This window comes from Saccopteryx leptura, chromosome 4, assembly GCF_036850995.1.
Source record: "Saccopteryx leptura isolate mSacLep1 chromosome 4, mSacLep1_pri_phased_curated, whole genome shotgun sequence".
Lineage (NCBI taxonomy): Eukaryota > Metazoa > Chordata > Mammalia > Chiroptera > Emballonuridae > Saccopteryx > Saccopteryx leptura.
This window is the reverse complement of record NC_089506.1, coordinates 12,512,787-12,792,557: the sequence shown is the minus strand read 5'-3', so window position 1 is coordinate 12,792,557 and position 279,771 is coordinate 12,512,787. Positions and strand designations below refer to the sequence as shown.

At 46.6% G+C, this 279,771-nt stretch overlaps 1 protein-coding gene across 10 annotated transcripts; it reads right to left on the bottom strand.

Moving 5' to 3' along the window:
- Nucleotides 1–37,755: 37,755 nt before the first annotated feature.
- STOX2 (storkhead box 2) lies at nt 37,756–260,320 on the bottom strand. 10 transcript variants are annotated; one of them, XM_066380145.1, is made up of 5 exons: nt 258,850–260,318; nt 258,286–258,723; nt 60,566–60,718; nt 50,411–52,679; nt 37,756–44,450 (listed from the first exon to the last, which is right to left on the bottom strand). In XM_066380145.1, exons 2-5 carry the CDS (start codon nt 258,635–258,637, stop codon nt 44,255–44,257), a joined length of 2,970 nt encoding a protein of 989 aa, XP_066236242.1. In that variant the 5' UTR covers nt 258,638–258,723; nt 258,850–260,318; the 3' UTR covers nt 37,756–44,254. The 10 variants fall into 10 exon arrangements, with proteins under 10 accessions (XP_066236242.1, XP_066236241.1, XP_066236247.1 ...); XM_066380147.1 differs by adding an exon at nt 50,199–50,247 and having other exon boundaries at nt 44,326–44,450; nt 258,286–260,320; XM_066380144.1 differs by having other exon boundaries at nt 258,286–260,318.
- Nucleotides 260,321–279,771: the final 19,451 nt, after the last annotated feature.

The window sequence follows — 279,771 nt, the reverse complement described above, 5'->3', positions numbered from 1 at the left end:
CAGATATGATATAAACATAAATAAATACTACAGTTTCAAGAAAATCGAAGGGGTTCATTCGGCCTGTCTGGGAGGTGAACGCTGTTAGGAGTCCCGGGAGCAGGAACATTCCCGAATGAGACTCCACCAAAAATGAGAACAGACCACCCCCTCCCACTCTCCCTCCAAGGGTGTTCCTTTCTTTTCTGAGCTCCAGCGCCAGGCATTAGGGACCCCGATGTAGCTGGATTTCTCCCTGGGGCCCCTTTTTGGGAATTTTCCAGCTCAGCCACAGGCCCAGAGCTTTCCGATTTTTCTGCCATAATTTCTTTGTTTTCGCTTTTTTTGCTTTCCCCAGTGAGTCTGGCCAACCCAACGGAACAATGGTGTCGCTGGATCAATATGTGTTAGCAATGGCCTTCTGGGTTTCACCCAGGGCTCCTGAAAGACATCTGACCCTTGTAGGGGTGAGGCTGGTGTCCGCGGTCTTCTTCCTCATTATTAGAAGGCCCTGCAAGAGCAGGGGAAAGAACGCACTCAAAAGTCAGTGAAGTCATTTCAGACTATAATGAATCCAGATTATTTATAAACTGATCAAAAGGAAGATATTTAGGGAAGATGACTGGGTGGCTGGGTGACCAACTGTCCAGGTTTGCTGGGGACTGAGGTGGGCTTCCCGTGCTAAGCCCAGACAAAGCTGGACGTGCTTGTCCCCCCACTGGGTGGCCCAGAGACAGTAACTGAAACCCAACACAGTGCTCACTGCATCCTTTCCTGAGAGGCTGAAACTTTCCTCAGGCAGGGACTACACAGTTCCCAAATAGAAGAAGGTTTTGATTTAAGTCTGTGAGCCTCTTTCTTCGCCTTCGGTGACAAGTACAACACAGGCGTGAAGCTGAGGCTCGAAGGTTCCATCTGCCTCCAAACGTCCCTGGGACTAGAAGTTATTGTCTCATCTGCTCAGCTACCATAAGAGATGATCAGACTGGGTGGCTGAAACAAGACATTTGTTTTCTCACAGTTTTGGAGGTTGAAAGTCTGAGACCCTAGTTCCAACTACCTCTGTTTCTGGTGAGACCTCTCTTCCTGGCTTGTAGACAGTCACCTTCCCCCTGTCCTCACATGGCCTTTTCTTGCTGTATAGGGACCAGGAGAGAGCCATAAAGGAAGCTCTCTTGTGGCTCTTATTAAAAGGACATGAATCCTATTGGGTCAGGGCCCCACCGTAATGATCTTGTTTGACTTTAATTACTTCCTTAGAGATCACATCTCCAAATGCAGCCAGACTCAGGTTTAGAGCTTCAATATAGGAATCTGGGGGAGAGATAAACATTCAGTCCGTAACAGGATGTCACTCAGTTTTAAATTCCCGTCTGTAAAGATCTATTGAGAAAACGGATAAGACAGCCCTTGGCAGACCAGAATGCCCTGTATAAGTGATTGTGCTATGATGACTACGGTGGTGATGATTGGCCATCTGGACGGTATTATCTGTCTTCTACTGAAACCGCCCATTTTTCTTGTCCATATTTCTAAGTGTATTTACTATTCAATGGCTTTTGTCTGCTGCTTGTCACCTGTCATTGGTACCTTCAGAGGAAACCTAGAGTTGCCTCGCCAGGCCCAACCTACCCGTTGCCATAGACACCACCTTCACACACACACACACACACACACACACACACGTACACACATACATGCATGCACACACACGCTGCTCTTCTTTCCTCCTCTGGTGCTATCGCCAGAGGCACGGGTCAATGGAGTCCAAAGTCTTGGCCACGCTTCCCTTTGGCTACCTGGCAACACTTCCAGATGCTCTGATTTGCGCATTTGAAGCTCTCAGCCCAGAAAGTTATTTTCCATATAATTGATTATATAAAATCTCCAATTACCCAGCTAACTTTACCCAATTCCCTCTCCGTCGTATTTGATAAAGAGGTGTGCCTATGTCCTTCTCTTTTCAGATGTTTTTTTTTTTTTTTATCAATGGTAAGTACTATGTTCAAGTGTAGTCACTGGAGACTCTGGAAGAACTAACAAGTACGATGAAGCAGGGCTGGGCACCATTGTTTCAACACCTGAATCTATCTTCTTGTCCTTTATCTTACAGTGACAAAATTTAACATCCAGGCAAAAATTTCCTCCTAAATCTGGGTGTCAAGAGCCCAGAGTTAATCCCTCATTTACCTGAATTTTCATGGAGGTCGCGGTGAGACTATTTGCATAGTCTCGCAGGTATGCCTTCTGGGCTTCCGTTCCCTGCGCTGTCTTACCTAGACCCCCCCCCCCCCTTTGTTTAGGGTTGCGGGCAGCACGGCAGAGGAGCCCTCCCCGTTTGTCACGGGAGGCTTCATCATGCAGAGGCAGTGCCCCTGCGGAACCCGGGCCGTGCAGGGAACGCTTGTGGGATGACTAGGTGACGCGGCCACCTGCTCCCGCGTTCACGCCTGTGCGCAGACCGGCTGTGACTTCCTGGCGGATTCATCTGGGAAGTTTCACGCAGGGGTTCCAGCTGAGAAGAACCGGCGACGATTGGCGGAAGGCGTCTGGTGCTCGGGCGGAGACTCCGCTTCCCCTGCCCGCGGGGGCCGTGCCTGGCGCCGTCCCCAGAGCTGCGGCCCTTTCCGAGGACACACAGCCCCGGACTGTGTCTGCCTGCGTTGGGGCTGCCGCACTTCTGAGCCGACAGCAAGGCCATTCGGAGCTTCAAGGCCGCCCGAGTCTACACAAAGCCTCCGCTTGATTACATAAGCGCTGCAATTGAGTCCTGGGAACAAGATTTTTTTTTTTTTTTTAAATGTAAAAAAGCCAGGAAGGAGGACAAAGGAGTAACTTTACGGTGGCGAAACCTGACAAACACTGCTTAAGCGAGGTGGCCAAGGTCAAGAGCAACGGTCATAAATTATGTTGAAATGTACCCTTGATACAATGTGATGAAAATGGCCCTTCACAACTGTGACCTTCCTTTCAGAAACCCGTAACTCCGGACTGATTCTGAGAAAAACATCAGACAAATTCCAATGGGGCATCCTACAAAAACCTCACCCACACCGCTCAGAATGTCAAGGTCACCAAAAACAATGGTGGCCTGGAGAACGGTCACAACCAAGGGGAGCCTGGAGGAGACAGGACCGCTAAGTGTAATGCGGGGTCCTGGAACAGAAAAAGGGGCAGAGGGGAAAACCAAGGAAATCCGAATAAAGCATGGACATCAGTTAATAACAATGTGTCAATATGGGTTCACTAATTGTAACAAAGGTAGTATCCTAACGTAAGGTGTTAATAATAAAGAAAAATGTGTGAAGGGAATGGGAGTAGTACATTTATTCCTACATACTCTCTGTACTATCTGCTTAATTTTCTCATAAATCTAAAACTATTCTACAAATCAAGTCTATTAATAACATTAATAAAACACATACAAGGCAATGGTACTTGTTTGCCAAGGGGCAGGGGTGTGTCAAGAATAAATAAAATGCTTATTTTTAAGTTTCTGAACCCCACTGGACCTTGAGGGCATTATTATTAAGGGAAATAAGTCAGATAAGACAAATACTATATGATCTCACGTATAAGTGGAATCTTAAAAAAGAACTGCACACAAACACAGATACAGAGAACAGTTTGGTGGTTGCTAGAGGGACGGGTTGGGGGTGGGCAGAGGGGTGAAGGTGGCCAAAAGGCACAAACTTCCAGTTATAAGATGATGAGTAAGTCCTGTTTTTTGTTAATTGTTTTAAGAAGAAGAAATAAAATACTACCACACCCTTGAACACGGAGTCAGCTAAGGAGAGAACGCTTAATAATCTCACTAAGTTTTAAGTTTTCTACTTCACCGAGTTCTTAATGTACAAAAAGTACTTAAAAGTAATGAATGAAGCAATCAGACACAAAACTCACATGTTGTATGATTCCAGTCATATGAAACACCCAAAGCTGGTAAATCCACAGGCACAGGAAGATTACTGGTGGGTAGCCAGGGACTGGAGGGAAGAGACGGTGAGTCCTGCCAGTGGGTGTGGGGTTTCCTTCTGGGACGAGGGGAAGATTTTGGAGAGGCAGAGGGGACGATGCCACAACGTGACTGGACTGGATGCCACTGACTCGTTCGCTTGAAAATGGTTCATTTTATGTTAACCCGGTTTTGTGTCCATCAAAAATAATAATAATAAAATAACTGAAAAATAAATAGTTTTGAAATAAAATAATTTAAATAATGACAATAAAATAGTGATTAAAAAATAAGTAATACTTATAAACATCATACCTCCTGTTTGGCGGCCATTTTTTCTTTGTCAGAACTCTGAATGTTCATTTAGTATTATTGCAAAAAAAAAAAAAAAAAAAAGTCAGAAAGCAATTGTCAAAAGGAGATCCGAGCACAGGCCACCATGTATGTGGGTGGATGGGTGTGGGCACAGTGCGGGGGCAATAGGAGTGAATCCCAGGCCCGGCTCCGTCATTCCGTCATTCCGTCATTCCGTGATGTGGGGCCTTCAGCAATAAGTTGAACTCCATGGTGCTCACTACCTTTGTCTGTAAATTGAGAGGAGGGGCCAGGGCATACATTAAAAGAGCCTGCCAGAGAGAAATATACTACTCAGGTTTTCAAGCAAAATGTGAGAGATTGGCGTGTGTGTTAGCAGGGGTGAGAGGTGACAACAGGCCCCGGGCCAACAGCCAGATAATTGATGGCACTGTTGATTGCCTTGACAAGACTGACCGGTTGTCTTGGCCTCGTGTAAGCCCGGCAGGGGAGCCACGCCACAAGGTGTGAGGTTTCACTTACAACCGGGCTCTGTTCCATCGATTCCTTGAGGCACTTAGGCCATGACAACCGGGCTCGGGATGTGGCAGTTTTCAAAATAACAAGCTGGGAGCAGCGTTAACCTTGGGCTTGGCTGGGGTGGGGGGCTCGCCTTCCCTTCCCCGCAGCATGGGGCAGAGCTGAGGCGTGTGCCCTGATCTGGCCCCTCCTCTGCTCCCAGCACATCTGAAGGGGACCAGTGTGTGACAGGCCCGGGGCGAGGTGCGGGGTGCCCCAGACACGAGTGCTTCGCTCTCCGCCCCTTGACTCCCCTTTCTGGAAAGCTGATGCTCAGTGAGGGCCGCTCGACCTTCCCCGAACTGGAGCTGAACGCCGGAGGGCCTGGCATGGGCGTGTTGGCAGGAAGGGGCGCTGAGCGGGCTGAAAGGTGCCTTCCCACCCAGGTGACTGCCTGCTCCCCACCCAGGACCGCTCCCGGGGGAGGAGCAAAGTGCCGATACTCATTCCCCACGATCCTTCCTCACCTCTCCTTAGTGTGCAAAGCCAGGCGAAGCTTCCCCACGCGTGGCCCACTGTTACCTAACTCAGAGCTCCCTCTTCTGTCTCTCCATCTAAGTACCAGGTTTGGAATTAGGAAGAGAAAGCCGGCATTTTCAGGTTCAGGTCAAGACGGTGAAACTCACACTCTTTAGTGCCTTCAACAGCAACTCAACGTAACAGAGAGCACGCACGTCTTGACGACACCAAGCAAGAGGTATTTACACTTCACCTTCTGAAACGTGCCATCAGGAGCTCCCAAAACAGGCCTCCATGAAAAACCGCTAGATCCTGTCTGAGACTTAAAACGGCAATAAGTGATAAAAAGAGATAACAGAAATAAGATAATACTAACCCTTCAAAATCAACATATAAAAAAAGAAATAGCGGAAACAGCATACTTTTCTTCTAATGCAAGAGTATTATAGGGCGGCATCTTTTAGACGTGGCTATTCAGACACTTGTTCATTCATCATTCAACAAACACATGTCAAAGGTTGAAGGTGGGCACACTGGGGGGGGGTAGTGGGTCTCCTCACTGCTCAGGCTGATGGGGCTCTACCATATCGTCACTGTACTGAAACATGTGGCCTCTGAAGACACCATGCTATAGGTAGAGAAAACCAGAAAGCCACATAGAGGCTGTGAGGGCCAAGCCTAGAAGAGACAAACCTTATTTCCACCCACATCTCTTGAGTCAGAACTCAGCCACCTGGGCCCAGTCTCACAGCAAGGGAGGTTGGGAAACACAGGGGGCACACGGATTTTCAGAGAACACAAAATGTTTCCGCCAGACCTGGACGGTGATGGGAACGGTACATTGATCAGGTAAATAAAAGGCAAGAGGGCCAAGGGTTTGGATTTCCAGGTGCCAAGTGTTAGCAAACCACCCTCGAGGCGTCAGGAAGGCATGAGGGGAAGGCCCGGGTGAAAAGCACTGCTTTAGGAGATATACACTAACCCAGAATGAAGGCCGGCTCAGAGGGAGAAGGCCCGAGAGCTGGGAGACCAGGGGAGAAGTTGCCTGAATGGTTTTGGCCTCCGGTAAGAGGAGTTGCATTAAGGGGCCGAGGAGGGTGAAGGGCGGAGATGGACGCGGCGTTTTCTGTAGAAGATTAACGACATGCAGTGTCAGGATTGGCAATGCAGAGTTTGAACTCAAGAGCAGATGTCTGAAGCCCTGAGAGCTGGCCCGGGGAGAGCAGAGACGGGCCCACCCAGAGTTCCGCTCCCGGGGGAGAGGGGCTGGTGGAGGGCGGAGGTCAGCTCCCTCCACGCAGGTGGGAGTCGGGAAGACAGGATTTAGATGTGCCCGCTATGTCTTTTTGGAAAATTTTTAACTGAGATCTCAGGATGAAAAATAAAGGGACTGAGAATGAAAATTAAAAGCTTTTTATTTCTGTATCAGTTTGGGGCTTTCTGCATTTCCCAACTGATCTAAAATGAAGATATGTTACTGTTCTAACGAGATCATACTGTTCTTAGTCTAAAAAAGAAGAAAAGAGAAATGTCAAATTAAAGGCAAGTTTCCTTCTCCACCAACTTGAAAGCCAAGAGTTCTTCCCTAAAAATCATACATATTTTAGTCCTGTGGCTCCATCCTGACACACGTTTCCTGGGAAGCTGCCACCTGTGGGAACTGGGGGTGGCGGTTTTATATGGGTGACGCAGTACATGCACACGCACGTGCACACATGCACACAGACGTAAACACACACAGCATCATTATGAGCAACTCCGTGATTTTCTGCCAGTCTTTTTTTAAAACGAGATTTATCGAGGTAACCCTGGTTAATAACATTATGTAAATTTTAAGTGTACAACATTGTAATTCGATACCTGTGTACCTACTGAGTGCTCACCACCAAAGGGCTAGCCTGCTTCCATTACCATCTGTCAGTCTTTATCAAATCATTCTTTGATCCATACATGGATGAATCGAAAAATATCACAGTTGCTGAATGGTATGAAAAATCTTTCCCTTTCTAGTCTTTCCGGACTCTCCCCCTCAGGCCATGCACCTCCAGCTGTTATTTAATAAAGCTACTCTTTAAATGCCCAGTTTTGCAAAACGCGAGCCATTGGGCACAAGACAAGTGTAACTCTCTCAACACAGACGAAGCAGCCAACCCCCCGACTGCTGTTCCCCTGGCACAGCCAGAAGACTCGTCTTCATATGTGAAGGATGACACCCTATTGAAAACACAGGGTTCTGCCTTCCAGTTTGACATTCTCAATCCACGGGTGACTTTGTAGTCGCTTATAGCAACACCCGGGATAAACGACGCAGGCGACAGGAGAAGACCACCGAGTAGCCCAACGCAGGGAGTAGGAACACTGGTTTCGGAGTCAGTCCAATCAGGACGCAGAACTTGGCTCTGTCACTTTGGGCAAGTCAGGGAGCCTCCGCTTCCTTACCTGTGAAGTGACAATGACCTCCAACCAAATGCATGGCTGCGTGTGAAGGCCTGTGCCTCACACACAGAGAACCTTCGGTGTGGAGCCCTCCGCAGAAAGCGACCTTACAGACGAGACAGGCCAGCCCAGACGTGTCAGTGAGAGGACAGGGCTCAGCACGGGCGCTGAGCCCTGAAGCTCCTGACGCTTGCTCTGAGGAGCACAGCATCCCCGGGCTCCTGGTCTCAGACGTCTGGGGCCTGGTGCACAGGGAATGCAGACCAGCCAGCAGCCTGTCTGCAGCGGCATGGCCAAGCTTCCCTGCGCCCTGGCAGAGAGGCCAGACCGCAGCCCACGACGCAGATGCCATCACTGGTCCCCTCCGTGAATTTGCCCGTCGCTCCCTACACTACGGCTCTGTCATTTCGGAGACGCAGCCATCCCAAAGTCATGGCTGAATAGCCAAAGTCTTCCTCCTGCCTCTACTTACCCAAGGCTTCCACAGCCTAAGGCTCTGCTCACTGCCTTGGCTCTACTCCTCTGAGCTCCACAGACGGGGCCCCAAAGGCATCTTACTTGTGTCTACAGCACACTCACTATCAGAGAATGCCAATAATATGTCTCTTTTGGTGGTGGTGGTAGTGGTGCAGGTGCATGACTAGAATATTTCTGAAGCTACTGACCGCCAATGAAAGACAGAAACATTCAGATCTGCACCACAGAAATGCAAAGGGTCACAAGAGAGCACTATGAACAGTTACATGGCAAAAACCTGAACCACCTAGAAAAAATAAATAAATTCTTAGAAAGCTTTCAGGACTGAATCATAAAGAAACAGAAAAAAAACTGAATAGACCAACTAATAGTAAGGAGATTAAAGCAATCATCAAAAACCTCCCAACAAACAAATGTCCAGGACCAAATTGCTTTCCTGGTGAATTTCATCAGACTTTTAAAAAATAATCAATATCAATCCTTCTTAAAACCTTCAAAAATATCAAAAAGGAGGGAACATTTACAGACACGTTTCACGAGACTTACCCTGATTTCAAAATCAGACAAGGATACTGTGAGAAAAGAAAATTATAGGCGAATATCTCTGATAAACATAAATGCAAAAATCCTCAATATCTACAAATTAAATTCAACAACACATAAAAAGGATCGCACACCATTTATTTCAAGGATGCCAGGATGTTTCGACATCCACAAATCAATCAATGTGATACAACACATCAGCAAAATGAAGAATAAAAATCAATACCATCATCTCATGAGATATAGAAAATGTACTTGACAAAACTCAACATTTTTTTTTTTTACAATAAAACTCTCAACAAAGCGGGTATAGAGAGAAGTTAGCATAATAAAAAGTGAACACACAGTCCAGAACTCAGAAGAAGGTGAGGCTAAGAAAGCAGGGATGGAACAGGCTGGTGGGGCACTATCCCTGCAGAGACAGGGAGGAGATGGGCAGAGATCTGGTCACAAGAGGCACACGGGCTGCTGTCTGCAGGCATGCCCAGCGGGTGCCCCTCCTTTGCCTGGCTGTAACCTCTCCTAAAACAGTTCTCTTCCTTTGGCTCTGAATTCTTCGCTCACCAAGCAATTTAATTGCCTACTTAAACTCTCGGGTGCAATTCCAGCTGGGAGAGAGATGGGGTCACGACAACTCTGACACCTAGAAAGGGATAAATATTGGGGAAGCCCCGGAAAATGTGACCTGCGGTACGACTTCAGACTCGGTACCCAGAAGTCTCCATCTGCCCGCTGTTGCTTCACCGCGTCCTCCATCCAGAACGGCGACTGATTTTTTTCAAACCAGCTTTGGGCCTTTGGGAAGCAATTTGTAGGACGATAAACAACAAACAACATCTGACTCCACACTCCCAACCGTCCTCCTTTGCGCACCTGACTCCCCCATAACACGGTCTCTCTTCATCCCATTTAAACGCGTGGTTTCCATCCACTTCTCAGGAACTGTGTGAAACAGACATCTCAGCAGACAGGACTGCTGTATATTCACGTTGGCGCCCCGGCTTCTTGATAGAATTGCCTCATTTCCTCCCACAGCGTGACTTGCTAACCACAGCACCCTTCGCGGGGGCACATTAGACCCACGGAGAGTCCATAGATGTGGAGCGCAACATTCAGAAAGTCACTGCTCTCGCGCTGCGACGAGAGAGCAGGATTAATTACCCTGCTCCTGGCGCGCAGAACTGACTACAATGACCTGCACAATGAGGACGTCAAACTGTCTTTTTTTTTTAACCTGGCACCTGAACTGGAAATGCTCGGAATCTATGACACTTACAATGAAATACTTAAGATTACCAAACATAAGTTCAGACAGTACTTTAGAAATGATTGTCAAGACTCAGCTGAGGAGCAGTCATAATTTGGGAGAGAGAAAAAAAGTCTAAAATAGCGATAAAGAAGAAAAAAAAAAAGCCCCACCCAGGGACACTATACATGGTTTCCCCATTTAGAAACTAAACTGAAAGTCACAGACATTCACTTTATTTAGACTGAAAGTCACCGAGATGAAAAGCCGTGTGATTAAGAAGAATCTGGGGCAGTGAGCGGTTTCCAGAGAAGAGACGCCGTTTCTATGAAAGACAAGGAGGAAAATCTAAACACTGGACCCCCCTTCTCTTCTCTTGTTTTCCTAAAGAGAAAGAGTTCACCTCTGACTCACGTTTTGTGTTCAAGTCGACTTTTTTTTTGCACGACACTCATGTTGACATTTTCCCTCTACACAGAATAAAACAGACCTCAAGTAGGTAAAGACAACAGTGCCAGACTGCGTGGAAACCAAGATGGAGCCTAAGATTTACTCAGTTTCCCATAGCCTCAAGCATATCCCAAAGCATCCTTTAAAAAAAATAAGGAAAAAAAATAAAAAAGAAAAGCTCAGAGACGCACGTTTGTATCTTACAAACTATAGGAAGGCATTTTCTCCTCAATACTTTATCCGGCCACATAAAAAATACCCAGCCACGTAAAAAAAAATCTGTGACCCGTTTCAAAGAGACCTTCCTACTCTATGTCAAATATCAGTATTCAGACTCTAAGTAGGCAAAGTATTTTGGGGCAAGGCGTCCTAGGGGGTGAGAAGGAAGATTAACATGGGAACGTTACGTGCAGCCTGATGACAAATGAAAACCTAGGTGAGATCAGATAAATATTCTTAGGGGAGAAAAACCAGCAACAAGGAAAACAAACCCTGTGCATTATTAAATCACAAGGCTGAGTTTTCGGTTCTCTAGCGCATGTTTGGAGGACGGCAAGTTCAGGCCCATTTATGAAGGTGGACGTGGTGCTGAAGGAAAAGCCGGGAAGTGGGGGGTGGATTAGGACGTGAAACCACTTGGCATCTGTCAACTCATGACAGCTCCATAAAGACTCAGGGCAGCGAACAAACAGGGCTGAGAGAGGGAGGCACGACAGGTGTGAGAGGCCAGCCTTGTCTCCCCGCATTTTACACACACAATCCCGACAAGGAAGGAAAGAACTGGACCCACCTGTCCACCAGGGAGGAGCCCGGACTGCGGACGCGAGGACGCAGAGAGGGTGGGGTCCTGGCTGCCAGGCTGCCCACTTCCTCACGTAAAAAACAAACCAAAAAAAATATTAAAATGGAGTTGCTGCTTGTTTTGGATTTTTCTCTGGCCACTTGAAAGATGCAATCTCCGGGTTTCAAGCCTCAGATCACACGCTGAGTCGCTGAGTCGGCCTGGGGAGGAACCGTCAAGCAGGCAGCTAGTTTCTTGGGTGGCCGCAGCTGTCTCTGTCTGCACTGTTTCCGTGGCGTGTCTTTCCTGTCCACTCCCAAATGCGGAGGGGTCTGTGTGCGAGCCCCAGAATGCTGGAGAACAACCTGCTTGTGGCCGTGTCACATGTGCCTGCGGCCGTGTCACGTGCGCCTTCACCGTGCTGCTCTGGTCACGTGGTATCCATACGCGCACCTTCCGCAGGCACAGGGCCCCTCTCTCTGTGTAAAGGTTGGAGGGCCCATCTGGACAGAGAGTAATTTGGGGGGGGGGGTCAGCCTTCAGGAGGGAGGCCATCTCACAGATCTGACCCCGGAGTTTGTAGGGAGCACCTCAGATAGGGCGGAGAGGGACTCGGGTTATCTGGGCTTCAACTTGATGGATGAGTTTGCGCTCTGAAGACAATTCAAGAACTGGGACTCAAAAACCCAGGCCGGGGGGACCCGGCTAGCGCCAGGTCTCCAGAACTTGGAGGTGGCAAGGGTGTCTCTGCTTGGGCAAGAATTTGCAAATGCTCGGGGGCCAGCAGAGCTCCATGAGGTCAGGGAAGCCCAGCGGGAATTGGAACCCCGCGGAGGGAGCCCAGCTGTCCCTGTCTGCATAGTTTCTCCCTCTGGGCCTAAGCATTGATTCTGGATTTTGGATTCTGATTCTTGGTTCTGGATTTTGTTTTATCTGGATCTTACATTCCAGGCTCTCTCCTTCTACCCCCTAACGAAACTTGCTCTTACTAAGGAAATAAAAAAAGTCAGACCTGTTTAATCATCAAATATATTCAAGGCTTACTGTACACCAAGTTCCAGGAAGAGCTGTGGAGGCTACAACACGGGGCTGCACCAGGACCCGCAGGAGGCCGAGCCTCCCACGCGTGAGTGCTACTACTGGTCCCTCCCACCCCCTCCCAACTCCCAGCTCATTTCATTCTAAGCCTTATCTCTGGATGTGAATGGAAACGTTTTACCCTCCGTGACAGCAATATCCGATGTCACTCATAGTTTGGGGCCGGTTTTCTGGACCCTCAGATCTTTGTGAGGCCAATTTTGGGCACGAATCCCCGCGGGCCGTGTTCTCTTTCATCATTCTACAACACTGATCAAATCGTGGTCGTGAGCACCTCACCAAGGGACTCGATCTGTTTACCTGCGTGCTATTAACAGGCAGAAACTTGCCGCACCCCAACAGCCAGGCTTTCACAGTACTCAGTTAAATCTCCTAACAACTGTTTTAACACTACCTTGCCCACCAATGAATGTAAATCGGCATAAAGTACCTGGGGTAATAAACTGTATCAAATTACAATGATTTTCCCAGCCTTTGGTAAGATAAATATGCTAATAAAGCCTTATTCTGCAATGGAGCGAAGTTAAAAAGTAATTGTTCCCAGCGCTCCCCCTGAAAGGCAACACCTAGACAGGAAGAGAGCAAAAAGGCAGAGCATGAAAGTAAAGAGAACACAAAGGCCTCATCGCTATAGATACACATCAAAGACCAGGATGTCCCATCCTTCTGGGAGGAAAGTCTAAACTTCCAGGTAAAGGTGTCTCCACCGTTAGCAAGTCAGCCGCTCTGCCCTAGGCTCAGTGCCCAGGAAATGTACATTCCAGTGCTTACAAAATGCTAAAAATTTTAAAGAAAAAATTAACTGTCTTAAAAATACAAAAATAATACTACATAATTGCAATTCATTTAGGTTCAATTATACATCTACTGTATTAGTTGCTAACAGCTGGGGAGTCCTTAGCAATAAAAACGCATGTTCTCACAGTTCTGAGGCTGGAAGCCCAAGATCAAGGTGTCAGCAGGGTTGGTTTCTTCTGAGACCTCCTTCCTTGGCTTGCTGGTGGCCACCTTCTCCCTAAGTCTTCCCTGCGTGTGTGCCTGTGTCTTAATCTCTTCTTTGAAGGACAGCAGTCCTACTGAATTAAGACCTACCTACTTCATTTTGCCTTAATTACCTCTTTAAAGGTTCTATCTCCAAATAGTCACATTTTAAAAGTATTAGAAGTTATAACTTCAACATGAGAATTTTGGGAAGATACAAGTGAGCTCATAATATTTATAAAATACATTATATCCCGATGATTATTAAATCTAGAATTCACAAATACTCACTTGAAACAGTTTGTAGGTTTAAGAGCTCTTGTTTTATAAGAATTCCTGGCTGTTCCTAATGATCGTTTCAAAAATGACACCCAATCATCAGTTAGATAAACTAGTTATGGACAGTTGTTCACAGAAGCCATTTCTATTTCTAGCCCATGCTTCTCTAACCTCATAAGATCTCACTGCCTGACTGACACTTGGATGTCTAAATGGCATCTTGGCCTGGGCAGGAACAAGCCCCTTGGACTTGCCTCACCTCGAGTTTCCACATCGTCCTGGTGGCAGCAAGCTCATCAGTGCTCCAATTCTGGCTCCAGAGTTTCCTCTTAGCCCAAATCTGATATATGAAGACATCCTGTTGGCTCCAACTTCAAAAGACATTCGTATCTGCACATTTCTCACCCTCCTCCGCCAGGGCACAAGTCACCCTTATCTCACCTGATTATGGCTTTGGTCTGCTCACAGGCTCTCTGCCCCTACTCACGTTCCTCCAAGTCTCCTTTCAATAAATACGGCAGCCGGAACGGTTCTTGTAAATATAAAAGTTAGACCATGACAAGCCCTGTAATTTTCCATTTCACTCTGAGTGAAAGCCAAAGCCCCTAACTGACCTACAAAACCTATGACGTCTGCTCCTCTCAGAGCTCGCCGCCCGCCCGCGCTCCTTGCCCAGCGACATGCGCCTCCTTGCTGTTTTTGCTACATGTCAAGTGTAGCATCTCAGTCATTTGCTCTGCAGGGAACAGCCTTCCTCTAGATAGAGCAAGTCGAACTTCCTAACCTTTACGTCTTGGCTCAGAGCTAACCTTTCATAACATGCTTATCCAACCGCCACGTTGGAGGCTGTCCCCGCCCCTCCGCGGGCATTCCTGATCTCCCCTCCCCAGCTCTGCGGCTGGTCCTTCCTTCCCGGGCACTTCCTGCCTCCCGGAACACCATCCCGGTGATCAGTGTTGGTGCTGCCCCGCCTGCCCACTCCCCATGCAAAGTCAGCCTGAGGGACTTCACAGATGTGTCCGCCTCACCTGGACTGAAGCCCGCCACAGAGTGGGCACTCAAGAGATGTTGTTAAATGAATGGGTAGATGAGTATATCAGAGTACAGAATTCTTTTCAAGACTTTCAACAATACATCAAAAAGTAGCATTTAGGCCCCAGGTGGTTGACTCAGTGGTAAAATGTCAACCCAGTGTGTGGATATCCCAGGTGTGATTCCTGGTCAGGGCACACAGGAGAAGTGATCATCTGCTGCTCCTCTCCCCCTTCCCCTTCTCTCTCTGTCTCCCTCTTTTCCTCCTGCAGCCATGGCTCGATTGATTCAAGTGCATCGGCCCTGGGCACTGAGGATGGCTCCGTGGAGCCTCCGCCTCAGGAGCTAATAAAGATAGCTCAGTTGCAAGCCTGGCCCCAGATGGGCAGAGCGTCAGCCCCAGATGGGCGTTGCCAGGTGGATCCCAGCTGGGGTGCATGTGGGAGTCTGTCTCTCTATCTCCCCTCTTCTCACTTGAAAAAGAAGGAAAAATGTGGCATTTGATGTAGGAGACGAAGGAACTTAAAAACATTTGTGTGGGAATGTTACTTACTTCTAAAAGTAAGAAGGCCTAGTCTCCTTGGACGTTCTGTTCTGGTGGTTTCCTCTGTCTTGTTCTTTCTCTAAAACTCTTACAAATCCCAACAAACTGGTGTGTCATCTTCTGATTTCTAATGTAAACATTAATCCTCCTTCCTATTCTCCGCCTAAATAACTCTAGGGTTCGTTTCTCTTCCTGGTCTTCCTTAGGACCAGGTATTTTCTGGATAGTTTTTAAAAGAAAATAGCTTTCCACAAAAATGTCCTTCTGGAGCGGGACAGCCTGGGTTTGTGGCCGGCTTTGCTCTCTTGCCCTGTGCAACGTCATAGTAGCTATCCCACATGGTTGGGAGAGGGAACCGATTCATGCAGATTCCCTGAAACAGGGCCTGGCATATAGGAACTATCTATGGGTTAGGTATTTTTCTTCTCAATGTTATCGTATCATGAAAAAAACTCTTTAGATGTATGGTATATTATTTTAATTTGGTTTTAAACTGTATTGATCAACATAACCAAAACTGAAACAAAATAAAAATAAAACATTCTGTCCATTTGCATTACACAAAAGGTCCAGACAGGTTTTCACCAAATGTGGACTAATCAGACTTAAATATAGACTCAGTGGCATGGTCAAAACAGACTTTTGGGGAAATGCCAAAGGCAACTTTCAAATGATAGTCAGTCTTTGTGCAGACCAGCAGAAACTCACACACAGCAAAGGACTCACAGGACTGAACACGGAGAAAGACATGCTACTGACGTTTAAGGCGCCCTGACAGGGAAAATCAGAGATGTTTTGAACATGAGCTGTAAGCTGTAAGTCACCAGGGCTGACACTCTTGTCTGCAGGTACCCAGTTGCTTCCGGCCTACTTTTCACATGAGTAACGCTCTGCAGGCTGACCCAGGTGAGAGGGACGCTTAATAATGCTTAGTGCTTCTGCAAGGCCTCTCTAGGGAGGTCACAAAGCAGGTAAAAATAAATCAGCCCCTTAAGAGAAAAAAACACTTGTTACTCACCCAACATTATGTCTGAGGAGAACTGCAGGAAATCGGTGAACCACAGGCTTTTGAGATATGAGGTCATTTCACGAGGAGGGGAGAGATTTATAACAGAATTTTAAAGTTCTAAGTGACTTTAGAAACGATCATTTGGCAGTAGAGAAAGATTAATATATTGAGGAAAAAAATATCTGCTCTCTCTTGAGGCATCCTGTAATGTAAGGATCATAAAAGATTTAAAAATATATTAACCTATGCCTGACCAGGCGGTGGCGCAGTGAATAGAGCGTCAGACTGGGATGCGGAAGACCCAGGTTCAAGACCCCGAGGTCGCCAGCTTGAGCGTGGGCTCATCTGGTTTGAGCAAAAAAAAAAAAAAAAAAATTCACCAGCTTGGACCCAAGGTCGCTGGCTCCAGCAAGGGGTTACTCGGTCTGCTGAAGGCCCGCAGTCAAGGCACATATGAGAAAGCAATCAATGAACAACTAAGGTGTTGCAATGCGCAACGAAAAAACTAATGATTGATGCTTCTCATCTCTCCGTTCCTGTCTGTCTGTCCTTGTCTATCCCTCACTCTGACTCTCTCTCTGTCTCTGTAAAAAAATAAAATAAAATAAATAAAAATAATTAATTAAAAATATATTAACCTACAATGTCAAAGAGATGTGAGAGGGTCTATCTGCAGATGAGTGAGTTCAACAAAATTTCAGAATGCAGAAAGCTGGTGGAGAAGTGATGAATGGACTAGGCAAGTGAGGGGACAGAGAGGCAGAGTCCTCACCTAGGGCCACCGGGCCAAGGGCGGGAGAGCGGCCTAGCCCTGCAGGACTCCTTCGGCAGAGGGACTGAAAATTGAGGCTGAAAACAAGTGAATTCTTAAAAGATAAGTATATCAAGCAATCCATGTCCCTAGCCCAGTGATTGGCAACCTTTTCATCTCATGGCATGCATAAACTAATTACTGAAGTTCACTGGCACATCAAAAAAAAAAACCTGTATTTTTTGCCAATCTGCCAAAAAAAATTTTTATATATCATTTTGATTCACACTGGACAGCTCTTGTTGTGTTGACTGTTGTCATCTTTTTTTTATTTGACAATCTCAGGGAAAAGAGGTCAGTGCCCCTCTTTTAAGAGTAAGGACATCTTTTAATACAGCTGATCAACAAGAGATGGTATGAGAAAAGTAATAAGAAACAAAGAGAAATAATCCATGAGGTCTTACATCTAAGAAATAATGGTTTGGGGAAGAGAGAATAGAGAAAATGGAGGTGTTAAAATTAAACAGATAATACAGAAAAATTTCTGGGTTAAAGTACAAGTGTCCAACTTCAATAAATGAACAAATGAATGAATGGAAAAAGATTTGCATCATGACTCTGCTTTGTAGTGAACAATAATTACATATTCAGAACAATAAAAATGCTTGCATGTGCTAAAAAGGGCATTATTGGAGCAACTGACAAAAGTGAAATACGGATGGGCAGGCTAGATGAAAAGTATTGTTTTCAAAGTTAAATTTACTGAAGTTGAAAATAAACACTCCCTAGTGTTGGAAAATTCACATTAAAGTATTTGGGAATAAAGAATAAATAACTTATCCTCCAATGGTTCAAAAAAAATTATTTATGTGTGTTTGTGACACGAGAGCAAGAACAAAGATAGATAGGATCAAATATCAGTGATCAATTGATCCAGGTATAATGTTTATGGGTGTTCTCTGTACTGATCATATTCTCATGACTATTTTGAAAGTTTTTAAAAGATAAATATCTGTAAAAGCCTCCCAACAAGCAACAAAACAATTCTAAGCATATTTAGCGATAAAGGAAAGGTTCCTTCAAAACAGAACAAAAATCAAACTGAGCTAAGACTTTTGGGGGGGTTATATTATGTACCAGAAGAAATAAAATTATAATTATAGACACTCTGGGTAACATAATTGTGGCATAATATTTTCATCCTCAGTCAAGCAGTTCTTATTTTTCTATGAAGGCATCAGAAAAACTAACATACATTCAAGGACTTAGAAAATCTACTATCTAAGTACCCGTCTTAAACATTTATCCCAAGATGCAATAAAATTAGCTGAAAAATAATCAAAATTCCAGTCCGAGCATCGGTAAGTTGTTGGATAAAAGAACTGGCCACTTGTTACTAAAACCAATCAATGGTGTTATGTCTCAAAAATATCATTATAACTAAGTAAGTGAGAAAGAAATTTAGATATTTCATAGATCCGGAAGATGCAAGGTAAGAAACAACCAGCTGGATTTTTACTAACAGAGTCTGGAAAGCTGGTGGCGAAGAAAATGGAAGAACAAGAAATAGAAACTAATTTCCTCATCTTATATTGGGGGAAATAAGAGGCTAGTGCTTAAGCTCAACTTTAATAATTTGTGAAAAGTAAATTGAAAAATATAGAAAACCTTAACAGTGAGCGAAATGAAAGGAAACACATCTGGTGATACGGACAGCCGCTGGCCGTGAGTGAGACTTGGAGCCAGGAAAAGCTCTCCACTGACCAGGGTCCAGCACAGTAGGTGTTGCTGCTAGATGCTCATGACTCCAGAAACTCGACGGTGCGAAAGGCCCTGCGCACGTCCAGAGGCTGTTTGGAGCCTCTAATCAGCTTCCACGGAGCATCAGAAGCGCAGGATTTTAAGATTTCTGAGTGAAGCTAGGCCTCCAACAAACCCCTCTTCTCCTTTTGAGGGTAACAGCTCCTGGCTTGCCACTAGATTCTTGAGGAGACATGTGACCACGGGCCATCAGATGACCAGACACTTGATACCTGCCATTCATGAACTAGGTGTTATTTGATCCACTTGGCCACAAAACTGGAAATTCCAAGAAGTGCTAAACTGTTATGGAAAGATGGCATACACAAGCCAACGCCTGGCAATTTCTGAAGGTGGCATCAGGGCCCGCAAGCACCGTAGCTCACGCCGAGCACGCTTCCTGCGGCCACACTGGCAGCCTCGCCCATGCCTGTGGCCTCACGGCCAATTCCCAATAACCCACTGACTATAGAGGAGCAACTCCAGCCAGGCTTCAGTGGCTCTGTGCCACATGCCAGCACCAGCCCAAAGTGGACTGTCATTATAGACCCACTCAGGGGTAACCCAGAACACTGGGGAAAGGAAATCCTCCCCGTGGGCAGCACTTAGGCTGAAAGAGGAGACGGCCCGGGGTAAGGGCCGGCGCTGATCCATGGAATGGCTAGGAGTTGGCCATATGGTCAGAGACAATGTCCTGGTTAAAAATAACCTCACAACTGTATATGTATATTAGTCTGATTCTATTTTAAAAAAATATATTTTTATATATACATATATAGTTATATATAGATATACAGTATAGTCTAATGTATATTAATCTGATCCTTTTAAAATATATATAAGTTTAAACACATATATAGCTATATATAGCTATATACATATATAGATATATAGTCCAATTTTACAATTATATACTGTGAATGCCATAATGGTAACATTATAAGTGGTTTTATTTTATTTCTTATATTTTCCCAGATTTATTTTCCCCACTGGGTATTAGTTTTATAAACAGGAAAAAAGTATAAACACTGTTTTAGAAGGGAACTTCCTTATCGCTTGGCACCATGGAATGCATTCAGCATGCTTAGGGGAGTTTATCTTGCTTTGAAGTCTGTCTTCTGTAAGCAAGCCCGTGGTGAGTCTGTGGACACGTTCCACTGTGACCTTTTGGTTTGGCATAGTACCTACCAAAGCCAGTGGAATCACGTTTATAACTGATTCCGTCATAGACGTAGAATGCAGGATGAGAGGCTTCCTTCCTGTGCAGCTAAAAGTCTGCGAGGCAGCACGGCTTCCCTGAGAGATCGAGGCTGTGGGGTGAGTTTGGTGGGCCTTCGATTCCTGACTCTGCTGTTTACCAGCCACATGACTTTGGACAACACAGCTGACCTCCAAGTCCAGGTTCCCTCTTCTTCCAAAGTAAAGGATGTCAATCACCTCATCTTATCTTTATGGTGTGATCAAAATAACTCCAAGTGGTGAGTGAGGTAAGACAGCCATCAACGGGTACGGAGCACACGGCGGGACCTCCACCTCCATCAACACACGCCCGCAGGAAGGCAGAGCTGACGGCGGGAACGGAACAAGGAGCAGCCCAACCTTTCCAAGCCCCGCAACACTGCTGACTTCTACCAGCAGAAAGGGAGGCAAAATCCTAATTTACCTTCTGCTCAACAGACCAGGACTGAGTCATGGGCGTGGGTTGGCTACATGAAAGAGGGAAGGGAGAATCTTTTTTTTTTCTTTCTTTCTTTTTAAAATTTTTTTAATTTTCTTTTCTAATTCTGAAGCTAGAAACCGGGAGAGACAGTCAGACAGACTCCCGCATGTGCCCGCCCGGGATCCACCCGGCATGCCCACCAGGGGGCGATGCTCTGCCCCTCCGGGGCGTCGCTCTGCCGCGACCAGAGCCACTCTAGCGCCTGGGGCAGAGGCCAAGGAGCCATCCCCAGCGCCCAGGCCATCCTTGCTCCAATGGAGCCTTGGCTGCGGGAGGGGAAGAGAGAGACAGAGAGGAAGGAGAGGGGGAGGGGTGGAGAAGCAGATGGGCGCTTCTCCTGTGTGCCCTGGCTGGGAATCGAACCCGGGACTTCCACACACTAGGCCGACGCTCCACCACTGAGCCAACCGGCCAGGGCCGGAAGGGAGAATCTTGGCAAGCTCCTGCCTGCTCCCTTGGAGCCCTGATTCCTCAGCAGGTGACACCGACTTCTGGGTGTGAATGAGTTTCCAGTCACCATTCATACTCCCGCGGCGAGTTGGGAAAGCCTGGAACGGAAAGCAGTGTTTACAGGTTTGTGAGGTTAGGGAGCAAGTCCACTGCAGTGAAAGCAGCACAGAAAAGCTGCAGTGAAAGCAGCACAGAGAAGCACTCTGGCGCAGCCCTGGCCCTCCTCTCTGTTCTCCGTGTGAGGTTAGGACGCAAGTCCGCTGCAGTGAAAGCAGCACAGAGAAGCACTCTGGCATAGCCCTGGCCCTCCTCTCTGTTCTCCGTGTGAGGTTAGGGAGCAAGTCCGCTGCAGTGAAAGCAGCACAGAGAAGCACTCTGGCGCGGCCCTGGCCCTCCTCTCTGTTCTCCGTGTGAGGTTAGGACGCAAGTCCGCTGCAGTGAAAGCAGCACAGAGAAGCACTCTGGCGCAGCCCTGGCCCTCCTCTCTGTTCTCCGTGTGAGGTTAGGACGCAAGTCCGCTGCAGTGAAAGCAGCACAGAGAAGCACTCTGGCGCAGCCCTGGCCCTCCTCTCTGTTCTCCGTGTGAGGTTAGGACGCAAGTCCGCTGCAGTGAAAGCAGCACAGAGAAGCACTCTGGTGCGGCCCTGGCCCTCCTCTCTGTTCTCCGTGTGAGGTTAGGGAGCAAGTCCGCTGCAGTGAAAGCAGCACAGAGAAGCACTCTGGCATAGCCCTGGCCCTCCTCTCTGTTCTCCGTGTGAGGTTAGGACGCAAGTCCGCTGCAGTGAAAGCAGCACAGAGAAGCACTCTGGCGCGGCCCTGGCCCTCCTCTCTGTTCTCCGTGTGAGGTTAGGACGCAAGTCCGCTGCAGTGAAAGCAGCACAGAAAAGCACTCTGGCGCAGCCCTGGCCCTCCTCTCTGTTCTCCGTGTTCGTTTGGGAAATGCCTTAACTTGGGAAAAATAAACTCCAGCACCTCCCAAGTGGACGGAGGTCGAGAGCAAGGAAAGCAACAGCCTTGCCGTCAGAAGAGCGTTTTCTGAACTCCGCAGCCACAAGAAAGCCCTGCTGCTCCTCTCCGTCCCCGTCTGTGCCCTTCCCCAACATGACGAGCAAGCGTGTGGGCCTGGGAGCCACGAGGACACAGGCTGCTGGCTCTGCAGCCCACAGCCGGAGCCCCTACGGGCTACTGTGCACACATCGCTTCCCAACTCTGGGGGTTCCGAGACGTCTGCTGATGGCCTGGAAACAGCCGTGCTGGGAGAGCGTTTTTAGCAACAGCCACTGCACGCGCGCTGTCGAGTTAGACAGGTTTGCATTTGCAGCCTGGGTTCCCAATCTTATCAGCTTCGCACCATGAGTAAGGGCCATGTGCTCTCGTGAACCTGAGGCCCCTCGTGAGGGAAACCGGGGTGATGAATTCATCTTGAAGGCCACAATCTCTAACTTACGCAGAGTGCTTAACATCATACTGGGGAAATAAAGAAGGTTCAATGATTATTAAGTTCACATTCCCCTGAGGCAGCTGAAGACTTTCTGGGATTTTTTAAGGTGCTCTGTTAGCTTTCCCTAAGATTTTAAAGCAACAGGGGAGAAAGCATGAAGGAAACCATCAACCACAGCACTTATCTCCCAAGCAGAAGTGTCGGAGGCTCAGCTGTGAAGGCCGGAAACGGCCACTGGGCCACTGTTTTGAGGTGCTGCCCCTGCCTCCTTCCGATGTGACGTCCAAGTTTGCCACATCTGAAATATCTCTAATGATCCAAAAGCCTTTTCGCCCTCAGCACCAGTTGTGGTGACTGAAACGTGGGCAGGTTATTCCATAACATGAGGTTATTAGTCAATCTTCAGACCTTCTGAGTCTTTCAGGAAAGAAAGAAAAATATATGTGTGTGAGAGAAAGACAGAGAATGGTGGTAGAGGGATGGGAAGAGAGAATGAGAAGAAGGAGGAGAAGGAAAAGGAATGGGGGAGGAAGAGGAAATAGAGTAGGAGGAAGAGATGAGGTAGAGAAGAAGGGGGGAGGAAGAAGAATAAAGGGAGGAGAGGAAGAAAAGGAGGGAGGAAAACTAGAGAAGAGGGAGGGAAGGAAGGGGGGAAAAAAGAAAGTGCACAGCTCTTTATTGTTGGTTTTCCTGTGTAATCTATTATGTCTGGGGATGACAGTCTTGCAGAAACATCTGGGACTCATCATTGGCCTTCTGCTACACCAGGGAAGAGATGATTTCTGGATATTAATCTAACATGGGGGCACTCTATCAGCCCACCAAAGGGAACAGCAGGCTTTTCTAATTTACCGTGCCAGATGAGAAAATGTAGAGATTTGAGGGAAAGTTTTCATTGCAATGGCAAGGTGGGAGTCCTCAGGACTCCCCCTTCCAGATAAGCACCGGCCCCATCTGTTCTAGGGAAGACTCAGACTGGAAGCAAGCCCACATTCCTTGTTTGGTGCATACACTCGAACAGATAAAAATTCAAGGACTTCTGGCCTGACCTGTGGTGGCGCAGTGGATAACATGTTGACCTGGAATGCTGAGGTTCCCGGTTCGAAACCCCGGGCTTGCCTGGTCAAGGCACATATGGGAGTTGATGCTTCCTTCTCTCTCTTTCTCTCTCTTCCTTCTCTCTAAAATAAATAAATAAAATCTTTAAAACAAAAAAATTCAAGGAATTCTGAGACATTGGTCAGCTAGCATAGGAACAAAGTCTCTTGACAACCTCAATTCTGTAGACATTGATGATTACTAATAGTTTCAAAAGAGTTGCCTAGTGATTAGTGACTCTTGAACCTCCAGTGGAAACAAGGGGTTCAGGTAGAAAATCAGTCTGAAACTGACAATGCGTTTGCTACTATCATGGGTGATCAGTTAGAATTCACTTCAATCTCAACAGGTCTTGAGAAAAAATTCTGAAAGTATTCCTATGATGCCTTGATTTCCTTTTATATGGAAGGAAGTTTCAAGTTCAGAGTGCCTTTAGGAGTGTGGCCAATATAATGTATAAGCAGAAAGATTAATAGCCAGAAAAAAACATCAGCATAATTACCAGGAAGAATTTGTTCCCTGTGTATATAGAAAAGATGGTTTGAAGCCCGAAGGCAGCGAAAGAAGCAGTCTCCTCTTTTTGACGACCTGAAAAAAATATTTGAAATATTTTATAGGGTTCTTTAAAAGCAATCATTTGTTTATTGCCAAGAAATTTATTTGACTGTTATTTTAAATTAGGACAAAAAAGGTCTCCAGCTTTTATGTGTTAAAAACTGTAACTGTTTATTGGGGGCACGGGACCAAAAACTCTGGTTTTATTGATGCTTATGACATATGCTCAGCTATTAACCTTTCACGGCGAAACAAGAACATTCCTTCTAAGTTCTAGAATTCAATGGGAATCTAAACATTTCCCCCAATATTCTTTTATGACAGGCAATTCTGGTTCAGCGAAAGTGTACTGCATTACGAGGCATTCAAAACACTGGGGAGAAATCGTTTTTGAAACTATTTATCATCCAATGGGGTTTTGATCTTCTGCTGACTGTTACAACTTGAGAATAGAAAGGCCTCACTCTGGGGCAGGGGGTGGGGGGAGCTACCTATGAATAGTTTGTGATTTGTAGCAGCTGCTCTTCGCCATAGATCATTCTCTTCTGATCACCACATTTGCACAGAAGGCGACTGCTAATAAGCGGGTGCAGGCAGAACAAGCCAGCACAGAGCCGTTACCTTGAACGAAAGATGTCAAATGCAAAGCTCCTCCAGGTTGAAGGATCCTTGAGTTTCTTCATTACGGGAGAATAATAAGCCTGAAAACCTGTTGCATCTTGGGAATCTCATGTCACCAGCAGAGAGGAACACTGTCAAGTAGTTCCCCTGCGGCTTTCTCTGTGGGCTCAAACGGAAAACATCTTCTACAAGAGGTTGCATCCTCATGCAAATTAGAAAGGCTTTTATCCAACTCAGAGAAACAAGGATGTACATATCTGGGTTGTTTCGTCAATGTTTCCCTGCCGAGCTAGCGACCAAATCGTCCTTGCGTTGTGCTTAGGGATCGAGAACGAGAAAGTGAAAATAATTTTGACTCTGAATACACTGTTTCTGGCCAGCCAGATGAAAAAAAAAAAAAAAAAAAAAAAAAAGACATAAAAATGAAATAGTTACTTTCTCTCAAAATATTTATGATTAGAAATGACTAATTCGGTCTCTCATGCTATACTACTTCTGGAGGTGCTGAAGTCAAGGGCTCCTTTATCGTAAATCTGGGTTACTAGTTAGGAAACGCGTGATTTCTGCCGAAGCATTTCACAGATCATCCAAAGGTTGAATCCAACCCCTGAATGCAAACAGTAGAGGAATGCACAGACTTGGCAGAAATACCAAAATGAAAGGGACGTTTTAATGTGTTAGAAAATAAATTTTACAATAACTGCTGGCGGGAGTGTAAGCGGACGAAAAACTAATTGTGAAGGGTAATTTGACAATATATTTTAAAAGCCGGGGACATGCAAATAGCTTTTGACCTAATTCCAATTCCAAGAAACATTCCGAGTTCTTTAAGGACATTTGTTGCAGCCTAAAACTTCAACATCAGGAAGACATTGAAAGAAATGTCCAACAGCGAGGAACAGAAGGAAAATGATTTAGGAAAGACTTACTCTGCAGCCACTCAGAGTAATGTGGCAGAAGAATATTTAAAGACACGACAACTGTTTGCAGTAACTATGGGGAAAAGGCAGGTGGCAAAAGAGTTTGGATTGTATGGTCCCAATTTTGTCTAAAAACACACAAGACACTGAAAGGAAACACAGTACGTCAAAATAACACCTGTCTTGTTTGAACGTGTACATCCACACACGTGTGTGGGACTCTCTCTGGCCGTGACAGGCAATGGTGCAAGGCTCAGTAGTTCAAAGGCGAGGCTAGACATCGTTCAGGAGAGATTTGTATTAGAAGCATATTCTAATTCTGCTCAAGTTATTTTCCAAATACACAAATAGGTTCTTTCTCAAATACTTTGTTTTTTCTTTTTTAAATTTTTTATTGACTTTATTGGGGTAACATTGGTTCACAAGACCACACAGGTTTCAAGTGTACCGCTCAACAAAACATCCTCTGCCCACCGCATCGTGTGCCCATTGCTTCAGACAAAGTCTCCTTCTGTCCCCATTTCCCGCCCCCCCTGCCCACCTCCCCCTATCCCCACCCCCTTATCCCCTGGGTTATCACCACACTATTGTTTGTCTGTTCTATGTATCCACGCCTGTTTCTATTTTGTTCCTCAGTTTATTTTATTAGTTAGGTTCTACATATAAGTGAGATCATATGGTATTTGTCTTTCTCTGACTGGCTTATTTCACTTAGCATAATAATCTCCAGGTCCATCTATGCTGTCAGAAAAGGTAAGATTTCCATTTTTCTAAATAGCTGAGTAATATTCCGTTGTGTAAATGTACCACAGCCTTTTTATTTATTTATTTATTTTTTTACCTATTGGCACTTGGGATGTTTTTAGATCTTGGCTATTGCAAATAGGCTGCAATGAACATAGGGGTGCATGTATTCTTTCAAATTAGTCTTTCTGTTTTCTTCAGATATATTCCCAGAAGTGGAATCGCTGGGTCAAAAGGCAGTTCCATTTTTATTTTTTTAAAGACACTCCATACTGTTTTCCACAGTAGCTGCACCAATCTACACTCCCACCAACAGTGTACGAGGGTTCCTTTTCTCTTCATCCTCACCAGCAATGTACAAATACTTTTCAAATACCAGTGGTTTTGTTTAAAAAATATTGGTAATGGCCTTGGCCGGTTGGCTCAGTGGTAGAGCGTCAGCCTGGCGTGCGGGAGTCCCGGGTTCGATTCCCAGCCAGGGCACACAGGAGAGGTGCCTATCTGCTTCTCCACCCCTCCCCCTCTCCTTCCTCTCTGTCTCTCTCTTCCCCTCCCGTAGCCAAGGTTCCATTGGAGCAAAGATGGCCCGGGCGCTGGGGATGGCTCTGTGGCCTCTGCCTCAGGCGCTAGAATGGCTCTGTTTGCAACAGAGCGATGGCCCAGATGGGCAGAGCATTACCCCCTGGTGGGCATGCTGGGTGGATCCCGGTCGGGCGCATGCGGGAGTCTGTCTGACTGCCTCCCCGTTTCCAACTTCAGAAAAGTACAGAAAAAAAGAAAAAAATATATTGGTAATGATGCCTCCCCAGGAATACTGATAAACCCCACCCCCAACTATAGCAGTACCACAGCCACAAGATTTTACTTAGAAGCTTCTTGAAAGAACAGACCTCTATTTCCTAGGCTCTCCATTCAGCCAGGCAAACTTGAAAACAAAACAGAATAAAAGGAGTGTGAGGTGACCACGAAGGATCTGTGAGTTCGCCGGGGGCCACCTATCCCAATGCCTACAGTCCCTTGCAGCTCTCATGCACGCATGCATGTCTTCATGCATTTGCTCAGTCATTCAGTAAACATCTACATCCGCGTCGGAGCAGAAAACAGAGAGACAACGAAGGCGCAGCCCCCTCCCCTCAACAAGCTCGGTACGGACTAACGGGACAGGGACATGCCGAAACAGACGCTTAGGAAATGACGCGGGGTCATGTTCACTGGCGTCCTCCTACTGTAAGTTCTTCTATAATAGGATCACCTTCGGAAAAGAACACTTTTCTAGATGCTGGCTTCCCTCCTGCACACGAGAGACAGGCTGTAGGAAAGAACTGCAGGGCAGAGAAGAGAAGAGTGTCTCAGAGACTAGTGCGCCTCTTCGCCTGTCTGCCAAGGGGCGGGCAGCGCTGGGCATGGCTTTCTCTTCCATAGAAGCACATTTAAAAGGCGAGTGTGACACTGAGTGCAGAGCAGTGGCGCCAGGGGTCCGTGTTGGCGGAGAGGATCAGCTGGGGGCCAGCACGCTGTTCAGATGTACCGGAAACCTTAACATCTCCACGAAGTCAAGAGAAAACGCAAGGATGAGGCTTTCGGTTCACCTAGGGTTCCGTAATTGTACGAAGGCATTTTTAAAGGATGTCCTGTCCTTGGAAAATGTCCATAGTTGTCTAGAATGTCTCAGCTTGATAGTGACATAACTTCGTATTTGGCTTTTTAGAACCCTGTCTGAGGAGGCAGAAAAAAAAAAAAGTGAAAAATCTTCCCTGATTTCTGGAAGCCATTTGAAGAAATCACCACCAAACTTCAAGTTACTTCTTTTGGGAGGAAAGAGGGAGGTGGTGAAGGAAACAGACTCGATCTTAGGGACTTTTTTCCCCCAAACAGCCAAGGCTGGGCACCACGCTAGACTCACTGAGTCAGGACCCCGAGTGAATAGGGTCTCGTGGGGGGCAAGCACGGAGCTCCACTAACTAACCCGTGCCACATCTTCCCCCATGCACTGCTGAGAACTATTGCTCCAGACATTCTAGGTGATGCACAGTCTGCAGCAGATACGTTGTCCATTGGAAAGAAAAGACTTCACTCAAAGACCCGGAGTAAAGCATGGCGTCAAACGGAAAACCCAGACTGACGGAGTGCAGCTCATTAACTTACTCAGCAGATGTTTACGGGGACCCAGCACGGTGGCTAGGCTCTGCAGGCACACTGGAGACCAAGGGAGTTTCTGTCCTGGACATCACAGAGCTTATTGTCAAGTAGAGAAGGGAGCGAAGTCAAGAGGTGGGTGGCGGCTTTGACGCCCCACCTCCTTCCGCCCCGCCCCCCGCCCCCGATGGGCGACTGAGCCGCTGGGGGCGCCGCTGTCCGTCAAACCTCAACCAGAGGACTTCAGGGACTGTCTGGGCTGAAAAGACCACCTTGTCCAGGATGCCCTTCCTCCCCGGGGGCCGCCTGCATCCAGTGACGAAGGGATGTGGGGGTAGAAAGGCTTGCCTCCCTCACCCTATCCAGGGGCCATTCTGCAGGTCACACTAGGTTCAAGCCTCTTCTGGGGGCCCACCGAGGGCTGCTGATCCTGCATCGCAAGCGGGAAAGAAGAAAAGGGCAGCTCCGACTGTCAGAAGCTGGCCCGGCATGCCCAGCGGGGCTGCATTACTCCCCTAATGAACATCTACAGTTCCTCAGAACCTCCCCAAATAAGGTTACTTTATAATCTTGTTTAAACACAAAAACAAGGTCACTGTGCCTCTTAAAAAAAAATGAAAATAACAGATTTTACCCCCATTCCTTCTTGGCTAGAATGAATGACTGCTACTTCTTGACCATCACATTTTTATCTTCGTCCATTCTTCTTTTCCTAGGAATAAGATTTTTTTTTTTTTTTTTGTATTTTTCTGAAGTTGGAAATGGGGAGGCAGTCAGACGGACTCCCGCATGCGACTGACTGGGATCCACCCGGCATGCCCACTAGGGGGCAATGTTCTGCCCATCTGGGGCGTTGCTCTGTTGCAACCAGAGCCATTCTAGCACCTGAGGCGGAGGCCATGGAGCTATCCTCAGCGCCCAGGCCAACTTTGCTCCAATGGAGCCTTGGCTGCAGAAGGGGAAGAGAGAGACAGAGAGGAAGGAGAGGGGGAGGGGTGGAGAAGCAGATGGGTGCTTCTCCTGTGTGCCCTGGCTGGGAATCGAACCCGGGACTCCTGTACGCCAGGCCGACGCTCTACCACTGAGCCAACCGGCCAGGGCTCCTAGGAATAAGATTTATGGAGACACCCCATCACAGAAGTGCTCTGCCCATTTATCCTAGATTAGATCAGCAGTATCCAATCTACAGTGAACCTCAGATCTTCTCCCAAATCTCCCCACCAGAGCCCAAACCCTAGAGGAGGGTCTTCTTCACGCTCCTGTTGCAAGGCCCATGGTGCTTCCTCCCTCTCTGTAGTCAATTCAACCTGTGTAAACCCGGGTGTGACCTTGGCGGTCCTTAACTGAATTGTACTGACACAGCCCAACCTCTCCTTGGCCAGGTCTGTTTCTTCCGCGGCTCCTTCCCCACAGAGACCGACCCCAAGAGCGTTTCCTCCTGTGCAAACTCCATCTCAGAGTCTGCCTCCCGGGAAACCTGGGCCGCGACCGGAAATAATCCCCGATTCTGAGCAGTAAGTGTCAGGACCAAGGGAACCGACAGAGGAACCCCTTCTCCAGGGCAAGGCTGGTGGCCGAGGCCAGGCAGGTCCACATGGGATTCGGGCAGGCGGTAGAGGAACCACGGAGCCGGAAAGCGTGGGGCTATACCCGTTTACTGGAGACTCGCAGAGACAGGCAGCAAATAAACAACAAAAGGAAAAGAGCTAATAAACAAAGGAAAATCTGCTATTCGCGGTCAGGGAAAGGGAGCAGCGAAAACTGCACCTCACAGTGGTGGCAGAGCGATCTGGGAGAAGCACCACCCGCAGAAGCACCACCCGCGGAAGCACCACCCACGGAAGCACCCCCCGCGGAAGCACCCACGGCCTTATACAGGCTGAGCACACTCTGCCACGTGCTCACACTCATCAGGCAACGGGCTTGCAGCCGGTAAACCCCGAGCAAGCCTAACACAGCTGCCCCTCATCCAGGTTTGGGCAAGCCTGGCCAACTTCCTGCAGTGCCGGCCAGTGGACGGTGGCTGGGTGCTATGAGGGGCGGGAAGCAGGACAGACTGGTCCAGGCCTACACACCAGGCTTTCAGATGATGTGGACGCCACAGAGAGCCTGAGGACCCGTCTGGCTGGCACACCAGCAGGCCAGTGACGGGAGGTTAGGGCAGAGAGAGGTGAAGGTGGGGACCAGGACAGTAAAGACCTGATAAGCCCTTGTAAGGAGCTGGGTCATGTTTACATCATTCTGCCCATTGAAAGGATGTAAGAAGGAAGTAACATCCGTGGAACTGTCTTTTGAGTTCAGGATCAAAGTTGGTATTAAACCATTTCAAACCAAAAGTAAGGTAGAGTAAAAAGGTCATGGCGTCCCCACCGTTAATGACTACGGATGGTACGGTGACTCAGCACAAAATTACAGGTGTTTCAGAGGTCTTAAAAATACATTTGGCTTTTTCTCTTCCAGGTGCAAGTGTACGACTCTGTGAGTGATGCTCTGAAAGCCACCAATAAACGGCAGGTGGGTCTGACTGCTAGAAGCAGTCACCGTGGTAACATTAAGCAGGGAGAACAATTTATCAGCACCAGCCGGGAGCCTGCCACTCTGCCAGGCTCTGGGAAACCTTCCCAACCTCAAGGACCTCAGAATCCAGCTGGGGGCCCACAACATGCACCTCAGAGAAGGCAGAACCGCAAAGAACACCAAAGCGTTAAAATGACCCAAGGGGGAAGGGCTACAACAGGACTTCCTGTCGGAAGCCAGACAGAAGGCAGTCATTGAAAGCGAGGCTCCACCCGCGACACAGTCATGAAGCAACGGCCCGTGACGGTCTTCCAGTGGGCCACCTTCCAACGATCATTTTTAATGTTCTGGAGCAAAACCATTTTAGGAAACGGGTATGGGATATTAGCTTCCCTTCTCCCCTATACACTCACGGCATTTAGGAGGATAAACATTAGGTGTACAGGATGAATTATCTGTACTCTCTGTCTTCCAAATGTATCTTTGCTGCCCCTGCTTTTAAACCTTTGTTATCAACGCCTGGAATACTCTTCAGGCCCTGTGTCCTTACCTTCTGTAAGGGTCCGGCTAAAATCCCCCTTGTCTGTAAGAATACCTCTGCCACAGTGGTTATCACCCTAATAGCGCACTGCCCCCTGATCCCCACAATAGCCCAGTGCTGGTTTGGTCCCTTACCTAACGTGGTCGTTGACACGGACCTCGTGTAATTTTCACAGGTGTCACTGTGAAGTAGCAGGACCCATCCCCATTTTGGTCACAGACCAGCGTGCTGAGCCTCGGAGGTTAGACAAGGGAAGCCAGCTGCCAAATCCCACGGTCGGTGAGCAGGTGGGATGGTTCTGAAACTTGGAGCTGCACCAGGCAGGTGCTGCCTTCAGCGTTCTGCATCCATTATTCCAGGGGTAGGGTGACATTCCCTTCTGAACCCCGTAGAGGACAATGATCACACCTTTTACTTTGTGTCCCTGGAACCTACAAGGATGCCTCGCAGTCAGAGGGAAAGCACTGAACATTTGCCGCTTAAAATACCCGTTGTATCAAATGCGTGTTCAAATAGTATTACAATACGCGCGGGACTATTTGTGTATAATCTTTCTATTGACTTTAGCTCCTTACTCAAACAGTATGTTATTAATTCATGAATTTAGAAAAGCAGTACTCAAGGCACCGTCAAATTTAAACTTCATTTATTTATCTACCTTTGCAGAAACCTAACCAATAATAATAATACAAGGTCAGAGATTTTAAAAATGCATCCCCTTGAATGAACTACCACTTTGGGGTGACATATATATATATATATATTTAAGTCTACGATTTAGATACACGTTACTACAAGTTATGATAAGGGTTAATTAACCACAACATGAATTGACAAGTGCCAGCTCTCAGGGCACATTTGGAAGTGTCTGAAGGTTCTCGATTAGCTTCTGAGGGGAAAGGGCTTCGTCGTTGTGAAGAATGGTTAAGAGTGGAAGGAAAAAGACTAGGAACAAATGTGCCAGCTCATCCTGGCTACAGGATGCACGGCTCTCCCTACGCGACGGCTTGGACTGGGTGCCTAAAGGAAGAAACGAGGCCCACCTGTCATCCTGTCTCCTCCCTGCTGAGTCCCACCTGCTAGGATGAGATTCTGGACGGTCCCTCGCTGAGACCAGGAGAACGTCTGTGCTCTGGAGAGCAGGAAGCGCGTCAATCCATCTGCAACTCGGAAACGTGAATTAGGCTTTTTGTAACTCGAGAGAAACCTGCACGCTTCGGGGTCCAGAGCCCACCCCCCCACAGAGGTGAAGTGGCCAGGACGTGCTGCAGAGAAAGGGGGGGCTCAGCTAAACCGAGAGAGAGGGGGGCTAACAGAGCCCGGGTTTAACTCACACTTGGTGACCAGCCTTCTGTTCACTGTACTCATCAACATGTTTCCATAAGCGGTGTTCTGAGTTGGAATTAATATATGGTTATGGTAAATAAATAAATAAATAAATAAATAAAGGCACATAGAGCTAAAATGAAGAGGTGTCTTTTCATAGAGGCAAGACTTTCACAAAATGTGAATTGGGAAGCCTCTGTCTGACTTACCTGTCACGCCATGTCTCCCCTTGGGAACGTGACTTTGGGGTCCTTCAGTTCGCCCCGAGCTATGATCACACCCCCGGGCCGGACCCCCGTCACGGTTTCTGAAGCCTGGTGCCACAGAGTGGAACTCCGTCTAGCTCTGCCGCTGAACACAGCAGTCCCAATGCCACAGGTAAGCCAGAGCGTTGGGGGGAGTTAGGGGGTTATGTCAACCTAGAGCAAGGCTTTAAAATTTTTTATTTTATTATTTTTAGCTAACCTGAGTAGTCAGGAGTCATAGCAAGTAGTTTGTTAGAACTCCCTGGTTAAACTTCTAAAATAGTCACATTACAGCTACAAAAATGAGTTAGCTGTAGCTGGGGACACTTGTGGGAAGATATAAAAAAAGATTATCAAGAAACCAAAAACTTGTTTTAAAAGTGTGTGGCGGGGTTGGGGTGGGGGAGAGAAATGAGCACATTAAAATGAAAAATTAGCTGTGGCCAAAAAGCCAGAATCTCACAGATGCGAAAAAAAGAGAGGGAGCAGGAGGTTGGGCAAGGGGGGAGAAATGACAAGAAACAGAAAGAAAAACATGTGGCTAAGATGGGGGGGGGGGTCCAAAATCCATAGAAAGTGCATTTTTTGTTATACTTTTATGGAAAGTTTGCATAAATAATAGTCAGCTGTCTTTAGATTTCAGATATGGCTAAAAGGAAACACATTGTGAGCATGGTCATAAATACTCCCACCACTCTGGGGAGAGACCCCCCGCTAGGAGCCAGCAGGGCCATGCAGCTCACTGCCCACAAATGAACTCGACACTCGGACAGGGGCTGCCCTCACCGGCCTGCAGCTTCTTGCAGCTTCTCCCGACTCCAGTCTGAGGGCCTCTGACCACCTCTTCCCCCCCCCCCCCCGCCCCGTGCTGCGCGTGCACCCTGAGGAGCGCTGACCAGAAGCCCGGTTCCCAGCCCAAGAGCAAAAGGAAGACAGGACGGCCGAAGGCTGCCCAAGTCAGCTTTGAATCCTTGAACGACTGTTGGACATTTCCAAAGCCACGCCCTGGCCCCTGGTGCCCTTGGGTCATAGGGAAGACACATTTCCAACAGCAGAGTGAGCGTCCTTCTAGAAGGCTGCATCGGCTGAAGCGGGCGTGGGCAAAGCCCTCCACCTTGCCGGGTCCTGCTCCAGGCACTCACAGCAGGTCCACTGCGATCCCTGGAAGCGTCCGGAGCTCACAAGAGCTGTTGAGAAACAGTGACAAGAGGAAGTGCCACCTCCACCCCCTCCACCCCCCGAAATCTAGTGAGTTGTATAAAAGTGGCATAAATTGTTTAGCCGAGGTCATGGTCTTGGGCAGGAGTCTGAACTCCTGACTTGCAGACAGAAATCGAGAAGCCACAGGGTTGGAAATGATAAATGGGAGGGAGGGAAGGAGAACCTTTTTCGAGGGGCAGGAAGGTGGGAAGGGGTGTTGGACAAAGCCCTTGGGGAAGGAAGGCATTTGGTCTGGACCTTAGAACACGGTGGCCACTTAGATCCGGCGAGATTGGAGGTGGGGGCCGGGAAAGGGGGCTTACCCAACACATGGTATAGTACCGTGAGGTCAAAATACCACCTTCCCAGTACTGACAGTGTGACGTAAGAAAAGATGCACATGAAATAACATTAACAGTGACCCTTTCCCCTCTGTACCTTACAATTCGTTAGAACAATCCCATTAGGACCGAATAAAACTGTTAGTAAGTTTATGGCCTTCACGGTTCCGTGACACTGAGTGAGCCACCGATTTAGGAGAAGTTAAGAAAACTTTCCATTTCTTCTCTTCCACGTTTATCCACATTTGTCTCATCGGTCTTATAAAAGGCAGTGGATAAAGTACCATGGGTACATGTGTACTGCAAGTGAACGATCACGGAGGTACGTGGCCGGCCTTGGGAGTTCGGTTTCTCACCGCTGGAGTAAGAGCTCACAGCTAAGCAGGCGGAGGAGGCTACCATGATCTATGTAGTAATGGATCAGCGTTGGGTACATCAGTACGAACTCACAGGGAGCTTACTAGAGGCACAGATGTTACATACGGAAATATTTATAGATGTGTGTGCGCATATATATAGACAGGTTGGTGTATTCATCTCTCTCTCCTTGCTCTATCAGCTGAAGGGCCTGAAGACATAACTGCTTTCCAGTGGCCGCGGGCTTACCTAGCACCTAGTTCTTAGTTTCTAATACTATCCCCCAGTAAAAGAAGCCAGGGCGTCTTGGACAAGTGGTTGGTTCTAAGACAAGGGCAGAAAAATATACAAGTGAGCCCAGAGCATCTTCAAGTACCAGAACGTTCAGAAGCACTCAGAAACCAACGAACACTTACCGTCATCAGTGTGGTTGGCTAGGAGCCACGCTGTATTTCTTTCATGACACCTCTTTTTGTCTCATTACCACACAGGCTGTACCAACACAGAAATCCTTGGTCTAATGCAATATCTATCTGTCTGTCTGTCTATCTATCTACCTATCTATCTATCATCTACCCACCAATCTGTGAACGTTGTGATTTCTCAGGCCTTTGACGAATCAGCTGGTAGTGATTTCTATATAAATGCTGGAGAAGGTTGCAGACTCAATCCCTCGTCAGAGCACATACAAGAATCAACCAATGACGGCATGAATGAGTGGAACCACGGTTCAATGTTTCTCTCTCTCCCTAAAAATCAATATTTTTTAAAAAGCTTTTTGATCAAAGGTGAGAGGAAATAGGAGTGAAGCAAGATAGTGGCCTGTGGATACCAAGAGGGCAAGGGAATATAAATATAAAATTTAAAACACTAGTAATCAACGGTAGTTATAAACATAATTATGATGCATGTAAATTATATACATTCCTGTATTATTGTTAACATATTAATAACTATATATCAATATATATGTGTGTACATACATATAGATATGTGTGTGTGTGTGTGTGTGTGTGTGTGTGTATATATATATATATATATAAATAAAATTAAGACCAGGAATGAGTCCAAATATTAAAAGACAGTATAGCATAACAACAAACAAAAATTACTGGTCTTATATAGAGAAAAGAGTACAGTAAAATAAACCCTAGGTAAAATAATAAAAAAAGAAAGAAAGAAAAAGAATACATGGAACTTGACAACAAAGAGAAGGGGAATCTGAAGGAAGATGACCTGGGAGGAACATTGAGATGAGATTGGGGGCTGCCTGAGTAACCCATCTAAGGGGTCACCCAGGCAAGCCCATGCAGGCTGACGGTGTGGGACATTCACTCCATTGGAGCCACAGACACTAGCCCCAAGTCCTCGGTGGAAATGAGGGGAGGAGACTGTCCTCTCCATTGAACACCAGCTCAGTTTCCCCTGTGCACTCCGAACTGACAGTGCTAGCCTCTGCCTCATCTCACCTGACGCGCTCCATTGTCCTGTGATGCTCAGCATCGCACTTCTGACACAATTCTTCTCCGATTCTCCGAAACCCCCCCCCCCCAGCCTATCTCGAGAGCAGGTGTCTTGTTTTTTTTCTCGAAATTCCAGTATGGTGCATGCAATGTGCTCTGTGAATATTCATTGCACACTATTTGCTTTACCAAAATAAACTGGAGTCACTGAGCCCAAAGAACGGGACTATCACTGACTCCCAAGTATTCCCACAGTACGGGTGAGCTTTCCCAGGTAAATGAATTATGAAAGCCAGGTGAATAACTTCTTTTTATTACCCAGTGACTCTCGATTTCACAGCTGGAACGGATTGGGGGCAAGTATTGAGTACTCTGCTAGGACCGTCTTTATGGAAGAAGAAAAAAAATATCCCACCACTCTAAACACTAAACTCTAAAAACTAAGTTAAAACCATACCATTTCCTTTGGAAAGAAAAGATTTTTATGAACTGTGACCATTCTCTCAAAGGAGTCAGAGTCCTGCCTTCCATCTTTGTATTAAGTCACCACATTTCCTCCCTGTGTCTAGTTGACTGCATCGTCCGGAAAGGCACATACAATTACTCTTCCTGGTAGCACCGCAGCTAAGGGTCCTAGCATAAAACTCACAATATCCCCTCAGTATTCTTGCTCTTCCGAACTTCACTCTTGAAAAATGAAGTGTCTGTGTTGAGACAGTTTGAAATATATGGAGACATACTCTTTCAACTAAAATAAGGCTTCTCCTTCAGAGTAAGTCGCCTTGGGTCCTCCACACATAGCCACGTGACACTGCCATTGTTCTAAACAGTTTTTGGAAGTCTGCTTGGGGTATGGTCTTTACAAGAAAGTCAGGCTCAACTTTATAGCTCCATATTGTTTTTGATTAAGAATGCTGTTTCCTAGCTTAATCGTTTGAACAGATCACTTTTGGTTTAAGAGAATGGAGTCCATTCTCCCAGGACAAAGATTTGCCAATCACTGCGGAGAATCAAAAGACTATATAATAGATTCTGAAGGCAATTAAACATGGAGGCATCGCACGCTTGTGCAAGTACCTCATTGAAAGATGTATCTCCGAATGTTTATTGGAAAGGAGATCACGTTTATTTGAAGATAGAAGTTGTGATGTGAGTGCAAACAAAACAAAACAACCACATTCCTTTATAATTTCACAGAGAAAACTAAATTATATACATCTCTAAGTCTCATGCTTCTAAATTTGAATAGCTACCTAAAAATGTGATTGTTTTCAACGTTCCCGGAAAAAAGACTTTGATCAGAAATGTTCATTTTTGGTAAATTTAATTCAAAAGCCCTAATAAAGATTGTGCAATAAAAATTTGTTAGGAAATCCTATTAATTGAGGAAAGCAATAAATTGACCTCAACTAATGTAGTTTCTCTCAGGTACCAAAAAAATATCCACTTACACATATAACCAAATGTTATTTAATATCTTAAAAAGTAACACAATCCAAAATGGATATTTCACACAACACTACATAAACAACATGAACACAATATTACCATATGGAGGGACTTTCAAATATAGACTTACAAAAATCCCTGTGCTTTTTTTTTCTTTTAAGTTATTATACTAAGCATGACAAGTAATCATCATTTACAATATGGCACACTGACACGATAAAAACCATGTTACAAATGTGCTGTTATAAATCAGTAACATTAGGGAAGACATTTCATGAACTGTAATTATTTCATATGAAATACTATACAATATAAACAGAACATCCATCTTGGATGACCTTTACAGCAACCAGAGACCAAGTAATTTAAAATTTTTTTTTTTCAGTGCAAACACATTTTATTCAAGGCAGTCTTGGCTGCAAAACTCCTTTCTAATATACAGTAAATCCCACTTGCACTTCTTAATTCATTTACCCTAATGCAATAGTCACATTCAGTCACTCAGAGAAAGATACCTGCAGAATTATGATCCCTTTAAACTTAAGGTTGAAATTTAATTCTCTGCTAGAAAGTCGTATCTATGTCAACTACTCTAAGGACCTTAATTTGTAGCTGTCGATACTTACAGGAAGGCGGCCCGAGGTGAGCTCTGGGGCTAACCCATCGTGTGTGCACAACGCCACACACTAGTTCGCCCTTCCGAGGTGGAAACCGCGGCGGTGTATCGGTATCGAGGGGGGAACATGGAGAGGAGGGGGACCTTGGAGGCCAGGGAGGCGAGGAGCTGCTGAGTGTGTAGTTCACAATCAATTTCCTGGAACTGCAGAGCATGGATACTGTAGATCTCAGATCTGAGATTTGGGACCTTTTGGTGGAAGCAAAGGAAGGGTGCCAAGGTCAACCTTTGGACAAGGAGGTAGGCAGCGGTACACGCACCGGCCAAGCTTCTAGCCTTATGTGGGCTTCCAGTCACATCGCTGCCTTCCTTGGGAAACAGCCCCTTCCCTCGTAGGCAGGGTGTGTGTGTGTGTGTTTGCTTTTGAAGCCAACAGGAGTGATTTAAAGCCCGATAACTGATAATATACAATCATAAGAAGGCGGGTTAGTCCCCCTTGAGCCTTGTAGAATTCTGAACCTTGCAAATCAGCAACTGTAAGTCATAGAAAACTGTGAAAACACAGGATTATGGGTGAGAGGAGCCATCACCGGGGGAGCTCTGGGGTGCTGCTTTAAAAGATGCTGAGGTTGACTCAGTCGGGGAGATGCCCATGTCTGCTCCCAACGCGCCAGGAAACTTAATAATGGACTTTTACGCATATATCACTTATGAAATATCTCCTAAATAAAAATCTACAGGAAAATATTGACTGTACCCTTAATACTGTGAACCCTTCTGGGAGTGATGGAGCGACAGCTGATTCTTTTATCTTATTTGGCAAAGATCAGACTGATGGTAATTTCTTTCCTGCCCATATTTGGCTAACCCAAAGCAAAGGAACTTTTTCAATGGTTTTTGCATTCACTGTTCCCGTGTTCCAGGTTCCACAAGCCCCAAACGTGTGCAGAAGTGTCACTCGGGAACAGAATACTGGATGCCTTGACAACGGGCAGCACAGTGTGGGGTGGGAGGCTGGGACAGGGAAGGAAGGGATCCCTTCTGCTGGGGTCCACTGTCACCTGCCAGCACGCTGCCAGGGGGCTCTGTGACTGGCCCTTAGTGACACAGAAGGTCCCCGCCAAGGATCTTCTGTCTCCCAATTTGAGAAAACACTCAGAACTAGATCAGACCCCCCTTGGACATCTGGATTCTTCAGAGGAGGGCTCAACAATTGTATTGAATTCCTGTTGTGCTAAAGCAGCACCGTGAAGAGTACTTGACACGGTTTTTAATTAAAATTTCTGTTTCAGCACCTTCTACTGCCAGGAGCAGTCATGTTCCTGAAAAATGGTATTTTAGCACAAGAATTACAGAAGCCCAATATGAAACTGTAAACAAGGGTGTATGTCTCCATCTACTGCCGACCACAATGGCATCTGAATGGATCTGTGGACTTCCCACTGCACGAATAGATACCAGGAAGGGGTACTGAGGTGTGAAATCCCAAACACCCTGAATGTTCTGAATGAAAATGGACAAAGGTGTAGAGTTGTCTTTGTTTTCTTTGATTTTATTAGCACACATCAGAAAAAAAATAGCATTGTACTGAGTGATTTCTCATGATGGTCTATCAAACGAATAGAAAAGAGATCATAGATAGCTGCCTCTGTGTTCTGAGTAATCTTGTCACTCCTTCTGTTTATTCACTTCAAGTATGGGTATGACAAATAGGACCTGCTCGGGTAATTGTTTGTGAATCTGAATGCTTTGGAAGCACTTTGAGATACCAAAATGAACTTGCAAAGTCATAGGTTGTGGTTGGTTTTAAATCAAGCTCCCAATACTGCCCATGTTGTCAACAGTGAGACTTTTCAAAATCTGATCACTATTATACTGTGACTAACACGCCGATAATTTAAATTAAAAACTGTATTTTCAAGTACACTTTGTGGTGATAAGTGGTTTATCCTGGGTAGAATTTTACGAAGCTGTGGCAACCTAAAAAAAAGGAACGATGCTTCCGTTCTCTTTGAAGAAGTCTTGTATTTTTTTTTGCCCTCTCTAAGGTGACTGTAATATAATTGAAATTTGCATTTTAGAAAGGCTGGTTGGGTTATGGAAAAGGGAGACTTGGGAACAGCTGGTGTTCAGAGCCTTCTTACTCAGGATTAACTTTCAGTTTGTGCTTCCTGAACGTGGGTTTCCCAGAGTCAGGGAAGCAGCCGGCGGCTACCTTTCTCCAGCTTGTCGCCTTTCAGCTCTCCGCCTTATTCTCTCTACTGAACGGCACCCCCTTTTCCATACGCTCACGGAGGTCCCCTGAGATGTGCAAATAGATAAAATGGAATGCAGACTACTGAACAGAAGCCGTGGAGTACACAGCACAGCTCTTGCCACCGCAGCGGCGTGTGGGCTTGGTGTGGTTAGCGTGCACGTGGAGGCGGGGAGATCAGAGTGCTCCGAAGTGGGCAGTCCACGTTTCTCGGGTGTCTCCTGTTACTGAAAACCTCGAGTTCGGATTTTTATAGGAGTCAACAGCTTGCTACGTTACGTTTACCAATTGGCCCTTCGCCGGGGGTGGGGTGGTGGTCGGGGGTGGACTTTTAGCAGGAACTGGCAGGGGGTGAGGGGAAGGCAAGAAATTTAAACTTTTCTATCACTCATAACAAAATCAAGTGTGCTTTTGTGGGGAAGAGAGGAGAGACGGGTTTACATTAGAAAGTGAGATAATGCCGTGAAAGAAAACCATGGCGATGAAGACGTCATGAGTCCACAGAGGCAATCCACCGACACACACAGGACGCCATGGCCCAATGACACACGAGTCCCAAACTTTGCTTTTTCCAAAAACAATACACTTGAACGCACTGCTGCCTGCCGCTTCATCACATTTATGGAGGTAGTTATATGTAAAAATAAAAATTACCATAAAGTAATATGCTGTATCATAATAATACATAAGTGTGCAAAATGCCGACAGATGGGTTGACCCTTTAAAGCTGAACGCTACACAGAGATTCAACCAGATTCGATTTTTGTAAACCTTTCCATTGATAAATGCTAAGTGAAGACTAGATAAGCAACCGTGTAACACAAAGCTGTCATTTCACGGGAGGACAAGGATGTTGGCGAAGCTTGGGGCGGTCCTAGTGTTTGGTCACTGAGAACCTCACCCCACCTAAGACCATCTTGGGTCACATTTACAACGTGCTTCCTGCTACCTTCGTCCCCCATTCATGCATCCCGAATTGACCAGTCGGGGCTATTTCTATTTCTACATGGAACGTCTGTTTCCACAGTAGCATCTTTAAGTCCGTCATTCCTATGCTAATGGCTGCTGGTCTAAGGGAGCTCCTTTTTTTTTTTTTTTTTTAAGTCATGTACCCCATAGCATCAGGCCAGGAGTGTACACATTTTATTTGAATAATGTCTTCTGTAAACCTATTTCTTGTGGAATATGGACAAACTCATATTTTAAAGCTTCTAAAGGTAATGCTTTCTCCTTTCCTGTTCACACAGCGTTTGATTATTATAATGGCTACTTTCAGAGGACCAACCAGAGGCGGATGTATAGTTTCAATGGTTATATTATTTATAAGCGGAGAGTATGATAAACCCTTGGGAGCAGGTTTTTGAGAAAGAAAAAGAAAAACAAATTCGGATGGAAGAATTTAGTAACCGTATGTTCTACAACTCTTCAAGGAAACAGACTCTGTACAGAGTCTCTTGGTTACACTATCGCTCCTTCTGGACATATTTAAGCAGTGCGACACACAGTGCATTTCTGAGAAATCGAGGCATGCCCTGGAGGAAATAAGGCATGACACGGAAAGCCAACTGCCGTAAGCATTTTAGTGGTGTGCGAGTTTACCAAGGGGCATGTGCTTACGTTTCCACTCTGAGCACCGGAAAGGACTCCATACTGAACTCGATGTGTCCAGTTCCCGATGCTATTTCCAACTGTTTGAAAAAGCATAGGGGAGCGCCCAAATGCCCCAGGAATCAGCCCGACCACAACGTGACCGCGTTCTTTAAACAGATCGCCAGTGTTTAGACCGAACACTGGAGCAGAAGTGGTCACAGATTTTATGCCACTGACTAAAATCTGAGGAGAAAGTTATTCAGATTTATTTTTGAATATATATTTCATGGTATATGGCTCCAAACCTCACATGCCACTGAACTAAATAAACTTTATTATTATTATTATTATTTTGGTCAGGCCATTTACTTGTGTCATATGTAACCCTTTCGCAAATAACTTTCCCTTATCGACAGATGTGTTCCATTGTTCTCATAAAATAAAACACGGAGACTTTGGAACATCTCTTTCCTAGAAGGCTGAAGCTGATTGGTTTGGGATCCCTTTGCTGCTGACGGGCTTCTCTGTGTTCAACATGGCCCTGTAAACCAAAGCCAAATGGCAACAAACCGTTTTGAAATAAGTTGGGCTAATAACCATACATCCACCTAAAAACGCCTCCTGAAGTTGGTTACAAGGTATCTGTAAACATTACTCTGGCATAGTTCATGTATGCATAATTGTCATTCTGGTAAATTTTAGCGGAGTACAAGTTAGAATTATACCACACTTGCAGAGTGAGCACATTCTGTTGTTAATTACATGGGCACATGGATACTTCTGATCAAAAATTACTTTTAAAGTTTTCTCTATAGATTATCTTCCCAGGAATAAAAGGCCTGAAGTTCAACTCTTCCCTAAATCTGCTCTTTCCTATAACCACTAAAAATTATCTCCCACAGCCTAATTTAGGCATTCTATTTAAAACTACATAAAATAGATTTATGTCCTTCCATTAGAAAGAATAACATCCCCGGGCCATACTCTTCATTTGTATCACAAAGAACATTTTGCTTTTAAACAAACTAATTATCGTCTCTATTCTAGGAAGCTGGGATCCTCATAAGTCTCCCAAAGAGCCACGGATCTTCCTTCCTTCCGTCCTTGACTGACACCTTTTGAAAGTCTACACTCCCTTCTTCTGTCACCAAGGGCTGTGTCCCAGCCTGGCTGGAAACCACCTTCCTTTTTCACCCACTTCAGATTCAAAGGCCTATATTCCTGTTGTGTGTGTGTGTGTGTGTGTGTGTGTGTGTGTGTGTGTGTGTGTGTGTAATCATGGAAGGTTAAAACGCAGACAAGCATCTGTTACACTGAAAAACGAAATCCTGAAAACAAAAACTCTGCCAGCATGTCAACCGCGACCCCATCCCGACGCACTTCCACGGGCTCCTGAAAAGAGCCGCCCCACGAAAAACTCACAGTGAGAAATGTCGGGGCGCACACACAAAGGCTGGGGTGGGTCCCTTCTCGGCTGTTTGGCATTGATTTCCCTCACGGTGGGCCCCTTGCATTTGACATTTTTGTGGTGGCTTAGTTGTTTTGGTTTTTTTTTTTTTTTTTTTTTTTTGGAAGTGTCAAGAATCAGTTCTGAGGCACCATCCGCCCACAGACTGGGAGCAACACGCACCTGTGGCATTTAAAAAAATGGAATTGGCAACTGCATGACGTGGAAAATGCATATTACACTTACAGTGTCTAGACTTCCCTATGTGTGCTCAGTTACAATTAGTGAAGCAAAAGTGTACATATCACCCCTACCGCTATTCTCTTGTTGCTACAGAGCCATCCATGTGAAAAGCAATCCTCTGAAAGAAAGACTTTTTGTGTTTTGCTCTAGCCTACTTAGCAGCACAGTTTAAGTAAACACAAAAACTGTGGTTGAGATGCTTGTCTTTCCGAAGATGTAAACATCAGTCCCAGAGTCGTAAACTTGGCCGCGTCGGATGAGGCGGGAGATCTGAGGCGGAGCGCCGATCACACACTCGTCACAGAAGCTTGCAAGCAGTTGGAAGGTTTCTGTAACTTCTCCGCTTCGCTGGTTGGGGGGTCCGTACTGGCTCGGAAGTTGAAGGCCGGGCCAGCTCCGCCGTGGGCCGGGCTCAAGGTAGGGTTCTGACGACGGTTACTTTCCACAATGCTTGACGTGTTGGAAGCCAGGCTCTCCCGAGTGCTAGAAGAGTAAAGAGGTTTTGTTTTGTTTCGAATATAAATGATTATATAGTTAGTCCCAGAGGAAGGCCACAGGCTGCAGTGACTGGGTTTCCTCTGTGGGTTCACACTGTCATCTACAGACCATCGCCGGCCGGCTGTGTACACCGCCCGTCCGGCACGTACAACCGGCGGCACCCTGCACTGCGGGTGCGCTCTTGGCGGCCTCCCCCGCCTCTCGCATTCAGGGGAATTACGTCAAAATTTGATGGGATCTCTAGCTATTGCACCAGTGTTTAAAAATATTCATAAATAGGCATATGTAATGATTTCATTTCAGGCTGGAAATTCATTGATGTAAACGCAACTTAATAAACTCAGTAACTGCAGCCTCCTGGTTCTGCTCTCATTCTTGATTAGCAGGTTTTGACTTGGGCGGACTTCAAGCAGCCCATTGGCTTATTCGCCACACTGATGGAAACAAAATTCTTTTTAAACCCCTTCATACCCTCTGTTTCAAAATTTTAACACTCTTGTGAAAATACATACTATTTTCAGATGAGGACTCTTAGATGTTACCGACTCACTCGTGAAGTTTACACTGATTTATTCACACCTTGCCCCACCTCACACTCTGGGAAGAATATTTTATATTTTAAAGGATTCTTATAGGTAGAGGTGATGAATAAAGACTTCAGTTATTTTGATTTCTCTTAATTTTTCTCAAGGTACGGGAATCTATTTTATTGCTCCTGGAATCTATTTTTATTGATCCAAGAGATTTAGAACACTTAAGATTTCACATGTGCAGGGCAACTGCAGAATTAAGATTAGCTGGCCTGATTGATGGGACCTCAATGGATTTCATGTTCAGTGTCTTCAAAAATGGTAATAAGAAATTTACCAGCTTACAAAGAGGCTAAAAAACCCATAACAATGCTCGAAACATCTATCCTATTGGATAGGTTCAAATTTGTAAAGTACTATATTTGATGAGCGCTGGTTCCCATAACTGATTTAAGCCTGCTTAAGCTAGTCTACAGGCCAGAGTCCTATCGTGGACATCATCTTATTTCCAAGCAATACTGATGGCAATTTTGTCTGAGCCCTAGACCTTGGCCGCCGTTACTGACTGGTTATTTCATCCTAACCCCTTGTGGCCTTGAGTCTGCTTGCTCCTCATCAAAGAGTCAAGAGTTAATTGTTCAAAAGAAAACGTGTCCACCAAGTACCAAAAAGACAACTGGACATTTCTTGACTGCAGTGGGTTACCTCCAGAAGGTTAATGCACCTATAGAAATAAGGCAAGTTCTTCCATTAGGTCTATGGTAAAGCTGGACTTACCTACTTACCTGCCTGACCCCTTCCCTAAGAAAACTCATTGGAGGCTTGCAACTGAGGCGTTGGTCAGGTGAAAGAAGGCAGGAAGGCAATCAACAGGTAGGCCTCAGAGATTTCGTGACATGTTCCTTCAGTTTCATTCTTAATCATGATAATATTTCCCCCCACCCTGGTGTTTAACTTCCTCGTTTACATGAGTTACCTACTCAGAGAGTGACCACGGAGAAGAAACATGTGTGAGTGAAGACTGTGTGCATGGCAAAGCTAGACAAACGTCAGTTACTATTATTTCTGTTCTAAAACTGGTGCGTAACTGACAAAGTAGCTATTGGAGGTTGGTTTGTGACTCTAGACATTCCTGATCACATCTCTGCTATGGGAAGGTGCATTTAAAGGTTCAAAGAAACTGCTTTTTTTTAAAGCCAGCTTTTAAAGCAGGGGCTTAACCGGGACCTGCTGTCGCCCAGGCACTGCCAACGCCCACCACCGCGGCAGAGCGTCGCAGCTGGTGGCTGCCCCTGCTCTGAGATGCGTCTCTGCCATGGCCAGCATGTTTCTCATCATAAATACACAGAGCTCCAGTTTCTCCAAAGGACTACACTGCTCACAAAAATGAGGGGGATCAGGGAACGTGCAGATACGCCAGTACTTTCAGCCTTTTGTCTGATGCATTTTCCCCAATGAAATAAATGTTGGTTTTGCATCTCATTTGCATAATTGAACAATTTTGTCTGACTTGTCGTTTGCTTTTCTGATGTTCTTGCTTAATAAAAAAAAAAAAAATCAGGCCCTGGCCAGTTGGCTCAGCGGTAGAGCATCAGTCCGGCATGTGGAAGTCCCAGGTTTGATTCCCAGTCAGGGCAGACAGGAGAAGTGCCCATCTGCTTCTCCACCCCTCCCTTTCTCCTTTCTTTCTATCTCTCTCTTCTCCTCCTGCAGCCAAGGCTCCATTGGAGCAAAGTTGGTCTGGGTGCTGAGGGCAGCTCTGTGGCCTCCGCCTCAGGTGGTAGAATGGCTCCAGCGGCTACAAAGCAACGCCCCTGATGGGCAGAGCATCGCCCCCTGGTGGGCATGCCGGATGGATCCCGGTAGTTCGCATGCGGGAGTCTGACTGCCTCCCCACTTCTAACTTCGGAAAAATACAAAAATACAAAAAAAAAAAAAAATCAAATGCTGCTTTTTTTTTTATCACTTCATATTCATCTTGAAATATCCCTTAATTTTTTTGTGAGCAGTATATTCCACTATCGCTGCAATAGTGAGGACGAGGGTGTGACATTCATACCCAGGGCTCTGGACGCGGTGAGGAAGAAGCTAACGGAGATGGAGCCTTAGCAGTAACGATCTCCCTCAAAGTTAAACAGTCGTACTTTTTAAATAAGAGAGCAAAAGGAGTGCCACCGGAAAAGTAAGATTTCGGGATGTTCTGGGCGAGGACCTGAGCCCAGCAGCTCCGTGGTGGGTCCTCCTGCCGCAGGAGCCGCACGCGGCCCCGGGAGGCGCTCCACGCGGCCCCGGGCTTCCGCGGCTCACGTCCCAGAGGACGTTAGGCGGGCGCATCCCCGGCAGGCTCTGGTCCCTCTGATTTTCATATGATGTTTATCCACCAGGTTTTGGCCTCAGATTTGGAATAGCAGGCTTTTCTTGTCAAAAAATTCAATTCTCTGTATTAGATCTATTGCATAGCTTAACTCTCTACCTTTATTTCCTTCTCAGCCCCCTTTCAGTTCCCAACCAAAGGGACCGAAGAACTTTGGAAACTGTGGCTGAACGTGACTCTTGGGCTAGCACTGAAAACTGAGAGTGTGGTGAACACTATTTCTGGTCTTTACTTATTTGTTGGGTTTTTTTAATTATTTTTTTTTTAGTTGAATCTTAGTTACTCAGTGAATTACTTACTGAAAGATTCAAATAAATCGGCCCACTTAAGATTTCTGTGGCTCACAACCGTGGGGAGGTGTCAGTATGATGATGTTATCTGGCTGAAATACTCCTCATGCTAGCGAGTAGAATTCCCTATAACTCAGATAGAAATCTCCCTTGCAGGCTACCCTCGTGCATTGATTAGAAAGGCAGCCTAGTGAATTTACTGAGGTGGACAGAAAACACTGTTTAAAAATAGGCGTGGAAAATCAGCTTGTCATCCAGCTTCTAACTAATGGATACTAAATATGAAAGGGATACAACAAGGAATTGTTATGTGGATTCTCTAACTGAATGAAATTTATGAATGAGCTACATCTTCTTCTAGAGGAAATTCTACCTAACAGTGGACAGACACGTAGCCAATTTGTGAATGCTGTCTCCTCACGACAACCTTTACCTTCTTCCATGACAAAGCACTTAAAGAAATGCAAATAAGCTTATTTTCAAGAAATACATCCCTTCATAAATTCTGTATTCTGCACCCAAAATTAGAGATAAAACGTATTCTGTGGAGAGACTGGTTCAACTATTCCATGACTATGTCTGTTCCTTTGACCCCAAACACAGAAAAAACTTGCCATGTTATGCGGTGGTAGGTTCCCGAGTTAGAACCATCAAGCTACGCTCCAGGTCTCCGTAGCAACTATCTCTGCAGCACTAAAGCTTCCCCTCAGCGGAGGCCCAGGGGACGAGAGGCAATGCAAAGCGTTGGAAACTGCTGTAAGAAAAGCATTAAGTGGGCAGAGTCCGTATACCGTAATAAGAAACAGTAGGACATAAGGTCCAGGCAAATAAACCACACCTTTCTCTGTTTAAGTGCTGGTTGTGAACTTCTACCATCGATTACAGACCTTCTGTTCTGCTTATATGGTATCCACTGTTAGGAATTCAAGAGGAGAAAAAAGAAGAGTAGAAGAAACAGAAAGAAAAGGATATACAAGATGACTGGTAACTAAGATGTGATCTGGAAAACGCTTAGCGAGAGTTATTTCTTAAGAAAAGTCACTTAATAGGCCAGTAGTTTTCAGACTGAGTGCCATGCTCCTCGAGGTCTGTTAGGGATCCTCCAGGGACGGGCAGCAGAGATCTGCGACCCCAGGTCTCTCACCCACTTTAACCAGAGGGTCAGCTCTGTGGTCAGTTTAGATATTGGACATCCATACATGTTAACTTGAAAAAAAGGTGACATGGTCATCATCATCATCATCATAATAAAGAACTAGCCCTTTAAGAAATAACAGAGACCTGATATGTGACAGATTAACGATTCCCAATTCTAATTTTGCAGTGCTCTGTCCTCAAATTATCTATAGATACAGTGAAATGATCACAGCAGAACTAATTATAATTCTTAATAATTAAAACAAGTATAGAAAGCACATCATCCCATCTGGATACTTGTTAAAATGATCAATATTGTGAAATCTTGGGAATCACAGCTAAGGAGAAATGTGAGTCTCTCCATCGTATGTATTTCTGCATCTCAGAGTCACCAATCTGGAGTAGAATATAGGAGAAGAATGAGGTCCCGAGCTGCTCTTTGAGGAGAAGGAAGGAAGAGTCAAGGAGGAAAAAACAAAAACAGATTCTCTTTTGCTTCCTCGACCCCTGAACCACTTCAGTGTGCAGAACGCGGCCATCGGGCTCACACACTCTCAACTCTTGTCAACCCTTCGCTGAATGACCAAAAAGAGGGAACTACGATTAGAGGACTCTCTGATTAGGTTGTATGAGTTTGGCAGGATGAGAAAGAACAGTGTGGGCACAGGCTTTGACCTAACAGAACAGAGTCCTCCAATCTTTCTGTGGGAGGAATAAGGCCCACTTCTCTGTAGACACGTGAGTATATGAGCACAGGGGCGGGCCACACAGAAAGTAGGGTTAAATGGCAACAAGCTTCTAGATCCACTGGTAAGGTGTTGAGATCTGCTTTTATAGTTGATCCCTGAAGAACATGGGTTTAGGAATGTTGACCCACCTCCCCTGCACAGTTAAAAATCTGCACATAATCTTTGACTCCCCCCAAAACTTAACTATTAATAGCCTACTGTTGAACGGAAACATTCATTATTGATAACATAAACAGTCAAGTAACACTTATTTGCATGTTATATGTAGTATACTGTATTCTTACCATTATCTCAGCTAGAGGACATAAAATGTTATTAAGAAAATCGTAAGGAAAATACATTCACAGTATTTGTCGAAAAAAAATCTGCCCTAACTTGACCTGCACAGTTCAAACCCATGTTGTTCAAGAGTCAACTGTATGTCCTCATTACAGAGGCCACTGTCCTGAGTCAATCAAGTTTTTCTCTACCCCACCCCATCCCCAACTAACGACTCCTTCTGCTCAACTTCTGAAGGACTTAAAACAAAACAATCCTTTTCTTTATCAGCACGGTGGCATATATAAACATAGAAGAAAAAAAAAATCCTGGGAAATGTTGGTCTTAGTTAGATTGGACTGATGCAAGTTTGAGGAAAGGAGCCAACAACCCACCAGTCCAGATTGGTGATCTCTACAGCTGCAGAAACATTTGTTTCAAGTCCTGAAAAAGAAGTCAGAAACAGGTTGTTAACAATAATAACTCCCACAACGCTTAACCCTCATTCACAGAACTGAGACCGTGAAACCGGAAGCGTTTCAAGTTATTTGCATAAAAGCCCCAGGCCCCGGCAGGTGTGTGTGTGTGCAGTGCCGCCTCTCCCTACCGTGGGGAGTTGAATCCACTGTCCACAGTGATGCTGCTGCTGTCCATGCTGTCCAGGCGTGCCGAGTGGGTGGTCCTCTGGTGGCTGCTGCTGTCGGTTTCTTTGGGGGCCAGGAGGGTGAGGTTCTTCTCAAATTTCCTCTGCAAGTCTCTTTCCTTCTCCCTCTCGAGGAGCCACTGCATGGTGCCGACGTCATCTCTGTTTTTCTCCTCCTCGGTGTTTTTGTTCGCCCCTTCCTCCGAGTCGTCATCATCAGAGACGTTGTAATAGTCAAACGAGGCTTCCTGGTTCCCTCCGGACTCCTGCTGACGCTGGAGGGCCGGCAGGACTTGTGCCGCCGAGGTCCCTAGGGACGGCTCCAGCTTCTCACAGCGGCTGGGCAGTATGTCCACAGGTGTCTTCGGGTGAGATTTGAGGAGGGACAGGCTGGATTTGTGATAGCTGTTTACAGACAAGGTGCTGTGAAGAGGTTTGAACAGTGTGTCTTTGCTGAAGATCTCTTTCCTCTTGTCCAGGCTGCTGGGTTCAGCGCTGTGATGCTGGATGAGGCGTCCATTGGCAACCCCGTCGGCCGCGGAGCCCGAAGCAGCCGGGCCCCCGCCTGGCCCCTTTGGCGACTCCTCCTTGTGCCCTACAGGCTCCCTGGAGGAAAGCGGGGTCTGCCTGTCAGACAGAGGCAGCTTCTTCACCCCTTCTGCCAGGGTCAGAGTGTCATGGTCCTCTTTGTTCTTTCCCAGAGGCGACGGCGCCGTGAGCACCGTCTCGCCGGAGGTATTGCACTGGAAATAGTCATCGGCAGCTGCTTTTGCTGGACAAGAGTTGAGTTCGCCGTAGGACGGCACACTCTCGGGCGGTTTGCCCGGCTCCAAGAGGCCACAAGCACTGGAAGGTTCCTTGCCGCCACCGACTATTTCTGGAATGCACACCTCTTTATAGCTTGTGGACAAAATGTGAGCCCTTGGATGACCCGTGGCCTGTGCGGGCCTTAGCGTGCTGTCGTCGATGTAGGACTGGATGGGAGTCGGGTCGTCCTGGCTGCAGCCTTCGGCCAGGTCATCAGGCGTCCCCAGAGAGGACGCGCCCAGCGGGCCTTTGGAGTTGTCCATGGACCTGGACCTCTCCTTGGCTTTGTTGGACCTCTCGTTCCTGGACCGTCGGTCCTGGGTATGGCTGTGGCTTCGGTGCACTTTTGAGTGGGAGCTCCCGCGGGAAGGTTCAGGAAAAGGCATCTCAGTTCTCCTTTTGGCCAGCTCCCCGGACACATCCCACTCCGGCGTCATGGGGAAATGGGGCTCGAGCACGCTGGCGTTGCTGTGCATAATGAAGTTCTCCCCTTTGTGCTCGATGATGAAGCAGCCCTCCCTGGGGGCCCTCGTCAGAGGGTCGCAAAAGTCATACTCCCTGTCACCCGGGACTTCCAGATGCGAACCGTCGGACGGGTCTCCCTTGGAGACGCGCGTCTTGCTGTGGGACCGAGACTTCCCGTGGGACTTCCGATGCGTCCTGCTCTTTTTACTCCTCCCGCTGTGGTGGGCAGAGGACCCCGCTTTGCTCCGATGCGCCTTCTCCTCCTCGAGCTTCTTCATGAGCGCCGTGTGCCGCATGACGTTCTCCACGGTCAGGTCCGGGTTGATCCGCCGGATGATCTCCATCTCCACCTCCCGCGGGATGGTCGTGGGCGTGTCCTCGTCCCGCAGCGGCCACTCCTCGGGGGGGAACTGGGCGGAGAAATTGGCGAGCTGCTTGGTCTTGTCCTTTTTGAAACTGAGCCGGAAGAGCTTGAGCCCAAACTTCTTGGACTGCTTCTCGCCGTCCTTGGTCGGTTTCGAGAGAGTTTCTGTCTTGTAAGAAAAGTTGACGGTACTTTTGCTCTTTTCGGTGGGCGGCACCTGGCAGAGGGACGGGGGGCAGTAGGGGTCTTTGCAGTCCTTGGCGGGCTTCCTCTGCAGGGTGGAGGCGTGCAAGCTGTGCGCGTCTTCCCTGCAGCAGTGGCAAGAGTCGCAGTGGTTCCGGGGCAAGGTCCTCTCCCTGACGCAGCCCGAGGCGGAGGGCGTTATGGTGCCGGGCTGCGGGGAGGTGCACTGAGACCGGTCAGGTATCCGCTCATCCAAATGGTACCATTTGCTGTTAGTTCTTATGAGGGAAGGCGTTATGAAGTACGTCTGGGGGGTCACGATGAAATAGCCGTCCGGGGTCGGGTAGATCTTCCTCTCCCGCACCAGCGTGTTCAGCGTGTGCCGCAGGATCTCTTGGCTGGGGGTGGGGACACCTGGAACCGAGAGAACACGCCCGTGAGGACGAAGAAAGAACACGCCCCGCCCTCGTTTCTCAGCGTCCGCTGCGGACTGGACGTTTGTGTCCCCCCTTCCCACCAACCGAGACCCATGGAGTCTTGCCCCCAGTCCTTACTACGATGCCATGAGGAGGTGGGACCTTAAGGTGTAGACGGGGTCATGAGGGTGGAGGCCTCGCGATGTGACATTCTAAGAAGAAGGGACAGAGCCCTCTCTGTGTAATGTGAGGACACAGCTGTCTACCAACCAGGAAGAGGTTCCTCGCGAGACCTCCCATGGGCGGGCGCCTTGATCTTGGACGGACCTCCCAGCCTCCAGAACTGTGACAAATTTAAGTGTCTGTCATTGAAGATACCCCACCTACGGTATCTCGTTACAGCAGCCTGAACTAAGACAAAATCTTGTTCATTTGGCCAAGCTTCGAAAAGTATTGTCACATATCAAGTAAACAGCCTTTGAAGGTGTTCATTAAGTTTTAGTGGGAATTCTAGTTTTCTCCGATGACTCTTGGGAGTATATTACCATCGACAGAATGGGAGAATATGAGAGCTGGGAAGAGAGAGAGGGAAGTTAGATGAAGTTAGGTTGTTACTGTTGCTACAAACCTTTACTGAACTGAATCATTAAAGACAGAATATTTTTAAATGAGGGAAGAAATAAAAAATGTTTTACATGATACGATATAAATGAACAAAGAAGACTTTTTCAATAAAATCATCTAGGGAAATAGGGTTAAGTAGCCATCTTGGTATTGAAAAACAAATCTAAAATACATAGAGGCTACCACATCTACTTGGAACTGTTCTAAACATTTTTTAAAGATTTAGTTTACTTAACGAACTGAATTTTATAAATTAGATAAAAGGGCAACGGGACTTGACCATTGTTTATGATGTAGCACTCTCCAATTCTGAAATCATCACCTTCAATTATGAATGTGATTATAGCCCTGGTGGATTTCAGGTCAGATCCTTCCTCTTCTTGGCATAAGTTGCAGGAAGAAGGTGATTTTCCCAACTCATAACCAGAAAGCCCTAAGAAATACACTCATGCCAGGTTAGAAATTTCCCAGGGAAATCAGATACTCTTTTGTACAGGAACCAAAACTGTTTTCAAAGGGTTTCGTGGGCATGTTCATGCCCCGTCTACCTTAAGACACAGAATTAGGAGTACGCATATTTAAGAAAGTATAAATTCTCCGGGCTGTAGTGTATTTACTTTATTTCCTGAGTGTTCTCCATTCCTCGTGGCCAGGCACATGAAGGGTGACGATATTATAAGATGGACCTGAATGATATGAAGTCACGCATCACTGCACTATAGGAATACAGGCTGAGAAATGTATTGTTAGGCGTTTTCGTCATCATGAGAACATTGCCGCCTGCACTTACACAAACTTAGATGGCACAGCCTACTACACACCCCAGCTGTATGGTCTAGCTTATTGCTCCCAGGATACAAACCTGTACAACATGTTACTGTACTGAATACTGTAACTGTCACACTGCTAAGTATTTGTCTCTCTAAACATAGAGAAGGGCCTGACCAGGCGGCAGGCGCAGTGGATAGAGCGTCGGACTGGGATGCAGAGGAGCAGGTTTGAGACCCCGAGGTCGTCAGCTTGAGTGCAGGCTCATCTGATTTGAGCAAAAAGATCACCAGCTTGGACCCAAGGTCATTGGCTAGAGCAAGGGGTCACTCGGTCTGCTGAAGGCCCGCGGTCAAGGCACATATGAGAAGGCAATCAATGAACAATTAAGGTGTCACAACGGCAATGAAAAACTGATGATTGATGCTTCTCATCTCTCTCTGTTCCTGCCTGTCTGTCCCTATCTATCCCTCTCTCTGACTCTCTCTCTGTCCCTGTAAAAAACAACAACAACAAAAAACTCCAAAAAACCCCCCAAAACATAGAGAAGGTACAGTAAAAATATGGTATAAAAAATAAAAAAATAAAACTAGATAGAAGGTGACGGAGGACAATCTGACTTTGGGTGATGGGTATGCAACATAATTGAATGACAAGATAACCTGGACATGTTTTCTTTAAATATATGTACCCTGATTTATTGATGTCACCCCATTAAAATTAATAAAAATTTATTTATAAAAATAAAAAAATAAAAAATAAATAAAAAATGGGGAGGGGTTTGGAGGATTAGGTAAAAGAGAGAGGAGGTTGGGGGAATGGATGGAAAAAAATGAAGGGATTAAGAAGTGCAAATTAGTAGCTGCAGAGTAGTCACGGGGATGTCAAGTTCAGCATAGGAATACAGCCGATAATATAGTGATAACCATGTAGGGTGTCAGATGGGTACTACATTTATTGGGCTGATCACTTAGTTAGTTATATAATGTCCAATCACTGGGTTACATACCTGAAACTAGTATATATTGTATGTCAACTGTAATTGAAAAATAAAAAAAATTATTAAAATAAATAAAAAACGATCCATCTGTCTACACTTACCTTGAATGGAGCTTACAGGACTCGACGTTGCTCTGGGTGAGTCAGTGGTGAGTGAGTGTGAGGGCCTAGGACAGTGGTCAGCAAACTCATAGTCAACAGAGCCAAATATCAACAGTACAACAATTGAAATTTCTTTTGAGGGCCAAATTTTTTAAACTTAAACTATATAGGTAGGGACATTCCTTATCGAGGTAGTGCCCACACGTGGTCTTCTGAGGAAGAGCCACACTCAAGGGGCCAAAGAGCTGCATGTGGCTCCCGAGCCACAGTTTGCCGACCAGGGGCCTAGGGCATTGCTGCACCCCACTGTGGATGTTATAACACCGCCAGCCTCCCCCCACCCCACTTCCTTCCAAGCGGGTCAGAATCAGAGCCTGGAAGCCATTAGCGCTGCTCCGTGGACAGGGCTGGGGCCAGGACTGACTGGGCGGACCAGGGAGAAGCTGGCTGGGGCGTGGCTCACACCGAGTGGCGCTCAGGGGGGAGAGGAAGGGGCTGCGGGTCAGCAGCAAGGGGAAAGCACAATGGAGAGATAAAGGGCCAGAGGGGATGGCCGTGTGGCGTGGCTGCTGCATGTTGAAGCAGGGGTCAGAGCAAGGAACTCTGTGCTACTCATAAAAAAAGGGGTACAGGGGGCGTTTAACACGAAGATGGTGTAGAACTGAGTACTCAGTATTTTGACTTTGGAAATTTGCTTTTGGTCCCATCGGCCCTATCTGACAGAAAAGGCTCTCTGGCACGGAACTGACGGAGGAAAGAAAACTTACCTATGCTTTATATCACCACTACCTGAAAATACTTCTAAAGTCCAGGGACAGGCTGGCCCCACAGGAAAGCTACCCCCCCCCCACACACACACACAGGAAAACTTCCATAGAGTGGCAGTGGAATGTCACTAGGGAAGGTCGCTCCCGTGAACCTGCGTCCTTTACGCAGGACCTCAGGTCCTCAACACAGAATGTACAGCAATGTTCTCTGAAGACCGTCAGGCTAGGTCTGGGAGGGTGTCGGGACCTCTGTGTGTGCAGCGCTTGGGGGCACGGGCTGTCCTGTGCCGGAACAGGTCCGCGGATGACTGACTGGGGTGTAATAACCCGTGCGCTCAGAACTGAGGGGCTGGAGTGACAGGGAGTCTGCTGCCAAGCCCCACAGGCACTGATCCCGTCGGAGAAAAAGAATTCCTCCTGAAACACACACCCTACTCTTCCCACCATCCATTTCTTACAGGAAATTCAGCTTCATTATAATCTTACGGGAACACCATCCTATACACGGTCTGTCGTTGACCAAAATGTCATACGAGGTGCTTGACAGTAATTTGGGAACAGGTCAGGTTGACTTAAGCTGCCAAAATTCAACCATGTCTGACCCACAAAAATGACAATTCCGGTGGAGACCGAAGGCTTGGGCTCCAGGGCCAAACTGTGGATGGAAACCCATCACTGTTAATCAATGTTATGGGTTGAATCACACCCCCACCCTCTGCCATTCATATGCTGATGTCCTAACCCTCAGAATGGGACCTTATTTGGAGATAAGTTCTTTACAGAGATAATCAAGTTAAAATGAGGTCATTAGGCGGGCCCTAATCCAATATGACCGGCCCACCATGTGAAGGGAAATGTGAACATAGAGAAAGGCATAGAGCAGGGGTCCCCAAACTACGGGCCCGCGGGCCACATGCAGCCCCCTGAGGCCATTTATCCGGGCCCCGCTGCACTTCCGGAAGGGGCACCTCTTTCATTGGTGGTCAACGAAAGGAGCACATTGACCATCTCATTAGCCAAAAGCAGGCCCATAGTTCCCATTGAAATACTGGTCAGTTTCTTGATTTAAATTTACTTGTTTTTTATTTTAAATATTGTATTTGTTCCCGTTTTGTTTTTTTTACTTTAAAATAAGATATGTGCAGTGTGCATAGGGATTTGTTCATAGTTTTTTTTATAGTCCGGCCCTCCAACGGTCTGAGAGACAGTGAACTGGCCCCCTGTGTAAAAAGTTTGGGGACCCCTGGCATAGAGAGAAGACCATGAGGAGAGGCTCTGGGAGAAGAGAGCCAGCTCCTGGCCCAGCAGACAGTCCTGGAACGGGTGCATCCCTCACAGCCTCCAGGCACAACCAAGCAACTCCACTAACACCTCAATTTTGGACTTCTAGCCTCCAGAACTGTACGACAAGACAATACGTCTCTGTAGTTTAAACCACCTGCACTATGTTACGGCTGCCTTAGAAAACCACTATAGCTGGTTATCACCCCAGGCAACTTATTTAACTTCTCTGAGCCTCTACTTACTATCATCAAAATGTGGATCATAATAGCACCTACCGGCATAGGGTTGTTTGTGAGTTGAACGTATGTACATCAGTACCTGACACAGTGAGTTCTCCATACATATTCGCTATCCGTAGTCTCAGCTTTGGGTCAGGGCCCAGGGAGATCTAAATCACCTTCAAAGTACATTGGATACAACCTAGAACAGCTCAGTGAGCTGAGAAGTTCAGGCTGGCCCGATCCTTCCAAAACTAGGAAGGTGAGCCTGGGACGCACTCTAACAGCCTGAAGTTCTCAAGGGAACACAGAGGCCGTAACTATGAGGTAACGCACACCCCGTTGTGTTGCCATCTTCAGAAGGCATCCTTAGGGACCAAGGTGGAAAAGGTAGAAATGCCCATGAAGAATGCATCATTTAATATAACTGCTTAATTTCTGACTGCAGGCTTTTCTTTTCGTCTGGGCTCAACTCTTGAGAAACACACACACACACACACACACACACACACACGTTTCTATGCAAATGATTGCAAGGCAGGCAGGAATGAAGTTTTGTGTGTGTGTGTGTGGGGGGGGGTTTTCTCAAATTTTATGAGAGTTTCTGAATTGAAATAGTAATATAACCCAAACCAGATCTGTGCAATTCTTGAGATCCGGCATAAAACAAAACACACAGCATAAAACAAAAACAGCATTCAAAAAAGCTGCTGTTGAACCCTCCTGACAACCAGGGCCTTTCTGGTGAACAACTTCCGGGGCCACAATTCCCACAGAGCTCCGTGCCTGAGAGGAGACACTGCTTCCCCTGCGGCCTCAGGACTGGCGCCCCCTGCAGTTGTGCAGCACAGCAATCCTGGTGACACGCCCACATCTAAAACTGACTGCATCTTACAGGAGAGCATATATTCAGTCGGTGTTAAAAGAGAAAAAGGATTTTCAAATTTATGATTGAGTGTACTATGCTGCTATATTAATCTATAAAAAATAGCTATTACTGTAAAACAAAAATTTAACTGTATTCTAGAATTTGCTGATTGTAGGCCTTCCAAGTGATGGTCTTAGAACCCTTACAAAATTAGAGAATCGTGACGACAATGTAATCATTCCTTACCATTAAGAACAAGCTCTCTATTCCCAAATGAAAGAATAGGAAAGAATTTCCATAGAGAATTTCTATTTAAAGTTTTTATGTCTTGAATTTACAAGTATATGAATCAAAAACTGTTTTATTTGAATAAAGAAAAAACTAGGAATATTCCCTTTTAAAACTATTTTTCCTACTTCTACTCATGCATTTTCAAAAGCTTCGACTAAAAGTCAGTGATATGGATGATGATCATTTTATTTGCAAGTCCTAGTTTAGTGACTGCTATTTTCAATTGTCTATCTAAGGTTCCACTAGAAATCTGTAGGGGTCACCTGAAAGAGACAGGGTTGTGATGTATATTTTTTAACATTTGCATGTCCTATCAATTCCAGATTCCACTCTGAAAGTTCACTGGAATTTGGACTTTTAGAGCTTCGAGGACAAAGATAAGTTTTCCGTCCAAGCTGACCCCTCTCTTACCTGACTACCAAAAGGAAAAGGGTTTGCCTGGAAGTTAATAAAGAAAGACAAATAATCCGACAGTGAAGAACATTCAGAGATCATGATATGCTATGAAACGTAAGTTAGTTTATAGGTTGCAAGAGTGGGTTCCTGTCAGAGTTTTTAGACAGTACTTGTAATTTCACACATATTAACTGGAAAACTGAAAGAAGGAAAAATCACTAGAGTGGGGGGGGGGGCGGGACTCGATATGGTAAATTACTACTTACTCAGAAACAGTCTGTCTGCCTTCTCCCCAGGACCGGGTGCGTTTCCCCACCCCCTGACTTTGAGTTTGGCCAATGAAATGTTAGTGGGCGTGGCATGACCAAAAGGTGGAAGAGCCCTGGCACAACCGGGCAGACTCTGGATGCACAGAATAAGACTCTGCTTGCCCCCTTTTCCAGAGAGGATGGGGCACAGGTGGAGCAGGGCCAGCTGGCTAGGACCTGCCTGAATCAGCTGAGTGCTGGAGAAGCCACAGACGCAGGAGCTAAGTAAATGTTTACCGTTGCCTGGCTCTCAGGTTCTGCGATTGTTTGTAGCAAAAGGCAACTGATTTAGCCAACTAATGTCTCTTCTCGGTTGAATGAAAAGGTGGGGGGGGGGGCGTTTGTGTGTCGTGTAAGCTCTATGTCAACCTAGGTATAGGTTGCCTCCAAACCAAGCTGGCAAACTGGCGGCCCAATCATGCGTTTTTATCTGACTTGTGTGTCACTGGCATCCACGTATTAAAATGTACACGGCACACAACTGCCAATACGGAGGGTAATCTAGAGGTGCCCCCGAAAATTGAATTTCCAGATTCTCCTGAAAAATGAGAGAAGATGTGGCAAGTCTGGCAAGGTCCTCTTCTTTGGGGGGAAAGAGAATAGCACCTGCAGCTGAGCCGTGCGTGGGCAGCGTCTCTCGAGACGGGGCATGCGGGCTTCAAGCTCATCACCACCCCCACTGCTCCCAGCACCAGAGGCATCGAATGCCGTTCACGCAGCAGCTGGGCTACTGTCTTCTTTTTATAACAGCTAAGAGAAAACACTTTATTTTTTCTTTTACGATGAGCTCTTAACTAACTTACCAATTATCATATTCTTAAAACTCATCGGGCCGTGACCTAAGCGTGCAAGGTATGCTTATTTTTCCATCACGCTCTCTGTAGTCGAATCCCTTAGGGTTAAAGTTTCAGTTGCTTCTGACTCGCTCTGCGTGAATCACGATGCTGGTGTATTTAACGAAAGTGGTGTTGCAGAGGTAGAACGGAATCTCGGCGCTTTCCGCCCGAATTCCTCACGGATCCCTATTGAATTTCCTTTTTCTCAGTGCCCATTAAAAAATACATTACAGCTGAAGAAGGCAAATTATTTTTGAAGTTACATGGGTGCCTTTATGTTTAATTACAAAACTAAAGAAAAGTTTCTGGTCAGTTTTGGCAAAGATTTTTTTTTTTTAAACAGGAGAGGAACTGTCCATTCGCAGTTCCGGCACAGCCAGGGCGCACATCCGTCTGGAAAGTGCAACATGCTTCTCCTGTTACCTGGGAAACACGTGGTCAGGTGCTCCATCAGGGCTTCTTGGGTGACAGGTTTTCGTGCCGAGTTCATTGCGGAGATGGCCAAGCAGAGGATTTCCCCGAGTGGAATGAACTGAGACTGACTGATGGGAGACATACTGATTGGTGATACATCACCTGCAGAAAGACAATTTTCAAGTGAGCGGCTCATCAGGAGACCCAGCCATCTGTCACACGCACAGCCTCGCACATACACTCCCCTCCCGTGACTCTGACCTAGCCCCTGTATTACGGGTCCGGTTGTGTTGTTCACACAACCACGGCCCACCCACTTGGGTGGAAAGAGTTCCACAGAACAGGGGAAGCACCTCGACAAACAAAAACCCACCTTGCAAACCTGAGCACTCTTTTCAATAGACACATTATAAAAGGCTTGCAACAAGGAGACTGGGAGAAATAGCCTCCGTTTTTTACTAACTTGGGGCTGATTTACGTATTAACTGCCATCTACATCTCCGCAGGTGCACTGTGGCAACTTGAGAATTCATTCATTCAAATGGTATGTGCCCTTTATGGTCAGGTATCTGCTGGGGACTTGGGGACACGCATAAGGCTCCTTCCCCAAAGCATCTCTGCCCTCAAGGAGTTTCTATTCAAGCAGAGGAGAAAGACAAGCAGAGACCAAAGTTCACGGTGCCCCAGAGAAGGCTGAACACCAGCTCTGGAGCAGAGAGGGAGGTGGGGCTGGGGCTGAGACGCAGGGAGTGAGAGGAGGTTTCTGGAGCATAAGGACCTGCAGCCCGAATCCAGTGCCGGAGGCGGAGTGTGGCCGGTGGCTGAGAAGGGGCGTGATGAAGGGGGTGGTGGGACCAGCCAGCAGGTGTCCCTGGGGAGTGGTAGAGAAGGCCCGCAAGGATGCAGGCACAGCGGCAGGTAAGACCTGAGTGCTCACGAGGGATGGGGAGCCATGGAGGGAATTTAAGAAGTGACAAAGTCAGGTGGGAAATCAGAATGACGGCTGTAGGCCGCCTAAAGAATGGGCCAATAGGCGGAGGAGCAGGAAAGGGTAGGTTACACCCGCGAGGGGCGGGGCCTCCCACCTGTTTGCATCTACCAAGAGCAGTGGAGGCCAGAGACCCCGCAGCTGGGGGCTAACTGCGGCTCTGAAGGAGGGGCCCACCCCCCACCCCCCACCCCCAGCACTGCAAACATGTCTTCGCTCCTGCCATCGTGACATGATTTTCAAGTTCGTTCTATGGATTCCTAGAATTTCCAGGAGATTGGGAGTGGGGGTGCCCCCAACAGAGGGAGAGAATGGGAACGTCTGTGCCAACACCTGGGTGCCCCCCGTTTCATACTTGGGGGCTCTGTAAGGTTTCACTGGAAGAAAGGCCCTATAGAAAGAGGGTGAAAACTATCAGCAAAGCGGACGATCTGTGAGCTTCGGAGTGTATTCCCACGGGTACTTACATAACCTCTCCTCTTGCGTTTCTTAGGCATGATCTCTCTCTCTCTCTTATAATAAGCCACCATGACTAGCCAGAACCGAGACTCAGGTCACCCCGTGGCATCAAGGCGCACCTTTCCCGGAAGGTGTCTGGGCACACTGGGGTGGGCCAGCCTCCTCCCTGCCAGGTGCTTAAAGCTGTGCCCAGCGCAACCCCGTTTGCTGGGAGCCCGGAGTCCCTTTGGGAAAGAACATGAACCCTGCTCTGACTGACTGAATAGAAATGTTTGATGGATGACACCAAGGCAACAGGGCTGGGAATGAGAACCAGCAGATGGGGGGGGGGGGGTTTTAACAGGAGCACCAGAGGAAGCAGCAGGACCCCAGGGTCAAAGGCCTGGACGCACCACCCCAGCTCAGTTCAGTGCCACCCCCCCCTGCATCCCTTGGGGCTCCAATCACCTCTGCTGAGCTGCCATTCTCTGCAAGATGGGTACGAGGAGAGTAGAACATTTCCCCCCAAACCAGACAGAGCATGGAGACTCATACTCCAGTCCAGAACAGGAGAAGGTCAGCAGGGATAAAAATACACAGGGACGAGGAAATGGCCTCACTGGGAACCCACAAGCTTGTGGGGTCTGTGGACTGAAGTACCATAAAGAGAAGACCTCAGAGAGATCCTTGTGTTTGTCAGGGTCGCGGTGGGTGAAAGCCAGACCACAGAACTCGGGGCTGTGATGGTGAATGCTTTACTCACCGGCCGGTGAGGCTCGATTCCTAACGGTGACTTAAAAATGACAGACTTATGTGCGCTGGGACTGCCTCAGTGGGCAAGTGTGCCACTCCCTGGGAGAATAGATTTAAATCTTTTTAAAAAGAAAACCCACAAAACTGTTGTACCCGTAAGTTCCAACAAGATCTTATTCTAAAGACAAATGTGTAACAGATGAAGTGGCGGGGATGGCGAAGGAGTAGAGGTGGGGAGTCTGAGGCCACAGCAGTTCAACTGTCCCCTCCCCCCCCAGGGCTGCTCTACAGAGCTCTTCCGCAATTTCTTCTCCGTCCCCCCACCTTCTACAGGCGAGGACAGCCGCTGAGGTCTGGCTTCCTGAGCAGCTGCTAGGCTGGCCAAGCGGATGTCCAAGTCACCTGGAGTGACTCTGTAAATCAGATGAAAAGAAAGGCAGGTCAGCCGGCCCGGGGGAGGGGGGGGGTCCGAGCATGCCTCAGTACCTTTGAACTGTGCACCACTGGGGAAGGGAACACCTTCCTAATTAAGGACTTCTCAGAAGATCTTATGATTCTTTTTAAATGCAGGTCTGTTATCTGATTTTGTATCAGTTACAAGGGAACTTGATCTCCCTATTAAGAAAAAAAGAAATAACTTAGCAAAATGAACTGGTTTAGGTCACGCTCGCCCTTGTGCTTTTAGCCGAAATTACTTGTTTAGTTTAAATGCCTTCTTCTGAGCCGATTTCTTTTCATTCATGGCGGCCAAATGGAAGAGGCTGCAAGCTCTAAGTGTCTGAGTTGCGTCTGCTTTGAAAACGCTCACTTCCACTGTAATAAAGAACATGTGCGATGACTTTTAACTCGGGACCTGGGACTAAGTGGAATTTGGAGGCTCTCAGTGACGATCTCCACATCATCTTGATTTTAGACTCTGCACTTTTTAGAGGAATTAATGTCCACCCCCTCCCCACCCCCTGGCCCCCCCGACAATTCTGTTTACTCTACGTCCAGATACTCTACTCTGCTCTCCCTCCAGCCCTGACGCTCCCTTCCTCACAGAGCCTTCTTAGAAAAGCGTAAAACACGCCACTTCCCTGCATGACTGCCAACTGCCCCTAGGAGACTGGAGCGCCTCACCGAGCCTCCCAGGGCCCCCAGCGTGTGAGCCGGTCAGCCCACTGCTGGGACAGACTCCCCCACCACTCACCAGCTGGTGTCGGGGACTCCCTTGGTGGTGTGGAAAAACCACGTACACGGAAACTGGTACCAGACTCTTACCAAGCTCCCGCCTTCATCTCTGAGCACGTGCGTGTGTCTGTGTGTCCTGGTACTGTCTGTCTCCACCACGGGACTGTGAGCTCCTGGACAGACAGAAACACGGACGCCACGTTTCTGCCTCATTCCCACCATGTAGAACTGTGCAGAGCTTTCACCAGATGCCCAATAAATGCTTGTTGAGTGAATGAGTATCCACTTATAACACTACAATCCGAGGAGTTTCTCAGAGTATTTAAAGGATTGTGATTTTATTCATGTATTTTGCTCAATAATTGCAAAACAAACAAAATTTAACGAGAACGAATATTACTAGTTTATAGGCAATTTCCAAGACTCCTCTTATTATTAATAATAATTCTTCCCAAACAGAGGAGTTACCATAAAAAAAATAATTCTATGCTAAGTGATGGTTAGAACGTGCATTTAAGATCTATACTAAGGAAATCATAGGTATCTCTCAAACGACATAACACATTATTCAAATTTACCACAATATTCTGTGGATCTGATAACAGACCAGCTCAATGAGTCAACTGTCGCTGTTAAAATACACGGCTAGAAAATTCTTCCAACTGGACCACATTTATGGTCAAAGGAAACAAGGGAACATAAATACTGCAAAAACATTGTTGGTCATCATAATCTACAGAAACTACCACATATGAATGGCTGCTTGTCTATAATTTACAGGCTAACTTTTCCTATTGTCAAAATTAGTTCTGAACACATTCACGATGACAACTCATTGCCAAGCTCACAGCTGCTCTGGAGGCTAACAATTTCTTTCTAACCTGCAGTAATTCCGTCTTATTGTTCTAACAAGAAGGGGCACACAGCATTTATTTCAGCTTTACTTTCTTACAAACATCCGTTTACGCACAGTCCTCAGGGGACATCTGTCACATCCAGGAGTATTCAGATAAAACCAAGCACTGTGCCTTGGATGGAGTGAGCCCTCAATCCATTTTCTGGTAAGTGAACTTAAAACGTGAGGAGACATGAAAATATTACCATGGTAAGCAAACCTTTCTGATTTTAAGAACATTCCACATGGAATTTTTTTTTTTTTTTTTTCATTTTTCTGAAGCTGGAAACGGGGAGAGACAGTCAGACAGACTCCCGCATGCACCCGACCGGGATCCACCCGGCACGCCCACCATGGGGCGACGCTCTGCCCACCAGGGGGCGATGCTCTGCCCATCCTGGGCGTCGCCATATTGCGACCAGAGCCACTCTAGCGCCTGGGGCAGAGGCCACAGAGCCATCCCCAGCGCCCGGGCCATCTTTGCTCCAATGGAGCCTTGGCTGCGGGAGGGGAAGAGAGAGACAGAGAGGAAAGTGCGGCGGAGGGGTGGAGAAGCAAATGGGTGCTTCTCCTGTGTGCCCTGGCCAGGAATCGAACCCGGGTCCTCCGCACGCTAGGCCGACGCTCTACCGCTGAGCCAACCGGCCAGGGCTCATTCCACATGGAATTTAAAATACCTAGGTGAACGTTTTAGACATTGCCTTCATTTAAGATACGAGGTCAGCTGGGCAGCATGGGGACAAGAAGGACTATGCCAGGTGGTGACGACGGTGGTGGTGGTGGTGGTGGGGGGAGACCACAGTGGAGGTGGAGGGGGCACATGCAGAGCACGGAGCAGCAGGCCGAGCACAGCAGGGGCGCGGGGCACCGTGTGGCAGAGAAGCAGAAAGCCAGATGCCGGCTGACCAGAAGGCTTCAATCTTATTCTTGACGCTAATAAGGAACCACCGCATGTATTTATATGGAGGGAATACATGACACACTATAGTTGTGTTAGCAAATCACTCTTGTGCAACTGCAGAGAACAAACCAGTGACTGATACACTCACCCGGGCAACTGACAGGGAGGGTCCGGACCACTGGCACAGTTATGCAGATGTGCTGACTTCCTCTGTCTTTCCCTGTCCGCAGCTAGTTAATCGCCTCAGAAATATCTTTATCCCGCTCAGACATTTGGACTATTTAAACCCCTCTATCTATTCTCCCATCCAACATTTTCCTGGTTACTTTAGCTGGATTTACTTCAAAAATTCTCTTTCACATAATTCATCCTTTCAAGAAATACACCCTCGTGCCAATGCCATTAGGTGCTCGAATTTCAAAACTGTCTCGATCTTGGTTCTATTTAGGAGGGGGGAGGAACCCCACAAACCATACTGTAATAAAGTTCTGTCCTTCTGGAATGTCATTTTCTTCTTCAATCATTCAGTTGGGTTTCTCTGTGCCCAACTTTGCATGTGAGGGAGGACAACCCGACTCCTAAGACGTGATGTTCACGACAGCTTCCCCTCATCTCCTCCTGGAAGGCACCCACAGCTTTCCAGAAGAACCCCACTAGAAAAGCAAACGTAAATCTATTTTCTTCCATTTAAAGTTCCCATCTTCATACTAATGTCTAAGAGAAAGAAAGCCATAATTTCTCTACCCGATCCACATCATAACAACTTGAAAGTACTCTGAAGTCCATTCTTCTATTTTAGGCTCCTTTAAATAATATGGTGTTTTTGCCCAAGCATCATCATTCCTGTTTTCCTGTTTATTTTTAAATACAGGGGGCCCTCAGGTTACAAAAGTCTTGACATACGACGTTTTGAGTTTACGACACTCACCCCCATACAAACTTAAAAACATTGAGATGTGAGCGTTTCCACTTACGCCGTTAGTGCTGTACTTTTTTTTCTTTTTTGTATTTTTCTGTAGCTGGAAACGGGGAGGCAATCAGACAGACTCCCGCATGCGCCCGACCGGGATCCACCCGGCACGCCCACCAGGGGCGATGCTCTGCCCATCCGGGGCATCGCTCTGTCGCCACCAGAGCCACTCTAGCGCCTGGGGCAGAGGCCAAGGAGCCATACCCAGCGCCCGGGCCATCTTTGCTCCAATGGAGCCTCAGCTGCGGGAGGGGAAGAGAGAGACAGAGAGGAAGGAGAGGGGGAGGGGTGGAGAAGCAGATGGGCACTTCTCCTGTGTGCCCTGGCCAGGAATCGAACCCGGGACTTCCGCACGCTAGGCCGACGCTCTACCACTGAGCCAACTGGCCAGGGCCTGTACTTTTTTTTTACATTCAATTTTTTGGTCATTTTTTTCTGTTACTACAGTACAGTGTACGGGACAGTATATGTATGTCCTTTTCCTTTTTCTGTGCCTCAGCTGTGTTTTTCTGTTCTAGAATATGATTTTACAACTGTGTTAGCATAGGTAAGTGATTTAGGCTAGACCAGTGGTAGTCAACCTGGTCCTTACCGCCCACTAGTGGGCGTTCCAGCTTTCATGGTGGGCGGTAGCAGAGCAACCAAAGTATAAATAAAAAGAGAGATTTAACTATAGTAAGTTGTTTTATAAAGATTTTGTCTTCCAAACTTCGTGAAAATCCGACATAAAGTACTTGGTAAGTAATTACTATTATATGCTTTAACATGCTGTAACTCTGCTTTATAAATTTTATAAAGTGAAGTTACTTCCCTACTTTATAAATCACCATTACTGTGGAACCGGTGGGCAGTTAGAAAATTTTACTACTGACAGAGATACAAAAGTGGGTGGTAGGTATAAAAAGGTTGACTATCCCTGGGTTAGGGTGTGTTTCGACTTACACTAAAATTCGGGTTACATCACTGTCCTAAGAACGGAACTATGTCGTAACCCAAAGACCCCCTGTATTCTTTTTCATTGTAAATGTCAATTTATTCTGTCCCCTGGATTGAACGGTTACTTTTGACCCTAATGAAGTTCCTGAACCAAAGCAACCTCCCTGTACTTACAAATTCATTTCTGAAGCTGGACACTATTTGTAGTTGTGAAATTCCCCACAGAAAAACTCAGGAGATAGTCTGATAAGCGCCCAGTTTCTTACAACAAAATACAATGACCACTCTGCATCTGGCGCCTCATCTGTAAGATGACAGTTTGGATGAAATGACGTCAAAGATTCCTTCAGGCTCTCAGGTGCTCAGATTCTAGATCAAGACAGCAGAGTTCTGGCGTAAAAACACAACAGAGAACTCTTCCTTAGCTGTGCTTCCCCCTTGCTGGAGAAACCGTTTTAATGCCCATCCAATCTGAGAAAACAGGCTTTCTCGTTCTAAAGAGAAGAGCCAAATGTATTGGCTATGAATTTTTCCCCCTTTAATAAAGGCTTCATACTTGACTCGTTCTAATTCAAAGTCTTGCTCGGCTTTGCTCCTTGGGACCAAAGTGAGCCTGTTTTCGTTCTCTGAACTGCCAAAATTAACACGAAAGTTAAAATTATAGATGCCAATAAAATTACCACATGTAGTAGATACCGCGCCTCATAAAAACGGTCCAACGTGCCTGTAAAATGCGTAGGGGCACAGCGACAATACCACTCTATTCCTTCCAACAAACCCGTCATAGAACTACGAACGGGCCAGGTTTTACCTTAAATACCCTGGGGCCTGGGGAAATCATAGCTCTCTGAGGTTAAGAAAACAATTTCCTTGATGCAAAGCATTAGACAAATCATGTGTTTTACAGTTTAGTTCAATTTATTAACCCCTACTTTACATATGAATGTTGTTTGGTTCTTTTAAGGGACGGCAGACTGTGGTGTTTTCTCTTTAAGGTTGTTCTGAAGAAACCACAGGCTCCCTTCCCGTGCACCCTGGCGGACCCACCAGGACACCCTTTCGCAAGGGCAGGGCATGCAGCTCCCAGGTGCCCACATGCTGCCACAGAGTCTTAAGCAGCTCTCCCGCGAAACCAAATTACTGTACTTGACTTTCGAATGTTTGCATTTGAAATTTAAGAGAGAACTGCCATTGAAAAGAGGCACTTTCACCAATTTATGGTATGTTTGGTTTAAATGCCACTGATTTCATAAATTTTAAGGCTGAGCCCTCGTAATAGTCAATGGAGGGAGAGTTGACATACAAAGGAATTTTAGGACATTTAGAAATTCTCGAAGAGCTTCTCTAAAGTCTGAGAATGTTTTATTTCGACACTTGATGGGTCTCTTCAAGAAGGTCCAGTCCCTAAGCTATTATTTGAGTAAACTGTTTTAATTCAAAGGAGAATGTAAATAAAGAAGCTCTCGTTAGTAATACTCCAGTTCATGGTGTCCGTTAGCTCCGATTTATTAAGAACTTTCTAACAAGAGTAGGATTAAACAAGCAAGGGGGTATATGCTGTGTGCATGCATGTGAGTGCACATACACACGCATGCATGCATGCACACACAAATGGGTTATGTCTACCACATCACCTGAATCTTTCTGCTTATCAGTATGTCTAATGGAGAGGTGCCTAATGCAGCCAGGTGAAATGACAAGTCGACCAGCTCACTGGTTTATAACAGAAACACATCGTCTTCCCCAGTCTGCATGTTTTCATCACTTATATTAGCTATTGCTCTTGTTACTGTGATCTGATCACTGATAAACAGCTGTCATAAGATAAGCACAGACCAGCCAAAAAAAAAAGTGGAGGATCAGGTAGAGAAAGGCAGCCAGTGGACATGGTGGGTGAGACCCCCTTAGCCAAGGAGTCGACTCCCCAGTCACCAGGATGGTAACCGACACCCTCTCTACCATCAGCAACTAGCACTCCTGGACCATTCTGCTACTGTGGTAGATTCGTAGCTTAAGAGTTAGAGTGTAAATAGAGGCTATCAGCCCAATTACACCTTCAAACCTTTGCTAAGGTGCCTCATGATAATCCAAGTGTGGTGTGTGCTAGGCCCTAAGGAATAGAACCTAGCAGAGTGCTAGTCACACAGCAGGCGCTCAAGTACGTTGAATAAACAGGTACTGCACATGCAGATAAGGCAAGGCATACCTAACTGCCACGGCGCTTTCCAGCAGCAGCCGCCACCGTGCTGTGTCGTCCCTCCTCCGGGACTAAGTTGGTGCCGTTGACCACAAAATACAAAATCATGAAGACATTCCAGTCCTCTTGGACAACAACGAATAGGATCTCTCTGATAGCATGCCATTCTGTAAGGCACTGGCTAACGAGTTCCTAGGCAATAAGGTGTCTACCTTTACTTTATTAAAAGCCCACCACGAAGAATGGAGTCCAAACTCCCATTTTGTCAATACTTCTCTCCCATCTCCACTGTAATATCAGACCCCAGCCTAACACTAGAGGCATCTTAGATGCTCAGGTGTCCATGGATGGCGTTTCTCGACTATAGTTTCACAAATCCAGAGTCATCTCGTCCCCACTTTGTTTGCCATGGCAGTTTCTCAAAACTGTGTCCTTTGCTTCATCTGTTCAGGTATCATAATTTTACTGTGACTGATTTCGGCAAAATGCAAGTGTAACAGACCAGGAAGGCCGAACTAAAGACAGTTTGAACATGTATATGTTGATGCTACTGACTCCCCAGCAACTAAACACTCGGCCACCCCTTCCCGCTGCCATTAGGCTGCTACAGAAGAGCTGCACAGCGTACGGAGGGACGGAGCACAGGGGGCGGGGCAGACACACAGAGAAAGCTCCCGGCTCGCTGCACCAACCAGCAGGTTCTCTCTCCAAAGCGCGGCGTTACGAGCGTACGGGAGAGGCCGTGAACTTGGTTGTCAAAACCTTAGGTTCAGATGCCACTTCTGATCCTCATTAGTAGTGAACCGTGGAAAATTATCTGACTTTTTGAGTCGCAATATCATCTTTTATAAAGTGTACACAGGGATGTTTGCCACAGAGAGTCACTGAGAGGACTAAATGATATCATGGGTGTGAGCACTTACACTGTCTCTGAGACTTAATAAATATTTAAGAAATGGTAATTCCTGTTAAAATTGCCTTCCCCAAGCCTATCTGAATTTATTCAATATACTCTTCTATGGTGTGTGAATTTTTACCAATAAGAAAATCATCTGGTTCTAAAAAGAAACCTTTAAAAAAAAAAAAAAACAGCAGAAACATATGTGGGAAGGCTAAGAGGGCAGAGGCCAATGGTGTTTCTTACACTAGAATTAATTAGTGTAGTCACATTGCTCACCTCTTGATTCTTATCTGTGAGCATGTGCACTGAATGAATAAAATATTTTAACTGGGAGGCAGAGAAGTTAATAGTAACATATATGTATGCATATATAGTAACATATATATATATAAAAACATACAGCATTTCGGATGTGTTACTGGGCCAGGAGATAATGGTCTTAAAGCAAATGAGAAATATGCATTGTGTAAGAACTTTGGAGAGAGAAGCGCACTGTGGAAATAGGAGAAAATATTAACAGTGTTACAAAAATGTAAAAAATATCAAAGAAAGCTGGCCTTTTTCAAACTTTTGATTGGCCCAATCTTTTACCTAAAAAAGAAAAAGGAGGCTCTGGCTGGTAGCTTAGTGAATAGAGCGTCGGCCAAGTGTATGAATGTCCTTGGTTTGATTCCCAGTCAGGGCACACAGGAGAAGTGACAATCTGCTTCTCCTCTCCTTCTTCTCCTCTTTTTCTCCCTCTTTCCCTCCTGTAGCCTGTGGCTCAATTGGTTTGAGCGTGGCCCTGGGCGCTGAGAATAGCTCCATTGGAGCACATCAGTCTCAGGTGCTAAAAATAGCTCAGTAGTTGAGCATTAGTCCCAGGTGGGGTTGCTGGGTAGATCCTGGTTGGGGTGCATGCAGGAGTGTGCCTCATTATCTCCCTCCTCTCCCAGGTGTAAGGGGGTGTTGGGTTGATCCCAGTTGGGGCACAGGGAAAGGGAAAGGGAAAGGAAAGGGAAGGGAAGGGAAAAGAAAACAGAAACTAGCACTTAAGTACTCTTAGTCCTAAAGATCAATACATTAGGAATTAAATAATTTCTGATGAGCCTGGTATGGCAATAGCCATTTGGTTCTCTCTTCTAAGGAAAATATCCAGTAGAACTAAAAAAAAAAAATTCTTTCATACAAACGTTCAGAATTTCGCATATTCCCTACTTAAGGACGTCTTGTCCAACAACAGCATTCTTCCAGTTAAGTAAACCATAGTCAATGTCCAGAGTTAAAGGCTCACCTTTACATTTTTCTTAACAGCAGCAATCTACAAGCTGTGTGGAGTACTGTCTGTAACCCTATCTCAGGTAAGAACAAGCATCACTTCTACGGTTACGTAACTCTTAGGTCTTAGCATTACACCATGAAGATTCTTAAAATGAACAAAACAAATCATTCTCACACTTTATGACAAATTAACACTTTTTAAACTGCCTTTCTTCTTAATCTGCTATTTACCGAGTGCTTTCCATGTTGTATGGCCAGTAGTCACAGCTGTTGTGGCCATGCAGATGCAGGTTCTCATTGAATTTGGGCAGACAGTAAAGAAACAGGAGAGCCAAAAAAAAAAAAATGGTGGGCCATTCCTTTATTAACGTCTCACATCGGCTGACGAGCAAACACACAGGGCTCCCAAAGCCACTGACACATTCTCCGGTTCCACAACCAGGAGAATCTTCTCCGGTTCCTCCTGGAATCAAAAGCCCCACCAGTCTCAGTGGCACTCACAACGCCCCTCAGGTCTGGTTCCCCATCTGCACACCTTTTCTTTCTCTGCCAACATGGCTTCTTCCTCAGCACTCTGCATTCTCTCTGCTCTCACTCTGCAAATATGGCTTCTCTCTCTTCTCTCCTTCTCCTCTGCTTTTCAAAACTTTCTGCAAGCGAAAACCTCTCCTCCAGCAATGGCCCTTCCCAAGCAGGAAGGTAATTTGCAATTTCACAGATCCACATATAGCTTGGGCTTCCCAGCCCCCAATGCAAACTATAAGTGAGCAAACATAAAAATCGCATTTTACAAACTTGTTTGACCAACGCATGTGTAGGAAACTCTAGGCGATGTGAATTGTAGAAAAAGGCATAAATACTGATCCCTGCCTTCAATGAGCTTACAACTCAGGTGCGGAAACAGGATATAAATGTGTGAGAATATAAGCAATTATAACACATTTGAATTACTCCTTAAAATACCCTTAGATGAGATATAACAAGAAAAATATATGAATAACAAATTGTCGTAGAAATTTATTAATATATATCTACTTATACACACACACAAAGGAAGAAAAATTAATGCTCTAAGAGGACTAAAGAAGGACCTCTAGTTGGGAGTAATCAGGGAAAAGCTGTCTGTGGGAAGGAGACTCCAAACTCGGTCTTTAAGGATAAGCGGAATTGATGGGTATGGGGCCATTATGTCATTATAGTCTCAAAATATTACGCTTGCACTTTTCCTGACCGTGCATCCTTTAAAACTGACTCTGATTGAAGGTGTAAAACGCTGTGCCCACGGAGGAGCCATCGTGACAATGAGGAGGGACACAGGCTTCCCCTTCCTTCCGTGACAGGGTGAGTTATGGGATGCCTAGGAGAGCGAAGAGCAGAGAGAGGTTCAGGAACCCAGCCAGCATACAGTGCGCACTGTTTTTAAATGTTCTCATTATGATCACAAATTACACAAGGGATTTAATACTCTCAGAAATGCCTTTCATAAAAAGTGCTCAAGCTATAAATTTGATGAGGTGGTAAAACCATGCTTTTAGATGTGCCAAGTTCCACTTCGGAAACGGAGCCCGAAATCTGCTTCTGAGGACCAAACTTTAGCATCTCACTATGCAAAAAAAAGTTAAAATTAAAATTAAAAAAAGATTTTATGTGGAAAGCCCATGGATGTTGTAAGAAAACAGCTCTGCCGTAATCTGAATCCTCAGACAGAGGAGGGTGAAATATGCCTACTCAGTAACGTCAGAAACAGTCGTGGGCAGATAACTCAGGCATTCTTGGATGTTACAGTGTGTTGCATGCAGGTGAACAGGCCAAATAACACACCACATTTCAGAGGCTAGATTAACGGAGAAGGAAAGTTTTCAGATAATATTTACTGAATGCCTCCATCAGAGGAGTGAAGAGATGTTACAGCTGATGGAAGACGGAAGCTGTATTTCCTGTTCGAACATCCTACAGCTGTTGGACTTTCTTCCAGTTCTGAGGTGACACCCGGGGACAAATCACCCTGGCAAGGTCGCATCTGGAGGGCAGCCCACAAGGGAGGGGCATTGGCACAGCTCAAGACTGAGGCTGTGGGAGATTTTAACAGCGAGACTGCTTCTCAGAGGGGCTGCAGACATGTTACCATATTTCTCTGCACACAACAATCTGGAAAGAAAAGCAGTGGCAACCTACCTGACCCTTTCTGGACTGGCTCCATCCCCCAGGTAGCTTTGACGCTAAAGCCCGGTGCATGCTAGGGGGTTGCATCCAGGCGCAAGACGGAGCCAGTAACAGAAACGGACGTCCTAGGATCTGGAATAAGAAGAAAGAGTCAGCTTTTGGGTAACAGCATCTGAAATGAGCATTTCAGATTGGCTACTGAGGGCACATGGAGCAACAGGAATCTGGGACTTGACCTCCGTATGGTCTACTTTTAAAACATGAGCCCCAGAACCCTCGGCTCTCCTTACAATTCAGGGCTGGAGATAAGGGTAACCAGTTCAGTTCAAAAGCACCTTGAAGAGGCTTTCTGCATGGACTTGGCGTGTTAGCGATTTTAGGGGGGAAAAATCCTCTTTACCATCCTTTTATCCTATCTATCTGCGTGGCACAGCGGGAACGTCGCCCCATGCCCGTCCCATATCACAGCCACCACCCCACTGCAGTGCCTCGGGAATCTGCAGTGTCACTTCTCTTCTGCCTTGTTCTCTGCAAAGTGAAGTCATAGGGATGGATCAGCCAACCTGACTCCTCACTACCCTGCCCAGAATCCTTTGTGAACTGGAATGAGTCATCGCTCCAAGAAAAGCTCCAGCCTCTGGTGTGCGCCGGCTCCTTTGTCTGTGCGCTGCGGCGAGGCTGGGCTGGGCTGGGAGAGCGCCCCAGGCCCCGGGGGCTGCCAGGGGCACGTCCCCCTCTCCGAGGGGCCCGGGGCCCCTCGCACGCACTAACACCAGCTCTCACTGTTTTTAATCATTAAAACACAGGGAGAAAAGGGGCGCGCACATACCTCCGGATGCTTCAAGAAAAAACACATACATTAGAACTGATCTAGCGTCATATACTCACCAGTTCATTATAAACCTGACACATTCTCTCTCTCTCTCTCTCTTTTAAGGCTGGCTTTTCATTGTAATGAAGGACGAATCTCCCTCCTGTGTGTGCCAGGCCATTCTACTACTGTGCACTGGATCAAAGTTTAGCTGCAGCGAGCTATTTGTCACAAATTCCAGGTGCATGCAAGTCCCTGCAAGCCTGGCTCTCCTCGCAGCCGACAGGGCCGGCAGGCGGCAGGCTCGCAGCACAGCCCGCCCGCCCGCCCGCCGCCCGGGCGGCTTCCGCCGCCGCCGCCGCCGCCGAGCAGAGGAGCGGAGGAGCCCAGTGAGCGAGGCGGCGCGGGAATGAGGTCACTATGTCAGGAACTCGTTCTCAGCGTGAGGTTCTCCTGAGCTCACAACACAACTGAAACCCACAGTGGTATGATTCATAGGCTTTTTTTATATCGCTACTTCATCTGCCTTAAAAAATGTCTCCGTCTAAGATCAGTAAATGAAAAATAATCCATTACATATCGGTATAAAAACGTCCCTTTGAGGCACTGTTTGTAACACACCGCACTCATTATCTGCTCCACGATGGACTCCTGCATATACACGTGCACATCTTGTGTTTACACACACACACACACACACACACACACACACACACACACACACACACACGGGCTTATTTCAGCAGAACCATCCAGAAAATGACTTGAGTCTCTATTTAGAGCTGAAGAAACAACACCAATATTTCAAGAGGAAAAGGGGGGAGGAGTGAGTTGGGGGATAGGACAGAACGGCAGGGAGGGCGATCAGCCACCACAGGAGTAATCCGGGGAGAAATGACTCCTGCTGTGTCGGTAACAGCACCGCCCCAACTCCCCCAGATGAAATAATTCCAGAGCAGGTGCCTCACACTGTGTGCACTCAGAAACCAGGGGGACGGCAGTAAATGAACCTATCCTCAGAAACTGAACAGATTTGGGGGGCAGGTGATATTGGTACAGCCAGTTCTCCTAAGACCTCACGAATACAGCAGCTAAGCTACCATGAATGCAAAGTGCAGGGTACAATCACAGCTGGGAAGAGCGAAAATGTCACAGCCCTCTCAGGAAGCCTATCCCAAACCTCCCCCAAGCTCAAATCCCTCCAGAACCATGTCCTCTCCGAACAGCCGGGACTTAGCCTGTCTTCAGGCACCTTCTCCCATAGAGCGCTGGCCTCGAGCAAAGAGCATATACCCTCTGGTGTAACCCCTGCACAGAGTCCTGTCCTGCCCTCAGAAAGCTGGAAAAATGTACAACCTTCTTCTGCCTGACAACTCATCTAATATCTACAGATAATAGGCCAGCCCCTCGTTCCAAATCACCTCTTCTGCATTTGCGCAGAGTTTGGGACACTTAGTGAGGAAGCATTCTCTGTGTTCATCCACAGATCAGCTGACACAGTTGGTCTCTGCATTGTTAAATGCAGCTTCTCCAGCTCCTGTAACCACACTCTCAAATCCTCTGCCCTGGGGCGGGGGCGGGAAGGGGCGGTTCCGTCCTTGGCTCCCACCCTGGAGTATGCGTTTTCCCCCTCCCACTTTGTATGAAGAGTGGGAGACCTTCCTGCTGAGTCCTACCCATGGCCCTATCTCCTCCTGCCTCTGGGCTCCACATTCACATGGTTCAAGGAGGCAGTAGGTTATGGGCTCTTGTGCCCACTGTTAACCCCCAAAGAACTTCTTTAGATGCACTGCTATTAAATCAGGTCTCTATTATACATTTAAAAATAAAAACCCACCAATAATGTCTTGTGTGTTTTATCAGAAATGGTTTCTTTTATTATTATTATTATTTTTTTTTTTTATTTTAGTGAGAGGAGGGGAGGCAGAGACAGACTCCCACATGCGCCCCACTGGGATCCACCCAGCAAGCCCACTAGGGGGCAATGCTCTACCCATCTGGGAGTCTTGCTCTGTTGCAACTGGAGACATTTTTTGCAACCAGAGCCATTTTTTAGCACCTGGGGCCAACTCGCTCCAATCGAGCCATGGCTACAGGAGCGGAATAGAGAGAGAGAGAGAGAGAGAGAGAGAGAGAGAGAGAGAGAGGTGGGGGGGGTGAAGAAGCAGATGGGCACTTCTGTGTGCCCTGACTGGGAATCGAACCTCAGATTTCCATGCACCAGGCAGAATCCTCTAACACTGGATGAACCAGCCAGGGCCAGAGATGGTTTGTTTTTGGTTGTCCTTTGTCACATGTGGTTTTCCCTCATTGGCTATGCCTCCTTGGTTCTCCTCCATTCTGTGGATGAAGCCTGTGGCCCCATACCAGGACCTCCGACCCTGGCAGTTCAGCTTTACCTAACGCTCTGAGTTTGGTTGTGTCATTAGTTATAAATCCACCTCCCACAGCCCCTTCCGGCAGACAGTCTGATGGCCCTCTAGTCCGAAAGGGTGCCTAACAAACACTTGCACCGTCAGAATGCAATGATGTACCTATGTAACAAATGGATAAGAAATGAACATTTAGATAGAGATATGATTAGCTCTGGGGATGATCAGGTCATTGGACCACTTCTTGACAGCTCAAAACCCAAGTTTCCTTTATGACACAGAAAAGGTTCAATAAGTAGATAAAGGAAAAAAAAATACTCAAAGAGAAGGGATGGAAAAATACAAAGAAAAATGTATTCAGACTGTTTAATATCTGAACACGTATGCTTCTATTATAGGCCTACTTTGCCCATATACAGAAACTCATCTAAATTTCACAAGGACCCAATAAGGTAAGTACCATTGTCCTCTTTACTTTAGAAAGAGCCTCACTGCCTTCCTCAGGCTCCCACTGCTGGGAAGGGCTGAGGCAGGATTGGAATCTGGGGCCCCAGAGTTGGTGCTTTTAACCACCACACATACATCCTCTTGACTAGTATAATAAAATAACCACCAGACACAATTTAAAAAACAAAAACAAGCCCTGGCCGGTTGGCTCGGTGGTAGAGTGTTGGCCTGGCGTGCGGAAGTCCCGGGTTCGATTCCCAGCCAGGGCACACAGGAGAGGCGCCCATCTGCTTCTCCACCCCTCACCCTCTCCTTCCTCTCTATCTCTTTCTTCCCCTCCCGCAGCCGAAGCTCCATTGGAGCAAAGATGGCCCGGGCGCTGGGGATGGCTCCTTGGCCTCTGCCCCAGGCGCTAGAGTGGTTCTGGTCCCAACAGAGCGACGCCCCGGATGGGCAGAGCATCGCCCCCTGGTGGGCATGCTGGGTGGACCCCGGTCGGGCGCATGCGGGAGTCTGTTTGACTGCCTCCCCGTTTCCAACTTCAGAAAAATACAAAAAAAAGAAAAAAAAACCAAAAAACAAAAAAACGAAAAACCTGGGGCATAACTCTTTAATTTAAATTGAAGCCCATTCCCTTTGTTCACACATGAGGGCAGTGAGGTTAAGGTCACAGGCCGGGTCCCTTTAGTGGCAGTATTTACCCAGTTCGACCACCAATGGCCTGCCCTCCAGCCTCCAGCCATCGACAACTACTAAACGACCACACAAACACGGGTCACTGACGGTCAACACCATCACCGTAAGATCAAGTCGTGGCTCTCTCAACAGCGAGAATGGACACCGACTGGCCCCACCCCAGAAACACAGGCGAGGGAAACGCTCTGAGGTTTTAGACCAGTCTTTGATGGAGAGGTAAGCTCAAGAATCAACCACGGACTTAATGAGCAGCCCTCCTCTTCTCCCCCGTGCCGCCTGCACCTGCTAATCACAGCTGCAGCGTTCCAGTGAAGACTTACAAACATCATACGGGACGTCGCAGAGGCGATTTGCTCAGCTGATGAGGTGCAGGCAGAGGCTGTGCTTGGCATTCGACCGGTTCCTTGGCGAAAGATTAAATAGTAGCACCATGCGGTGACACAGTTCACCAGGACCTTGACAAAAATGCTTTGATAGCTAATGGTGTAACACAGCCTTAGGAGCTACACTACTGGATAAAGCAGAGCGCAATAAATACCCTTAAGTCAATTAAAACAAACACCCTTAAATCACTGGGTGCCTAAATGCGAATGTGTAAGATAGCTTAGATAATGGAGAGTATGTCCACTGGTCCATACAAACTTTCCCATGAGCCAGAGACATGGCCTCTACTCTCATAAAGCTCATCACGCAACTGAGGCGATAAGATATTCTCACACAAAACGCACAGCGGATCCGAGGCAGTGTTAGTCAAAAGGGAGGAGGAACAGGTAACAGGCAACCCTTAGAATTCAGGAGGAAGGACCTGGGCTGAAACAGAGCGGGAAGGACAACCTTGACCTTGACCTAGACTCGGGAGGGAGAGACAAGAGAAAGGGCATACCATCAGTCCGAACACGAACGAGCTCCATGACCAGCGTGTGCTTTGTGTTTACAGATGTGTTCCCGAAAAAATGCCGAGCCAATGGGCGGCACTGAGTAAATGTGTGTCTAATGAATGGGTGAATGAATGGATGACCTGGACAGAGAAAGAAAGGACCAATGGATGGGGGTATTGATGGGGGGACATGAAGAAACATGAGGTGGGCCTGCCTGGGGCTGGGGGTTCACACTGGGGAGGTGAGGGAGAGAAGGCAAGAAGCATGGCCCAAGCATCGCCCCCTGGTGGGCGTGCTGGGTAGATCCCAGTCGGGCACATGCGGGAGTCTGTCTCTCCCCGTTTCTAGCTTCAGAAAAATAAATAAATAAATAAATAAATAAATAAATAAATAAATAAATAAATAAAAGAAGTGTGGCCCAACAGCAGATAAAAAACAGTCTTTAATGGGTAAGAAAATGACCCACCTTATATTTGCAATGAATTTCACTTGGCACTTGTTACAGCCATCAGTTAAGTCTCCTCCGTAAGAAGCATGACCCCTGCACGTACCCTGCACTCACACGTATTTATAAGGTTATAGCGGCTCGTGTTGACCATCTGGTCAGATGTTGCCCTCCTCCCCCCCAGGAACTTCTCTGCCCTTCTGTCACCAGGCAGAAGTCTGAAAATATGGCAACAGGAGAGAAAGGAAACCCTAGTCTGTAGCAACATTATACTAAAGCTATCCTAATTCAATGTAGTTCAAGTCAACACACATGCACTAAACACAACGTGGAAGACACTGCTTGCTGCTGAGGTCAGACTAACGAGGGGGAAGTGACAGCATCTGTGCTCAGTCCTGCATCCACTTCCGAGTCGCCCTGTGGTCATTCGGCGGGAGGAGGGAAAGAGGACCCTGAGGTCAGAAATAAGACGGTTATTTTTCCTATAAGACAGGGATGGCCAGGAAACAGGGCGGGAGCTGGCCAGGGCTTCAGGAAGGAGGTGGCCCTTGAGGGGAGCCCCAAAGATGAGAATGTAAGAGGGGAGGGAGAGAAAAGCAGGGGTTGTTTTTCCAGGCAGTGAAGCAGTATGCACAGAGACAACCTGGGTTAGAAGGACAGACGTTCTACAGAATGACTGGTGCTCACCTCATGTGGCCAGCATGATAGGATACAGGAGGGAGAAGGGTAGAGATTAAGAGCCAACAAGTCAGGTTGACGTAAGATTTGAAAGAACATGAAATTGTAGGAGAAACACATTCCAGGTTTTTCCAGGGGAGCGCTGCTACTGAGGCGAAAGTGTGGGTTACTCTGGCCATAGGGTATCAGGGGCGTCCAAAGGAAGAAGACTATTATTGGGACAAGGAAAGGGGCGATTGTGAGATTCGAACCAGGATGCAGAGAGTGCTTTAATAAGCAACCGAGCGGGACACAGAGACAGGAAATAATGGTTCTGGTTTCACAAAGGGAATGTCCAAAATTTCCAGCATGAAATATTAGGATACTATCAGAAATTCACTTCCAGAAGTATCATGTTACACCTAACACCACTTGCCCCTAATCTATCCAAGAGACTCTCTGCTTTGGGGAGAGTCTGACATTCGGAGTAGTGCCCAGGGCAGAATAACAGTTCAGGTTGAGAAATAAAGGGAGGGGGAGAAAACCCCTGAACCGAACCCCTGGGCATCAATAACGGATCAGACTCTCCTGGTTGCATGAAAGCTGATAAAAAAAAAAGACACAAATTAAAAATTCAACAGAAGTGGGCCCTGGCCGGTTGGCTCAGTGGTAGAGCATTGGCCCGGCATGTAGAAGTCCCGGGTTCGATTCCAGGCCAGAGCACACAGGAGAAGCGCCCATCTGCTTCTCTACCTTTCCCCCTCTCCTTTCTCTCTATCTCTCTCTTCCCCTCACGCAGCCAAGGCTCCACTGGAGCAAAGTTGGCCCATGTGCTGAGGACGGCTCCTTGGCCTCCGCCTCAGGTGCTAGAATGGCTCTGCTTGCAACAAAGCAACACCTCAGATGGGCAGAGCATCACCCCCTAGCAGGCTTGCCAGGTGGATCCCAATCAGGCGCATGCAGGAGTCTGTTTCTCTGCCTCCCTGCTTCTCACTTCAGAAAAATACACACACACACACACACACACACACACACACACACACACATCAACAGAAGTGGTTTTAAAAAGAAACAAACAGAAAAATACAAAGTTTCCAAGGTCTTTTTAGCCCAGGATTTACTCAGTTTAGTGCATTTCTGTTACGGTGGGGAAAAAATAATTTCAATTAAAGTTGAATTAGACGCAACAGATAGAGACGAGGAAACTAAATACGTAAAGATTTAAGTATTTACCAAATGCCCTTGGTATCCCTGCAAGTATTACAGAGCATCAATATGAACGCCAGGTGAAGAACAGGGCTGCTCTGTTATTCACTGAAATGCTCAAAAGTCTTTGGATCAGACCATTTCTCCTAGGATCAGAACACAGAATATGACCTTGTCGAGCTTCGGGAGACACTGAAAGTCATCTAGTACAGTAGTAGTTGACCGAAGGTAACCCTAAGGTTCAAACGAGGAAGATGTCTTGCTCAAGGTTGCAAAGAACTCATCACAAAACCAGAACTGGCACCCAGGCCTCCTAATTCTCAGTGCAGACATCCTTCCGTTGCTCCACAATCCTTGGTGAAAAGTTTACTAGAAGAAAATTAAACTCTAAGGCTTCTCTGGATGCCCTTTGGTAGAGATATTATAAATTAAGTAGGCAGATGTCCAATTTTCCCTACTGCACCCACTAAGGTAGAAATTGTTTTTCTGCCCTTAGTTCTTCTAATCAATGTCCAAAGAAGACAATGAAGAAAAAGATGAAGGTAAAGTGGGAAAAAACTTGAGAGGCTGTGAGTTTTTGGTAAAAAGAGACAGATTTTTTTTTAAATCTGAAGTTCTGATATTAAATGGTAAGGAAACTGGGAAAGTACGGAAAGTGAGACGTCACTCTTCTTCTTTGGAAATTCACTACAGCAGCATTCGGACCTGTAGACTGCTCATTTCCAACCTCCTGGGTAAAAGCACAGCTGAGTATACGTTGGACATTCCTACTTAGTAATTCCCACTGCGGAGGAGAGTAACGGTGTGTCCAAGGAAGCCCACAACATGCAGGACCAAGAGCACCTTGTTTTAGAGTGTCCCTGACACTCATGAAGCTATAGATTATGTACTCGGTAATTCATTGCTTTTTGTCTTAATAGCAAAATTTGGAAAAGACTGTCTTCACTGAACACTATTCAACATTACTTTCCAAACGTTACAATTGGCCCAGCCCTGCAGCCAGCCTGTCCACGCTGACCGTGCGGTTGTTTAAACCTGTGGAGCGAGCCCCGTCCCTGGAGGCAAATGTGCCCCCAATTTGAGAGGCAGCGACTACATCTGAAAATACACCTGAGAGTGGGATTTCCCAATTAGTTTTCAAAGTTATCATTTTAGAGACATAACATTATTGAGCCCTAAGAGCTCTTTTAGCTGGAATTAGTTAGAAGGTCAAAGAGCAGAGAAACTGAATTATTTTATCACCGGCTAATTTAATTATGGCCAAGTTATCCTCTCACTGGGCTGCATTCCTCCTCGGTAAGATGAAATCAGGGGGAAAAATATGAAGGTGGCCAAGGCTGTCATACTTTAAAAAGGAGACATATCTATAGAACTAACCTCTGACCTCAAGGTGCTTCCAATTAACTAAAGAATGAAAAGTCAACACATACGAAAAGAAGGTATCACAATAGTTCCACACACACACACACAGAAAAACTATGAGTAAGAGAAAAAAAAGTTACTGCAAACTAAGTCCAGACGGAGTGTAAAGTAAAGAAAGACTAGCCAAACATTTCCAGCACAACTCTGCCCTTGGCGTGCCTGGGCTGCTCGGTTCCTCTTACAGGCTCCAAGGGCCCAGCTAGGAGGGACAAGCCTCTGTGCCAACACATGCTTCAAGGATGTTGAGGGACCTTCCCTGTGCCACCTCCCTGGCATTTCAGTAGGCCCTGGACTGACTCCGCATGTGACTATTACCACTGACTAGAAAGTGAACAGGATTCAGACTGTATTTCCAGTACCTTACACAGTGGTTGAAAACAGTGGAGTCAGCACCTATAACATAGGTCAGATAATTGTCAACTGCAAATGTCCACGTTATTTGGGCTCTAATTTCCTCTACACATTCGTTATCATAAACCTCTGCTCATCCACTAACTTCTTTAGCTAATGTTACATCAATCCTCAGAGTCATCTGAATATATCATCTCATGGAAATGAGATGATCATACACTTGTATTAATCAAGTGTTTATAAAACAAGACGAAAAAATCATGACATCCTGATGTCAAAAAATACAAACCAGTCAAATTCTTTCATCTTTCTATAAATAAATGGATAAAAAATGAACTTTTTCTTTTGTCTAGGATTACTGTGATTACACAACCACCTATATATATTTGCTCTGTCCAACGCAGTAGCTTATAGCCAGTTATGGTTATTTTACTTGAAATTAATTTACATGAAATCAAATTAAAAATTTAGTTCCTCTATTTCAAGAGCTCAATAGCCGCATGGGTATTCACCATATTGGGCACAGCGTATATAGCTATTCACCAATAGTTAACAGAGTATTCACCAATAACTACATGGGCTACTATTCACCATATTGGGCGTCGCATACACTACAGAACATTTCTATCACCTCAGAAAGTTCTAGTGGACAGTATATCAGGTAACCTTTTGGGACTGGCTTCTTTCACAGAGCACACTATAGAAATTCATCATGTTGCACAAATTTGGAATATTGCTGGGTCATATGGTAAAGGTAGATACACCTTTTTATAAGGAACCACCAACCCATTTTCCAGATGGGCTATACAATTCTGCAATCCAACCAGCAATGTAGTTCTGGGAGCTTTTTGTTTGCTTCTTGGGATTCTCCGCATAGTCAATCATGCTATGTTTGTATACGTTGTCTACAAATAGGACAGTTATTACAAGTTGTAAGTCTTTTTATTCTTTTTTAAGGAATTCCAGTATGATGTTGAACAGGAATGGTAAGAGTGGACATCCTTGCTTTGTTCCTAAAGGGGAGAGTATTTGCTCTTTATTAAGTGTGATCTTAGCTGCAGGATTTTGTAGATGTTCTTTATTCTACATTAAGGAAGTTGCCTTCTATTCCTAGATTAAGACACATTTAATTATAAATGTATGTTGAATTTTATCAACTGTTTTTTCTGAATCAACTGCTATTATCCTGTGATTTCTTTTCTTAGTCTATAAATACGGTGGGTTACATTAATTGATTTTCAAATGCTAAGTTAGCTTTGCATTCTAGGGCTAATTCCTATTTGGTCATGGTTTATTGTTCTTTTATATAGTGTTGGGTTTGTTCATATTTTAGGGAAGAGTTGGCATCTATGTTTATGAGGATATTTGGTCTGTAGTTTTCTTTTATTGTACTATCAGTCTGGTTTGGTCATAAGGATAATGCTGGTCTCATAAAATAAGTTGAAAAGTGTTGCCTTCTCTTCTGTTTTCTAGAAAAGATTATGCCAAACTGATTATATTTCTTCCATAAATCTTTGGTAGATTTCTTCAGTGAAACTATCTGGGCCTGGAGTCTTGTGGTAAAATTTTAACTCTAAATTAAATGTATTTAAAGGGTACAGGACTATTCAGGGAGTCTATTTCTTCTTGAGTAAATTTGGATAGAATGTTTTTTCTAGGACTTGGTCCATTTCATCTACAGTGTGTCTGTAAAGTCATGGTGCACTTTTGACCAGTCACAGGAAAGCAACAAAAGGCGATAGAAATGTGAAATCTGCATCCAATAAAAGGAAAACCTTCCCAGTTTCTGTAGGATGATGTGGCAGCATGTGTGCATGCACAGATGATGACGTAACACCGTGTATACAGCGGAGCAGCCCACGGCCATGCCAGTTGAGATGTGGACGGTACAGAGGAAAGTTCAGTGTGTTCTGTGGCTCGCTAAATTCAAATTCGTGACCAAAGTGCAACATGAATATCGGTGCGTTTATAACGAAGTGCCACCACACAGGAATAACATTACTCGGTGGGATAAGCAGTTGAAGGAAACTGGCAGTTTGGTGGAGAAACCCCATTCTGGTAGGCCATCAGTCAGTGAAAGTCTGTAGAGGCTATACGGGATAGCTACCTAAGGAGCCCTAAAAAATCTGTGCGTGAGCCCACATCGAACTGCACTGAATAGGTATGAAACTGGGAGAGTTTTCCTTTTATTTGGTGCAGATTTCATATTTCTATCAACTTTTGTTGCTTTCCTGTGACCTGTCAAAAGTGCACCATGACTTTACAGACACACTGTAGACTTACGTGCATAGAGCCGTTTGTGGCATTCACTTATTACATTTTAGTGTCTGTGGAGTCTGTAGTGATATGCCTTCTTTTACACCTAATATTTATAATTTTTATCTTATTTCTTTGTCAATTTGGTTAGAGGTTTAGTAATTTCCTTGCTCTTTTTAAAAAACCAGCTCTTGATTTCATTGGTTTTCTTCATTAATTTTGTTTTCAAATTCACTGATATCTACTCTTTATTATTTCTTTTCTTCTGCTGGTTTCGGGTTTATTTTGCTTCCCTTTTTCTAGTTCCTTTAAGTGAAAGTTTAGATTGTGCATTACTGATCTTTTTTTCTTTTCTAAATAAGCATTTAATCTATACATTGCCCTCTAAGCCCGGCTTTGTCTGCTTCGTATGAATTGTAGTATGTTGTATTTTCACTTTTCTTCACCTCAAAATACTTTCTACTTTCTCTGAGACTTCCTCTTTGATCTAAGGATTACTTAGAAAAGCACAGTGTTTAATTTCCCAGGATTTGGGGATTTATCAGTTATCTTCCCGTTGCTGATTTCTAGTTAAAGTTCATTGTAAAATAGCATACTTCGGATTATTTCAGTTCTTTTCACTGCTCTTCGGTTTATTTTCTGTCTCGGGATCTCATCTACCTTTGTCAATGTTTTCTGAGGATTTGGAAGGAATGCATATTCTGCTATTTCACGGAGGAATATTTTATAAAGGTCGATTAGATTTAGTTGGTTGAGAGTGCAGTTCAGTTCTTCCATCTCTTCATGGTTTTCCACCTTCTGTTCTATCACTGCTAAGAGAGACTTGCTTAAGTCCACAACCATAATCACCATTTCTCCTTTTGGTGAACCCATTTTTGCCTCCTCTACTCTGAAGCTTTAATTTTAGGTACATACACTTTTTATCAAAATAATTTCTTTCAAAAAGAGTATATTAAAACACTTAAGATGAAGTCTAGCCTCTTAACAGATTTTTAAGTGTACAATAAATACAGCATTGTTACCTACAGGCACAACGTCATATATCAGACCTCTAGAACTAGAATATATTCGCCTTGTATGACTGGAAGCGTATGCATATGGAATAGCAACTGACTGCCCCTCTCCCCAGCCCCTGGCAACCACCATTCCATTCTCTGCTTTTAGGAGTCTGACCTTTTAGATCTCTCACATAGGTGTAATCCTGCGATACTCTTCCTTGCGTGACTGCCTTATTTCAGTCAGCATACTGTCCTCCAGGGTCATCCATACTGTTACAAAGATTTCTTTTTTAAGGCTCACATATTCCACCATATGTATTTACCATATTTTCTTTATCCATTCACCTTCAGAGAGGCTACTGTGAACAGCGCTGCAAAGAACATGGGGGTGCTGCTATCTCTTCAAAATCCTGCTTCCAATTCGTTTGCATAAATACCCAGAGGTGGGATTTCTGGATCATATAGGAGCTCTATCTGTCATTTTTTGTGGAACCTTCATAATGTTTTATGAAGTGGCTACACCATTTTGCATTCCTACCAACAGTGCACAACAGTTTCAATTTCTTCACGCCCTTGCCAACACTCATCATTTTTTAGGGGGCGGGGGGTAAGAGCTATCCTAACAGGTATGAGGTGATATCCCATGTGGGTTTGATTTGTATTTCCTTGATGATCAGTGATGTTGAGCATCTTTTCATATTCCTGATGGCTATCTGTCTTCCTTCTTTGGAGAAATATCTATTCACATCAGCCCTTTTTAATAATCAGGTTATCAGCTTTGAGGGTTTTGTTTTATTGTACTTTGAGATTGAATGATAGGAATTCCTTACATATGTTGGATATTAACCCTTTATTAGATATATGGTTTACATATATTTTCTCCCATCTCAAAGGTTGCCTTTTTACTCTACTTGATGTAATCCCATTTGTCTAATTTTGCTATTGTTACCCATGCTTTTGATCATACCCAATGACAATCATTGAAACCACTGCCAAGACCAACATCATGAAGCTTTTCCTCTATTTTTTCTTCTAAGAGTTTCATAGCTTTGGGTTTTATGTTTACATCTTTAATTCCATTCTGGGTTGAGTTTTGTGCACCGTGGAAGAGGTACAGACACTTTTTAATGTCTTTGGTGAACTTATCCTTTTATTTTTATTAGTGCACCTCTTTATCCCTGGTAATTTTTCTTGCTCTGAAGTCTTACTTTTCCTGACACTGATATAGCTCCTCAAGCTTTCTTTTAATTAGTGTTGGGATGGTGTATGTTTTTGCCTTTGACTTTAACCAACTCGTGTCACTACACTTAAAATATGTTACTTATAGACAACACACCCTTTTGTCATTTTTTAAAAATCTAGTATGTGGAGATGACTTATAGTCAATGTACAATAGTTATAAAATGGTGGGCTTTAGATCTACTGTTTTATTATTAGGTTTATGTTTCTACCATCATTGTGTTACTGTTTTTCTTTCCTACTTTCACTTGGATTAATAGGATAGTTTTATTATTCTATTCCACTAATTGATCTATTGAGTTTTTACCATATTTCTTTGTATAGTACTTTTAGTTATTGTTTTAAGCATTTTAGTAGACATATTTAAATTTTTCAAAGTCTACTTAGAATTACTATCTTACAACCTCAAGTGACAAACCTTATACTACTGTATATTGGCCCCTGTCCCCTCTTTTCTTTATGTTATAGTTATCATATGTGTTACATCTGTATACACTGAAACCCCATTATGTTCTACTTGTTTTTCGTCCTGGTACACAGAGAAGAATGGTTAACTGTACTTATCCAGACAGTTACCATTCCTGCTTTTCTTTCATTCTGGGAGCTCCAAGTTCTCCTCTGGGTATCATTTTCTGTCCACCTGCATTTCTTTTAGAGCAGATCTTCTGGCAGTAAAAACTTTTTTGTTTTATTTTATATGAAAATGTCATTATTTCACTTACGTATCTGAACGATATATTCACTAGGTACTTTGAAAATATTGTTCCACTTCATGCTGGTTTTTGTGGATTGTAATTAAAAATCTGCTGTCATTCGCTTGCTCTCCTGTAGGATATATATCCTTTTTCTCCTGCTGCTCTCAAGGTTTTTCTCCTTTTAATTTTCAGCAGTTTATGACGTGTCTGAGTACGGCTTTCTTTGTTATACCCTGTGTAGGATTAGTAGTGCTTCTCGTGTCTAAAACTTGATGTCTTTTACCAAATTTAGGAAGTTTTAGGCATTCTTTCTTAAACTTTCTCAAATCACACCAGAGCTCTGATGACACAAATGTTAAGACATTTTTAGTATTGTCCCATACATGTCAAGGCTGTTTACTTTTTTTTTGTTTTTCAATCTTTTATTCTCTAGTGTTGAGATTGCATAATTTCTATTAATCTATCTTTAAGTTAACTGACTCTTTCATTCTCTCCATTCTGTTACTGAGCACATCCCTACATTTCTAATTTCAGTTCTAAAACCCCCACTTGGTTCTACACTATACCCTCTATTCCTTTACACTCTACTTTCCCATTCTGTTCACTAGTGTTTAAGTAAACTTCTTGGATCATAATTATAATAGCTGATTTTAAAGTCTTTGTCTAATAATCCCAACATGTGACACCTCAGCATTAGCAACTGCTGATTGTCCTTTCCTACACAGATGGAATTATTCTGCTTATTTATACGCTGAATAATTTTGCATAATGTTAATTACTATGTTTTAAAAAATCTGACCTTTTACATCCTAAGGAAAATGTTGGTTGTTTTTTTTTTTCTATGAAAGAGGCGATCAGTTAGATTAAGTTCAGGCTGCAATTTCCAAATCACCTTCTGTCAAGTGTTATTTGAATGTCACTGTGCTCAAAGCCTTTACGATGCTCTAGAGACCCGTTCCATGTGTGTGCCATTCAGTGGTCAATCTGAGGCCTTGGTGGTCATCTAGTTCGTACTTCAGACCTCAAAGTGACCGAAATGCTGCGTAGGGTCAGAGGCACACACGCACAGCTCAGAAGTGTGGTATCTTGCTTGAGCTCCTTCCCCTTAGTGACCTCAACACTTTACAGTTCCCTGGGGCCCCTTTCAGGGTCCTTCAGCCAGAAGGCTGGGGCTTTAGTTTCCTAAGCCCAGCAACGCACTCCCAGCAACTGGATCTCAGTCTGGTGTCAAGTGGTGAGCTGACAAGAGAAAGAAAAGAAAAAACAACAGGAATTCACCCGATACTCTTGGGACCACAGTTCCTGTCCTCACAGAGGAGGATTCCCCTACCTTTACACTTTTAGATGACCGCCCAGACCACACGGGTCCCCGGGCCTCTGCAGGACAGAATATGGGCTGAACAGCAGAGAATGAAAAAAAGAAGAAACGGAACAGTGACTTCCCAATGCACTCTGACCATCAGAGTCCTCTTTTCTCCTCAGGCCAGAAAGTGAAGAATTCTATTAAAACATCTTTCTGTCCACACCAGTGTGCCCTACTGGCTCCCGGGTCCATGCCAGATGATGCCACATACGGGAAGGAACAGGAACCTCACACCCAGAGTGGTGGCACTTCGGCTTCTGGCCTCCGTCCCCAATCTGCCTGCGGCTGTCTCCTTCCTTCTCAGGGCCCTTGGGTAGCTGCTCCATGCCCCCCCCTCCGGTCCCAGCTACGTTCGGGGGAGGGGCAGGGGAGTGTGCTTAGTCCATCTTGCTCAGAAGTGGAATCTTCTCTTTATTGTAATTCTTTTTTTGTTGCTTAAATAACCAGAATAATAATAAATAATCAATACATACTTTTGATAATAAGAAGTAAATATGTTAACTTTCTTCTTTGTTTTCCTTTTATAAACATTTTTCTTTTAGGGAGTATTTAATTGAGATTTAAATTATTTTAAATTTTAGTCTGAAAAAGGTAGAATTTCAGTTCATCCTCTTCCCATAGACCACACCCCTCCCTGTCTGCCACCTCTGGGATAACGGTGGAGAGACATGGTTAACTAGAATGTACTTCCTTGTCTGGTGGTCCTGGCCTCTTTGCTGCAGTCTATTCTTTAGGGTTACTAATGAGAAGCTCTGGTGATTGAGACGAGTGCCGCTATCTCGTCCCCCCAGACTACCCTCTGGCACGAAGACTAATGAGTTTTGTCATCAGTGTCAGATGAGCCAGGAGAGGGGAGGCACCCACAGTACCCACCCGCCACATCACTGGCATCAGGTGTTATGTGGGCACTGCTTCCTTTTTTGACCCCCTCTCTTTTACGCACACTACACGTTGAGGAGAAGTGGGTGTGTCAAGGACCCCCTTCTTAGGCTTGGCTGAGATCATGGCTGAGATCGTTACAGCTGAGGGCAGGACCAGGTGTGGCTGAGACTCAGGTGTGTTCATTCCTCCCCCCTGTGACTTCACCCTGTTGGCACTGTGGTCCACACATGGTCGTGTCACCCTAATTTGTTCAGTTCTATGATCATGACCGGCTTCTGCACTCTGTCAACGCAAAACGTTCCCATCAAAAGCAAAGCTCTCAAATATTACATCTCAACAATTACGCTCCTATCCATAAATAACTTGACCCAAAAATTCTCGTGGCCTTCTCACTGGGGGTGGGGGGTGGAGATTATTATCCACCGGCTACATCAAAAAGAGCTCTGTGGGCCCTGGCCGGTTGGCTCAGCGGTAGAGCGTTGGCCTGGTGTGCGGGGGACCCGGATTCGATTCCCAGCCAGGGCACATAGGAGAAGCGCCCATTTGCTTCTCCACCCCCGCCCCTCCTTCCTCTCTGTCTCTCTCTTCCCCTCCCGCAGCCAAGGCTCCATTGGAGCAAAGATGGCCCGGGCGCTGGGGATGGCTCCTTGGCCTCTGCCCCAGGCGCTAGAGTGGCTCTGGTCGCAGCAGAGTGACACCCTGGAGGGGCAGAGCATCACCCCCTGGTGGGCAGAGTGTCGCCCCTGGTGGGCGTGCCGGGTGGATCCCGGTCGGGCGCATGCGGGAGTCTGTCTGACTGTCTCTCCCCATTTCCAGCTTCAGAAAAAAAAAAAAAAAAAGAGCTCTGTGAAGACAATGTGTATGTCACAGATACCATGCAGTGTGACACAGCAAGGGCAGCTTGGTCCCAGGGCAGCAAATGCCCCCTGAGCAGAAATCTTCAGTGGACAGCACGATGGGTGCTGATTTTGTAATTTGCAGAGTTTGCAGGGTGCGTGGACAAAGCTACTCTATCACGGAGTGAAATCTAAAATCCCATCTGCGGCGAGAGCCGATTTGTTAGACAAGGTCTCTCTGCACACCGGATAAACTTTCCCGTTCGGGCCAAACGAGGACTGAAATGCTGGCCACTGGCAGCAGCCCTTTTCCAGGATCGGGCGGGGAGAGGCTGAAAGGAAGGCCACTCAACTCGAACTGCTCGTGTGGCTGACCCCACTGTGAGTGGGAGTCGCCGAAACATTCTCCTTGAGCGTACGTAGGGTCCCCCTTCTTTCTGTACGGCACCCTCATGCCACTTGAAGGGACACTGAAGCCAGGCTCTGGTGGGGGGCAGTGATGTGGCCTGGGTCAGGGAATGGGGCCCCTAGCTCCCTATCACAGGGGGACGAGCTGTGCTCCGTCTGCCCTGCCCAGCGGGCCACCCAGCGGAGCTCCCCACCCCACTGAGACAGCCCAGCTCCCCCTGTCCCCCCATGGCTGGGAACCTCTACATGAATTACGGTGTGGACGTCTCTGACAGCTGCTCAGAGGGCAAAGGCCACAGGAGGTGTCTGAAATTTTTACACTCAATACCATTGTTTATTAAAGCAATTGAAAATGATAAAGTGAGAAAAATCTGATTTCTAACTCAAATTCAGGACAGAAAGGTCAAATAAAACACACACACACGCACACACACACATGCACATGCACGCACACAATGAGTTATCCAGGAGAGCTGACAAGGTGGGATCAAGTATTCTCTCATGTCTGGACACAGAACGAGGTGGCACAGTCTACCCTGGGGGGGGACGGCTGCCTGACCAGCTCCTTATGCTCTGTTTTGTTTGCATCTGTAGAGCTAGATCAATAATTTCCACAATCCCAGATACAGAAACGTATCATCCAAAACCTGCAAACCCTGCAAATTACAAAATCAAGAGTTAATCTATGAGAAATAAGTACAAATTCAGATAATTTTAAAAAGTAAATGTTTCTGAATACTAAAGTGTTCATATAAAATAATCCTACATTTATAATATTTATCAACAAATTATTGGTAAGCTCCTTTATAATAAAAGAATCACGGTGTATTTTTTTTTTTGCTTACATTTTAACTTTTATCCTTTTCCATGTGGACACCGCACTGCCAACTTTTTAAACTTTACCATCTTTTAAAATATTTTTGCTAATGTCTTTTTTAAAGTAACATATATAGTGATAAAAACAAAGAACATATTCTTTTTTTAAGAGAGAGAAAGAGGAAGGGGGGAAGAAAGAGGAACGGGGGAAGAAAGAGGAACGGGGGAAGAGAGAGAGAGAGAGAGAGAGAGAGTAGCACAACCTTGTTGTGCCAGTTACTTGTGCGCCCAATGATTACTTCTCATACCGCCCTGACTGGGGCTGGAGCCAGCAGCCCTGAACGAGGGTTCAGCGGGCACCCTCGGGACCAAGCCAGTGCCCCCGGGGCTCCAGGCAGGCGCTCTCTCCACTGTGCTACTGGCCAGGGAAGGAGACTGTACTCTTAATAATCTGTTCAGATTAGTAAATTTTTATGTTAACTTAAACAAAAAATTAGTATGTCTACCATGTTCATATTTTAAATAATGAAGCTGATTCTCAAAACAGCAAAACTGTCCCCTTTAAAGTCCTACACCCCATAAAATGCTATTTTAAGACCAAACAACAGCTGAAGAAAAACATTATAACCATTGTGATACTACTTTATGCTAGGAATCTACCATCACTGTCAGTATTTAAAATGTCACCATCTTGTGTTGTCCTAGTCACCTTTCATCCCTTCTACCCTAACCCTCCCTCCTCAACCCAACCTTGTTTCAAGAAAGAAAATCTTCCCTGGCAAGAAAGACCCCTTTGCTAAACTGGCTTTGGGGGCACCAGGTGATCCAGCAAAAGTGTTAGTCTTTCCAGCTCCGAGTGTGTAGCAGAGGTGGCAGGATTTCTGTCTCCTGAGCTGTCCTGGGCTGGTCACATGGGACCAGGAAGATGACAGCTAGTCCAGTACTTTTCAGATTCTGGTCTTACATCTGTGCTTGCGTGGACAATTATTTCTATCAGTTCATGCTACACTGGTTGATTCTAGCATAAAAGGCAACATAGAAACCTTTTCATAAAGATAAACTTACTTGATTAAAAGACTATCTTTTACTTACATTCTTTCCTTTTGTTTGTGTGCGTGCGTGTGTGCGTGCGTGTGTGAAATGCCCTTCTTTTAAGTGTTAACAGTCCCCCTTTTTTATGGTAATAGATAATATTTTCTTTTAGTCCTTACTTGTCAGAACTAAAAGCTGGTGATCTTCCGTTAGTTCACACACATTTTGTTGAAATGTTTGGTTTGTGCAGTCCCAATGTCTAAGAAGCATTGGATTCGATATCAGATGGATGAGAGGGGGAAGGGCAGAGGTAATTACAGTCCCAACACACATCCTGCAAGCATCCCCCACTCCTCTGTGACATCCAGGCTTTCAAAAGCCAAGTGTTATTGACCCTTCTCTCTTCTTGATTAATGAAAGGCATTGTTTTCAGCAAGTCGTCAGTGTGTACCAATCAATTTATTTTTACCTGGATCGCCTCATTTATTTATTTATTTATTTATTTATTTTTATTCATTTTAGAGAGGAGAGAGAGAATGTGTGGGGGGGGGAAGGGGGCATGAGGGGGGGAAGGGGGGCAGCAGGAAGCATCAACTCCCATATGTGCCTTGACCAGGCAAGCCCAGGGTTCTGAACTGGCGACCTCAGTGTTCCCAGGTCGATGCTTTATCCACTGCGCCACCACAGGTCAGGCCTGGATTGCCTCATTTATAAGTTTTAATATTCCATGCTTTTTTTTTTTTTTTTTTTTTTTAGCAGTGGGTCCTCTGTAATATAAAGTTGGTGGTCTTTTTAATCCAAAACAGGGTACTAACTACCTTACTCCTTAGTATCACCATTTGGCCATATCCTACGATCCGATTTTGTCTGATTTCAGTAAACTAAATGGAACCAGACAAAACCGTTTAGGAAACAAGTTATCTAATTCAGGGACACTGTGGGTCCCAAACATCTCCCTGTCAGGTATGGACAGGACACCCCTTTGGGTGGCCAGCATGTGTTCCAATGCCTCTCACCCTTCACTCATTGTGAAGGGCACCCATTACCACCATGTTCCTTTCTCTTCCTTTTGTGCCATTTACTTTTCTGACAGTGCCACCGTCAGCATTTCCCTGTGTGCACTCCATTATCTTAACCACTCTCCTCTACCTTACAGCGTCTACCCAGCCCCTCAGAATAGCTCTCCCTTCCCTCCTCCTGTCAATAACAACGTCGACACTTTATCAAGCGCCCACCTATACCAAGCATTACCACAGGGTTTGCTGACACGCCATTTCCCTTCTCTGTCACCAGAAATTTTTGAAATAGATACTATTAACTCTATTGGGTGGATCAAATCCAGGAGCGTTAGGTGACTTGTCCAAAGTCACAGCTAGTAAATGGCTTTAATGCCAGAGAATCATAAATAACTATGATATTGATAGAGTTATACTGAGGGGGGAAAGTTTTGAAGCAAACATTAACAAACTAAAAGAAAAATTTGCTTGACTTACTAGCTCTCGGAAATACTTAGAAGACTAAGTCATAATGTCCCACTGGAGTCTTCGGTCATTCTGTCTAATTATAAACTTAAATATGCACGCACTCTGAAGATGGATAAAAACTTTTAAATTCTACGTTTCTGTTTTAGAGTTTAGTACCTTCAATCTTCCACAAGCCATCAGTAGTCTTGAAAGTTAGAGCGACTGTGTGGTTTGGCCTGAGTACGGGCCACCACTGAGCACGGCTTCCCTCACTGGAGGGTGAGGTGCATGCGCAGAAGCAGCAGGGTCACCCACTGGCTGGGGAGACCCACCCGCCTGTCAGTCAAATGCAGATGAGCGGAATTCGATGACTGTGCTTCTTTCAGCTCTGTCTTTTCAGATCCAAACAGTAAACGTATCTATTATTTCTTGGGGGGGGGGGGGGGGGAGTCATGTGTAAATCATTAAAAGGAAACCTGGAGTCTAAGCTCACACGGAGGGTCTGAGTTTTCCCTGCTGGCTCCCGGGAAGGTGCGCTGGCCCGCGTTCCAAGCTCCGCTCTCCTTTCTCCTCCACCTCCACCTCCATCTCCTGAGCAGCACTCCGGTCCACGGCCCCAGGGATGTCCCTCAGCTCTGCAGAGCTCTGGGGGTCCAACCGCCCCCTGTGGTTCTAAATCTCTCTCCTGACCTCAGATCCACCTCTCTCTCCTTACAGGTAACCCCATCAAGATGTCCCTCGTGCCTCAAACGCAGAATATCCAAAACTTAATGTGTTAGCTTTCTCATAAATCTCGCTACCTCTTCTATCTCTGAGTTTAGATCATACACCACCATCGACACAGCCACATGATCAGTGAACGTCAGATTCCAGACAAAGTTTATTCCCTAAACGTCTGATTTTCTTCTCTGTCCATTCCCCCACCCCAGAACGCAGAGAGCCCAAGAAGCCAGACCACTCAATGTCTGAACACTGCTGTTGGCCAGAGCTCTTTGGTTTTCACCTGGACCATTAGAAAATCCCCTGCTGGTGTCTCCCCCCACCCCCAGCATGGCAGCCGGATATGCCTCCTGTCTGACCCTCCTGTACTGATGTAATATCCTTGGTTTCATCCACTTGAAAATAGGGATGTAATCGCTATCAAATGCTCTAAATATGCTGATATCGATTACATCCCTATTTTCAAGCAGAGAAAAATACCAAGAATATTACGTAAATGCAAGTGATAAAAATGTCTTATTATGCTGGAAGATATCTCTCTAGAATAACTTACCGAAGTTGAATAACAAATCATTTTTCTACTATCCCAGCAGGAAAGATATCCCGCTAAGGCTAAAATATTTATAATATGGTCATTGTAGCAATTAAATGCAAACAAGAGATAGAGAGTGCTGACATTTACTGAGCAGCTACTACCTAGCAGGTACTATATGCCGGCTACTTCACGGAGGCTGCCTTAATGAACAGAAGAACCCTGTGATAATACGGATAAACCTCATTTAAATAGCTAAGACCCAGGACGTTGTTCCCAGTCTTCCAGTAAGGAAGTGGTACATCCAGGATTCCAATATGACTCTGCTCAGCATCCCAGACCACCTCACATCCCTTTTCTCATAAAGAGAAGGCAGATGCTGGCAGAAGCAATGAGTGGCTAAAACATTCACATACACCATGTAAGTGGGTTAATTAAAATTCAAACACATTTCCTACTTTGTTTAAATATCAAATTTTAAGAATATAAGACTTTTAGGTTAAATAAGAAGGGAGCTGGGTAAAGATAAGAAACACTATTTGATAATAAGAAAATCCAACTGGCCACATAGCTAAGATTTCATAGAACCTTGCCATTTCCTGTGTCTGAGGTCAGCAGTGACTTTTCCACATAAAAAAACCCACCCTTTTTTTTAAAAACAAATAATATCTATGTATCAGTACCTGTTTTATGCTTAGCACTGGGCTAGGTACGATGAGGAAAATAAAAACACAATACTATTCTACAAGTTAACGATCAGCTCAGGGTGCCAAAATAAAGATGTAATAATTGAGAGAGGCAGTGTCTGCTACTCCGGCATTCTGCATACATACCAACTCACCATATATTCAATCTAAGCAATAACAGCTCCAAGTAGGAAATGATTTGACATATTAAAACCTTACAAGTGTGAAAATTACACCAAATAAAGGAGATGTCACATCATAAAGATCTGAAAAAGAATCCTTCCTAAACATGACGTCTGAATATTAACAAGTCACCCATGAGGAACTGCACAGACTTGCAAAGTTTATTCCCTAAAGCAGATAGATGCTAGCACATGCATGTGTGCTAGTGCTGTTACCTAGAGCAGTGGTCCCCAACCCCCGGGCCGCAGACCCGTAATGGTCCGTGGGCCATTTGGTACTGGTCCGCAGAGAAAGAATAAATAACTTACATTATTTCCGTTTTATTTTTAAAAATGACCAGATTCCCTCTGTTACATCCGTCTAAGACTCACTCTTGATGCTTGTCTCGGTCACGTAATACATTTATCCGTTCCACCCTAAAGGCCGGTCCGTGAAAATATTTTCTGACATTAAACTGGTCCGTGGCCCAAAAAAGGTTGGGGACCACTGACTTAGAGGACCCTTTTCTTCACGAGTGGAAGAGAAACTCATTTCATACTAGTCCCTATTTAAATAACTACAGGCTGAGGCCCTGGCCGGTTGGCTCAGCGGTAGAGCGTTGGCCTGGTGTGCGGGGGACCCGGGTTCGATTCCCGGCCAGGGCACATAGGAGAAGCGCCCATTTGCTTCTCCACCCCCCCCCCTTCCTCTCTGTCTCTCTCTTCCCCTCCCGCAGCCAAGGCTCCATTGGAGCAAAGATGGCCCAGGCGCTGGGGATGGCTCCTTGGCCTCTGCCCCAGGCGCTAGAGTGGCTCTGGTCGAGGCAGAGCGACGCCCCGGAGGGGCAGAGCATCGCCCCTGGTGGGCGTGCTGGGTGGATCCCGGTCGGGCACATGCGGGAGTCTGTCTGACTGTCTCTCCCCGTTTCCAGCTTCAGAAAAATACAAAATAAATAAATAAATAACTACAGGCTGAATTACTCTACTATGAACTTGTAAGGTTGTGTTTTTACTATGTTAGAAATGACATTTTAAAATAGATGACATCAACATGTAGCATGGAATTCCCTATTCCAAAAAGTCATGCCACTGACAAAAATTATGTTAATGGCCCCTTATTAATGAAGTGAAGTGTTACAACAAATGCGACTCTTTGATGTCATAATAAAGCCCACGAGAGCAGATACCACATTTTCTCAGTTGCGGGTGACAACTGCTCCCTGCTTCTCCTGTTCCTGTGTGAAGGAGTTCCCCTTGAATAAAGACCCAGGCATGGGAAACGGCCCCCTCGCTCCCACCCCTGAGCAGCAGTGACTTTTGTGGCTGGAGATTATGGGACAAGAAGGTAAGTGACCAAAGGTTACGCCAAAGGAACATGGAACAATTAGGGTTTTGTCTTATTCCAAAGCCTTAAACCTGTGACAGTCTACCTTTCAGAGCCCCTTATTTTGTTCTCCTTTTAAAGTGCTGCTTTTCCTGAGAAAACTTTTAACTCGAGACCAGGGGTCCCCAAACTTTTTACACTGGGGGCCAGTTCACTGTCCCTCAGACAGTTGGAGGGCCGGACTATAAAAAAAACTATGAAAAAATCCCTATGCACACTGCACATATCTTATTTTAAAGTAAAAAAACAAAACGGGAACAAATATAATATTTAAAATAAAGAACAAGTAAATTTAAATCAACAAACTGACCAGTATTTTAATGGGAACTATGGTCCTCTCACTGACCACCAATGAAAGAGGTGCCCCCTTCCAGAATGTGGCGGGGCTGGATAAATGGCCTCAGGGGGCCGCATGCGGCCCGCGGGCCGTAGTTTGGGGACCCCTGCTCTAGACCATTCAATGAACCCCATTTTATAAGTGTCATGGTCTTGTGATTTGTTTGTAAAGGGTCAATTTTTAAAGGAAGTATTTTTTTTTTAATTTCTTGAATCCCTCAATTTAAAAGCGTGTTTCCCCCCGTCTAGACATCTCCAAAGGGATACATTTTTGAAAACTTTACAAACCCATCCGTATTATCAATGGCGCCCTATTACTGAGCCCAGCCCTTTGCTAAGCTACAAGCTTCGTCGGCTCGTATCGGCGATGGAAGTGAGGCTTTGCGACCCCGCATCAGCCACTGATCTCTGAGTGTGCCTGTCAGAAGTCAGTTACTGTGGGGCTGTCTCAGGACATCATGAGTCAGGCTCGTTGGAACTTGCCATTTCTCCTCTCCGAGAGGACTTCTGCATTAGTAAAAACCTTGTGAAACAGTAAGTTAAACAGAAAGTTTCTGTACTTTTCATTTTCCTTCATCTTTTAACATGTTGATTGGGCATGTGCTCAATGCTCGGAAATGATTTAAGAAGGAAGATTTTGAGGAGATCCTAACCTGATCCACAGAGACATATTAAATCACCTAAGTAAAAGGTTAGTAGAACTTTGCTACTTAATTAAAGGAAACAAGTTAGCATCTAGTTACATGACATAAAGATGCCTTCCTACAAAGATTTAATAAGTATGATTTCTAAAATTTGAAGTCAAGATCTTTCATAGCCTGCAAGATCACAAAGGTGACGATCCTGCCATTAACAAGTGGACTGCTTCCCAGAGTATCTCATCTTTTGAAAACGGAATCATTCATGAAGCTGAAAACTGTGTAAATGAGCAAAGCGTGGCTAAAATTTGAAACCACACAATTAATTCCTCCCCAGAGAGATGAAGGGAACCGAACATCCAATTCTTCACAGAGAGAAAGTGCCCGTCTTATCAACAGGTGGATTTTCCTTGCATTCTTCCCAGGGTCGTTGCACCCTGCTTTTGTCTCAGACAAAGGACTCCAGCCTCCTTTTCAGGCCTCCCCATTCATGGAGCAAGTGCCAGCTGTTGGCTCTGGCATTTACTCCACTAGACAGAATCGACCTGGCAGTGAAAAGTCACTACCCAAGACCCTATTTGTGCCACAAGTATTCAGAACTGATTATTTAAAACTCAGACATCGTATCACATATATTTATCCTTGATCAGGTCTTCCTATACAAAGACTTCTAAACAGGAAGCCATATAGGTGAGTCAAATGAAAGCAGGCTTTAAATTTTTTAAGAGAATAAGGGAAACGAGGTCCTCAGCAAGAGCAGGCCCTGACTCCCCTGCGTGGTCCTGTATTCCGTGAACTGTGATGGTTGCAACCACATGCTAGTGGCCTGACCTCCCATAAAGCAGGGGGCGGGGGCTGGCGGAGCTCGCCGGACTGCGCAGGAGCCCGGCGGAAACCAGTCGGTATCGTTCTGAGGTGTTTTTATTCTTTGTTTATCCATTTAAAAGGCTTATAAATTTTTATGAGCTCTTTGCGAGGTAAATACAGCAGGGTGGCAAAGATGACAGCCCGACGAGCTCCGTCCAAAAGCCAGCTTGCATGCTTTCCATTTGTGACATGATGACCCAGGTCACCCACTCAGCCTCTCCCCCCTACCCCCCAACCCCGCGGAGTGATCCAGACAGCAATGGGAGACGCTGCCCTAACCCTTCCAGGGCACTAGGTTACTGTTTATGAATGTGATGGAACATTCTCTCACCACCCGGAAAAGCCCTGGAGAGCACCCACATCATGGGACCACAGAGGACCAGAGTGGGGACTCAGGGGTCGAGCTCGCGTGTCTCTGTCACACCAGCACTTTGATGTATTTGTTGCACAAACGGCCACCAACATGTCTAGAGCTTAGTATCTGTAACTACAGCCTCCCTTTAAGAGCTTTAAGTTTCAACCATCAAACCCATTATTCAGCAGATAATTTTGGAGCAGTCAAATATTATGTTCATTAATGAACAACTATAGAGGATCAATATTAGGATATAAACCGGCCAACTTCAAGAAATCTAATATGAACTAAACCTCCTGACCAAGCAAATCCGACACTCTTTCGGACCCCCTTTTCTATTAAAAAGACATCATAAACAAAGAATTCTACAAAGTAATCAATGCCAAAATAGTCTCTAAAAACGAACAAGTTTGCTTACCCCACATAAATGCACTTTAATATATCACTTATCTATCAATAGCTGTTGTCACTGATGCCGGCAATGAAAAGAAATGTTGACCCTAAGCAGAATGACTAACATGGAAGGCTCTCTCTTTTTTTTTAGAATACGCTTGAGATTCTATATGCAACACAGACACACGTGTTAAGTTATCTATTATATACACATGCACGCACAAAAGAATAAATAAAAACCGCTGTAAGAACTTCTTAACACGGTATAGTCAGTAATTAACGCAAACAGGAATGAAAACATTCTAGACTGCAGTCTTTTGGAGGCAGGAGCTCATAATCCCCAAAGATTCAGAAGCATTACCTCATTGCAGCCTTGAGACAAGCTGAGCATTCACTCTAGGTCTTACCCAGCATCCTCCGGTTCACACAAAGACAACAGAGGCGTGACCAATCACATCGTGGCTAGCAGGCACTGTTTCAAAGCCCTCTCCCAGTATTACCCATTGACATGCTGGCTAGCAGCCTGCTGAACTTGTCGTCATGGCAACACATCCCAGCTGCTCACCGAGGCTTGTTATATTACTTTTCCTTTTCACCACTCACTTAGCTAATTAAAAATTTAAGACCATGTTTTGCATGTTGGACGCACACTGAAACAATGCAGGGTCCTTTTTCTCTTTTCTCTCTCTCCTCTCTTTTTTTTTTTTCAATGGAGCTTTAAAAAATGCTGGGAAAACAGATTTGAAGGACACTCCCATGAAGTCCCAATATAACCAATCAATAGAGAGACTGCATGTAGCTCCAGCCAGATGGAATTTGTCGCTAAACCTAATCTGCAGCAAAGCAAAACCAAACCATGAACATCGCTCAAGATGTTCTTCCTGTTTTGAAAATACCTAAGCCAATCAGCAGAGATGATTTATGTTGACATATTCGCATTATTCCTGGTCGAAACGTTCTTTACATGTTTTTTATTTAAACACCCTTCTGATTTAAATCAGCTTTAACCCACGATTCCGCAACGCAAGCAGAGCAAATAAATAAAGCACAAGGAAAAAGATCCCATAAAAACTGCCAAGAGGGCAAGTGCAGAAAAGCAGGTCTGTGGACCCACCATATGTTTCAGATCTGACCACCAGAATGGACTGCTGCTGGGGCCGCTCTGCCGTCGAAACCCGCGGAAAGAAAATGCCAGCTTTTGTTTACCAAAGCCCAGCGAAGCCAATTAAAACCTCCCAGTCTGCTTCAGAGATGGTGGCTGCCTCACACATATCACCTTTTTTAAAATTCCCCTTATACCCCTAAGTTATACCTATCACTGGAGTGGATGGATACCAGAGGCATTCTTAAGATTCTAAGGTCAAAATAGCTCTGGGTTTTTTTGTTTGTTTGTTTTTTTGTTTTTTTTTTCCCACCAGCTTTCCACTTCGCCTATTTCACAGAGTAGAAAGAAAATTAAAATTTAAAACTATGTTCATTGTGAGGAAGCAGAGATAACAGACATCAAAGTGGTTTTGAAAACTCAAGTGCTAACAGTTCATGGGGAAAGTCTGTACCCATCTTAATTGAGAAAAATCAGGATACCAGAAACGGGCTCGGAGAGGCAGCTGGGCTTCCGCTTCCTCCAGGCAGGTCTCCTGGTTCTCCTACCTGAAGTCCTCCAGGACGGCCTGACTTACAGTGTTCAGTCCCCAAGCATGGTGCAAATACAGAGTTAGACCAGCAGGCCACCCTCTCTGCAGTGTCGCCAACACCTCTGAATGCTCAGGTCGATCACCAAACACCACCGGAAAGAAGTCCCGCCCCCCTGGGTAGGTGAGAAGCAGAAATGTCAAAGAAGTGTACAGAGTTCTTTTCTTTTTTTTTTTTTTTTTTTTGTATTTTTTTTTTTTTTTCTGAAGCTGGAAACGGGGAGAGACAGACAGACTCCCGCATGCGCCCGACCGGGATCCACCCGGCACGCCCACCAGGGGCGATGCTCTGCCCACCAGGGGGCAATGCTCTGCCCCTCCGGGGCGTAGCTCTGCCAGGACCAGAGCCACTCCAGCGCCTGGGGCAGAGGCCAAGGAGCCATCCCCAGCGCCCGGGCCATCTTTGCTCCAATGGAGCCTTGGCTGCCGGAGGGGAAGAGAGAGACAGAGAGGAAGGGGGGGGGGTGGAGAAGCAAATGGGCGCTTCTCCTATGTGCCCTGGCCGGGAATCGAACCCAGGTCCCCCGCACGCCAGGCCGACGCTCTACCGCTGAGCCAACTGGCCAGGGCCAGAAGTGTACAGAGTTCTAATCTGCCCGAGAGGTTAAGTGAGAAGCACGCTGGCCTGGGAAAGCGAAGGAGGGATGCAGGCAGGGCTCTACGGGGTGTGAAAGGTAAACAGCGTTTACTCTCTCCCCGTCTTCTCTCTTCGGGTCACCCACAGATGGAACATCGATGGTGAGGCGCCCCGGGGAAGCGTGGTAGACTGTAAACAGTACCACCCCTCCCAACTCCCACCGAAATGACAGCAAGAGGAAGCGAAGGAGAGAAAAGAAAGCCGAGGAACCATCGAATAAGTCTGGAAGCTGGAAAAGCAGACGGACGGGAGGGAGCTGAATGCAGAGTGGAGAAAGTTTCAAGTATACGGACACGAGGAAAAACGAGCCCCGGAGGGCTGTGTGGGTGCCGTGTCCTGAAACACTGATGTGCGCAGTGAGAGCGAGGGGCGTGTGGAAGACCCTGGTGAGCAGCAGAGCACAGCGCGCCCTGGGGGAAGGAGAACAAGCCGGTGAAGTCAGCGGGAGCCCAGTCCTGCCCACCGACAAGCTTTATTTTATTTATTTATTTATTTATTTATTTATTTATTTATTTATTTATTTATTTTTCTGAAGCTGGAAACGGGGAGAGACAGTCAGACAGACTCCCGCATGTGCCCGCCGGGGATCCACCTGGCACGCCCACCAGGGGGCGACGCTCTGCCCACCAGGGGGCGATGCTCTGCCCCTCCGGGGCGTCGCTCTGTTGCAACCAGAGCCACTCCAGCGCCTGGGGCAGAGGCCAAGGAGCCATCCCCAGCGCCCGGGCCATCTTTGCTCCAATGGAGCCTTGGCTGCGGGAGGGGAAGAGAGAGACAGAGAGGAAGGAGAGGGGGAGGGGTGGAGAAGCAGATGGGCGCTTCTCCTATGTGCCCTGGCCGGGAATCGAACCCAGGACTTCTGCACGCCAGGCCGACGCTCTACCACTGAGCCAACCGGCCAGGGCCCGACAAGCTTTAGAAGCAGTGCTACCCCAACAGCAACGAGCCCACCCAGCCGTCGTGATCTTGGGTTCTAAATACTATTCCCCACGGAAAGAAAAGGATTCGTTAGAGAAATTATGGATTCCAGGTCTGATGCAGGAAAAGGACACGTGAACCAGTGACATCCCTTTGTGCCAGAAAGCAAGAAAAGGCTCAAAACCTGGTGAGACCCGGCTGAAGGGGATTCCATGGCCGAAGCAGGAACAAACAGACCATCAAACAGCATGTATACAAAACACTGGGACACACTGACTGAAAAGGAATCCGTGTGTACAATACATTGTGGTACAAACACAAACAAAAATACAGGGGCTGCAGAACAGGGTAGTGCTTTTTTTTCACCAATGAATGCCAATTTATAACCTTAGATGAGGTTATAGAACTAGATTGGCATTTGTAACCACCATTGCAATAAAAGCGATTCAAGCAAGCATTACTGAAGTATGATAAAATATAGGGTAAAGATTATTGGAAAACAAGCTATTCATACAGTCTCAAAATATCAACACACAGATCACTTTGTAATTACAAAAGGGTAAAGACAATGCCACCATCATAACCAAACAACCAAACTTAACCTCAGCAATGAGTCAAAGAAAGAGCCACCCTAGCCCTCCTAATGTAACACACTGAATAAAACACAACATAACCTATGGAGCATTCCTCCCCACCCCCAAATATTCCATCTGAATCTAATCAGGAAGAAATAACCAGAAAAACTTCAAATTGAGGAATATTGTTAAAAAGATTTTATTTATTCATTTTGGGGAGGGGAGGGGAGGAGACGGGAGGGGAGGGGAGGGGAGGAGAGGGGAAGAAGTAGGAAGCATCAACTCCCGTATGTGCCTTGACTAGGGAAGCCAGGGTTTCGAACTGGCGACCTCAGTGTTCCAGGTCAACACTTTATCCACTGTGCCACCACAGGTCAGGCAAATTGAGGAATATTCTGCAAAATAGCAGGCCTGTAATGTTTAAGGCTAACATCATAAATGACAAAAAGGAGCTGGGAAACTTCCGGCTTAAAGGAGACTGAAGACACGCAACACGTGATGCTTGATGAGAGCTTGGAATTTTGCAGTAAGAATTTAAAAAGCAGGGCATTATTGGGATGATTATATGGGGTATTATTGGGATAACAGAAAAAACTTAAATATGAACTGTATACTAGATAATAACATTATATCAATGTTGAACTTTCTGAATTTGGTGATTGTACTTTCATTATATAAAGAATATCCTGTTCCTGGGAAATGTACCCCTAGAGGTGAAGTCTCCTGAGGTGCACCTACTCTCAAGTGGTACAGAAGATAGACACTTGATGGATGGAGGGATGGATGGATGGAGGGATGGATGGATGGAACAAATGTAGCAAAACGTTATATGTGTCTAGGTGAAGCATACACCGATGCTCATTTATTTTATAACTTGTATGTTATAAGAAAGAAATTAAAAGCTGGAGAGGGGAAGAACTCTGGAAAGTCTCGAGAATGAAGTTCTTGCTAAAGGTCAGGTATGGAACAGACCGAAGGAGGGTTGTTGTTTAAAAACTTCCTAAGAAGAACGAAGGCACTCACTCAGTCCCGCGCCTCTCAGACAGCTACCTCTCAACCCAGGCAGACAGCAGAAATTTTACATTCCAGAGAGGTCACACCAGACAGTGTGCCAGACCTGGCCGGGTAGTCAGTTGGTAGAACATTATCCCGATACGCCTAGGTTGTGGGTTTGATCCCTGGTCAGGGCACATACAAGAGTCAACCAATGAATGCGTGAATAAGCGGAACAATAAATCAATGTTTCTCTCTCCCTCCCTCCATTTCTCTCTCCAAAATCAATAAACTAAAAAGAGAGAGACCGCTTTTGGACCCCAAGCATAGCTATGGGAGGTAATCAGATTTTGAATAAAATGGCAGTATGTGAAAAGTTGCATACCTTGCTCGGATCCTGGAATACTTGCAGTACTCTCTCCTGGGCAAACTGGCTGCTGGAGGAGAAAGACCCTCTGTCACCACCCCCCTCCAGACCTCCCTGCAGGAAGGCCCGACTGGGGACAGGCTCTATCTCACACAGAACTGCCAAGCTGCATTTTAGCACCTCTAGAGATCAAAACAACAACTAGGAAAGGTATTTTAAAGAAACCTATACGAGGCACAGAGCAGAAGGACCCTCCCCAAGCCCTTAGAATTAATATACCCCCGGAAGCTGCTGAGATGTGACCTCACGCCAGAAGGGAGTGAACCAGGAATACAAAGACATGGAGCCTAGAAAACAGCGGGTCCCACCTAGGAGTGGCGAGAAAGACCCCCAGGCAGCAGCAATTGGCCAGCCTAGAAAGCGGAGTCCAGATCGGAGGGTGCTCCCGAAGGAAATTCTCCAAGAAAGCAGGAAAATGGATCGACTATTTGAAATAATAGACCACTCAGAAAAAAAAAAATCAATACTGGTGAGTATATGGCACACCTGATGAAGCATTTGAAGACAAAAAAATTAAAGACAGATATAAAAATCTATAAAAAAGATAGCCATTCACTCCAGGTAAAACAGACAGCTGTGTGAGAAAGTAAATATACTCATACTACTTGGTCCTTTAAAAACTAAAAGTTAGACAGTCATCTTACTATGAACACTGATTATTGATTTATCTTTCAATTCTTATATAACTACATTCAGAGAATAAGGTGAGGGAAGGTGAGTCAAGCGAAATCTTCATCTGCCCTGCCAGGAAGACAAAAGATAAAATCCACAATTAATAAAGCAAGCTACCGCACTGCGAGCACACTATTTAGAAACTACACAAATTCCAAAGAAACCACTAAAACAGTCTTAAAGGATTGGCCCCAGGAAGTGGGAATCAGAAATGGTAAGAGACAGAAGGCAACAGGTGACTGGCATTTTTCAATGCACTAGATAGGAGAAAGTGTGTGTGTGTGTGTGTGTGTGTGTGTGTGTGTGTGTGTGTACTTGCTATAATAGGTGTATTCTTTTATTTCATTTAAAACAATTATTGAATTTGTTGGCATGACACTGGTTAATAAAATTACACAGGTGTCAGGTGCCCAATTCTACAACACATCATCTGTACACTGTACTGTGTGGTCACCTCCCCAAGCCAAGACTCCCTCCATCACCATCTGTCCCTTCATCCCCTCCTGAAATGCCCGCACTGTTGTCTCTGCCTGTAACATTTTTCTTTGCTTAATTCCTTCACCTTTTTCGCCTAGCTTTCCCCACCCCCATCTCCCCTGACAGCTGTCAGTCTGTTCTTCAAGTATCGACACAATTACCTTTGCAAAAGTAAAAATGAACAAAACTATGGTGAATAGCATAGACTTGGGAAGGCAGAAATCAATCCGTTAGCCATACCTTTCCTGAGCCCCTCCTATGGGCCCAGCACGTACTATTACTTCTTGTGACTTTGGGCAAGTTTCTAACCTCCCAGTGTCTGTTTCCTCATCTGCAAAAGGGGTATAATAATAATACATACATACCTCGTTAATAGCATGTGGCACAGATAAAATGCTCATTCAAACAAACTATTATTCAAACTATTATGAGTGGGGCCCCGGGCTTGTCACTATGGAACAGCCCCTGCCCCCCTGGACCTCCACGAAAGTCAGCAATTAAATAGGCAATCACAATGCAAGGCCATGAATGGTGAAGGCTTACGGGTCTGAGAGATAAATCTGCGTACCTCACATCCCCTGCGTGAAAGATCAGCATTTCCAAATTAGGCTTCAGAAAACACTCAACCCAGCAAATATTTCTTAGAAAAAAGTTCTGTGGTCAAGTCAGCCTAGGAAACTATGAGTTATACATCTTTTGGAAGACTGACCACTCACATTAGCATTACTTATCGCTCTTAGCTTCCAATGGTTTACCTTTGTTTAACCCAGTCTTTCCCAAACAAATCTGACCATGGAACTCTTTTTCTATTCCAGGGGCCTGAGGGCTATGAAGCTGGTCCCTCCACTGTCCCCGCTGGGAGCCACAGCCATAGACAAACAGTCCGGGTGGAGAAACCTCTGCTCTGCTCCTCCTAGTTCGTTTATTCCCTTTTCAATAACCCCAGTTATTTTTGGCCATTTTAAAAGTTACCAGATTTCTGAAGCAGTGAAAGTATTATTTCATAGAAACTCCCCTCACTCAACGACTTCTGTGAAAAGAAAGCTAATGGGTTGACGAGATCTGTGTCAACTTCTGAACATGATCATCCAGTTGACTTCGAATCATTCAGAACCAAGGAGAAACGCTCCAAGGACGATTCTAGAACCAAGGTAAAATCAGCAATCAATCCTTCACTCTCGTGTTTAGAAGAACAGCATGAATCATGGGTTATCTGTGACCGGGGATGTGTTGTGGCTTTTAAAGTACATAGCATAATGATTCTGTATCACGAGACCTCCGTTAAAACGCCTTTAAAAAAAAAGAGAAAAGAAAAAGTGCGCGTGGGTTCTGCAGCGACTTCCTGGTTTGGGATAGGCATGGCGTGGATTACTTCACCCTCCCTTGCTTCCCCTGCCTTTTGAGAAAACTCTATCCTGCAGTTTTCTGGGAAAGAGCGGCCAGAGAGCCAGTGTCATTGATTCCCCCAGAAAACAAAACCGTTTTAATGTGTAGAAAGGAAAAGCATTCTAGGAGAAGCCCTGGACAGTCGATCACGGACTTTCTAAAAACTGGACACGAGGCCATCTCCTCCGAAGCCCTGAGGAAGCATCCGTGGAGGGCGGCACGGTGACTTCGTGCCCCGTCGTCTGGTTCCTCGGTCCTGCCTGTCACCCAGACTCCTTCTCCCCCCAAGAAGGGAAGACGACGTCTAAAGGGCCTCACTGTGGTCAGGTCACACCCTTGAGTAAAGCCTTTCAATGACCGCCCTTCGTGTTTCTTCCCTAAAACTACCACTTAGGGCACCTGCACCCGGGCACCAGCCAGCACGTCCATCAGGCAGGGTTCTGAGCTGCTGGAATCCGGCCTCCCTGGGCTCCCCACGTGCTCCCCACCTACCTGTCTGGGGTTCCCCAGGACACTCAGAGCTCCTCGGGGGACTAGGTCTCAATCACAGTCACAACCCACCCAGTCCTGCCCACTTCTGTCTCCTCCGTAGGATCATGAGTAAACTCAAACCCAGGTGGGTCCCTCGCCGGATGGAGGACGGCCCGGGATTCCCTGGGGCCCACCGCTGGCTCTCCAGCCTCGCTGCCTCCTCAGGGGCCTCAGCCACACCTGCCTCCCCCACTTTCCACAGCCCCGCACTCCCAGCCCTGTGCGGAGGTCAGCTGCCCTTCTGCATTTCCTAACAGCCTGTCTAGTTTCCTTCATGTCTGACTCAGTCCCTCTCTCTCTTTCTCCCATAAACCGTGGGTCCATAAAGGACATGCGCTCGGCCACCGTCTAGCCACAGTCAGTCACCAGAGGGTACTGAGTATATGAGTGAATTTATTTTTAAGCATCTTAATAGACCTGGAAAAATTCAAACAAAAAGAGATTCAGGCCTGACCTGTGGTGGCGTAGTGGATAAAGCGACGACCTGGAAATGCTGAGGTCGCCAGTTCGAAACCCTGGTCAAGGCACATATGGGAGTTGATGCTTCCTGCTCCTCCCTCCCTTCTCTCTCTGTCTCTCTCCTCTCTCTCTCTCTTTCCCTCTCTCTCTCCTTTCTAAAATGAATAAATAAATAAATTAATTAAAAAAAAAAGAGAGATTCAGTGTTAGGTACCCTTCTATGACACGGCAGGCAGCGTAGTCCCGCAGATGGAGTGCAGTTAGCACAGCCGCCAAATAAATTAAACCGCTGCACGGCGGTGAAAAGAGCACGCCTAGTGGCGATGTCATGACTCGTCACTCGAGTTATGAACTATCATCGGGACACCGTAGACCCCTCAGAGGGACACTAGGTGAGAAAAGGGGCAGCGGGGACACGACCCTAGGAGCAACATAAATGCTGAGTAAAACGAAAGCACAGAGTGTAATGTATAATTTGGCTAAACTTCTAAATTTCTAAGTCCTATAGCCTGAAACAACAACAAGAACTCAATAAAGAAACATGACTTAAATATAAAAATATTTCGTGAAAATCTAGAAGGTACTGAAACTAAAATTAAGGAATTATATAGCAAGTCACAACTCAAAATTGTGAGGACCGTAACTGTAGCTATTTATTTATTTATTTAGTGAGAGAGAGAAAGAAGACAAGAAGGCAGAAAGATAAGAAGCCTCAGCTTGTTGCGGCACCTTAGTTGTTCATTGATTTCATTGATTGTTTTCTCTCATATGTGCCTTGACCGTGGGCTCCAGCTGAGCCAGTGACCCCCTTGCTCAAGCCAGCGACCATGATCCCATGCTCAAGCCAGTGATCCCACACTCAAGCCGGTGACCCCACACTCAAGTCAGTGACCCCGCTCGCAAGCCGGCAACCTCGGGGTATGGAACCTGGGTCCTCAGCATCCCGGGTCGATGTTCTATCCACTGCTCCACCGCCCGGTCAGGCCACTGCAGCTTCTTGAAATGAAAACTAGAGGAGAATGGAAGTAAGCGATAGTGTCTACCGCCCACGCAGACACAATGAACACTGTGACCCGAACACGTGTTTAGTAAATGGGCTCCTGAGTTTTTACAACTTGAGACCGCTTCTGAGCCCTCCTCACGGTTCTCCCTCTTCCCTGGGGCCCGACCTTTTGGTCTGGTTGGTGGCTGTACACACTGCTTCACTCCGGCCGGCTATGACACCAATCCCTTCCATTTCCCCACTAGGACATTCAAACAATTATCGAAACTGTCATGCCGCAGTGGCGTGGAACTTGAGTTGGCAGATATCACTTGCGTTATTTTTCACATGCCCTCTGAGGATTAGGACTTTGTTCCTGCAGCGCGGACAAGCTGGGAGGGAGGAGCAAGCACCCGAGATTTGGGGAGCAGCGCGGAAGGCCCAGGGACAGTCCTGCCCACGTTCTCTCATTTCATCACAGTGGTCACCCCGAAACGTAGGTCTCATTATCTCGATTTTCAGAATGAAGCATTCACGGTTTAACAACTTGTCCCAGAGGCTACAATGTCCCTAGGGAAAAGCACCTGGGTTCCTGCCTCATAATGATTACTCCCCAAACTGGGTGTTGAACTGACTGGCTAACGTGGAGCCAAATTGGAAAACACATAACCTGCCAATTTTGAAGCACTACATACATATCCGTTTAAGGACACATAAGAAACGTGCAACCTAAAAACAGTCTACGTTTCGGCTTCTGCTTCTGAAAGGAGATAAGGCCCCACAATGCTTGTTCAACATCACCTCTGTGTAACCCACCCCGAAAAAGAAATGTAAGCTTGTTACAGCAGAGCCTGGTTATAACAACTTAGGATTGCACAGAATCAAGTCAAAAGCCAGGTAATGATGCTACAATACATCAGCCGCTATAACATCAGTATGTACACAACGGTGCTGAGACCCACGAGAGGGAACACTCAACTCTGCTGGGAAGAACCCTTAAAAAAAAAAACAAAAAAAAACCCGCCACAGAAAGGCTACCGACCGAGGAGTCTTCAGGAAGGAGCAAAAGGAAAGAGGCATTTCACGCAAAGAGCGTGTGCGGCTACAGAAACGGAGTAAGCAGCTGTGACTGGACTTCACCCTCACAACAAGCCACGGAGGGGGGGCTATTATCTATTCACTCTTGACAGACCGGGAAACAGCAGCACAAAGAAATCAAATACTATATACAGGGGTCCTCAGGTTACGACAGTCTCGGCATAGGCGTTTCGAGTTTACCACACTCACTCCCATAGAAACTTAGAAACAGTGAGAGTGAGTGTTTCGGCTTACGCCGTGAGCGCCCTGGTCTCTTGACACTCACTTGTTGTCATTATTTCTGTTACTGCAGTACAGTGTACGGGACAGTCTATTGATGTCATTTTCCTTTTTATGTAGTTCAGCTGTGTTTTTGTGTTCTGGATTAGGATTTTACAACTGTGTTAGTATATAGGTAAGAGACTTAGGTTAGAGTGTTTTCGACTCCGACTTACACCAAAATTCAAGCCAGCAACCCAGAGGGTTATGTTACTGTCTCGCAGGAACGGAACTAGCTAGACAGGGGCTGTCATCTGAGGACCCCCTGGACAGCCTGTGGGCAGTGGAGTTCTGTGTCTAACCAGAGAGCTGAGACAACAGGGCGTGTTCTGGGATGTGGACTATACAAGGTGCAAAAGAGCAGCCGGACTCGCTAACGAACCAACCCGCCAGTGGACGCTGAGACCAGCGTGGCACCTGGCACATACCCTCAATCCTCACAACAAAAATCTCTGAAGGAGCTATTCCTCCAACAGTCATGTTACCATGAGGAAGCTAAGGCTAAGAAAAGGGTATGAAATTTGCCTGAGGTCACCCAGCAAATACACCCGGATTCAGGACTTGAAATCAAGTCAGTCTAATGAGAGAGCCTATGATTTCTAACCACTTAGTTATCCTACCATTTTCTTAAAACACCCGAGAGGTCATATCATACAATTAAAACATGTTTGTTACCTCAAATTCAGCCAATACCTGGTCTGGGTTTTAGAACAAGACCAGTTATACCTTAGGAAACATTACTGCTTTCCTACCAAAATCATCTACCCCAAGTGCTCATTTACATAGAAAATATTTTAAATTGTTCCATTATAAACCTCCCCCCCTCCCCCCAAACAGCAACTGTAGTCAGGAGGGAGCTACGCAGCCACACTCAATATGTATTATTCAGGTTTAGAACACTAAGCGTTTCCATGACTGAAGTTTTTTAAAGAGCTTAAAGAAATGCCTTCTACGAGAGGATCAGATGACTGCAGTTCTTAGCGGAGGCGTGGGAAGGATATGTCCTGGCCAAACGAACCAGGGAGGAAAGAATGGACTCCTGAATGAGGACAAGAGGTCGTGTCCAAGTCTAAGGACCCACGTTAGCGTGTCCATCAGTCACCACGGAAGCGGGGCAGGGGGGGGGGCTTTGACTTCAGGGATGTAGCACAGCTTTGCTGTTCTGTGTGACATGGTTTCTCTCAATCCTCTGCGACATTCATACACCCCCCGCTCCCGGGGAAAACCAAACCTTCTTTGTTTTTGGAAAATGTTTTCTCCCGAGCAACGCAACGGGTCCCGTGTTGAATGCAGGCCCTTCCGCCCACCCGGCACCTTGGGCCCATGAGAACCCACTGGAGCACCACTGACTTCTGCTCAAAATACAGATGCAACCTGGAAATGACCCATAAAATCTAAAGGATAAACTTACTTTTATTGTTCTAAAGAAACAAGCCATTCTAATTCGTAAGTCAGGCTGCTTTTGCTTCCTCGCCCACGAATGGCGGGCCTATCCCAGCTCTCTCCTCAGAGAACGCCTTCCGTCTCGTCTCTCCCCCCTCCGTCCCCCAAATTCTGCAAACAGGATTCGCTCGTGTTTTCCCCTTTTGGAACTACAACAAATTAAAGTATTTTTTTAATAATAAAAAACAACAACTTAAAAATACAATAGAAATTTTTTAAAATAACAAATACCTGCAGAGACACCACCCCAAATAGGCAACTGTTGAAATGTTGTCATAATCTTCTCTACAGAGGGAACGACAACTTTCCAGTAAAGGTGATGCAGTCACTATCTCCATACTTAGAGGAAACCAGGCTCATGAACTTGATGTCAATCTTTCCGGTACATTGGTAACACTTTTATTTCTATGAATGAGCGCGCAAATGATGTCTGGCGTTTTTAAGTGCAGAACAAAAGATTTAACTAAATCGTATTATACTGTATGTTGTTCTGCAACTGTGGCTGTCTTCTCCGTTGACGTGCTCAGTATCTAGTACAAGGTCTGGACGTGGTTGATGTTAGATAAATATTTGTTGAATGAATGAAAGATAAGTTTATAATAGAGCAGTGCAGTCATTTGCTGAGTAAACAAATTCTCCCAAACATTCTTTACTAGCAGACATCTTGGTGCTCAAATGCAAATAAAGAAGGGCTTTTTTCACCCGTTTTACATGCATGCTCAAGAGGCTCAACATCACTAATCATTAGGCAAATGCAGACCAAAAGCACAAGGAGGTATCACCTCACACCTGCCAGAATGGGAAGGCAAGCGATAAGAAGTGTTGGTGAGGAGGTGATGGGAAAGAACCCTCCTGCACCGCTGGTGGAATGTGGTGCGGCCACTGTGGAAAGCAGTATAGAAACTCCTCACAAAATCAAAACTAAAACGTCTATATGAGCCAGCAACTCCGCTTCTGAATATTTATCTGAAGAAAATAAAAACACTAATTAAAAATGATATCTGTGCCCTGGCCGGTAGCACAGTAGATAGAGCATCATCCTGGACTGCCAAGGTCACCAGTTGGATCCTGGGATCTCTGGCTCAATCCCGAGGGCACTAGTTCAGCACTGAGGGCATCAGTTTGAGCCCTGGTCAGGACACAGATGAGAAGCAATCAATGGGTGTACAATGAAATGGAACGAGTTCCTGCTTCTTCTCTCTCTCTCTCTCTCTCTTCTTCCCCCCACCTCCTTCCTCTATCTCCAAAAAATATTACAAAAATAAAAAGGACACCTGTACTCCATGTTCACGGCAACATAATTTATAATAATCGAGATATGAAAACAGCCTAAGTAGTCCATCAGTGAATGAATGAATAATGTAACATATATATACATATATATACATACATATATATACACACATACATATATTGATACATATACACACACATATATATACATACATATATATACATATATATATATATATATCAGCCATCAAAAATAATTAAATCTTGCCATTTGTGACAACATAGATGGACCTTGAGGGCATTATGCTAAGGGAAATAAGTCACAAAGACAAATACATATGATTTCACTTATCTGTGACATCTGAAAAACAAAATCAAACTCAAAGATACAGAGAACAGAGGCAGGGGAGTAGGGGTGGACAAAATGGTTGATGGGAGTCAAACTTCCAGTTATAAAATAAATGTCATTAAGGAAGTCATAGACAGCATGGCGACTACAATTAATAATACTCATTGACTATTTGAAAGTGGCTAAGAGAGTAAGTCTTCAAAAAAAATTTTTTTAATTTATTTATTCATTTTAGAGAAGAGAGAGGAAAGAGAGAGAGAGAACGGGGGAGGAGCAGGAAGCATCAACTCCCATATGTACCTTGACCAGTCAAGCCCAGGGTTTTGAACCGGCAACCTCAGCATTCCAAGTCGACGCTTTATCCACTGTGCCGCCACAGGTCAGGCTAAGAAAGTAAGTCTTAAAAGTTCTCATCACAAGAAAAAGAACTGTCAGCATGTGTGGTGATGGGTGTTAACTACTTGCAGTGATCATTTTGCAATATACACCCATAGCGACTTGTGTTGTACACCTGAAACTAATATAATGTTAATGTCAATTATATCATGATATAAATAAATTTTTAAAATTAGAAAAATAAATGCATGTTCAATAACTCCCTGATGAGGAATGAGATCATCTTAACTGAGTGTTCACCAGAGTTTGGGGGACTCACAGATCAGTGCCACGGGAACGAGTCAGGTACGTGAGCATGCGAGATGGCCTGTAGGTGGGAGCGGGGGCAGACAGTGCCTGTCTTCATTATGAACTATCTGGCCAACACTTGACAACAGGGATGAACTAACAAATAACTACTACTTTTTCTTGGTGTAGTAGTGTCAACTATTCTCTGATGTCTTCCCCAACTTCCTAGGAAGGTTTAGTTCTGTCCTCTTTCCGCCCGTCTATGCTATTAGAGCACTGACGACACTGCCATGTAATTGTTTGGGACACACGTCTGTCTTCTGTCCCCCAAGCCATGGGTTTCTCAGAAGGAGCGTGAGCGCTGACATCTTTGAGTTACAACCTAGCTCGATGCTCAGTATTAGCTACAGTGGCGTGAATCTCCTGGGTAGATTTTTACAATATCATAAAACTCAAGAATGATTCTGCTCTTCCATTTCTTTCCTCAGATGTTTTAAATTCTTGATTGCTTTATTTCTCTACATGTTTATTTTTAAAACATGTTTAACATGAAGAATTCTAAGTATTCAAAAGCTGAAAGAACAGTCAGTCCACTGAACGCCCCTATGCCCACTGCCCAGCTTTGATAATGAACATATTCCATCCCCCTTTACAGTAACCGAAGCTGGAAATCAGAGCTGATACACTGCGGTACAATTTAGTCAAGAAAAATTACACAAACTCACATGCAAAGAAGAATCCTTGGCCCCTACATCAAAAAGAGGTTTTCAGCTAAAATAAAATACTTTAAATCTCAAATAAAAAAAAAAAATTAAAAAGACTCCCTTCTTTGGCTAAGTTTATCAACTGAACAACCAGCTACTGGTCCTGTTCCTGAAGACCGTTCCTGGATTATCAAATTTGCAAACACAGGGTCATTGTCACATAACAGCCTATATGAACAATTAATGCCAGTTAAACGATTACATGTATTTAATGATGAAGGATCATTGCTCTCTTTCAGCCTACACTCTCATTTGGAATAGTGAGTCTTATTAAATCTGGACTCGCAGTTTCTTTCACATGCCATTCTGAAAGCTGACCGCACTGTAGATGCTTTTTCTAGCAGTGTTGCTCAAAGTTCTAACTCACTACAGCCAGACTTGAAACCCCAAACCCAGAAATCAGATAAACTGATAAATAATGCTTATCAAAATACAAAGAAAGAGGTCTATTTCTTTATGAAATGAAAATATATGACTAGAATAGTAACGATTACTAATTTCAGGTCCATAAGAACTGCTTTCAACAGTTAACTATTAAAACCAGATAGAAGGTGATGGAAGACAATTTGACTTTGGGTGAGGGGTATGCAACATAATCAAATATCACAACCTGGAGATGTTTTCTCTGAACATATATACCCTGATTTATCAATATCACCCCATTAAAATTAATTTTAAAAATCATTAAAAAAATGTTAACTATTTATGCCTGACCAGTGGTGGCACAGTAGATATAGAGCGTCGACGTGGGACACTGAGGACCCAGGTTCGAAACCTCAAGGTCACTGGCTTGAGTGCACCTCATCTGGCTTGGGGTCGCCAGCTTGAGCGCAGGATCATCAAAATGATCCCAGGGTCACTGGCTTGAGCCCAAAGGTCGCTGGCTTGAGCCCAAGGTACCTGGCTCGGCTAGAGCACATATAAGAAGCAATCAATGAACTAAAGTGACGCAACTATGAGTGATACTTCTCATCTCTCTCTCTTCCTGTTTCTCTCTCACTTCAAAAAAAAAAAAAAAAAAAAAAGTTGCCTAACCAGGCGGTGGCGCAGTAGGTAGAGCATTGGACTGGGATGTGGAGGACCCAGGTTCAAGACCCCAAGGTCGCCAGCTTGAGTGTGAGCTCATCTGGTTTGAGCAAGGCTCACCAACTTGAGCCCAAGGTTGCTGGCTCGAGCAAGGGGTCACTCGGTCTGCTGTAGCCCCCTGGTCAAGGCACATATGAAAAATCAATCAATGAACAACTAAGGAACTGCAATGAAAAATTGATGTTTCTCATCTTTCTCCCTTTCTGTCTGTCTGTCCCTCTCTCTGTCTCTCCCACAAGGAAAAAATAAAAGGTTAACTATTTAAAAAGTGCTTTTTAAAAATCACACAATAGAGAAAATCCTTGTAACTGTCATCTGTCCCTCCATGTGAAGCCATACTAGCCCTGCAGTTCTAAGAGGTCCTGACTACCATTTTTCTCAATGGGAAACAGTGCTTGGCCCATAGTGTACAAATATGTGTTCCTCCTCCCCTCTTTTTGGAGGGCCTGCAAAGTCAATCTACGCATGTAAATTATGCAATCGTTTGTTGTCGTTATTTTTTTAAGAAAAGGAGAAATATAATTGAAGGGGAGTTAGAGGACCAGAAAAGTGTGTGATAGGTTATAAAAATGAAATGTGAAGTGTTGATTAACTATGTCACAGAAATGGGCTCAGAGGAACCAGAAGCCTTTTGGTGATCCTTCACTCAGATCCAACAACCCGAATCTGGTCCTATGGAGTGCGTCTTGAGTGTTGAACTCAGCAAATGGTGTTCAACAATTACCACCCTTTTTGTTTTTTGTTTACGTTTTGTGGTTTGTTTTTGTTTTTTTAAAGCAGGGGGCTTTGCAAATATGTATACCACAAATAGGTGAGAAACGTGTTTTATAGCTGTCTGAACTGAAAGGAAGTTAGCTGGCCGATCAATCAATAGTAAATTGGATTGTGCCTTTGTTGACATGTCTACTCCCAGTGTCCAAGTGTATTTAACTGTTGGTGCTGATCTGTTAACATCAAAATTAAATTGAGTTGAGCCAAAATCAGAGTCTTCTGCTGTTTACACATTAGGCATGAAGGCTAATTACTGACTAATCCTTGAGGGTTTTTAACACTTCTGATGTATGAAATATCCCTGAGGACCATACATATTTTTTAATGGGTTGAGGACAGATCCTTCCACACATGTGCAACCTAATAACTGAAGCGCCAACGTTGTTGCCAGGCATAACGGTGAGACACATGTCGACGAGGGAACTACTGCCTCGTTAGAGAGAGGTCTTTCTCTCTCTCTCTCTCTGTCTCTCTCTCTCTCTCTCTCTCTCGCCAAAGTTGACAATAAAATATTCATGATCTATTGATTTGTTTTATCTTCCATGTTCCTTCTAGTGGGGCTTTTTAATGCATAAAACATAAACTTAATAATACTGATTCCGTTTGCTGAGGACTCAGTACGTGCCAGGCACTGCGCTAAGTACTTCAAGCACGTCACGCGCTCCCCGTCTGGCTCATCACCACGTGCTCAGGAGACTCAGCAGGTGCAGGTCCCCGAGACACCATCACTGGGGTGCCAGGAAATATTTTTTTGAATCAATGAAAGAACTGACCAGAACCAGAAGGCTGGGTGAGACCGAACATTATGAACAAACGCATATTACTAAAGACTCGCTCAGTACCTTGAATCCATAGTTCAGCACAGTTACTTCACAAATTAATTAATTTGGTTTGTGAAAGGACAAACTAACGATGACCTCATAGTTTTTTTTTGTTGTTGTTTGTTTGTTTTTTGTATTTTTCTGAAGCTGGAAACGGGGAGGCAGTCAGACAGACTCCCGCATGCGCCCAACCGGGATCCACCCGGCATGCCCACCAGGGGGCGATGCTCTGCCCATCTGGGGCGTCGCTCTGTTGCATCCAGAGCCATTCTAGCGCCTAAGGCAGAGGCCATGGAGCCATCCCCAGCACCCGGGCCATCTTTGCCCCAATGGAGCCTTGGCTGCGGGAGGGGAAGAGAGAGACAGAGAGGAAGGAGAGGGGAAGGGGTGGAGAAGCAGATGGGCGCTTCTCCTGTGTGCCCTGGCCGGGAATCAAACCCGGGACTCCTGCACGCCAGGCTGACGCTCTACCACTGAGCCAACCAGCCAGGGCCGACCTCATAGTTTTTATCCCAACTCATCATCCCTACCTCTGGCTTACGTAAAAGGAGCTAGGGCAGAGCCTGTTTCATAAAAGGGGGCTGTTAGCCATCCCGGGTCCATAGAATGGCAAATTCTGTGTCTCCTGAATGAAAAGTCACTTCTCCAACGTGGCATTCATCCACAAGCATGTACGGAACAATTACTGTATGCAGGAGTTACGAAACAAGAGTTTTAAATGTTAAAATAAATGGGGTTGGAAGTTTAAAAGCAACATTAAGTTTAGAATAAAATATAACCGACGTAAATCACTTCGGGTAATGAGGACCAGGAAATTCTTAAAGAAAAGAAAGTCAGACTTTTACATTGCTGATGAGGGAGTACACTGAATCTAACCAAATTAGAAAACAATACTTGACCTCTGTCAGACATCCTGCCAACAACCAGCTTGGGTTATCTTATCGTTTCAAATTAGGCTGTGCTACATTCCTGGTGACGGCAACATCCCCGAGGCCCCTTGGTGGTCGCTGGGATCAGGCGGGGGAGTGTGTAAAATCAGTGTGGGACAGGAAAACGGCTGGTGGTGCCCAGCCTCCTTCCCGAGTCTGAGAAGTTGTGCAGGACCCAGTTGTGCACATCTCCTTAGTAACTGAAGTTATTTCAGAATAAAATAAATATTTTTTAGCCCTGGCCAGATAGCTTGGTTGGTTAGAGCATTGTCCTAAAGCTCAGAGGTTGCTGGTTCGTCCCGGGTCAGGGGACTTACAGGAGCAGCTCAAAGTTCCTGTCACTCTCTCTTCCTTCCTCTCTCTAAAATCAATAAAATTAATATTAAAAAAAGGAAAGAAAATACTCTTGCTGGTGTCACCTATGCCCTTGTTGTTTCCTGTGCCTTTAATCAAACTCTTTTCAGCATGCCCTGGCAGGTTGGCTCAGTGATAGAGCATTGGCCCAGCATGTGGAAGTCCCGGGTTCAATTCCCAGTCACGGCACATAGGAGAAGCACCCATCTGCTTCTCCACCCTTCCCTTTCTCCTTCTTCTGTCTCTTTCTTCCCCTCCCGCAGCCAAGGCTCCATTGGAACAGAGTTGGCCTGGGCACTGAGGATGGCTCCATGGCCTCCACCTCAGGCACTAGCATGGCTCCAGCCGCAATGGAGCAACCCCCTGGATGGGCCGAGCATCGCCCCCTGGTGGGCATGCCAGGTAGATCACAGTCGGGCACATGTGGGTGTCTGTCTGATAGCCTCCCTGCTTCTAACTTTGGAAAAATACGAAAAAAGAAAAATCTTTTCAGCAGAAGGTCAAGGAAAAATAAAGAGTAATTTTTTAAAATACGTATTTTTCAAATTGCTACTAAGCTTTTAAGACATCATTTAAATATTTACTTAGTCATTTGGACCTACTTAATTAGTAAACAGAACAACATGAGGGTTTTGTGTTTTTGTGGGGTTTTTTGCCCTATGAGTGTCATGAAAACTTACTGAGGCAGGAAAGAGACCATGAATCAGCACAATCACGGCATCCGTGATTGATGGCAAGGACCCCCTGATTTCAGAAATGATAAAACTACGTCCATCTTCACATAAGGGAACGTGGTAATGATGACCTCCCCGGACGCGCTATGGCACGGTTCAGAGTCCTCAGGAGTGTGGCATCTCCTCAGCATGTCACTCTGCATACCAGGGGGCCGAGACGCAGAGCAGTGAAGAAGCAGGCCCCAGGAGACCACCAGGACCTGAACTCCAACCCAGGCCTGTCCGCCCCGAAGTCAGCAGTCTTCGCCTGCCCACACAGCTCACACGCCTCCAGCAACCAGGATCGCACATTACATACAACGCTTGAGAGACGCTCAGTGATCATGAAAACATCTGTGAACATCTGTGGTGGACAGAGTGGTGGCCCCTAAAAGGATATGTCTAAGTCCTAATCCCCAGAACCAGTGAATGTGACCTTATTTATTTATTTATTTTTATTTTTTGTATTTTTCTGAAGCTGGAAACGGGGAGAGACAGTCAGACAGACTCCCGCATGTGCCCAACCGGGATCCACCCAGCACACCCACCAGGGGTGACGCTCTGCCCACCAGGGGGCGATGCTCTGCCCCTCTGGGGCGTTGCTCTGCCGCGACCAGAGCCACTCTAGCGCCTGGGGCAGAGGCCAAGGAGCCATCTCCAACGCCCGGGCCATCTTTGCTCCAATGGAGCCTTGGCTGCGGGAGGGGAAGAGAGAGACAGAGAGGAAGGAGGGGAAGAGAGAGACAGAGAGGAAGGAAGCAAATGGGCGCTTCTCCTATGTGCCCTGGCCAGGAATCGAACCCGGGTCCCCAGCACGCCAGGCCAACGCTCTACCGCTGAGCCAACCGGCCAGGGCCGAATGTGACCTTATTTAGAAAGGGGTCTTTGTGGATGAAGAATCTTGAGAAGATCATCCCAGATTAGCTGTGTGAGCCCGAAATCCAACGACAAGTGCCCTGGAAGAGACAAGAGGAGACACAGAGATGATGAGGAGGAGGGGCCGTGTGAAGACAGGCAGAGACTGGAGCGATGCAGCCACAAGCCAAGGACGCCTGGGGCCATCAAAAGCTGCAAGGAAAGGTGGGAGAATTGGCCCGGAAGCCTTCAGAGGGAGCAGGACCTCGCTGACACCTTGATTTCGGACTTCTGGCCTCCAGACTGGAAGAGAATCGACTTCAGTGGCTGTAAGTCACCCAAATTATGGCACTTTGCTAGAGCAGGAAATTAATACACCATTCTTAGGTCCAGGTCACCAAATAATGAAGTTTGTTCTAAACCATTTAAAAATCCCTATTACCCAGTTAACTACTGATGGCTTTTACAAGTCCACAATCTGAAAACAGACTTCTACCTAGTATAGTGTGTCCGTAAAGTCATGGTGCAATTTTGACCAGTCACAGGAAAGCAACAAAAGACGACAGAAATGTGAAATCTGCACCAAATAAAAGGAACACCCTCCCAGTTTCTGTAAGATGATGTGGCAGCATGTGCGCATGCGCAGATGATGACATAACTCCATGTATACAGCGGAGCAGCCCACGGCCATGCCAGTCGAGGTGTGAACGGTAGAGGAAAAGTTCAGTGTGTTCTGTGGCTCGCTAAATTCAAATTCGTGACCAAAGTGCAACGTGAATATTGGCACGTTTATAACGAAGCGCCACCACATAGGAATAACATTACTCAGTGGGATAAGCAGTTGAAGGAAACCGGCAGTTTGGTGGAGAAACCCCGTTCTGGTAGGCCATCAGTCAAGGATGAGTCTGTAGAGGCTATATGGGATAGCTACCTAAGGAGCCCTAAAAAATCTGTGTGTGAGACCACATCGAACTGCACTGAATAAGTATGAAACTGGGAGAGTTTTCCTTTTATTTGGTGCAGATTTCACATTTCTATCAACTTTTGTTGCTTTCCTGTGACCGGTCAAAAGTGCACCATGACTTTACGGACACACTGTATATACCAAGGAGCTGACTCTTTTAATCGGTCTCATCACATGGCTCTCATTTTAAAAATAAATCATTTAAAGAAATATATTTATAAAGAATAGCCTTTGAAAAGACCCGCATTTTAAATCTGAGCTGATATAATGTCATGAGTAATATTACAAGCTGAAGGCTGGAAAATCTAAAATGCATTTCAACCTGACTGCTGCTGGTGCAGTGGATAGAGCGTCAGCTTGGGACGCTGAGGTCCCAGGTTGGAAACCCCAAGGTTGCTGGCTTGTGTGCGGGATCATCAACATGATCCCATGGTCAGTGGCTTGAGCAAGGGGTCACTGGCTCAGTTTGAGCCCCCTGGTCAAGGCACATACGAGAAGCAATCAATGAATAACTAAAGTGCCGCAACTACAGGTTGATGTTTCTCATCTCTCCCTTCCTGTCTCTCTCTCTCTCTCTCTCTCTCTCTCTCTCTCTATATATATATATATATATATATATATATATATATATAAAATAAAATAAAATGCATTTCAAAATAAACATCCTAAAATGAGGCAGAACGTTGTCTCCAAGATGATAGTGAGTTATGGCAACCAAAGTTATCACACAGAAGCCATGGCATTTGAAAGAGCAAACTCTGGGAATAAAATAGATTCTTACTATAAACCAGGGGTCGGGAACCTATGGCTCGTGAGCCAGATGTGGCTCTTTTGATGGCTGCATCTGGCTCCAGACAAATCTTTAATAAAAAAAATGTTTCATTTAAAAAAAATTAAAAAAAAAATAAAAAAAATAAAAAAAAATAAAAAATAACGTTAAAAATATAAAACATTCTCATGTATTACAATCCATTCATTTTCTACCGCTCATGTTCATGGTTGCAGGTGGCTGGAGCCAATCACAGCTGTCCTCCAGGACAACACCAAATTTTTATTGGATAATGCATAACATACACAGGTCGTTGTATGGCTCTCATGGAATTATATTTTAAAATATGTGGTGTTCATGGCTCTCTCAGCCAAAAAGTTTCCTGACTCCTGCTATAAACAAACAGATGGAAAAATAACTTTAAAGAAAATTATCATTTAAAAAGAACAGAAAAAATAGTGGGGACCCTGTATGTCATAGGAAAGTCACAAGGTTAAGGCATTCATGAAAAACCCCTAGAGAAAGGAATGTAAGATGAGATACAGTCACTAGAACTGTAATAACTATCTATGATGTCAGCTGGGGACCCCACTTATCAGAGGAATCATTCCATAAGTTATATACATGCCTCACCACTGTGCTCTACACCTGAAACTCATAGAACACTGAATGTCAACTGTAATTGAAAAAAATTTTAAGTGCTTATGAACTAAATAGCTGCTTGCTTCCTCAACAACAGATGGATTCCTTGTACTAGTGCTTCTCAAACTACCGGTGGCAAAGGATACTTTTGTTAAAATATAATAAAAACAAATTATGGGGGGGATGAAACGGAAGACAAAAGAAGCAAACCTACACTTTTTCATTGTTCCAAATTTTTATTACATACAGAGATAAAATTACAATTCAGTAAATATGATCAGAATAAATAAAACCCAAGAAAAAAGAACAGGCAAATATTACGCACTGTTCATTGAAAGCGTGTCCATGGACAATTCATTCAGAGAAATGCTATTATACTCGTAATTCTTTGCCTTTGTGAAATTGTAGTGAAGCAAAATTTATGAGAGAAATAGTAATCCTTATATTAAATGTCTATGCTCACACCCTGAACAAACTAAGTGTATCAATATAGTTTTTAATGTAACAAATGACCTTGCTTTGTGCTTGTTAATTTACTAATCTAACCCAGACTGGATGGCAATGTTATCTGCAGGGATGATGTGTATCTAAAATGTTTCAGTGTTTTGTTTTCATAACAGTCATATTTGAGAAACCAGTCTCACAAAAAATATTCAATGGGAATGGAAGAAGATTCTAAAGCAATTTCAGCAAGCTTGCAGGTTTTTCTTTAACTTTTACTCAAAATAGAGCCAGAGATGCCATATTTTCATCAGTAACCCATGCCAACAATTTATCCAGTAAAGTCAGAACTGAGTTTAAGTCATCTATTGATGAAATAAATAGTTTCCAGATTTCTGTAACTCTTTGGGTTACAGAAACTAATTTCAAAATAGGGTGTGTCATAATAACTCTCTGCTATCTCAGCTCAGGCATGCCACACCTGAACCCAGAGATACAGACCACTTACAACGTGCTTAGAAGATGCTCAAACGTCAAATTGCTGTCAGCTTTTAGATGCCTCTTTTCCATTTTTTTTTCATATTTTAAATGACTTTATTGAAGTATTATTAGCATACAAAAGGTTGCACATATTTAATGTATACAACCTGATGATTAGTATATGCACATAGAGTCACATAATCTCTACAGTTAACAACATTGTACTGTATACTTAAAAACTGGCCAAGAAGATAGATCCTACGTTGTGTTTTTTTTATTTTATTTAGAAACTACATTTAACGGGGTGACACTAATCAATAAGAGTACATAGGTTTCAGGTGAACACGTCTATAGCATTTGAACTGTTGATTGTGCTGTGTGCCCGTCATCCAGAATCAAATCATTTTCCATCACCGTTTATTTGTCCCTCTTCACTATGCTCTTGTGTTCTTACCACACACACACACACACAGAAAATAATAACAAATATAAAGGGCAGGAAGTAATGGATACTTTTATATTCCTATAGCTTCAATTTCCAGTCTATAGGCATATAATTCACTAAGGAGTGAAAACATCGGAATATGGCAAGAGACAAGATTGTTTCAGATGACCTTAGTTAACAGTTTCTATCTCTGCCTTCCATGGAAGACGATTTCCTTTTATTTTAGTTTTGTTGCAGAATAACTGAAATACATACTCTCAGTGTTTGAAGGTAAGTCCTCACGAACCTGTTCACCGACCCCACCCTGAATAGCTCTCAACCCAATGCTGACAGCCCTACGCCAGGCCCACGGCCTCATCCATCAGAGCAAGGGGCTGTGGCTTTCTGTCAGTTGGGAGTAAGACAAGGAGACTCTTCTCTACATTGGAAACTCTCTCCTTCAAGTCGGATGAAGAATTTATTATAGCTTTTCAAGAAAGCTATGTCTAAATGGGGGAACTAGAATGAACTAGGAGAATTCTGGATTAATAATTTTTTTAAATGACAGGTTTTTCTCTCAGCTGAAGCATCATGTAGGTTAAACAGTTTTGGATGTGTGTGGGATATGCCTTACATGTACTAACCTTTCTCTTAGGCAGGGCACGGTTCAGAGGAGAAAAAGGCCAACGACTGTCCATCAGATGGAATGGAGATCACCAGTGGCCACCAAGGACGCTCTAACTATGCATCAAAGCCACGCACCGCTCTGAGTAAACAAAAATATATGCACGTGCACATTCAAGATCTGTCATGATCACTCCCCTCCTTACTTACGACGTCTGTTTCAAAGTTTGTTAAAATTAGTAAGGTAATGTCTTCGTAGAGAAAACTCACAGCGCACGAAAACACCAATCCTCTGGCCACCACATGACATCTCCAAAGGTTTTAAGAACGGCTCACGTTTACAAAACTTTCTTCAGTCCTTAGTTGTAACGGCAATGGGTGGCACAGCATTGACAAGACATACCAATGGTGACAAGACAGAATCCTGCATGAAGTGATAGAGCCGGGGGAACTGTCGCACAGCCTGCAGCTGCGGATGCCACACCTCCGGGAATACCGGCAGGCTGGTCACCCTCAGGAGGAAAGACTTCCACACACCGCGAGTTCCTCTTCGAATAACCTTACTTCTGATTAAGTGTACTCAAGGAAACGTCCTTGCTTTCTCGCCGTCTAGCTTTCCCACTCACGGTCTTCAGACACAGTTCTGCCTACAGAACACCCCGTATAAATCACAACTGCGATGCTCTGGTCCAGACTTCCCACTTCTGAGCAACTTCCTTATATCCTCCCCCCCCCCCCCAAAAAAAAATCACCAGGTCTTAAAATAAAGTAAAATAATTTATTACAATAAAGCAAAATCGTCTATTCAATAAATTCACGATCCACCGTAAAAGCAAAAAAAAAAAAAAATATGTGAAACCCTCTCAGGTCAGGCACATCAGTACGAGCCCCTGGACAAAAGAAAGGCCGTGCTGGGGCCAGGAGAGTGAGGAGCATCGGGCGGGTGGGCATCAAATCCCCAGACGGCTTCAGCAGCAAGAGGAGGAAGGTCCACAGGGCGCTCCGGAGGGGAGAGCAGCCTCCGCCAAGGCCGGGAGGAAGAGGGCGGGGGGAGGACGGCGGGGGGGGGGGGGGGTGTGAGGACGGCGGGGGGGTGGGGGGAGAGGACGGGGGGGGGGACGGGCGGCAGGGGGAGGACGGCGGGGGGGGGGGACGGGAGGGGGAGGATGAGAGGGGGGATGGTGGTGGGGAGGACGGGAGGGGGGGCGGTGGGGGGGAGGACGCCGGGGGGAGGACGGGAGGGGGAGGACGGCGGGAGGGGGAGGACGGCGGGGGGGAGGATAGCAGGGGGAGGACGGCGGGGGGAGGACGGCAGGAGGACTGAAGGGGAACATCTTCAGCCACCGGGGACCCTTAGGGAGCAAGCGGTACGCTCACGGCGAGCATTTCGGGTGTAATTGTACTTACAAGTGTACGTTTGAAATTACTACAGCAGAGTCTGGTTTTTGTAATACATATATTTTAAATAACCTTTGTTTTTTCCCTCCAAGAAATGTTTTTAAGTATAAAATCCAAATCTGAAATATAGAGGGCTCGTTTCAATGAAAACTGAGGATGCGTCAGGGTACACCCAATGGGCCGTATATCAGGTTTTCTACCTTGAAAATTAAGAACCCAGATGAAATTTCACCTGATTATTCGTCTTCCATCCCCTCCTGGAAATGCAGGCACCATCGCTAGAAACCTCTGTAGGATAGAGGGCGGGGGGGGGCACACCGTTCTCAATGCATCCTGGGTCCCAGACGCAGGGTCAGTTACTGGAATGTACTATCATCCCATTAATTCCCGCCATAGCCCTATGAACGAGGCCTCCGTGGTTGTGTTACAGAAGAGGAAAGAGACTTGGAATTCTAAAAGATTTTTTCAGATCATACAGCTCCCACTCAGGGCTGGGATTGAGTTGGGCTCGATTTCCCGGAGCTACCAGCCGCTCTGCCCGTGTGCCGGGCTGTGGACCCCTCAGCTGCCCGGGTCCCTGTCCCCTCAGCTCCCTTCTGTTTCGTCTCACTCACTCTGGTCACCCTTCTCTGGGAAGCTGACCCCAAAGGCTACATTCCAGGCCTAAGGGAAAGAGGACCTTACAGATGAACTTGGAATTGCTTTTCATCTTCCTCTTCAGCTCCCCCAGCAGCGTGACACCAATTAGAGAGGCTGTGAACATCTGCGAGGCAGTTTTGTTCCCGGTGCCGGAGAGAGTGCCACTGTGGGTGGCGGGGTGGAGGCTCCAGGGCCCCCGGAGTTCCGCAATGTACCGGGCAGACCCCAGAACGCGTGTTCCTGCACCTCAACGTCCTCACGAACATGTGCTTTGTGAAATGTTTGTTTGTAATTATTTTCACCTAGAACAGAATTCTGTTTTACATACCAACACAAAACTGTTCTCCCCAGCTTTAATAGACACAGCATTTTCCAGGGTTACAACTGGACAGGGGAACCAATTTTGCTTTGTTGAAACGCTTCCTTGAGTGATTTCTCATTTCAGATCATCGTGTCGCCAACAGCAACAGCGATTCCGGGTGGGGCCGCCCACGCGGCCGGCTGGCTGGGCCCGCACCCGCACTGGGCACTGGGCGGGAGGCCCTGACAGCTGCCGGCCTCTGATGACTCGTCTTCTCATGAAGCCCTCGCCTGCCGTTTGCGTATTAAAATATAGTCTTTTATAATAAATTGCATTCTTCTTACTTCCTACTTACGTTACAATTAGGTAACGCGTTGATTTTTTTTTTTTTAATTAGGTGGGTAAGGTAAGACTGTATTTCTGGGTAGGTAAGGAAGCATTACCAAAGTATTTGTTCTTAAAAAAGAGAAAGAGAGAGAGAGAGAGAGATGTCTGCTGAGGCCAAGAGGGTTGAAAAGTAATACTCTAAATTCAAGGGATTCTTAAAAGACTTTGGATACAGCCTGACCAGTGGTGGCACAGTGGATACAGCATTGACCTGGGATGCTGAGATCCCAGGTTCGAACCCCGAGGTCACCAGCATGAGCACGGGCGCATCCAGCGAGAGCACAGGGTTGCCGGCTTGAGCGCGGGATCATCAACATGATCCCGTGGTCACTGGCTTGATCCCAAAGGTCTCTGGCTTGAGTTCAAGGTCTCTGGCTTGGGCAAGGGTTCACTGACTTGACTGGAGCTTCCTGGTCAAGGTACACAGGAGGAGCAATCAGTAGACAACTAAAGTGCCACAACTACCAGCTGCTGCCTTTCATCTCTCTCACTTCCTGTATGTCTCTGTCTCCCTCTGTCTCCATCTCTCTCCCACAATAAAAACAAATAAGAAAATAAAAAGAATTTGGATACAGTATTTGTTTAACTAACTGTCACCGATTGCTATATAACCATATATGTCAGTAAAGGAGACAGAAATAAAAGGTTATCTAAAAATAAAAGGTACCTATATCCTTAAATCGAAGTGCTTGAATAAGACTTCTCCTGAGTTAGAAGAATGGGGATGGGGATGGGCAGGGCATTCAGGAGAGAGGGGCAGAGATTATTCAGTTAAATATCATATTTATATTTTCCTCTTTAAATAGGTTGGAATTCCTTTTGAATTTTTCGTTGCTTCCAGAACTCCATCCTCTTTTTGTGAATTCTGTGTGTGTGGGGGGGGGGGGGGGTGACAGAGACAGAGAGACAAAGAGAGACAGACAGGGAGGGAAAGAGATAAGAAGCATCAATTCTTCATTGCAGCACCTTAGTTGTTCATTGATTGTTTTCTCATATGTGCCTTGACTGTGGGCCTTCAGCAGACTGAGTGACCCCTTGATCGAGCCAGCGACCTTGGGCTCAAGCTGGTGAGCTTTGCTCAAACCAGATGAGCCCGCACTCAAGCTGGTGACCTCGGGGTCTCAAACCTGGGTCCTCCACATCCCAGTCCAATGCTCTATCCACTGCGCCACTGCCTGGTCAGGCTCTTTTTGTGAATTCTTAAACACCCAACCTTCAGTTTACTTTCTTCCTTTTGATCTTCCTTTGTCCATTTTTCCATTTATTTAATTTTAAAATTCATACTATATTTCAGTATCTACCTAAGACTTATGAAATCCTTTTGGGGGAGGGAAGGGGAGGTGTAGCGTAAGAAAATAACAAATGTTTTTCCAAACATAAAATACTGCAATTTTAATGACAGTATTCAAAACAGAAGTTATAATACCCAAGTTGGGCACCATGTATTATAACATAAAACTCCCCCTTTTTCCTTGGTACAGATTTATATGTGATCACTTTAATTTCAGTAAGATTAAATACTTAAGTCATTCCCAATTATGTCTTTTGCTAAACATACAGTACCAAATGTAAAAGTCATCGTTACCATTTAAAAGACACTGGGGAAAGCTGCTCTGGTTACCTGTCCACAAATTCAAATAAATGTCGGATGTGATCCAGATACTCTGCTCCTGAAATTATCCAAAAGCTTAAGGGGAAACCTAGAAAAACCTAAACTGATGCACCTTGAAAATGTAAATATCAAAATAATAGAAACATTTAGAATGCACTGTCATATTTATTTATTTTCTCGTTGTCGTTTAGAATGTGAGTCTGCCTCCTGCCATACGTATGTTCTAAGGATCTATGGGAAAATACAGGCAAGCTCTTTAGAACAAGAACTTTAGAAATACGAGGTATTTCTGAAGTCATATTCTGCAAGAGGCTATAAATATTGTTCAAAATGAGGAGCTCTCGTGTGGGGCGTTTCTTGTGGTTCTGAAGCTGCAAAAACACCCACGTCTTCTCCAGTTCTGACGGGCGGTTGGGAAACACTTGCTGTAGGAAGCTGGGAGCCCCATTTCAGGGCCAAATCTAAGTTGCTTCAAGAGGACCAGCCAAACTTCTTTCCACAAGGCTCCAAACAGTAACTAGATTATTCAAGACCAACAGGATCCCTTCAGGGAAACAAAGCAAATCTCTGCACTTAAGATCTGTATGAGGAATCAGAGCCATAAACAATACCAGCACGAAGTTTTGTAGGCTGATTGTCAGGTTAACACATACGGGGGAAAACTGTCCATCAAACATCTCTACTTGATTATCTGCACAAATGCCACAGAGGTAACATATTGAAACCGGAGCTCGGCGACGCCCCTGCCCCTGCCCCTCCCTGCGCATTTCCAGCTCAGAAATAGTGCCCCCCTCCTCCCAGAAGGCCGGGGGCCATCCTGGGCTCCTTCCTGTTCATCTGCTGTGTCTGATCCTTCAGTGAGGTGGGTCTCCAGAGCCCATCTCAGGTCTGCACCACTCTGCCTCTCCACTGTCATCACAGGCTCCCGGCTGTCGCCTCCTCCGGCCTGGGTCCCTGCGACAGCACATACTGGGGCTCTGTGCTTCCCCTTCCGCTTTCCACAAGGCAGTTTCCTTCCATCACCTTCTAGATGACACACTTCCCCTGGCTCCTTGTTCGCTGCCTCTTTTTTTTTCTTTTTTTTTTAAATTTTTTATTTATTCATTTTAGAGAGGACATAGAAAGGGAGAAAGAGAGACAGAGAGGGAGAGAGAGAGGAGAGAGAGACAGAGAGAGAAGGTGGGGAGGAGCTGGAAGCATCAACTCCCATATGTGCCTTGACCAGGCAAGCCCAGGGTTTCGAACCGGCAACCTCAGCATTTCCAGGTCAACGCTTTATCCACTGCGCCACCACAGGTCAGGCTCGCTGTCTCTTGAATAACATGCCAACCCTTACCCCTCAAAGTAGGGTAAACCAGAGTCTTGGTTTGTCTGGGACAGATGCAGCTAATGTCTGCTGTTTGGGGTATTTAATAATAGTGCCCCTTTCACTGGCCCAAGGGTTCCAGTTTGGAAGATAAACTGCACAGTCACCCTACCTGCAAAGCCCCTCCCAATCCGCCTTTCTCTCCAGACTCAGCGCTGGCTTCTCCTCCCCTGTGCACACTACCTACCTTCCAGGCGCAGTGAATTTCTTTCAGTACCTGTCTTTCCCAGAATCCGTAACTCTGTGAGAACAGGAGCCTGTGTCTTCTACTGTCCCTAGCCAGCTGGCACGAATATAACACTACTTGCATCTAGACACTAACTAGATGTCACTGAATAAGTAAAAAAAAAAAAAAAAAAAGAACACCAAGAATATGGCAGCTCTATAATAAATATATTGTGGTAGATGATGAATGAATATCATTGCAGAACTTTACAGAAAAAGTTACTCAACAAGCTAGAGTTTGGATTTGCTTTTAATACAATCATTTCGACAGCAAACTCGAGTTGTACGCATCAACAGTTCAAATGCTATAAAGATGCTTACCCTATGTGCTCTCGTCGATCAGGGTCACCCCATTAAATTTAATTTTCTAAATAAAAACAAAACTCTACTTCCAGATGAATATTTTTAAGAGCCACTTTGATACTAATAAAGACACTCTCATTATCCCCCAATACAAGTTTCTATTATGGCTTATGCTCAGTCTCTTTGATTTGAGACGTCTGCAGAAGCCACACATGTCTGTTGGAATAGCATTGCAAGAAATAAAGAACACACTGTGGGTCTGAATCAGCCTTTGAACCAGGCTTACAGAAATTCTAAGTGAAGGCATCAGAAAGAATGCATGGCTCTTTCTCCAAAAAAGAAAAGGTAAAGAAATATAGCCTCTGAATATTCTATTAAGCTTTAAAATTTTATACTGAAAATCAATTTCCTTTTTACAAACAAAAGTTATGTAGCTAGGATAATTAGTTGTCAACAGACATACAAAACTAACCAGGGACCAGTGAACACGATGCCAGCGAGACAGCTCTTGCGCTGTCTCAGAAATACATTCAAGTCCGAGCTCGCCAATGCCTTAGCCCTCCACTATCCAGTGCCACCGAAGGGTCTCTTTCGCGGGTACACGTAGGGGCGGAGTGAGAAGTGCAAGTTAGGAACCCTTCGCAAGAGTCTCGCACATTTAGTTCTAATGTCTACACTACAGTGAGCTCAGAAGAGCCTGGTGGGACGTAGGGCCAGAGACTCCAGCCCCTTCTCAGTCTCGTTCACTATCCCCGAATCACACCTGACAATCAACGGATTATTGATATAGATTGCATCTCAAAATGACGCTCAGGTGGGCCAGGACCCAACCTATTTTCACTGAACGTAAGATAAGGAGAGAATGTATACTTCTTCCAAACCGACCATTCTTTTCCTTGAATTCCTACAACATTTGTATCTCAGTTGTAGGCTGGATTATTCCAGGGGAGACAAATGTCACCACAGAATCAAAACACAGGGCCAGGCAGTTGATCTCATTATAGCTAGTTGCTTGATAGGCAGCGTACAACTCCATATTCTTTGGGTCTCAGCCCTATACACCGTACAGAAGAAACTAATCATCAGGAACGGATACGTCCCCAGACTTCAGCAAATGGGACTGTATTCTGTGTAATTTTCCCAATTGCTAAATAGTTCAAGTTACCTCTCTAAAGACTGTTGTGTATGAAATCCAGAACAGTATTTCAAATATATTCACCAGAGTACAATCGCAAGACAGGTAGGGGGGTACCTTTCCTGGGCTTGAGTTAACATCACAAGCTCACACCATCAGCCAGTTTTGTGTCTCACATGTTCTCGGAACTTCTTTTCTCTGGACAAAAGATGGCATTCTCAGACACCTTCGTTTCCTTCACAACCCTTTCGCCCAAAGTAGCAGCTGCAGCCGCGTTCAGGACCGCTCCCTCCTGAGAGAACGGACCAGCGGAGCCACACTGCCGTCCATGCCGGAGACGGGCTCAGCCCGCTCCCTGGGTTTGCGGCCCGCACTCCCCGTGGCAGGGCACACGACTAAGATCTGAGCCTCAGCAATCGTCCACGTTTGCTCTGGGCCCCCGTCCCGATCACCCATTAACCACCGCGATCTCTAACCAATCTCGGAACACCACGGCTCTCCTCTTCCACCCCCCCCCCCCCCACAGTATTCTCTACCATTAACATACATTTCTCAAGCGTCGTGAGTGGGCAAAATCCACGCTCCTTCAGGCACTGAGAGGGCCCCTCTGTGCGTGGCTTCTGGTAGTGCTGTCCGTAAGCCCAAGAGTTCTGTTTTGTTTTCCCTGAAACTAAAGGCAGCAGCTGGGGCTCGTGGACACGTGGGAAGGGGCAGCCCTGGCAGGAGGGAGGCACCAGGTCCACGACTGTCGCGTCTTTAGAGCGGCTGCCCTTCCTCACCCAGGTGAAGGGACAGATGAACTGGACCGAACACCGATCTGTCAGGAAGCAGCGGCCACAAAGCTGAGAACCGAACAGTGCAAAACAGAACCGTGACAGTAATACATACACTGCGGGCCCCGAGGCGCTCGATTCCACTGGGAACCCATCTGCAGTTCTGTCCTCTCTGCAGAGTACCACGACCGCCATGTTGGACCAACCACATCCTCTGCAAGAACAGTCCGCCAACAGCAAGGAGAGGCACGCGGCCAAGGCACTGCTGGGTGACCTGGCAGGAAGCCTGTGCCCTGCTGAGGGGTCTGTCACTGACCTGCGGGAGAAAGGAAGGCATCCCCTAAGGGAGAGGGCAGAACAGACTGGTGATAGGATCCCACAGACGTGGAGCCCCGGGTAAGTCCCAGAAAGGACAAACGAGGCAACAACGAGGACGTCACAACAGGACACACGCAGACTTCTACCTCCTATCAAAAACATCAGTTGGCAACAGTATGACTATTACATCCTAATTGCTACTTCCAGATCAGCACCATGTGCGTTGAAAAAGGTCTATTCTACAAAACTATTTAAAACACACTATTTAAAACTGTTTCCTAATAGGTCAGGGGGATTGTAATTATTGGCAGTTAAACCTTTCCTACATCTAAAAAAAGGAAAAGAATATAGTATTAACCAATAAATGACGCCTTTTTGGAGAACCAAAGCTGCTTATGACAAACTCAGATCATAAGCTTATTATTAATAATAATAACTAATAACTGTGACTGAGCACAAATTACGTGGCGAGCACTCTACTCGAGGCTTTTCCATTTATGAGGCATTGAGTCCTCAGAACAATCCCACACATGGGGCACAGAGAGGCCAGGCTTACCTCGGTGCCTTCTCCCAAACCTGGGCCCCGAGTCACTAGTTGACTGACATCTATGTGTTGTGTTGTTGTTGTTGTTTTTTCAGTTGAAAACCAACTGAAAAGTCTGCGTGTGAAAAGAATTGATAACTGGCTAGAAAAAAGATTGAGGGTCAATGGTTAAACTCATCAAGACGTGCTGTGCTGAGCCTCAGGCTGGGCTGACATTTTGTACTAACACTACTTTCTTCTCTCTGTTACTAGTTTGTTGATACTCCACTCGCTGCCCTGTTTCCTTCTCCTAATTCTTTTGCAGAGCTGGTTAGAAGCACCATTTGCTGCACTCTGATTCTAAACTGGAGGGTTAAGAACTCGAGGTTTTTACTAAGAAAACTCCGACCTGGATTTGACTCTTAGCTCTATATACTGTATTGCCCCATGTATAAGACGCACCTTAATTTTGGGGCCTGAGATTTGAAAAAAAAATGTATTACATAATCAAGTTTTATTCATCATAAAATTCATACAACTCCTCATCACTGTCAAATGCAAGTAAAAAAATCTACAACCACCTGACCAGGCAGTGGCGCAGTCGATAGAGCGTCGGACTAGGATACGGAAGATCCAGGTTCGAGACCCCGAGGTCACCAGCTTGAGCACGGGCTCATCTGGTTTGAGCAAAAGCTCACCAGCTTGGACCCAAGGTTGCTGGCTCGAGCAAGGGGTTACTCGGTCTGCTAAAGGCCCACAGTCAAGGCACAGATGAGAAAGCAATCAATGAACAACTAGGATGTCACAACGAAAAACTGATGATTGATGCTTCTCATCTCTCTCCGTTCCCGTCTGTCTGCCCCTATCTATCTCTCTCTCTGACTCTCTCTGTCTCTGTAAAAAACAAAACAAAACAAAACAAAAAAAAACCTTAAAAAAAATCTACAACCACTGTATAAGACGCACCTAGTTTTCAGACCGCAAATTTTTTGGGAAAAGGTGCGTCTTTTACACGGGAAATATGGTACATGTTCAATCTCAGACTCCTGATACAATACTAGAACCAACCTCACAGGACTGCTTGTTGAATTGAGTGACAGACTATCACTGGCATCTAATAGGCCCTCAATAAATGCAGGGCATTATTATCACAAATTCTACTTCGGGGTAAAACATTGTCTATTATTTATTTCTTTTGAGATATTTATTTGTCACTTTGAATGTTTATCTTGAATGTTTCACTTATTTTTAATTTTATCATTTTTTTCATCTCAAACATCATCTTTTTCAATTCTACTTCTAAAATTTATCTTGAATAATTTATCCTCAATATTTATTTATGTACCATATTTTTCGCTGCATAAGACGTACCTGAACATAAGACACATCTAGGGCTTTAAGGAGGAAAATAAGAAAAAAAAATATTCTGAACCAATTGGTGTGTTAAAATATTTAATAAAATACTGTATTTTTCGCTTTATAAGACACATAGGCATTTTCCCCTCCACTTTGGGGGGAAAAAGTGTGTCTTATGGAAAGGAAAATACGGTATTATGTATTATGACATCTTAATATACTATCTGTGAATTTTAAAAACATCTGTTCTCATATATGATAGCAATACATATTTCTTTTTAAAAATAAAGCAAAAGACTCAAAATATCTTTAAGAAAGTAGAATTATCTCATCCTTCCACATAACAAAATTTCATTTTAATTTGAAATCTATCAATTCAGAATTTTGGGACTAACTAGGCTGAAGGTCATCTATCATTAGTACAAATAAGTGGCATAAATAAGGTTTCAAGAGACCCCATCAATAATTTAAAAAGGAAAAACGAACCTATTTCCAAATACTAAAGGCGCAATCTCTGATATGGCAACAATTGATATGCTAATAATAAATAATTTATCCAGTCCTTAGTTTGCCTAAGGGCATGAAAGTAATGACTCTGTTTCAATAAACATTCTATAAAATTTAAATCTTTCACTTATTTAGAGAAGGCTTCCTCCTGTTTATCCCAAATTAGTGCAATTCCAGTCTTAGCTATATTTATTACATTGTCTAACAGAACATTATATACATAGCAAGTCCCCTCTGACGAAGGCCTAATTAGATGATCAATTCTTCTTGAATAGAGCTACAGAGGAACACGGGTGGGCCTTAAGAAAACATTCTTTAGGATACTACACCCAGATTTGAATGAGTCTGAGACACTTTAAAAGTGAGTGTGGGGTGACTTAGTTTGAGAACAGGATTCAAATTTTTGCCTGTTGCATTTCTTTCTCACTTAGAGTCACCGTTCGGTATTCGGAGGACCATCATCAGAGAACTTGCCAGAAGACGAAGCAGGACCCGCGGATCACCTCCTCATACACGGTGCCCGCGTGGCATCAAGACCACGGCCGCAGATGAGACGTCCAGGTCCGGCTTTGCTCCCAGGAGACAACACAGGGCGGAAGGGGCCCTCCACCTCCTGACTACTCTGATCCTGCTTCGCTAACGGCCCATCCTAGAAAGACCCCAATGTCTGGTTCTCCTACCTCTGCGTTCAGATTAAAGAGCACCAGTTATGGAAATCACTCCATCCAATTAAATCAAATGTAAAATTAAAAGCCACCACAATGTCAGTCAGGATGCCCAGGGCCTCTTCTCCTACTGGCTGAAGTACTAAACGGGGACCGCGCTTTCATCCAAGTCACACGCACTGCGCTGCCCTGGGTTACTGAATTCGTCCTCCCTGACCACCAAAACACTGGGAGAAAATGTTAAGGATCTTCTCAAACAGTGACCCTCGAATGGGGAATCGCAAGGACACCTTTTTCTTTCTCCCCCAAACTGGATATTTTATAACACACCTCTGATGGACTCGGAACCGTTAACTGATTCTTAGCAAAGATATAATCCATTTACCCAACTTTAACCATTCATAATTTTATCATAGTCACCCAAATTCCTAGCTTATTAATGTCTTGATCACCTTGGACACCTAAATCTATTTTAGACAGTTTAGACTCACGTAACTCCTCCCCTTTGCCCCACCCCCCACCCCCCGCCCATACCATTATTGTAAATGACTGTGCTGGGTACCGTCACATCCAACTCTCTGGATCCTGGCCTATTGTGATACTCAGAATAATGTTCAGTCTAAACCAGTGTTAGTCAACCTGGTCCCTATCGCCCACTAGTGGGCGTTCCAGCTTTCATGGTGGGTGGCAGCGGAGCAACCGAAGTATAAATGAAAAGATAGATTTAACTATAGCAAGTTGTTTTATAAAGATTTATTCTGCCAAACTTAGCGAAAATCCGACATAAAGTACTTGGTAAGTAATTATTATTATATGCTTTAACTTGCTGTAACTCTTTGCTTTATATTTATACATTTTATAAAGTAAAGATACTTCCCTACTTTCTAACCGGTGGGCGGTTAGAAAATTTTACTACTTACAGGGATACAAAAGTGGGCGGTAGGTATAAAAAGGTTGACTACCCCTGGTCTAAACTCTTACAACAACAGATGGCGAAAGAGAGACTGCACCAACTCGCATGTTTCTCCGCAGTTCTTCCTAAGGAGAGTGAGTCCAAGGAAAATGAGTCAGAAGAAAACGGTTCACAAATGAATAAAATTACGCCTCTGCGGGGGGGGGGGGAGGGGGGGGGAGGGCGTCTTTCTACTTGACGTCTCCAAATGTTGTTGTCAGCCACCTTTGTGCCAAACAAGTGAAGCCCGAGGAATCGGGCGACCCACACGATTTCCACTCCACGAGGGACTGGGGCTGCTCACTGCGTGACTGACAGCTTGCGACAACACCGGGCCCGTGAAGGGAGCTGGGGGCTCGCGAGGACGGAGAAGAAACCCACTCGGAGGTGATGGGAAGAGAAGGTAAGAACCACAGCTGGGAACCACTGCAGCAAGACCGCTCTGGCCCCCACTCCTCAGCCAGCCTGAGGGGACTCCACTGTCCTGCGGGCCAGGTGAGGTGACGCGCAGAAGCAGAGATTATGTTCAAGTGACAGCCACAAATACGTGAGGTTGGACTCATCAGGATGGGCAGGGAACGCTGAAACCTTTCTTCTCTGGACAACAGAGGCCTCCCCAGCGGGGTCCCAAGAGTAAGAGCAAGATGAACTCCCGGACTCATGAAATAAAATATTTAATAACTGCTTAACTATCAAGAGTTAATTTTTGCCAACATTTACCATATAGATAGCAAATAAATTCATGATTTAAAATATGTGCGCATGCGCGCACACGCATGTGTGGGACTAAAATCTTAGTTTTGTCATCTGTGCTGCTTAAAGTATTAATTAGTGGCTGCCTCCAGGATTCTTCCGAGACTCAGTAAGGTCACTGTTATGCATGGCCTGGTACCAAGTACATGCTCAATAAACCATGGTTCTCTTCCTTGGAGGAAAAGGGAATTGAGGGTTAAAAGGCTCCTTCTTCATATCTCCATTTCAGAACACTTGGGAACTCTGGCTTGTTAGGAAGCCCGTTCTCAGACCCCGAGAGGAAGCCTGTACTTCTGTCCCAGGCCCTTCGCCCTTCGACCTCTGGCTTCCCAGCACCAAGCTGAGCAGAAGCCTTGCAGGACCTGTGGGCCCACGGCCTCCATCCCAGCCTAACCGGCTGCACTGGAGAGAACTTGCTTCCTCGCCTCCGTCTCCATGTGGCAGTGGAAACACCTCTACTTCGGGCCCTTAAGATCAGGGTGTTATATCCCCATTTACGACACCTTTTGCATCCCGCACAAATGTGTAAGTCACCCACACAACACAGGGTACAACATATAGGAAAACAAGATCCGTTGTCTCCAAAAGCTATGCTTTAACCAGTGCTTCTGCTGTATTTTGGAGCGGTAATTCCGGGAGGCTTTCGAAGTTCCGCTGGTTAGCTATAATCACGTGGAGCACGCTACCAATACCCGTGAGCTCTTCTTCAGGCATCTTCCCCTTGGCTGGAGAGGACACTGGGGGCGGGAGGGGTGAGGGCGGGACGAGTGGTGAAGATGAACAGGGGAAATGGAGACTCAAGAGTGGGCACAGGAACAGTGGGGAGCTTCGAGTTCCCAGACCCGGGCTGGCTGGCTGGCAGGCTGGGCTGGCCGCGGTGGTTCCCTCGTCTGCCTGGAAAGTGAGGGGAAGTGGGAGGTGGTGGCAGCTCTAAAAGCCCCTCCCCCAGCTCCGGCTGTGCCCCCAGTGCCCCTGTCCTGCTACCAAACCAGCTGCTCTCAGGAAAGCTGCTGAGTTAGTAACACGTAAAAAACGGACCCCTCTCTCTCCCGGCCCCCACAGAGGACATTCTGACCGGAGTGATGCCACCGTCACTACTACTGCAAAGAGAGGAAACGCACCTGGTTCGAGAGAGCCCACCAGGCTTTCCTTTTCAAACAGGCCTTGAAGGATGGACACAGCCCTGGCCTCACGACTTGTCTTTCCCAGGCTGCATTTCGGGAACGTGTTTTTACTGCACTTGCAAACACACACAAACACACAGCTCAACCCTCAGCTCTGAAGAGGCTAGTTTTCCTTTACCTTCAACTGAAACATCAATATAAGGGTCTCAGATTAAACCGTGTTCGGTTTTAAGGGAATCCCAAGTTCTCTTGGATTTCTATCCCACAGGAACACTGGCTACATGAAGATTCTCTACCGTTTTTCCTGAGATGGAAATTCAAGGACCAGCAAGCCCACTTAGGTAAACAAATCATTTTGGAGATTTTTCTTTTTTAGACGATCTCATAGCCAAATCAATAAGGAATGGAATATTTGATTTCCGATTAAATGAATACCAAGGCTAAGAGTCAGAATTAACTCTACTTGCATTCACCTCTACCAGACCCTGGACAAGCTGCCTGTTGTCCCTTCTGCACCCCCTGGCCTGGTATAAAACATTTAGAAAGGCTTCAGTCTTGCAGACTTATGTCGCAAAAGAAATAATAATACAGTAACAAAAATGTCCTGAGTTCTGTGTCAGCTACTACGCTCATTATTTTGTATCTATTTGCTCATTTAGTCCATATAAGTCAGATATAATTTTATCCTCATTTTGCAGACAAGAAATAGGAGAAATCAATCACATAAAATTCCAAGATTACACAACCAGCAAGTCAGTGCCAGGCCACCAAATCACCTGACTTCAAACTGTAAGGCACAATGTTCTGCTATATAAAGTTATTTATGAACCTACAATGGAAACCACCATTTCAAATGTGGAAAAACTCATCTGACACCATGACCACACTCAACTGTTCAACTCTTCTGGGCATGTTCACTCTCTGCTTAAACAGACCTTTTAAAAGCATTTTTAAAAAGTTTATCAATAGTTACCCACTGTCTTTATTACATGTAAATAAGTCGTTAACAAGTATGGGGGAGAAAAACTGTCTAAATATTCTTTTCAATTATTTTAAAACCACTCAAAATGGAATTTCAAATGGGTTCACTTTGTTAACAGGAAGCCCCACTATAATTATAAGCGCCAGCACCTAATCTAAAGAGATGTTTTATAAGTTTAGTGAATTCACAAAAGCTATATTGTTTTATAATTTCAACAAAGAGTCAGGCTGGAATTTTTAAAATCCCAAGACAGAAGGTGGATCTTTAAACTGCCCAGTTCACTCCTTTGGCCCCGTGTGAATGGATCAAGATGACTGATCCCACCACAATGACACTGGGGGCCTCTTATTATCGACCTCGGGGGCACCAGCTATGACTAAAGTTAGAGACAGAAGTGAAACAGAGGCCGAGATCTCACTGACATTACCGGGGATGTTAGCATGATGAGTCCCCAGCTGCAGTTTAAACACCTACGGCATATCAGGTGCAAACCTGGCACTTGCTAGGAACAAAACCAGGTGAGACCTGAGCCATGCTCTCAAAGAGCTTACACGACTCAGAGAGAGGATCGGACGAGAAATTGACCGGCGACTTGGGTACAATCTCAGATGTCCAAAGGAGCCACTCAGTCCCGTCCCGTCCCCCCCCCCCCCCCCCCCAGTCAGGCCAGCTGGAGCTTCGTCCGGAGCTCACGGGCGAGTGGAATATATTTCCTATGTGCCAAGTTTGGTTCTAAGTGTTTTACATATATTAATTCACTACAACTAAATGATCACATACCATTATTCCCATTTCACAGGTCAGGAAACTGAGGCTCTGAGGAAACAGGTACCTTACCCAAGTTTACCGAGTCGGTGATAGAAAGGTTAAATTGTGGAGCCATCTGGCCTGTGTCTCTGCTTTAAACCATGGCTTTGCATTTACGGCAATGTCTCGGGTAACTCAGAGGACAGCCAGGAGGCTTGGAGATCCAGGCTTGGATCTGCGGTCACAGCTGCTGCAGTGAGCATTCCTGGGCAGCCACAGGCCAGCACAGACCCTGCAGCTGGTGCCACACAGGACACCACCTACTGCGGCCCCCACTGCCTCCGGAGTGCCATCTTCCCACAACACCACCCCCAGAGAATGTGACTCCCGCCAGCCCCTCGACCCTGCGGCCCAGCACCCACGTCCGGAAGGGAGCGTGTCCTGGGTGAGACCTGTCCTGGGTGAGACCTCGGTCAGACCACGCCCCCAACGTCAGGCAGTCCAAGAAAGCAATTCCATAGCAAGTGCAGCATCTACGGTAGAGAAATGAGGTTTCTGCCTCCCACCAAGGATCATAAAGTGGGGTTCATTAGTTCCCTTAGTCCAATGAAACAAACTACCACTCCTGGGGCCTGGAAACAAGCAAAGTGTATTCCCTCCCGGCCCGAGGGTCTGGAAGACAGAGGCAGGAGTGTTTCCATCTGGAGGTCCCAGGAGCAACCCATTCCAGACCTCCTGCTGGGCCTGACCCACAGACCCTGGCCTACCCGGGCTTACGGACACCTCACTGAAGCTCAGCCTCCGTCTTCACACGGCCTCCCTCCCACATCTGTGTCTCCTTCCTTTTTATTTTTTATTATTTTATTATTTTTTTAAATGTAAGCAACCATGAGATGCCTACTTTTTTTTTTTTTTTTTTTTTTTTTTTTTTTTCTGAAGCTGGAAACGGGGAGAGACAGTCAGACAGACTCCCGCATGCGCTCGACCGGGATCCACTTGGCACGCCCACTAGGGGCGAAGCTCTGCCCACCAGGGGGCGATGCTCTGCCCCTCCGGGGCGTCGCTTTGCCGCGACCAGAGCCACTCTAGCGCCTGGGGCAGAGGCCAAGGAGCCATCCCCAGTGCCCGGGCCATCTTTGCTCCAATGGAGCCTTGGCTGCGGGAGGGGAAGAGAGAGACAGAGAGGAAGGGGGGGGAGGTTGGAGAAGCAAATGGGCGCTTCTCCTATGTGCCCTGGCCGGGAATCGAACCCGGGTCCCCCGCACGCCAGGCCGACGCTCTACCGCTGAGCCAACCAGCCAGGGCCTGTCTCCTTCCTTTTTATAAGGACGCCTCTGTCTTCACACGGCCTTCCAACCCCCTCCCCCCTCCCCCCCCCGCATCTGTGTCTCCTTCCTTTTTATAAGGACACCAGTCATATTGGATTTGGGACGCACCTACTCCAGTAGGATCGCATCTTCATTTCATCTGCAAAGACCCTCTTTCCAAATAAGGTCGTATTGACAAGTACCAGAAGTTAGGACTTGCACATACCCTTTCTGAGGACACAGTCCACCCACAGCAGTGGGAAATTACACAGGCAGAGGAATGGGGATCAGATGACAGGCAGCCAAAAAAAAAAAAAAAGACAAATATCCAATGTATCTCAATCCCTACGGGGGTCTTCACTTTATCTAATAATAAAATGATTTCAAAGCAAAAGCTGGATATGCCGAAAGCAGTAAAAGGTCAAATAGCTCTCTTAGGGGAAACAGCTAGACAGGAATTTGAGTCAGAGTGCAGGGGGTGTGAACCGCGGAGCTAGACGCTAGACGGTGCCTCCCTCTGAAGCCACGCCCACCCGAAGGCCAGGCCTGCCCCTCAGTGCCCGACAGGCATCGCCAAACAGCTCTCTTTTATCTTCAAAAAGAGAAAACTTGGCCTGGAGGGGCCATCATGCATTTAAGTAGAAAGATAAATGAAGATTTTTAACTGTGAGTATTCATTACCTAAGCCATAATTTTTCAACTGAATAGGTATATGACAGATGTTTAATATGTACATTATTTACAGAACTGGCCTGGTCCCTGTGCTGCTACTTGCATCGCTTTGACTTTTTTTCAAAATATCAAAAGCATAGCCCTCTTATCAAGGATACAACAGCTTCTCAATAAATGTGAACACTAATCAAACAAAGCCAAGCATTAAAAGGCACTTGGCTTTCAGAAACAGGAGAGCGATCCATCTCCAAGAAACCCTAACCTGGGCTGTCCAGGTTTTCAGAAACCCAATTTGGACCCAAAGTCAAGGAAATCCAACTGCCCCTCCATCAGCTGGCAATACAAACCAGTCAGTCACGGGCTCCCCTCCAAGATGCAGAACAGGAAGTAGGGAAAAGCTAAGCTATTCTCACCTTCCCAACTCACAGGGCTAAGTGGTGACCCTCAGCTACACCTGGAACATTCCCTGTTCACTGTGTGCCTGAAGGTCTGAGATCTCTGCTTGGACAGTCAACCCCTTATGTCCCAAGTGGAGTCATCGCCTGGTCCATTGTCCCCAACCTCCTGGTCATGCACTGCCTTCTTCCAGCAAAAATCTCGGATTCACCTTCCACTGTCATCTCTTAAACAGCCAGTTACAAGGAACAGTCAGTTCCCTGGTTCTCCCAGATCCCCCCTTTCCTCCTCACGGCTCCATCCCTCCTTCTGGGGCTGATGCAGGGTTTCTACTCAGCATGAGCGCTGCTCAGGTATGTGAGGTCATTGCAGGTGGTACCACGTTGAATATTTTGTACTGACAGAATAATATATTAATTCTAAGGGGGATTAGAAAATTGTAATTTTCAGGCCCTGGCCGGTTGGCTCAGTGGTAGAGCATCAGCCCAGTGTGTGGATGTCCCAGCTTGGGATTCCCAATAAGGTCACACAGGAGAAGCAACCATCTGCTTCTCCACCCCTCCCCCTCCTCTCTCTCTCTTCCCCTCCTACAGCCATGGCTTCATTTGGCTCCAGTGCATGGGCCCTGGGTGCTGAGGATAGCTCTGTGGAGCCCCTACCTCAGGCACTAAAAACAGCTCGGTTATGAGCATGACCCCAAATGGGCAGAGCACTGGCCCCAGACGGGGGTTGCCAGATGGACCCTGGTCGGGGTGCATGCAGGAGTCTGTCTCTCCATCTCCCCTCCTCTCACTTAGAAAAAAAAACACTGTAATTATCAAATGAAACCCGTACTTTCACATAAAATATGAACTTTTCTTTTTAATTCATTTAAATACAAAAGTAGGTCTAGTTAATGGAAACTATGACATCACTAACAGTCCAGATGGTAGATGGACATGGATGAGAAAATCTTGAGGGGGCGTGCTGGGAAACACGGCTGGGCCCCACCAGCTATGGCCGGACCGCATCGCCCCCTCAGCGGCCTCCCAGTCTCCAGGCCCGGAGGCCCTCTTCTCTGCTACCCATTCTGCAAACCACTGCCACGCCCCTCTCCCAAACTGCTCCTGCCACCACTTCTCTCCCAAACTCTCAGCTCTGTTATCTAGCCCATAAACTCAGAATTCCACCTGCCTTTCAAGATCCCACCTGGCCTAGCTACACGTTATTTCTAGTTACTCCCCAGAGTAACAGCATGACCGACATCATACAGACATGTTCCATCCAGCTTCCCGCCTGGGTTCACAATGTTTCCCCAGCCTTCCCCCTGTCTTTCTCTTTCTCTGCCCCTCTGAGTCTTCCCAGGTCCTCCGAGACATAAACAAGCCCTCCCTCCAGGCAGCCTTTCCCACCTGACATCCCGCTATTCTTCTTCCACCAGTCATTATCAACCACCCCATTCCACTCTTGATTATATACTATTATTTACTGTTTCCTAATGGCTGACTCATGGGGAGCTGGTCCTGTCTACCACTACAATAGGAGGTCCTTGAGGAGTAGAACCGTATGTCTTCATATATATTTATATACATGAATATATACATACATATTTTCCATAGTTATGAAAGGATGACTCACATTAGGAGTTCAACACATCTCTTCATCCAACTTTTTAAGAAAAGCCATGTTTTATTCATTCACCCAATAAACATTTACCGAGTGCCTGATATGTGCCAAGCTCTGTGGTTGCTGGCAAAACAGAGATGTGAATACAACATGTACTGCCATTGAGGAACTTGCCAGCTGGTACAGGAGACACACATATAAACTGATGCCACACAATGTGACCATGATGCCACAGTACAAGTATCTGCCACAAACCACGGGAGGGAGTCCCTCCAGAAAGGACCTGGAGGAAGACGGAGAGAGAACAGGTGTATGACTGGTTCCGGAAGATAAAGAATTTCCGAAGCCTGGAGCACAGGACAGTGGGTGAGGGAACAGTGCAGTAGAAAAGGTCATGCCAGGAAGAGCCTTGGTCTTGAACTTCATCCACAGGCAGGAGAGAGGTAACATGACCAACTTTGCTTTAGGAGAGATTAAAATAAAAAAACAAAAAGAAAGCCCTCTGGGGACAGGTGGAGAAGGAACTGCACTGGAAGCAAGGTCAGTCTGCGAGGGCCTGGAACAGAACAGATTTAAGCAACAGAGATGAAGAGGGAGGGCAGATTTTAGAAACGTCTAGGAGGCAGAGATCAATAGGATTTTCTGCCCAACTGGTAGTACATTCCGCTGTCAAATAAAAATAGTTTAGGGATTAACTACTTAAGGAAAAGTTTATTATCTACTTAAAAAATTATTCATGTCATCTCCTTCCTGTGTTATTGTGGCTCAAGTTAATTAAGAGCTGACTACAGTCTATATTCTTACAAGCTACAAGAACGTCTTGCTTTTTTACCGGACAGATGAGGCACACACAGTTTCGACAACACATCTACGAAAGCCTTTCCTAAATTCAAAGTCAGCATATTGTCCCCTGAGCAAGGTTAGTCGCTCCTTGGCCATTTCCGTACTAAGCATAAGCCATCTTGTACCGAGGAACACACCGACGCCGGCACTGTCCTGACTCTCCAGAGCGTAGGAGGGACACACCGACGCCGGCACTGTCCTGACTCTCCAGAGCGTAGGAGGGACACACCGACGCCGGCACTGTCCTGACTCTCCAGAGCGTAGGGAGTTTAAGCCAGAATTGCTCTGGAGGTGTCAAAATGCTAAGGGTTTTTATACAATATACTCATATTCCTTCCTTTCTTTTCCTTTTTTTTTTTTTTTTTCAAATAAAAACGTTTACAAGAGTGTAAAAGATATTGAAAATACCAAGAGGGGTGACCTTTTGTAAGCGCATTCATGTTCTCTTGGGAAATAAAGAATAAAGTCATTCAGCACCAAGTGTAATATTCCTCACTTCCACTTGCCTGGTGAAAGGAGTCAACACAGGTAGTTTCAAATTAAAACCCAGTTGGAGCAGCGAGGCTGAAAACAGACCTCTGTCGGCACAGTGGGGACCCAAGGCAACAGGATGCTGTTTATTGAAACTCAAATATGATTATAAGTTGCCAGGTCTTTATCCATCATCTCCCCACCCCCCACCCCCCAACTCTGGTCACCAGGACAAGCCAGCCGGAGGATGCAGACATTTAATGTCACATTGGGAGATGACAGGAAATGGGATTGATTCCCTTGCAAAATAAGCACTCTTCCCACACACCCAGCATATGGAGGCACATGACTCCAATAAGAAGAAAGGGCAAAGGTTATTTCTAACGTTTTCTGCGTGCATGCTGGGAAATCCTGCGCGGGCTCATTACACAGCCACTGCCCAGCCGAGACTGCAATGGAAGTGCGGGCCAGAGGACCCGTCCCAGACGCGAGGGGGCTCATGTTACTCTCCAGGAGCACAGCTGGTTCGGGTCAGGCCCAGATTAGAACCTCGAGCATCCATTCTCTGCTCCCAGAAAATTCTCACATCTCTTAAAATAACAGAACATAAGAAACTGGGACACAATCAACTGTGTCCCAGAATTCGTTTCTTTAAAATGAAAACTAAAACTAATCAACACAGTGTGCTGGCCAGTTAGATCAGCAGCAAGAAACCGATTAAAATTGTCTTAAGATGTCAGTTTGGGGACTTTTGTTTTATCTTTTCAAATCCTTTAAAACTAGATTCAAAGCGTTTGTTTTATTGTTCTTTAAAGTGGCAAATATCAAACTAAAAGCACCATGATTCGAGGGAGGGGTTGTCTCATTCATAAGCAACACCTTTTATGAATACGCTCTGTAGAACCTTTATAGTGGAAAAAATTACTTTCTAACCTTGATCAGTAGAATGCCTCAAACTTGATGGCACCCATGCCCAGGGCTGGGGAAGAATGGAGTGAATACAATGAAAAGTTACGAGCATTATTTGTGCAAAGAGGTTATAATTCAAACAGTTCTAACACGAGGAGGCACCAACAGCGTCCTCAGCAAAAGGTTTGGAGCCTTGAATTCATTTCATGGGGGTACGTGAACATGTTTTCATACACACACACACACACACACACACAGCACTGAGGATTATAGATATTTCCCTCTTACTGGGGCATTTCATTTTATCTCTAGTTTTAGAAATTGAGGAAGAATGATCCCACATCCACTTGGTCTAACCCCTTCTCTTCCTCAAGAAAATGCATGCATATTTTGTTATTCGTCTTGATTTGAACAAAAGGCAAGACTGTTCACCCCTGCCTTCTGCCCAGAAACTCTGACTGGGAAATTAATATTCAAGTTGAACAATGAACTCATCTCATGGCCTGTGAACATGCTGGTTGACAGAGGCCTGTGGATTCTTAGGATTATTTTAGATTAGGTAGCATCAATTAGGGGATTACACAGTCATATAAGGCCTGGTTGTCAAGATTTAAAGTTTCAGAATTCTCTACCTGTCGTCTTGCAGGGTACTTTTAAAAAAGTTTTCAATGTGCCTACTCTAAGATCTTGAGCTAAAGTGTAGTTTATCCTGAAGATATACAAAGGGGGGGGGGAACAGGCTAAATGTCCAGGGTATTGCTGTAAATCACATTTCAAATTGTTAATTACTTATTAGTGGAGAAAAGACTGTTTGAAAGGGTGCTGTCTCATTAGAGAGTTATTACGGAATGCCTGCAATTTGGCCTTAATAAACAGAGTCAAACTGGAAGCACCTACTGTGTGACAGGCACACCAGACCTGAGGACAGCCGTTCATAAAGTTCTCAAGGACCTCTCCTGACCTAAAGTTTAAAAAAAAAAAAGTTTTTTTCTTCATATTTTTTAGGAATATTTGTGTGTGTTGTGGGATTTCTAAAAATTGTCTCAACGGAAGTTATTTTATTTAGTACGTGGCTGAAGAGGCTTAGCTTGTCCTTTGAACCCAACAACAGAAAGTTCTTTTTACTTAAAATGAAGTATAATAATACCAGTAGTTACAATGCCAAAGGACTGGACAAACAGAAAGAAGAAATATGAAAAGCCTCGTGTGTTTCTAAGCTGCTCTGTTTTCTATTTCATTTTATGTGACAAAGGTCCTGTTTGTATCCAGAGTCACTAACTTGATACAAGTGAATTTCCTCTACATTTCTTAAGAGGAAGAGACCTACCAGTAAAGGATCTCGAAGTGTTTTAGCGTATCATCTCTCCCTGTCAACACTCCCATTTGGGAGAGGAAATTGGTAAAATACTCCCCCCCAAAAAAACTGTGTATGAGAAAGATTCCACCACCCCACCCAGCATTGTCCTAAGTGTCTGAACATTTACTGTTTCCTTCTATTAGCACTACCACCTTTTCTCCTAGGTGTTAGCTAACATTTAAAATAAATAAATAATAGCCCTTCCTCCCTGGACAAAGCCAGATTATATCCAACCCTGTAGTCCCAAGAGAATCCAGCAAGCCACTCTGTGCTCAGGGGACACTTCCATTGAAAGCTGGATGAATGACACAGCTCTTCTTCCCCCACTTTTCGGTTTTCTTTTCTCAGAAGTAACCTCACACTGAATCTGCAGAGAAAACCACCAGCCAGCTTCAATCAGCTTCTCAATATCACCGGAAGACCTGCTTACCATCGGCGGGGCAAGAAATGAAATGAGAAAATATAAATAAACAAAAGAATCAAATAAAAATGCCTTGCAGAACGGGCAGCGACAGAGTTCTTCAGTAAAGGATGAAAATGCAATCACAGCGAAGCCATGCCAAGCTAGAGCTTAAAAAAGAAAAAAAAGGCTCCATGGGAATGTGCCTGAAGTCATTAGAGAGAGTCTTGCAGGCTTGTTGGAGAAATGATGGCCACCTGCCCTGCCGTAGCCTCACACTTGGTATCAGCCCTGACAAGGGTCAAAACAGAAAGGCACTGAACTACTCAGTGAGGAATGAAGGCATTCAAACCCTAAGCGTACAAAACCCGGGATTACCTCAACACTTGGTGCAGACACAGGTTTGTGTACGTGTGTGTTCTGAGGTTAGATGTGGATTTAGGTGTATCTCAAAATTTACGGTACAAGTCAGAAGAATCTAGTTAACCACAGCAGCAATAAGACTTAAATTGCTAAAGTATAAACTGTAGTTGTCACCTCCCTTTACAAATCTGGCTTTTCATGAAAGAGAAAAGCCAGGGAACCTTATTGCCAAAACAGTACAACATCCTTATGTCGCCAGGCTTTGCAATAAAAAAGATGGTTGTTTTATTTAGTTTCTATATTCATGGCAATTGTGGTCACAAGACATTTTTAAAGCATGAGATCCTGGCCCCAGTGTTTTAAAACTTGCTGTTTTAGGTGGAAGATAGTAGTGTTACTCTGTAAGTACCCACCACAAGCTTAAAGCAATCTTCCCAGTTAAAACAGGACTTACAATGATTGGGTAGAGATGTGCTTTCAAATATAATCTCAGTCCTTCAATTGCACTGTGTCTAAAAGAAAATAAATTCTTTCAGGACGAAAAACAAGTAAAAATGGATGTCTTATACATGATGACACATAAATGGTCAACAATACGTTAGAAGAGAGCAAGGGAAGAGGGCCAGCATTGGCCTCCTACAGCATCTCCTCCTGAATTTTATCCCTGAGTCCCCAAGTCACACGCCAAAACCATTCCGTTGTATTTCCAAGGGGAACTGGCCCTTTCAGAAACACTTTGAACAGCACTGTATTTAAAGGTACAGCCTATTTTTTGAAGCCTTCATTTCCATTTACCGTTTTGTTTATCCTTCCAGTCTGACATGCAAATACACGATATAGCCTCCATTCTTTTCATACAACCGAATTCAAAGCAACATATGTTAAATCCACAACGAATCATGTGAGCATTCAATCCGCATACACACAATTACCCCACAGAATGCGTTCAATGAGCTCCAACAGAGTTCGCTGCGTGCAAATGGGACGAGCCGGAGATGTATGCGGGGCTCTTCACCATTCAGAACTGTGCATGGAACCTGTTCCCTTTCCCTAAAGGGGGGCTGTTTTAATGCCCACTTGGGATAACTGGCCACAATGCAGGCTCCAGCAAGCTCAGCACTGCAGGCGACACTGGACGCAGACTCTCCCACAACGCTCAAGGAGGCTGCTGCGCGGAGCTTGCAGTCATTGCTCTGCCCGCAGCCCAAAGGCCCGGCGCGGCCCCCTCCCTTATTTTACCTAACTAATAGCTCTCAAACCCCATATTGAGAGGGCCTGCTGTGGATCTTGCAGAGGTACAAAATGGTGGATGTGAGCTAATTTTTCCCCTGCTTTCCCCATAACTTATCGCATTCATCAGCGCCCGGCCTCCCCTGCCAGTACCCGGGCAGCGGCGCAGGGAGCCCGCCCCGTGGCCCCGGCCCGGGGGCAGCAACGCGGTTACCAACCTGATGTCATGTAGCCCCGTGAAGCCTGGGGCGCGAAGGCCGCGGGGAAACGCTTGTGCAGGCGGTAGTCCTTCTCGCTGCGGGACCTCACGCGGTCCGAGGCCCGGTCCGAGAAATCCGAGCTAGGCCAGGCTCGCCGCAAGGTTGTGCTCCGGGTCTTCTTCATGGTGGGGTGAGCGACCCGCTGCCCCGATCCTGGGGCCTCAGCGCCGGGGCGCAGCTCGCGGCTTCATCCGTCTACGGCGGGCACGACCCGGGCGCACTCTGCGCGCATTTTCCCAGCCCCTCCTCGTCGGCGTCTACACCGCCAGCGGCGGGTCCGGCCCTCCCCACGCCCCCACACCTCCCCACGGCGAAGGCTCCGATTTTACACACGTCCCACAATGCATTACACTTCATTTGCAATCCGCCCGGCTTATAGCTTCCAGATTCCTGGGGGGAAAGGCACGTTAGGAGGCTCCCGACCAGGAGGAGGCGGGGAGGGGGCGGGCGGGGTGGGGGCGCCGAGACTTGCAGCGTGAAAGCAATGGGAGCGCAGACAATGGCCCGATTCAGCGCAGGAGTGCTTAGCCAACTGTGAGCCCGGGCACAAAAGACCCAAACAAACGAGGAAGCCGAGGCCTCCGGACCTGACCCGGGATCCGGTGCCCGGGAAGCCGGAGGGGCAGCTTAGCGCGAGGCGTAGGGATGACAGTGTCCAAGTCGTGTCCCCCCGGGCCTACCAGCCTCGCTGCCCGCAGTCCCGGGCGCAAGCGGGCTCTGCCTCCCCTGCAGTCCCTGGGAGGCAGTCTTCATTCCAGAGGCTGGAATGGGGGGCGCGTGTGCAGAGGGATCCGAGCAGGCTCTGCAGACAGCAGCTGCGGCGGGCGGGCTCCGCCGGACCCAGGAAAAGCAGGAGTCGTCCTCGATGCTGCAGCGTCTCGTCGATCCTGCTCCTTCCCAGGCTCAGGGTGGCGTGCGTGCCTGCGCGCGTGTGTGTGCGCGCGCGCGCGTGTGCCCCGACACGCATGTGCCCCCAACACATGCAGGCTCCTACTTACTGGCCGAGGCGGCGACGGGAGCCATGGCTGCCAAGGATGTGGAGCCTAACGATCGACACCCGCACGGTGGCACCTCCGCCTGGTCGCGAGCGCGCAGAATGGCTATCGAAGGGCAGGAAGCGGGGCACCCGCCCCGTCTCACGCTAATCACCAAGTTGCCTTCAGTTACAGCACGGATCCCGTCAGGCTTCTCACGTTCATGTGAAACGCCCCGCGGTGCGGCAGCGCTGGGACCTCGGCTGGCGCCCCAGCCTGGAGTCGGCGCTAGGATATTTACATATTTTCGGGACGGCCCCTCCCCCTCGCCAAGAGGGAGAGAAACCCCTCCGCGGGCACGGAGAGGTCTGCTGTGCCCTGCTCTGCCCACCTGCGCCGACCCCGAAGTCGGCCAGAGCCGGAGGAGGGGGCGCCACGACGAGCTCCTCTAACAGCCTCCACCCGGTCTGTGGCGCCTGGAAAATGCAGTGGACGTGGCCTCGCCTCCTCCTCACTCCTGGAGCCTCCGGTGGGAGTCACAAGCCCGCTAACCTTCATTCAGGTCCACAGCCCCGGTACCCAGCACGGCTCTGCACAGCTGTTTCTGGTCCAACGACCAATCACTAAAGGACAACAATGCGCGACGCGAGAGGCGGAGGAGGGGCGCTGCGCCGCCCCAGCCAAGGCTCGGGGCCCGGGATGCGGCCCGCGACGCGGAGGTCACACGAGTTAAAGGCGAGCCACCACATTGCCGCGAATCCCAGAACCCCAGCGACGCTGCGATGTTACCGATTCTTCAAAAACACGTATTTCCCCATTTGGGTTTCTAAAAATGCTTTGGTGCTCTAAACAACAAATAAACCTGGTTTTGCTTTTCGACGATGTATTTTATTTTATGTCTTTGAGCGTTTTATTTTTCCCATTTGTGACGATGCAACGTTCAAAATCATATTCTTTATGCTGTTATTTTATAATCATAGGTGCCAAGATTCAGAGTCAAGGACACGAAATATATGAGTCTTTTATAAAGCTGATACAGCGAAAATAAAAATAGAAAGTCAGCGGGTTCTAAATGGTTAAGATTCAGTTCTAGCACAATTCGATGCTATTCCAAGGCTTGAATTCTTGAGGGGCAGGAAGGCTTTTGGAGACCGTGCAGAGGGGGGCGGGGTTTAAGCCACAAGCGTTATAAAATCCAGAACTAGAGCTCGTGTTCAGTATTTCAGGGCTGCCCTTGGTAATCTGAGGCTGGTGTAACTAATCTATGTCTTGGGATATCTAGGGTTTAAAAACAAGTAAAAATAACTAAGTATATCTGTTTACACTAACCAAAATTTATCACTAACTAAACCAATTAACTAACGCTCAGTGACAATTTTTAAAAGTTAGGAAAGGATAGTCCCCCACCCCACAGAAGACTCATTTTATTGTAAGAAGGACTACAAAGATCAGAAAGACTACCTAGTACTTTAGAAGCTATGGAAGACTAAATGTGTAAAGAAATATAAAGGTAACAAAAATAATCATATTAATGAGAGCAAAAGATAATGGCATTTAGATATCTCAACTCAATTCAAAAACAATTACTCAGTACCTCCCATGAGCCAAACGTGGTTATATGATTACAGTAGTCATGCTTGAAGGCTAATGGTGGTTGTCATGGCAGCTGTGCTATGTATACATTCAGCACAGAATTATTGACTGTTTAGTATATGCCAGCCTGGGATGGGTGCTGGGCAGACAGAACACCACATGGCCCCATGCAGCTTATGGTAAAAAATGCACAAATCAAGTGCATTCTACAAAGAATAACTTCTGCAAAATTGACAGTTAACCTGAGACCTACAGGATGAGGAGCCATCACAGCAAATAGAGGGGGAAATGATGTTTCAGAAAGTGGGCACAGGACATGCAAAGGCCCTGAGGTACAAAAGAATATTGGCTTCTGTTGGAAGAAGTGAAAGAAGGCCAGTGTGACTGGAATTGGAGCATAAGAGAGAGGTGTGCGATGAGGTCATAGAGGAAGACGAGAGCCGGATCATGCAAGGACTTGCAGGGTGTGTTAAGGGTTTTGTATTCCATTCCGAGCACAATGTGAACCACTGAAGGGGTTTAAGCAAAAAAGCCATGCTTTAGAATTTCTACATAGAAGGGGCATGAGGAAGGAATCTGTTTGAAGGGAAGAGTCAGCCCAAAATTTTCTGGAAAGTTTGAATTGCACTTCACTTAAAAGAAAATACTCATTGTTCATATAAAAGAATGGAGGGGGGGGTAGATATTTTGGAAGTAGAGCTATACCTCCACTCAGGTACCTCTGAATGCAGGCTTTGCAGGGGAGTGATAGCACTCAGTGTCCAATACTTTCAATAGATGCCCTCGGGGCCAAGGCCAAAAAGCCAGAAACAGAAGATTCAGGCATCAAATAGGTCGAGGTGTCTGAATCAGATCAGAGAGACAAGTGGGAAAGGAAGGGGCAGTTAAGCAATTTATCCATCCAGCTCAAGTGACAACATCAAAAGAGGTCAGGAAGGTAAGGCTTGAATCTAGCTAACAGCATATTGTGAGACCAATCCTAGCTGAAGAAACTAGATATGTTATTCTAATTATCATAGCCACTGTGAAAATCTGACTCTGTGTATCCATCTGTCCTATGGGAAGAGTCACTGGTCATATGCAAGCCCTATCAATGTCCCTAGTCCTAGTTTTAAATCTATGAAATTAGAGATAATCTGGCTCATGTATTGTCTATCAGGTAAACTCAGGTGCATAATCCCAGTCTCCAATACTACAAAAGTGTATAATTAAATAAAAGAAATGGCAAAGCAAATCAATGTTATAGTATTAGTATATTTTAAAATCAGGCTTACAAATAATTTGTACATTTGTTATTTTCATATCAGATACATTAAAGACACTAATTAGCCACAGGCTTTGTGATTCCAATTCAAATGTTGAAAAGTCTAAGATCCTCATTTAAAACTTCAGTTTATTAGATTTATAAGAGTATTTGTAAGAGCTGAATGAATTTAAGAGCTATGAGAATGCAGACTCCATGCGAAAAAGGGACATTTTCTGTGCTCCGCCTGTCATTCACTGTTCCCTTTTGTTCATGGTTGTATCTCCAGCGGCTAGCAATGCCTGCATGTATTTGATGACTAATGAAGCCTGATTAAGTATCCTGGAAGGTCTGGTTTGAAACCTTCCCAATCACACATACTAAGTGCTTTTTAAAAATTAAATACAGCCCTGGCTGGTTGGCTCAACAGTAAAGCGTCAGCCTGGCGTGTGGAAGTCCCAGGTTCAATTCCCAGCCAGGGCACACAGGAGAAGCACACACCTGCTTCTCCACCCTCCTCTCACTCCTTTCTCTCTATCTCTCTCTTCCTCTCCCGCAGCCAAGACTCCATTGGAGCAAAGTTGGCCTGGACGCTGAGGATGGCTCCGATTGCAGCAGAGCAACACCCCAGAGGGGCCAAGCACCGCCCCTTGGTGAGCATGCCGGGTGGATCCCAGTTGGGTGCATGCAGGAGTCTGTTTGTTTCCACCGTTCGCTTCTCACTTCGGAAAAACACACAAAATTAAATTAAATTAAAATTAAAAACACTAAATTTATAAATGCAATATAAGTTTTTAAGGGAATGGACATCACTGTGTTTCTAAATGAGGCTAACTCTTGACTCAGGAGACTTTATTCTTCGATTTGAGTTGGTCAAATGTTTTTTCAAAGCCTCCTCTGAGAGCTACAGTTTTTACTTTATTATTTAAAACTTATAAATAGAACAAATTGAATTCAAGACTTAAGAAAAATTTGATTTTCAATTTTTATCTCTAGCAAAGGAAATTCTGATCTTTTAAAATTTTTACCCCTAATATTCTGAACATTGATTAAAGAACTAAATATTAGTAAGTGATCTTTGCTGTGCATGGAAAACCCCCCTTGGACATTGAAAAGCCCACGCTGACTGTGCAGACTGAAGGGTGTAATAGCCCAGAAGAACAGAGCTACTGACATCAGTACAGAAGAGATCATTATGAGTGAAAAATCATTGTAAGCGTATAAATGTAAGAGGGAACAGGCCTGAGCCTTACTCTGCAGCCCAGAGAAGATGAATTTCAACCCAGGTCCTCGTTAGGCATACAGTACTCTCAGGGATGGGGACGACAGGGACAGGGACAGGGACAGGGACACCCAATGATGTGATACTGACAATATCCACTAGTACATCAGACTCATCAAATTCAGGGGCATTCCGTTGAAGCTGTGACCAACGCTGGCCCCAGCCTCCTCTGTCTGCATCGTCCGACTCCGGTGCAGGAGAAGACCTAAACACACAGAAGAGAAATAGGTGTCTGCGGACGGGTGGAGGGCTGGCTAGACGCATCAAACTTTGTGATTAAAGTATTTGTTAAGGCCCTGGCCGGTTGGCTCAGTGGTAGAGCATCAGCCTGGCGTACGGGGGACCCGGGTTCGGTTCCCGGCCAGGGCACACAGGAGAAGCGCCCATTTGCTTCTCCATCCCCCCTCCTTCCTCTCTGTCTCTCTCTTCCCCTCCCGCAGCCAAGGCTCCATTGGAGCAAAGATGGCCCGGGCGCTGGGGATGGCTTCTTGGCCTCTGCCCCAGGCGCTAGAGTGGCTCTGGTCGCGGCAGAGCAACGCCCCGGAGAGGCAGAGCATCGCCCCCTGGTGGGCAGAGCGTCGCCCCTGGTGGGCATGCTGGGTGGATCCCGGTCGGGCGCATGCGGGAGTCTGTCTGACTGTCTCTCCCCGTTTCCAGCTTCAGAAAAATACAAAAAAAAAAAAAAAAAGTATTTGTTAAATAAAAATTAGAATCCAAGCCTGACAATAATTTGTCTTTCTTGCTTCTTCCTGAAACAGGATTTGCAAAAGATATTAATAGTTTAATTTGACAAATGTGCTGATTAGTAAAAAAACAAACAAACAAAAAAAACCCACATCTACAGACCTTGACGTTGGACATCGTGTGACCCAGGTTACGGAGCGAGACGGGATCCAGGAAAGAGCACGTCCCGGAGAACGAGGGCTTCCAGAGGCTTGTGGGGTGGAAAACTGGGGGAGGTTCCTATGTGACACATAACTACAGTCCTGTGTTCATATGCATGGACGTGTGCACATCCAAATGGCTGGCAGGTTGTGGCCTCCAAAAGCAGCTCACTGAGGTAGCTGACCAAAGCTTTGTCCCCAGGGCACTTTAGGAGATACATTTTGTCTTCCTTAACCCAGACTCCAAGCTGCTACATACAACTTTCTCAGAAAATTCCAGCACTCGGGGACGGTCTTAGAAGATGCTCTCTGCTTGTGCAAACCCCCACTGCGTTTGCCTAGGCTGTGGTCACATGGGTAGCATTTGGATGGACAGCTCCCAATAAGGTGCTCTGGGTGAGATATGTCAACAAATGTGACTTGAAACGAGGGTTCCATTGCGAAGTAAGTTTAGAAAACGGGTAAACGGTAAAGCACACTTGCTGGACCTCTTTCATGTGCTAATGCATCTACTAAATCTACCAAAACACGCGAAGGAAGCTCTCATCATAGTTCCACTTGTTGCTGGAGCACGTTTTGGGAAACCGATCTAGACAGTTGGTGTTTGAAACACCCAGGGAAGTGATCAAACCAAAGGGTAAGACATGTTTAAGAGAACTCCTAAGAGTGGTGAGAGTGCATATATAGTGTGCATTCCATCCATGTACAATCTGAGTTGAATTTCTCTTACTCTCTTCATCTAGGTGCATTGTCACCTCTGATCCACTCCAGACAGGGCTGTAATGAGTAATGGTCACCAATGAACTCTGCTCCAAAGGAAGCAATGTTTGTGGGTGGAGGGGCTCACCAAGGAGAACTAGCTCAGGATGGGCCTGAGTCTTCTGGACTATTGATGAGGTAAGCTGGCACAACTGTGACACCCATCACCAGGCCAGACTAATTGCAGTCAGAGCAATAGAGGTCATCTCCCTGGTGATGTCAAGGAGACTGCCCTTTCATATTTTTGTTGGGGGGGGGGGCACACGCAAGAATTAACCAATGAATACAAAAATAAATGGAACAACAGATTTATGTTTCTCTCTTTCCCTTCTGCTCTCTCTCTAAAATCAAGACAGAGCTTCCTCTGTCTCACTGCCCTCCTCCCATCCACCCCACGCTTATCTGGACATTTGGTCCGTCACCATATTCTTGTGTTTCTACTGCCTTCCTAAGTCCCGACAGCCCGGGTCAAAGCACTGCAGAAGGAGAGGGTGGCCACAAACCGAAAACCAGCGTCACCCACCAAAGACGCAGGGAGGGTAACTCAAAAATAAAATTCAATGACATAAGACGACGGTATAGAATTTAAATATTAAATACGAAAATAAAATACATGTAGTCCTATGCCTGACTGATTTTTTTAAACACCTACTTCAAAATAAAGTCACTCAATTAAACAATGGAAATTCATCAGTACTTTCATTCGATCACTGTTCAGGGCGAAAATCAGACTGTAGTGTAATAATAATATATGTTTCAGTCTTTATATTAAGTAGCATGGAGCAGCCCCAATCCACATGGGATGCAGCTGGGAATAACAACAGCATTCAACGCCTTCTCTGGTCAGATTTTGACCCTGACAGTGAAGCAGCTGGCTTCTGTTCAACAGACTGCTACCTGGGGTAAACCTCAGAATCTGTTTTTATTTTGAATATGTCACATATTCAGTAATGCCCACTGCCCTCTGGGAAATTTCCCATGAGACTCATCCAGCCTTCGAGTCTCTCTTCAATAGGCTGAAATTATTCAGTAAGACATTTTTAATTGGGTGGTTCAGCCAACTGAAAAAAATCCAGTCCACCAGGATCTCAGTATGCAGCCTGTAAGGTGGGCTTCACAGTCATCTTATTATTTTTTTAATTGATGTGTGTGTGAGAGAGAGAGAGAGAGAGAGAGAGAGAGAGACATATCAACTTGTTGTTCCACTTATTTATGCATTTGTTGATTGATTCCTGTATGTGTCCTGACTGGAGATCGAACCACAACCTTGGTGCATCAGGGTTGAAATCCTAACCAAACGAGCTACCCAGCTAAGTCACAATCACCTCTTTTAATCTTCCTCGTACTGAAAAACTGTCTTTGCAAATTAGCACACGTTACAGCTACAGGATTTGTCCATTTGAAGAACCCAAAGTTATACTCAGAAAGCTGCGAGTTAATTCCAGATAGCACCAAACTCAGGTCATTTACAAAGCCAGGAGCGATCAGGCACACTCTCACGGAGAACAGGCTTCCTTTAGAAAGAACCAATATTTCTCTGCAATCCAGATGGCTAAATAATAGGCTTTCTCACATAAAATCCATTAAGTTTCAGATTAAATGTTTTTTTTTTTTAATATTTTTTATTTATTGATTTTTTAGAGAGAGAGGAGTGAGAGAGAGAGAGACAGAGAGAGAGAGAAGGGGGAGGAGCAGGAAGCATCAACTCCCATATGTGCCTTGACCAGGCAAGCCCAAGATTTTGAACCGGCAACCTCACTGTTCCAGGTCGACGCTTTATCCCACTGCGCCACCACAGGTCAGGCAAGTTTCAGATTAAACAATAGTTGATTTGAGTCACCGGACTTCACAAGTTGAGGGAGAAAAGGCAGAAACTTAGTGGTCCTTATGTCCGTGAGTGACAGTGTTAACAATTCATTGAGTAATTCTTTCAATTTCTCCAGTACCTCTCCACCTCAGCCTGTGTACACAGCAGGAACTTTCGCTAGGACTGCCAAGCTGCCCTAGGTAGAGGAATTCTCTCCTGGACCACCCAAGACTTCAGCCACAACTTAACACAATGTCTCTGTGAACTTCTTTGTTCAGCTCAAAACTGACTAACCACAACAGACCAGCTGAAACCCCCGTCCTCAGAATGCAGTGAGCTGTATCAGCCTCCTTCCTGTACAGAAAAGGTCACCAAAATTGTAACTTTCATCCTTTTATAAAGAAAAATACACGTCTTATCTTTACGTTGAACAACTCCTTGAAGTATTTTGTTGCAAGATAATCTATCAGTGGACTTTTGTGCCCTAGAAAATATTTCCACTGTTGGTCCTCGTCACACAACAAAATCTGAAGATCACGTAAGCTGAAACTCCATCTCACGAGCTCAGATAAACTGCAACAGGGTGTCACACCCAAAGGAGAACACAGCGTGGGGTCACGCAGAAATGGCCTCCACCTGGTGTACTCGCTGACAGCCCCACGCAACACATGGCCCTGCCACCTTCACACACAGCATCCATCTGTAAGCTCCCGCGGTTTCTCCTAACGGCCCAATGAGCCACCTGGGTCACTCACTGCAGGGTACGTACGTGACAGACCAAACTGAGTCCTTTTCTCAACAATGTCCTGTCCCATCTCTAGGTCTTCTGGGAAGCTGCCCCCTTGGCCCCACCTATCAATCTCCTCGTCCTCCTGGGAAACACTCATTGATCCTTCACGATTCAAACCGCAGTCGGGTCTCGGCAAACTCGCCATCTTCGTCCCCTCCCTGCCCTCTTGTTCTCCAGCAGCGTTGGAAGCCCCTGTGCTGCCTGTGTAACAATGGGTGCCCTTTCTTTTTGCAGTGTTCACCACACTGTGATACAATGTGCTTCTCTGGCTCCGTGCTCCTTGAGGCCAAAGTTGCAATGGAGCACTTGCTGTGTGCTAACAGTGGTTACCAGTTCTAGGATACAAAAGTTTAAAAACAACAACAAAAAAACAGCAATAAGAACAAAACCTTCTGTCATTAAGGAGTCTATATGCCAATGAATGGGAGGAGACAGCAATAAATAAACTGGGAAATTATACAGAAGATGAAGTAAGGAGTCTAATGGAAGAAAAGAAGGCAGGGGAGGAAGACTGAGACTGGAGGTTTGCTGTCTAAAACGGGGTGGCCAGGTGCCGCTGCAGTGCAGACACGCACCAGATCTTCTGTACCCTGTCATCTGTCCACGGGCACCCAGGCTGCTTCCACGTGTTGGCTACTGAAAACCATGCTGCCAGGAACACAGGGATGCACATATCTTTTCAAATCAGTGTTCTGGGTTCCTGCGGGTCTATACCCAGATGTAGGATTGCTGGGTCATAAGGTAGTTCTATTATTTTTAACTTTTTGAGGAACCTCCTTAACTGCTTTTCCATAACGGTTGCACCAGTTTGCCAGGTGGCTACAAGACTTATGGGGAGGGGGGTGCCACATATTAAATTATAAATATGTCTAACCACTATGCTGTACAGCTGAAACTCACACCAAAAACAATACAGAAGGTCAAATGTCATTGAAAAAGTAAAATAATAAATAAATGGGGTGGCCAGTGACAGACTTCACTTTATCAATTATTTGATGCCCCCCTGCCTTTCCCGAAGTAGGCCCTCAACACATGTGTGCACGGCGTGCTAACTTCAGGCCCTCCTCCATGCTGTGCTTGAGGCAGGAGTGTGACAAACGGCCCTGGCTTTATAAAGGGGATTTGGGATCATAAAGGAAGTAACATTATATCTACTTCCTCTCTCCTCAGATGGGCTTGCAACTAAAGAATAATAAATACTGCCTTATGTGTTTCTGGGACTTTATAGCTTCTTGGGTCTCATAAGGTCTGAGGTCAGCAAAGTAGGAACTATCACAAGCAAAGGGGGGGAGGGGGATGAAGGCACAAAGGTTGTAAGGGATCTGCCCAAGGTCATGGTCCAGGATGTTTTCCTGCCCCACCCGCTGCCTCTGTGAGGACTGATGTCAGCAGGTGTAGAGATCTCCGTTCATTGCTTTTGCACAGAAGGAATCAAGTACAGGTATATCTAAATCTGTATATGGCAAGAATGGCCTCCAAATTTCTAAGTTACCTAATGAGGTTTGTTTTTGTTTCTTTATGACTGTATGTGCATGTGAAATAGAAGACAGCTTTTTTCAGAGGACTCCAATGACGCCCTCCCTGGGTTTCCACCGAGGGTGCCTGAGACTATGGGTATAACCCACACACGTCCTCCAGGCTCATCAATCTCGGACGTTTTCTTTCCTCAGTTCTGTGTGCAGGTCACCACAGACCTGTTTCCCCAGCCAGGGAAACCCACATGGTGACACAGATGGATTTTTCAAGAATGGGTCTTTTTTCCAACGTGTAGCTTCCTGTAATTTAAGGAAACGCTATACACGAACAATTAAAATCATATGTCAAAAAAGAAGCCAAGTTCCAACAGTTTCCTATTCCATAAAATTATAATATTTACATTCCAGACTCTAAGAATAACGACTTTACGTCCCAGTGAATAATAGGACTTTTATGGGATACCATGTAATAATTACTCACAGCATTTTTATCATTACTATAGACTGCAAACTTCACAGATGTAGTAATTTAATAATATCTGCTCAGTCCATCTGAAAGATTTTTTTTTTTTAAACTTTCTTTTAATCTTTAGGAGCAATTAGTCTTATAGAGAATGATATTATATGTAATCTTCCTATTATTTTTCACTTGGTGTATTAAAGGTGTTGTGGAACTTCAATTTCAAACACAGAGGGATTAATTATGACCCAACAATCATTCCAGGAGCTTTCATTAGGGTTACCATGTTACTCATTATTCAACTAGGACACATTTTAAAGTTAAAAATGATGCTATTGTTTACACTAGCACAAAACAAAGCAGTGTCCGCCTGAGCAGAAGGTGACATATGAGACCCTACCTGTAGTGACAGGAGGCTAGTCAAAAGGTGTAAGTTTTGCTTTAAGGAGAGAAACCAATAAACCTAAGTGGGGAGACAAGAAAACTCACCAGCAAGATCAGATTTTTTTTTTTTTTTTGTATTTTTCTGAAGCTGGAAACGAGGAGGCAGTCAGACAGACTCCCGCATGTGCCCGACCGGGATCCACCCGGCACGCCCACCAGGGGACGATGCTCTGCCCATCCGGGGCATCGCTCTGTCGCGACCAGAGCCACTCTAGTGCCTGGGGCAGAGGCCAAGGAGCCATCCCCAGCGCCTGGGCCATCTTTTGCTCCAATGGAGCCTCAGCTGCAGGAGGGGAAGAGAGAGACAGAGAGGAAGGAGAAGGTGAGGGGTGGAGAAGCAGATGGGCGCCTCTCCTATGTGCCCTGGCCAGGAATGGAACCCGGGACTTCCGCACGCCAGGCTGAGGCTCTACCACTGAGCCAACCGGCCAGGGCCAAGATCAGATATTTTTAATGTAAACTAGGACTCTTTGGGGGTGTCTCTATCTGTCCTTCCTTTTCCCCTGACTTATCAGGGTAAATATCCAAAGTTCTGTGGCAAAAGTTTTATTTGGGTCAAGACATATTGGGTTGCTTGTGTTATGCTCCCTGCCCCAGTAAAATGGTTCAGGTAATCACACACGATGGCAACGGCTTCTTGTAACAAAGAGGAGACATACAGTATCACTTGCATTACCCAGACTTCTCTTCCCTGTCGTTTTCTCGGATCCCACAGGGAATAGGGAATGCATTCTTAAGAAGCCGGTGGTGGCTCCTCCCAGTCTACGGAGGACACAGGCAGCAGAGAAAAAGGACGAGGGCCAGGCCTAACCTCTATGTGTGGAACGCACTTCTGAACACAGACTAGATTAGATCTAAGGGCCCCCCTAGTCTCAGGCTACGGCTGGGTTTGCTGTGAACACCCCCACCCCGTGCTGGCCAGGAAAATGCTACCTACCTTTCTTCGAGGCTTCTCAGAATAAAGGAGGGAAAGTATCTTAGAAATGGGAAGAGGTTGAGCCCAATAATAAGCTACGAGAAAGAGGCAAGAAGGCAATAAAAATTAAAAAAAAATGAGGATGCTGAACCAGGAGACAAGGGAGGGACACAGTCTGAGAAACAGGTTTCTTCCAAAACCTCAGGGACCGACTTCCCGAGGAGATCGGATCTGGCTTTCCCAGCTCCCAACGCTGTTGAAACATCTACAACTCCTTAGAGGTAAGCCTTCTTCAGACTTTTCCGGAGTCACCATATATTTTTAATCCTAAATTATTTAAGTTTTAAGCATAAGGAAATCCATCCATGTTTGACAAAGACACGGATTCATGGATTCATCACCCACCTGCTAATGAATAGGAAAAGTGCGATACTTTCCATGTAGACCCTGTAACAACTGAAAAATCACCGGCTTGGATGAAGAAACTAAATTAAAATAATAATAATGGTAGCCTGGATGAGAGGCCGACTCTGTCCGAAGTTTGCAGTAATCGTGAGAACTCCCATTTGCTCTTACGTGTCATTGCAGATGCTGACCGTCACCACCACCCACCCCCTCAGTGGCTTTCCGGAGAAAGCAATTGTATGTCCTTGTCAGAGTCCAAGAACTGCTGCGTTGGGTACAGGGGGGAACCCGTGTCCCCTCCCTGTTCCTGCTTAGACAGGAGAGTAGCAGGGAGAGGCCATGAGCCATCGGGAAGGGACACGGGTCCTTCGATGACCCCTGCAGAATTTTGCTAAGGCAAGGACTTCCTAGCAAAGGGTTTGCTCAGACAATAAGAGTTTAGGGGCCCTGGCTGGTTGGCTCAGCGGTAGAGCATCGGCCTGCCGTGCTGGGGACCCAGGTTCGATTCCTGTCCAAGGCACATAGGAGAGGCGCCCATTTGCTTCTCCACCCCCCCCCCTTCCTCTCTGTCTCTCTCTTCCCCTCCCGCAGCCAAGGCTCCATTGGAGCAAAGATGGCCCGGGCACTGGGATGGCTCTTTGGCCTCTGCCCCAGGCGCTAGAGTGGCTCTGGTCCCGGCAGAGCGACACCCCGGAGGGGCAGAGCATCGCCCCCTGGTGGGCAGAGCATCGCCCCCTGGTGGGCGTGCCGGGTGGATCCCGGTCGGGCGCATGCGGGAGTCTGTCTGACTGTCTCTCCCCGTTTCCAGCTTCAGAAAAATACAAAAACAAAACAAAAAAAAAACAAAAAAACGAATTTAGGAGCTAAAGGCGAACGCTGTGAAATGCATCTGTCAGCGTCTGAGAACTAACATCCCCACCTCCCAGCTGGGCGACCCGACCCGGAAACACTCTTTTCCTCGGGTCTCCCTCTGTAACGCAGGGGAAACCGCCAATCTTGCGGGCCTGTTCTGAGGATCCGGTGAGAGATACCAGTGAAGAGCTTCGCGCAGCTCCTGGCCATTTGCCAGTGCTCAGAAAACACTAATTTAATTATTGTAATGAACACCCTACACCTCCTCCAGGGCTGACCACACAGACAGCTTCTTCTGGGTGCCAAGCCCGGCGCGAAGCCCCTGGGCAGCACCGAGGGTTCTTCGTTATTATGCCTCGTTAAATAGTCCAGGCACTCTCTTTCTCTCCCAGTTTCATCTCTCCCTCTCCATTCTTTCAGTTATTAATACACAGAAACTGCTCAGAGCAATGACTGGTGTAGAGTAGACTCTGTAAAGGTTCGCCCCTTCTCTCCCTTCCTGTCTGTCTGTCCCCATCTGTCCCTCTCTCTGTCACTAAATAAATAAGTAAACAAAAAGGTTTGCCCCTATTATTACTGTTTGGGGTCATTGTCTAAGAGCAAAAGTTCTAGCTTGGGGACTTGAATCTCTATCTTTTGAAAAATAAAGTTGTTTCAGGAATAAAAGAGAAACAGAGGTCTCCGACACCTTATTTTTCTCCCGTGGGGCAGGAAGAGTCAGAGGGGTCTAAGATATATGCTTACCATTCCAAGGTGTCCACAGGAAGCGGGTTTGGGAGCCTGGATCTAATATACATACTTACTGGATGTATAACCTTAAGCACAATCCAAAATCTCTGCTAATCCAGTATTTTCTCATTTCCTCCAAGGTAAAATGGGAAAAATAGCTTCCTCCGAATGTTGTGTGGAGAATAAATATGAAAATATACGTAACGTGCTCAGCAGGAGCCTGCTAACAACCATTTAAGTGTTCAATCATTAGTAGCCATTGCATCGAATTGGAAATGGGGAGGGGGGTCGGCAGATTCAGGGCCTCTGGTAGCTTATCCAGTGCCTTTGTGACAACGAGGGGATAAAAATAGTTTCCTTTCTAAACACACATTACTTCATCCCTCCAAAAACTGTCGTAAAAGTGGATAAAACCCTGGTGCGAGGTGACCTCTGGTGACAGCACTTTTGTGCAGGGCCGGGCTGTATGCATGACCCTGAGGTCATGCGCCACGGAAACAGGTCTCAACATGGACAGCAACGTGTCCTTCGAGTACCTAGAACTACTTCTGCACCTCGAAGGCATTAAAGCAGTACTTGTGGGAGGAAAGGAGGGGGAGCAGAAACGAGGCAGCTGGGGCTGTAATTCAGGATGGTCTGCTCCCTGTCCCGCTGGTGGACGACACTGCTCAGGGGGAGCACTGCCCCACGCAGAGACACAGATGGAAAGGAGGGGGAGCAGAAGGAGGCGGCTGGGGCTGTAATTCAGGATGATCTGCTCCCTGTCCTGCTGGTGGATGGCACTGCTCGGGGGAGCACTGCCCCACGCAGAGACACAGATGGAAAGGAGGGGGAGCAGAAGGAGGCGGCTGGGGCTGTAATTCAGGATGGTCTGCTCCCTGTCCCGCTGGTGGACGACACTGCCCAGGGGGAGCACTGCCCCACGCAGAGACACAGACGGAAAGGAGGGGGAGCAGAAGGAGGCGGCTGGGGCTGTAATTCAGGAGGGTCTGCTCCCTGCCCCGCTGGTGGATGGCACTGCTCAGGGAAGCACTGCCCCACGCAGAGACCTAGACAGCCGGACGGAAAAGATTCACCCACGGCCTCTGCCCCACTGCCTCTTGCCAAATTCAATCTGGTTCTCCCTCCATTCTCCACCTGGGCAGCAGGTGACAGAGTGCCAAGAGCTACAGACTCATAATGACCGCCCAGGCGTTAGCTCTTGTCCCCCTTGTCTTGTGTCCCCAAGTATCCTCAGTGGACTCACACACGTGCTGGCAGGATCTGTTCTCAACGTCTGTGTCATGGAAAACCCAGGCGGCCCTCTGCGTGGAAACACGGCAGGGACAAAGCATCTCGGAGGCTCAAGGCTCATCTCCAAGGACGCCTGGCAGCGTCCACCCTCTCTCTCTGCAACCGCCGGCCCTAATGACCCCTGCCTTGCGTCTGTCCACCCCACCCAGCCGCTGTCGGAAACCCCATCACGGCCTGCGAGCCTTCACACCCTGGAGATCAACCTGCTTCTGACTCCCTTCCAGAAGCCAGTGTCCACTCTGTCATTGGGGTCAGGCAAGTCCACTCCCTCCAGCCAGCAGTCTCTGAGGACAGGCTGAGGAGACACGTGACACCGGAACTCTTAAAGTACTTTTCCAGGCAAACGTTGTTAGAAGAGGGGCTACGCTGCCCCTTTGTCGGGAACTCTCCGTGGCCTTGGGCCTTGGGGTATTGGCCCATTGTGATATATGAACTCTCATGAAATATGCAGTTTTAAAGGAGGGCTTCCTACAAACCCCGCAGTCAAGAGAGTTCCCACCAGCAGGTTTAAAGAGCAGGCCTTGGGCGAAACGGACTATCAGCGAGGGAGACAGAGAGATTCCTCATCCATCAGGCTGGGTGTCCACACTGCTTAGCTTCCAGGAGCCGGGTGTTTCCTCTCCCTTCCTCAGCACCACGACCAAAGCCAACGCAAGGCCACCGGCCCAGTGCGGTTCCTGCAGATGCGGGGACCTCATTTGTCTCTTCCCACGGGAACTGGTGTCATCATAACTCAGGCTCGGCAAGGAGGCCTCCGACAGAAGCCCGTGATCACAGAAAGCCGGCCTTCGGGGACCCAAGTGCTCACCCCTCGCTGCGGAACAGCTGTTCCAGCACTCAGACTTATCAGCTACTTCAGGCCTCCCTCGTAATTTTTACTTTATTTTTTATTTTTGGAAGCACTTGTGCTTCTTAGACCAGCCAAAAGCCAATGCTGGAGAGAAAAGGTAAAGCAAACAAACAAACGTGTAACAACTACAACAACCAACGTAACAACACAACAACAACGGGTCCCGTATGCAGGATGAGAAGAGGGACTCTTCCCAAATTCGGACAGGTCACGCGGAGATGACTTGGATGGGGAAATGGGAGGAAAAAAACATCTTAAGCAACTCACAAGCCGTGCCTGTGGCCCCGATGATCACCTGAGACAGGTGGGATGTCCCAGAAGTCAGTCTGACCTACGCAGAGCAAGACTTCAGCTAGAATCGGACCTTATGTCCCTCCACCGCTGGGTCCCAGATGTGCAATGACCGAGACGCACGGCGCCCCCACGCGCATGGCGCCCCCACGCGCAAGGCGCTGGACTTTCCTTTCCTACCCACTAGCTTATCCGCTGGGGCGTTTACTTTAATGGCTGCTGCTTTCAGGAAAACCCTGCCTCCTGCTTCTCACCCACCAAGACCCAGCTCTCCCGGACTTTTCTCACAGGGAGAAAACGTCTCCTGCGAAAACGCCAGCTCGACAAAATTCATAGCGTTCCCGCTACAGCATACGAGCAAGGAGGAGATTCTTGTTTTGTCCTCTCCGTCCTGTGACATCAAGTTCCATGTCAATCTGGATGTTATTAACGAGTTGTAATATTCATGTGAAACCTGCTCTTGGCTTCCACCACCGGAGAAACTGAAGAAATAAATACATGCTTTGTCAAACACGTCCCCCGAAAGGATCATCCTGGCTCCCCTAAAATGCTTTTCCTGGATCCTGACGTGTCGTGAACAGAACTATAAAACATTTTATGTCCCGCGCTAGTAAACTGGAGCGCGAGGAGCTCAGGGTAGTCACATCTGCTGACACGCAGGAAAATGCAGTGACGGACCCACCACTGAGAATAACCAGGCTTTCTCCTTTCCTGTGGTGACAGGTTTCTTTACTACACGGATACTTGAAGGAACACAAAACAGCTGCCATGTCTGCGGAAAACACCGCACTGGAATTTACTAGGTCAGGTAGGAAGGAGAATTAAAACACTCTACAATCAAGTCAGGATCTAGATCTAGTAAACGCCTCCGTGACCATACGTCACGACACATTTGTCCATGATACTCAGTCCTCAGCGACTCTTTCCATTGACTCACCATTCTTTACAGACTTTATGTCTCCCTTGGTGGGAAAATACGTATTTGAAAATAAAATGGTTATATTAATATTTATAGTAAGATTAAAAAAAAAAAAAGACTACAGGGTATTTGACAAGATAATGGAACAGTGTTAATTTATTTAGGTTCATAGAATCATCCTTATGTTTTTCTAAAGCACCTTAATCTTTTGGAGAGGCACACTGAAATATTCACGAGTGAAATAACACGACGCCTGGGTTTGATTCAGAGTAACCTGGGCTGGGAGGGTCAGCAGGGACAGAGATGACACAGGAGGAGACATAGCTCGGTCATTGCCAGAGCTGGCTGTTGGCTTTGTGTTTCTGTTCTCTCCACTTCTGTAGACCTTATAAATTTTGCATAATAAAGAAAAAAACCAGCTATATAAAATTGCCTACTTTTTAAAGTTTTTTATTACAGCTGACATTCAATATTATATTGCTTTCAGATGGACAGTGGAGTGGTTAGACATTGATATAATTTACATAGTGATTCCCACTCTCCTCCTGAAGCCTAGTGACTCAAATGGTCTGAGTTTTAAATCCAACAGTAACATGCATTGCTTGGAAAGTTCTCCTCTTAACTCTGGACAGAGGCGAATAGTATCACTAAATTCTATTCAGAAATAAGTGACCAGCAACACTGGAGCAGAAGTTAGGAAATGGGTTCGGGTCCTGGCTTGGTCACAAGTCTCTCAACTTCTGTGGGCTCACTGCTTCATTTTTAAAACAAACGGTTCAAACCAGAAATCTTCTGAGGTCTCTTCCAGCTATAAGAGGCTGTGAAATATAAAGCCCTACTTAAAAACTAGCAGTGAAATGTGTCACACAAGCGGTTTAAAGTACAACCCCGGCATAGTAAATCCGGACAGCTGCTAAAACGCTATAGTCCCTTTGCTCAACTACCAAAACTGAGCATTCAGCCTAAATGGGGAAAGATGTTATTTTTCTGACATCAACCAAAGTCTTGGCTTTGTTCCTCTGCATGCAGCCAGGGGTGCACTACAGAATTGGGATAGGGAAGGGATAGAATTTAATTGAAATAGGTTTCACAGGACTTTTGCTATATCCCCGGATTAACGGACCCACTGGGAAATGAGAGTTTTATGTCTGGGAACTGCCCTATTTTCTCTTTTATAACTGCTTTAAAAAGTGAGAACCCAACACTCAGGAACCCATAAAGATCACTGTGTATGCAGAGTAAAGGGTCAATGAACAGAATCCTCTATATACAGAAAAACAAAGAAGGGCCCAACTGGGTGAAGGGAATGGCATTTCGTTGCAGATTCAGTTTCCCAAATTCCATTCTGGGAGTCCTCGTAAAGCGAGAACAGGCCAGAATTTGTTTTAGGACAAACATTTTCACTGTAATTTTTCATAACAGTGAGTTGGGTATTTATGTGCATGAGCCCTGAAGTCCTCGTACCTGTCACTTACCCATACTCCTCACATAGCCCTGTTGGCTATCAAGCACACTACTGACCGGTGCTTCCGCTGGAGCCTTCACTGCAGGTAATTAATTCAGTTCTAGGTCAGCGCAAGTTCAAACCAGTTGGAATTAGTTATTTTTAAAAGCTGTTTTTTCCAATTAAGTTCCATCTCTAGAATGAGGGATGCCAAAATTGTCTCCATCTATCATAATTCTGGTCATTACGTGTCAGTGTTACAAAGTTACACGTTGGATGGCTCACGTGCTGCACAGAGCATGGAATCAGATGGAAAATTTCAAATGCGGTAGGAAACTGGCTCAAGGGGGGATGAGAATAACATAATTAAACATACAAAATTGTCCTGTCTGCACATTTCTGACTAAAAATCATCTTATGCAAAGATTTCTATATGTTTATTAGGTCTTCCTATACATGCTGGGTAATAATTCATGTTGATTTCTTGTTTTCTCCCCCAAAAAAGAAGAAATAAAGACACAACAATATTATTTAGTTATTTAATGAATATTTAACCTAAAAGGTGCCATAGTCATGTCCTTTCAGTTCGTGGACCAAGATTTTCCTTGTTTGTCACGATCGGGTTTAAGATTTTCTCTCCCTCTTGATGCCTGAAGTTGTACTTCTTCCCGGGACAATCACTGAGCTTGTAGATAACTTAAGCAGCCCGTGGAGCGGAGATAAGACAATTCACTTTTCAGACACTGGAGAAAGAAAGGGTATTAAAGAGGCTGCACCACCCCATTGCATCATTTCTTTCATGTTTAGAGGATGTCTGCACCTTCAGTCTTTCATTTAGCATCGGACGCATGAACATCCCAACCAATGAGGCAAAGCTAATCATTACATACAGTGCTCTAAATTTTAAATAGCCAACAATAACACGTATTCCTTGGAAAAAATTTCTTCCTGGGAGTCTGCACACAATTGGAAAAAAAAAAATCACTAAACTCTATTTAGAAATAAATGACCAAACAGTCAAAATGATTGTCCCAGGGAGTCCCTTACAGTTGAAGATAAAGGCTAACATTTCACACTTTGGTTGTTCCAATTTTTTTAACCAAGAGGAAAAGAAGGCACAGAGATCTTGTCAAACCTTCTGTCATCTCCTTCGTTACATTCCTATCCTCTTCTCCCCAGCGCCCATCTTTAATGAGCACAGGCGCCAAGCTAACCCTAACCTCACATTCCAGGCTCATCCTTTCCCTTTTCCTGACCCCCAAACATACATTTTCTGGTCATACGGAATGTAGATGACAAAATTACCTTTGTTCCTGACCTGGCTGCGACATTCTCTTTCTTAAATTCTTACAGTATCTTTCCAGTCCTCTGCAAAACAAGCACAGTGTTGCATCCGCCACGCCATGGCTTTTGGCTGCTTTGGTTGGTTGATTTGTTGATCGGTATATGCCTGGATCCATTAGCTTAGAATCTAAGAGTCTGCTAGCTGGAGAGGTAGACGTTTAGCGCTATCTGCTCCTACACGTGCCCTGTGTGGGTGGAGACACTGAGGCACAGGATGACCCTGCCAAGGCCACACTGCGAGGTGGCTGTGGCAAGCAGACTAGACCCCGGGTCTCTGGACTTTCCGGGTCGGTGTGGTCTGCACCCTGCCGTGCTGTCACTTCCGAAACCCCCATTCCCATGACCTTCGTGCTTCTCAGGCAGCACCACTGGTCCCTGCGTTCTCCAGCATCCGGCCCCGGCCCCTGAGCCTCCTGTTCGGCTAGCCATACACCTAAAAGTGGGTGCCATGCACCTCTCCATCAACTCGGCAGCAGCTAATCAACGATGCCACATGCAACTCTTAAAACTGCCTAGATTTCCCCAAAAAGAAACTATGTGCAGCTGCCGTGCGGAAATGGTGGAAAAGAGCCTCACACCAGCGAGAGGTCCACTGTTGCCCGCGGTGAAGGGCGTAGCAGCCACGTGGCTGGCTGTGACTCACGGCTACACAAGCTCTGCTGACAGTCGTTGCCATTAGAAAGCTACTAAGTAAACCCTTAGTAGCACTCCACACTCCAGCCACACTCCAGACTCACTGAAGTTGTACAAGAGCCCGTGAAACCACCGGTGAGGGAGCTCTGTGGTTTCCTCCACAGCTACGTTTCTGCAGAGATTTCATTCTGTGGGGACCCCATGATACACTTGCGTTTGATGTCTTGGCTGAAAATAGGAAAGTGTGTGAGTGGTGTGTGCAGGGTTCGTGGAGGTGGGGATAGATGAAATGGACAGGGAGTGGGGCCAATGGGAGGGACAGATAGGTGGGGACAGATGAGATGGACAGGGAGTGGGACCAATGGGATGGACAGGTAATGGGCAACCGCTGCTACCCCAAGGGTCCCTTGGGCAAAGTATCATGGAAGCTGGGTTGAGGCTATTTGAGGCCCTATAGCTAATTTACACAACCCCTCCCCCATACACATACATGGCCTCCAAACATGGAAATAATGTCCCAATGCAAGATGATTTCAGAAGGCTTTCTAGCCTTTATCTTTTATGCAAACAGGCATGCACACCATGGCTGATCGGTGAGTGCCCTTTGATTGCTCGGCTATTATTTTAGTGACAGACACCATTGTGCAGATTTCATCACAGTTTAGAGCTTTAAAAAAAACAAAACAGAAAAAATCTATCAATGAGTACAGACCAATTCCAGAGGATGGAGTTTTCTTTGTCATTCTTTGGAGAAAAGAAAACAAAGCAAAAAAAAAAAATTTTTGGTTTATCCCTTATGGGCTATCCTTTCTGTTCTTAATCTCAATACAAAGGTTAGAATTAAAAGCACTGGCATAAAAATAGCCTCCAGGTCGGGCTTTGAAGTCTGAGGATGACAACAGAGAAAAACCTTTGACAACTTTTGAGAAGGCAGAGTCCCCCACGACCCTTTGAAATGTTAAATACTAAAGGGAAGAGGTCGTTCTAGGGGAAAGTGTTCCGTAGAAAGTGCACAATGAACATGCTTTTTAAATTCTCACTCGTTCAGTTTTCTTTCAACGCCGGGACTGCATGTATGTTCCCAATTTGCGATTGTCTGCAATTCTAATTCAGAATCAGAATCAGGAACCGACTTCCTGGGTTAAGCGCAGGAAACAACTGTTAGAACAGAATAATTGGTCCTTATGAAGTGACAAATACTTCTCATTTTGGAGCTGCTCTCACTTTTCATTGGGTAAACCTACCAGTGAAGATCTAAGAAACAGTCTTTCCCCCCAAACGGCCAGAAATGAAAACAAAATGGAAAAAAAAAAAAAAAAAGTGAAGCCATGTGAGAAGGCTTGCGTTTCAGTCCTTCTCATCGCCGGAAACCCGCACCGGTGGGAGGCAGGGCCACGGACGGACGCTGAGGGCGTCTCCAGCGAGGCCAGGCCCTGGCCAAGCTACGGACGCGAGGCTTGCACTGCGCACACGTCGGGACCGGCTCTCCCAGGTGCAAGCCACACTCTCTCTCCTGCGAGCCAGGGGCCCGCCTGCTTCCTTCCAGCTTCTGCGACTCGGCTTCCTCACCTGACACATTCAAGTGGTCATTCTTACCTCAAAATGCCATTGGCAGGAAGGACTTCATGGGATCAACCGGGTAAAAGTATTAAACACAGTGTGGCATCAGGTATGTGCTTAGAATTTTTTAAAGTTTAAAAAAAGCAAAATCAAAACCTTTATCTCCAACCGGAAGCTCAGAGCTCCCAGGTGGACCACTACTAAGCCACCCAGAGGAGGCAAAACAAAACTGCAGCCAAAGCCCAGGCCTTTTCTCCTCTCATCAGTACGAATCTTCATGTATTAATATTTTGACCCGTTCATTCGTTCGGCCAGTGAATTAGTCTGAAGACAGGATTCACGCGAACATACGGATGAGTGTTCACACGTTCCCCTCCTTCCATACACGTGAGCGGGACCTCTGCAGGCAGGATGTCGCTCCGGCGCTTCTGAAGTGAGCGCTCGGGACCTTGTTAGAATGCAGATCCCGCAGGGCCGGGCTGGGCTCCGGGTCTTCGTTTCTCTCCGGCTCCCAGGAGAGGCTGATGTGCAGGTCGGTCTGCAGACCAGTCTTAGAGTAGCAGGGTTCAAGGGCAGGAGTAACAAAAAATCAAAGACCCACAGAACTTGGAGCTGAAGGAGAACTGGCAGATTGTTTTCTATCACAAAGATGGAAAACGGGTCAAATTCAGCTCACACATAGTTGTGTTGTTTTGTTTGTTTATTTGTTTTCATTCTTGGTCCTCATAGTGTTGTTAGAAACTGGAAAATTTTTACAGATTTACAGCATCAGAAAAAAAGAAGGAAGGGAGGGAGGAAGGGAGGGAGGGAGGGAGGAAGGGAGGGAGGGAGGGAGGGAGGGAGGGAGGGAGGGAGGGAGGGAGGGAGGGAGGGAGGGAGGGAGGAAGGGAGGAAGGAAGGAAAAAAGACAGAAAATCTAAAGATATCACAGCATAGGGCCTTGCTTGCTGAATAACAATGAACACTGGAGCCTAGCAGTGGCCCTAGGGATAGACCACGGGCTCGCCCGAACCCAGCAAAGGCCGAATATCAGTGGCTGTGTATCATGGTGCATGCACTGTTGTAAGCTTTTCTCATACTAGAGATAATATATCTCAGTTCCCAAGTCACAGTGGTACGCAGAGGGCCACGTGTTTTGGCCAACGATGGATGAGAATGTCCACTTGGCTCCTTTCCCCGTTTACATTACCCACCTGGCGTCCCCTGCTCTGTCCCTCTCACCCTGAAGACAAGAAAGCGGTGGTGGTTGCGGGGGCGAAGCACAGCGGTTGAGCAACTTGGCTCAGGCCACAGCTGGCCAGCAGAGGGAAGGGAGGTCCTGAGTCCCTCCTAGATGCTGAGAATTACTAACAGCTGGGCAGACGGCCCGAGGGGGCTACCTCCACACAGGTGGGGCCTTTTAGCACCTCTCAAATCACCTCACGTTGGCAACCTCTCCTCCTCCCAGTTTAACGTGACTCACTACTTTCATTTTTAATAATCTCCTCCCTCCTGGAGCTCCATTTCTGGTTATTGATACTATAAACAAGGAGGACCGAGAAGCCTCTTTGTCGTCCACTTACGGGTCAGAGCCAACCAAGTAGGCTGTGGAGCCAGAGCTGGCGTCTCCCCCAGAGGAAACGGGGCTCGGCCTTCCCGGGCTGTGCAAGCCCACCCTCCGTGGAGGGGGGGACACGCACCGCCCCTGTGGGCACGTTTGGGGCACTGCCACGAGCTCGGGGCCCAGCCAAGCCAGCGGCAACAACTCAGCCCGATTGGAGTCTCCCCTGAATGTTCAAATTGCAGACAGGGTCCCTGTCAAAGACACATGCCTGCCAAGGACAGGGCTCTGATGTCCCCAAGAAACAGAGCTTGGGGCAAAACAGGGTTTTTTGGAGTTCCAGGTGAGCATCTGGAAAATAATCCCATACAAATCCTCGCCGACGCGGGATCTCTGGTCAACGTTGTCTAAAAGTACCGATGTTACACTAAAAAATAAGCACAACTCCCTCCCTCTCAAGAGTCGGGGTCTAAGATGGCCTTCCTCCACACCCCTCTTTTGACAAAATGGATCCCACGACCCAAGTTTCTCAGAGGGGCTTGCAAAGCAGCACCAAGCGCTGCTACATGACAATGTCAGGGAACGGCCAGCAGACGTGGAGGCCGAAAGGCCGGCTCCCGGGGGGGGGGGGGGGGCTGTGGGCTCCCTGGGCCACTGACCCCACCTGCCGCAGCCTCCCACCCGCTGCGAGGGACCGCTCTCCGCAGGTACAGCCCTCAGCGCACAGTCCTCACCTCTGCTCCCCACAGAGAGACCACGCTGGGGGCCAACACAGAGACTCCAGAGAAGAGCCCTTCTGCCTCGGAGGAGGGCTCTCATCCGTAAGAGGAAACAGCACCACAACGCCCCTTCCTCTGCCCCATCTCCCAAAACTCGGACCATGGTGCTCACCACTCCCTACAATCAAAAACTGGACAAGGTGGAGGGAAGAAAGAGAACAGGAAGAGCCTTGGTGTTTTGTGTTTTTGTTTTGTTTTGTTTTTGTATTTTTTCGAAGTGATAAGTGGGCAGTCAGACAGACTCCCACATGCGCCCTATGGAGATCCATCTGGCATGCCCACCAGGGGGCGATGCTCCACCCATCTGGGGCATTGCTCCTTTGCAGCTGGAGCCATTCTAGTGCCTGAGGTGGAGGCCATGGAGCCATCCTCAGCACCCGGGCCAACTTTGCTCCAATGGAGCCTTGGCTGCGGGAGAGGAAGAGAGAGATAGAGAGGAAGGAGAGGGGGAAGGGTGGAGAAGCAGATGGGAGCTTCTCCTGTGTGCCCTGGCTGGGAATCGAACCTGGGACATCCACACACCGGGCCGACGCCCTACCACTGAGCCAACCAACCAGAGCCAAACCTCGGTGTTTTTAAGAAAGTAAGAACAAAAGGCAGAGTTGGCACTCGGCTCCTCGGTACTCCCTGTCTCATGGAGCCCCTGGTGCAGGCTCTGCTGGCGATCGCCTGGGGCAGAATATTGTACCGTAAAAGAGACAGCAGAGAGCCACTCGGGGTCTGGGGAATGGGAGCTCTGGAAGCGTCTGTGACTCTACTCTTGAGTGTGCACAGAAACCAAAGCTAGCCCACAACACGCAGATTTAATTATACTGTAAAACAACTACAAGATGTATGCGTAGTCACTGCATGTGTGTGTGCACGCAGTTCTACCAATTTTTTTTTAAAAAATGCTATTAGAAAAAGTTCTGTACAATTGCTTAAAGTAAGTACATTTTAAAACACTCAGCAAAGTGATAAAAGCTCTGAAGATTAATCATCTTCCGTCCTCCTCGGACTCTGAGCTTTCCAGGAGTCAACCCAAGACTGCAGCTGCTGGAAGACAATTCTGGAAATCTCAGCTCGGGCCACATGGCTCTCCGCTGCTCTGAGAGACAGTAAATACAGAAAGACTTCCTTCCTCAGTTCCGACAGCAGCGGGGAGGGCAGGGGTTGAAGGGAACTGGAGAACACGCAGGCTCGCTTAGAGAAAACTGCACTACAGAAGGGTCCCTTTCCCCAGAAGATAAAGACTTTCTCACAATGTCACCCATAAGGTAGTATCCCAATGGGAGCTGTAGCTCCAAATGTGGGTTGGATGCACCCGTGCCATTTATTTTCCCTGCCAGTTTCTGTAATCCTGTTTCTTGCTGCCTGCTAGGCTGTTGATATAACCACGTCTGTAGCAGAACACCCTTCTCTAAGCAAGACGGAATGGGTGTCCACTCACCAAGCGACTTAACAGGAGCCCCAAGCAAACAGTCTCAGAGGTCCAGCCCACGTGGGAGGAAGTGTGGGCCCCGTGCAGCAAAAGGCACAAGGCTGGACTGCAGCTGACGGGGACGGCGAGGCTGGAGGGGGACTTCATGCACAGGCTCTGGTCTGAGATGCCATCTCAAAGCCACGGCAGAGCACTGGGTTTACCGTCCGAGGACACGAAGCCATTTTCACTCAGGCCGTCACTGCATTACGGTGGCACGTCCCCCACCCCCTGGCCGGGGCAATTTTTAGGAGAAGCACAAATAATAATGGTGATGAACTAATTATATGACTGATTGAAATAGCTCTCTTCCGAGGAACTCTAATTAAGCCTGTTCACATACCTGGTCTCGCGCATCCTTTCAACATTCCTGTGGAACAGTAAAGGGTGGTATTATTCAGCCCACAGTCTCTGGGAAAACTACCCCCAAATCACAGTGTTTCAAAGGGAAGGTGGCACAGCATGGGTGCTACCAGCACAGTCGCTGGTTAATGGTCATCAGTCTTCAACAACACCCTCTTGGAAATCTAGAACGGACTCTCCCCCCACCCACCCAAATAAACCGATCCTCCAAATGTTTCTATGCGCACGATACAAAATGCTTGTAACAGACAGATCAGCCAACGGGACGGCGCGTGCAGATACAAGGCTGACCACTCCCTTTGTATTAAAAATAAAAAGACAGCTTCTGAAAACATAAGTAACACTTTAAAAAAATCTGAGGAGAAACAGTCACAGCTTACACACAAGTCTCAGAACGTGACTTTCTGAAGTTTCTGTGGTTGATGCCAGTGTTTTCGTGGCTCTCACGACTTTCACTGAGAAACAAATAGCAGGACCACAGAAGATGACTGACTAATCTCATTAGACAGATCTGAATTCCAAAGTGTCAGATACACAGATATGGGATGCTGAGAAAACGCAGGATTAAAAAATAATAAGAAGAATGAACAAACAGATGGTCAATGAGTTATGAGGACCAGAACCATCCATTTAAGTGGCTTTATCTTGTTTGTTTACTGAGCTTTCAGCAAAAGCAGTAACAACAGTGTTATCATATGTTTCTTAGGTTACAATACACTCACCCAGCTTCTAATTTTTTTAAATTTCTGCTTCACGAGCTGCAAGAAACCCCTTTTGTTACTAATGTTAAATATGCTATTTCAAGTCCCTCACACATAGCCTTTGTTTTTCTCCCTTATATTTAAATTTTCTTAACACACCTTTGCTTTTAAAAAAATAAAAAAAAAAGCATATATAATGTTTATACATAATCTGGAATCTGACTATAACTCCTCCTTTAAAATGTATGCTTCAGTATAAGCCTGGACTGAAGGTATATCTAATAAATAACTCACCTTGAACTAGATCCAAATGGCTCCCCTTGATGCCATGAGGTCCCAGTACAAGTGAAGACTTAATCCATATGATGGGTTTTGGTTTTTTTACTCTGCAACACTTCATAATGCATCATTACATTAATACAAGAGGTACAAGTTTTCATTCTTACAAAAGTAACTTGGATCCCTAAGAGCTACTATCTTTCTATTATAAACCCATATTTCTGTAGTGAATTATAGCTGCACTATTTTTTCCCCCATTGAATGATCCATAAGAAGAACTCACGGTCTGTCAGAGAAATTTTCCAAACGATAACTTATTACATAAGGAATTCATCCTCCCCCCACCAAAAAAAGAACGGAGCCTGAGGTGGTAGTTACAAGGCAGAATAACCACAAGCAGATGTAAAAATACTTGCGCAAAGTAAAAAAAATAAAATAAAATAATAAAATAAACTTCATATGTTTTGCTCCTTTAAAGACACGTCAGCTACGGCAGGCAGTAAGTTGGCCCCTGATTGTCATTAATTGCCATTATTATGTGCTGCTGATGGCTCCTAATGGCACTATTTTTCTGAGCAATGGTTTTATGTTATTTTTCTGGCACAAAAGCCTGTTCACAAATATCACAATGTCCTCATTCCAAAACTAAAGTGACTAGGAGATTAAAAGCAGTTAGTGCAATTTTACTCACTGGCATTAGTACTGAAATAAATCAGAATACACTTCTCCCCCCCCCCCCCCCAAGGTTCAGAAACGTTTTCAAGTTTAGCAAGATTTGAAAACAGAATAGGAAATGCATTATCAGAGGCACTGAAAGAAGCCATGTCCTCCAGCCGGCCGCCAAGAAGAGGGCAGAGAATTCTCATTCCCTGAAGGGATTTCACAGTTGTGACAGGAAGAAAGACATTTGAAAAATAAAAACGAAACCCCCAAACCCTGGGCCTGCCTGGCACGGCAGAGCCAACTCCAAGGTGTAACACCTGGGGCTTTCATGTAAAGGCGACCCTTCTTAAAGCCGCCAGGAGTGGCACCCACTCGCAGAATAATCATCACGGTGATCCTACCACACTCCTTAGAGCAGAGAAGGTGATCAAAGGACTGAAAAGCCCATGGATAACTCTAGGCAACCATCAGTAAGCTACATATAACCAACAGCGGCATGATTTCTAGGTTTCTTAAGCTTTTCAAGACAAAATCATATAAGATTTCAAGCAATAAAATTTTTACACTTAGCAAACCCCATAAATGTGAGCTTGCTAGGAGCAGTATAGCTGGAATTCACAAAACTTGTGAAATTGAGGATAAAGTCCTGTCAGCAAATGAGATTCTAGTAACCAGCCCCTTTCCCCTGCAAAATAGTGATAAATGAAACATGAAACTCTTACCACTCTGCTCTGGGTAACAACTGAAATTCATAATATGACGTAGAAAGACCTTGGAACAATAGAAATCTGATGAGAACCACTGAGTTTTAAATCTAAAGCTTCTTATTATTAAACAGGGGTTACTCTCATTCTTGTAATTCAAATATGTACACAGGTGTTCCTTAATTTTATACACACACACACACTCCACTGTAGAATTCATTGTTCCAAGAAACAAGATTATAAATAGTAATTCATGCCACAGTCCAGAGTACAAAAAGCCAACATAATTCCTAATGTAGACAACATAAATACTAAAAACCACTGTATTCATACTGCGGTTCTAGTTCTAACAGGCTGCAGAATAACATTCTAGCTCAGAGAATGTAATTCTGTAATATCACAACTGTGTTTGGAATAAAACAGGCATTGGGAGGTTACTCTGAAAACTTATTCACTATTTTAAATAATTTGTTTTTTTCCTTTTGGAAACAGCAGTTCTGAACTGATCCAAATCAACTCATGAACCCATTTCAGGAAAGAGCCACATGCCACATTTTTAAATAGCTTATAGATGGGTAGTTTCAAGCATAAGGAAACTTCCAAAAAATGGTTCTTCAGTAGCTCTGAATAATCATTGCCCGTTTCTGTTTGCACAATTATATCATTCATTTCACAAACCCAGCAAAGGTAAGCCTCGCCCAACTTCTATCCAAATAACCACAAAATTTTAAACTAGTGAAAAAGTTAATAGAGGTAAATTCTGAGGTAATACATTAATAGTGTGATTAATGACTATGCTAAGCAGTCTGACAGTTATGCCAAATTCGCCTTGACTAAGGAATGAAAACATTTCCTATTGTCAAACCGTGCGCAATCGTGTGGTAGATGCATGAACACAAATTACCTCCAACGATGAAAATATAACTTCGCAGGTTGAAATAGTGATACATCATCATTTTATGGAATTCCTCCGCTACAGTGAAAAAGAGCCTAGAAAACCCTTGAGAACATCTGTTTCCACCCATCAGTCCACACGCACCACCGATAACAGACATGGAGTCGGAACAGTGTCCAATGATGGCTGGTCTCCAGCCCCATCTGATGACTCTGTGATGGTTTCTATTTTCTTTCGTGTCTGTTTTCTTTCCTTTGGTGGCCAAACTCTGATGTCAGAGAACAGAGCTTGCTTCTCACGTTTGTCATGCCTACTGAAAAGCAGCCACCTCGTACCGTCGTACTGGTCAACTTGAATGTCCCTAACCACAACCTTCACATAGCAAACAAACACATAATCAGTGTTTCTTTCGTCGATTAAAGTTGCAGCAAATAATCTGAATTTACAAGATCTACATTCTCATGTCTTACCGTGAGGATGGTACCAAGGTCAAAGGAACCTGGAGAAATCCTCAAAATACCAAATAAACCAAAAAAAGAGTGTGAGTGGGTATTCACTGTAGTGTAGGAAAGACTTATTTTCATGGACAAGAGCAGAAAGAACGGAAAAAATTGTTTATTTTTAATAAGAGGATTTACTCTTCCTTAACCTAAAAAGGTTTACTCTTAATGAGCCAGAAAATTCAGTTAAGCCAGGCACCCTTTTTCCCCCGCTCATTTGAAGTTTCACTACATTCCATAAGGTCTTGAATTGGATTAAAACAGGGGTCGGGAACCTTTTTAGGTGAGAAAGCCATGAATGCCACATATTTTAAAATGTAATTCCATGAGAGCCATACAACGACCCATGTATGTTACGCATTATCCAATAAAAATTTGGTGTTGTCCCGGAGGACAGCTGTTATTGGCTCTAGCCACCCACAACCATGAACATGAGCAATAGTTAATGAATGGATTGTCATACATGAGAACGTTTTATATTTTTAACATTATTATTTTTTTTATTAAAGATTTGTCTGTGAGCCAGATGCAGCCATCTAAAGAGCCACATCTGGCTCGCGAGCCATAGGTTCCTGACCCCTGGATTAAAAGATAGCGCTGTCACGTCGGGAGAGACGCAGCATGTGAGTGAGTCCCGCTCGGACAGCCGGACCTCAGCACGGCTGTAACATGCTTCACTCTAGTTCAACGACCGGCTCCTCACTTTCCTCGGCTTTTCCTGGGCACGGAAGCAGCCTTCATCTCAGTGATGACACTGGCCTTTGGAGGGGGTTCAGTGGCCTGCCCGGTATTCCTTGAAGACCTAGTAGGACTGCCCAGGTAGAGACTGAGAGAAATAATTGTGCTTGCCTATCTGGCATCCTAGTGTCTTCTCTACAAATGTCACTATAGTTTTTAGCAAAATCGTTTCTGTTGATTTATTGGCCTAAATGTCCAAATGTTTTCCTAACATTTTACCCCAGGTGCCACTGAGAGGCTGCAGTCATGGCGACAAAGCTGGAGAGAGACACTTGGGCAAATACAGACTTGTTGAACAAGTGCTCAAATCCTAGGCCTCGGACACGCTCCAAAGAACCCAAGACGGAGGCTGACACAACACAGTAATTTGATTCCGTATCATACAGATCGCGAACTCCGTGAGTGAGAAGCTGGAGGAGTTCTGACCCTCCGAAGGAGCTCCTCGTCGTCCTGCATCCCTGGAGCGCCTGGGCACTCCACTCAAACCCCGCACTCAGGCCATCACATCCTGTCTGTTTCTCTCTACAGGGCCGTGAGAGAGCCCCTGTTGGGGAGAAGCTGCCGGATCTCCCCAGCCCAGTATAGAGCCTGGACCTGCAAAGGGGCCCCGTGACTATCAACAGACTAGTAAGTGCACACACCAAGAATGAACAGTATGGGACAAGAGGCTGGACAGGAAATGTTCCCTGAGTTGTGAAAGGGAAACCCCTTCTCATGATGAAAAAAGGACAGAGAGCCGCCAATCCCACTGGAAAGCAGAACCACAGCTGGGTGGGTCACCTCTCCGGATGATGGTGACATTGTTACACGCTTCTAACGATCATCTGACCAAGGGAAACTGAGACGTAGCGTTCACGGGACGCTCATTTGGCGAGGCTGCCCTCAGCAGCCCCGTGGAGAAAGTGACCTGTGGCCCGTTCACCACCTCGCCCTTTGCTCCTGGGACTCTCGGGCTGATTAACACGTTCTATCCTTTCACCCTCTCTTCCTATGTCATATTTTTTCAAATCTCTCATTAAATCCTCCGTAAATAGATTCGGTAAGTTTTAAAGGCAATCTGGGAATGTCAACATTTTTGTGAAATTTCCTAAAGCACTATCAGTAAATGAAAATGGAGTTTGAGAGAAAACTGTTTTCTAAATCCTCGGTGACCGAGCACATGGAATATGTATGGGTGGTGAACACACACCTGGCTCGGTCTACTTACTTTTATATGGTTGTTTACGGGCGGCTCTCGAGCCAAAACAGTGGCAGGAAGTTCAGCCACCAATTCCTTCACACACACACACACACACACACACACCCATTCATGGAAAAAAGAATGATAAACCAAAAGTTGATCTTTTTTTCTTTCCTCTAATTTGTGCACAGGTATCAAATGAGAAGACAAATTGCTTCAACTTGGTCATGTTGCGCCACAAAATAAAACCCACTGATCATCCATACATGACATTTAAACCTACTTTCCCGCCTCCCCGCCCCCAGCTGTCTACACCTAATGTCTTCTCCCCTTTAAAGAGAGGGCACAGTGGAGTCCACCAACTCAGCAATGGGAAAGTTTAATTTACAACCAAATTGGCAGCCCCAATATATCTGTCACTAGACAGCAAACGTCAAAGACTTGTACTACCAACAATTATTAGGCCCCGGTGATTCAATGTTTACCTATCCTTAACTTTTACTCTATTCTTAGATTTTTCAAATAATATTGGAGCAAAGTTAAACTTAGAGCAATGAAAAGGGGTCCCCAAAGGTGTGAAATGCCATGCAACAAAATGTGTCTTTTTTGGGGGGCGGGGTACAATAATATATCAAACTCTTCTATCTTTTTTGTACAGAAACATGTTTCAATCAGTAATACCATGAGAAACCAAAAAGAAATCTTAGAGATCAAGTACTGAATTCAGAACGGGAATAACAATCTGATTCACAAGTCAGGGCTACTGTAAGACTGTCACCATTGAGCATGCCAGTCACCAGTGAGACGTGACGTGTTGACAAGAGGCTGGGCTCAAGTTTAATCTGATTCATAAACAGAATCAGCAACAGGGGGAAAAAAATGCACACTCCTTTAGCCTTTGTTCCTTCTGTTTGTGATCATTGTACTTGTGCTAATGGGGAACGGTGACAAAATTCTACATAGTTGTCATTCATAATCTGGAAAATAACATAATTCTATGGGAATGACCACTAGCAGGCCAGGAAAATATATAAATAATACATTAGTACACGAAGTACAGGATGACTCTTGCCTGAAGGTTATGTTTCTCTGGGGGACCCCTCCGTCCTGCGCTGCCTCAGTCCACACCTCCAACACAGGCTATGAGGCCTCGCCGCCCGGAAAAGAACGGGCCCCTGGACGCACGTCTTTCCCCAAGGCAGCCAAACCCTTCTCTCTGCTGTTCTGTGTGACGACTTCCTGGAACTGTCGCGCTGAGAGCCTTTCCCATGGGGAGAACAGGCTCTGAAAACTGAAGGAACAGCTCGCTCAAGTCAATCCAAAAATTGAAACTCATTTCTTTTGACTTTCAAATCACCCCCTCTGACTCTCCCACTTCCTAAAAACCAAGTGAGTCTTGTGACGTTTTTTAACATTTATTGATTGATTTTAATGAGAGAGGAGGGTTGGGGGAGAGAGAGAAAGAGAAAGGACCATCGATCCATTCCTGTACGTGCCCTGACCAGGGATCAAACCAGCAACCTCTGTGCTTCAGGAAAATGAAGAGCTATCTCGCCAGGGCACCCTGTGACTATTTATGGCATTTGTATTTTCCACCTCAGTTTCTGGGAGGGAAAGGGAAAAACTTAGTGGAAAATGCATCATTCCTATCTGGAACATTAGTTCATATAGATGGATTTCTTTTAGAAACAAGGTCGCCAGCAGCAGCTTTCTACATGGCAGCAAATGTGGCAGTTACCCCAGGAAAGGCAATAGGACGGAGTGTTTACATGCACAGACTGCGGATCTTGCACGTGGAGCTAGACAGCCTGGGTTCAGGTCTTAGTGGGAACACTCCTACTGCCCAGACCTCCCTTTCTTTCGGGTCCCTGACTGGGGGCCTGATGTGGTGATGGTAACCGGCACCTCCTTCCGTGGGTTCCCAGGGCGATTGGGTGAGTTAGTGCACGTCTGCCTGTAGAACAATTCCTTCCTTGAACATGGTCAAGTGCTATAAAGGAGGTGGTATATGCATAAAATAGATAACGTAAGGAATACTCAGTCATCTTACGGAAAAAAAAAAAATGTTCTGAGAATTCCAAAAGTACAAATCGTTGCAGTTTTAGAAACATTAACAAGGGACTTTGAAACTTTAAACTAAATGGCAATTAAGAAAAAAGAAAAAAAACAAACAAAACAATGACATCAGATAATACAAACACATCTTTGCCGGGGCCTCTGGCACTTATGCAATAATTTGGGTCTAATTAAGAGAACATAGTATATTCCAGTTCCCTCCTCCCACATCCTCCTTTTCTCCATAAATCATACAAAGTGCCTGATCCAAACAGATGGCTCTTCCCTCATGCCCTGAAGCCTCGACGACTGAACTATCCTCCTCCTAACACCGGGAGAAATAGGATCTTAAAAGTGTCAGAACAGGTTCTACGTGAAGAACATTCCTTCCTTGCTTGTTATCGTAGGGTATGTTGGAGGCTGCCGGTTAGACGAGCCTGGAGAGGGACCGTGAGGGAAACCAGCGTTCAGGCTTTTAAGCAAGTGTAGAACACGCTCAGGGTTAGCGTGTCTTCCTGACGGGGCCGCGCTCTTGGTATCTGAGGGCGGGCAAAGGTGTGGCAGCTGGAAGGTGGACGGCAAGCGCAGAGGGCACCCAAGGAACCGAGATCCCCTCTGGAAGGACACACATGCATCCTTCTCTCCCCCAACCAGCTTGGAAGTCCTCCCTACTCCTCATACCCAGGTCCGCTGGGGACAACAGGACCGTCAGACCCATGCCGTCTCTGCTGGACCCTCACCTTTCCCATCTGTGGTCAACTTCCTCTTCCTCTATTCCTAAAGCACACATTTGACCACGTCACTTACTGCCTTAAAATTCGTTTTAACGGCCCCTCCACTGCCTGGGTGATTGAAAGCCTCCCACAGTCTGGTCCCCAGAAATGCCACCTCTGTCTCCGCAGTGCTTCCCGAGGCACCTGCACTGCACGGTTTTCTTGCCATCTCGCCTTCAGCTGTGCTGGGTCTTCCCGTGCTTGGGACCTCCTTTCCCTCCTCCCTGCCTTCCAAACTCCCAGTTCTGCTCAGACTCCTAGCCTAAATCACTCTCTCCTCTCCCTTACGTGCCTGGCATCTGCCCTCCTGCAGCCCTGCTCACCCGACATCCACCATCCCCAGCTCTGCATTCCGATAGTGGTTTCAGGACAACTAGCGTTTTTATTAAATTGCGTATCTCCCCCCAATAGACTGTCAGCTCATGTTGGGGAAATAACGGTTCTCTTCTTCATAGAGACTGGCACCCTCGAGGCACTTCATACATTCATTTGTTGCCATTTCTACAGCAATTGTATTCCTTTTCTATAGCCAGTGTCCATCCACCCTGTGGACCAAGAGATAGGTAAACCAACAGTCCCACCCCACCCCACTCCCAGTATCCAGGGAGAAGAATGAATGACCAGTCTTCAAAACAAAACATACACTGTCCTTTCTGTTCAGCTGCGCTTCCAGCTAGAGATTAAACACAGGCAGGCAGGCAGGCAGGCACGCACGCATGCACGGTTTTGGCCTCCAGGAGCAGAAAGAACATATATGTGCACAAGGGAGATTCTCGGTGGATTGTGATGGCCGGGAAAGCCTTCTCTAAGGAGCTGGGATTGAGAGGACTGGGATCTCTCATACAGGTGCTGCGGAAGGACAGTAACCCAGTGGTCCCCAACCTTTTTTGGGCCACATACCGGTTTAATATCAGAAAATATTTTCACGAACCAGCCTTTAGGGTGGGACGGATAAATGTATCACGTGACCAAGACAAGCGTCAAGAGTGAGTCTTAGACGGACGTAACAGAGGGAATCTGATCATTTTTAAAAAATAAAACATCGTTCAGACTTAAATATAAATAAAATGGAAATAATGTAAGTTATTTATTCTTTCTCTGCGGACCGGTACCAAATGGCCCACGGACCGGTACTGGTCCGCGGCCCAGGGGGTTGGGGACCACTGCAGTCAAGGCTTCCCGATGTGCTGGGAAACATCACTGGATCCCCGGGGAAGTGGCTGGGCACATCCTGGGAAGAGACTGACCGTGGGGAAATGCAAAGCGTGTCAGGAGATCATAAAATAATCTGTTTTGCTGAGGCAGATAACCAAAGCGGGCATGGGACACAACGCTGGAGGAGTGTTTAGGGGAACGCAGGCCGAGAGGTCTGGGTCTGAGCCTACCACAGTGTTTTCCCAAGGGGGGCCGACAATAACATGCCTACACGTCGCTACAAAAAGGGGTCGAGGTAGAGGTCCCGTAGTCGAATACTTTTGGGAAATACGATCCCACCTCCCGTCTGGAGAAATAAGGCGTATATAGAATAAGAGGCACTGAGAAGTCCTGCAGTAAAGAGCTCCATTTTCACCTCTGCTGCGTTTCCTTATATTTCAAAAAATTTTGTTTTGAGGACCCAATTTAAGAAATGTCAAACTCGGCCCTGGCCGGTTGGCTCAGCGGTAGAGCGTCGGCCTGGCGTGCGGGGGACCCTGGTTCGATTCCCGGCCAGGGCACACAGGAGAAGCGTCCATTTGCTTCTCCACCCCCCCCCCTCCTTCCTCTCTGTCTCTCTCTTCCCCTCCCGCAGCCAAGGCTCCATTGGAGCAAAGATGGCCCGGGCGCTGGGGATGGCTCCTTGGCCTCTGCCCCAGGCACTAGAGTGGCTCTGGTCGCGGCAGAGCGACGCCCCGGAGGGGCAGAGCATCGCCCCCTGGTGGGCAGAGCGTCGCCCCTGGTGGGCCTGCCGGGTGGATCCCAGTCAGGCGCATGCGGGAGTCTGTCTGACTGTCTCTCCCCGTTTCCAGCTTCAGAAAAAGAAAAAAAAAAAAAGAAATGTCAAACTCCAGGCCATGCAGAAAATCAAAATAAAGTAACGTTTACATTTTTAAAAGCGTAGAGCACTGAGTTTGCAGCCCAGATGGAGCTGGAGCTAGGAAGAGGGGAGAAGTGACCATGTTAAACAGATGCTAAAATCTGCAAAGAATCATAAAGTGGAAGTTAGACGTGAATCAGGCACTTTTCCACAAACCGTGCCTGAGTCCAGTGGGGTGTCTGTGAACATCTATCAAACACATTTCCTGCAAGTTCAGATATGGTTGTGCAAATCCCTAGTTCAGAGCAGGAAAAAATAAAAAGGAGAAGAATCTGTCTGAACACAGGTACAGAGGGCTGCAAGTGATCTCTAAATGGACTCTTTTCCATGAGAATATATCTCCTTGTAGATAACAATCTCAAATCAAAGCCATGCGTGGTGTAGTGAATTTATCCTCTAAACCAGATAAGACGGCTTCCTGTGTCGATGTCTAGAACCCAGAAGTGTAAGCCAATTGCGGCACAAAACCACCAGCAATGCTGTGAGTTCAAAGGGCAAAGTAATTAACATGAGCATTCAAAACGGGAGTGGATTTAGGATTTTCAACACTTTGAATCTCCACTGATTCAGGTCCAACATGCTAAGCATAGGGAAGGTGTGGTTTCTAACCCTTTCACAACAGAGAGGAGTTTCAGGCTCAAACAATTTAATTCCTTTAGTAAACACTAAACAGTAACTCTCTGGGCTGGTATTTTCCAAATGGCATTTCCAGAACTTGCCCTTCTTCCACTGTTAACGGAAGCCAGGTCGGAAAAGGGGTTCTGTGAGCAGGCGTGGGAAATGACCAGGTTAACATATTGCGTTAGGGTCGGGCCTCTCAGAGCCTCTGCCACATTGTATACAGCGGGGCTCTGCATGATTCCACACTCACTCCATCGGGACCCTGCTGGCACGAGGCAAGTATGGGGCCGATGTGCCACAGTAACCTTCTGGAAGGCACAAGACTACCTGGAAATAATCAACCCTTTCTTGTGGGCCTCACAGGCCAGGAGGGTGGAGGGGACCCTGCGGCGGAGGCACAGGCTTTATACCAGGCAGGGGCCCCTCCGCGGTCAGCAGACACTCAGAAGGAAGAGGCCTGGACGCAACCTCCGCCCCTTCTCAGGTCCTCAGGGCGTTTCTCTTGTGGTATTGATTGCAGTTGAAATTAAAACCCACTTTTTAACAATATTTTTTTTTTGTTGTTTTCTTTTTAAGAGAGAGAGAGAGAGACATTGATTTGTTGTCCCACCCATCTGAGATACCCAGCCAGGGCACCTTAAAACCCATTCCAATTAGAACAAAACGCAGTTCTTCCGCGTGGTCTACCAGGCCCTCCTGCTGTGGGTCTGCCTCCTCAGGGGCCCCCTTTTCAGCCAGTCAGCCTTCTCCTTGTTCTTCAACCCCGCCCCCAAGCCCCGCCCACCTCAAAACCTCAGGCCTGTCCTTCTGCACCCGCCGCTACCCCCCCAAGTCTTCCCCACGTCTCTTCTGCAGAAGGACCTTCCCTGAACACCCTCCTTAAAGGTCTCTCTGATGGCCCTCCCTCTGCCCATTAACCTACCTTATTTTCTTCATAACACTTAGCATTCTCTCAAATGATCTTATTAATTTATTCGTGTATCTGCTGTTGTCGGACTCCCGCCACTAGACTGGAACCCTGGCTGCCCCGTGCACTGCGCCCTGGTGCCTGCGAGGAGTGCCCACCCGCAGTAAGTATGTGCTGAGTGCCAGGGGCGTGGGCACACGGCCACCTGGTGGGGAAGGAGAGGTGCCACGCGGCCGGGGGCATGGGGAGGCCTCTGTGATCCTGTTCACGTTCTCGTGTTTACCTGGGCAGTGGGGACAGGGGTGTGTTCCCTTTGTGAGAATTTATCAAGCCCTAAATTTCTATTTCAGCTCCCTTTGGAGTCTTGATTCAAACGAAAATGGCTTGTCATGTATTAGTGTTTATGTAATCATGAAGATAGGAATAATAATTGTTCCTATTTTTGAGGGCCCGTGATGAGCCTTACACTCTGCTAGGCACGTCATCTGTGGACACTGAAGGGAAGCCTTAAAAATACCTTATAAGCCCTGGCCGGTTGGCTCAGCGGTAGAGCGTCGGCCTAGCGTGCGGAGGACCCGGGTTCGATTCCCGGCCAGGGCACACAGGAGAAGCGCCCATTTGCTTCTCCACCCCTCCGCCGCGCTTTCCTCTCTGTCTCTCTCTTCCCCTCCCGCAGCCAAGGCTCCATTGGAGCAAAGATAGCCCGGGCGCTGGGGATGGCTCTGTGGCCTCTGCCTCAGGCGCTAGAGTGGCTCTGGTCGCAACATGGCGATGCCCAGGATGGGCAGAGCATCGCCCCCTGGTGGGCGTGCCGGGTGGATCCCGGTCGGGCGCATGCGGGAGTCTGTCTGACTGTCTCTCCCTGTTTCCAGCTTCAGAAAAATGAAAGAAAAAAAAAAAAAGTAAAAAAAATACCTTATAAGTAATCAGCACAACCCCTTTTACAGACGAAGAAACCAAGGTGCACAGAGAACAGTAACTTGCTCATGGTCACACAGCTAGTAAGCAAACCCAGTTTAATCTAATTCTACAACTCACCTACGAAAATCCTCCTTCAAAATCACTTCTAAACTCAGGGCTGGTATTCTGAGGTGTTCTTATCTTTCCCCTTTTTCACCTGTAGGCTGACACAGACTAAACGTGGCTAACCCGGTCCCAGTACCTGTGGACACCACAGCCGGACAAACGTCACCTTTGCGTCAAACACACCAGAAACTGTCTGGGCGGGTGCAGACGCGGACAGTGGGCAGAAAGGACACCGGCCGCCCCAGAGCAGCAGGGTGAGGGCCTGCCAACGTCCCAGGATGGCCTGCTCTCACCTGGGGATTCTCTGGACCCCCCCCCAGGAGTGGGCGGCTCCTTCTCTGGTCTGGGGCCTCCTGTCTGCTTCTGAATTTGAAATCTGACCAAGTTCTGGTGCTTTTCCCCCACGTCACTCAGAACTTCTTTGGAAGAAACAGCACTTCTGGTTAGGAGAGCTGTGGAGGAATACGCCGCCCGAGTGGGGGGAGAGAGCACATTTCGCTTCTCCCCACCCCCCCCCACCCCACCCCGGTAACGACCCACATCGTCGGGGTAGTGTACCATACTACAAGGGAAAGGGATTGGTTTCTCCAGCAGAGGGTCACCTTGGAGTGATTAGCACGCTTGCCAACACGCAAGCCCCTTGCAAACGACTAATGGTGGCACCGACAGGAAGAAGTTTGGCAGGCGGCACTGCGGGCCAGGCCCTGACGTACACCCACGGAAACTCAGATGGAAATGAAATTGTTTGCTTTTCTTTCCATGTGTCTGACAGGCTCCCCCAGCTTCCACTGGGTTTATTACAAAGGTGTCAGACCCTACCAGAAATTTGATGGTAGCCACACATTATCAAATAAATAAAGAAAACCCTCTTTTGCCCTCCTCTGAAGTTTTCTTCAGTTACTCCGAATAGCATCGGCCTCTGCCAAGTTTTCTGTGTCTTACATAATGAGTTACTTTCTAATTAGCATATCACAAATAGTCCTGATCTTCTTTACAAGTCCGGATACATTTTTTTTTAATGTTTCTTTTTAAAGTACATCAGGATTTTTCACACTCTCTAAAGACCTAGGAGAATCAAAGCAAGGTGTCGGCTTGATTCGCCAATATTTTTTCTTTTCTTTTTTTATTTTCCCACTAAGACGGCAGCAAGAAGTGGTGGAGAGGTCACAGGCATGGAAGCCAGAGGTCCTGGATTCGGTTTTGGCTGAGCTGCTAATTAGCTTTGTCACTTTAGGCACATTTTGTGCAGTTTGAATAATCTCTTTCCTCCTTATTAAAAAACTGGAGCAAGTTATGTTCTTTGGTTTTAAGGACTCACAGTGAACTAAACACAAAAAAAGGCACAGACATCAACAAAAGGGCTGTGATTTTGAAGGGACACAGATATTCCGTTGAGGAATTATGTCTATTACCATTGAAGAGCAAAATGGTTTGCCTCTTCCCTAAGGAGGTACAGTTATATTTTGTCTAGCTTTAGTATGTTGACAAATATGCATACACACATTCTAATCTGCCTTTATACCAGTGAATATAATTGACCTGAATGAGTTCTAATAGAAGGAATACTGAGACAATGAAAATAAAGTCCTAGACATCTAGAAGGCTTTCTAGTCTTTTGGTGTGTTAAAAAGAAAATACAATCAGGTCAATAAAATACCTTGATTTTCCCGGTAACATCTGGGTCTCAGGATTGAACTAGTAATATCAAAATCATAAAAACTCAGAACTTGATCTTGGTTTTGATTACAAGTCCCTGGCAGCAAGGACCATGCTGGCTTTATGAGCTTCCCCGTTTAATCTGCCTAATCATACTGTGTGCAGGGTGGACGGAGACCCCGTACAGGCCCTCATCCCTGCACCTGCCATCTCGTTCCCGTCACGGCCACACCGACACCCTCCGTCTGGCCCCTGCCCTCCCCCAAGGGCAGCCCAGCACGCCCCGTTTTGTGCACTTGCCCCCAGTGTCCTCTCTGACCACCGCCAACTTCCCTCGGTTACTGCCTGTCAGACTCCAGGACGAGCTCCGCTCTCAGCCGTCGGAGGGAGGGGCCCTTTGCCCCACAGCGCCGTGGGCTGTGCTGCACCTGCCTGTTTGCACAGCTGTCTCCTGACTCCACCGTAGCAGGAGCCAGAGCTCAGAGGTGCCTGGGTCCCATCTGCCACCCAGGACACTGGACAGCAATGAGGGAAAGAAGAAACGGATAGAGAGAAAGCGAGGTGCTGTGGACACCCCAAGACTGTCCCCTCCGCCATCCTGAGGCCCCTCCTTAGGATGCATAACCAGCAAACTGTGGTCTAAACCAGTGGTCCCCAACCCCCGGGCCGCGGACCGGTACCAGTCCGTGGGCCATCTGGTACCAGTCCACAGAGAAAGAATAAATAACTTACATTATTTCCGTTTTATTTATATTTAAGTCTGAACAATGTTTTATTTTTAAAAAATGACCAGATCTGTTACATCCGTCTAAGACTCACTCTTGACGCTTGTCTCGGTCACGTGATACATTTATTCATCCCACCCTAAAGGCTGGTCCGTGAAAATATTTTCTGACACTAAACTGGTTCGTGGCCCAAAAAAGGTTGGGGACCACTGGTCTAAACAATCCTATTCCTGATGAGGAAGGAAATACTGATGGCTGAACAAGTGGAAAACCAGTTCTACATAAAGAGGAGAATGTCTGTATGTGTGTGTGTCCTTGGGTGTGTGTGAGTGTCTTTGTGTGTGTGGCTCTGTGAGTGTCCCTGTGTCTATGTCTCTGTGTCTATGTATACGAGTGTGTGTCTCTTTATGTTTCTGTGTGTGTACGTGTCTATGTGTGCATCTATATAAAAGTGTGTCTCTGTGTGTCTGTGTGTGTATGTGTCTGTCTGCCCATGTATGTCTCTGTGTGTATCTGTGAGTATCTGTGTGTCTGTGAGTGTGTGTATGTGTGTGTATTTGTGTGTAGAGGCAACAGGAAATCACTGATGCTTTTTCCACAGAATAGCAAGAATGAAAGAAGTTTTAAGAAGCCCACCGCGCAGTAGTACAGAAATACACTGAAATGGCCTAAAGATTATTCCAGATTACTATGTAGCCATGAAAAATTATTACAAATAATTGTATTTATAGATGTGGGAAAGCAATCATATAGGTTAAGTACAAAAAAAGTGGCAACAGAAAAATATAGATGACAAAATTACAATTTGTAAGATCTTTTTATATATGAGAATATTTAGATATATAGCTATTTAGCTACAGAGAGAAAAGTTTAAGAGGATAAATGTCAGAGTATTAGAGATGTTATCTAGCCTTAACAGGGATGTTATCTAAGTGGCAAAATATGTGGGTTTTCCCTCCTTTCTCTTTATCTGTATGTTCTCATTTTTCCTACTACACACATGAACCGCTTGGGTGAGTTTTAAGTATCTCCTCTGAATAAGTAAATAGCCCCTTTACAAATATGAAACAGTGCGGCGACGGGGCGCTGAGGGTGTGGTGCAGGCAGCAGTCAGGGAAGCGGGCAGGGAGGCGGAACTGGCAGCCATCGCAGCTGCGCGCCGTCAGAAGTGGGCGGCTGCCTGCGGGCGGGGGGGGGGGGAGTCTGGGGGGGAAGTCTCGGGACAGAGATCGGGTGCGATTCCTGGATTATCAGCCTCGGAGAGGGAAACGCCGGTTCAACCACCAGATGTGCGGGGGGGGGGGGGGGAATTACTGGGAGGGGAAGGTCATTTCCTCTTAGCCATGGTCTGTGTGAGGTGCTGACAAGTCATTCAAGAGAGACTAGAGCTCAAGCGAGGTTAAGGCTCGAGGTGGTGTGGGTCGAGGGGTCACCCCACCGAGGTCAGGCTGGGTGCCCTCCACAGGCCCCCACAGGGGCCATCCTTGTCCTGTGGGGCAGCTTCCAGGCTGTGCAGAGGTGCCCCACTCACTTCGTCTCTCTTCCTTCCTACACCATAGACTCCAGGAAGCAGGGCCCACATGTCTGTCATCATTCCACCCTTCAATGCCTACCTCAAGGCCCTGGCTGGTTGGCTCGGTGGCAGAGCATCAGCCCAGCATGTGGATGTGCCAGGTTCAATTCCCCATCAGGGCACACAGGGGAAGTGCCCAACTGCTTCTTCCCCCTTCCCCCTCCCTTTTCTCTCTCTCTCTCTTCCCCTCCCGCAGCCATGGCTCAATTGATTTGAGAGCATCAGCCCCATGCACTTTGAATGGCTTTGTGGAGCCTTTGCCTCAGGTGCTAAAAATAGCTAGGTTGTGAGCATGACCCCAGAAGGGCAAAGCATCGGCCCCAGATGGGAGTTGCCAGGTGGATCATGGTTGGGGCGCATGAGGGAGTCTGTCTCTCTATCTCTCCTCTTCTCACTTGGAAAGGAAGGGGGGGAAACGCCTACATCAATGCCTGGTACATAGTGGGTCCTCAGTGGATATCTGAGAAGTGGGTTTCTGAATCCTCTGAGGGGCCAGCCGGCCGACTCAGGAGGAGGGACAGAATAAGGAGCTAGAGGTGAGTGAATCCTAGGAGACGCAGAAGCTGGAGGGAGCATGGCCGCCGGCCAAACAGGTGCAAACCGGACAAGGCACCTTTCTAGGAACCAAGGACGGCGAAGGCCAGGAGCTGGCGGAGACAGGACCGAGACGAGTGAGAAGGACCCTGGTGATTCAGGGAGCAGAACTCCGAGAGGAAACATGAATGAGAGCAAGACAGCCTGCCCAGCCGTGCGGCGAAGACAGACAACAGCCTGGCTCCGGGAGGAGCTGCGTCCGCGCACGGCGGCAGAACCGGTCCCGGAGCCGCGTCAGCACACGGCGGCAGAACCGGTCCCGGAGCCGCGTAGGCGCACGGCGGCAGAACCGGTCCCGGAGCCGCGTCCGCGCACGACGGCAGAACCGGTCCCGGAGCCGCGTAGGCGCACGGCGGCAGAACCGGTCCCGGAGCCGCGTCAGCGCACGACGGCAGAACCGGTCCCGGAGCCGCGTCAGCGCACGGCGGCAGAACCGGTCCCGGAGCCGCGTCAGCGCACGGCGGCAGAACCGGTCCCGGAGCCGCGTCCGCGCACGGCGGCAGAACCGGTCCGGAGCCGCGTCCGCGCACGGCGGCAGAACCGGTCCCGGAGCCGCGTCCGCGCACGACGGCAGAACCGGTCCCGGAGCCGCGTCCGCGCACGGCGGCAGAACCGGTCCCGGAGCCGCGTCAGCGCACGACGGCAGAACCGGTCCCGGAGCCGCGTCCGCGCACGACGGCAGAACCGGTCCCGGAGCCGCATCAGCGCACGACGGCAGAACCGGTCCCGGAGCCGCGTCCGCGCACGGCGGCAGAACCGGTCCCGGAGCCGCGTCCGCGCACGGCGGCAGAACCGGTCCCGGAGCCGCGTCAGCGCACGGCGGCAGAACCGGTCCCGGAGCCGCGTCAGCGCACGACGGCAGAACCGGTCCCGGAGCCGCGTCAGCGCACGACGGCAGAACCGGTCCCGGAGCCGCGTCCGCGCACGACGGCAGAACCGGTCCCGGAGCCGCGTCCGCGCACGACGGCAGAACCGGTCCCGGAGCCGCGTCCGCGCACGGCGGCAGAACCGGTCCCGGAGCCGCGTCCGCGCACGGCGGCAGAACCAGAGAGGGGACCCGCGTGTGTTCACACACCAGCGGCAGAGGCACAGGGGTGGCAGGCTCTGGCTCGGAGGGGACAGCCTTGGGGAGCGAGGGTTACCCCTGAGAGAGGACAGGAAGGCACGGTGGACCTTCGCGCCCCCCAGCCCTGCATGCAGCACGCCCGGCCTGGGCCTCGCCACTTCTCTAGTTGTCCACGCCCGTCACCCACGGCTGCTTCGTGGGTCTTCCCCCCTCACCGAGACAGCAAAGCCCGAACCTTCCGGACCTCCCACAGTGAACTCTCCATGAGAGTCGGTCACTGTTGAGATCCCGTAAGTGCCACGGAGAACACAGCTACAGACATGGATACGTATGCAACAGCTTTGAAACAGACACTACTGCAAAATAGACTATTTTTAAAGTAGCACCTTGACATCTTCCTTCTTTCTTTAACAGCAAAACACTCCATTATATACTTGGACAAGGGAGCTATTCATTCCCCAGGATCCGTGCCAGCTCACTGCAAGGTCACGGTCATGGAGACGACCTCCCTGCCACCACCTGCAAGTCAGCTGGGGACAGGGGGTGAGAACAGTGGCTGTTGGGTCAAGGCGTCTGCAGGCAAACGTGGGCTGCCCTTCAGTCTGTCTGGATGGAGCCTGATCTGTGACTGGGCTGGTCGGGATCCCAGGGTACACACTCAGGACGTTTCTGTGCGCAGGGCATCCCTGTGGCAAGGCTGCCCCTCAAAACTCTTAGGGAGCCCCCCATGAGGCCGGGAATGAGACCCAAGACCAGGAGCTGACTCAGGGCAGACCCACAGAGGCAGCTGCAGACCTCAGCGAGGACGCCCGACTCCTGACCCTCGCTGGCGCGGCCGAGAGCAGAGCGCTCCCAGACTGCACGTGATGGACGCGGGATTTTCAACAAGCGGGCACCACCAGCAGCGACTGTGCCAAACATCACTTCAAAAAGAAGGCAGGATGGAGATGAAGGGCCTGCATTCGCCCCCCATTCAAACACTTCCAGACAAGCCGTTAACATTCCTCCACACGCGAGTCCAACAGTACCTCCCCCTGAAACAAATCCGGTCCTTTGCCCACGTGTGTTCCGCAGTAGGAGAACTCAACTATGCCTACTTGGCACTTTTTTCTCCTTATGCTTTTAAGATACTTACTTATGCAAACATTTAAAAAAAATACATTATAAACATATGCATAATAAACTTTACCAAAGAGTTTCCCACACGGAGATATTTCCAAAATGTATGCTCTACATCTGACCATTAGTTTTACTTCAATAATGAGCTCAGATTTCCAAGCGACTCCTGCCATAAGTTACGCGTTCCAGTAAGAAAAAAAAGTGAACATGTGGAAATTATATGAACGTTTTTAGGACACAGGGGTCCATTTAATGTTCTGAAACAATAATTTATCAAATAGGACCCAAGTGTCCAGAAAGCTTCATGGCCCCTTTCCCATATGCTAAATTACTCCCCCAAGGCCCTGGCCGGGTGGCTTAGTGGATAAAGTATCATTCTGTTGTGCCAAGGTCGCAGGTTTGATCCCCGGTCAGAGACTGTATGAGAAGCAACCACTGAGTGCACAAATAAATGGAACTAAGTGGAACAGCGAGTTGATGCTTCTCTCTCTCTCTCCCTTCCTCCCTTTCTCTCTTCCTCTCCCTCTCTCTCTCTCTCTCTCTCTCTCTCTTCCTCTCTCAAATCAATGGAAAATTAAATTACTCCCCCAAGATTAGTCTCAGAACTAAGACTCCACATTGTTCATTTAAAAAGTGGAACGGGCTATGCTAACCTGAGAGAGCACCCTGCAGTAAGTAAGAAAGACTCAAATCTGGGCTTTAATTGCAAAGTAAACAGTTGGGGTGGCTACTCGTTTTCAGAATTAAACATTTAAACTACTGTGTGTGATTCAACTTCCTTGCGAACCTCATGACCAACAGGTGAAGGAGTTCATCCAGTTATTTCCACCCTCGCTTATTTTAATTTGGCCAAATGCTCCATATTGGATTATTCTGAGAATTTTAGGTTACCAAAGGTAAAAAAAATGGGGTGAAGAGCTTCTTGCCAAACATTAAGATTTTAGAGCTTCCAAGGAGAGAACAAATCTATCACTGAAACATTCCAGATCTAAGAGAGGCGGCTACGTTCCAGAGATCTAAGATCTTCATGTTGCCAAACTAGCCAAGCACTGCCAATGTGGCACTCAAACCACATGCACATCGAAAAAATATCCCTGTTTATAAACAACCTTCCGCATGCACTGGGTAGAAAAGCAGTAAGTGATGATTAATTGGCCGGCTTCTACAATCTGTCATTCACTGCTATTTTCAAGTTAAACCCATCGCATTACAATTTATTACTGTGCTCTAGACCCAAGTCATTTTTGAGAAAGTTTCTATTTCTAAATGAGAATTCAAATACTGTACCTAATGGCCTCCTTACTCTTTTTATATAAACATGGTAAACGGGCTTCTCCTTCATGACTTGTTATTTTAAAACATACCTTCACTTTTTATTTAAAATAAAAATCTCCCATCCCCCTCCCCACCCACCCCCTTGACTCCCCAGTATAACTAGTTTTTCAAGGATTAGATTTAATTACTTTAGGTGCAAGATCTCTGAACAAATATAAATCCTGATTAAAGCACACACATATGTACACACACAACCTAAAACTCAAAACAAAACAACTAAAGATATTTAATGGGGGCTCATCCCAAAGCGCCTTGTTTTGGATAATACACAGAAAAGTCCAAGTTCAGGCTACGTCACCTGTGACAATGATGAACCAATTCATTACTCAACACACTTAAACGCATTTCAGGATGGCCCTTCCACAAGTTTCTGGAAAGAACACAAAAACACATTTGTCTAAGAGCAATCTGAAATTGGAGAGCAATTTACAAATAATTCCACATTTACAGAGAAGTCATGAAGCGCTGGAGGCCTGGTCTAGTAAAGGTTTGTAACAACGGTACTGCCCACATGAGGCACACACAACAACTCCTCTGGGTGTTCCAGGTTCCAGACAAGCGAACTATTAGTACCACCGTCGGGGGGGGGGGGGGGGGTCAGGTTTTCCAAAGTATTGCCTTTAAAAATTCAGACCAGTTTCTTCTAACAACACACCCGAGTTCAATATACTTACTCTCCAGTCTGGGTCCTGGCTTTCTGGTTTTGCAAGAGGTCTGCATAAGCGTCCAGATGGTAATAATCTGTGGCTTACTTCAAATCCTGAAAACTGCTGCTTTTCTTCTCTCGATTTCCTTTGGTGCCAAAGATGTCATTCTCTTCCAGGGTTACCGCATGTTAAGCAAAATTGCTGTCAACATTTTAGTACATTCAGCATTTCAGATTTCTTGATCGCTAACTTGAATTTGTTTAAGGATCGCCGTGCTCTGCCGGCTTTTCGGTCCCCTGTTTCTTTTCTCCCGTCCGTGGAAAGGTGCTGGGCTGTCCGCACGCAGCCCGGAGATTTGGAAGCTGCACGTTTCCAGATGGCATTAAAATAAATACGCGTGCGATTCTCCCTGGCCTCAGACAGGGCTTCCCTTCCCCGGCCGCCCGGGCAGAGCGGCGTTTTCCCACACTCTCCCGTCATGGTGACGGGCTTGTCTGGGCAAGTAAGATAACGCGCTTGGGCAACAGATTAAAACCCACACTGAAGCCATTAAGTACCGACAGGGCTGGGCCCCGACTCCATTCAGCACAGTCTCCAAACGCCTTCGCCCGACCTGAAAAGCAACCGGAAGAGCCCCGACAACGAAGTTCCAGACCTTTGAATCACCGGTGTTTTATAGAACAACACGGCACTTCCACTCACGGGCCAGGCCAAGCAGGAAAGGCCTTGCCTTCGCGGCATCCCACCTGGAGGGATGGAAACTGAGACCCGCTCCTGAGGTCTAGAGTTAGGGGGCATCAGTCCTACCCTGCCCGGAGCAGTTCTGGGGCAACATTATTCCCAAGAATGCCTTTCATACTTCCATGAATACTTGATTACTTTATCTCTAGCTCTGACCTCAGTCCTGGGAAGTTCTTGGCATGTGCGACATGTGTTTGAAAAACTCACTGACACCTCTAAGTCCTAACCACAGGTTCCGATATTTCGCCACCCAGTTTAGAGCTTAACACCGATGCCTTATTCACACTTAAGTACGCTTACACCAACTTATGAAACCATTCATTTTATCATATGGGTTTTAATGATCTTTCTTTTCCCTTAATAGAAATCTTTAAAAAAACACACACACACAGCTCTAATTTAATTCGGAAAAAAAAAAAGGAATTCTTCCTGGCTTAAAGGAATGCTCCTTCCGAGGCCCGGGGTGTGGTCGGTTGGCTCAACCAAGAATAACTTTGAGGTGGGTGTGGTCAGGTAGCGTCCGCCTTTGCCCCGTTTGCTGCACAATTACAGAATGAAGGAGAAAGTTGCGACATACTTTTCCTTGGCATTGAAAAAAAAAAAAAAAAGACTCACTAAAGAATATTGTGGATTATCCACCAGTAACAATTACTATAAATGGAAATCATGCGTAATGGTAGACACGAAGCCATCTCTGGGGCAGGAGGAAGATGGAACTGTTCATATTTGTTTCTCTGTTGTTTTGTTGTCCTTGAATAATCCAAGCAGACCTTTGAGGAATAGATAAGGCAGACATCTGGGGAAACTGGGTGTAAGGGAAAGCATCCGAGAAGAAGAATCCACCAGAAATATGAAGGCTCTGAGAACAGACCTCACAGGGAAATAACACAAACAGGCAGCAGATCCGGCCGTAGGGGGCGTGGCTTCCCTCTGCTCGGAGGGCGGAGACCTGTGCTGAGCTGTTCCCAGGCTCTCTCCCTGTCCGTCTCAGTCCATCGCTGTCCTAGTGGGGGTGACCCAGCCTTGATTTCCAGCTGCGCTCTCTCCCAAACCCAGTCTCGTGTCATCAGCTACTAACATCCCTACCTAGATGTCCACTGTACACCTCGGACTCGACGGGTTTTAGCTTCGGAAATGACTGCTGCGTGGACATCCCGTGTCTGTGGTGCGTGGACATCCCGTGTCTGTGGTAAGACTGGCCACCGAGGCGCACACCCTCACATTGTTTCCCTCTTGCCAAGTCCTACACATGTGATCTCCAAATAATTTCTCGTACCTGTCCCCTGGGATGCCACATGCTTTCTTCTCCCTCCCAACCAGGACCCCCTGAGTATGTAGTAGGCTCAGCCTAATCTTCAATTCCCATGAGCAATCCCACCCTGAGACGGGAGCCCTTTGATTTCACTGAGCCCGCTCCACACGGGGGTCGCACATCCGGCAGCCGAGTCTTAGTCCCGCCTACAGTCCCAGTTTTAACCACGGAGTGCCCCGTTCCCTAGTCCCAGCCTGCCTCCCACCTTCAAATAACAGGGCTTCACCTCTCTACCTCATTCCCAAGCTCCTGCTCTGGTAACTGCCCAGAAAGTCGGGCTCCTCCTACGTCTGGGACTCCTGCCAGTTTCCCAGCTTGGCCCTGACAACCCTTCCCCATCTCCATGCAGTGCGGGGGACCTGATAGCCCCCGCCCCACTGCGTTCACCCCGGAGGTAACTAGCTGTCTGAGGGCCTGGGGGTCGCCACACCCTTCAGAACCGGGTCTAAAATGCGCCGTAAACTCCCGCCAGGCAAACACTGGAGCCAGACCCCGGCACTCAGCAGAACTCTGTTTGCTGCCTCCCGGCCCTGACATGAGCTCTGGACGCCTGGTCCAGCTTCGGACACACTCGGGCTTTGGTCGCTGTGGCCTCTGAGTTGACACTTCTGGTTTCAGCCCTACAGCAGGCCTAGACACTCTGCTTTTCTAACCCCCCTCTTCCCGGTAATATTGACAGCTTGCTCCAATTTGGGGCCTGGCTGGGGACAAAACAGTCAGCTGCCACCCTTCCAAGCTGCCACTTCCACCTTTATCTGCCATCTCTCCTGGCCTTCTGCCTATGGCCACCACCTCTGTCCACTGTCTACCTAATAGCTTTCCCTCCTTAATCCTGGCTTACAGAACCCTGATCCTTTGATCTCTTGAAGGGCGGGCCCTGCCTCAGTCCAAAAAAAGAATCACAACTTGTCATAGTGATCTCATCCTTCTTGGCCAGTGACTGACATAAGTGGGCAGGTGAACTACTCCTGGCTCATTCATAGAAGAAGTCTTCTGAAGAGGATATTTTTCCTGTCCCAACTTAAAAGCAGAAACAAAAACACCAGGAAAATGCCTGGTGCCAATTCTCTACCTTGAAGGCACAGGAGATACCTGGAGCTGCTGCAGCCCTCCTGAGATCCAAAGGCAACAACAGAGGATGTGGGAGCCACTCGCTCTAATGACAGTGAAAAGAAAAAGGCAGACAGGGCTTGAGTTCTTGACAGCATCACAGGGCTACCTCACTAGCCCTAGCCAGTTAGCCCAGGTTTCTCGTGAGTCAAATAAATTCCTATCTGTTTGAGCCAGTGTTAGTCATTTCATGTTACAGGCAATCCAACACTGTCCCCCTAATGGAAAAGACACATGAACGACATAACTCCCTAGGAAGGCTGCACAGTGTTTTAGCACCTAAAGCTGGGTAGATCAATATCCCTTCATTTCTTACTCCCTTCTTACACAATCTCTCTCTTGTCCAATTTGCTTCATACCAAATGTAGTAAGGTAGCATTCTGCATAGTTCGCATATGTTTTCTTTTATGTATATAATACTTGTAAAGCATGTGTGCACAGAGTGGTATCAGTGATAATAGCAGAGGAAGGAAGGAATTTCATTGGACAATCCCTCCACAAACAAACAAACACACAGTAAACCCAAAAAACTGTCAGAATCAACTTTATCTGAAACCTGGCAATTTATTAAAGGTTTACAGCAGGGGTCGGGAACCTTTTTGGCTGAGAGCCATGAATGCCACATACTTTAAAATGTAATTCCGTGAGAGCCATACAATGACCCGTGTACATTACGCATTATCCAATAAAAATTTGGTGTTGTCCCGGAGGACAGTTGTGATTGGCTCCAGCCACCTGCAACCATGAACATGAGCAGTAGGAAATGAATGGATTGTAATACATGAGAATGTTTTATAATTTTAACATTTTTTATTAAAGATTTGTCTGCGAGCCAGATGCAGCCATCAAAAGAGCCACATCTGGCTCATGAGTCATAGGTTCCCGACCCCTGGTTTACAGAAATGAGGTGAACACACAGTCATGAAAAAGGCAACGAAATTTCAATAGGAGGCATTTGCAGCATTTTTGCTTTCCCTGGCCTGGTCTTGAGGGTGGCAACCCCCTTCCCTGGTGTGGGTCCCTGGTGCTGGAAGAAACAGCAGACCTTGTTTTCCAATCACTGTGGTTCTTTGTTTGACCTTCCCGGTGGCTCCCTGAAGGACCGGTGCCACGGGCTAGTCCTTACCTCACCTAGTTCAGAACTTCTCCTGGGTGAAGAGGTGAGTGGTACCCAAGAGGCACTCGTCAGAAAAGTTTAAAGGCTAACGAAGTATCTGCCGCCACACAGGGGAAGGGATATTGTTTGAGACAAACAACAGGCATACCAAAGCGCCTGGGAGGAAAGACCAACAGTGAGCGCCTCTGAAATCAGGACTCGATTCCCACGGAAGCTCCTGCACATGCCCAGAGCCGGGTACGCGCTCAGCAATGACCCGAGAAGGCCGTCATCTCTCACGTCTACCTGACTCTCAGGCTCTGGGCGAGCTGGACGTGAAGGCTGAGGCGGAGGTGTGAGCTGCACGGCTCATTGTGGAAGGCCTGCTCCCTCACACAGGCCTGGCTTTCTCGTTTTATTCTTTTCCTTTCCTTCATCCTCCCCATCCCCTCCGCCTCTCCCTTTTTGCTTGAGACATTAAAGCCACTAGCTGATCACTAAGCTAACCAAACAAAGACTTCAGTGGCCACACATGGCAATGATGTTTTCTACCTTTCACTTCCATCATTTAAAAAAAAAAAAATTAACCAGTATGTATTTTATGAAATCCTTGTGATAATTTAACGAGGTGATTTGTGGTCTGTAAAATTTTGTGCACTGCGAAGTAAACATTTGAGCTTGGGGTTAGAGTCCATATTTTAGTCACATTTACCGTATTTATCGCTCCATAAGACACACCTGACCATAAGACACACCTAGGGTTTTAAGGAGGAAAATAAGGAAAAAGAAATTCTAAACCAAATGCTGTATTAAAATATTTTTAGAAAATACTGTATTTCTTGCTCCATAAGACGCACGGGCATTTTCTCCTCCACTTTTGGAAGGAAAAAAAAAGTGCATCTTATGGAGTGAAAAATATGGTATGTGTTTGACAAAATACTCAACACATAATAGGTGGGGTAAACTTTTAACACAAGCAATGGCTTATTTTACTACTAACATGGCCTTTTTGGTATCCCTCAATGTAAAAATTCTCTCAACTCAAGGCTGTTTTTCACAATTCATTAGTCAAATGGTCCAATGACACAGAGGGAGGAAAACTGACTACATGAAGTATGGCTAGAGCATACCCGGTTTGTTTTGGTTTTTTTAAAAGAAGGTTTTTAGGCCCTGGCCGGTTGGCTCAGCGGTAGAGCATCGGCCTGGTGTGTGGGGGACCTGGGTTCGATTCCCGGCCAGGGCACATAGGAGAAGCGCCCATTTGCTTCTCCACACCCCCCCTCCTTCCTCTCTGTCTCTCTCTTCCCCTCCCGCAGCCAAGGCTCCATTGGAGCAAAGATGGCCCGGGCGCTGGGATGGCTCCTTGGCCTCTGCCCCAGGTGCTAGAGTGGCTCTGGTCGCGGCAGAGCGATGCCTGGAGGGGCAGAGCATCGCCCCCTGGTGGGCAGAACCTCACCCCTGGTGGGCATGCCGGGTGGATCCCGGTTGGGCGCATGCGGGAGTCTGACTGTCTCTCCCCGTTTCCAGCTTCAGAAAAATACAAAATAAAATAAAATAAAATAAAATAAATAAAAGGTTTTTAATACAAAAACATAGAATAAAACTGCTGATTTTATAGTAAAATAAAGCAATGGTTCGCCTTGATTTCACTTACCTACAAATGTCAGATGACCTAAAGAGGAAAATGAGTTCATAAATTTGTTTTTCTGAAAATCAACTTTTGCTTTCCTGAGGACATTCCTCAGCATAGAAATAATCAACTGAACCAGAGGAACTCTCTACGACAGTGTTGAAAGTCAGAGGTGGAAAAAAAAAAAAAAAGGCTGCCATCCTAGTAACTACTTGTGTTGATGTGTGTGTTTCTTTTTTGGAGATTTATATTTCAGAATACCAACAAATACAAACAATACCAAATAGAATAATGGATGTGGTATGTATTTTTAAAAACCTATTAGATTTTTAGATTAGAAATTGGAGCCCAGCCTGACCAGGTGGTGGCGCAGTGGATAGAGTGTTGGACTGGGATGCAGAGGACCCAGGTTCGAGACCCCGAGGTCGCCAGCTTGAGCGCGGGCTCATCTGGTTAGAGCAAAAAGCTCACCAGCTTGGACCCAAGGTCGCTGGCTCCAGCAAGGGGTTCTCGGTCTGCTGAAGGCCCGCGGTCAAGGCACATATGAGAAAGCAATCAATGAACAACTAAGGTGTCGCAATGTGCAACGAAAAACTAATGATTGATGCTTCTCATCTCTCTCGACTCCTGTCTGTCTGTCCCTGTCTATCCCTCTCTCTGACTCACTCTCTGTCTCTGTAAAAAAATAAACAAACAAACAAAAAAAAAAAACAACAACAAAAAAAGAAATTGGAGCCCAGTATAGATTGGATTAAAGAACTAAACAATTCTCGGCCCTGGCCGGTTGGCTCAGTGGTAGAGCATCGGCCTGGCGTGCAGAAGTCCCGGGTTCGATTCCCGGCCAGGGCACACAGGAGAAGCGCCCATCTGCTTCTCCATCCCTCCCCCTCTCCTTCCTCTCTGTCTCTCTCTTCCCCTCCCGCAGCCAAGGTTCCATTGGAGCAAAGATGGCCCGGGCGCTGGGGATGGCTCCTTGGCCTCTGCCTCAGGCACTAGAGTGGCTCTGGTCGCAACAGAGCGACGCCCCGGAGGGGCAGAGCATCGCCCCCTGGTGGGCAGAGCATCGCCCCCTGGTGGGCGTGCCGGGTGGATCCCGGTCGGGCGCATGCGGGAGTCTGACTATCTCTCCCCGTTTCCAGCTCCGGAAAAATACAAAAGAAAAAGAACTAAACAATTCTCAAAATTTTATACCTATATTATGAAAATTGATTATATAGGCATTAACTGAGTAAGAACAAAAGTACAGAACTATGGGTCAACTCTAATTACAGGGATTAGAAAACACTTTGGCATATGAAGAAAAGAATGTGGAATAAATGGATTATGGAATTATGGATTTTTTTTCCTTTTTGACATTTTCTCTCATGTTATTACCATTAGGGTAACTAAAACTCAAAGGACACAAATAAAATCTAGGGTTCTGTGTTTTGTTTTGTTAAAACTGAAAGAAAACATAAGAACTTTAAGCATTCAAGTTAGTATATTCTGTCTTCACTTCTGACAAATAATATGAATATATTTGTAGGAGACCTTTACAAAAATTACTTTTGTTACACCAACATTATAAAGAGTGCTTACCTTTTATTTGCACTGCTATTCTGTAAATTGTCTCTAAAATTTAAATTTAAGATAAGTGAAAATTACAGACAGCTTATGTTATTTTTTTAACTGGAAACAGAAAAATTCCTTTAGCCTCAAGTTTGGAAACAACCAAGAATTCTTAGGCTCGAAGTAAAACTCCAAATAAAATATTGGGTAATTAATCTTTCCTTTTCTTTCTAATACTGGCGCTTTTCTTTTAAGGAAAAGAATGATAAATTTGTTCTTTTTATTTTTTTTATTTTTTTTTAATGACATCAATTGACAGAAATTTCAAGTAGAGATTTGGGTTTTTTTGTTGTTTATTTAATTATTTATTTATTTATTCATTTTTAGAGAGGAGAGAGACAGAGAGGGAGAGAGAGGAGAGAGAGACAGTGAGAGAGAAGGGGGGAGGAACTGGAAGCATCAACTCCCATATGAGCCTTGACCAGGCAAGCCCAGGGTTTCAAACCAGCGACCTCAGCATTTCCAGGTCGACGCTTCATCCACTGCGCCACCACAGGTTAGGCCAGGGGTCCCCAAACTACGGCCCGCGGGCCACATGCGGCCCCCTGAGGCCATTTATTCAGCCCCCGCTGCACTTCTGGAAGGGGCACCTTTTTCATTGGTGGTCAGTGAGAGGAGCACATTGACCATCTCATTAGCCAAAAGCAGGTCCATAGTTCCCATTGAAATACTGGTCAGTTTATTGATTTAAATTTACTTGTTCTTTATTTTAAATATTGTATTTGTTCCTATTTTTGTTTTTGTTTTTTTTTTACTTTAAAATAAGATATGTGCAGTGTGCATAGGGTTTTGTTCATAGTTTTTTTTATAGTCCGGCCCTCCAACGGTCTGAGGGGCAGTGAACTGGCCCCCTGTGTAAAAAGTTTGGGGACCCCTGGGTTAGGCCAAATTTGTTCTTTTTAAATAACCCTCTCTAATCAGTTCTCTAAGAGAGAATCGTGTGCTGATTATTTTCACACGTTTTTTTATTTTCAGGTGGACAATCCCGACAGGACACTCACTAACCACCTTCCTCTCATTTTCTGCGTGCTCCCTCACGACCCTCCAGAGGTCAGAAAAGTAAGCCTGTTTTAGCCACTAGAGCAGAACATGAATGTCCTGAAATAATTTAAGTCACTTATGTTTAGTGGTTTCAGATATATCTTTACTCAAATAGCTAAATTTTAAAAATGACTAAAATACTCAGATACATTTTTTTTTATCTGAAAGCTACCCAAGACCTTCTTAGTCTGTGAAGTATATACACTTCTCACTGCTGATATTTATATACTTTTCCACTTACATATTTGGCTGCCAAATTCTATTCATTTTCCACATGAAATGTGATCGTTAAAAAAAAATCTGTTAATAATTCTGAAAGCATTCTCTTGAAATATTAAGACAGAGGGGAAAAGTTCCATAATGCTACTACATAGTGTACATCTGTGCGTATTAACATGTAGAGTTGGAATTCACTTTATATCTCCTTTTCTCCGAAAACCTTTCCGTAAGGCCAGTAGTTGCTGACATCCTGGCCAGGCACATGCAGGTTCCTGTTAGATTCGGGCAGACGGTAAAGAAACGGTGGAGCCAAAGAATGGTGAGCCGTTCCTTTATTCAAGACTCCTACTGGCCAATGAGCAAACATACAGGGCTCCCAAAGCCACTGACACATTCTCAGGTCACACAACCAGGAGAATCTTCTCCGGGTCCTCCTGGAATCAAAGGCCCCACCAGTCCCAAAGCCCCTCACCTCTGGTTCCCATCTGCCAACATGGCTTCTTACTCTGCACGAACTGTCTGTTTTCTCTTTCCCTGCCATCTTGGCTTCTCTCTGCTTCTCCTTTCTCCCTTCTCCAGCCACAAACTCTGCAAAAACATTAGCAAGACAATGGCCCTTCCCAAGCAGGAAGGTTAACTGGCAATTTCACAGATCACATGCCTGGCGCTGCCCGGCACCCTTTTCTAACACTAAAAGTGAGCAAACTAAAAAAAATACAAATTTTACAAACTCATTTGCCCAACACTTTACCTTCCCCAAATTTAAATATTCAAAAATCCACCCAGACTTCAGCCAAATGAGTTGCTCGTGCTTTCTGAAGACTGAGGAACAACACTGGAGTCATCACACAGTAATTTAAGTTCCACGAGGGCCAGAACTTTCAGCAATTCTGTTCACTGCCGAATCCCCACCTCACCATATAGTGCATGGTATACAGCTGGCACTCAATAAATGTTTGTCACCTATTTGTTGAATTTGTGGAACTGAATCACATAACGATTCAATTTAGTAGTCAACGAACTGCCAATAGAAATGTTATCAATTTTGCCGTCAGCAACCAAGAAATTATTTCTCATGATTTCTTTCTAAAGTTGACTCTCTTCCCCTTGGAGGCTCTTCTGCAGAGCCAAATGGAGCCTCATTTAATCAGGGTGGGACAGCTCACTTGGTGGCCTACAGGGGTCACTGCCAAGTACAACTCTTTTAGGTAGTAGGACCGACCCATTTAGTAAACTGCCATTTAACGACATGTGATGATAACCTATTCTCCATGGGAGCAGGTGTCTCTCCAAGAGGTGAACAATAGCTCTCATTGCCTTGGTAGAAGCAGTCTCAGTACATCTGAGCCTTTTAACAGCCTTCCTGTTTATAATTAAAACTCAGAGGACTCTCAGTCCTCACACCATCACGGTGTCATCAGAGTCTATAAATACAAAGGCAGGCTCTGCCTGTCTCTCCCATCGCTGCACAGTCTTCGCAACCCCCGTTTTAAACAGTCCTAAGACATTTGTGCGGAGTCCTGAAGTCTCCAGATGGCTTAAGAAATGGCATCGCCTGGTATCACAGATCTCCGGCCCTGACCCCAGGGGACCACAGATGTCACTCGCCTTCCTTTTCCTGGAAGTCCTTTTCCAGGGTTGATCTGGCTATAACAGATGGCTCTTTGGAGTAAAACTGAAATGCCATGCATGAGGAAAGCTAATGGAATGCTGAGTGAGGAATAACCCTTTCTTCCTGGAGCCCCTTCCGCCTACACACCACCTGTCCCAGGTGAGGCTCCTGGTCCTCACTCATCCCACCCGGCCCCCTCCCTGGGCACCGGCCTCTCCTGTTACCATGGTGGGGGCAGAGAGTGCCCCCCTTTCCCGGAGGCCTATTGTCTCCCAGGCTGGAAGCCCACACTCCCACCCCACCCACCCTCCCCTTCCCAGCCCTGGGGATATACCACTCACCCCCAGCCTGGGGCGGGGGGGGGGGGCGCCCCTACCCTCCAGCCACAGTCATCTCTCCCTGCTTTGACTTGCACAGGGCGCTCACCACAGGCTGGCTGCCCGAACCCCCGTCCTGGGTGGGGAGGGCCCCTTACTCCACCTTCAACCAAAACACTCCCTTGCTTGTTTGCTTTATGTATTAGGCTCCAGGTAGGTCTTAATTTGAAGAAAGAATTCTGTCATTTAAAAAAAAAAAAAAAAAAGAAACCATTGATCTGCAGTGCTGATTTTGGTAAACAATTGGTTACTAGTGTATTTCATGTTCAGTCCTGTCTTACAAACCCAATCAGAAGGCTCTCGGAAGGCAGAAAGCATTTTATTTTTTGTAGGTCTCTCCCTTGGCGTGTAACACCATGCCATGTACGTGATACGTGACCTAGAAAATACAGTGAGCAAATTTCAATGTTAAAATTAGAATATATAACACAGTCACCTCCCTCTAAACATGAACCTTCTGGGGTGCCAGGAACTTCTATATCTCAACCGGGTTGATTGCCACATGGGTATGGGGGAAGGTCTCTTTCATATACACACAAAACCATTGAGCTGGACACAGATGTTAGTGCACTTCGGTGCTTTCCTATGTTACGTTAGCCCTCCACGTTTACATGAAGAGACACAACTTAAAAGGAAGAGAAAGAAGTACTGTATTTACTTAGCAGGCACTGCCTGAGTCCATGTTCTGTTCCCAGCCCCCAGCCCCGGGCAAGGCACTGCCGAGGGCGCTCATTCCTGTCAGTCATTTCTGTGAGGAGGGACAGGCCACAGAGCCTACATCTCTGAGGGTGACGAGGTCCTTATCCTCACAGAGTTTATAGTCACATACAGAGGGTAAACTATTAAGTAAGCAATTACAAATGACAATCGCACGCTAAACCTATAAAGTGACACAAGCATCTAATGTTCTAACCACATAGATATCTAACCGCCGTGTTTCACAAGGTAAACGGACCACCTAGGTTCACACACAGGCAGCCGCTGACTTCTGTGGCCCGTCTCCTGCCCTGGGGGTGGCGTCATCTGGGTCCAGCCCAAATCCAGTACCTCCTCAGAAGGCAGGAGACACAGGTACGAACCCGGCTGCCCAGGGTCCCTTGATCCCACACTCCTGGCTCAATGGTCAGTTTGGAGGCCTTTTGGCCTCCTTCGTCCTCAAGGGTCACTCATCCCGGTGGCACATGGAAGGAGATGACAAGAAGGAAGGAGAACGTGAGCTGCCTCGGACCGAACCTGGGGCTCGGAGCCACTGCCCGCACACGGCCAAGTGTTACAACAGTGACCCTCGGACCTCCGTCAGACTCCATCGGGGCTCGGAGCCACTGCCCGCACACGGCCAAGTGTTACAACAGTGACCCTCGGACCTCCGTCAGACGCCATCGTCCTTGTTTCCCCCACAAGGAACCTGAAGATTACGGAGCCTCAGAACCTGGGGCTCGGAGCCACTGCCCGCACACGGCCAAGTGTTACAACAGTGACCCTCGGACCTCCGTCAGACTCCATCGTCCTTGTTTCCCCCACAAGGAACCTGAAGATTACGGAGCTCAGACTGAAATCCAGGTCTGGGACCGGGGCTGGAGCTACCCCAAAAGTTCTTCCTTCAAGAAGTTAAAGCAACTCTTAGAGACCCCTGTCCACCCTTTCTGTGGCCCCAGAGCCTCCAGGGGGCGGAGAGCCGGGCAGCTCCTAGGGCAGCTCCTAGGGCAGCTCCTGGCTCGTGAAACCCACGGAGCGGCACCTTGCTGGGTCCTCCCCCGTCAGGAACCGAGCAGCAGGGGCCAGCCGCTGCCCCAGGGCTCAGACACCCACGCTCCGCGCTTGGACGAGACACACAAGCGCAGCCCGAAGGAAGTAGTTCTGCAAATGCGATCCCCAACTCCACGCCCTGTAAGAAGCTACGGCCTCGTAAGATTATTTTGTGTCATAATGTGAACATAGTCCTGATACCAGTCTCACAAGAGAAGTGGAAGCTTATCCCAGATTTTACTGTCATTAGACAATGACTTGTTCGTTTCTTGCTTTTTATTTTTTTTATTTTTGTATTTTTTCAAAGTGAGAAGCAGAGAGGCAGACAGACTCCCACATGCACCCGACCGGGATCCACCCAGCATGCCCACCAGGGGGCGTTGCTCTGCTGCAACCAGAGCCATTCTAGCCCCTGAGGCAGAGGCCACAGAGCCATCTTCAGCGCCCAGGCCAACTTTGCTCCAATGGAGCCTTGGCTGCGGGAGGGGAAGAGAGAGATAGAAAGGAAGGAGAGGGGGAGGGGTGGAGAAGCAGATGGGCGCCTCTCCTGTGTGCCCTGACTGGGAATCGAACCTGGGACTTCCACACGCCGGGCTGACACTCTACCATTGAGTCAACCAGCCAAGGTCATTTCTTGCTTTTTAAAAAATTGCTTTTTCTACCAGCCACCCTGGGTGGGGAGTTTTTTGGGGGTTTTTTTGTTGTTGTTTTATTTTGGGTTTTTTTGCTCTCTTTATGCAAAGTTTCTGCTTCTAGCAGCATTTCAGGAAAGCAAAATTTAAATCTTGAAACCCTTTATTTTAAACAAGTCTATCCAGTGTACCAAAGAATCAGTTTTAATTTCCTAACCAACGTAAGTTTTCCCCTAACATCCCAGACAATTTAGTGTTAAATGACTCTGACAAAAGGGTGACACTTCCCTAGAAAAAATAAAAAGGATTTGCCCCCCACACACACTAATTTCCCCAGCGCTTACATGGAGCCACACAATAGCAAGAAGATCAAATGTGACAGAGCTGGCAGGACATGGGGACTGAGGCAGGAAACTGCTCTCGGCCTCAAAGACAAGGGTCAGACAAGCGCTTTCAACTGCACAGGAGGCTGTAGGAAGTAGCCTGACGGGACGATCACACAGCACTTGAGTTCCAGGCCCCGGTTCAATCTCAGCTCCGTCACTAACTTGTGATGTGATCTAGGGCACGCCTGCCCGACGCCCCACACTTCTGGTCTTGATCTCTGTGGGGGGTGGGGTCACACCATGCCAACACCGGTCAAGTGACTTGACAGGACAGCTATGAATAGCAAATAATACAGCAATTATCACACACACACACACACACACACACACACACACACACACACACCCCAGCACACTACATAACTGCCAAAAGTCATTACCATTACACAGCACTGTGTTTGGGATGGTTGGGTAGGAGGAATACATGGCAAGTCATGAGATGCAGAACTCTACCCTGGCCAGATAGCTCAGCTGGTTAGAGCATTGTCCCGATGTACAAAGGTTGCCAGTTCGATCCCCGGTCAGGGCACATGCAGGGACAGATTGATGTTTCTGAGGGTCTCTCTCTCTCTCCCCCTTCCTCAGTCTAAAATCAATCAATAACCTTATTTAAAAAAAAAAAAGATGCAGAATTCTGCACGAGCACCGACTGACCCGCTACCCATCAGTTGAGGTTGTCCCCAAGTTTCCGTGCCATCTCCTTCCCAACCCCTCTCCCTGTCTTTAAAACCCGCTGCTCAGTGCAGAGAGGGACAGACCGGGATTTGACTTTGTTTTGACAGGTGACATGGAGCCTTGGCAAGAGCACATACAGGAAGTCACTGATCCTCTGAGAGTCTTCATTTCAACCTTGTTCCTCTCATGACAACGGCAATAAGGAAATTGGAGAGTGCTATTTATGGACCGAAAGTTTACCCTCACCAAATGTCCTATGTAGAAGCCCTAACCCTCCGTGTGACGATATCTGGCGACAGGGACTTTGGGAGGTACTTAGGTTTAGATGAGGTCCTGAGGGTGGGGCCCCCATGGTGGGATTGTTGTCTTTATAAGAAAAGGAGCAGAGACCAGAGCTCACTCTCTCCTGCCCCGTGAGGACACAGCGAAATGGTGGGTGTCCACAAGCCAGGAGGAAAGGCCTCGCCAGGAACTGAAGGTGCCGGCACCTTGACCTTGGACTTCCCACCTTCAGAACTGTGACAAATCAGTTTCTGTTGTTTAAACCATCCTATCTGCGGCATTGCGGTCTAAGGCAACCTGAGCAGACCGATACAGATGATGATGCAGAAAACAGTAACAACAACGGCTTTGGCAAGCTTTAAAATGGGAAGATTAACAGGGGAGAGTCAAACGGGAGGAGTGTGGCATTTATCCGTAGCCGATGACATGCCACGTGCTTCTTCCTCTCTACCTGCCACTCAGGGAGCACGTGCCACGGGCATTGCGAATGTTGCCCCGTGTAGTCCTCTAGGCTCCTCTGTAAAGCCCCGTTACTTTCCCCCCCGGACAGTGGGCGAGACTGCGGGGAGCTGGGCTCAGGGGAGGACTCAGAGCCCGGCCGGTGCCAGGGGGCAGAGCCCACCTCTGCCAGGGGGCAGGGCAGGGCGCACTGTCTCCCCTAGGCCGTGCACCTCACACACCTCAGCAGAGGCTACCTGCACTGTGACCGCTTCACAGACAGAGAGGTGAGCGGCAGAGCTGGGCGCAACCTCGGAGCACCTGACCTCAAGGGCAATGTCCCCTCCTGACAACCCTGCTGCCTTTACCCGCAGAGGAGGGAGCCATGGCAACCTCCAGACCTGCTCCCCCTCCTCCCTCTGCACAGTCAACCTGTCCCCCAACGCTCCCGTGTCTCTCCAATTCCTCCCACCCACTGACTCCCCCTTTCAACCCACAGCCATCTTCCTGGTGCAGGTCTGGGGTGACTGAAACAGCCTCCTGACTGTCCCATCCCTGTGTCTACAGCCCAGCTTCTCAAAACAATGGGAATCCACTTCCTCAGTGATCTGCTTCCTCAGGCCACTCCCCTGCTCAAGAGCCTGCTGTGGCTCCCATGCGCCCACCACAGCCCCTTTCCAAGTCCAAGGCCACCGACTGGCACCCTCCTCCCCTGAGCTTGACACTACCCAGGTGGTCAGGCTCTGCCAGCAACAACCTGTCCCTCATCTGGGGGCCACCCAGCCTTGGGGTCACCGAGTCCTCCTCAATCATCGTCTGCACGCTCTCTGCTCTTCCCCAGACGCAGCGCTAGAGAGAGAGGGAGGAGCAGGAGGGAGTGACAGGGGCTGGGCCGTGCACAGGCTGTCTTCTCTGAGGCCGTCCCCTCCCATCTCAGCCTCTCAAACGGGGCGGCAGGGGGCAGACAGGGAGGAGGGCCGGGCACAGCTCCTGCTCCGGAGGACACAGGACACAACTGCACGCTCTCTCACTGTGTTCACTCTTCATGAGCTTTGTAGTGACCTGTGTCTCCTTCTCGTCTCACACCTCACCTCTCGCCCACTCTGGTTGTGGCAGGAGCGGGCATGGCCGGGGAAGGGGACCCGGGAGACCCACACACACACTTCTCTCCTCTCTTTGACATCGGCTCCTGAGGAGTAGTCCTTTAGGAAGGAGACGTCAGACTCTGGAACCTAAGAACCATCTTACACTCAAATAGGAGCTTCTTAACTTCACACACTCGGGGCGTGGCTCCACTGAAACCTAGGTCTATTGGCCTGGTCTGTAGTTAATGGTCTCTCAGCGCCGTGGACACAGGAGGACATTTACACCGGGAATCAGCAGCCTCTGAGATACAAAGCAGGCATGCGCAGCAGTCTGAGGAAAGAGGAAAGGGCTTTCAGAGAAGCTGAAGTGAATGACAAATGCCCAAGCTGAATTTCAGCCAAACTCATAATTTCCTGCAAAAAATAAAAGTAATAGCCATACAATGACCACAGCAGGAGTCTGCAAGCTCTGGCCCACAGACCAAATCCAGCTCACAGCGCCGTGGCCCCAGGAGCTAAGAATTGCTTGTCTATTTATACATGTTTGGGGGGGAAAGTCAAAGCAATGTTTCATCACATGTGAAAATTATATGGAATTCAAGTCTTTGGTGTCCACCAGGAGTGTTCCGGGGACCCAGCCCTGCTCACATTTGCGTCTGTCCAGGCGGTCTTTGCACTGCGACAGCAGAGCGGGGTCCCGGGGACAGAGACCCTCTGACCCGTGGAGATGAGACTATGTATGGACGATCCTACCTTTTAGAGAAAGTGTCGGCCAACCTCCGATCTGACGTCCCGGTCCCAGCGAGGCACACAAACGCGTCTGTACACACGTGACTGAACGAGCGTGAAAAGGGAGTGGGAAGCGTTGAGTCCCGAGAGACAAAGACAGCTCACACCCGCGATCTTCCGCCGCGACGTGCTTCACGCTGAACTCGGCGGCGTCCCACGGGGCGGGGCGAGGCCCCTTCGGGGGCGACCTGGGCAAGGTTCCGAGATGCTGACCCCTCCTCCCAGAAAGAGTTGTTCCGCTTTCATCCTCATCTATTGGGACACCGCGTGTAATTTTATTTGAATAGGGGTTTTGTTTAAAAGAGATAAAGAGAGAGGAAGAAGTCTGAAACGCACTGTGACCTGTTTTAGCCGTCAGAGGTGACGGCAAACATTTCAGAGGCCCTGAGTGGAAAGGGCCCACTCGGTGTATCCGAAACCCACAAGCAGGACGGAGGACCAGTCAGCCTACTCGCTGAACAGGCCTCATCCGGCAGCACGTCGGCGGCCAACACGGTATAAGAAGTCACGATTTTTGTCACAGAGCACTTGGCGTCTAACACCCCCCCCCCCCCGCCCCCGTCTGCACACAGCCCCGTCGTACAGTTTGTTACAGATAAGAAATTACAAAGCAATCTCATTCACATGCCCGTGTTATTGCCACACACCCATTTCCCCGGTGGTAGCCAAATCAAAAACTTGAAGGGAATGACAAACGCGCTGCTGAGTACCCGTAATTTATTTTTATAAGTAATGAGTCATTAACAGGTACTTCAGGAGGTAATTAAAGGGAAACTGATAGGCGCGGACTATAAGGCACGGAATTTCCTTGTTTGCTTTCTTAGTAAAGCAATAGGCTTCTGAGCCCCACTCACCGCATCTGAGAGATGCGTTCGGTCACGTGGTACGGAACGAGGATTCTGACACAGGCTAGCTTCCAGCTAGCAAGGCCGCTTTCGTCCATTCCTAAGAAGACGGAGTCTGGCAGAAGGCCTGGGGCAGTCAGGAGCTGGCTTCGTAAATACCCGCGTCAGCAAAGGCTGGAGGAACGACCAAGGAAACGGAATTACCTGCGTGCTCTATTTTTTTTTTCTTTCTTTCTTTTTTTTTTATATTTTTCTGAAGCTGGAAATGGGGAGAGACAGTCAGATAGACTCCCGCATGCGCCCGACCGGGATCCACCCAGCACGCCCACCAGGGGGCGATGCTCTGCCCCTCCAGGGCATCGCTCTGCCGTGACCAGAGCCACTCTAGCGCCTGGGGCAGAGGCCAAGGAGCCATCCCCAGCGCCCGGGCCATCTTTGCTCCAATGGAGCCTTGGCTGCGGGAGGGGAAGAGAGAGACAGAGAGGAAGGAAGGGGGGGTGGAGAAGCAGATGGGCGCTTCTCCTGTGTGCCCTGGCCGGGAATCGAACCTGGGTCCCCCGCACACCAGGCCGACGCTCTACCGCTGAGCCAACCGGCCAGGGCCCCTGCGTGCTCTATTTTAATGAACATATGTTGTAACGAGGATGACAAGTGACTTCATTACCCACCTTGTTTCTGTACAGGGATTGGATGAGGAAATCAGTGCCCTCACCCACACATGGGCGAGAACAGGGCACAGGCTGGGACCCGTGCCTGCAGTCACAATTCCACAGACAACGTTTTCTCCCGTGTGAGTGACTCTTTGAAGCAGTTTGACTCCACGGGAAAAGGAAACTCCCAACGTGTCTCTCGTCCAATATTAGTTATCAAACCTCTTAATGCAAAACCAACGTTACACTTGTTTTCACTGCTCACCCAACAGTAAACTCTTCAAAGAGAGCTGTACTCTCCAGTCACCTGGTATATGTTTTTTTGAAATGCCTTCATGACTTGTTTCTCTTTCCCGCCCCTCTCTTGTCTAAACTCCTTTACCTGTTCTAAGTCACATTCTACGCTTCACGCAGGAAGTATGTCAAGTCATTCGGCTGCACACCTTAAATGTGAACAGTGTGGCCATGTCGCCTATATCTCGGCGAAACTGAAAATAAATACATAAATAAGTAAAGCTACTCCAAATGTTCTAAAATAGTGAGCGAGGCCACTTCCAAAGGAACCCCACTTTCAAACATGAAGCTGCCTGGCCTATAAGAGACCGGAGAGGGAGCAGCATGCTAGAGAGGGTTCTGGTTATTCCATAATATTACGCGGAAAACTCTCTCCACAGATCTACAGAATGCAGTGTGTCTGAGAACATACTGTCATCGCACACCTATGCATTTTTTTTAGGTAGCCAGATAGATAGATTAAGGCTAACTCTCAGGGCACGGAAAATGGGCTCTGGCAAGTCTGAAATATGCATCTGAGACAACCCCACAGTATTCAAACTCCATAGAAACTGCTGTGTGATAGTCATTTTTAAAGGACTTCTAAGATGCTGAGTAGAAAAGGTGGCAATTTTACACGATGAAAATACAGCAAACAGCGCCCCCTGCCGCCCACAGGCGCACGCAGACCCTCTGGTTGCGTTTGCAGGGACAGGCATGTCAGAAAGACTCTGCTTCTTTCTCTTCGCTTGCCCCCTGGTGGGGAGACTAAGCCTGAGCCACCCCGTAACGGTGGGAGGTAGGCACGAGGGGGGGGGGGGGTACAGAAACCGCCACAGCATTCATTCTTCAGATAACAAGAGTTGGCTGAAAAACACACAAAGACAAAGAAAAGATGCTTGAAACACTCCATAAAAATTTCCAAACCGGTTAGGAATCATTATATTAAATCACCCATCCATTCTCTAAATATTCAGCCTGACATACCCATTGCCTACTGCTAACGAGAGGATATTAGAACATTCCAACGTAGGTACAGAAGACTTGCTTCCATTTTCTGGCAGGCCACTGTCTTCAATTGCCCCCACCCTCGACACACACCCCAGGAAAGAAGGAGTCTTCGCCTGCTGGGTCTCGCGCGCCACAAACCTTCCCTGTGTTCAGGGGAAAAAAAACAAAAAACAACAAAAACCCTAGCTGTGAACCCAATACAAGCACAATTTGGGTATCCTGAAAGTTTATTATTTCATAATTCAGACTTCACAGTTATATGTAGTCTTTTCTCATGCAATCAGCATACTGTATAGATAGATGTCGCTTCAACATATGCATCTTATAAGAACCAAAATAACTCGTATATATCCCCAATATTACTATTTAATTTATATGACTATTATATAAGTAACATAATTTGTTACATAAGTATTAATTAAAATAATAATTATTATATAATTGATACAAGTTGTCAGAATGCCCTAACATGGGAAGAACATGACACGCGAAGTCAGAAAGCCCCAGTTCTGTCTCTAGCCTCTGTCATTAATGTGGTCTGTAACCTGGCCGCGTAAGTGCTCTCAGTGAAAGCAACTTTCTCAACTGCAAAATGAAGGACCTGAATGGAGAACCCTAGGGATCCTTGCAGTGCGGATGGTGTTGGTGGTTCTCAGGCAAAACAGCTGAAGAGCTCTCTCTTCCATTTTCCTTGTTCGTAGCGCCCTCTAGTGTCTCCCAGGAAAAACTGAGTAAATTTTTAAATTTTATTTTTGCATGTATGTAGGAGCGAATGTTCAACTGAGTGGTACCCAAACTTTTTAGATCAGTGTGATGGCTTATGTTATGTGTCTACTTGGCTAAGCCATGCTACCCAGATATTTGATCAAACACGAGTCCACATGTCACTGTGAAGGTATTTTTTGGATGAGATTAACATTTAGTTGGTAGACTTTGAGAAAAGCACATTACCCTCCATAACATGGGTGGCCCTGAGGCAGTTGAAGACTTTAAGAGAAAAAAGATCGAGGTCTCTCAGGAAGAAGGAATTCTGCCTCTAGACTGCCTTCTGGCTGAAGACCGCAACACTGCCTCTCCCTGGCTCCCCAGCCTGCCGGCCTGCCCTGCCCTGCCCTGCAAAATTCCAACTTGCCAGCCCCCACAATATAGTGTAAGCCGAGTTCTAAAATTAAATATGTATACCTTTTTATATATTAAATCTCAAAATGATCTAAAATAATAAAAAAGTTGGCAGAAAATTATCTTTTGTAGTCATTAAAATATTTTAAACAATTCTAATGATCACAAAACGATGTTAAGAGTGATACAAAATGTAATATATAGCTTTTAATGTAAAAAGTTACTAACTATAAAAAATGTCACTAACTGTATTTCTGAATAATGCCATTATGAGTGATTTTTTATTTTAATTCTCTTCATTGTCTAAATCAGTGATTTTCAACCTTTGTTTCTCACGCACTCATAAACTAATTACTAAAGAAAAAGGGGCCCTGACCTCTTCTTCTTTAGTAACTAATTTATTTGTGCCATGAGATGAAAATGTTGTATTTAGTCAGGGGCACTGACCTTAGTAATTAGTGTGTGTTTGTGCCATGAAAAAAAAAAGGTTAAAAATCACTGGTCTAAATGACCCACAGGGAGTATGTGTTAGCTCATAATTTCAAGGAAAATGTTTTTAAAAAGTGAATGCCACTCTAACAGATATTTGCACACCCATATTCATAGTAGGATTATTCACAATAGCCAAAAAGTGGAAACAGCCTGTGTCCCTCAACAGATAAATGGATTGATCAAATTTGGTGTATACATAAAATGGAATATTATTCAACCAGTAAGAAGAATAAAAGTCTAACCCTTGCTACATGGATGAAACTTGACAATGATGCTCTGTGAACTAAGACAGGCACAGAAGGATAAATAGCACACAAGCCGCTTTATGACCAGTGTCACAGCAGGTTAGTGGCAGAGCCAGGAAGGCCTAGCTACCAATTCCAGTGCCCTTCCACGACAAGGATTTGCCTCCTGTGATGATGTGAAAGGCAGTAAGAAGGGAGCAAGGACAAATTTACATTAATTAATTCACTTTTAATTAACATATTTTAAAAAAAAAACCTATTGGTTGCCAAACACTGTGCCAAGGCCTTTATTATGTTCCTCGCCTATTTCCAGATGAAAATGCTGGGGTTCTCTCTCTCTCTGTGTATATACATGCATGCGCGCGCACGCGCACACACACACACACACACACACACACACACACACGCACGCGCACACCCGTCTGGGCTCAGGGTTAGGGGGAGGAGCTGGAACTCGAACGGCTGTGCTCGGATTCAGGGCCCGCACATGTTTCCTCCGCGCTGCTGGGCTGCACTGAATTCCGAAGGGCTCGTGCTCCGGGACACCCCTCTCCACCCAGCCCTGACACCCCAAGAGTCGCAGCTCACCCACGGGCTCCCCTCTGCCTCTGCAATCCGGGGTCAGAAAGATGTCCCGGCTCTTCCACCACAGACTCGAAGCTGCGGCAGGACCCCCCGCCCCCAGCACAGCGCCTGACAGAGTAAGTGCTGAACATGGTTTGACGAGTGAATGAATGAAAGTCTCAAACTGAAATGGAAAGCGAGCAGCTAATGCTCAGGAGACTCTGCGTTCCCCTTGGCTTATAGCAATGTCATCGTAAGACAAAAAGGCCGGATCTTCGTGATTGAGAGACAACGGGGGACTGTCGGGATGTCGACAGCCCCCACCTGGTGTGAGTCACAGGACCCGGGTACACCGTGCAGCTCACTCTCAGAGGCTGAGACAGCACCCCCACACCTCTCCCGGCTCCATTCTGCCTCCCGATCCTGCAGACTGCAGGAAGCATGGCAACCTCGCACCCCTAAGGCTGCCAGCTGACCCTCACTGCTCCTGGCCCAGAGGGAGCAAACCACGAACAAGAGAGTCGCGGTTGACCAGCTGCCCACCGACTATCACTGTACGGAACCTCAGAGACACAAGACAGCTTGCAAATGATGCTACTGCAGCCATTCTACAGATGGGAAGGCTGAGGCTGGGAGGGATAAACGGCTTTCCGTTGGAGGCTCAGCTGGGGGTAAGCGGAGGAAGTACATTCAGGCCTGGATCTTGTGACAACACCTTCTCATGTTCCACCTGCTTTGGTGAAACGGTTGTAGGCCTGGAATGAAACATATCCTGTGCAAACGCCAAGGTCGTCTTCCGCCTACAGCCTTCCACTCCCTCTGCCTCCACCCCCACTGGCCGGGGCTCTGTTGTAACAACCAGAACGATGTGTTCTGGTGATCCGTTGTGTGTGCTTGCATTTTTTCAGGACATTTCCTGCATAACCTGGAAGTTTCAAGGGGTGGGTTAGAGAGAGGGGTTAAGGAACACTTGACAAATGATCCACTCTGAGGGAAATACCCACGCTATGGACTTCCCCGGGGAGACAGCATTTCAACAACACCCCAGCCTCATCGTTACCAACGGGGATCTGGACCTCGCCGGACCGCTCTGGACCTGACAGCTCTGCCGAGGAGCCCGGACGAGCGTTCTGAGACACCGCGTCGGGTCGCAAAGCACGAAAATGCCCATAAAATCAGAGGGACCCTGGCCCGTCTGGCTGGGCTTGACTTTTGGCAAGCAGTTATTAGATGCAGCAGAAAGAACTTTAGCTAAATTTAGAAAGAGTATTAAGAACTAAACCCATCAGTGTTAAAACGGACTGAACCATATCTACCTCAGAGGAGAAATTTTAGGTTCACCATCACCCTGGATCGTCTAAACCTGGAAACAAATTAGTGAAAATAGTCTTAATGACGAACCAAGCTTCCAAAATCATTTAAGACTGAAAAAAGGCAGCGTGGCACAGCCGAAAGTTTTCAGAGTGACCGAAGCTGTACTGTTTGGTCGCAGAAGTAAAGTTTAAAGAGACTTATTACTCTCCTTTAAGTACAGGTTGCGGCAAAAGCAGGCTTACAGTTGTGAGTTTACGAAACCCAGTTTATCCTTGTATTATCATTTATTAGTTATTCTGTTGTTTTCCATAGAAACAACTGTAAACCTTCTTGTGCCCCGCCCCTTATATATGGAAGGGTATTATTATAAAATACTTCTTCATGATAATGGACGAAAAATTCTGAGAATAAACATAATGACAGTGAAGGAGACACTAGTAGCAGACTACTAACGGGCTGCAGAATCTAGTTTTCTGGAGTTTGGGGGAAAAAAGTTCTTAGGCTCCTTAGCGCATTGCTGTAGGGTCCTCTCTAGGTGACATGAGATGATTCAGTGTCAGAGGCTCGGGAGGGATCATGAAAGCCATGGCTCTCAGAGACAAACAGAAACCAGCAAGCTCCAGAGTTTCTGGGGTTGGCTTCAGGGAGGAGGTGACCAGATGGCTCAAGCCTGGAGGCCAGGGAGGATTTGGGCAGAGCAGTGAAGAAGCAAAGACTCGGAAGTCGGGACAGGGTGTGTGGGGCCACAGAGAGAGAGAAAGTGCCCAGGAATGGGATTAACACAATTTATTAAAAGCTTTGTTTCTTTTACAATGCAGTCGAGTTTTTTACGTAATGGTCGATTAATACAGCATCTAACAAAACAGCTCTAGACCATCCTTTTGCCTATAATTTAAATCTGATACTCACAAAACATTACACATTTCCAAATTTTCCATCAGGGTCATCAAAAATCTACTTCTCGGGAGGCACACAAATGACTTGTGTTTTCAGAAACCGGCTAACCCCGTTTCCTGACAGGAACTCCAATTGGGCAAGGACAGGAAAGATCGCAAGTTCAAGGCAGAACCGGCGGCAGCAATGAATGTAGGAAAAAGAGCCAAGCTTCTTTCCCGCTAAACCTTTCCCTGCATTGGTGCGACGTTCTGGGGGCCTGTTTTTTACAGGACAACCTTTCCGACCTTCTGTATCCTGCCTCTTACGTCCTCCTGCCCTGCAGACCTCTAGCAGCCAACAGCTCCCGCTGGACTCCGCCGTCCTCCCCTGCCCACCCCCCCACCCCCCCACCCCCCCACCCCCCCACCACCCCACCCCAACACCCTTCAACCCACCGCTCAGGCCCGAGGTTCGGCCACTGTGGGTACCGCCACTGAGAGGGTGTGACCCAGAGCCCCACAGTCCTCAGGCCAGCCTAGGGATGACTTCAGAACTGCAGACAATGTAATTACATGCAACAACAACAACAAAATTATCTTCTAACTTTTCACATCTTTCTGCGAAGCATTCTCATTCAATCGTCCCCTATTATCGCGACATTTCCAGATGTGTAGATGGTGCATCAGACGACACACTAAAACCATGACAAATGTCTTATTCTCGGAGGGGGACCCGAGATGATTGCTTCCCAGTTGTGAGTGAAGCTCACATGACTAATTCCTTTTCAGTGAGCTGCTGGTCTGTGACAAGAGATACATTTTCTACCCCAGCTAAATTCAATCAACGGATGAACACCATACCACCCTCAAATTCCCTCGTCCAACCGCCTCGTGATCAAGGTCCCATGCCAGGCCGGACCAGCTCTGCGCACAGGGAGAGAGGGGGGTCAACGGTGAAGCCAGGTCCAAGGTCAGGGTCCCAGAACCATCATCACATCTCTCCCAATGCTGGCCCTCACTAGACATCCCTCCCCCCCTCCCCAGGAAGAAGCACACAATAGCTACCGCCCATGGCCAGGTGGAATCTAGGAGACAATGTTACCATCCGCAGTAGCAATCCCTCAGTGCACGGAGAAGGGACCTCACCAGTTGAGAATTTCATCAACTACATCTGCTGACACTTGGCCGATGGGAGAAAAATATCTGTTCATTTTAGTCAGAACATAATTTGGCCCAAATTTCTACCATGTGCAAGGAAAACAAGTTGGCATAAAAGCACATAAGAATGCACCCAGGGGAACCTGCCTACTTTATCAGGGGCAGAAGTGAGAACAGTTCTTCTCACGCAGACACTGGAAATAGCACACAGCCGCCCCCCTGCAGGCCCTGTGCCCAGAAGCCGCTAAGCGCCCGCTGACAGCCCAGAAACAGCCACAGCCAGCCAGCACCGGCAGCAGTGGGAAAAGGGGTACATAGGACTTGCTGTTCCACCGTGTCACTCACAGCCACATAAGCAAATGGACATGAACTGTGCGAGTCAGCAGACGCGGTGCTTGACCCACAGCAGACGCTCAGCACAATTGTTCGCTTTTCTTCACGATTCTTTGAGAGCCTACATTCCTTGGCCCAGAGAGGAGAATCACTCTGTTTGAATAGGAAGCGCAGAAGATGATGTGTTTATACAGTTCATTACCACTAGGATTAGTGAGCTGCCTTTGATGACAGGGAACAGAAACCCCAAGTCAAGCCGGCTGGAACAGCAAACCCAGAGATAGATCTGGAATCAGGATGGGCGTGGCCAGCGGCTCAGACCACGTGACCAGAGGCCAATTTCCATATGAAAGTTAAAATGTGAACTGTTCCTACTCCTAGTGATTTACGGTTTAATCCAAAATCACAAGGAAGCGAGGAACGATAATCTTCTTCCTCACAGAAATGTTCACCTTATATAGAATCTTCTAGTCAGATGCAGTACTGGTGAGTTCTAGAGTTTGGAAAGGCCCATCACAGGGGAAACACAAGGCAGTAACGTGACAACAGATTAAGCGTTTGAACAGAAATGCAGTGGAAACAGGCTTTTGCCACATTTCTCTTCTTTTCTCTCTGCTACGACTATAACTCACAATCCCACGGCAGCCTATTTTTTATTAATGTATTGTTAATTGTAAGTGACATACCATATTATATCAGTTTCAGGTGTACAACATAGTGATTTAACATTTATACAGTGATCAGAGTAAGTCTAGGAAGCATGTATGGCCATTAGGCACGGCCACCATCACAGCAGCCTGGCCCATGCAGGTTCGCATTGGATTCAGACAGTCAGTAAAGAAACAACGGAGCCAAAAGCTGATGGGTCATCATCTTTAATCCTAGCTTGCACCCGGCGGGCAAGTAAAAACACACACTGGGCTCCAAAACGCACTCACATTAAGTGCTCACAAAGCTACTGACTTACCAAGTTTCCTAGAATCAAAGGTTTCTAGCTCACCAGCCTTATTCACCTCTGTTCCCCATCTCCTTCTCTCTGCACAAATTGGCTTCTCACTCACACTCCGCCATCTTGGCTGCTTCTCCTGGCCTCCTCCACGTGGCCTTTCTCTGCTCTCCTTTCTGCTCTCTCCTCTAATATTAATCTCAGGAACCAAGAGAGCAAGCTCCCGTTCTGCCCCCATTTTATAGTGTAGAAATCAAAACCTTTAATCCAATATACAAAATAGGGAAGTCTCTAATACAAAGTCACTTATCTGGGGCATGATGGGATTGTACCACCCCACATCAAAAAGGGTGGGAAAGGCTTAATCCCAAAACCAAGCCCCAGGCTGCAAGGATCCTGCCTGCCCACAGCCCGTCCCTAACACACATTAATATCACCTGGGCAACAGCTTCCATGTGGGCAGCACCATCTTTAACAAAGTGAGCATAATACATTTTATCTGCCCAACACACCTGCTGTCTTTAAAGCCACAGCAGTCTTAAAGAATGCTGAATAGAGAGATTAATATTTTTAATTGTTTAAAAACAAGAACTGACCTGCAGTGGCGCAGTGGATAGAGCATCGACCTGGAAGGCTGAGGTCGCCGGTTCGAAACCCTGGGCTCGCCCAGTCAAGGCACATATGGGAGTTGATGCTTCCTGCTCCTCCCCCCTCTCTAAAATTGAGTAAATAAAATCTAAATAAAAACAAGAACTTGTATGCCCGATGTTAAATTCAAAGCATAGCACTGCTCAGATGGCTTGGCTGGTTAGAGCATCGTCCGAAGCACAGAGGTTGCTGGTTCAATCCCCGGTCAGTGCACATACAGGAGATCCATGTTCCTGTCTGTTTCTCTCTCTCTCTCTCTCCCTCTTTCTTTCCCTCCCTCCCTCTCTAAAATCAATAAAATAAACATTTGAAAAAATTCAAAGCACAGGAGATTAATTAAATGTTTCAGGAAAAGAATAAAACGTAGCAGTTTCACAGTTCAGTTTTGAAAATAAAAAAATGATTAGGCATAAATCAAATAGAATTCTACCTCCAAAGAAAAGGATGATAGATTTCTAAAAGCCTGAAAACTACCTCTTTGACTAGGAAAAGAGTAAAAGTTTATTTCTGAAAATCTCTTTCTTAATATTCGTTGGCAAAATATCTGTGGAAGAAATTAGTCAACTTCATAAATGCTGCTGATAAAAACAGCTGAAATAAGCAAATTGCTATTCTAATCCCCTGGTTGGCACCCAAGCCGAAGAGCTTGCTTTCTTGTGCCTGTTACCACGGAAGCCGACCTGCCGGGACTCCTGTCTGCGGCAGGACTCCGCAGTAGGTTTTTACAGCTCGCACGTGATTATCCATCTTGTGTTCAAGTGAGATCTCGGTTAAATACAGAAAAAAGTACATCAAACACAAGGTAAATCACAACACTTTACTTTGAAGTGAGCAAGGTCCCCCAAGCAGAGAGATGAGTAATTTCAAAGCAAACAGAAATATTTCACCAAAGTTCACGTCTCCGGGTCTCTGAATGCTTACTCATCTGACAAGACATTTTCCAGTGCATTAGAGGCAGACTGAACCATGAAAGCATGCATCTTAAAACCGACGTCTGTCGCCACGGGGGTTATGCCGCCAACGCGCATGGATTTACCCCCAGCACACTGTGTACTCTACCTCAAAGACTCATTGTTAAGAGCATCCAAATTTCTATCAATTTTTTTTTAAGGAAAGCAAATAAATCTAACATAATGACTTTTCACCTGTCATTGAAAGAAGAGTCGGGTGGAAAGGCAGAGATGGAAGAATGGAACGCGGAAAACACACACGCAGGACGGAATACGGATTTAGGTTCTCAGTGCAAACCCGAGCCAGCCCCGCCTCATCTTCCTGGGCTGGTTCGCCCTTCCCCCTCCCCCCTTCTCCCTTCCCTGTCTCGGTCAAGAGCTCCACCCCTGGGTCACTCAGCCAAGGTGGAATAACTTTTATGGGAATAACTGTTTTAACCGACTGAACATTCTATTGTGTGCACACTGTGCAATGCACAGATACTAGGCTCCATGGGGGAAACACGGCGGCGTGTGGCCTCACCAGGACCACGTGGAGCAGACTGGCTGGTGGCAAAGGGCCAGCGTGGTGTTGCTGGGAGGTCCCCTGCCTTGGAGGCAAACCGGGCCCATATCTTCCATTTTCTAAACCCAGCCAGTCACCACGGGGCGGCGGTCAGCAACTCCTTGGAAATATCTTTTGTCGTCCTCGATCTGTGCCTTGCAAAACACAGACCTGTGATAAATACTGACCGGATGAAGTTCAGTAAGTTCACATGTTCAGGTACTTTGCTTTTAATTAAAAAAAAAATTATATATATATATTGATATATATATTAATATAGATATATATTCACTATTAAAAAGAAGCTCTCTTTGGTTTGGATCCTGATTTGAACAAAAAAATGTTTGTGAAACCATCAGAGAAATGCGAACACGATCTGGAGGTTGATATTAAGAAAGAACCAACAGTATTTTCAGGTGAGATAAGGCCCTTGTGACTGTGTTTTTTTAAAAGCCACGGCCTAGAGGTTGATACATAAGTATTTACACTGGAAATACAGGGTGTCGGGGATCTGCTTCAAGTTCATCCAAAGCGGAGATAAAGGTGCATGAGGCGGCACAGGTGGAACAAGATGGACCACGTGCTGGTTGTCAGTGAAGCTGCCCAGACAGGCACGCGTGACACCGTTCCCTCCGTTTCAGGCTCTGATCAACATCTTCCATAACAATTACATGCACTTTTGCCTTATGTTAAGTACTGTCAGAGTACAGAGATTGTGGCCAGACTTTCTGAGTTCAGAGTGACTCTGCAGATGGGTGAGCCCAGGCAAGTGACTTAATCACCCTGTGCCTTAGTCTCCTCCTCCGGAGTTAATAACAGCACCTCCCTCAAAGCTTTGTTGAGAAGATCAAATAGAGTGAGGCTATATGTACTGCCTGGCATATCACAAGGGCTTTATCAGCTTGCTGTTGGTATTACTGCCACCTCCACTACTGCTGTCCCTATGTTGTATAAAATTACCACTTACTGACCAGTAAATTCTGTGAAGTTTCTTTGCTGTGCAGCCTCCTAGGTGTCTAAGAGCCATGGTTCCCACCCCTTTCCTCCCCGCCCACCGGTCCTCAAGCCCACGGTGTGAGGAGAGGACATGGAGGGCATTCTGGACGTGCAGGCAAAAAGGAAGCTGACTTGGGATTCCACAGTCAGAGGTCCAGGGTGAGTCTTAGTCCAGCTGCACTGATCTGACCCCTTGCGTGAGCCCAGGGGACCTCCCAGCAACACCACGCTGGCCCTTTGCCACCAGCCAGTCTGCTCCACGTGGTCCTGGTGAGGCCACACGCCGCCGTGTTTCCCCCATGGAGCCTAGTATCTGTGCATTGCACAGTGTGCACACAATAGAATGTTCAGTCGGTTAAAACAGTTATTCCCATAAAAGGCACATTTTTCTCTCTTTGTTTTCCTTTGAAGTTTATCTCACAAATCAAACAGATGGGGTTTTTGTTTTTTGAGTTCTATTTTATTTTTTTAATTTTAAAAAATTTTATTGACTTTATTGGGATGCCATTGGTTAATAAAATGATACAGGCTTCAGGGGCACAATTCTTCAACATATCATCTGTATACTGAATGAAGTTTTTGTTAACCTGGCTGGGTGGCTCAGTAGATAAAGAGCACCCTGAGGTTACGGATTCGAAACCCCCCCCCCCCCGCAGTCAGGGCACGTAGAAGAAGCAATCAATGAGTGCACCACTAAATAGAACAACTAAGCAGAACCGCGAGTTGATGCTTCTCTCTCTCTCTCTCTCTCCCTTCCCCACTGTCGCTCTTAAATCAATGAAAAATTTTTTTACACTCAATCATATTTTTGAAAATATTTATTTGAGAAGCTGTTGAAGTTGATTAAGACGGTTGATTGCTCATTGGACTCTCTCTAGCATGCTCTCATACCAGATGCAACCGAAATGTATCTAAGGCCCATGGCCTAGGGAAATAAACCAGGCTTCAATGAAACTAGGAAGGAGGTGAGAAATAACTCACAGTACAATATGGGGAACAATGGGAGGTGGTGAGAATATTTTATTAGCTTTAGACCCCCACCCCCAAAACAAGGGAAAGTTTTAAAAGAAAGTATCTCTGCTTAAATTTTTCTACTCGGGCCAGTGTGAACTTACTATACGACTATTTTAATCCAAAATAATTTTCAAATGGGTGACAGATGATGGGATGAAGCTCGAAAAACCATGACATAAAGCTGTCAAATTACTACTTTAATACACCTGAGGCCTTCTCAAGTTCTCAAGGACACAGCACACGGTGTCTTGTTAAAAACCATGCCTCGCAGAAAGTGTGGTAGCCGATTTTACAAGGTACGTGGCTGGGCACGTCTGCCCACTGGGGGAAAGCGCGGGACCCAAGGGCGCGCGTGAAGGACGAGGCGGTATTGTTGTCACACCCTCTTTAATCTGTAGCGTACGCCCCCTTGTACAGTAGCTAATATGGGCCAGAGCACGACATCTTCGCCCTGGAGCATTCATGGTCTACAGGTGCCACTGGAAGGCGCTAAGGAAGACCCCTGGGAGTTGCAGAAGTCACTGGAATCGGAAGTCTTGCTCACCCGGCAAGTCCTCAAGCCTGCTGACGCGGTCCACCAGGCGGACACGGACACGGGGACATTAAATTCCTCTAGGCGCTGCTGTCCCTTGGGTTTGAGAACTAGAAATACATGCTTTGTTGTCACCTCTTGTGGACGAATGTCTGGCGACATGATTAGGAAGGAAAGGCCGGAGCAGCCTAATCCCACACCAGCGCACGCTCCGGGGCTCCGAGCCTGAGGACCGCGAGAGCCTAGTGGGAAAAACAGTCTTTCTTGTGCAATCTGCCTTTGACAATTGCCCTCTACACAGCCCTGCCTCCATATAATGGAGTTTTAAAAGGAAAGAGGTCACCCCAAAACACTAATTCAAAAGAATATATGCACCCCTATGGTCACTGCAGCATTATCTACAATAGCCAAGATTTGGAAGTAGCCCAAGTGTCCGTCAGCGGATCAATGGATAAAAAAAGCTGTGGTACATTTACACAGAGAATACTACACATTCATGAAAAAGAAGGAAATCTTACCTTTTGCGACAGCATGGATGGACCTGGAGAGCATTGTGCTAAGTGAAACAAGCCAGTCAGAGAAAGACAAATACATACGATCTCACTTATATGTGGAATCTAATGAACAAAACGAACAAACAAAATAGAGACAGACTCATAGACAGAGAGCAGGCTGACAGCTGTGTGTGTGTGTGGGGGGGGGGTAGCTGGGTGAGGGGCTGGAGGAATTGAGCAAAAAAAGGACAAAAAAAGAGAAACAATTCACAGACACGGACGACAGTGTTGTGATTGTGGGGGGTTGGTGGAGAAGGGTATGGGGGGATAAATGGTGATGGACCGAGGCTTGACTTGGGGGGTGCGGTGAACACACAATATGGTGTACAGGGATATATTATAGGATTGGGCACCTGAAACCTGTATAATTATGTTAACCAGTGTCAGCCCAATAAATCCAATTTTTAGAAATATTTTTTAAAGAAGAGAGGGCTTTTATTAGATGATCGTGGTTAAACTGGAACTGAGGGGAATGGACTGAAGGAGGGTTGAGGAGAGCTGGGGCGCAGAGTGGAGCATGCAGGGGAGGCGTGCGGGCGGGGCGGGGCCGGGGAGGCGTGGCTGCGGGAGGCGTGGCTGGGGAGGCGTGGCCACGGGAGGTGTGGCCGGGGAGGCGTGGCCAAAGCCCTGCTGCGCAGAGGGCAGGCAGGGCTGGTGTCTCGGCCCCTCCACTCTCCACCTGTGTGACGTCAGGCAAGACACTTAACCTCTCGGAACTGCAGCCGCTTGTAAACTGGAGGTAAGGAGAAGAGCCTCACGGAGCTTCTGGGAAGAGTAAGGACAGTCGGGTATTCACACGAGGACCTCAGCATCTCCCCCGGGGCGAGTGCTCCGTTATAGCAGCTTCACCCTAGCAGCTCGTTCTTAAGCCACGAGGCATGCCATCTCTGGCAGGGTTCAGGGTCCCTCAGAGACTCACAGCGCATGGTGTGACCCCCCCCCCCCCCAGGCCAGCGCTGGAAAAGCCATTTACTACCAGTACGGGGCGACAAAGACACCCAGTGCAGAGCCTGAAAGGCCCCTGGGACCGGAGGGCAGGGAGTCTGAGGGCTGTCCCACACTGGAGGGCAGAGTCCTGGGCTGCCCCGGGCCCTAGCCGGGGCTCTAGGTCACGCTGGCTGTGAGACCCTCCCCAAGTCTATACTCCAGTGTGCTGCTGGTGAAGGGCGGGGACAGGGAGGGGGTGGGACACTGAGTCCTAAGGTCCTGTCCGGATGGACAGGACCCCACTGACTCACTCTTACCCAGAGGCAAGAGTGTTGTCATGCCTGACACGGGCAGAGATGGGGTGCTCTGCCCCTGTGAGCACAGAGTGTCCCCCTCATAGTCAGGACCTGGGCGGAGCCTGAGGGCGTGGGGGATGGGAAAGCAGCATGGTACTGGTACCTTGCGCACGGTGGGAGGCGCTGCCACACCTCACCATGGAGCCCTACCTGCCTACCAGCCTCCCAGAGAGGCCCCAGGCCCAACACCTGTGACATCAAAGCAAAGGAAGCAGAAATACATGAAGCTGTGGCCCCTTACCACAGCTAGTGCCTATCACCCTCAGTTTGCTTCGGAGTCCGTCCAGAATCACAACTTCCTGAGCAGATGAATGCAGCCGCGCTCCGGCACGAATAGTGCTAGGATAATGCTTTCGTTTGTACTTCATTCTACCTGCTAGCACAGGTTCCCACCTATTCAAACAGACAGGAAGATGAAGCCATGATCTGCATTCCACAAGTACCGTATGGTTACTCACGGCATGCGGCCAGGGGAGGGCCCTCAGCCAGCCTCCGGGCACAACTCAAAACCCAAATCAAATCCTTACCCTGTATTGGGTCAGCATCAGGGCAAGAGGGCCAGCAGGACCCTGAGCACAAAAAATGCTGTAGGTTTGTCTTTTTCCTTTTTTAAAAAAAATCTTCCAGTTTCAGGGTTTCCTTTAGAATCTCAAAAACCACAATTGGACCTAGCCAGACTTGACCTACAGCTTGTTACTCAATCAGCATACTTGAAAGGCAAGTATGAAAAGTTCAGTTCTTGGCAAGATACATAGTAACGCAATCATACACTGTTATGTGTAAATAAGCAGACCAAACAAACGAACCCCAAAGGATAAAGAATAAATGGATACATTTGCTTTTTTTTTTTTACTTAACTTAATTCCCCTATAGAATAAGCCACTTGGCTGAGACCCCACAGAGCAGCTACGAGCATCAAATCCGCCCAGAGGTCTTGACAGGCACCCGGATTCTCATCTGACAGAGGCTGGCTTGTCTCTGCCAGCCCAGGGAACGGCAGGGACCGCTCCTGGTAACTGGCACCCTTCCACAGAGGAGAGGAAAGGGTGCTAAGCTAAAGGACAGCATCCACCTCCTTGCTAGACAAGACCCTCACAGTAGGGGTGAGCCTTGAAAAGCGAAGTGAGGAACATGAGCACAAGCAGGTGGTCAGCCTCGTGGACAGAGAACATCATTTCACTAATGAAAGAACAAGAACCTGGAGTTTTCAGACTGTCTTCACTGTGCAACCAGAACACACCTGAAAACAGCGTGACCAGGGAAGGAGGCAAAGTCATTTTTTAACCCACGAAGACAGACAGACAGGGGTTTTACTCTAGTTCTGATACATTTCATGCCTTCTCTAAGTGTTTCAAATCTCACCCGCACTGCGAAACTGTTTTCTAGAACATCTGATTATGCTGCTTAAGAACATACCCCTGCCACCTTCTCTCCCAGGGGCAGTTCACGTGGGAAAAAATACACTCACAGCCCTAAAGTCAGCCAGGCGAATGAAGGAACTTGATTCTCCCACCTGTGGCCTACGCTGGGAGTACCCCTCAGGCCTTCGCAACCCCTGCCTCCTTCAGGAAGCATAAAAGTCTCGTGCTCTCCATTAATTTTACTGGAAGTTCCTAAGTTAATTATACCAATAAAATATATCAACACAGTTGTATTTTTCAGAAAAATATATGTATAGTAACCTTGAAAAATACATATTGTTTGTTGTCTCAGTAGACCCAAGCTCTACGTTGATCAGGCGTCCCTGATTCGACTTCCCCGTGCAGTGGGACACTCCTGCTTATCAGCAGGGCTGGCAGCCTCTTCGAGACTACTCTTGAGGCGGCTATGAGGATGCTACTGATAAGTGCCACCGGAGGAAAGACACGACCAACACACAAATTAGTTGCAATAATCCCACAGGCAATTTATTACTCACAAATCCTTTCGGCGTGCCTGGGTACAGCTTAAGGGGGCCCCGTTGGCGTGCTCCTCTCGGCTGTCTTTGGTCAGAGCTCAGAGTGGCATGGAGATAGTCCACATCAATGTTGGAGTCTGGGCAACTACCGCAGCAGGGGGCCCCTCAGCTTTAGTACCTTTTCTGGCCAACAACCTTCTAACAGGTGTCGATCTACAGGATTATCACCTCAAACCTCCTTTTTTGGCAGTTCCTCGCAGGGAGTCCCCTCTATGTCAATCTACTGAAATGTTTACATCAAACCACTTTTTAAGACTTACAAAGTTAATGTAAATAACACCAAGCCACTTCTTATCTAGGTATAACTTCACACACATACTAACTGGGCCCTGCTTGTAAGTCAGAGTCTGTTTATCACATTACAGAGTTATGGCACCAAGCCACTATATTAACTCCTATCCAAATGGCATAACTTTATTTAATTTTAATAATTATTTTAATATCATTTTAATTACTTTTATATATCTTCCATATTTTTATATTTCTATATATTTAATTACTATAACCTTATATTACTTCAACATTTATTCATCACACAATACTTTTTAAAGAATGTTGAGAACACTTGCTCACCAAAAGTACAGTGAGAGTCACTTCAAAATTGAGTGTTCTGCTGCTGCTTGTCATCATTAGAAGGAAAAGGGAAAAACAGGCTGGCTAAGGTGTGTCAATGAAAGAAGTAATACCTGGTAAAGCATGTTTGCTTGTTTCAGTGCAACTAAGGAGGTCACCACAGTGATCTGTCAAGTGTGTCTAACGCCTGGATAAATAAATCCCTTTTCCAAATGCCTCTTGTTCTCTTTCCACGAACATCGCTGAGAAGTGTCTCTCCTTCAAAGCTCACAATTCAGACTTTCCACCAGTGTAAAGAGTAGATTGCCTGAACTCATCCAGACTGGATGAGATGTAACTTCCTAAAAATTACTGACCGGAAACCCCGAGAGTATCATCAAATCAAAACAAATAGAGATGGTTTTAATTTTTAAAATTGGCTATAAATGTATGAAATATCATGTTGGTTTTTACCCGTTGAAGTATCCATTTCAGTGTATTTAAGAGTTCTTCTACCAAATATGCAATGGTCCAACTCAAAACTGTTCGTATGTGCAAAGAAGCTGATCTTTTCCCTGGCGTTCCCAAACTAGGGCTGCTCTGTCTTCCTACTCACAGGCCCGGCAAGCACATTATCTCTGATGACCCATCAGAGGACGAGCCCTGGAGTCAGCACTCAGTGGCTGACGAAGCCAGGAGCACCACCTGATGCTGAGCACGCCCTTTCGGATGCCACAAAACATGTCATTTGTAAGAACGGAGTCTCCGAGATTACTGAGCAGATTTGGATACCAAATGTTTTCTAATTCAGCCCCAGAATAGTTAGAGGGTTTCTGTTTATTTCCTTTGATTCAGTTCACTAGTTTCCAAAAATGCTGACACCATTTCAAAGCTTTAGCGCTGGTCCCCTTCCCTTTGAAAAATAGCGCTGTTTTGGGGGTTTTTTTTTTTTTCTACCATGACCATAGGTATAGACTGGACCCAGACCAGGTGGACACAACTTCATTACCGCAGCGGACAGCAAAAGCGATGTCTGATCTATGGCCACACGGAAAGTCAATAGCTTTGGCCGAGTTATCAATTCAGCCTGTTCAGCACCTGCCGGAGAGCCTGACAAAGACATCAGCTGGAATTTCTTCTCTGCTGCCTCTCCATAGAAGTTCTGCCAGATGTGAAAATTCTGGTTTTCATGAGCCCGTCTGCAATAAGGACTTCTTTCTTTCCAGTAAAGAGATGAGTATAAAGCTTTCACACCTTTGTGGATGCCTGGTCATATGTTCCAGTTTCACCTGATTTCATGCGCAGAAGGCAAGTAAATTTTTTTAAGTGAGAGGTGGGGAGGCAGAGACAGATTCCCACACATACCCCAACCAGGATCCACCCAGCAAGCCCCCTATGGGGCGATGTTCTGCCCATCTGGGGCCACTGCTCCATTGTTTGGCAATGAAGCCATTTTGGAGCCTGAGGTGAGGCCATGAAACCAACCTCAGCGCCCGTGGCCAAGTTGCTCAAACCGTTTGAGCCATGGCTGCAGGCGGGGCGAGAGAGAGAGAGAAAGAGGGAGAAGGGGGAAGGGTGGAGAAGCAGATGATTGCTCCTCCTGTGTGCCCTGACCAGGAATCGAACCGGGGACTTGCACACTTTGGGCCAATGGTCTACCGCTGAGCCAACCAGCCAGGGACAAGTAAATTTTTCAGAGGGAAAAAAAAACGGAACTTTGATTCTTAAATAATTTTTTTAAATAAAATTTTCATGAGTCCTTGCTAAATGACATCACTACTCAGCTTTCTTAAAAATATATACAATATGTGTCTTGCTCTTTACAATGGATACCCATGAATCCATACGTGACGCACACCTCATAAAATCACTTACGTTCTGAATCGACCCAGGAACTCTTAGGTCGTTGGCCGGGTCTGCAGAATGAGCAAGGTGCCGAGACTGGGCCTTGGAGGCTAATCCAATCAAATGTGTTTTTTTTTATCATTTCCTGCATCCTAATTTATACCAAAAAAAAAATCAAAATACTTTTTTCCAAACATTTTCTTTTTAGGATATGCACCTATAATTTGTCTAATGTTGACATCTACCTCTGCACTCCTAAAAAAAAACACCAGAAACTTGTCAGCATTGCTTTTCCTTTATTTAAGATATCACAGTGTCAGCTCTGGTCAGCTGGCTCAGCAGTAGAGCGTGGGCCCGGTGTGTGGAAGTCCAGGGTTTGATACCCGGCCTGGGCACACAGGAGAAGTGCCTATCTGCTTCTCCACCACTTTCTCTCTGTCTCTCTCTTCCCCTCCCGCAGCCAAGGCTCCATTGGAGCAAAGTTGGCCCGGGCGCTGAGAACAGCTCCATGGCCTCTGCCTCAGGCAGTAGAATGGCTCCAGCCCCAGCTAGCAACGCCCCAGATGGGCAGAGCATCGCCCCCTGGTGGGCATGCCGGGTAGATCCCGGTCGGGCGCATGCGAGAGTCTGTCTGATTGCCTCCCCACTTCTAACTTTGGAAAAATACAAAAAAATCAAAAACAAAACAAAACAAAAAAAGGATACCACAGTGTCATTCCTGCCTCGGGGTGACCCCACATGTGCACCATTACAAACCCCTGAGTGAAAGGCCCTGTGTTCACCTCCCCGCACGAGGGCCACGTGATGGAGCAATCACAGCCCAGTCTGTTAGTTCCTGTAATTATGGTCTCATTTCACACCCTTTCCTCTCAAGTCTGAGAAAAAGCGCTCTGTTTCCCTTCCCTGGCAGCGAAAACATTCCGCGCAATCACAGCGTTCTCTCGCGTCTGCCAAAAAGCTGACACCGACCAGCTTCTCCGTGGCTTCCCTTCATCAGCCAATTTATTTATTTATTTTTATATTCCGTGGCTAGGTAATTAACCTACCATCTAACTTATTTTCCTTATTTATAGTCTGAGATTTATTTTTCTTAAGGCAGCCGTGTAACTCAAATAACGTTCATATATGCTATTAACTGTAATCATCATTAGGCTGCTGTATTTTGTAATATTTTGCCAAGATTATGCCTCTTTGGGGTGTAATTCCACTTCCCCCACTTAGCACCCCCAGGAGGGTAATCCACTCTCCCGGCCGCGACTTGAGAAGGCAGCGTCATAAGGGAAACGCCTGGACACTGACTGACCTGAGGACAGAGCCGGCACCGCGACCCTACCTGCTTGGAAAATGAAATCTGTCGGCAATTTTACAAAGAACCACAGTCACTCGCTCGAGTCCACACACTTCAGTCGTCGGCACTTTCGAGGGCACAGGGTCGGGGCGAAGAGAAAACGGCTCACGTTCCCGCCCTTGCCACAACTGCACACACTCTGACTACCTCTCCTTCAAAGCCAGAGCGTGGTTTGTTGTTTTGTTTTTTTTTTGAACAGAGCATACTCTTGACCTTCAGAATGGCCAGATTTACATCCTACAGAGGAGGCAATCTTACAAATAGTCATCAAAAATACATGGACTCACCAATTCACATCAAACGGCTCATTAGAAATAACTTCAATTTACATTCTGCTACCACTGACTGTTCCCTCTCCCTGTTACTAATATGTTTCCAGAAATTTTAATGATAGGAGAGAAAAAAAATCATGTTAAAAAAAAAGAAATGCTTCAGCACAGCACATTTTTACAGATCTAAAGTTATTTCGATAGTTTAGGCACGTGAAAAGGTTAATACGCATAATGTGACTTTATCAACTAATCAGCAGTTTGAGGATGGGTATATTTAAAATATAATTCATGCAAATCGCATGTGAATGTGCTGGCTAAATTGCTTTTACATTTTCACTACAAATATAGCTGTATACTGCAGGACTTTAAGGAAGCCAGGCTTTGCTACTTGTGGCCACTATATAAGGAGTGGGCATGTGCTTGAATTGAGAACAGAAGAAACTGATATTATTTAAAGAAAACAAAGAAGTTTGGAGTTTTTCTGAGCCTTGCTTCTTCCACAGTGTCAAAAAGATATAAAAGACAAGAAGAAAAAATTCATCAAATTAAACGTTTCTCCCACAGAAAATCTTTGATAATTAATCAGCCATAAACTATTGAGTTAACACCATCCGCAATTCCCATCTGATTCTGCCTTCGTGGACTTCAAACCGAAGATCTGTCTGTTACAAGAAGCTTCTATTCTCTTTTTTGCCTTTATTTTTGATTTGGCATGAGTAACAAAATTAGATATAAATCCATCTCTTCCACAAATCTCTGAATTTCTCCAGAACTGGTTTACTTCAAATAAATAAAAATCATCAAACAAAAAAGCTTCTGCACAGCAAAAGAAACCGACAACAAAACAAAAAGGCTGCCAACCAAATGGGAGATGATATTCACAAATGACAGCTCTGATATGGGGTTAATACTCAAAATATATAAAGAAAACACAGGCCTGACCTGTGGTGGCGCAGTGGATAAAGCGTCGACCTGGAAATGCTGAGGTGGCCGGTTCGAAACCCTGGGTTTGCCTGGTCAAGGCACATATGGGAGTTGATGCTTCCAGCTCCTCCCCCCCTTCTCTCTCTCTCTCTCTCTCTCTCTGTCTCTCCCTCTCCTCTCTAAAATGAATAAAAAAGAAAACACAAAGCTCAGCAACAAGCAAGCAAATAAACAATTAAAAAATGGGGAGCCTGACCAGGAGGTGGCGCAGTGGATAGAGCGTCGAACTGGGATGCAGAGAACCCAGGTTCGAGACCCCGAGGTTGCCAGCTTGAGTGCAGACTCATCTGGCTTGAGCAAAAAGCTCACCAGCTTGGACCTAAGGTCGCTGGCTCGAGCAAGGGGTTACTTGGTCTGCTGAAGGCCTGTGGTCAAGGCACATATGAGAAAGCAATCAATGAACTAAGGTGTCGCAACAAAAAACTGATGATTGATGCTTCTCATCTCTCTCCGTTCCTGTTTATCTGTCCCTATCTATCCCTCTCTCTGTCCCTGTAAAAATAAATAAATAAAAAATGGGGAGAGGCCTGACCAGGCAGTGGCGCAGTGGATAGAGTATTGAACTGAAAGGCAGAGGACCCAGGTTCGAGGCCCTGAGGTCACCAGCTTGAGCGCGGGCTCATCTGGTTTGAGCAAAGCTCACCAGCTTGAGCCCAAGGTCCCTGGCTTGAGCAAGGGGTCACTCGGTCTGCTGTAGCCTCCCGGTCAAGGTGAATATGAAAAAGCAATCAATGAACAACTAAGGTGCCGCAACGAAGAATTGATGCTTCTCATCTCTCTCCCTTCCTATCTATCTATACCTATCTGTCCCTCCCTCTGTCTCTCTCTGTATCTGTCACACACACACACACAAAAAAAAAAAAAAAAAAATGGGGAGAGGACCTGAACAGACACTTCTCCAAAGAAGACATACAAATGGCCAACAGATATATGAAAAGATGCTCATCTTCACTAGGTATTAGAGAAATGCAAACCAAAACTGCAATGAGATAGCACCTCACACCTGTTAGATTAGCTATTATCACTAAGACAGGTAATAAAAAGTGTTAGAGAGGCTGTGGAGAAAAAGGAACCTTTGTTCACTGCTGGTAGGAATGTAAACTGGTACAGCCATTATGGAAGATAGTATGGTGGTTCCTCAAAAAATTAACACTAGAATTACCATATGACCCAACAATCCCTCTACTGCATATCTACCTGAAAAACTCAAAAGTATTGGTATGCAAAGACACATGCACCCCCATGTTCATCGCAGCATTATTCACAGTAGCCAAGACTTGGAAATAACATAAGTGCCCTTCGATAGAGGACCGGATAAAGAAGATGTGGTACATATATACTATGGAATACTACTCAGCCATGAGAAATGATGACATATTGCCATTTACAACAACATGGATGGACCTTGAGAACATTATAGTAAGTAAATCAGAAAAAGTTAAGAACTACATGATTTCACACACAGTTGGGATATAAAACTGAGACTCACGGACACAGACTAAAGTAAAGTGGCTACCAGTGGCAGGGGGATGGGGAAGGGGATTCAAGGGGGACAAATATACAGTGACAGAAAATGACTTGCCTTTGGGCAATGGACACACATGCAATCAGCAGTTCAAATGCTATAGAGATGTTCACCAGAAACCTATGTACTCTAATTGATCAATGTCATCCCATTAAGTTTAATTTCTAAATAATAAATAAATAAGTAAATACCAGCTCAAAGATGCATTAAGTAGCCAAATTCCACAAAATTAACATGCGTCTCATTGTTTACAATGTGATTCAGTGGCAGGTTTAGCACACTTTTCTAACATAAGGAAATGGACAAACGGAAAAGCATACAAATGTACGTCACTCTGAATATAGTTAAGTGATCTGCTTTACTGCTGAGTGTACGAGGCAGTGCAGAAATTCAAAGCTGCGAGGGATCCTGCTCTCCCCCGGACTTACAGGGGCGCCCGCTTCTGCAGATCCCTGCGCATGCGGGGTGGGGGTGGGGGGGGTGCCAACAGGAAAGCCCTCAATGATGGATGGTCAGAGAGAACAGTCCCCACTGTCGCAGACTCTGCTCTCCCGGGGCCTGCTAGCCACAGGACAGCGGGGCGGACCAGGCGAAGGGCACTCCTGCACCCCAGGGTCTGTGCACAGCAGTTACCTGCCTCTCCGTCCGTCCGGGTCGCCGCCTTCACTCTCCCCGGAAGCACCCACAGCGGTTTCCTTGCCAGTCTCTCTTGTATTCTCCTTGCTCCCTGGGGGGCTCCCTGGCCAAGTCCTTCAGGATCAGGCTGTTGGTGCCTTGGGCCCCGCCCAGCTTGGCAGCATCCACTTTTGCTCCGTTGGCAGTGCCTAGCGACAGGGCTTGCCACCAATAGGTGGAACACTGGTGTTTCAAATGAATGATGCGCTCAAAAGCTTTTGTGCTCACTACGCAGAACTCTTACACACAAATCATTATTTAATGAAAAAAATATATATATATATATATTATTGCAATGTCCCTCTTGACTCACATGCTCAGCTACAACGCCCTGGCTGAAGTTACTCACAGGATGGGTCCCAATGCCCTGCTACAAGGAAGCTTCCCTAAGCAAGGCCACCGTTTCCAAGGAAGGTTTCCTACCTTCTGCATTGGAAGCGCGTGGCTTGGTTAATGAAAACCCGTGTGCCTGAATTAAAGCCTCTGGGGCTGATGCCAGGATATCTTAGTAAGATTTAGTAAATTCAGCAGGTCCCAGTGCGAATGTGTTAAGTTTTTTCATTCTTGTGTTTATGAGAAACATGAGCCTGATGTGTCCTAGTGACTCATTTCTTCGTCAATACATTGAAGAATTCCTCTCTTTTTACTCTTCATTGTGTTGAGAGTAGAAAATCCTAATTCACATAAATAGGATGTTGAAAATTGTAGTAAAATGTTCAAAGCTTTTCTAGATATGGTCACATATTCTTCTTTTATAGAAATCCAAAAGGCTTCAAGAAACAATTCCTTATGTTTAATCATCAATCCACGATCAGTGGATATAGCTGCCAGTTCTTCTTCTGTTAATGTTAAACCAAAATCATTTGAAGCTTCCATGAATGGGTTTCTAATCCAATCGTATTGTTCAGTGTTAAGTGATGGAAAATGCTATAAATTAAATTCTGCCCATCAGCCTTCAAGTTCTATTTTATTTACACTTAACTTTTTCTCACTTCCAGAATCGGATTCTTCAATATCATGCTTCTTTTTGAGAAATCTATCCATCTTATTTGGGGGTATTTATTTAAAAATAATATAATGATGTGTTAACAAAAAAACAGTATTCCTATAATGAAATGGTATAATAGAGTAACTATATTTATCTTTATATCTGGGCACATGCCGCAAACCAGTGCAGCTAGTAATTCCAGGTCCCGAGTGGGAACGGTGCAGAATTAAGAAAATACTCAGAATTAAGAAAATACGGGGTCAGGAGGGCCCTGTGATTGCTGCTGGCAAGAACAAAGCATGTCCAAAAACCACATCTTGCTTTATTTATAGGGCAAAGTGAGGCCATTAGCAATCTTAACTTTATACCAAACAAAGGATAGAAGAAACTTGCCTCCAGTCTTTCCCGGGAACATGGGGAGTTGTGTAAGCAATCCAGCACCACAGCTTAACAGCCTTTTGCAACCTAATCAGGCAAGTGAGGTGGGGGGTTAGGCAGACTATCAACTTATAGCCAATTCCCCACACCTCTGTCCCCCAAAAATCTAAATTCCAAAAACCCTGTTGGATTTTTGGTCCCCAACAGGCATATATTTCTCTGGAATACCATAGGGTGCACCTGGAAATCTTCTAGGACGCACCAGTGCGCCCTGGTGCACACTTTGAGAACTACTGCTCTAGGGGGTAGGGAGGAAGGGTAAAAGGAAACTGATTCTTCAGTCAGCGGCAAAAAGCACTCTAACCCCTGTGCACGCGTCTCTCAGGCTCAAAAGGCAGGACTAGAGAAGGCAAGTGGTGAGCACAGGGAAGTGCTGACATGTCCGCGCACCCTGAGGACCCCGACGGGGCGTGTAAGTGATGTCACATGTGGGAGGCTAGTCCAGCATTCCCGTGCATGCAAGGTTAAACAGTACCCCAACTGCATAGCTTTAAACTTTATTTATGAATAGCCATTCCTGTACCATATAAATCATACTACCCAATATATTCTGTTGTAGACTGCAAGTGGCAAAAAGCCTTCGTAAATTCGAGGCTTAGCAAAAGGCTAAGTTCTCCCCCACCACCTCCATATTGGCTATGATGCTGAGTATTTGCACTCACTTCACTTGCTTGCTTAAGTTGCTGGAAGCAATTTACATGTCCTTCCTCTTACTCTTTGTTTGTTCAGATCAGTGGTCCCCAAACTATGGCCCACAGGCCGCATGCAGCCCCGAGGCCATTTATCCGGCCCCCGCAGCACTTCCGGAAAGGGTACCTCTTTCATTGGTGGTCAGTGAGAGGAGTATAGTTCCCATTGCAGTAACTGGTCAGTTTGTTGATTTATTTTTTTTAACTTTATTCAGTTTTTTTTTTTTAGAGAGACAGAGAGAGAGAGAGAGAGAGAGAAGGGAGAGGAGCAAAAAGCATCAACTCTCAAATGTGCCTTGGCCAGGCAAGCCCAGGGTTTTGAACCGGCAACCTCAGTGTTCCCAGGTCAACACTATCCACTGCACCACCACAGGTCAGGCAATTTGTTGATTTAAATTTACTTGTTCTTTATTTTAAATATTGTATTTGTTCCCGTTTTTTTTTTTTTACTTTAAAATAAGATATGTGCAGTGTGCATAAGGATTTGTTCATAGTTTTTTTTATAGTCCGGCCCTCCAACGGTCTGAGGGACAGTGAATTGGCCCCCTGTGTAAAAAGTTTAGGGACCCCTGGTTCACATGTTGGCTTATGCATGGTGGGGGAACTCTTGTTTATGCCTTGGGAGAATTCCTGTTTTAGCCTCAGATGTGTAACTTTGTATCAAGGACTTCCTTGATTTGCATATGGCTATATAGTAAAGCAAACTGGGGCTAGGGGGCACTGAGATATTGCCATCAGCATTGAAGAGTCCTCCCGGTCCCATCCTTTTTTCTTAATGAGTCTGTTTTCTTAATTCCACACCGTTCTCGCTCAGGACACAGAATTACAAGCCGTGCTGGTCCGTGGCAATATTCATTCATAGAATCTGTATCTTATGTTGTTCATTTCTAAAGGAATAAAAACTTCCCTGGCACCCTAACCAAAAGCCATTAAAATACATTTTACCACACCGAACTACATTTTAAGTTAGGACAATGCAAGAGAGATATTCTTTCAGGGCTAAGACTCTTAGTGTAAGTTTTTATGCAGAAAACAAGGACACTTGACTAGCAAAATAAAAAAACGAGGAGAAGAAATGACTTTAAATTCGATTAAGTAAATTTCTTCTCCTGACGAGGAGAAGAAATGACTAAATTCGATTAAGTAAAACAGAGTTGATCGTGTGCTTTCTCATAGACTCTGACAACACAAAGGTTAATAATAGCTCAGACTCTGGAGTCAGACAGCAGGGCTGAAATGTGAGCTCTCTCCTTACACAAGGTTCCTCCCTGAACCTCAGTTTTCTCTTCTACAAAACAGGAAGACAGTAATTCCTCAATGTTGTCAATAGGTTCTGCGACTTGAAACGAGACGACACTCAATGAAACCAGTTTTACCACGGGTTAATTGACATAAACAGGAGTTTAATTCCAATAGCGTGCAGGCATCTGTAACAGAGGACCTGCTGTAACACTAGCATAACCTCTGTGAGGACTAAGTGAGGCAGTATGTTAACCTGCTTAGAAAATGCCTGGCCTAAAGTACAGATTAATAAGAGCTCCTGCTTCTTCCTCCTCTCCCCTGTCCACCCACCGTTCCCCCCAAGCTGAAGTAGAGCTGGAAAACATTAAATAAAATCGCAGAGCACACGACATAAAGCAGGGGTCGGGAAACTTTTTGGCTGAGAGAGCCATGAACGCCACATATTTTAAAATGTATTTCCATGAGAGCCTGTGTACGTTACGCATTAGCCAATAAAAATTTGGTGTTGTCCCGGAGGACAGCTGTGATTGGCTCCAGCCACCCGCAACCATTAACATGAGCGGTTGGAAATGAATGGATTGTAATACATGAGAATGTTTTATATTTTTTAACATTATTTTTTATTAAATATTTGCCTGCAAGCCAGATGCAGCCATCAAAAGAGCCACATCTGGCTTGCGAGTCATAGGTTCCCGACCCCTGGCATAAAGACTGTCTCCTGGAACACTCCTTCTGCGGTAAACAGGAAATGTTAAAGACACAGAAAAGAGCAGGAGAAGGGTGCTCCAGGGACCACCATTACCTGGGAGCATTTGGAGACATCGTCTGTCATCTGCTCTCATATTTCTACATCACTGGGTCACAGTCTGCTAGCTTAACGTCTTTTCCAAACAAATTAGGAACCAGACTCTGATGAAAGCGATCAACCTAGACAAATTAAGCTGGTCGGTCACGAAGTCCCTCAGAACAACAACAAAAAAAAGAGAATCATTCGTGTCTCTTGAGATTCCATATTAACTCCAAAGTCAGCAGGCTAGCCAAGTCCTCCCAGCCTTATCTAGACCCAAACAGAGTGAACCAAGGGCGAAAGAATCAACCATCAGAACCCAGCAGGTAAGTGGTTTCTTTGGAGGAAGAGGAGTTGAAGATCTAGGTCAGGGGTCCCCAAACTACGGCCCGCGGGCCACATGCGGCCCCCTGAGGCCATTTATCCGGCCCCCGCCGCACTTCCAGAAGGGGCACCTCTTTCATTGGTGGTCAGTGAGAGGAGCATAGTTCCCATTGAAATCTGGTCAGTTTGTTGATTTAAATTTACTTGTTCTTTATTTTAAATGTTGTATTTGTTCCTTTTTTTTTTTTTTTTTTTTTTTACTTTAAAATAAGATATATGCAGTGTGCATAGGGATTTGTTCATAGTTTTTTTTATAGTCCGGCCCTCCAATGGTCTGAGGGACAGTGAACTGGCCCCCTGTGTAAAAAGTTTGGGGACCCCTGCTCTAGGTGAAGACTGGCAGTATTTACTTAGTGAGTCAGAGCTGTGTCACTGGTATCGAGCCCATAGCGTCATTATGACGATCATCAATGAGATAAGGAATTGGAATTTCCTTCCAAAAGGCTGGCGGCGTTCACTGAGCCGTAGCCTCCTTTCAATTCCAGAGGAGGCGTCCAGAAGTGTCTGGTGTGGTGGCCAGAAGCGGAGACAAAGACATGGTGAATTGTCCGGACAGCTCTTTCCCCACAGCAGGGAGAAAATTCCCTCCTGCGGGACCACGTATGGAGCCTGCAGCCCTCCTCCTAGCCTTGGCGCAGTCGGTAGAGAGAAGGCAGAGCTCAGCCCGACATCCAGCCATCAGAAAGGTAGAGAAAACATCCAGGCCCGGGCCGGTTGGCTCAGTGGTAGAATGTCACCCTGGCTTATGGAAGTCCCAGGTTCAGTTCCCAGTCAGGGCACACAGGAGAAGCAACCATCTGCTTCTCCACCCCTACCCCTCGTCTCCTCCCGCAGCCATGGCTCAAATGGCTAGAGCAAGTTGGCACCAAGAACTGAGGATGGCTCCATGGCCTTGCCTCAGGTGCTAAAATAGCTCAGCTGCCGAGCAATGGAACAACAGCCCCAGACGGGCAGAGCATCGCCCTGTAAGGGGCTTGCCGGGTAGATCCTGGTTGGGGTGCATGCGGGAGGGAGTCTCTCTGCCTCCGTGCCTCTCCGCCTCTCACTTAATAAAAAGAGAGAGAGAGAGAGAGAATGTCTACGAAGAGAACCCAGTTCACAAAAAGACTCTTTCCAACCTGAAATCATCCCGCATCTTGTGTAACTCAGGTGGTTTCCAATGTGATCACTGCACCAGTTACTTTCTTCTTCCCCTGGCCATTTCTCCTGTGTCAGTCAGTCACATCCTGTCCCATCTCCCATCTCCTCCTCTCACTCACCTGGTCCATCCGACCTACCAGGTTCCGGCTCTCCTAGCTCAATCCACCCACCAGGGCTTTCGAAACCTGCGGGAGTATTAAGAAGAGGAGCTGGGAGGTCGATGGGTCTGTGACTGTGGATGAAGCACAGCTGCCACCTTAAGGAAGTGTCACTTGAAGTGGAATTCAAAGGACAGGACCAGAGAACCAGGCCACAGGGGCTGCCCAGTTCCTGGGGCAGGCCTGCGGGCAGCTGTGGCCAGCAGGTGACTTCCAACTGCAGGACCAGGTGGCATCCCTCTGTGGATTTAAATACATAGAAGGTTCTCCCCTTTTTCATACTGAAGATGTCAGAAGACTATGTTGGATTCTCCTAAGGGTGAAGGTCACTTCCCAGGGTGGTGGAGGGTGATGCTGGGGAGGTGAGGAGCCTGGAATCTCCGACCACAGCATTCCTGCAAAGATCAGGTGCTGAGCTCTACCGTCCTGACACAAAAGAAGACACTTAGTTTCCAGAAAATTCTGGAGGGAGGAAAAGGATTTAGAAGTAGAAAGAAATATTAACCCTAATACTGTGTTGCGAAGGTTTAAAAGGAAAAACGGCCCAAACCCTGGAGGAAAAGTAGGGGGAGGAAGGAAGGCGCTCAGATACAGCCAAGCCCCTCAGGACGTCACAAAGTAGAGGACCATAGCCCCACAGTCCTCCTGTGAGCCGCATCCACCTGGCACCCTGGGGTTCACTGTGGGGACAGGCTGCCATCCGAGGTGACAGGAAGACGGAGTCCACCGGACTGAAGTCCACCCATTCAAGACCCTGGTGGGTCTTTAGGGACTCCTGAATCATAAGAAGAGGGTTATTTGAGACGCACTATAATCGGCCAGCATCCTCACAGGCTTATTAGGGGTTGGCTTCCCATACTCCCCACGTGGTTAGCGTTTGGGAGGGGAGAAGTGACATCCTGGTTTTACATTCACAGATGGGCTCTCATCTGAGATAACAGTATAACCAGGCCTTCATCAGACACTGAGAAAACAGACGAATTCTACTGTATTTGTTGGTGAATAAAACCCACAGCACAGCAGCACGCGTGCTTTCCCATCATTATCACCGCAGGCACACCTCAGGACCCGGCGTCTGCGGCACGGGGTGGCCACACCACCCCGCAGACGTCCTCCTTTGTGGGGTCTGCCCTCCCAGGAGGGTGCACCCTCATCTTCACACCCAAAACTCTGATGAATCACTTTATCTTTTCACCTAAGTCATGTATCAAATTCTTCAAAGAGACCCTGGGTTCCAGCTCTTGATAGCGTCCAAATTTACTGCTCTCTAGAAGAGAGACTGATTGATACCAAAATGGCGAGAGTTGCTTTAAGCACCCTGTGATGTCAGTGTGGCTTGAATCTGTTAAAAAGCTCTTGGGCCTGACCAGGCGGTGGCGCAGTGGATAGAGCTTCAGACTGGGATGCAGAGGACCCAGGTTCGAGACCTCGAGGTCGCCAGCTTGAGCGCGGGCTCATCTGGTTTGAGCAAGGCTCACCAACTTGAGCCCAATATCGCTGGCTCCAGCAAGGGGTTACTCGGTCTGCTGAAGGCCAGCGGTCAAGGCACATATGAGAAAGCAATCAATGAACAACTAAGGTGTTGCAATGCGCAACAAAAAACTAATGACTGATGCTTCTCATCTCTCTCTGTTCCTGTCTGTCTGTCCCTGACTAGCCCTCTCTCTGACTCTGTCTCTGTAAAAAAAAAAAAAAAAAAAAAAAAAAGCTCTTGGCATACAGCCTTTTTAAAGATAAATTTGTATGATACACAGGTATAAAATACACGTGTTATACGCATATGATAGAGAAAACGGCTCTATAGACTATAACCACAGCTTGTACTTGCTCAATGCAGCTATTTAGCCTCCTCACCGAGATAAACTATAAACCAGATAATTACTTAACCTACATTAAGAAGTGTCTGCGATGATATTAGGTCTTCAGCTACTTACAGAATGGAAGGGTGCACAACTTGTCTTGCTAATGAATAAAGTGAGTAGAACAATGACACCAGTGCCATCTCCAAACTTCAGGCAACTGTGTGAAAGCCCACCCATCACCAATCAACTGAAAATTCTATGTGTAAGGCGATCACACACCCATCCTTATGACAGATACTGTACGCGGCACGGAATGTTTAAAGTCATTTGTAGCAAGTATATAGTCTGTCTATCACAGACCTCTCTGAGCTTCTTACCCCCAAAAAATACGTGCTCAGACTCGGGACTAACAGCACCCGAGCGCGTTCACTGCAGACCCAGAGACAGACAGACATCCTTTGGGTTTCTGCCCCTTTGGAAAAAAACTTGGTGATAAACAGCAAGTGTACCTCTGAACGTGAGAGGGAAAGGAACAGGCGCTCGAGATCAGAATGAAGCCGCACGAGGTCAGAGTTATACATCTTTGCACAACTCCTCAGTCATCACTGCAAGGCCTTGAGCCCCAGAACTGCATTCTAAATGCTTTACTGTAATGAAACTGACACCCCTTGACCGGACTGATCTTTGAGCCAGAGTGAGGTAATTCATAAAAATGTTTTTATGGCTAGCTAGAAATTCAGAACACTTTAAAGGCATCATTGTTCACGGTTTAGGCTTAACCCTGAGAGTTTAATATGAGAAGTCAGCATCTCCAAGAGTGAGTCCCCACTCGGAAACCTTTCCAGACATTCTGTAGAACCCGGATCCAATGCGCGATCCTCACTGGATTCTCAATGCCTTGTCACCACAGAATAAAATCCCACGAGGCCCCAATGACACCTGGAATCGGCCAGCCTCTCTGACCTCAGCTACCGTCACACCTTCCTGTCTTCTGTGGCTCATCAGACCCCCAGCGTCCTGGCTTTCCTCCCGGTTCCTCCCAGGAGTCAATTAAGCTGATTTCTTCCGGCTTCTCTTTCATTCACTGCCGGCCAACCGCGGCATCAGTCACGTGCTCTGTGAACCGAGGAGTTGCAGGGCAGTCACTCAAAGCCCAGGCTCTCTCCCATCTCGCTGCCTGGCTCTGTCGCTTACTAACTAGGTGTCCTTGGAGAAGTACTTTCCTTAATGTACCTCAATTTTTTTCAAAAAAAAAAAAAAAGGGGGCCCTGGCCGGTTGGCTCAGCGGTAGAGCGTCGGCCTGGCATGCGGGGAACCCGGGTTCGATTCCCGGCCAGGGCACACAGGAGAAGCACCCATTTGCTTCTCCACTCCCACCCCCTCCTTCCTCTCTGTCTCTCTCTTCCCCTCCCACAGCCAAGGCTCCATTGGAGCAAAGATGACCCGGGCCCTGGGGATGGCTCCTTGGCCTCTGCCCCAGGCGCTAGAGTGGCTCTGGTCGCGGCAGAGCGATGCCCCGGAGGGGCAGAGCATCGCCCCCTGGTGGGCAGAGCATCGCCCCTGGTGGGAGTGCCGGGTGGATCCCAGTTGGGCGCATGCGGGAGTCTGTCTGACTGTCTCTCTTCGTTTCCAGCTTCAGAAAAATACAAAAAAAAAAAAAAAAAGATACAATAATGATACCTAAATAACCTAAGAGCCTTAAAAGGACAAGTTAATAAAAGTAAAGCCCTTAGAAAATAGTAACTGACCAATTGTCTCCCCACCACTCTGTTCTATCATCTGCTTCATTTTGACAGCACTTATACTGCAATTCTTATTTCTTTGTTTAGTTTTTGAAACACTTGTTGCCCCACTAGAATGAACCTTCGAAAGCACAAAGACTCATTCTCCGTGTCAGTTCCCAGAAGCAAATCCCCCAGAAAAGGGTAGGTGTTCCACTTGCTGAATGAATGAATATTTATAACTCAAAAAAGCTTTGTGGCTCCTGGCTGGTTAGCTCAGTGGTAGAGCATTGGCCTGGCGTGCAGGAGTCCCGGGTTTGATTCCCGGCCAGGGCACACAGGAGAAGCACCCGTCTGCTTCTCCACCCCTCCCCCTCTCCTTCCTCTCTGTCTCTCTCTTCCCCTCCTGCAGCCAAGGCTCCATTGGAGCAAAGTTGGCCCGGGCGCTGAGGATGGCTCTGTGGCCTCTGCCTCAGGTGCTAGAATGGCTCTGGTTGCAACAGAGCAACGCCCCAGATGGGCGAAGCATCGCCCCCTGGTGGGCGTGCCTGGTAGATCCCGGTCAGGTGCATGCATGCGGGAGTCTGTCTGACTGCCTCCCCGTTTCCAACTTCAGAAAAATACAAAAAAAAAAAAAAAATTAAAATTAAAAAAAAGCTGACCCTTTGTGGAGCAAAAAGAAAAAGAAAAAAAGAAAAGAAAAAAAGCTTTGTGGCACTTGTTCATCACTCAGTTTTAAGTTGACTTCACTAAATCAAATTTTGGGGGAGTCCATACAAAATATTTTGGAGTATACATTTTTTAAAAAAAATAATTCTGTCTTAACATTGTCCTACTTGGAGAAACCACATCAAGAGAGCAACTCTCTCTGAGAAAACCAACAAAGATATTGGCATAGAATACAGGAATAAAACCTCGATGCTCATTCGCTCTGAGCCATTTTATAATGTAAAATATAAGTTCTGATTTAATGTCTAAAAGGCGATTTTGGTCCTAACTATTTAAATATCAAAAGATAAACTGGGAAAGTGTGAAGAGCCACCGGAGGGGGTCAGAGACACTAACCCCTGCTCTCTGAGATCTGAGTCAGGAGCACCTACCGGGATTGACTGCAGGTCTGACTAAGGCTGATGGGTCCTCGAGCCCACGAGCCCCAGGAGGGAAGAACGCGTGGGCTCACACAGAGGCCGATGGGTTCAGCTCGGCTACACCGGTGTCTCCCTTGACAACGGGAATGAACCCATGGTCACAGAGAGCACATGTTCTAATATGGGACTTGTCATCTCTCCCCTCAACTGTCTCAATGGACTTGAGCTGGTGAGCCTGTGTCTCATCCTCTCCCTGTCCCTCCCTCACCTTACTGTCCTCAGGTTCTCGATACACAAATGATCAAATCCTGTCCCCCTCCTCCCTGGTTAAAAGCCACCAGTGGCTTCTAAATCTTCACACCAGGTCCCAGCCTCCCTTTCCACGGTCTTATCACACCCCTCTTCCCCGCATACCCAATCCAGCCGGTTCCCAAACACATCCTGGGTCCCATGACTCAGCTCATGCCCTTGCCAGGGAGGAAGGCCTCCTGCTCTCAATGAACCCCCTACCCCACACTCCGCCTCTGCAACAGGGCTTGTGCAAAGCCTCCTCACGGAGAAAGCTCTCACCTGCTCACAAGGCAGAAGTAACTGTTTCTAGCTCACTGTCCTCATGGCACTGCCCACATGCTTAGTTCTGGTCAGTTTCCCAGAAAAGACTGCATGCCTCATCAGTCTCTACAACCTCAGGAGTGGCAAAGATGGACACAGGGAGGCAAACCCCCGTAACCTGTATGAGGTTTAATGTGATTCTCTCAAACTATTCAGCACAACTTTAAAACCTGACTAGTTTCTTGTGCACACATATCCCCTTTTTTTGGTCCTGGAAATCAAAAGTCTGAACTTTCTTTCTACAATACCTGCCCAGAGTAGGTTATTGCTAAGTATGGATTTAGATATTCAAATGAAAACAACTCTTCCTGTTTGGGCTGTTTAATTCCCTGCTTCCTGTTGAATCCCGTAATCATCTCCTTGTCCAACACCCACCTGGAATTTTAAAGTTGGCTAGAACCACCTACTTTGGGGATCACAGGTACAGAAATGCTTGCCACTTTAATAGAAATGTTTCAAGTTACAAAACAAAGTACTTGCTCATCATCAGCTGGGCCAGAGAGGGGCGCCTGCACAGTCAGTCCTCTCTCCAGTCCTCGCTCCGCTCTGAGGTGCTAGCGCACACCCAGGGTGACAGAATGCAGGGCCATTCCTCTCCTTCCTTACTGTGAGGATCTTACAGAATCATTTTATTAACTCTCTCAAAAAGACCGCCTGGAAAACAATCAAATTTTGTAAATAATACATTACCATAAGAAAAAAAATTAAACTGGCATTTGCTTACCACTTATTTAATAGAGCGACTGGAGACTGATGAACCTAACCCAAGTTCAAAGAGCGGGACTAGAATCCCTTCCGTAGTGATCATCTATGGGTCTGGTTTCCTGGCTGTTTCACACTCACGAAGTAATTAGCCAAAATCACAAAACAACATCCAAGTACCTGATGGTCATGTAGATGGTACAGTCTGGGGGACCAGTAGAAAGGTATGCTGCGAGGAACATACTACTACTAATAAAGTATCAGAGATGGTGGCTCCCGTTTGTGAATGTGAACTGGTCAGATTCCAGGGGATTCCTATACAATGTCACACCCTCTTTTCAGAGCGGAGTTACAGCCAAGCACCCTCTTGAGTATACACTTGGGTTTTTCGTTTGTTTGCTTTGGGTTTTGTTTATGTTTTTGTTTTCTGAGTATATCAACTTCTCAACTATGGCCGAAAATTAAAAATTTCAAAGCTCAATGAAAGATCTTGCAACAAAAAAATCAGGAAATCTTTGCAGCAGACACTGCCGTTTCTTTAGGGAATTTTTATGATAGATAACACTCTCCCAGACAACACACCCTTTTAGCATCAGTACTGAAGGAAATTTCAATTGTAGAAGACAGTAGTCGGGCTGGTCTGCTTACACAGATAATTATATAATACGTGGAAATTTCTAGGAGGGATCCTGAACCTCCCAGAGGCAGCTCAGAAGGAAGTTACCACGGGGACCCCAGCAGGCATCGCTCCTGCTGGTTATCTGATGTCTCCGTTTTAGGAGGTACTCAGTCCCTCTGCTTCCAATCATGGCACTGAGTTAAGGGCCGAGCTAGCTGGCAGTGCAGCTGCCACACCCACCAGCTGCTGGTCACCCTGAGACGCTTCAGCTATCTACCCAGACCTGCGCAAGTCAATCAACTACACCAATTTGGAACTCTTACTGCCAAAATATTTTTCTTTGGTTAATATACAAATCACCAATACCTATGAATTTACCAGTTCTGCTCAAATGAAAAGGAATATAAGCAATTTAAATATTTACAAATCAAATGATATTGATATAATGTCTGGGATTTCAAAATAGTGGAGGGGACACACAGGTATAGATAAAATAAGACTGGCCACACGCTGATAAATTTTGAAGTTGGAAAAAAGTTACATGCAGGTTCAGTATACTGTCAGACTATACTATTTTTATACATGTTTGACACTTTCCAAAATAAAAAGTAAAAATAAATAAATAAAAGCGTGGCATCGAGTTTAAAGGAAAAGTATTAAAAAGCAATCTATAGAATGCATAGCTACGACCCCACATATTCTTACTTCCTGCGCACCAGAGCAGACTCTCAGAGGCATTCATCCGGGCCCTTGACTAAGGCAGCTTAATTACAAGGACGTTATTGAGGTTTTTGCTAAAGTCAATAAAAGAGAAAATTAGGGCACCTTTTGAAATTAGGCACAGGTTGCAAAACAAACAAGATGTAAGCCTTACCAGTTTTGTTTTGTTTTGTTTTTTGGTCTATTCCATTCAAGGGAAGCTTTAAAAAAGATTTCTGCTATGCAAAAACAGACAAAAACACAACCAAATAAAATATTCTATAAGTTTGCCATATGAACAGAGGAAGACACATTAGCGAGTAAAAGCTAATCCTTCAAAGGAAAGCAGCTCAGCAACGAAACAGGCTGCTTTACAATCTTTTCGCTTCTGAACTTTTGACCTACTCCCAAATGTCACGAAAGAATTTCTAAACCTTGGCACTAGAAAGAATGCTTTCTTTCTTGAAATCGGTTCATAAAACACAGCTATTTGCTATATGTGCGTTTAGCCACTGTGCCCGAGGTACAAAACTAGAGACTATGTTTTACAAGAGATGCAAACGGGGTTTAGAAAATATATAGGAAGCGGTGCAGTAACAGCTAGTCAAGCCCCAAGTGCGCAGCGGGAAGCACCTATCCCGCTCTCTTCCCAGGTACAGTTTTCTCTTTTGTTGAGGAGAGGACTTTCCTGTCCTCGTGTCCCTTCCTTCCCTCAGTACACAAAATGAACCGAAGAAAGATACTGACAACGAAATCGACAGCTCCGCCTCTCACAGAAATGCCGGCGCTTTAAGGCAACCAGCTGCAGCGTCGCGGCACGCGTCCCCGGAAGGGACGTCCCGGGGGCCGCCGCGCACCTGAGCCGCCCGCCGCCGCCTCCCGCGGGAGAGCCCGTGGCCACCTGATGCTACCCGTGTTCTCCCGACTTCCCTCCGACTCACTCCGCTCCCCCTGGCCGAGCGGCGCGGAAAAGGTGGACCCGGAGCGGCCAAGGACCCGCCGCCGCCTACCTGGCCAGCCCCCGGCACCGCACCGCCGCCAGGGAGGCCCCGCGGGCCGGCCGGGAGCCGCGTGGGGAAGGGTGCAGAGCCGGATTCAGATGCCAGGCGGTGCCTCACTCCCGCGCTCGCAGCCGGCCGCCGGCCCCTCCCCCGGCCGGGCGCGGAGGTGGAGGGAGGCGCGCGCCCGGCGCAGCGGCCAGTGCGTGCCCGGTGCCCGGTGCCCGCTGCGGGCTGGGGGCGGGACGGGGCCCGCGGCGGCCGCACTCACCCAGGCAGCGGATGTGGAAGCCCGAGGGCGGCCGCAGCGCCCGGCGCGCCCAGCCCTCGCGCAGCGCCTCCAGATGCTCCTCCTTGCCCTGGATCAGCAGGACCTGCTCGTCGATCCAGCCCAGAAAGAAGGTCTCGGCCACCGCGGCCGTGACCTTCTTGTTCCAGAAGTGCTGCATGTTCTCGGCTTTGAAGTCGGCGAAAATCTCGTAGCCGATGTGGTGGCGCGCGAGCTGCCGGGGCTGGGCCGGAGGCGCGGGCGGGCCGGCCCCGGATCTCTCCGCTGCCGGACCCCCGGCCGGGCCCAGGACGATGGCCAGAGAGTGAGGCGCGATCTGCAGAAACTTCTCCATCTTCAGAGGCGTGGGCGCCCGCCGCGGGTCCCCGTCACCGCAGCCGCCGCCTCACGCCGCCCCGTGGGACAGCCGCGGGAACGTCGCTGCGGGACAAGCCGGGAGCATTAGTGCCCGGGCCGACCGCGCCCCTCCCCTGCGCCCCAGCCGCCCGGGACGCCCCGCGCAGAGCCCGGGCGCAGCCCGCTCGGGCCGAGGTCTGCACGCATTACCTGCAACTCCGGACCACCCTCCGGGCACCACTCATTTTCCCGCCGCGGCACCCTCGCCTCCCTCGGCGCCCAGCGGCCCTGGCAGGGGGCGGAGACGCAGGAGGAGGCGGGCGGTTCGCGCCGAGTCCAGGGAGCCCTCTTGGCTGGACTCGCCCAAGCAATCCCCGCAGACCGAGGTGGGAGGTGATCGAGGTGGCACGGACGGCGCGGGCGAGCGGGTGCGTTTGGGTGGCGGTGCTCCGGGGAGACCCGGAGGCCCTAGGGGACGCACGGCGACTCTTGGAAGACTAGATTCCAGAGCTGGGTTACGCTCCTCCCCACGCTCCACCTCCGCCGCCACCCCCCACCCCCACCTCCTGCTGAAACAAGTGGATTCGCTAACCGGTGGATGTGCCCTTTGGAAGTGGCTTTTTAAAAAACTTAGTCAACCAGGAAAAATTGTCATCTGTTCCTGATCCCAACGTCGGCGGTACTCTCTTCTCCTATCTCCATCACGTACTGTGGGCAGACTGAGGAAGAAATCCAGTAAATCCCAATGTAACTCCCCGTTGACAAGGGGATGCAGAAATTTACCTGGAGAGGTACAACTGTACTTTTTTTTAAAAGACAGCTTCATTAAGCTTGTTTTTGTACAGAGATTCTGTTTTGCTTATTTTTCATTGAGAAGGATTATACAGGCTTACCTTAGAGATATGTGGGTTTGGTTCCAGACCACTGCAGTAAAGCCAGAATAGCAATAAAGCAAGTCACACGGTTTGGTTTCTCCATGCGTTTAAAAGTGATAATTGCACTATATGGTAGTCTATTAAATGTGTAGTATTATGTCTAAAATAAACCCATGACCATGTACATATCTTAATTTAAACACACTTTCTGGCTAACAAATGGTAACCATCATCTGAGCCTTCAGAGAGCCCTAATCTCCTCCCTGGTGAAGGGTTCTGCTGACTGATCAGGGCCCTGGTTAATGGGGTGGCTGTGCCAATTTCTTAAAATAAGATGACAAAGTTTGCCACTCCCATTGATCCCTCCTTTCTTAAATGAGCTAGAGGCTGTTTGATAGCATTTTACTCACAGTGGAACTTTCAAAATGGTGGAGTCAATCCTCTTAAACCCTGCTGATGTGTTATCAACTAAGTTTATGGAAGGTCCTAAATCCTTTACTGTCGTCTCATCAGTCTCCACCGCGTCTTCACCAGGAGTAGATTCCATCTCAGGAAACCGCTTTCTGCCTGACCTGTGGTGGCGCAGCGGATAGGGCATCCACCTGGAGTGCTGAGGTCACTGGTTCGGAACCCTGGGCTTGCTCGGTCAAGGCATGCACAACGAGCAAGCAATGCACAACTAGAGTGTAGCAACTGTGAGTCGATACTTCTTGTTTCTCCCACCCCTTCTGTAAAATCAACAAATAAATTCTTTAAAAAAGAAAGGGAGAAACCACTTTCTTTGTTCACCCATACGAAGCAATCCGCACAGTTCAGGTTCTAGGATGAGATCGCAGAACTCAGTCACATCTTCAGGCTTCGGTTCTAATTCTAGTTCTCTTGCGATTTCCAGCACACCTGCAGTCACTTCCTCCGCTGAAGCCTTGAACCCTGCAAAGCTCATCCATGAGGGCTGAAACTTAGTTCTTCCAAACTCCTGTTCATGTTGACATTTTGAGCTCTGCTCATAAATCACAAATATTCTAAATGGCATCTAGACTAGTGAGACTTTTCCAAAAGCTGTTCAATTTATTTTGCCCAGATCCATCCGAGGAATCACTATTTATGGCAGCTATAAGCCTTACAAAATGTATTTCTTACATAATTAGACTTGAAAGTCAAAATTACTTTTTGATCCGTGGGCTGCAGAGCGGATGTTGTGTTAGCAGTCTTGGAGACAACATTAATCCTGCTGGACATCTCCGTCAGAGTTCTTGGGGGGTGACATCTATTGTTAGCGAGCAGTAATACTTTGAAAGGAATCTTTTTTTTCCTCAGCAATAGGTCTCAACAGTGGGATTAAAAGTTTCAGTAAACCATAATGTAAACAGACGTGCTGTCATCCAGGCATTGTTCTTCCACTCACAGAGCATGGGCAGAGTAGATTTAACATAATTCCTAAGGGCCCTGGGATTCTCAGAATGGCAAGTGAGCAATGGCTTCGACTTCAAGTCACCAGCTGCATCAGCCCCTTTAACGGCGTCAGCTTGTCCTTTGGAGCCAAGCACAGATCTCTCCTCTCCAGCCATGAAAGCTCTGGAGGGCATCTTCTTCAGATATAAATCTCTATTAGCTACATTGAAACTTTGTTGTCTAGTGTAACCACCTTCATTACTTATCTCAGCTAGATCTTCCCGAGAACTTGCCGCAGCTTCTACACCAGCACCTGCTGCTTTCCCTGCACTTTTATGTTCTGGAGACAGCTTCTCTCTTTAAACCTCATGAACCAACCTCCGCTAGCTTCCAACTTTTCTTCTGCAGTTTTCTCTCGGCCTTGCCAGACTTGAAGAGAGTCGGAGCCTTGCTCTCGATTGGGCTTTTGGTGTAAGGTCTCTCCGAGGGGATGGGCACTCCCTCCTGCCCAAAGAACGAGAAGGAGGCCAGCTTGCCAAGACTGCCATGATCACACCATTAGGGTCACTTTGGTGTGAGGCTTTGGTTGTGGCTGGTTTGATCTTCTAGATAGACCATCACAACGTCCTCAAGATCAGCAATAAAGCTGTTTTGCTTTTTTTATTATTTGTGTGTTCACTGGAGTAGCACTTTCCATCTCTTTCAAGAACTTTTCCTTTGCATTCACAACTTGGCTGTTTGGTTCATTCTTGGGGTACAAGAAAGAGGCCTCGCTTTGGGCCTGTGTTGGCTCTCGACATGCCTTTCTCACTAAGCTTCATCATTTCTAGCTTTTGATTTTAAGTGAGAGCCCTGCGACTCTCCCTTCACTTTGAACCAGAATTTGCCCCCGGAACGTAGCTTTCTTTTCTTCCCCAGTTGGTACCTCTGCCCCCACCCACCCCTTCTCAGTCTCCCCCCTTGGCAGCCCGATCCCCAGCTGCTGCAGCAGCAGGGAGCCAGCGCAGAAATGAATTCCTTCAAATGCTGTTGTGAAGACAAAATAAAAAACCAGTCAGGGAAAAAGAAATAGATACAGGGGAAACGATAACCAAGGAAACAGCCAGAGCCTAACTGTAGCATGAGATTCGTGCTCTGAACGTGCGGGACAGGCGCAGTGACAGAGGGAAGCAGGGAGGACCTGCAGTGGACAGGGTCCTGGGGGTCTCTCCGAGGGGATGGGCACTCCCTCCTGCCCAAAGAACAAGAAGGAGGCCAGCCTGCCAAGACTGCCATGATCACCCCATCAGCGTCACTAGAAATGCTCTGCTGTGTGTCACATCCCTTCAGAAAGGAGCTTGCCTACCTTACCACCAAGGAAGGGGCCAGCGGTGCTTGGCAAGGGGCGAGTGTTTCCTTCTCTAGGTTCAGTATCCAAGGCCTTTGTATCGTATTGACCCAGGTAGTGGAAGACTTCCTGGTTATGTTCCAAGGAAAAGTACTCGACACTTATCAAATGCCTCATTGTTACCAACCTCAACAAGGAGGAGAAATTATTATTTTAGTTTTTCCAGTGACAGAGCTGAAGTTCACAGATGTTCAGTAATTTTCCCAGAGTCACAACTAAAAGCAGATGACCGGCAGGCTGGAAGCTGAGCTCTGGGACGCCAGACCCCGGGCTTCTTCTGCACCCACTGCAGCCACCTGGGAGCCCGCAAGGTAGATCGGGGTTGCATCGCTTGGGAGAAAGGCTTGCACCAGTTTACCGGAAACAGGAAAAACAATGAACAACTACTTGACCATCTAATCAAATAAGCAAGCCTCAAACCCAACTCAGACACCCTGGGGAGAACATTTGCCTCGCTTGTCTCAGTACTGAAGTTCAAGAGCAGGTGGGATTTCACGCAGTGATGAGGCGCTGCCAACGGAATTCTTTCTCAGCGTTTCTGCCCACGGTTTGCACTCCGCTGCCTGCCGTTCCTGTGGGGAAAGAGGGCTTTGCTAACCTTGCTCTTGTCCAAGTTTATCAACTGCTGGTGTCCCCCAGGGATGTAACAGAAGCTCAGACAGTCACCACTCAGGGAGGTCCAGTCCAGCCCAAGGGACTTCAGGTTGGGCTTTCTCTTTGGGGCAGATGGTGTTTTCTAAAGACGGTTGCCAGCAGTATTTCCCATGTGCATGCATTTCTACTCTATGCCCCTGTCACTCCCTCAAGCGGCAGTCTCTCTCTCCCTCTGCACCTGCTAGACTCAAGCCCTGGAATTGTTGTAACCAGAAGAATAGAGCTGAAGCGATGTTGGGCTGTTCCGAGCACACACCCTATTGGCCTCCTGGTCCTCACACGAGCCTCTTGGAAGCCGGCCACCATATAACAAGGCCAGTTACCCTGAGATCATTGTGTAGGGAGGAAGTTCAAGCTAGCCACGTGGGGAGGGTGTGGGGAGAGAGAGCGCAGGGCTGGTCAACTCCCGCTGTTCTTGCCGTCCCTGCCCAGGTGCCAGACACGTGACTGAGGGAAACAGTCTGGCCCCAACAGGCGCCAGGTTCAGAAGAACCAAGGATTCAGGCTGATATCCCGGGTTGATCTGTCCCAGACATCTCTGGGCATTCATGTCACCCCGGAGGAAGCTCCCAACTTTGTGTCGCAGAGGTGAGCCATCCCCACCGTGCCCTGCCTGAATTCCTGACCCACACAAGTGTGACCATAATAAAGTGGAAGCCAGTTTTTTATTACCAAGTTCTGAGATAGTTGGTTTCAGAGCAACAGATGATTGGACCACTGTTGATGCTGCAGTATTTGCATGCTTCTTGTGAAAACCTAATTAATGTAAAAGATTCAAAGCAGAAAGGAATATTTCAATGACATCCTGATTGTGGCATCTATAGAAAGTCAATTTCTATGGGCCCTGGCCTGTTGGCTAAGTGATAGAGCGTCAACCTGGTGTGTAGAAGCCTCAGGTTCAATTCCTGGTCAGGGTACACAGGAGAAGTGACCATCTGCTTCTCCACCTTTCTCTCTCTCTTCTCTTCACACAGCCAGTGTCTCGATTAGTTTGAGCAAGTTGGCCGCAGGCACTGAGAATGGCTCCATGGCCTCGCCTCAGGTGCTAATCTTGCTCAGTTGCCAAGCAACAGAGCAGCAGCCCTAGATGGGCAGAGCATCGCCCCATAGGGGGCTTGCCGAGTAGACCCCAGTCAGGTTGCATGTGGGAGTCGGTCTCTCTGCTTCCCCGCTTCTCACTTAATAAAAAACAAAATAAAATAAATTTTTAAAAAGAAAGTCAACTTTTATAAAGAAAAAAGGAAGTCCTGCTGTTATTTTTAGATCACAAGTCTTGTGGGTGGATTTAGACTCGTAAGTCCATAATTTAAGGCACCCATCGATGAATGTGTCAGAAACAGTAACATCTGCACAAACCACTCAATAAAACCTTGCTGCAGTAGGAGAGCAGAATTTCCACAGAGCTCCTGGAACCATGGGGTGGCCCCTTGTTCTCACTGAAAGCCTCATACGGGGTTCTTTCAAGGGCAATTGATCCACCTACACCCTTACTTGTGCCACACCAGTTACGTGGTACTGGTGATTTTGTTTGATGCTCAGGACGACATGCTGACCTACTAGCTGGAAAGAAGAGCATTGATTACTGATGCCCTAAATCAGTGGTCCCCAACCTTTTTTAGGCCACGAACCAGTTTAATGTCAGAAAATATTTTCACGGACCGGCCTTTAGGGTGGGACGGATAAATGTATCACGTGACTGAGACAAGCGTCAAGAGTGAGTCTTAGACGGATGTAACAGAGGGAATCTGGTCATTTTTAAAAAATAAAACATTGTTCAGACTTAAATACAGTGTGTCCGTAAAGTCATGGTGCACTTTTGACCGGTCACAGGGAAGCAACAAAAGACGATAGAAATGTGAAATCTGCACCAAATAAAAGGAAAACTCTCCTAGTTTCATACCTATTCAGTGCAGTTCGATGTGGGCTCCATCTGTTGCTCTGCACACATCCAAGCGATAGTGAAGTTCTTAAAAATACAGCCACTAGAGCATCTTTTTTTATTTTATTTATTTAGTTATTTATTTATTTATTTAATTTTTTTACAGGGACAGAGAGAGAGTCAGATAGAGGGATAGATAGGGACAGACAGACAGGAATGGAGAGAGATGAGAAGCATCAATCATCAGTTTTTCGTTGTGACACCTTAGTTGTTCATTGATTGCATTCTCATATGTGCCATGACCGCGGGCATTCAGCAGACTGAGTAACCCCCCGCTCGAGTCAGTGACCTTGGGTCCATGCTAGTGAGGTTTTTGCTCAAGCCAGATGAGCCCACACTGAAGCTGGCAACCCTGGGGTCTCGAACCTGGGTCCTTTCGCATCCCAGTCCGACGCTCTATCCACTGAGCCACCGCCTGGTCAGGCAATATAGTGAAGTTCTTGCCACACACAGGTAAGGATGTCTGGTGTAACAGAGTGAATAGCGTTTCTGATTCTCTGTTTTAAGTGATTAATGTCGTGGTGCTTCGTTATAAACGCGCCATATTCACATTGCACTTTGGTCACGGATTCGAATTTAGCGAGCCACAGAACACACTGAACTTTCCTCTGTACCATCCACATCTCCACTGGCATGGCCGTGGGCTGCTCCGCTGTATACACGGTGTTACATCATCATCTGCGCATGCGCACATGCTGCCACATTATCTTACAGAAACTGGGAGGGTTTTTCTTTTATTTGGTACAGATTTCACATTTCTATCGTCTTTTGTTGCTTTCCTGTGACCGGTCAAAAGCGCACCATGACTTGACAGACACACTGTATAAATAAAACGGAAATAATGTAAGTTATTTATTCTTTCTCTGCGGACTGGTACCGGTCTGTGGCCCGGGAGTTGGGGACTACTGCCCTAAATTACAGGCCTGTCATCGCTCGTCCCAGATTAATAATAAAAATAGCTAACATTTATACAATGTTTCCTACGTGTCACGCACTTTAGGTATATTCATTCATTTAATCCGCACGACAACCCTGTGGGGTAGATACTGTTGTTATCCTGCCTTGACAAATGGGAAACTGATTCGCAGGGAAGTTAAGCAACATGCTCAGGGGCACAGCTATTAAGTCACCAAGGCGCGGTTCAAATCCAGGCAGTCTGGCTTCAGAGTCTGAGCTTTTAACAACTACACTGCAAGGCCCCCCACCCCACTCCTCTGTGGTAGTTAGTGACCCTCTGGTCATTGTAGCCGCACATGTCTGAATCACTTACTTGAGACTATGGGCTACAATAGCCTGTGGTTGAGTATTAATTTAATATTGAGAAGACTGGAAAAGTACATCATATACTTCACTTCTCCGACATCCTACCAAAGACACTTACTTACCTTAGCCAGGACCTATATTGATCTGCCTGACAGGGAGGATGTTTTGACAGCCTGAAACATTTTCTCAAAATGACTCCAAGTATTCCAAGGTGCTGCTCTGATTCCTCACCCAGTTTTCCCCAAAGAATTAATCTTTCTAGGACAAAATTTAATATTGCCACCACAATTAAGAGCCCCATATAACCTAAGAATGAACTCGAAATGGTTCTTGAGATACTTCTAATAATGCCTCTGTTGACAGCCACCCAGCCATGTCCCCTCTGGCCTCTGGCCTTCCCACGGCGGGCCACGGCATCTCACTTACCATGGCAGAAGCCCATCCCAGTCCAAAACCAATTTTCAAAAAACAATGTGCAAAATATATGCTTTATTTGTTTTGTTTTGCCTTATATTTCTGTTAGTGGTTTGTTCGTGTTCAATCTCCATAGCTGTGCACGGAAGCAATGAAGAATAGAAATTAGTAATACATTTCCCCCATTAAAATATTTTACTCTTTTCCTGCCTGTTATTGTAAACCCAACTCAAGACACCCCAAATTTCATGCTAAAGCTCTTTTCCACTTGAACAAAAATTTCATCAGCCCCACCAAACCATTGTCTTTTTCTCGTGAAATGTTTAACAACGCTGGATGTCCACGTCATTGGCACACACGCCTCAGACTGTAACTGAGTGATTGGAAGTTAATAAATCTTGCTCCCGTTCATTAATGTTCACATAGTAAACAACTCTCATGTATTGGCAGTGAGCTGTGCTCTAGACACAGAGAAATAAATATGATATAGTCCTTACTTGGGGGGAACTAACAGTGTGTAAGATGAGGCAGGCCAAAATGAACCCCCCCCCCCCCAGAATGAAATCATGCAATGGTTGAAGCAGGCACACACCACACAGGAGCACAGGAGAGGGAGGGGCTAAGAGGAAGGAGTGCTCTCAATATGGGAGACAATGGCAATGAGGTGAGACTTCTTCATACAGCGGGTAATGTGGCGCTGACCATGGAAAGATAAGAGCTTATTGTATGGTGTTGATAAGTGTTTATTGTATGGCCAGCACTTTCTAGCTGGAGGGACATGGCCCACTGGTAAGTATGTATTACTGGGAAGTGTTAAAGAAAATGGTTATTCATTATACGGAGTGAAATAAGTAAATCAGCAAAAACCAAGACTGCATGATCCCATACATCGGTGGGACATAGAAACGAGACTAAGAGACATGGACAAGAGTGTGGGGATTTAAGGGGGAGGGCGAGGGGCACAAAGAAAACTAGATAGAAGGTAACAGAGGACAATCGGACTTTGGGTGATGGGTATGCAACATAATTGAATGACAAGATAACCTGGACATGTTTTCTTTGAACATATGTACCCTGATTTATTGATTTATTAAAATTAATAAAAATTTATTAAAAAAAAGAAAACGGTTATTAATAATAGAGTATCAGTTATGGGTGGATTCCTTTATTTATTTTCAATTAGAGTAGATTCAAAATTCCTCTAGTAAGTTTACTGACTTTCCTTTGCACACTGCAAGGCTTTCTTAGATGATACAAAAGGAGTAGAGTTACAAATACCTGGCCAGGATCTGTGCATTTCACTGACACTCCCATGGGGATGGTGTCCCTTATGCAGACGGGACCGCCCACGAGGGCTGTGGTGCAGGGGAAACATGGTAAACTGTGGCTGTAACGGGTACGGACCATGCTGTCCTTAATGGCAGAAGTGTATAGATTCACATATACAACACTTTGCTGCTGTTTCATGTGGAATAACAACAGCTGCTATTCATAAAGCCACACAATAAAATGAACACAGTTTATGTCTGTTTTCTCCTACTTACTGGAATGGAATCAGTTCATTATCTCTTGATTTTTTTAAAATCTAATTGCCGAATTCTACTGTTGACTGTGTCTCTTCTGAATAAGGAAGTGGATACTCAATGTTTGAGACCCCAAACGGTGGAAATTATAACCTGCTAGGACCCTGCCATCTCACCTGCTGGGACCCTGCCATCTCACCCAGGATAAGTATTCTCACCTGCTAGGACCCTGCCATCTCACCCAGGGTAAGTATTCTCACCTGCTAGGCCCCTGCCATCCCACCTGCTAGGCCCCTGCCATCGCACCCAGGGTAAGTATTCTCACCTGCTAGGACCCTGCCATCTCGCCCAGGGTAAGTATTCTCACCTGCTAGGACCCGGCCATCTCACCCAGGGTAAGTATTCTCACCTGCTAGGACCCTGCCATCCCACCTGCTAGGACCCTGCCATCTCGCCCAGGGTAAGTATTCTCACCTGCTAGGACCCTGCCATCTTGCCCAGGGTAAGTATTCCGGAGTAAACAAGCCCCTCTTCTCTGAGATCACTGCAGATGGCAGATCTCCAAAGGCAAGGGAAAGGCCAGCTAAAAAATAGACAGTTTTAGGAAAATGCTCTGGCTAATCAGATAACTGTTATCTGAAACATGCAGAGAGCAAAGCAATTTTAAAAGGCAGGAACAGTCATTCACCAGGGAAAGCTGAGTGATCTAATTCATGTTGTATTGGTAAAAAGTGGAACTTCAAAATCATCTATATTGGGCATTCAATGATAAATAAAATTCGATTCTTATACTGTTTTATACTTAATTACACTAGACATGTGACTAACCAAAGAGTTTAGAAAAACGTTATATGGCAGTTGGTTATTACTGTTGATTCGAGATGAGGTAATTAACTTCTAAACATCTATTTGTTTTAGGTGAAAAATACAGATGTCTTCTTTTAAAAACTAGTTTTATTTGCACTTTGCTCACATTTCCTTTATACGGTTAATAGGGATTATGCTGGTAATTTAGAAGTACAACATAAACGCCACATCAAGACTTCTTCGGCCTGGCCTGCGGTGGCGCAGTGGATAAAGCATCAACCTGCAGTTCGGAGGTTGCACGTTTGACACCCTGGGCTTGCCCGGTCCAGGCACCTACAACAAGCAACCAGTGAACAGCTAGAGTGAAGCAACTACTTCTTGTCCCCTGCCCCCCATAAAATTAATAAATAAAATCTTTAAAAAAAAAAAAAAAAGACTTCTTTGCCATCTGTGACAGTTATTACAAATCATGGTATCTTTTCAGCTCACCACTTCCCATATATTCTTTCGATTCTACTTCAATATTTTGAAAGGTGTAAATATAATTTGAAAAATTCACTAGATAAGCATTCATATCTAAATATTATATTTCATATCATAATTAAATATATACATACAGTCAAGACCACATTTTAATAGAAAACATTTATTATCGAGAATAAAGTGCCTTTAGGCCTTCCATTTCTAGCAATAGAGTACACTGGATGTCCTAGAAATTTCTCAGGACAGGCACTTAAAAATGATATAAATAAAAATTACCACCTGAGGCTTCTAGGTAGGATGGAGTTACTCTTGTCAGAGCAATGATTCTGCCAGAAACTACTAGGAAAGCTAGATAAAACATAAACAATGTCTGCTTAAAGACATCGCACCGTTGCTGAAGCAACCAGGAAAAGAGTAGTAACCTTTCAGAGGGAGGCCTGTGAAGCAGCCACTATTCCCTACAGAAACTGGTTAACCCAATTCCTGGGTATGAGCAAGAAGCCAAAAACCCAGGCTTTGCCCAGGTAGAGAGCTGCTCCTGGTTCATGGAGAAACCAGCAGACTTGTTGGCGGGTAGTTTTGTGCAGCTGGAATGACATAGTTGAAATGCCAAAACAGACAGTTTTCTCTTCAAGACAGCTGCAAAGAATGGAAATATATAATAAAAACCTGAGCTGAGACCCTCAGCAAATCAGAGCAAAGCTTTGGCAGCCTGACAGTAATGACAAGGTGAAGACTGGAGTTCATGATTGGCCAGAGAGAGGAGCTCTACACACAGCAGGTTCTCCCTTGAACGCCCTAGGGCCTAGAGGATTTCAGCGTTTGGAAAGGGATGAACCAAAGGTAAACTGAGCTGTGTCATACTGCAGCCCAAACTAGACTCTGCTCAGTCCTGACTGAACTAAAATGATCAATCACCAGCTCCCACTCTACCCGCTTAGCAAGGAAAGCGGTGAAATTAATCTCTGGAAGGGGATAATAGCATCTAAAGTCTCTGCAATAGGCCCTGGCCGGTTGGCTCAGCGGTGGAGCGTCGGCCTGGCGTGCGGGGGAACCGGGTTCGATTCCTGGCCAGGGCACATAGGAGAGGCGCCCATTTGCTTCTCCACCCCACCCCTTCCTTCCTCTCTGTCTCTCTCTTCCCCTCCCGCAGCCAAGGCTACATTGGAGCAAAGATGGCCCAGGTGCTGGGGATGGCTCCTTGGCCTCTGCCCCAGGCGCTGGAGTGGCTCTGGTCGTGGCAGAGCGACACCCCGGAGGGGCAGAGCATCGCCCCCTGGTGGGCAGAGCGTTGCCCCTGGTGGGTGTGCCGGGTGGATCCCAGTCAGGCGCATGCGGGAGTCTGTCTGACTGTCTCTCCCCGTTTCCAGCTTCAGATAAAGTCTCTGCAATATCTTCCATACAATGTCCAACATTCAGTTAAAAATTACAAGGCATGCCAAGGAAAAGAACTATATCAAGTCTATTGAATCAATCCTTAAGGAAAAATATGTATATACTAGAAACAGATCTATGGCAGACAAGAATTTTAAAATAACTATGATATGTTCAAGAAAATAGAGGAAAAGGTGGAATAAGGCAAAACAATAGAGAAGTCTACCAGCGTATAAAATTTTAAAGAAAAGAACAAACACAACTCTGAAATGGAAAGTAAAATCTCTCAAATTAGAAGTTAATACATGGGTGTAAGACTAGACAATACACCATTTTTTGCTTACTGGGGTGGTTATGATCATTTTTTAAGAGGCAGATAATAAGTGGTGTCAAGGATGTGGAAAAATTGAACCTTCATACAGTGCTGGTGGGAATGTCCAATGGTGTAGCCACTTTGGAAAACAGTTTAGGGGCTTCTCCAGAAAATGAAAACCAGACTTACATACACCACCCAGGGATTCCACTTCTAGTTATCTGCCCAAGAGAAATGCAATGAAAACGTCCCCACACAAAATCTTTACACAGTGGTCACAGCAGCATTACTCCCAGTGGCCAAAAAGTGGGAACTACAGAAGGGTCCACGAACCGGAGAATGGCAAAGAGTGCATCCACGCATTGGAATGCTATTTGGCAACCAAAGGGAATGAGGGACCCGTGTATGGTGACGCGGATAGGAACCTCAAAACCGTGGTGCTCGCCTGACTGGTGGTGGCGCAGTGGATCAAGCATCGACCTGGAACGCTGAGGTCGCTGGCTCAAAACCCTGGGCTTGCCTGGTCAAGGCACATATGGGAGTTGATGTTTCCTGCTCCTCCCCCTCTTCTCTCTCTCTCTCTCATCTCTAAAATGAATAAATAAAAATAATTTTTTAAAAAAACAACAAAAAACCGTGGTGCTCAGTGAAGCAAGCCAGACACAAAATATCACACATTGTTACTTTTTATTTATATGAAATACCCAGAAAAGACTTAGCTCCTAACAAACCAGTGGTTTCCTCTTAGGGTTATGAAAATGTTTTAAGATTAGATCGTGGTATTGATTGTACAACTCTGTAAATACACTAAAATTCTTAGAATTATATATGTTTAAAAGGCAAATGTTATGCTGTGTAAACTATATCTCAATTAATACAGTTAAAAGTAAAGATAAAACAATGAAATAAAGTATGTTCTTATTTGCACAGTTTGTTAGCTTGCTTTAAAACTGTGGAATATCTAAAGGTGTGGTGGGTGGGTCTCCCTTCCTGGTAGGGGCAGCCTGTCGTCTGTCATTGTCACCAGTGGGATGTCATACTAGGAAACCAAGTGCTGAAAAGCTGGGGACTGGACAGTGGGGGAAAGGCCTGAGGATAGGAAAGTTCTCACCTGTGGCTGACGGCTGTGTTGTGCCTTTCCGCTGCAGAGGGCTGGGGGTGTCTCCTACCCGGGGGTTCTGGGACTCACTGCACAGCGGAGTGTACGGACTCCAAGCTGAGAACGTACCACGATGAATTTACTGCCACGCTTCCTCCAGAACGCTCCAATCACCTCGACCCCCCTCCTAACCCAGCCTGTGACTTACCTTTCTCCGTGAAGATCACAGACAAGTGTTCCTCTAGCCACAGCTGCAATTAATGCTTTCTATGAAAATGTGATTTCTTGGTTGGTACACTGCTGTCCTCCTAACTCCTAGAGCTCAACCATAGAGATGTGTGGTCTATTTTATAAATCGCTAACCCCATTCTGTCTATCCTAATCAATTCCATGGGTAGATTTTAAAAATAGCACCTTGAAAATAAAATAAGCTTACTTGATCATAATTTTGGTATAATCCAGCATCTCCACTGAATTGCCTAATATCTATATACGATGATTACAACGTGGTGAAGCTGGGGAAGGTGTTACAGCTGAACAAAAAGCAAAGCCACGGTTCCGAATATGGCCAGACCAGTCCCAGCACTGTATTCTCTGAAAGGGAGTATGCTTCTCTGTTTTATCATGCATTAATTAAGAGCTAAGTGCTCTTTCATAAGTCTTTGCTTGGTGGCCCAAGGATCTAAGTGATTACCACCTGCGTTTGATGAGTCAGACTCTAAATATTAAAACATCACCGCAGGCAACATCTGTGGCTCAGATCTGCCCTTTTGTGGCTAGAGGCTGTTTGGGAGGCACAGGTCCCCAGGTGCTTACCCACCCTGCCAGCCCTCCTTTTGAAGGGCTCACCCCCACTAAGGTTGCCTCCGCACTAAGAGGAAGTTCCCAGGGCATCCGCAAGTGCACAGGCTGCGGATGGGGTGTCCCGAGGCTGTGGGCAAGCTACCTGATGGCCCTTCTCCATTTCCGCTCCGTCCTTCTCCATCTGCCTCTATCCCGCTCTCCACCCCAGAGCCCAACTGCCATGTCCCACACCAACGGGCTATCCTTCCCTCTTTCTGCCAATCAGATCTGGCCAGTGGCAGAAATTGGCAAGACGCGGAGGCCAAGAGGGGAGAGAGAATGAAAGTACGTATCCCCTCAGCTTTTCCTGGCAAGGTCCAGGGATGGGCGGTAGGCTGTTCCTCTACCCAAGGCCGTGGTCCTCTCCAGCCCTTCTCTCTGATGGCTGGTCTTGCTGAGTGGGCAACCTCTCCCTGACCTCGCTCCTGGAGGTCTAGGACACTTTTAACAGCGTCCCTGCCACCACCGGCCCCAGCGTGCTGCCCCTAACCCTGTGTGAGTCTCTGAACTCTGCCCACTCCGCTGTAAACAGCCCCTTGGTACAACTTTCTTCAATCACCGCTTGTTTTCTGCCGAGATCGAAGCAAATAATAGGTAGGAGTTACCCTTGGTGCGCGGACTGGAGAAGAATTGGTAAAGGGTTTGACACTGTCGTTCATCTTGCTGGGACACGACGAGATAGTTCACACGAAGGAAACGTGATTAAGTAGGAACATGTTTGTAAGTGGATCAATGAGATGAGCCTGACTCTCAGTGTTGGAGCACAGCGCCTTTGTGATCTGTATACCCACCCACCCACCCACCAGCACCTGGGAATTTAGCTAATGTTTTCCAGAATGTAACTCAAGACCAAAATTACAGAAGCCAGGTAGAGGAATTTGCACATGATTCTGGAGGAACTAAATAAATAAAGGTTTTGTCAACTGGGGACAGATGTTCTGTGACTACACATGCATTTTAAGGAAAGTCAGTCCCTAAAGTCAGTCACAACATAAATCACAAGGTGGACAAGGGACACAGAGAGTTGCAGGCACACGTCATTATGAAAAGAACTGCTTTGGGGAAGACTTCCTTGGAATTATATACAAATGGAAAAGGGCAAAAAGTCCCTCTAGACAGTGGCCATACTGACCAAAACAAAATCGTTAGATACTTCCATATTAGTGTTGTTAACCCCCTAAACCCATACTTCTCCCACTTGGGATGAACATGAGTTGCCACCCATGTTGAGAGTTACCAAAACATTTACCTAATATGCAACTTCCCTGATGTTGGTCAAATAAGTTTGTAAAATACGATTTTTATGTTGGCCCGCTTATATCAGTAGTTTGCATAGGGGGCTGGGCAGAGCCAGGTATATGTGATCTGTGAGATTGCAAATTACCTTCCTGGTTGGGAAGGGCCATTGTTTTGCTAATGTTTGCTGGAGGAGAAGTTTTCCTGCCAGAAAGTTTTGAAAGAGAAGAAGGAGAAGAGGCAGAAAGAAAGAAGCCATGTTTGCAGAGAGAGGGGAAAGAATGCAGAGTGCTGAAGGAGAAGCCATGTTGGCAGAGAGAGGAGGGGTGCGGATGGGGAACCAGAGCTGAGGGCCTTTGCGAGCTCTGCTGAGACTGGTGGGACCTTTGATTCCAGGAGGAACCAGAAAAGACTCTCCTGGTTGTGGAACCGGAGAATGTGTCAGGGTTTTGAGAGCCCTGAGTGAAAGGGAAGTGTTTTTCTGTGTGTTTCTCATTGGCCAGTGCGAGACTTTAATAAAGGAATGGCCCACTATTTTTTGGCTCCACTGTTTCTTTGCCGCCTGCCCGAATCTAATGAGAACCTGCATTGCTTGGCCAGGACAGCGGTGGCCTCTGGCCATACACCTGATAAGAAAGAACCGATTACTTTGATTTTAAAAAGTCCTCATTCGTTAAAAGCATACTCGACATTTTTCTGATCGTGTTGGTGCTGACATTCCTGACCCTGACATAGATGTATATCAGTTCTCTTAATGTGATCACTATAATAATGACAAATTACATAGAATTATATCAATTTTTTTTCACCTTACCTTCCAATTTTTGTTTGTTTGTTTGTTTTTGTATTTTTCTGAAGCTGGAAACGGGGAGACAGACAGACTCCCGCATGCGCCCGACTGGGATCCACCCGGCACGCCCACCAGGGGGCAATGCTCTGCCCACCAGGGGGCCATGCTCTGCCCCTCGGGGCGTTGCTCTGTTGCAACTAGAGCCACTCTAGTGCCTGAGGCAGAGGCCAAGAAGCCATCCCCAGCGCCCGGACCATCTTTGCTCCAATGGAGCCTCGGCTGCGGGAGTAGAAGAGAGAGACAGAGAGGAAGAAGAGGGGGAGGGGTGGAGAAGCAGATGGGCGCTTCTCCTGTGTGCCCTGGCCGGGAATCAAACCCGGGACTTCTGCACGCCAAGCCGACGCTCTACCACTGAGCCAACCGGCCAGGGCACCTTCCAATTTTTATATCATTTACAATACAGAGAAATGGGCACCTAAGAAACCTCAGTAAGATGCTTCCCATTTGATCCACTTGCAGACCCCCTCGCCCTCTGAGTCAGTCCACAGAAGTCCAGGGTTCCGTGACGGAGGCACTGATTGCACCGCACCTCTCCTGGTGGAGGGAACTCTTACCAGCACCTCTTCCCATGTGAGATTTTCATCAAGTTGTGAGCGTGCACCCTGCTTATGTTCACACTGCTCGGGCACCTTTCCAACACAAGGCCGCTTGTTAGCCCAAGACCTTATTTCAAGTCCATGACACAGCAGTTTTGCTCTTTGGAAACTTGAAACTTGAGAGAACGCTGGAGGTTGGTGTGCTGTGGCTAGTTTCACCTGGGGCAGGCCAAGCTCCCCTGCTCAAGGATTCTAAAGACGTAAAATTGCTTTATTGTTGCTTTTGCTTTGTCTCATGCTTTCATCAAAAGCACGGGAATAAATCATCTTTCAGTCCTCAGATTTCAACTGAAAGCTTAACCTGAAGCTATTATAATTCTGGCCCCACTTCACTGGATTTGAAAGCCCGTTTATGAAATGCATTTAAATGTGAGAACCTTCGCCTCCTGTCCTGTGCCCAGCTCTGAGGCCCGCCTGGCTGCGCTCTGGGCAGCCTCTGATGGCCCAGTGACCTTGAGCTGACCCCTGACTTCCCTCTGGTTCCCCACATGCTGGAAATTCTTCTCATGAATTCCTTCATTCTCATTAGTATTTTGGTATCTTCTCCAATGTCCATTTTCTCCTTTTATTTGGCTCAGTTCATTTTTTCCCCAGTGAAAATACTTTCTTCTCAACACTCGTGATGAGGCCATTTTAAATGTGATTCCAAAATAAGGGCCAAAAAGGCATAAATGGATCCGCGCAAATAGTAGAAATGTTGGCTGAGTTGTTCAGAATCAAGATGGCTCTTTTTCAGAGGTCACAGCCAGAGTAACCCCCCAACAAACACACACACACACACAGATACACACAGATACACACACATACACACACACACTTATTCCACAAATGGTGGTATGCAAAGCTCTCCATTTTACACGTAACGCAGACACAATCCCCTTTCTTGGAGTAAGAGTCAGGTCTCACTAGAGGAGTAAGAATAAAATGTTCTATATACATTTGTAGCTAGTCTGCCTCTCAGAATGTTTTTTTTTCCTTTACACTCAGATGTGTAAGAAATGTAGCTTTATTTTTCTTTAGCCCATAGTATTTTATCTTTCAAACACCATTGCACCATCACCATGACATTAGAAACCAAACCTCGTTCAAACCTTTGCCCGAGGTTGTATCTAGGTTTGGGGCGGGGGTGGCTGGGGTCATACAGGATGCCAAGGCGTCGCGAAGAGGAGGCGAGTCAACCAGTCCCCCGGGCTCCACACAGGCAATTGCTCAGATGTGCGCCGCCTGCCCGGCTCCTGTCCTTTGGTCTACACCAGTCATTACAGAAAAAGTTTCCTTTTAATCCACATGCTCCTTCCAGTTTGGGGGTTTTCTCCCTGAATCCTGGGCTCCTTGTGAGTACTCAAGAATCATTCTGCTATGCCTGTGACATGCTAAGGTGTAGGAAACTTTATGCCACTTCCAACCCATCTCAGAGCCATCTCTTCTGCAGGACCTGGTGGCTTCCCTAGGGCATGAAGAGGGCCGGCAACACATTCTCGCTGTCCTCTGACCTCTGACCTCTGACCCACAAGCTGACTGTGGCTTTGCTGCTGCCCCAAACCACAATCCGAAAAGCAGGTGCGGGCTCTTCTTTCCAGAACCCACAGACGTCTACACTTGCTGCTTTCTGTCACACTCATTCTATTCTTGTTTAAAAACTTATTCTTGTATTTTTTCTTAATGACTAAAGGTGAAGATCAAATTGCAATGCTATTTAAAGTTCTTTGGACACATTTAAGAGAAATATAATCACTGTACTTTATCTGTTTCATAAGAATCTGGAAATCTTATGCAACTATTTAAACATGTTTAAAAATTAAGAGTGTCAAGTTGATCATCTACAAGGGCCTAAATAGTTTTCCAAAATCTTTTTAGGGTCTGTTTGAACAACAACTCCAGAAATGAAAAGATTTGCATTTGAGACGATTTTGAATCGTTAATCAAACAGCGCAGGAGGGTCATGGCCAGGGAAGGGTCTAGTGGAGGAGTGTCCCCAGAGCCTTGGAGAAATGAAAACACAAGCCTACTTAGGGACCTACGAGCTGGTGTGACTGGAGTGTGCCCAGAGGGCTTAATTTTGTCCCAGTCATGAGCCTAGACTTGTTCCTCAGGCAAAAAGGAGAAGTGAATGTGTCTTAATGAGATCAACCCTTGGCCAAAACTAAAAGGACACTGGTTAAAACTTCTAGAAATGGAATCTCCAGAATGCAAAGAACTTCTACAATTAAACAGCAACAACAACAACAACCCGATTTCAAAGTGGCTAGACTTGAAGAGACAGTTCTCCAAAGCAGATATACAAATGGCCAATAAACCAATGAAAAGATGCTCAACATTACTAATCATTAGGAAAATGCAAATCAAAACTATGATGAGATAACACTTCATACTCATTAGGGTGGCTGTTATCAAGAACAAAATGAAATAGTTGTTCTTGTTGTTAAGTGAGAGGCGGGGAGGCAGAGAGACAGACTCCCACATGCGCCCCAACAGGGATTCACCCAACAAGCCCCCAACAAGGCAATGCTCTGCCCATTTGAGCCATTTCAGCATCTGAGGCGAGGCCATGAGGCCATCCTCAGTGCCCAGGGCCAACTTGCTTGAACCTTTTCAGCCATGGCTGCTGGAGGAGAATAAAGAGAGAGAAAGGGAGAGGGAGGGGTGGAGAAGCAGATGGTCTCTTCTCCCATGTGCCCTGGCCAGGAATAGAACCCAGGGCTTCCACATGCCGGGCTGATGCTCTACCACTGAGCCAACTGGCCAGGGCCAAAACAAAAATATCTTTTAAAGAAATACAAAAAGACAAGGGTTGGTGAGGATGTGAAAAATCAGCACACTTGTGCACTGCTGGTGGGAATGGAAAATGCTCTGGCCACTCTGGAAAAATAAGGTACAGTGTATTTTCTCAAAAAATTAAAAATAAAATTACCTTATAATTCAATCATTTTATTTTTGTGCATATAGCCAAAAGAATTAATAGCAGGTTCTCAAAGAGATATTTGTATACTCATGTTCATGGAAGTATTATTTACAATTGCCAAAAAGCAACCCAAGTGTTGCTTTTAGGCAGCAAAAAGCAAAACAAAACAAAAAAACAAAGGAAAAACGTGGTGTACACAGACAGTGGAATATTGTTCAACCTTGAAAGGAAGGACATTCTGACACCTGCTACAACCTGGATGAACCTGGAAGACATTACTGGTTAAGGCAACGAATCACAAAAGGACAAATATATATTTGTATGTGAACCACCTACAGTAGCCAAGTTCACAGAGGTGGGGAGTCGAATGGTGGCGGGCAGAGGCTGGAGCGAGCAGAACGGGGCGTTGCTGCTCCGTGGGCACGGAGTGCAGGAAGACGAGCGCGCTCTACAGGTGGACGGCGGCCGGGGTCACCGGACAATGTGAATGTACCTAATGCCTCTGCACTGTGCGCTTACAAGATGCTTAACACGGTAAATTGAATGTTGTGTGTATTTACTGCTATTTTAAAAACATTTTTTAAATGGTTAAATGATAAATTTCATGTTTGTTTTAAATTAAATTATACATTAACATTTTTTTTTTTTTAAAACCTCTTCCTTTGGAGGCTGGAATAGACCTGCTCAGGCTGTGTGGGAGCTTTAGCCTGGTTTGAACCAACTGCCTTCGCCCTCCCTGAAGATCAGCCTTGTGGCGGCTGCCCCTGGCCCAGTCGCATGGCCCTGCCCGGCCCTCACTGGCCCAGTCGCATGGCCCTGCCTGGCCCTCACTGGCCCTGCCTGGCCCTCCTCGGCCCTCACTGGCCCTGGTGCTACCCGCCATCTGCCGTCTCCTACCCTCCTGCCCACTGCCTGCAGCCCAGAGCTCAATCAAGTCTTTGTCTGAAATAAAAAAACTCCATCACTTAGCTCCACAAATATGCCCTTGGGCACCTTCCAACCCACTTGAGCCTCTCTGTTTGAACGCAGAAGTCTGTTTCCCCTGCTCCTCAGATACCTGCCAAGCTCTCTCACTTAGCCTCCCACTCCTGAAAAACAAACCACAAGATAAAATAAAAACTAACCCTGTTACACTTTATTCCACGTGCATGTAAACCTCACTGCACCAAACCTGTGGGCGTT

Bases quoted from the DNA above. Each gene is read 5' to 3' on its own strand.
- STOX2 (XM_066380144.1), bottom strand. From the start codon at position 258,637: ATGGAGAAGTTTCTGCAGATCGCGCCTCACTCTCTGGCCATCGTCCTG. The intron at 60,719-258,285 runs GTGAGTGCGGCC...GTCTTTCTGCAG, and splicing joins CTTCCACATCCGCTGCCTGG to GTGATGTATCACCAATCAGT. The intron at 52,680-60,565 runs GTAACAGGAGAA...TCTCGGTTCCAG, and splicing joins CCTGACCACGTGTTTCCCAG to GTGTCCCCACCCCCAGCCAA.